The 210,617-nt window shown below is 58.2% G+C and overlaps 12 protein-coding genes, 1 long non-coding RNA gene and 1 pseudogene across 54 annotated transcripts; 5 read left to right on the plus strand and 9 right to left on the minus strand.

Moving 5' to 3' along the window:
* Positions 1-4,851: 4,851 nt before the first annotated feature.
* Positions 4,852-52,031, plus strand: SBNO2 (strawberry notch homolog 2). Of its 4 annotated transcripts, XM_033134146.1 has the most exons (32): positions 4,852-4,961; positions 18,000-18,190; positions 22,987-23,060; positions 23,704-23,812; positions 37,185-37,346; positions 39,096-39,179; positions 39,486-39,582; positions 39,936-40,090; positions 40,197-40,330; positions 40,413-40,503; positions 40,586-40,729; positions 42,272-42,389; positions 42,795-42,900; positions 43,307-43,460; positions 44,355-44,531; positions 45,070-45,167; positions 45,871-45,953; positions 46,343-46,534; positions 46,715-46,962; positions 47,461-47,592; positions 48,041-48,176; positions 48,297-48,409; positions 48,536-48,607; positions 48,688-48,796; positions 48,981-49,055; positions 49,140-49,283; positions 49,761-49,855; positions 49,936-50,028; positions 50,227-50,358; positions 50,629-50,705; positions 51,056-51,246; positions 51,346-52,031. In XM_033134146.1, the coding sequence occupies exons 2-32, from the start codon at positions 18,071-18,073 to the stop codon at positions 51,834-51,836; spliced, it is 4,206 nt and encodes a 1,401-aa protein (XP_032990037.1). In that variant the 5' UTR covers positions 4,852-4,961; positions 18,000-18,070; the 3' UTR covers positions 51,837-52,031. The 4 variants fall into 4 exon arrangements, with proteins under 4 accessions (XP_032990037.1, XP_032990036.1, XP_032990038.1 ...); XM_033134145.1 differs by lacking the exon at positions 4,852-4,961 and having other exon boundaries at positions 46,793-46,962; XM_033134147.1 differs by lacking the exons at positions 4,852-4,961; positions 18,000-18,190; positions 22,987-23,060; positions 23,704-23,812 and adding an exon at positions 33,290-33,479.
* On the minus strand, positions 38,028-38,126 carry LOC117038603 (uncharacterized; annotated as a pseudogene).
* Positions 52,032-53,755: 1,724 nt separating the features above from the next.
* Positions 53,756-56,226, minus strand: GPX4 (glutathione peroxidase 4). 4 transcript variants are annotated; one of them, XM_033134150.1, is made up of 7 exons: positions 56,072-56,226; positions 54,934-55,028; positions 54,707-54,851; positions 54,424-54,575; positions 54,316-54,340; positions 54,084-54,143; positions 53,756-54,007 (listed from the first exon to the last, which is right to left on the minus strand). In XM_033134150.1, the coding sequence occupies exons 1-7, from the start codon at positions 56,153-56,155 to the stop codon at positions 53,975-53,977; spliced, it is 594 nt and encodes a 197-aa protein (XP_032990041.1). In that variant the 5' UTR covers positions 56,156-56,226; the 3' UTR covers positions 53,756-53,974. The 4 variants fall into 4 exon arrangements, with proteins under 4 accessions (XP_032990041.1, XP_032990040.1, XP_032990043.1 ...); XM_033134149.1 differs by having other exon boundaries at positions 54,934-55,091; positions 56,072-56,199; XM_033134152.1 differs by lacking the exon at positions 56,072-56,226 and adding an exon at positions 55,347-55,630.
* A 9,343-nt stretch (positions 56,227-65,569) lies between these two features.
* POLR2E (RNA polymerase II, I and III subunit E) lies at positions 65,570-75,188 on the plus strand. Of its 6 annotated transcripts, XR_004425583.1 has the most exons (9): positions 65,570-65,778; positions 67,493-67,667; positions 69,306-69,421; positions 69,949-70,029; positions 70,156-70,214; positions 70,318-70,396; positions 70,599-70,675; positions 72,186-72,315; positions 74,944-75,188. XR_004425583.1 is itself a non-coding variant. In XM_033134155.1 (8 exons), exons 1-7 carry the CDS (start codon positions 65,722-65,724, stop codon positions 70,662-70,664), a joined length of 633 nt encoding a protein of 210 aa, XP_032990046.1. In that variant the 5' UTR covers positions 65,570-65,721; the 3' UTR covers positions 70,665-70,675; positions 72,186-72,756. The 6 variants fall into 6 exon arrangements, 5 of the variants coding, with proteins under 5 accessions (XP_032990046.1, XP_032990047.1, XP_032990044.1 ...); XM_033134155.1 differs by lacking the exon at positions 74,944-75,188 and having other exon boundaries at positions 72,186-72,756; XM_033134156.1 differs by lacking the exons at positions 72,186-72,315; positions 74,944-75,188 and adding an exon at positions 71,994-72,141.
* A 2,740-nt stretch (positions 75,189-77,928) lies between these two features.
* On the minus strand, positions 77,929-90,225 carry ARHGAP45 (Rho GTPase activating protein 45). 7 transcript variants are annotated; one of them, XM_033134656.1, is made up of 23 exons: positions 89,985-90,220; positions 88,793-89,123; positions 85,691-85,834; positions 85,411-85,495; positions 85,258-85,330; positions 85,088-85,154; positions 84,830-84,967; positions 84,639-84,703; positions 84,382-84,492; positions 84,229-84,309; positions 82,468-82,656; positions 82,150-82,287; positions 81,868-82,058; positions 81,644-81,768; positions 81,469-81,552; positions 81,211-81,315; positions 80,929-81,101; positions 80,532-80,720; positions 80,308-80,445; positions 79,803-80,029; positions 79,501-79,723; positions 78,867-78,975; positions 77,929-78,571 (listed from the first exon to the last, which is right to left on the minus strand). In XM_033134656.1, exons 1-23 carry the CDS (start codon positions 90,072-90,074, stop codon positions 78,276-78,278), a joined length of 3,372 nt encoding a protein of 1,123 aa, XP_032990547.1. In that variant the 5' UTR covers positions 90,075-90,220; the 3' UTR covers positions 77,929-78,275. The 7 variants fall into 7 exon arrangements, 6 of the variants coding, with proteins under 6 accessions (XP_032990547.1, XP_032990548.1, XP_032990546.1 ...); XM_033134657.1 differs by having other exon boundaries at positions 79,513-79,723; positions 89,985-90,219; XM_033134655.1 differs by having other exon boundaries at positions 81,683-81,768; positions 84,229-84,492; positions 89,985-90,221.
* Positions 90,226-92,722: 2,497 nt separating this feature from the next.
* ABCA7 (ATP binding cassette subfamily A member 7) lies at positions 92,723-111,003 on the minus strand. 15 transcript variants are annotated; one of them, XM_033134058.1, is made up of 47 exons: positions 110,271-111,003; positions 108,910-109,105; positions 108,730-108,823; positions 108,391-108,532; positions 108,187-108,299; positions 107,970-108,046; positions 107,551-107,619; positions 107,112-107,316; positions 106,889-107,028; positions 106,623-106,739; positions 106,243-106,410; positions 105,840-106,057; positions 105,353-105,529; positions 104,775-104,997; positions 104,415-104,636; positions 104,136-104,337; positions 103,748-103,858; positions 103,361-103,532; positions 102,922-103,053; positions 102,697-102,836; positions 102,335-102,472; positions 101,926-102,110; positions 101,763-101,835; positions 101,229-101,431; positions 100,950-101,010; positions 100,651-100,755; positions 100,398-100,561; positions 100,052-100,176; positions 99,872-99,970; positions 99,372-99,659; positions 99,129-99,161; positions 98,832-99,009; positions 98,578-98,747; positions 97,946-98,219; positions 97,698-97,813; positions 97,275-97,419; positions 97,064-97,187; positions 96,584-96,713; positions 96,391-96,511; positions 96,254-96,316; positions 95,505-95,611; positions 95,183-95,324; positions 94,427-94,561; positions 94,254-94,357; positions 93,894-93,986; positions 93,357-93,597; positions 92,723-93,245 (listed from the first exon to the last, which is right to left on the minus strand). In XM_033134058.1, the coding sequence occupies exons 1-47, from the start codon at positions 110,498-110,500 to the stop codon at positions 93,090-93,092; spliced, it is 6,921 nt and encodes a 2,306-aa protein (XP_032989949.1). In that variant the 5' UTR covers positions 110,501-111,003; the 3' UTR covers positions 92,723-93,089. The 15 variants fall into 15 exon arrangements, 11 of the variants coding, with proteins under 11 accessions (XP_032989949.1, XP_032989945.1, XP_032989946.1 ...); XM_033134062.1 differs by having other exon boundaries at positions 93,090-93,245; positions 98,042-98,219; XM_033134054.1 differs by having other exon boundaries at positions 96,391-96,713; positions 106,623-106,730.
* A 150-nt stretch (positions 111,004-111,153) lies between these two features.
* Positions 111,154-118,830, minus strand: CNN2 (calponin 2). 2 transcript variants are annotated; one of them, XM_033134065.1, is made up of 7 exons: positions 118,673-118,829; positions 114,986-115,107; positions 114,347-114,413; positions 114,104-114,241; positions 113,024-113,140; positions 112,750-112,896; positions 111,154-112,165 (listed from the first exon to the last, which is right to left on the minus strand). In XM_033134065.1, the coding sequence occupies exons 1-7, from the start codon at positions 118,733-118,735 to the stop codon at positions 111,890-111,892; spliced, it is 930 nt and encodes a 309-aa protein (XP_032989956.1). In that variant the 5' UTR covers positions 118,736-118,829; the 3' UTR covers positions 111,154-111,889. The 2 variants fall into 2 exon arrangements, with proteins under 2 accessions (XP_032989956.1, XP_032989957.1); XM_033134066.1 differs by lacking the exon at positions 114,104-114,241 and having other exon boundaries at positions 118,673-118,830.
* Positions 118,812-120,940, plus strand: LOC117037715 (uncharacterized). Its single transcript, XR_004425579.1, has 3 exons — positions 118,812-118,925; positions 119,566-119,745; positions 120,154-120,940. It is a non-coding gene; the product is annotated as an uncharacterized LOC117037715 (long non-coding RNA).
* Positions 120,941-125,188: 4,248 nt separating this feature from the next.
* TMEM259 (transmembrane protein 259) lies at positions 125,189-132,414 on the plus strand. 3 transcript variants are annotated; one of them, XM_033133689.1, is made up of 11 exons: positions 125,189-125,632; positions 128,504-128,782; positions 129,364-129,463; positions 129,735-129,845; positions 130,045-130,167; positions 130,238-130,338; positions 130,445-130,502; positions 130,593-130,676; positions 130,764-130,896; positions 131,032-131,068; positions 131,153-132,414. In XM_033133689.1, exons 1-11 carry the CDS (start codon positions 125,402-125,404, stop codon positions 131,705-131,707), a joined length of 1,812 nt encoding a protein of 603 aa, XP_032989580.1. In that variant the 5' UTR covers positions 125,189-125,401; the 3' UTR covers positions 131,708-132,414. The 3 variants fall into 3 exon arrangements, with proteins under 3 accessions (XP_032989580.1, XP_032989579.1, XP_032989578.1); XM_033133688.1 differs by having other exon boundaries at positions 125,191-125,632; positions 130,596-130,676; positions 130,969-131,068; XM_033133687.1 differs by having other exon boundaries at positions 125,278-125,632; positions 130,969-131,068.
* Positions 132,346-139,760, minus strand: GRIN3B (glutamate ionotropic receptor NMDA type subunit 3B). Its single transcript, XM_033133686.1, has 9 exons — positions 139,335-139,760; positions 137,033-137,625; positions 135,711-136,743; positions 134,229-134,374; positions 134,032-134,147; positions 133,758-133,909; positions 133,280-133,444; positions 133,148-133,197; positions 132,346-132,931 (listed from the first exon to the last, which is right to left on the minus strand). Exons 1-9 carry the CDS (start codon positions 139,758-139,760, stop codon positions 132,538-132,540), a joined length of 3,075 nt encoding a protein of 1,024 aa, XP_032989577.1. The 3' UTR covers positions 132,346-132,537.
* A 364-nt stretch (positions 139,761-140,124) lies between these two features.
* WDR18 (WD repeat domain 18) lies at positions 140,125-149,834 on the minus strand. Of its 3 annotated transcripts, none has more exons than XM_033133690.1 (11): positions 149,597-149,834; positions 148,435-148,545; positions 146,864-146,997; positions 146,601-146,742; positions 145,922-146,065; positions 145,640-145,704; positions 145,417-145,541; positions 145,049-145,215; positions 144,123-144,191; positions 143,786-143,913; positions 140,125-142,213 (listed from the first exon to the last, which is right to left on the minus strand). In XM_033133690.1, the coding sequence occupies exons 1-11, from the start codon at positions 149,804-149,806 to the stop codon at positions 142,132-142,134; spliced, it is 1,377 nt and encodes a 458-aa protein (XP_032989581.1). In that variant the 5' UTR covers positions 149,807-149,834; the 3' UTR covers positions 140,125-142,131. The 3 variants fall into 3 exon arrangements, with proteins under 3 accessions (XP_032989581.1, XP_032989582.1, XP_032989583.1); XM_033133691.1 differs by lacking the exon at positions 140,125-142,213 and adding an exon at positions 143,526-143,707; XM_033133692.1 differs by lacking the exon at positions 140,125-142,213 and having other exon boundaries at positions 143,526-143,913; positions 149,597-149,810.
* A 3,579-nt stretch (positions 149,835-153,413) lies between these two features.
* On the minus strand, positions 153,414-189,651 carry ARID3A (AT-rich interaction domain 3A). Of its 5 annotated transcripts, none has more exons than XM_033134777.1 (9): positions 189,511-189,651; positions 185,448-186,084; positions 184,161-184,488; positions 165,451-165,523; positions 161,840-162,023; positions 161,237-161,484; positions 158,890-159,186; positions 157,660-157,758; positions 153,414-156,882 (listed from the first exon to the last, which is right to left on the minus strand). In XM_033134777.1, exons 2-9 carry the CDS (start codon positions 185,825-185,827, stop codon positions 156,707-156,709), a joined length of 1,785 nt encoding a protein of 594 aa, XP_032990668.1. In that variant the 5' UTR covers positions 185,828-186,084; positions 189,511-189,651; the 3' UTR covers positions 153,414-156,706. The 5 variants fall into 5 exon arrangements, with proteins under 5 accessions (XP_032990668.1, XP_032990670.1, XP_032990669.1 ...); XM_033134779.1 differs by lacking the exon at positions 189,511-189,651 and adding an exon at positions 189,461-189,481; XM_033134778.1 differs by lacking the exon at positions 189,511-189,651 and adding an exon at positions 189,352-189,458.
* A 5,879-nt stretch (positions 189,652-195,530) lies between these two features.
* On the minus strand, positions 195,531-201,090 carry KISS1R (KISS1 receptor). 2 transcript variants are annotated; one of them, XM_033133541.1, is made up of 9 exons: positions 200,976-201,090; positions 200,754-200,823; positions 200,028-200,151; positions 199,200-199,274; positions 198,495-198,913; positions 197,682-197,806; positions 197,075-197,210; positions 196,610-196,842; positions 195,531-196,431 (listed from the first exon to the last, which is right to left on the minus strand). In XM_033133541.1, exons 3-9 carry the CDS (start codon positions 200,120-200,122, stop codon positions 195,985-195,987), a joined length of 1,530 nt encoding a protein of 509 aa, XP_032989432.1. In that variant the 5' UTR covers positions 200,123-200,151; positions 200,754-200,823; positions 200,976-201,090; the 3' UTR covers positions 195,531-195,984. The 2 variants fall into 2 exon arrangements, with proteins under 2 accessions (XP_032989432.1, XP_032989433.1); XM_033133542.1 differs by lacking the exon at positions 200,976-201,090 and having other exon boundaries at positions 198,495-200,151; positions 200,754-200,954.
* A 38-nt stretch (positions 201,091-201,128) lies between these two features.
* Positions 201,129-209,505, plus strand: R3HDM4 (R3H domain containing 4). The gene is made up of 8 exons (XM_033135217.1): positions 201,129-201,261; positions 205,181-205,335; positions 205,720-205,844; positions 206,252-206,375; positions 206,527-206,612; positions 207,059-207,144; positions 207,226-207,281; positions 208,372-209,505. Exons 1-8 carry the CDS (start codon positions 201,191-201,193, stop codon positions 208,473-208,475), a joined length of 807 nt encoding a protein of 268 aa, XP_032991108.1. The 5' UTR covers positions 201,129-201,190; the 3' UTR covers positions 208,476-209,505.
* Positions 209,506-210,617: the final 1,112 nt, after the last annotated feature.

The raw sequence follows: 210,617 nt of genomic DNA on the forward strand, positions 1-210,617 counted from the left end.
AATGCAGGAGGAAGAACACCCCAGACCAGTTCCAGTACCCACCCCCAATTCCTCACCTGTTGGAACCCAAATCCCCACCCTTGCTCCGCAGATTGTGCTGGAAATGCCCCACCTGGGTTTGGGGAGTCTGGCTTCTTCCACAGCCACTGGGACCTGGACATGAGCCAGCCCAGCCAGGCCACCCTGGAATTTCCCCGGGGGGCTGGGCAGATCCAAGGTGAAGGTTCAGGAAGTCCCAGCACAGGTGACATCAGCACTGGGGCAGACAGCCCCAGAGAGGGGAGGGGCTCCATCCACCTCCTTGGACCCTCACCTGGCACTCACATTGCAGGGACCGGATGGATGTGTGGCCTCCCCCACCCCCACCTTGCAGCCGATATCTTCTCCCTTCTGCATTCACCTGCACTACCCCCCCACACCCACCCTAACAGCATCTCTCCTGATGCACTAAACCCCTCATAGATCCTCACTGACCCGGAGACAAAGCCAATGGAGTCCCCCTCATCCGGTGTGGGGCTGGGGGTGAAGGGGCATCCTAAACATCCTCACCCCTCCCCCACCCCAACTCTCCAGCTCTAGCCTGTTTCTTGACAGAAATTCAAAGTTTGGCTCCTACTCTTGGTTTTCCGGCAGCAGCTCAGCCTCCATAGCTTTGTCTTGCCACCAAATCAGTTTCAGCAGTGCAGCCCCTGGGCCTCACGCCATCCAGCCCACGTAGGCAGAGCCAGTGACCTCCAGCCCTAACCCGACTCCACTACTCCATTGCTCCATACCCTTCCCTGGCTTCCATGCCCCGGGGATAAAGGCTTCCCCCTAGCTCTCTGAGGGCCCCATGATCCCAGGCACCCTGCCCAGCCTAACTGCCCTGATGCATGTGTCTGAGTCCTTCCCCTCTGGGCTTGACTGGTGGACAGCTGATCTTCCTTCACGTTCCCACAGGGCACCCCAATCTCAGGGCCCAGCCCTGACTCAGCCTGGGGGTGCTCGGTCAGGTGTCACATTTATCCCTGGCAGCCAGTGCCCCAGCCTCAGCACAGAGGCAGGAAGGCTGGTGTGGGGCGGATCTCAGACCCGTCCAACGGGTTCTCTGTTCCCTGAAGCTGTCCTTGCTCAGAGGAAGTCTTGGCCTTGGTAGGGCCTGGAGGGTCCTGCTCTGGGCTAAGGCCAGGCCAGGACGGTGCCAAGGGAGCTGCAACCCGCCAGCCAGGGCTGCCCAAGGACACCTCCCGGCAAGTGGCAGGTAGGCCGGCGTACAAGGAGGGCGTGGCGGCTGGACCAGGAGGAGGTGGCTTGGCCAGGGGAGGGGGAGGGCGCTGGATAGAGACGGAAATAGAGATTTGGACAGACTGACCGATGGAGAAAGGGAGAGAGAGAGACAGAAATAGGAGGGGGGGGCAAAGGGAGAAGGGAAGGGACCCGCAGAGAGAAGCCAGGGAGCACAGACAAGGCTTGTGCGACCTGGGCAGGCCCCGCCTCTCCTGCCTCAGTTTCCTCTTCTGCACCATGGGAAGGGCTTGACTGGGGCTAGAGGAGAGAAAAGAGGGGCACGTGAGAGGGGACGGGAAAGAGGGGAGGAGCCGCTGGAAGGGGGCGGGAACTGAGCCGCCGGCCAGGGTTGGGGGGCGGCGAGGGGAAGTGGGTGCGGAAAGGAGAAGTGGTGAAGGACCCAGGCCCGGGAGCGCCCGGGTGGGAGGAGGTGTTCCCGCTCCTGGGAACGCCGGGGCTTTCCAGTATGTGGAGAAACAGGAAGTGGCTGCGTCCCCGCCCCCGCTCGGGCGGGGCCCACCTGCCCCGCCTCACCTGCCCAGGTCTGAGAGTCCCCTCCTTCCTGGGCGCGCCCTCCACCGACCTCGGTCTCCAGGACTGCAAGATGGGCGTAGCCGCGGATTCCTTCCCAGCAGGGAAACTGAGGCTGGTGATCTAATCAATGGCATCCCCCAAATGGTAGCCCAAGAATCTTCTCGTGTGCTCACAGGGAAGCCCCCAGGGGAGCCGACCTTGGAGTCTGTGAAGTTTTCTGCTGTTTGAAGTAATGAAAACAGCTGACCTGCACTCGAGGAGCTCACTGCAGATCCTCTCCTGTCTGTGTGTTGGGTCCTCTTACCACGTCCCTTTAGCAGGTGGGGCACTGAGGCTCAGCGAGAGGCAGCGGTTTCCCAGGCCTCCACTGGCCAGGCTCTGGGACCCCATTTCTTCCTGCAGTCTCCCCATGTAGGGCTGCCCAATTTCACCAAAAATACAGGACTCTTGGGTAGATGTGAATTTCAGATATGGGAGGCTACTTCTTTAGTGTAAACACATCCCAAATATTGCTTGGGAAGTACTTACACTAAAAAAATTACCCTTCGTGTATCTGTAATTAAAATGTAACTGGGTAGCTGGGTTTTATCTGGTGACCCTAATTCTACGAGTCTGGTCACAGACCCTGGGGGGACATTTAAGGGCTCCCTGCATGGAACAGGGGCAGTGGGAGGGTTGGGGGACGAGGGTCTTTGACTTCAAACAGCCTCACCAAACAGACCTCTGGCCTCTCATGAGCGCTGTCCCCACCGCAGAGGGGCTTTGGGCACATGTGACCATTGAATGTTCACTTAGGTGACCCTGAGGTTCAGAATCGTTACCTACAGACATGGTAATGGCTAAATACGAGGCACTGCTCACTTAACTTTCTGAACATCCTAGGAGGCAGCTACTATTATCACCACCATCCCCATTTTACAGGTGGGGAAACAGAGGCACAGAGAAGTTAAGTAACTTTCCGGGGTCACACAGCACACAAGCACAGCTGCACCAGGGCCGGGCCTGGAGTTCCAGAACCGTGTCCCTCCTGCTCTCCCAGGCTGCCTCTTGCGATTCCCTGGAAATCCCCGAATCTGACTAATTCCCTAGACATCCCCAGACTTGGCAGATTCCTCCATGCTGAGATGGCTGGACCCACCCCAGCATGGGCAAACTGCCCCTACTTCAGGCGAAATTACCAGTAAAGACCTCGTGGTTTCCTGGGGTGGATGTGGCAGAGGTCGAGTCCACACCTCCCAGGCTGCTTGCAGTGATCTCAGGCCAGCTACTGACCAGTTCTGCACCTCCGTTTCCCCACTGGCGAAATGCAGGTAACACCAACCCCTGCCTCCTCCAAGTGCCATGGTGGGAGCAGGGCCGGCCGCTCAGGGGTGTGACTCAGACTTTGTCCAGGCCCCGCACTCAGGGCTCAGGGGACCCCTGCTCGGTTTAACTTCTGCTGTCACTGTCTTGAAATTCTGAACCCATTCTGAACAAGGGGCCCTGCGTTGTCATTTTTCATTGGTCCCTTTGTGGCTGGTAGTGTGTGGGAGGAACTCGGAAAATGCAACCAGATGCCCTCCATCCCTCAAATCGGCTTGTTCGCCCTTTTGAATCTTCAGTGTCTGTTGCTCAGTTTGATTTCTTTTCATAAGCTCTGAGAAGTAGTTTCAAAATCACGGTTATAACCCAAATTGCCAAAAACTATGCATACCAAAGTGAAGCTTACTCTGGATAAATCACATCTCCTCTCTGGGTCTCAGTTTCCTCATCTTCTCCCTTGTGCTTGTGTATTTGGGTACAGGAGGTCCTTGGCCTAAATTTTGTAGGGGAAACAGGTTTTAAACACACTCTTCTCCCTTACCAGACCAGGCCTTTGAACAGCTTTTACACTTTGCCTGGACTGCCTTTCCTACTCTTGTCTGTTTGGTGAACTCCTACTTGAACTTCAAAGCCCCAGTGTCAACATCTCCTCCTCCTCGCAACCCTCCATGCTGCCCTAGGAGGAGACTTCACCCTTCCCTCATCCCCATGCCTGATCTTGCAGATGGGAGTGTTTGGGCCTGGTTCTGTCTCCCCTAGAATGGGGTTTTCCTGAGGATAGGGGAGAGAACTCAGTCTTCTCTGGGGCCCTGCCTTTGCTTAGCTCAAGGCCAGGCACAGAGCAATATCCACAAGAGCACATGGAGAGGTGACCTCTAACTTCAGGGGGTTGGAATGGGTGTAGGAGGCCTCTGGCTGGTGGTGAGGTGGGTCCAGGGAGAGGGTAGCAGCCTTCAATGCTGCTAACCCTGCTGGGGATGGGGTGGTGCCTCCTGCACTGGATCTGCTTGGACTGGCCCCCCCCCCCAATGGTGGGTCCAGTGGGCTCCAGTCACAGGAAGACTGCTGTCTGTGCCAGGGCCCATCCCACCCTCTTCCTGGTAGTGCAGTAAATCCTGGCATCATCTGCATCAGGCCCTTGGAAGCCCTAGTGGGGACAGAGCCAGCAGGGAGACACCCAGGTCCCCATGGCCCTGCCCAAGAGGATCCTGTGCTTTCTCGTGGTGGCCCCTGGGATCTATCAGACCCTCTGATGTGCCAGGCTCTGTGTGGGGAGCTCCAGGGTCCAAGAACTCCCGTTTGGGTGAGGAGACAGATTAAAGAGCCGAATACTATTGGTGCGGAGGCAATAAAGGGAGGGAGGATGACTAGAGGGCCAGGGGCAATTTCAGATAATTGGGAGGAAGTCTCTGAGAAAGAGGCTTTAGAGGCAAGATCTGGTTTATACAAGAACCCCAATGGTTTAAAGGTCAGGGGTGAGAGTGTACCAGGGGAGGGCACAGCCAGTGCAAAGTCCTGGAGGTTGGACTGGTTGGTTCTATACTCATGCTGCATAGGAGAAAACTGAGGCTCGCAAGGGTAAACCACGATCTAGGATATGAACGTCAGTTGGTGGGGTTGGGATTCGAACCTACGGCCTTTGAGTCCCAGACCCCTCAAGGGGCTCAGGGGCCAAGGTCCGCCTGGGATGGTCCAGCCCCGGACCACGCCCCGCCCCAGGGGCCCCGCCCCGCGGCATGACCGGAAGTGCGCGGGCTCCCCCAAGATGGCGCCCGAAACCCGGAAGTGAGCGAGGCCGTGGGGAAGCTCGGTGAGACGGAGGCGCCGCGGGCTCCGAGCCGGCCGGACCCGGGTCCGAGGTGAGGCGCGTCCGGCCTGACCCCAACCTAACTCCGCCGTCCCCGCCCAGCCCGAGCCGGGTTCCCCGGTCCGCGCGGGCGCGGGCACCCCGCGGCCGCCCGCGCCCGGGGCCGAGGGTTCCGGGGTTCCGGGGCTGCGGGCGGGGGGAGCGCGGCGGCGTGTCCCCGCCCTCCTCGGAGAACCCCCTACACCGCTCTCCGCCGTGAACCCTGACCCCTCCCTCTGCCGCGACCCTTTTACCTAGTTCTCCGCCGTTAATCCTCCCTCGACCCCTCCCTCCTCGGTGACCCCCGACCCCGCCGCCTGCCGCGACCCCCGCCTCTGCGCTGCTGTATGAACCCTGTTCGACGCGTGTCCGCGGTGACTCCCCAGCCTTTCCTTTCCTCTTTCCTTGGTGACCCCCCCAACCCCGCTCATCGGTGATGCCCTGACCACTTCTTGGTGACCCCCAAACTTTACTTTGGTGACTCTTGACCCCGCACTTTTCAGCGACACTCCAGCAGTTTGTGACCCCCACCTCCTAACCTTTCCTTTGCGATTCCCTGACCCCTTCCTTCTTGTGACCCCAGCTTCCCCCTTTCTGGGGGTCCCCTGATCTCTCCCATCTTGGTGGCCCCTGACCCCAGGCTCCTTGGTGATCCTGCCCCTTTCTCCTCAGTGTTCCTCCTCCCAGGACCCTTTCTTTCCTGGCTTTGGTTCCCCTACTCCAGGAGGGGCAGACTCTCTGGGCTTTGGACTGGGGGCCTTGGTGGTGTCAGCTGACCTGGCTGAGCATGTTGGAGTGGGAGTGTCACCCGGATCTGGCATAGGAACCGGCTGCCAAGGATGGGCGGGAGTGGGTGGGATGAGGGTGTGCAGAGATGGCCCCCACCCCAGAGGTGGGTGGACAGGGAAGGCAAAGCTGCCAGTCGGGTCCTGCCCACCAGTTCTGCTTCCCAGCACCCCAGAGCAGGAGTCTGGTGAGGCCCGGAGGGACTGGGCGTGGACTGCCAGGCGGGAGCCCAGGGAGGCAATGGGGTGTCTCCTGGCATGACATTATTAAGGTCCTAGAGAAGGAAGAAGACTGAGTCTGTAAAATGTGTGTCTGGGACAACCCTGGCTTCTGCTTCTGGAATGCGCCCTGGACCCGCCTGCCCCAGTGTCCTTCCTCTGCGCCCACTGCCCCGCCATGCCGGGTTTGGCCATCTGTTTGCACCTAGTAGAGGAGGGTACCCAGTCAGAAGCCAGTCTGTGTTGAAGCTTGCTGGCAATTTGGGGGGTGGTGAGTGTTTCACAGTGCTGCCGAGGGGTTTGGTGTTGGACTGAATCTAGCTGGGAGCCTGCCTGCCTACTGCTAAGGGTCTGTCCCTGTGGTGCTTCAGAAAGCTTCAAGGAAAATGGGGCTAGGGCTCGGGGACCACAGACCCCAGAGGGAAGAAAGGCTGCCTGTCACAGGCACTGAAACCCCAGAGGTGGTCGGAGGCCAGCCGGTCTTTACATGTGAGGCCTGGCCCTTCCTCCAGGCCAGGCATCCTAGGGCTGGACCTGGTCCTGTGGTGGCTTTTCCCTGCCTCTGGCCTTGCGTGCCTGGCTGTGGGGGGCACTGTGCTGCTGAGGACCCTGTGAGTGGAGGAGGGATCCATTGCCCCTGTCTTTGAGGCTGAGCCCTGGGGTCCCATTGGCCAGTGCATCCTTTCTTCCAGGCACCCTGGAATTTCCCAGAGGAGGCCCTGGAGGTTTGTAATGGCTGCTCTGGGCTCTGCTTGGAACCACTGTCCCCACAGCACAGTCCTTGAGTCCTTGTGAGAACACTGAATGTGAAATCTGGGTGGGCGGGCCGGGGAGGGCAGGCCAGGCAGGGGGACCCCAGGGGCCCCCCATGGTGGGGGAGGTGTAGGCAGGCACCTGTCAGACCCCATGGGAGCCTGGTGAGCGCTAGCCATTGTCCCCTAGCCATTGTTCCTGGGGACAAGCGAGTGCTGGGATGAAGTGGTGGGGGTGGGGAAGGTGCGCTAGGATTTTGGAAGTCGTGAGGGCGCTTTTGTTTAACTCTTGAGTGTCTGAGCAGATGTCTGCTCACACCTGCTTGGAGCCAGGATGGCTTGGAGTGTGTGTTGGAGTGTGTGTTGCGGGGAGACGTTTGTGCCGTGGCAGAGGGGTGGGGAAAGCCCCGGGGCCCAGACTAGGGGCAGGGTTTCCAGAGGAGGCAGTTGGCTTTGAAGTTGGGATGGGCAGGGCGGGCTGCAGGTGGCAGGTGGGCAGCCCAGAGCTAGTGCTCTTCAGCTGTGTGACCTTGGGCCAGTCACCACTGCCACCTGGAGGGAACTGAGGCTGGACGCCCACAGCCCACAGCCCTGTCCCCACCAGGGCGTGACCAACTTGGTCACAATTGGTTCAGCTTGGATCTAGCAAGTCTCAAACGCCCCTCCAGCAGGGGCCGGGCCGGAAATGCTGACCCGGCGCAGGGCTCTGGCCGCAAGCTCTGGCCGCGTGAGCAGGCTTGGTGGGTGAATAAAGAGGCAACTGTGTCCAGTCCCCTGAGGCCACCTCCCCCTAGGATGGCCTCCCCCTGATGAAGCCTTTACGGCCCTGGGCAGGGGTAATGTGATCTCAAAGTGTAAACACAGTGCCAGGCTGACACAGCAGGGTGGGGTGGCAGTCCCCCGTGGCACTACAGCCCCAGGTATGTGTGTGTGTGCGTGTAGATGTTTGTGGCATGTGCACACGCATGGGTGTGAGAACATATGTGCATGTCATCTGAGAGCATTGTGTGTTTTGTGCTCATGAGTGCACACGTTTGTGTCCATGTTTGTGTGTGTACATGTGAGTGTGCTCTTACATGTGTGGGCATGCATGTGAACACGCGTGTGTCATGTGTGAGTATGCACGTGCCATTGTCGTGGGCAGGCTCGGCACATCTCCAGCTACTGTCCCCCGCCAGGGGCAGTGTGGTCAGACTGTAGGCAGGCTGGGCACGTCCGACCGCGATGTGGCTGGAGAGCGGTCACCACACTCGATCCAGGCCCAGCTTCCTGGTCTGCCCAGGCCCGTGCTCGTCTTGGAGTCTTGGTGTCCACGGGGCACCTGGCACACATGGGTCCCCTCTCCCCTGAGTGGAACCCCCAGTTCCTGTTCTTTGGAAGTGCCCTCCCCCTCTCTTGCCGCTGGCAGGTCTGTCCCACATGACAAGCCATGGCTGCGGCAGAAAGCAGACTTCCTTCAGCATCCTTCCGATGGTGACAGCCACCCCTTGGTCGCCAGCTTCCATCACTGGGAAGTCTGGCCACACTGCTGGCAGGCGCGTGACTCAGGTGAGGGCCCAGACTGTGGTTTCTGTTGCTGGGGCTCCGTCACCTGCTGCCCTGGTCTCGCCAGGCCCCCTGGGGAGGCAAAGACAAGACCTACCATTGGTTTGTGTTCTATAATGTGGGTGGGCCCCAAAAGTGATGCCCAGTGAGAGACGCCGGGCACAGAGGCCACAGTGTGGGATTCCGTGTCTGGGAAACGTCCAGAATGGGCACCTCCACAGGCAGGCCGTGCGTTAGTGATTGTCGGGGGGTAGAAGTGACTGCTGATGGGGACAGAGCTTCTTTTGGGGGGATGGAACGCTCTGGAACTAAATAGAGGTGCTGGTTGTACGACTCTGAATGTACTAACGCCACTGAGCTGTGTGTGCACTGAATGGGTAAGTGTGTGTAAGAGGAAGCCTTGTCTCCACTGGGGAAGCAAAGTGTTACAAAAGGCAGAGAAAGGAGAGCCTGTGCTGGCCCCGCCAGTGCCCATGTGTTGTGGCCTGAGCATGGCTCCCCCTGGCAGCTCACATGCAGGCACTTCTCACGGCCCCGTGGGGAGGGCAGAGACGGTGCCATTTCCCATTTTTCGGGGGAGAATGAGGCTCCCTGTGTGCTCCTCACCAAGCCCCCGGTTTGCCCCAAACCGCTGCTGGGGCAGACGAGGCGTGCGTCGTGCAGGAGGTGGCCCAGGTCCAGGGGCACTGTGGGTAGGATGTGGGCGGCTGGGGGCGGGCCCAGGAGGCAGCTCCTCCCTGATGTCAGGCCCAGTAGGAGGTGATGGGCTAGGGGCTGGCACTGCCCTGGGTGTCCCATAGGTACCCCTTATGATACCAGGTGACAGAGGGACGGGAGTGACCCCAGGAAGTTGATGCTGAGTACCTCCTGGGTCAGCTGTGGGGGTTGCTGTTCCTCTGTGCTACCCAAGGGGCAGAAAGAGTGTCCTTAGTGTGGCCGCTAAGGACATGGCCCAGGGAGGCCAAGTCCCCTAGGGGGAGGCAGCCCCTGAGGGAAGGTGTGTGTATTTGGCCCTTCGCTGTGTGCTGGGTGGTCTGCCCAGTGCCTCTTAGGGCCCAGGGTCTCTGATGTTTGTCAGGTGTCCCCTGCGAGCCCGGAACCCAGCTGCTCTCCATATATAGGGTTCCCGTGCCTCCCAGAACATGCTTGCCACTAACCTGCAGCCATGCTGCACCCTTCCCTGTGGCTGGGTGGGCATGTAGAGTCAGCCCCCAGTTTCCCATCTGATTGGCTTCTGTCCCCATAGGAGCAAATCCCAAGTGAAACCAAAACAGGCCTCACTCCCCTTGTTCCAAGGTCTGGGGAGTGATGCCTCCATGCTGGAAGGAGGTCACCACACATCTGGGTGTCCTCTCCCAGGTCAGAGGTTATTTGTTGACACAGGAAGCTGGGATGGCCGGGAGGAGCTGGGGTCAGCTCTGGTCCCAGCGGGCAGTACACTTATGGCCCTGAGTCGTCAGTCGCTGCGGCAGAGGTGGCCCAGAGGCACTGTGTCCCTCCTGGCTGAGTCTGGCCAGAGCAGCAGGTGTCTTCTTCTTCTGCATAAGAGGTTAACTGCCAGGGAAGGCTGGTCCCTGGGGGCTGGGACAGCGCAGATGTCAGGTGGGGAAGTCAGGATCTGCTCAGCAGGCCTGCTCCAGTGTCAGGGTGTCCTCCTTGGCGGTTTGGGGGTGCACCTCTGCTCTGGAAGCTATGGAGTTGGGGATGCAGGACCCCTTCCTGCCCCCGCCTGGCTTGTGGTGGGTCTGAGTTTGGTCCTGGCCGCACGGAGCCTCTCCTGGTGTCACCAATGAGTATGTGAGTTGGCCTGTCAAGCAGCATTTTTTGGAGTTTCCATCAGATTCTGGCCCACCAGGACCTCGGCCCACTGTTTTGGGGAGGCTCAGAGTGAGTGAGCCCCCAGGTGGAATCAGGGACAGCCTTGGGGGTTCCTGGGTGATAACAGGAGGGCTGGGTTGCTCTGTGGGAACCTGGAGGAAGGCGCCCCAGAGGGCGGGCTGGGTGTGAGGCCTGGACTGCCAGCTTTGAGAAATCAGGGGCTGCCACCCCCAAATCCAGACCTGCCACTTCTCTTGAAAAACCAGCCTGTCTGGAAGCCTGGGCCGCATTCCTGCACCAGCCCGGCCCCCCCATGGCCTGGCCCCTCTGCTGGCTCTGGGGAGGCTCCCAGGAGAGGGGCCACCTGGGCTCCACTGCTCCAGGCACCTGCAAGGGGCAGAGCCCGCGTCTCCAGAGCCTGGTCCTGTGCAGGGCCTTGCTGCCCACCGGTCCACTCACTAGCGAGCTGTGTGCTTTTTCAGTAACAGCCTCAGAGCCCTTGCTGTCCCAATCCTGGGACCTGTGGACATGTCACCTCACGGGAGGGGTGATGATGGATTCCCAGGGAGACCAGGGTCCTCATAAGCAGAAAACTTTCTGCCCTGGAGGCTGGAGGGGAGCGGGAGACTTGAGGCTTGAGGAGGCTGCTGCTGGCCGGCTGTGAAGATGGGGTCGGTCAGCATGTTGACTGGGATATGAGCAGGTGGCCTCCAGAAGCTGAGACCCAGCCCCTGCCAAGCACTGTGTGCTGACTGTCCCCGGCCCTGTGGCAACTGCCTGTACTGGATTCTTCCTAGAGGGCGCAGCACAGATCCCAGCGTGGGAGCCCGAAGCCGAGGCCGCGGGCTGGCCTGGATTTCCCGCCACAGGCTGAGTGACGGAGGACCCACGTGTGCCGTTTTAAGCTGCCAAGTTGTGGTCACTCATCACAACAGAAGGAGAAACAGGACCAGTCTCCGTTGGCAGCTCCTGGGGTTCCTGCTACTGCAATTTAGGGGCCTCTGCCTTCTTTCCAGAGAGGGGCACAGGGTTTAGCCCAGCGCAGGTGTCTCTTGAGCAAGGTCAGCGTCCCGGAGCCCAGCCTGAAGCCAGGAGGGGCCTGCTTCTCCTTTGGGACACCAGCGCCCTTCAGGCTGGGGCAAAGGTCCATTGTAATGATCTTGGCACCACGCTGGATCGAAGGAGGCCAAGGGGGGTGCTGACTGATCAGGCCACTCATCTGGGATTCTTGTGACCTGGCTGTGGGCAGCACCAGCTGCTGTCCCCCTCAGGGCACTCCGAAGGGCTGGGGGAAGAGACCTGGCATGCCGGATGGCTTGAGGCACACCTGACATCAGAGGGATGGCAGCAAGTGCCCGGAGGGACAGTCTATCCTCTGCATGGAGCCTGACACTGTGCACATCAGTGTCAAAGGACCAGGAAGCTGGGGCCCGTGGGCTTTGGCTTAACATGTGCGCCGGGAAAGACGATCTGGGGCTTAGAGGGGGCCACAAGCTTGGTGTGCCTAGACCTGTTTAAAGACCACAAGGAAGCCCAGGACCTGAGCAGACACTTCCTGGGAGAGGAAGCCTCACGGAAGACGCCTTCTGCTGGAGGCTGCAGGACGGCCGTGTCCTTGGGAACTCAGATCCTGACCCTGCTGCCTGAGCTGCTGTGTGGGCACCCGCCTCGCCAGTGGCTGTCGGAGCATCGCCATTCAGCCTCGCCCTGCGTGGGGCTGTCACGAGGGCCACTGCCTGGCCAGCTGATCTGTTCTGGATAGGTAGACGGGTCTGTGAACCTGTGGTCAACAGATGCAGTGGTCAGAGACAGCCAGCCACAGGCGACTCAGAAACGGTGCCCCTGGAGCCCAGCCTGAGGCCTCCTTTTCTCCATAAGTGTTTGTTTCGCCGAATATCACTCCTTAAATATGGGCTCAGTTCTGCTTTCCCAGGTGCAGTTTCTCCTGCTGGCTGGCTGGCTGTTGGGGTGTATGTGTGGCTGGGAGTGGGGGCACAGCACCAACATCGCTGCATGCTTTGTCTGCTGGGTCTGTCCTCAGGCACGTGCTTATCCCCGAGCTGGGTGCCCAGGCCAACAGCAATGTTCCAGGGTGGCATAAGGGGTCACTGTCACTGTGCGTGTGCCATGTGCCGGCCCCCACATGGTCAAGCTCTGCTGTTTTTGCTCTTGGGGGTCAGCCTGGGGTGCCAGGCTGTGCAGCCACCCCTGCCAGGGCCTTCTCCGTTCACTGTCTGCTTACTGGTCCTCCATTCAGCCAGGTGTTAATGGTGCCAGGGTGTCAGCTGAGCCCCCCCTCCCCCCGCTCGGCTCTTCGGAGAAGCTGTGGGATTCCCCGCCATCTTGCTGGGTAGGGCGGCCACCTGGTGCCTCGGCCTGGCGCGTGGGGGCTCCATATCCAGCAGTACAGGCTGTGTCAGTTCAGACACCCCCTTTGTGTGAAGCGCCTGAGCTCGGCCCGGTGGGGAACCTGTGGGTGCCATGGGATCCTGCAGGCCACTTTTCACCACCTTGAGAGCACAGCTGGAGGTTCGACCCTGGCCTGCACTCTCGGGGGGGGGGGGGGGGCTTTCGAGCCGCTCACCTTGTGCTCCTTGTCCCAGATGGATAGGCTCACCCCCATCCCACCCTGACCGCGTGTGCATGGGGCCAGGCTCCTGCTGTCTTTGGCATGCCAGAGCTGCCGCAGTCCAGACGTCTCCTGGGGACTCTGTAGAAATCTGATGTTACATGCTTGATGCCATTCTGGCCCCGTCAACCTTGCTCCCAGCCCCCAGGCATCACTGGGATTCGGGCCGAGGGTCAGATTGGCTCCCGCTGGGTTTTGCAGCTGCCTCCTGTCCTAGTGTCCTGGGGCGGCCATACAACTGACCACAGGCAGCTTAAACCATAGAGATTTGTGCTCTCCAGAGGCCACACGTCCGAGATGAAGGTGTCACAGGGCTGTGCTCATTCTGAAGGCCCCAGGGAGCGTCCTTCCTGCCTCTTCCAACTTCTGGGAACTCCTGTGTCCCTGGGCTTGTGGCCGCAGCACCCCATCTCTGTCTCTGTCTTCATGTGGCTTCTCTCTCACCATGTGACTGTGTCCTTCTCCCCTTGTTACAAAGACACCAGGCTGTGCATTAGGCCCACTGTGTTCCAGCATGACCCCATCTTAACCAATTTCATCTGCAAAGACCCTATTCCTAATGAGGACCTGCCCACCGGCTCCCGGTAGATATGAGTATGGAGCCCGGTTGCCCCATTACACCTCATCTATCTCACTGCTTCCCCCCTGCACCGTGGGGCTTTCTACAAATCTGCAACCCTGCCATCATTCACCAGCTGTCATCCAGTCCCCTGCTGGCTCTTGGGCGCTGGGGTCTCACCCTGGCCGCATGTTCCCCTTTTCCTGCCTTCTTCCTGTGTGTCCTACCCCAGTATATCCTGGCCTCAGTGCAGCATTCAGTAGGTGGGGAATGGGCGCCTGAGACTTTGGGGAGGAAAGAGCCACCACGTCCCGCAGACCCCCCCCCCCACTTCCCTTTGTTCTTGGGGTAGCCCACTCACGGAGGTGGCTTTCCAGGGGCACATGCATCCTTGGGGGCGCCTGGGAGAGCTGAGCTGTGCTGTGCGAGCTGTGCCCAGGAGCCCAGGCAGAACTTCATTGTGGGGCTGGTGCCCTCAGGACCAGGCAAGGGTCTCACCTCACGCTGAGTGCTGCTGGCTGGGCCCCTCTGCCCATGCCTGCCCGTGTCTGTCCCCAACTTCATGTCCAGTTGCAGCTGGGCAGCTCCATCTAGGAGCAGAGCAGCCTGTCCCTTGTTGGGTCCCTCACTGGGGATTGATCCCAGGTTGCCCCTGACCCATGAGGCGAGGAGGAAGCTGCCCACCCACAGCTCTGCGGACTCCATGATGTCCCTCCTCCCAGACAGTCCCAGGACCACGGCAGGCCCGGGCAGGCCTCTGGAACCACCAGGGCGTCTGCCCTAATAGCTGAGCCCTGGGGAGCCTCGCCCATCCCTGCTCCGCCCCCGTCTGGATCCCAGGGTCTTCACTCAGAGCCTGAGGGAAGGGTGGCTGGAGGGGCTGCCATCCTGCATCCGGTGGGAGGTCAGCAGGTCCCTGCTGCCGGAGTGGTGGTTCTGTGGGGACAGCCTCGTCCTGGCTTAGCAGGACACCGATAAGGTGACAGGTGGCCAGCGGGGTCCAGGCACCACCAGGTGGAGGGTCCGGGCAGCCATCTCACAGTGTTTGAGGGCTGATCTGGTAGCTCAGTGTGTGGTGAGCCCCTCGGCCTGTCCTGGGGGCACAAGCCCCGTGGCGAGGTCCAGTCGGGGTAACAGGGCCATGCGGGCTCAGCATGGAGGCCAGGGCGTGCCCTGGGGGGTCAGACTTTCCTAGATTTCGGCCTCTCCCCACCTTCCACCCGCAATGGTCCTGTCTGGGCCACTGCTTTTTGATCTTTGTCTTCTACGATGATTCATTTGAAAACCTGATCTCAGAAGGAAATCCTGGGAGCATAAACTACGGTAGTGACTGCAGGCCCCTCCCTGCGGGGAGCACCCACACTTCACCTGTCATGAGCCGCCGCCCGGTCTATAAATACCAGGCCCACTGCTTGGCGCTCTGATCTTTGGCCCCAAGAACCTGCCGGGTGCCTTCTGGGGTCATCCTGGGGCAGCTGGGAGTTCCCAGGGATGAGGCACATTCACGCTTTGGAGCTTGGGGATGGGGGCAGGGTCCAGAGCTTAGGGCTGCGGGGTGTGTCAGCAGACACCAGAAAGTAAGGGGATGGGACAGGCTGTGTTTGTGGGGCGTGGGGGAGCAGGAAGCCTGCGGAGTAGAGTTTCCAGGGCAGCGACAGTTGATACTTGACCTGGTTATCAGAGGAAGGGGACACTGTAGGGGTGGCCTCTGGGGTGAGGATGGTGGTGGGTACCGTGTCCACCCCTCCCTTGCAGCCCCCTACCCAGCCCTTAACCCACGTCCTGTCTGTGGATGCGCCTGTTCTGGACATTTCCCGTAAGTGGAATCCCACACTGTGTGGCCTTGTGTGTCCGGCTTCTCTCATGAGCCCCGTGTGTTCAAGGTCCATCCACGTTGTGGCGAGTATCAGCGCCTCCTTTTCATGACTGAAAGACACTCTTGTGTGTGGACGGGCCACACTGTGTTCATCCGTTCGTGTAGGTATGGCCACTTGGTTGTTTCCACCTTTTGGCTGTTGTGAATCGTGCTGCTGTGGCCTTCTGGGTACAGGTTTTGTGTGGACACAAGTCTTCATTTCTCCTAGGTGGACACCTAGGAGCAGAATTGCTGGCTCTGTGTTTAGTCCCTTGAGGAACTTCTGCCTTCCAAGCACCCACCCCACTTTACACTCCCACCCACTACGTGTTTCGTCTGCCCTAAGCCCGGTGGCGGCCTTGTCACATGGCCACATCGCTCCCCTCCCCGTACTCCCAGGTCGAGGTCTGAATGCTCTGTTTGGTCAGAGAAGCCTGGCGTCTCCAAGGCACAGTCCCCCTCCTGCCCCTCGTGTCTTGACCCCCCAGGTCTTAGCCCCCAGCCAGGTTTGGAGCTCTCCCCACAAGTGACAAACCTCTTTCTCTGAAGGAAAGTGATGGCTGGACAAAAGGTGAGGATAAAATATATGGTGATAGAAGGAGAACTGACTCTGGGTGGTGAACACACAATGGGATTTATAGATGATGTAATACAGAATTGTACACCTGAAATCTATGTAATTTTACTAACAATTGTTACCCCAATAAATTAAAAAAAAAAAAAAAGGTGAGGACACAGTGCCCAAGCCTCGTGGGGCTGCCACTCAGAACGCGTTCCATGGGGTGTTTGTGGACACAGCTGACCCTGGGTCCTGGGATGGGCCTCCGGGCTCTGGAGAGGGTGGGGCAGCCATGCAGGGCAGAGGGATGCACGAGGGGCAAGCGCAGGGCCGGGCCCGCTGCTGGTGGTGTCTCTCGGGCACAGCACACCCTGAGGACGGTCCAGGGGGCCCTGGGAGCCACTTGGTGCCCCTCATGGTCATCAGGCCGTGGGCTCTGGATGGTGCTTTCCAACAGAGCAGCTAGGCTCCACGGTCACAGCCGAGAAGTACCCGGTGTGAGACGGGGTTGTCCAAAGAGGGGAGCCGTGGCAGGGAGGGGTGCAGATGGGGTTTATGGGGTGGAAGGGTCTCAGGCAGGGACATGTCCCAAGCACTCACTGTAGAGAAGGGATGAGAGCGAGCCAGCCAGCACCCCTGCTCAGCTCCAGGAGCTTTCTGTGTTGTGTAGAGGTGGTTCCTGCCTGCCTCCTGTCCCAGGTATTGGGGGCAGAACTCCCTCGAGGGGTGTTCCCGAATCAAGGTGCTTCCTGGGGCCTTGAGGAAGGCAGCTCTTAGTTAAGTGACCACTGAGTTGCAGAGGCCCCAGGCTCTGTGGAGGGCCCGACCAACCCATTCTCCAGATGAGCAAGTGGAGGCCCGAGGAGCTACAGTGCCCTGAGCTGCCCAGTTACCCAGCCATTAGAATCTCTGACCCTGTCTGCCTGACCCCAGAATCTTTATAAGGACTGGCCAAGACCCCAATCACAAAATAGTCATGCTCTCCTCACAGGTGACCCCAGGGCCTCCCACTTTCATCCTCTAAGCCTGTCTCCCTGGTCCTGGCCTTTGGGAGCCTGGAGGGCACAGGCAGGAGGAGGTGGCTGGCACTTCCGACGGTCCAGGCCTCTGGGGGCTGTGGGAAGTGGCGTCCCGCCAGCAGGCACCAGCCCAAAAGCTGCAGCAGACTGGCAGGCGGAGGCTGCAGTGGAGTAGGGCTGAGGGACGAGGGGTGAAGGCGCTCCCCCCACCTCTCGGGATTGCACAAGCTGCCCCATGCAACTGTGATTACTGGAAGTCCGGAGGATTTCTTCATTCAGGGCTTGGCTGGGAGTGGCGGCCGCCTCCCCTTCCTGCCTCCCTGGGTGATTAATGTCCCTGGACGAACATGCTGGCCAGCCAGCTGTCCCTACTCACAGTCGTGAGAGATGGGGTCTAGGGTAGGGCGGCTTGATCAGAGACCACAGGGCAGATGGAAGTCGTGGGGGGTTGGAGTCGGCGGGCCCTGTGACTACAGGCACTTTTCCGAGCGGGGTCTGCGCTGTGTGTTCTTTCCCTGAACCAGGTCAGGGGGCTCTTCCTAGCTTAGTTTGGGCTTGACCCCTTCAGAGCGACTCTGGCAAGCCTCTCCTGGCCGCACAGGGGCAGGACTGGCCCATGACCCCAATGGGCGCCCCCAGCTTGGAGGTGCTGGCCAGTTGGACTCTGTCTCCCAACCAGATGCGCTGGTCACAAAGCCAGGTGTCCTCACCCCTGCTACTCACACCAGGGGTTCCAGAGCTCATTGCTCTCTTTGTGTCAGGAGCAGGGGGGGGGCCCCCGGGGGGGCACGTTATTCTTTATTTTGTGGGCGAGGCCGCCTGAGATACTGCTGTAAGCAGCAGGAGGGAAATGAGGCGGGGGTGGCTGACCACACTGAGGGGCTGCCCTCATCTCACAGGTCCAGGCCCAGTGTCCGCTGGGAGGTATGGCTCAGCACTGAGGGGGCTCATACGGGCTTGGACCGTGGAGGCAGGGTGAGGGTGCTGGCCTGGAGGCCGAGGGCTCCCCCTTCCTCAGCACAGCCCTGGGAAGATGCTAGGAAATGAGAGGTCCCTAGACAGCACTGTGGTGTGGGGGGGGCCTCAGCTCACGCCCCCCCATTGAAGTGGGGCATTCAGGGTTGGAGTGGGTGTGAGGTGTGGCCCCTGGGGTCCTCCCAGCTGAGACAGAGCCTGGGGGGAGTGCCCTGACTTCACTCCCTCTGTGCAAGCCCTGCCGCTGCCCTTCGCTCACTGTCTCTTGTCCCCAAGGAGGGGTTCTTCGCTCGTTGGGGTCAGTGTGACTTCAGGACCTTCCGTGTCTCTCCTCAGGTCATGATGCCCCCACCTCGGAGCAAGAAGCCCAGATAGACGCCCCCACGGCCCGGCTCAGGGAGCCCCCAATGCTGGCAGTGGGGCCTGCCATGGACGGGGAGTTCCCACCGCACGAGGCCCCGCCGGCCGGCAGTGTCCTGTACAGCCCGCCGCCCCTGCAGAGCCCGCTGTGTGGGTCCAGCGTCCAGGTGAGTCCAGTCCACAGCCTTGGCCTTGGGGTGGGACGCTGCCCGCAGTGTGCCTGCGCCACCGAATTCCTCAAATGGGAGCCATAGGTTTCTTTTACAAAGGCCACGACTGGCCCTCGGAGAGCTGCCTTGGCCTGGCTGCCACCTTCACCTGTGGGACTTTGAGGGCTGGGACCCCTGTGACGGGTCATGGTCATTTATTTTCCTTCAATGCTTTTTTCTTTGTAATTTAATAGATTTTATTTCTTAAGTAGTTTTGGATTTGTAGGAAAAGGACATAGCGAGTTCTCATATGCCCCTACCCCCACTTTCCCGTTACCAACATCTTGTGTTACTGAGTGAGCGACATTGTTACAGTAGATGGACCAACGTGGATATGTTGTTATTGGCTAAAGTCCACAGTGGACAGCAGGCCTCTGTCTTGGGGTTGGATGGTCTGTGGGTTTGGACAAAGGTACAGTGACACAGATCCACCATCACAGTCATCAGAGTAGTGTCACTGCCCCAAAACCCTCTGTGCTCCCCACTACTCCTCCCCCAGCCCCGGCACCCACGGCTCCTTTTCTTATGTCCGCAGTTTTGCCTTTTCCAGAATGTCCTGTGGTTGGAACCATACAGTGAGTAGCCTTTCAGACTGGCTCCCTTCACAGTAATAAGCACTTACGGCTCTGCCATGTCTTCTTGTGGCTCGATCGCCCGTTCCCTTTAGTGCTGAGTAACCTTCCATCGTCCAATGGACCACAGTGTGTTTGTGCACCACCCTGGAGGGCATCTCGGTGGCGCCCAGGTTTTGACAATTGTAATAAGTCACATGTAACAAAACCACCACAAGTGCCAGCTGGCCCCTCATGTCACAGGCAAAAGAGGCCCTACGAAGAGAACGGTCCAGATGCTCCAGTGACTCAGGCCTGGTGCCTCCTTTCCTGGACAAAAGTGAGCTCTTCTACTGTAGAAAGAAAAACTGTGTTTCTTGGTGGGGAGACCGGAACTGCAGGGGTAGGGGGGACAGGGGAGAACAGGTGGGGTACTGGGCGCCAGGGAGCAGCCTGGGAGCGTCAGGGACGGGGGGGAAGGCGGGCTGGGCTGAGGGAACAAGCATCAAGCTCAGGGTGCTGAGGAGCCAGGAAATGCGCCACCGGGTCAGGGTCGAGCGCCCGGAACCACTGGGAGCCCCCGGCCCATGAGCAGCAGTCAGAGCGGGCTGGGAGGGCACGGACCCTGAGTCCCTCCATGCCTACTGTGATGGCATGGAATCCCAGCTTCCTGGGTCAGCCTCAAACACGGGGGGTGGGGGGGGACCACAGAGAATCAGGACTGCGATAACACCTGTGACTCAAGGCTGGCTGACGTCCAGCGCCTCCAGCCAGGGTCCAGGCACTGCCGCGAGCCAGTCCAGCCTCCTTTCCCCTTCCTGGTGAAGCTGTGTCCACATGTCTCCTGCCTCTTTCTAAGCCTCTGCTTACGGCTGCCACCCTCCCGTCCCCTTGTGGTCCCCACTGCCATCCCTGCATGGCAGTGTGTTTTTTTTCTGGGGTCCCATTACAACTGTTTCACAGGCTCAAAGCGCGCTTGCTGTTCTGTAATGAACAGGATTCCTCCTCAGCAACCCATAATGTGCCTAATTATTTCCCTAGTGTTGGGCTCTTGGGGCGGCTCCAGTGTTCCGCTGCTATAAATAGCACGCTGTTCTTTCCTCACTGGGCTTTCCTCCCTCTCATGGACTCGTCATCCCTGGGCTGTTTCTGGAATATAATTCCTGGGTCAGAACCCACCGGCGGGTGGCAGAGGATGGAGCCGTTCCGCAGGAAATGTGCTCCTGCCACGTTCCCTTTATGGTGACCTAGGAAGCCGGCCAAGGGCCAGGATGTGAGCTCTGCCTGGATAGCCCGTGGGGACCCCAGGGGCTCAGAAACTGGAATCACAGAGGGATATTGGGCCATAATAGGGACCCTGGTGCAAGGGAGCTGCCGGTCAAGCCCTGGCTTTGGCTCTGGGCAGTCGGAGCCTGGCAGAGCGGGCTCCATGGTGCTGACTGAGGCTGGGCTGCCCCTCCCCAAGCCATGTACCCAGCTTGTTCCTCTTGAGCGACCAGTTGTGAAGGTTGCCCCTCCGGCCACACCAGGTCTGGCCCAGGAGCAACCGGCAGACTCTGTAGCCCTTTCAGGCTGTGGGTACGTGTGGGCTGGTGTGGATGGCACACTCTTTACCTCTCCTGTGTCCTGGCGGGTGGAACTGAGCTCAGGAGGAGGCGCCAGGGAGCGGGCAGGAGTGCAGCTGGCCTCAGGACTTTTGGTGTCACTAAAGTAGCCAGATTTAGCAAATAAAAACACAGCCGTCCAGTGAAATTTAAGTTTCACATATACACAAATAATTTTGTAGTATGTGTATCTTCTGCAATACTTACAGTGAAAATTATTTGTTGTTTATCAGAAATTCCAATTTCACTAGATGCCTTGTATTTTATTTGCTGCCCTAGCAGGAGTGTCATCTTCCTACATCAGCTTACAGGTAGCCTTGGCAGCTACCGGCTAATGAGCCAGGGCCTGCCCCTCTCCAGGAGAGGGCCAGCCTTTCTCTAGGTGGAGAATCCCCAGGCAGGCTCTGATTGGCTGGCCAGTCATGTGTCCATCTCTGGGGCCAGTCACATCCCAGGGGCCTGCCCTCTGAAGGCAGAGCCACACCCTCTGGCTTCAAGTAGAAAACCTCCAGGAAGCCTCTGATTGATGGTGTGGTGCTGCAGTACCTCTGTGGGTGGGACTGGGGTGTCCTTGACTGGCCACCTCCCAGTCCTTGATTAGAGCCACGTGCTGGGGGAGGATGTTGGAGTGCTGGCTCGACAAAGCCACAAGTGACCCCCACCATCCTGCCTCTCCAACTGAGTCCTTGAGGACCTGGGGATCCCCTGGCCTGGGAGCTCCATGAAGGCTCCCCCAGGCCTGATCTAGGTACAGGTGGAGAATGTCAGGTGACTGAAGGACCTCCTCACCCCAGAGCCCCCTCTTGTGGGCCCACAGTGCAAGTACTCACCCTCTGGATCCCCCTGGCCCGAGGTGCTATCACATGCCCCCAAGACCATTTATGCTAATTCACCCAACTGAAGCCGAGCACAGTTTGGAGTCAGAATGTTCTGGAAGTGCCCGTGGCCTTGGGAAGTTCACATCCTTCTCTGGAGCTGGATTTCTCTTCTGAAATGGGGCTGGAGCATAGAAGTAATCCTGGACCAGGGCCCTGTGGAGACCCCATCCTTCTCCCCAGGCCACAGGGGCACAGCTTCCTTCCAGAGGCTTCCACAGCAGATTCCTTGTAAAAGTATTCATGCTGCTGCTTTTATGCTGGGGAGAGGCCCTGTGCTTGTTTTTCCCTCCAACTATTTTGGTTTTTTATATTTTGCAGCCTGTGCAAAAACTGACGACAGGCATGGCCCCCCAGGGTCTCCACCAGTCGATAACATCTGGACATGTTTCTCTCTCCCCTTCTTGTGCACTGGTTCTCTGGAGCTGGATATCTGGAGGCTGGCAGGCCCTGTGAGGGGCAGGGGTGGGGCGCAGTGATGGGCAGTCGCTGCTGGCTCCTCCCCTCGGCACAGAGGGGTCGCAGGAGCATGACCAGTGAGGCTCCAGCTGGTGTAGGCTGGAGCATGTGTAGGCTGGTTCCTGGCCAGCTTTGGGTTAGGGTCTCAGAGAGGGAGGATGCAGCAGCCTGGGGAGTCACACCCAGTGGCCTGACTGAGGGCAGGATCTGCATGGGCTGGGTGGTGCGGGGTCGGGGGGTGTGCTGCCAGCCTCTGAGCTCCATTCCCAGACTCGCCGTCCAGCTGGGACAAGTGAGGACAGCGATTGTAGCCAGTAGGCCTCTCCCCAGGGATAGCTGGAGACCTCCCTGATGGGGTCCTGCTGGTGGGGCTGTGGCCTGTTTTAGGGGTGGGGACCCCTGCTGAGTGGGCCTGGTGTCAGGGTGGGGCATGCCACCCCCATTCTACAGAGGGGCTTGAGTGTCCACATTCTCACACCCCCAAGTTGGTGCTGTCAAATCCCAGTGCAGGCCCCTCGTGCCCCCACTGACTTCAGGCTCACCCTTTCAGCTAACCACTGGCATTCCCCAAAGTAGGTTCCCTGGAACCGTTGCCCGTGCTGTCACTCAGGCCAGACAAGGTTGGCTGATGCCAGGAGGCCCCTTGGCCCATGGGAGCTGGAGGAAGTATGGCCTCCAGACCTGCCTGGGAGGGGTTGGGCCGTGAGCGACTGGCTAATGCAGGGACCAAGCCATGGAGCCCCTGGCCTTGGCCTTCACCTCTGAGAAATCCCCTTTCCCCGGGCAGGGTGCACGTGTCCCTACAGGGACTCACACTTTCTTGATTTGCATTTGGTCCCATCCTCCACTTTGTAGAATGGGGGGTGGGAGGCCTCCAAGTAGGGTCCTGGGTCACCAGCACCTGGGTCCTTGAGAAATGCAGGTTCCTGGGCCCCAGGCCCGGGTGTTAGAACCTCTGGTGGCTGGCAGTCTGGGCTCCCCAGGCCGCTGGAATCACACCCACCTGTCCTTCCCCATCCCGTCCCATACCTTCATCTTCACTGCAAGCCCCTCGGTGGGTTCTCCCATATATGCGGGGAAACTGAGGCACAGAGCCGTTGAGTAACTCCCAGGTGACCCAGCTGCGAGCCAGAGGTGGGGCTCACACCTGGACAGTGGAGCCCCTGGCTCTGGACTGCTGGAACCCTCCCCTCCCCCCTCCCCTCTCCCCCTCCTCTCCCTGCCCACCCATCCCCTCCCCCCTCTGACTGCTTGCTCCATTGCAGAGCGCCGTGCTGCACTACCCGTGGTGGAATACCTTCCCGCCCACGCCCTATCCAGCCTTCTCCAGTGAAAGCCAGTAAGTGCCTCAGCCTGGGCTCCGAGCCAACCCCACCTCGTCCTGTGGCCACATCACCCTTGGGGACTTCACTTCACTTCCGGTTCTGCAGTCATGGGCTCAACAAAACTAGAGCTTGCAGCTGGGGGGGCTTTAGCATCCTGCTGAGGGGGCTATGGGCTCAGCCCTAGCCGCTCAGAGGCAGCTGAGATTGACCAGCTGTGATCTGTCTTAGTGAGAAGCTAGCAGGGTAAAGGACGGGTAGTGAGGACAGGGGCCAAGGAGGGCTCTCTTGCAGGGCTGACACTGGGTGAGGGGGCCCAGAAACTCTGGGGGTGGGGGCGGGGAGGCGAAAGGAGCCAGGAAGGTACCTTCCTACAGAGGGCAACAGGGAGCTGGATTTTGTAGGGTATATGGGAGTTTGTGGGGAGCAGGCTTGGAACCAGGCAAAGGAATGGCCTATGCACGGGGCCTGGAGACACGTGTAGCTGCAACCTCTTTTGTCCGCGGCACCATGTCCTGAGATCCGGGCCTGTGGTCCCCTCCTCCAAGCTGAGTTTCTGAGAGGTCAGAGTTCCTCGTGTGGGTGGTGACCTACATGTGGGTAGGAGAGCAGTGCCCCTGCCACACCCGACAGCTCGCCTTCTTCCCCATGTCCCTCCAGCCAGTTTATGAACTCCACCTCCTTCCTCCTGGACCAGCCCTGTGCGGACACCAGCTATGGCCACGCGGCTGCCACCCCCAGCTTCCTGCCAAAGAGCGACTTTCCTCAGGTAGGAGACTCCAGCCCCCAGGGCCCAGCGCCTGCCCGCACGCAGGACCCCGCTGTGTCCCAGGGTGGCACTGAGGACGTCGGCTGGCCCACAGATCGTGTGGAGACATGGCTTGTTCTGGGGAACTGTGGTTCCCCTCAGCCCGCCGGTCTGAATCTTGGCCCTGCCCATCCAATTTGTGGGAGGCCACTTCACTGCAGTGGAGAGTTGGGTTGGAGGTCATGTAAGGAAGGATGGGGGCCGTCCCCATGTCCGCATCTTTCCGCCTCACACCGGGGTGTGGTTGGTGGCGTTGCTTCTCGGAGCACCTGTTTCACTTTCCTCGCTCTCAGCAGCTCCTTCCTGGCACAGGCCCAAGCTTGCTCGGTCCAGAATCTTAGTGTCCCTGGGAGTGTCCCTAGTGTCCATGCCCTCGTGCCAGAGCGATGCCCATCAGTGAGGGTCTGTGTCCCCAAACCCAGGGGTCATTTGAAAACGTGACCCACACCAGTTGAAGGAAGAGAGAACGTGTGATCCGCTCTCGGGAGCCGTGGAGCGGCTCAGCCCACTGGGGTCAGGCGGGGCCCACCCCGTGGCCTCGCCCTCGGGGTTCCGGCGTTGTGCCCAGGTTTCCTCCTGGCATTCCTTGAAAACTGAATGCTGGCGCCTTCACTTTAATGCAGTTGCCAGGGGCCCCGGAGCCTCAGTGCTATGTTTGTTTCCCTCGGAAATTCCAAATACTCGGGCCAAGTGGGTTCCCTGCGGCGGGGTGCCTCAGTGCACAGTATGGGAACTATCCAGGTGGGACAGCTCCAAGCCCCATCAGGGGGTGAGGGGGTAGCAGGCTCTCAGCTCCCCTGCTGTGCTGTTCCCCTATGAAGTGGGGGCAGTGGGGTCCAGCAGGTAAAGGGCTGTGGAAGGACGTGGCCCAGAGCAGCCAGTTTAAACCCACTGAGCTGGCTTGGACCCAGAAAGGCCGTTCAGCCGGCTCACACCTGCTGGAGCCCAGCCATCCTCCGTGCCGGGGGCCACAGCGGGACCGGCAAAGTGCTAGACCAAGGGCTGTGTTCTGGGGTCACCAGTGTCCCCCCAAGTCCACACCCACCTGGATCCTCAGAATGGGGCCTCTTTGGAACTAGGCTCTTTGCCAGAGAGGCTAAACATGGAGGTGAGAGGGCCCCGGTTATCCCAACCAGCCCTAAATTCAGCGAGTCCCTAGAGAGACAGAAGAGGAGACACAGACATAGGACAAGGCATGTCACCACAGCGGCAGAGACTGGGCCTGTTGCCACAGCCAAGGACACCGAGAACTGGGAGAGGCGGGAAGGACCCTCCCCGGTAGCCTTGGGGAGTGAGGGGGTAACACTGTGTCCGGGGGCGTCTGCCTTCCAAAGCTGTGGGAGCACAGGTGTCTGCTGTTGAAGCCACCCCTCAGTGACCCTTTGTGGCCACCCAGGAAACAGTGGGGCTGGGTGTCGCAGAGATGGGAGTGCCGGGCTCGCCTGCCTCTTGGGAGCCCCACAGCTGCTGTCTGGGCCCCGAGTTTACCAGGGTGAGGGTGGCAGTGTGACAGAAATAAGAGGCCCCCGTGGATGTGGCCCGCCAGCCTTTCCAGACACATTTGCAGTTGCTTCCTCCAGCTTACAAGGACACCCTGGGACTCTGGTTTGGCAGCTGTCATCACCCAGCCCAGGGAGGCGCAGGTGTCCAGAGAAGAAGGCCCCGTGGTAGTCAGCCTCCCAGAGCACCCGGGCCGTGGACCCGAGACCCTCCCCTGTTTGCGTCATCTCTGCGTGTTGGTTCATCACGCAGGGCTAGTGGCCCCATGCCTGGCTCAGCTCCTTAGAGCTCTGATTAAGTTCCTTCTATGTGTCCCAGACACAACTCTACATCCAGACTTGTTATCTCATGACACTGTTTCCCCAACTGGGGCATCATGCACTGTCTGGATGGGGAAACTGAGGCACGGGGCCTGCAGAGTCCAGGGCCCACAGAAGCCTCCGGACCTCTGCAGCTACCCTCCAGGGGTCACTCTGTCTCTCTCACTGATGCGTATGGCTCCCACCACCTCCCCAGTTCTGCTAAGCATCACGTGGTTTCTCAGCCAAGAGCCCCTTGGGTACCTCTTGCAGCACCCGGAGTCCACGTATCCACCCACAGTTGTTTGAGTGCCTGCTGAACGCACAGTGGCCCACCCCCACCCTCCGGCCCCTTGCTGTGGCACCTTCGACCCAGATTTCCCCTTTAAAGTAGTAGAACCTTCCATTGAAATCTTACCCTGGTGCTGAGTGTGGGATTCGACATACGTGAGATGAGTTCACTCCAGGGTGGGTGTCCTGAGGCCCTGTCAGTCAGGCTCCAGTACTGCCCCTGGGACTCCTGGGCCTGCGGGCTGAGCCAGGAAGGAGTCCAAACAAAGTCTGGCACCCAAGGCCCTTCAAATCCCAGCCCCAGCCCACCGAGCCGACCACAGGCACCCTCGGCTCCCACCATGGTGTCCTTCTCAGGGGCAGCCCCAAAGATGTCCCCATGCTGGTCCCAGGACCTGCAGACATGTCTCCTCACATGGCAGAGGGCCTTTGCAGATGGGATTAAATCAAGGCCCTATGACGGGGATGACACTGGATTCCCTGGGGGCCCAGGAGCATCCCCTCTGAGGCACCCTTTCCTCTGTCATGGCCCCTGGAGGAGGCATAGGGCTGAGGGCTTCTCTGTGTCAGCTCCTGGTTGGGCCAAGTGCTCCCCAGACCCTTCTGTCACTTGGCTCATAAAACCCAGTTCATATAGTTTGTTTCAGGGCCCTGGACGTGGGATCTGGAAAAGCTCCACAGAAAGGATGTTCACGTTTCACTGAGTGGATGGGTCAGAGCACAGCCCCAAAGATGTCCCCATCCCAGTTCCGGGATCTACGGACATGTCACGTCTCGTGGCAGAGGGACTTTGCAGGTAGATTAAGTCAAGGTCCCTGAGAGGGGGATGACCCTGGATTACAGGGGGCACAGTAATCCAGGGTCATCACCGGGTCCTCATAAGAGGGAGGCAGGAGGCTCGGAGTCCGAGACATGGAAGAGGCTGCACTGCTGGCTGTGGCGATGGAGGAGGGGCCACGAGCCAGGGACGCGGTGCCTCTAGAAGCTGGAAACGGCCGGAAACGGTTCTCCCGGGGCCTCCGGAAGGACTGGCCCTGCCCGCACCTGGGTTTAGCCCTGAGAGGCCCGTATGGGACTCCTGACCTCCAGAATCATAAGGTAATAATTGTGTGTTATTTTAATCCAGGAAGTTCACAGTAATTTATTGCAGCAGTGAGAGGAACACTCTAGAAGTGTCCCCTACTATTGTATGAATTAGGAGGAATTGTAGTGGAGAATGCAGAGCTGGCCTGGGGACAAGGAGTGAATATAAATCCGTAGGTCTCAACATAACCTTCTTGTAACTGAACTTGAGCCCCGAGTTTCCTGGCAGCCAAAGCAAAAAGAGAAAGGAGATGAGCTGTGTGACTCCTGTTACCTGCAAGGAGGAAGCGTCTCCTGATTTCCCTTTGGGACACAGAGCAGTTCCTGGGGTCAGCATCCTGCCTCCACTTCCCAGGCACTGTGTGGGGACCTGTGGTTCTCCGGCCTCTGATTGTTGGTCTTGGCCCCGGCTTTGCTGTCTGAGATCTTTGCTCCTTCTCTTGCTTCTTGGGCTGAACCCTGGAACTCCAGGGGTACTGGGTCCCTCCTCCCTTGAGTCTGCACATGAGCTATCCCAGGCCCAAGACCATTGGAGACATTGGCCACGCCTGTGTGTGGGGCTCCCAGTTCATAGATCCTGGGGTGTCTCTAGCCGGCGCAGACTCTGCTCTGCAGAGGCAGCTGTGCTGGGTGTGGCCCCCATCACCCTGCCCGGCCCTGAGCCTGGGACCTGGGTTCCAATGGGGAGGGGGGCACGTGTACCCAGGGTTATCTGAAAATTCAAACTCCGACATGCATTTCTGTATGTTTGAAGATTTTCACGACGAAATGAATTTTAAAATGTTGTAGATTGACAGAAAAGTTGCAAAAATAGTACCAAGAATTCCCAGCCACCCTCACTCATTTGCCCGGCTTCCCACATGTCATTGTCCTGCGTGACCTCGACCCATGTGTCACAGGGCAGAAATGAGCCTTGTGTAACGCTGGTGACAGACCAAGTGCCAGGTGGGCACGGACACCTCTGAAGGACACCAGTCACCTGTGGAAGGGCCCTCAGTGCCAATTTGCTGGGGCCTCACACTGAGGCGGGGCTGTGCACTCGGAACAGGGAGTCCCACACACAGGACACCTGTCCTCCTGTCCATGCGTCTCATTGCCGATGATGTTGGTCTTGACCCTTGGTTGGGGTGGCGTCCGCCAGGTCCCTCCACTGCCCATCCCATTGTCAAGCTGCCACTTGTCCCTCTACTCCTGGGAGAGACAAGGCCATGTAGAAAGGCCGTGTCCTGGCCCCTCAAGGTGGGGGCGGGGATGGACATTTCATCCGCTGGTGGGTGTCGGCTGCCACGATGGTGACTGTGGCGTCTGGCAGAGATTATTGTCCTCACTGGTCTACTGATCAGCTGGTGTTCTACAGGGAGAGCTGTCCCTACCCCTGACCTATCCGGTCATTTTCTGTATCAGCTCCTGGGCTATAAGCAGGTGCTGTGGTGTTGGCCACCGGGAGTGTCTGCTCGGGATTTCCTGTGTCTCTCTGTCACCATTTGGACCACTTCCTCCCTTGCAACCACTTGAGCTGGCCCAGGCTCACTCCCTGTCTTCCTTACCGTGGCCCTTGGGTCACCCGGCCCTGATGGTCAGCCTCTTTGTCCTTCAGACTCCGCTTGGCACTGGTTCGTTCAGGCTCCATGTCCTAGGTGGGCGACCTGAACAGCTCAAGGAGCCTCATGGAGGGTCTCCCACACGCGGTGTGCCAAACATTGGGGGTGTATGGACATGCGGCTTTTCTTCTGTCCTTTATTTTTAAATTGAGATAGGATTTGCATATCGTATGATTCAGTGGTGTTTTTTTTTTAAGTTATGTAGCAATGGCATTTTGTCATTTTTTTTTATGTGTAATTTTAAAAAAAATTTTATTGGGGAATATTGGGGAACAGTGTGTTTCTCCAGGGCCCGTCAACTCCAAGTTGTTGTCCTTCAGTCTAGTTGTGGAGGGTGCAGCTCAGCTCCAAGTCCAGTCACCGTTTTCAATCTTTAGTTGCAGGGGGCGCAGCCCACCATCCCATGCGGGAATTGAACCGCAGCCTTGTTGTTTGAGAGACCGCGCTCTAACCAACTGAGCCATCCGGCCCCCCCACAATTCAGTGGCTTTTAGTAAATTCAAAGTTGTGTCATCATCATCTCTATCTTCTATCAGAATGTTCACCACCCCAAAAGAAGCCCCGTCCCCGTCAACAGTCACCCCCACTCCCCTCCCCAGCCCCTGACAACCCCTGACTCACGTCCTGTCTGTGGACGCGCCTGTTCTGGACGTTTCACATAAATGGAATCTCACTGTGTGTCCGGCTTCTCTCATGAGCACCGTGTGTTCAAGGTCCATCCACGTTGTGGCGAGTGTCAGCGCCTCCCTCCTTTTCATGGCCGAGTGACTTCATTGTGTGGACAGGACACATTGTTTGTCTGTTTATCTGTGGGTGGTTGTGTCCACCTGCTGGCCATTGTGAATTGTGCTGTGGACATTGTGTGTAGTCCTTTGTGTGGACGTATGCTCCAAACATGGGTGAATCTGATTTGAGGGGGATATTTGGGGACATGCAGGGTCAGGGTGGGGATGAGGGACTCAGCATTCTAGACCCCCTGACGCCTCCTCCCAAGGCCACCTGGACCCCTAAAATCTTGGCCAGGCTCCAGGGAGGGCTCTTTCCCACGTGCTGACCCGCCCACACAGTCAGCGTGGCAGCATCCACCCTGAGGGTCCCTCCAAGCATCTCAGGTGGGTCCCACATCCAGCCAGTGAGGATGCTCTGTCTGCCAGCCCAGGGCTTCTGGGAAGCGAGGATGAGGTCGTGGCTCAGAAAAGTGCTTTGCAAACTCTTGGCAGCTCCCTGCTCACGAGGGGCAGGCAGCATCGACCGCACGTGCGGCAAATGGATTTCACTGGGTCAGAGGGCTGAGCCTGCCTGCCAGCGGGTTCCCAGCAGTTACCGGCATCGGCCAGAAGGAAACAGGAGCGCGGGGTGTCTTCTCACAGGAGTCCGTTGGTACACACTGTGCCAGGGCCAGGAACCCCTTTCTATGGTCTGCGCCGAGGGCCGTGGCCCTGTTCCCAGGGGGTCACCTTGTGGAAATTGAGGGGCTGGGCCCCAGCGGACAAGGAATGCCCCACAAACAGATTCTTAGGGGGACCCTGCAGAAGCCCCGGGTCCGACTGGCCTCTGCTGACTGCAGTGCTCGAAAGCAGTCGCGGCGGTGTGCTGCTGATGCAGCCAGCCCCCAACTACGGCCTGACGGGGCAAAGCTTTCGGGGGAGCTGTCTGAGCGTCCTGGGACCACCCCACCAAAGCACCACAAACCAGGTGCTTTAAAACCAGAAATGTACACTCTCATGGTTCTGGGGCCAAAAGTCCAAGATTAAGGTATCGGAATCCTGCTCCCGCCCAAGGCCCCAGGAGAGGGTCCTTCCTGCCTCTTCCAGCCTCGGGGGGCTGCCGTGTCCATGAACTTGGGGCCATAGTACCCCAGTCTCTGCCTCCATGGTTACTTAGCCTCTCCCTGTGCGTCTGCGTCCAAATATCCCTCTTATAAGGACACCAGTCATTGTATTAGGACCACCCCACTCCAGTGTGACCCCTTCGTAGCTAATTTCATCTGCAAAGACCCTATTTCCAAATAAGGCCCCGTTCACAGGTTAGGATTCGAACCTGTCATTTTGGGGGATGCAATTCAGCCCTCAACAGGAATGTTTTAGCAGCGAGGTGTGCCTGAGGGGGGACCTGCAGTACCCTCCCCACCCATCTGCCCAGTGAGCTCTGCCCACCCCCACCCTCAGTTTCCTTGGCTGTAACTAGGGACGGACAGGCCACCTGTGGCACAGGCCAGTGACACCTGAGACCTCAAGTGTATATGGAGAAACTGGCGGGGAAGGTAGGGAGGGCTAAGGGGTAATACCCCAAGAACTTAATGGGGGGAGGGGTTCTTGGGAAACCTGAGGCACCTGGGCCACACCTGCCTCTCTGCCTGGCCACATAAGAAAGGGTCAGCCTGAAGGCCAGAGAGGGTCCCACCAGCTGGGTAGCACAGCCAGACAGGGACCAATTGTGCTTGTGGGGCAAGATCCACTATCACCCCTGTCCTCGGGTGTGGCCCTGCCCACTTTCACACCCCAGTCACCCGTTTCACTCCACCGGGGCCTCTGCCCGGACCCTGACTCAGGCCCTCCATCCCCCATCCAGTCCAGTCGCAGACACACAGCCTGTGGCCACCAGGGTGGCAGGGCCATTGGCAGGACAGGCTGGAGTGGCCAAGGTGCCTAGTGGGTGACAACCTCTCCAGGCAGGGACCCCTCCTTGTCCTCGGACCCCCAGCTGTACCTGGTCTTCCCCATATCCTCAGGGTCACTTCTGCCCATTAACCAACCATCTGGTGACAAGATACTGGGGACAGAGTCAGAGTTTAGAAACTATGCTGGCAACTTAACAAATTTCATGTTGGTTAAACCTAGTAATAGTAAGTGTGTGTTTGTACTTGGGATGTTTTCTTTACACTTCAGTTTTCTATATATTTTAAGACCGAATTTACAAACTTTAAATTCACCTTTTAAAAATACATTCACAGGGTTTTGCACCCATCACCTCTATTTAATAACAACATTCCATCACCCCAAAAAGAAACCCTGTCCCCATCAGCAGTCACCCCCCACCCCCTCCCCCAGCCCCCAACAACCACGAACTCACGTCCCGTCTGTGGACGCGCCTGTTCTGGACGTTTCCCCGTAAGTGGAATCCCACACTGTGTGGCCTTGTGTGTCCGGCTTCTCTCATGAGCCCCGTGTGTTCAGGTCCATCCACGTTGTGGCGAGTGTCAGCGCCTCCCTCCTTTTCACGGCCGAGTGACACCCCATGTGTGTGGACAGGCCACGCTCGTCCATGGGTGGACACACAGGTTGTGTCCACCTTGTGGCCATTGTGAAGCGAGCTGCAGTGGATGTGCGTGTGCAGGTGTGTGTGTGGACGTGTTTTCATTTCTCTCGGTGGACACCTAGCAGGGGCGCTGCAGGGTCGTGTGGGGAGGGTGACCTCGGGGGAGGAACTGCTCAGTTAGGCAGAGGCGCCTGCTGCGTGTTCCCGTGTGTGCTGGAGGTTCCGATTTCTCTGCATTCTCGCCAGCACTGGTCACTTGTCGTCTGAGTGTAGCCGTCCCGTGGGTGTGCAAGTGTGTGTCACTGGTTGTGACCTGCAGTTCCCTGTTGCCTGGTGGTGTCAAGCGTCATTTCATGGGCTTCTTGCCATATATGTACACTTCCCTTCCTGCTCACAGTGGCTATGGCCTGGTGGCGTGTCCCACAGAGCTCACTCCATTGTTGGGGTTCTGTTGCCCCTTGGCTGTGGGGGAAAGACAGGGCAGGAGCTGTGAAGGTAGGCTTATGACTGCTCACCCTCCTCGAGCCAGTGGGTGGCCCGGGCCCTCCTTGGCCAGCTCCCTCCTCTGGGCCTATTTGGGGGATTTTAAAACACAGTGGTTCCCCACTGATCCTGCCAGCTCTGTGAGCCCCTGCCCACCAGCCCTGCCTGGTGCCTCCTCCATGCTATGTTGAGGGGGGCAGGGGCAGGTGGGAGGCAGGAAAGGGGCTTTGAGGCAGGCAGACCCCTTGGCAAGGCTGGAGGAGGAGGAGGAGCAGGGTGGGCCCCTGTGGCCAGGAGGTGCTCCGGGGGACCCAGCCCCAGGGCCTTTGCCTGTGCTAGGGCCCACCTGCAGTGCCCGGGAAGTGTTGAAGACGGCTCCAGCACAGCTGGTGAAGGCCCGTGGACCTGTGTGCAGGCTGAGGAGCTGGGGGCTGGGGATTGGGCCTGTGAGTGCGTGGGGAGGGTTGTGCAGAGACGTGGGATGGGCCTCAGTTTCCTTCCTGTGTCGTGGGGGCCTGTGCCCCTTAGAATACTACTGTGGGCACCTCAGGTGCAGCAGTGGGTCCCTACTAGGCCTACCAGTGAGGTGGGGGGCAGGTAGAACAGAACCCAGTGCACCAGTGGTCTGGGGAGACCGAGGCCAGGGCTGGGAGGGGCTATCTGGGTGTCTCAGCCTATGCCCCACCCACCCACCCCCCGCCGCGACCCCCCCATCCTATCTGAACCCTGAGCGCCCACAGAGGGGCCGGGCCATGGCTGATGGGTTCCTGGGGATAGGGTGCTCAGGGAAGGGGCGCCAGGAGCCCGCAGGGCAGGCGCGTTGTTGACAGCCGTCTGTGGCTGGATTCCGCCCCGTACAGTAATTGTCCGCGCTGCCAGGAATCGCCCTGACTTACCAGGCAGACATCATTTCCTGAAAGTCAGCGGCCTTAGGGGAAGTGGGCGCCGGTGGTGACTAAACCAACATGCAAATGCAGCTGGGCTGGGAGAAGGCCCGTCCGCGCCCAGCACCCGTGGTCATGAGGGAGCGCTCCCGCGCCTTCCAGGGGACCTGCCTGTGGCCACACCATGTCCCAGCTGCGGTTCTGGCTGCAGTTTGCAGCGCTCAACAAGGTAACTTGCTTGGCCCTGGGTGGGGGTGGGCCCGGCCCCCTCCCACCTTGCCGGCAGGTCGGGCCACCTGCGAACTGGGAGGGACATGAGGACCCCCGACCCTCTCCCCTCCTCCTCCCAGCCTCCCGGCAGCTTTGTTGGCAGCGGCAGCGACTCCCTGCAGGAGTTGCCTGAGCGAAAGTGGTGGGGACAGGGAACGCGGGGCTCAAGGGACAGTCAGGGAGGCGCCTCAAAATGAAAGTACTTGTGGGAGGTGGGAGGGGCTGTCTGCTCGCCTCCAGTCCCTGGCCGCACTGGGACGGCAGCCGTCAGTCATCAGGTTCCGCTGGCTGTTTGGGCTGGGCTGTGATTGGACAGGTAGGAGTGGGTCCAGTCCCTCCTCGGACCCCTGTGGACCCACGCGGCTGTCCCGCCCCAGTCCCATCTGAAGGGCATTTCTGGGGTTGGCTTCAGCCGGGAGGGGGTGCTGAGCCCCCCCAGGTCCCCAGGGGAGGCCCAGAACCAGGTCTGGGTGGGGTCCATCCAGTCCTATCCCACTGGGCTTGGGGGTGGTATGCTGTGCGGGCAGCTCTACCAGGTCCTGCCAGGTCCTCACCTGGTCCAGGGATCCCTGAAATGCTGCCGATACGGTGACCATGCACGCTCCTGGTCCCCCAGAACTGTTGGGGTGACCAGCCGGCTCCCTCCCCACTTGGGGGCTGCAATGGAAGGAGCAGTGTTGGGGTCTGGGGTCCTGGGAGCAGATGCTCCTGGTGGGGGCCCAGGAGGGCAGCTCTGGGTTCGGATGATCTTGGATGTCTGCTGGTGGTTGCCGGGAGTCAGCTCTCCACAGAGGCGGGCAGGTGGGTAGTCCACCAGGGAGGGGTCCTGTCTCACCCTCATCCAGCTGGCCACTCTGCACAGGGGATGGAGCTTGGGGGACTGCTGGGGGCCCCAATCCCCTGACCCCTGGTGACACACATGAGGCCCCTCCTCCCTTTGCCTGAGAATTGAGGGACCCCACTGGAGGCAGCTTCAATGGAGCTCCCACTTTTTAAATAAACTTTATTTTAGGACAGTTTTAGATGCACAGAATTACTGCGATGGTGCAGATCCCGTGTCCCCCGCCCCATCTCCCTGTTCATACTTTCGGCAGTGCGGTACCTTTGTCACAACTGACGAGCCAGGACTGAGACACCATTAATAACCAAAGTTCATATTTACTCGGATTTCCTCAGTTTCCCCTGATGGCTTCTCTCTGTCCCAGGTCCCCATCAGAATCCCACGTGGCACTCAGGCGTCACGTCCCCTTTGGCCCCTCCTATTGAGACGGGATCCGTTCCTCTCCTGCGTGGACGCTCTGAGCCGTCGTGTCCTGCAGGACGTCCCCACTCGGGGGTTTTAGGTGTTTTCCCCATGATTGCACTGAGGAACGTGCCCTGCTCGTCCGTGACGTCAGGGTCCCTGCTGTCCCATGGGTCCTCACGGCTGACGTTGCCCCCCGTCTCCTGGCCGGGGTGCTGGCCAGGCGTCCCCACTGGGAGTCCCTTCATCATCCACACTGCCCTCTCGGGAAGTGCTGTGGTGTGCAGCCCACAGGCATGGGGTGCCCCCTGCGCACCCGATTTTTACCAGGGCTGTTCCTCCTCCTCTGCCCCTACATCCTGCCCACTACTCGGGGACTGGATGGCCTTCAGGAAGCAAGGCCACCTGTCAGGGCCCCAGCAGCTGGTATCACTCTGACCAGGCTCGGGCAGGGCCCACCAGGAAGAGGATCCTCAGATGTGGCCTCAGAGGAGCTTCAGCAGAGACACGTGGCCACCTCTGTCTGCATCCAGACCCCATCCTGGCCAGCCTACCACGGTCTCTGCCCCTGTCACAGGGACCGGGGGCCCAGCTTTTGCAGCCTGTCATCTGCCAGGCTCGTGCTGGACCACCTCTGACCCCAGCTGCCAGGGGATGGCAGGGCCCAGTGGAGGTCCCAGTGGGCAAAGGGCAGGTCTCAGGTCTGCTGGGCCAGACCTGCCCACGGCCACCTCAGTTTTCCCCAAGGCAGCTGCTCTGGCCTATTGAGTTGCCAGGGTCTTGCACGAGGGGTCTGAATGCCCCACGAGCGTCAAGGTGTGCCCCCTCTCACTCCTGTTTCTGTCCTGGGGCTCCAGGCCTTTATACACTTATCCAGGTGGCCTGAGCTGGTCCCACCTCCTCCCCTGGACCTGCCCAGGCCGCAGGGTCCTAGGCTAGAGGTGGTGGGGGAGGCTGGGTCTGCCCGCCGAGGGTCCAGGCTGCTCTTAGCTAGGGGGCAAGGGTAAGAGCAGGCCTGGTGGTCTGAGCTCCCTCCTTGCTCACCTTGGGAACAAGCGACCACCTCCTGTGGCTCCCTGTGTACACCCATGGCCAGGGCTCCCCCGGGCAGGGGAGAGGCCCAACAAGGCCCCGGCCTCATATCAGCCGACTTGGCCGAGGGTTGTGTTTCTTGCATGTTCCCTGACCCCCGCTGGCGCCTGGACCACTCGTGTCCAGCCGATGGGCAGACTGAGGCTCCTGCGACCAGCTGTCCCCAGGGAGGCTGCTGGGTAGACTCCAGCACTATCTCTGCCCCACCCCTTTCCTTGGGGCCCTGCTATCCTTTTGGTGCAGTGGCGGAGCCTGTCTGGTCCTGGCCGCCCCGGAATAGGGATCTGATTCCAGCACCGATCACTGGGGCATGCGGCCGGCCTGGGCCTGTTCCCAGCTGTGGCCTCATGGGCACAACAGGTGGACTCCAGGCACAGGTGTCCCCTTCCTCCCTGGAGTCCGCTGACTGAGCCCCCCGGACCCAAGACCCCCCACTGGTCAGCCCATCTTCCTAATCTTCCCCACTGATTGGCAGGTCCCAGCTTGCCTGGCCTTGGCCCTCCAGTGCCCCTGACTGGCGGGGACTGTGTAAGTGGTGCACTGGGTCTGGGGCTCCAGGGGGGCAGCTCCCCTGGCCCCTCGGTGCGGCCTTGGTTGAACCCACTGGGCCTGCCTGCTCTGGGGAAAAAGCTCCCTGACTCGACTCTCCAAAAGGCTGAGGGCCAGACATCAGAATGACTGGGGCCCCTCCCAGTGGAGGCAGCCGAGGGGTGCTCCCTCGCCCCTGATCTGGTTCTGCACTCCCCCCAGCTCCCAGGTCCCTCTCTGTAAAATGGGCACTGACTGCCCTCTCCAGGTGGCAGGCACAGCAGGGGGGTGTGGTAAGGGGCTCGTTCCCACTGACTTAGGAGCTGGAGGGGCTGGTCCCCATGTATCTCCGTGTCCAGCTCAGGCCGGACACACGCAGGCACGTGGTACCTCTGACTAGCGGGGGAGGAGGGCCGCACAGACACCTCCGGTACTGTGCCTGAGTTTCTTTAAATTCAGTTTTATAAACTGTGTGTAACTTTTGTGCAGCAGGCTTCCCCCGAAGATGTGGGGTCTCTCAAGTCCTGACAACCCTGCACTGGCGTCACCTCCTCCACAGTGACGGGCCAGGGAGGGCACAGGGCTGCTATCACCCTCCCCCAGTGTCATGTCAGTGGGGTCCAGTGCACAGCCGCGGGGCCTGGCTTCTGTCTCGAGCGTTGTGTTTGCAGGGTTTGGCCACATTGTAGTGAGTGTCCGAGCCTCCTCCCTCCCATGGGGGAGCAGCGTCCACTGCGTGGCTGGCTCTTGCGCACCTGCTGTGTGGCTGCCCTGCTGCGCCCTCACCCACCTGTCTTCTAGGACTCCTCGTACCTTGACGACCTCTCCAACGCCTCCATCTTCTCCTCGTCCGTGGACTCCCTCTCGGACATTGCCGACACACCCGACTTCCTGCCAGCCGACAGCCTCAGCCAGGTGCCTACCATCTGGGATGTGAGCACTGGCCCCTCTGCCCACGACAAGGTCAGTGGCCCATTCACGGGCTGATCAGACACTGATGAGGCTTTTGGTCTAGGGCCTTCATGTTTCCTACATGGCTCAGAAAATGCAGGGTTTGCAGGGGAAGCTCCTACACTGGCCTCCTTGCCCCCTCTCAGCGTAAGTCCTGTCATGGCCGGGTACCCCCGTACACCCGCCTCCAATGGCTCGGTCTCCATGCCCTGCTCTGTGCTGGGCCTGCTAGACATGGATGGCACATGCCCACCTGGCCACCTTGAAGGTCCTCAGTGCCCACAGGCCCATAGGAAGGGTCTGTGACTGGACAGCAGACCAGACGGATGTGCAGGGCCCAGCTTGGGGCCCAGAGGTAGACAGGAAGTGTCCAGGCAGCTTGGTGAGGTTCCCTGCCCTTGGCAGACTTGGTGGATGGCCTAGGCCTGTCCCTATGTCTGGTGCAGAGGCCCAGTGGGACACTGGCATTGCCACGCCTCCCTGGGCCTTCTGCCTCTGCGGCTCCTAGCTCCTGGGAGGAGGGCGTGAGGGCAGCTGAAACCTGACGCCCGCTGGGAACCCTGACTCAGCCTTCCAGGAACCTGGCTGAGGCTGTTTGTTTTTGTTAATTCAAAAAATAAGGAGATGGACTTGAGTATGGGATTCTGACTTCCTTGTACTTCGCTTCCATTTTATTTTTTAAAAAACTTTTTTTTTTAAATTAAACACTTCACGAGTTTGTGGGTCATCCTTGCTCAGTGGCCGTGCTAATATTCTCTGTATCATTCCAATGTTAATGCAGCCGAAGGGAGCACTGGCCGTGTTCTGAACCTTTGGAAACAGCAGGAGTCATGAAAAGCAACTCGGTTATCACGTGACTGAATCCCCTGGTGACCCTTGTCCCCCTGAGACCGTAAATGACACTGTGCTCTGGGGCACCCAGCACTCAGGGCCATCAGTCTCATGATGGTGGGGGTCCATATGGAGCCAAAGAGGTGGAGGATGGCTACACGTTACTTTCAGGGTTTAAGAGCGAGCATGTTTTGGAATCGCCTAGAAGTGGGTTTGGACGCTGCCGTGCCCTCACTCACACAGCCACCCCTCCCAGCCTCAGTGTGGCCACCTGGACAATGTGTGTCCCCACTCCCTGGGGGTGGGGAGGTTGAAAGCCAGGGTGTGACTCGGCCCTAATGGGTTTGGATCTCCGGTGCCAGCCCATCCGTCTGCCCAGTCCTTAGGCTGGCCCGGGATGAGACTGGGGCCATCAGTCTCCCCAGGGTGGGACTGTGGTCTGGGACATCCACATGAGGGCGTTCCAGCCAGTTCACCCTGCAGAGGCCCCACCCCCACGGGCCACCTGTACACCAAGTGCTGGGAGCCAGCTAGGGAGAGATGAGGCGTGGCCACCACCATGCCAGGGTCACAGGGGTGAGTGGCCCAGTCCACAGGGCCCCAGGCCCCTCTGCTCGACCCCTAGGATGGTCCTGCTGGCTCTTGTCCCATCGCCATATATCCTACCACATTCCCTGAGTGCTCGTGCCTGACATACAGTAGGTCTCGGCCACCAGACCCCAGGAAGGCCTGTCTTCAGCCTGACCTCAAGGGGAGGGCTCTGTCCTTCACCAGAACCAGCTGGCAAGCAGCAGGAAGGAGGCAGGCAGCTGGGCGGAAGGAGGGGCACGAGGATGGCGTGGAGAGCCCCCGGTGGCCAAGCCGGTGGGCCCATTGAGGTGCTTCCTGTACCCAGCTGGCCTGCAGGCTCATGTCCACTCTCCCCTCCAGTTGTTCCTGCCCAGCGGGCCGTTTACAGGCCTTGAGGAGCCCGTTTCCTCCCTCCCCAGCACCCCACTTCTTGTCAGCTACCAGGTGAGCTGGGTCTCTTCCCCAGCCCTGCCCGCTGCCCTTCCTAGGATTGAGGAGGGCCATTCACACTCACACACCTGCTGTGTGTCAGACCCTGGGCTGGCTTAGAAGCTGGGTCTGCCCATTTTACAGATGGGGAAACTGAAGTCCCAGGAGGCACCATGTTGTAGGGATGGGGAGGAAAGGCAGGCCCTCTACCCTCTGCCCCCATCATTGGCTTGGCTGGTGGACCAGGTCCCTGCTCCTTGGGGGGAGGCTGGCTATGCTAGGTGGATGGACAGTCCCCACCCTGAGGACACCGGCCTTTAGTCTCAGACTCAGCCAGAGGAGGAGGACGAGGCGGAGGAGGATGAGGCTGAGGACCTGGGCCACACAGAGATCTACGCTGACTACGTGCCATCCAAGTGTGAGTGCATGGCCGCCCCTCCCCCTCGCATGCCCAGGACACCCCCAGCAGACCTCGGGGCTCCTGCTCCGTGGTCCCTGAAGCAGTGAAGGCCGCCCGGTAGGGGTGAAGGGGAGGGGCAGTCGTATCCAAACCTGGCACAAAACCACATAGCACAGAGGGTTCAGTGGAAAATAAGCCCACTTCCTACTGGCCCAGCGAGCGTTCCATGGGTCTGCCCCCCTATCCTACCTGCAAAGCAGTGATGGGTGCCCTCTCTCCATCCTGCGCTGCCCCTCACCCTTCTGGGAGCATCCCCACCCCCATGCTGGTCCCTAGCTGCTGACCCTGACACCCTGACCACGCCCCTCCAGCCAAGATTGGGATGCAGCACCCAGACCGTGTGGTGGAGACCAGCACATTGTCCAGCGTCCCGCCCCCGGACATCACCTACACCCTCGCCCTGCCTGCGTCTGACAGCGGGGTCCTGTCCGCCCTGCAGCTGGAGGCTATCACCTACGCCTGCCAGGTGACCCCAGGGTCTCCCAACTGACCCCCTCCCGCATGGGGGGTCTGAGTGCCCACCTGATCCCGTCCCAAGTGGGGGATCCTGACTGCTTCCTCCACACGCACAGCAACACGAGGTCCTGCTCCCCAGCGGGCAGCGCGCGGGCTTCCTCATCGGCGATGGTGCCGGCGTAGGCAAGGGGCGCACGGTGGCCGGCATAATCCTGGAGAACTACTTGCGGGGCCGCAAGAAGTCCCTGTGGTGAGCGTCCTTTTGCGCGCAGGGCGGGGGGTGGGGGTGGGGGGAGCGGGGCCTTGACCCCCGCCGGCCTTCACCGCCCCAGGTTCAGCGTCTCCAATGATCTCAAGTACGATGCGGAGCGCGACCTGCGGGACATCGACGCCCCCTGCATCGCAGTGCACGCGTTGAACAAGGTGGGTGCATCTCCCTGCCCATCGCCCAGTTTGGGGGTTCCCCTATGCCCCGGCACTCACACAGGCCTGCGCCTCTCCCCAGATCAAGTACGGCGACAACACTACCTCAGAGGGCGTCCTGTTCGCCACTTACTCCGCCCTGATCGGGGAAAGCCAGGCCGGTGGGCAGCACCGCACACGCATCCGGCAGATCCTCGAGTGGTGCGGGGCGGCCTTCGATGGCGTGGTATCCTGGCAGGACGAGGAGCGGGGCCGAAAGGGGCGGGGCCGAGGGGAGGGAGGTGGGGCTAGAAGAGAGGGGGCCAAGAGGAGGGACTGATCAGCCTTGAGTTGGGGGCCGAGCGGGCGCTGGAGGGATGCTGGAGGGATGCGGGGAGCCGGGGCTGCCTGGGATGGCACCAGTGCAGGAAGAGTTCCGGTCAGAGGACTGCTCCCGAGGCTCTCCCCCAGTGACCGCTGCCATCACCCCTCGCGGTGTGGCTCCACCTCCTGGCTCCATCCTACTGGACTATGATGGGACCGGCATCGCAGACTCCGAGAGCGGTGTTTGGTGGCAGGAAGGTGCCACCCAGGGGGAGGTGTGGGGCGCATAACGCCTCCTCCTGCCCACCCTGCAGGATTGGGGGGTTTCTCTCTCCCTCCTCTCTCAAAACTTGGACAACTTTTCTGCTCTGCAGCGGCGGCCCTGGGCTGGCCTGGTGCACGGATGGCCTTGGGGGAATCCTGCGGGTTGCCCGCCCTCCTGTGCGCTGTCTCCCCAGGTTGTCCCCCGTGTGCCATCTCACATCACTGTTCTCCCCGCTGGCCACTGTGCTTCATGTGGCTCTGTCCTGTCCTTATTTGACCATTCCCCCTCACGGGGACTTTCTGGGTGTTTCCAAGCCTCTGCATTAGCACAGCCTGGTGTGCCTCCTGTCACCCTTTCTCATTGTGTCCTCGGGGCCGTCCCCAGCAGTGGAGTAACTGACGCTCCTGGTCCCAGTCACAGAAAAGAAGGGAGACGTGGGCCCTGTGTGGACTTTCTAGTCACATGGAAAAGTGTACGGATTTACTGGTTAGACACCTGCTTTAGCGCAGAACACCTCCCGTGTGCAGAAAGAAGAAACGAGGTGACTGGTGCATCCTGGGCACCTGTGTGACACCTTGCACAGCCTGGGGGAAACGATAGTGCAAAAAAAAAAAACCAATTACTAACATTCGTCCCCAGGGCCTGCTTAATCAGCACCAGATGCCCATTTTCTCTGGGATTTCGTAAATCTTCTGTCAGTCCTTTGATACATATCACGTGTACACATGTATAGACACCCACTTTGTTTTTAAAATAGGCTCATTATAGGTATACTTGCCTATAATTTTTTTCTCTTAAAATGTTAAGAACTTTGTACATCTTCCAATTTGTTTCTTCAGGGTCACTTTTTTAACGGATCAGTGTAGATTTGTGCAGAATCATACAGAGAGACCCCAGCTCCCCATGGAATCAGTCATGGCCCACCCCTTCAGGGGCCTTCTTTTTTTCATGCTCATTTGTACCCATCTGTGTCAGTGCTGTCTGTAAGGTCTTTTTGAGACCATCACACGCCACATTTCCTTCAGTCACCTGGGGTCCTAGAGGCTATTTCCCACTCACCCTGGTGGCCTCACACACCCCAAGGCTCTCACCTGTAGTCATAAACTGCCCCCCAGGCTCCTTGCTGAGCTCCCCCAGCTAGGAAGTGGCAGGCTGGGGCAGCCACATCCCAGAACAGTCCTTAACCCATGCCTGCCCCAGATCGTGTTTGACGAGTGCCACAAAGCCAAGAATGCCAGCTCCACCAAGATGGGCAAGGCCGTGCTGGACCTACAGAACAAGCTGCCCCTGGCCAGGGTGGTCTACGCCAGTGCCACAGGTGAGGGGCAGTTGCCAGGGGCAGGGAGGGAGCCTGATCGCACGTGCTGTCGTCGATTAGCAATGTCTGTCCTGGTGCAGCCATGGAGGGCGTCCCATGTGCCATCTGTTGGCCTTGCCGGCCTGCACCTCTGGCCCTAAGAGGCACCCTGCAACCTGGCCCAAAGGCGGAGCTCTTCCCTCCAGGCCAGTGGTACCTTCCACAGCTTCTCAGGTGTCAACCACTGTCAGAGCCTCCCGTCTGCCAACTTTCCAGCACCCTAGCACCCCTGGCTGTAGGTGCTTTCCTGGGACCCTCAGGTCCCCGTACCTTGTCCTTGGGTCATTTCTGGGGCCATGTATATGGCCCCCCCAACCTTGCTGGGCCAGAGGAGCTGAGAGTGACTCCCACCCCCACCATCCCCAGGTGCCTCTGAGCCCCGAAACATGATCTACATGAGCCGCCTGGGCATCTGGGGTGAGGGCACACCCTTCCGAACCTTCGAGGAGTTTTTGCATGCCATTGAGAAGCGGTGAGTGCCACTCTGCCCATGACGGATGCAGTAGGGGTGTCCACTGAGGGCCCTGGTTATGACACACCGAGGCCTGGTGTCCGTGTGCCTGTGCTGCGTCCTGGCCCATACTCCTACAGTAACAAGAGGGATCTTAAAATGCAAACCCCACCCTTTCTTTTCCCAGCGCTTCCCAGCACTCCAGAGGAAAGAGCCCCTTCGTGCTTTTCCCTCATCCCCCCTCCTCAGTCCAGGAAGATCAGGCTGATGGAAGCACAGCGCCTTTGCATGTGCTCTCTGCACTCCTGTGCACCTGGCCCTTCCTCACCCTTCAGGGCTCAGCTCCCGGTGTCAGCCCCTGCCTGGAGGTGGCTCATTAATCGGTGAGACTCAGCATGTCCTCAGGCAGCCCTGTCCCCTCCCGCAGAGGTGTGGGTGCCATGGAGATCGTGGCCATGGACATGAAGGTCAGTGGCATGTACATCGCACGCCAGCTCAGCTTCAATGGCGTCACCTTCCGCATTGAGGAGATCCCACTGGACCCGGCTTTTGAGTGTGTCTACAACCGTGCAGCGCTGCTGGTGAGCCCAGCGTATGGGGTCTCTGACTTCGTGGACACACTGCATTTCCCCTAGAATTACAGCCCTGTCACCTTTAGCATCTGTCCTTAAAGATGCCACAGGGGTTCATCAGGTCACAGAAAGGAGGAATCAGCCCGCCCGCCTGCTGTGGTCTTTGGCTGGAGTCCAGCGACTCTGTTCTTTTCAAGGCAGAGATTCTTAAGTGACTAGTGATGTGGGCACACAGCCGGGCCCCGCCACCGCACGATGTCACGAGCACTTGCCCCCAGGCTATTTGCAGTGTTCACGTCTCTGTGCGCTGTAGCTTGGACCTCATCCTCACCGTCCCCTCCATGTGCAGACCGGTTCCTGTGTCCTCACTGTCACACCCACATGGGACAAGCTTTGAGCATTGGCCCTTCCTGTGCTGTATATTTAGCTCAAACCAAGACGGGGTGTGCCCCTCGGTACCGCGCACACTGGGGCTGGGTCATCTCTTGGGGGGGGCATCCTGGGCACTGTGGGTGCTGAGCAGCATCCCTGGCCCCCACCCACTCGATGCCAGGGGCACCCCCAGTCGCGACCACCACAGATGTCCCCAGACATCGTGCCCAGTGTGCCCTGGGAGCAGAATCGACCCCCTGGTCTAAAATGTCAGGAGTGGAGTGACTGCTGGCAGGAGTCACAGCAGATGTCCCCACGGAAATTTTAGCCCACCCTTCCTGAAATTTTAGCCCACCCACCCTGTCCCAATCTCACTGTGGCCTTACAGGCACCACAGGTCTTAGTTTTTTTAATGTTTCTGATTGCTCAGGCATCTATAGAGCCCCTACTCCAGCCCCCCATTCTAGTAGGGTGGGAGCTGGGGGCAGCAGAGCAGTGGCGAGCTCAGTCAGCATGTGGCTGTCATTGCAGTGGGCCGAGGCCTTGGGCGTGTTCCAGCAGGCAGCCGACTGGATCGGCCTGGAGTCCCGCAAGTCGCTGTGGGGTCAGTTCTGGTCGGCTCACCAGCGCTTCTTTAAGTACCTGTGTGTGGCCGCCAAGGTGCGCCGGCTGGTGGAGCTGGCACGGCAGGAGCTGGCCCGGGACAAGGTGAGCAGGTGGCAATGATGGCTGGGCCCTCAGGGCCGGGCAGGGACTGAGGCCACATAGCTGTACCCGGGACCCTGCCTCCATGCCTGACGGCCGAGCAGACAGAACTGGCACATGTCTGTCTCACGGTCACAAGCCCCAGAGAGCATGGCTGGGCCGAGCCCAGGACGGGTGGGAATGGGGAGCTGACGTCCAAAGGATCCCGGTCCCGTCCAACTTGAGCCCCTGCAGCAGATGCATGTGTGGCCTTGCCCCTGGCTCTTGTCCAAGCTGGGCTGGCATGGCCCCAGAAAGAACGGGCTGGGGAGTCGTGAGGGGACCTCGGAGGGCTGAGGCTGGCCGTACGTGGGGTTCCCAGGTAGGACTGGGCCTGTCGAGGGCCTGGCGGCCAGTGGGACACAAGGGGTGGAAGGAGGGAGAAACTCAGGCAGACTGGGTTTCTGGCTGTGGGGGCTTCCCTGTGGGCTCCTCTGGGGCCATGCTCCAGGGCTGGGATGGGGGTCCCAGCACCTGCTCACCCCTAGCCCGTCCCCCTCAGTGCGTGGTCATCGGGCTGCAGTCCACTGGCGAAGCACGGACTCGGGAGGTACTGGACGAGAAGGACGGGCAGCTCGACTGCTTTATCTCAGCTGCGGAGTGAGTCACGCCTGTGGAGGGAGGGGTTGCCACCCCTAGGACCCGTCACCTGTGGCTCACTGGGTCTCCCTGGTGGTGACCTGGTCCTGCCCTGTGACCCCACATGTGGGAGACTGGGAGCCCTGTCCTTGGAGACCTCAGGCCCAACTCAGTTGTAAAGCCACAAGGATTAATCATGGCCACTCACGGAGCAAGGGTGTGAGGGTGTTGGAGGTGGTCCCAAGATTTCAGACTAAGGCTTCCGGGAGCCCATCCCCCAATTTGGGGATGGTACTGTTTTAAGGAGGACTCCTCGGAATTTAGGGGCTGGGCTTCAGAGTCCCTAAAACCCCCAGCCTCTCTTCCCAGCCCATAGTGAGCAAAAGTCCCAGCATGAGGCCACTCTCATCCCAGCTCCTCTTCCATGCCCAGCGTTGCCTCCCTTCTCCAGGAAGCCCCCTGCCCCTCACACCTACCCCACCTGCCCCAATCCTAGGAGCCACTGCATGTGGCCACCTCCTTGCCCCTTGGAAGTGGTCAGCCCCCCAACCCCACACAGTCCATCGCAGCAAAACTGCTCACTGTAGCCATGGGTTCACTGAATGTGGGTTGAGTGAGACCTTGCGCCAAGGTCCTCGGAACATGCACGGGTGGAGGCCCTTCCAGTCTCCTGGCAGACAGCACACCATCCTCATAGTGAGAATAAACTGCTTCTCACTCTCAGGGGCGTCTTTCTGTCACTAATTCAGAAGCATTTTCCTTCAACCAAAAGAAAGCGCGACAGAGGAGTGGGCAGTAAAAGAAAACGTAAGTGCCCCACCTCACCCGCCTGCTTCAGCTTGTGCTGCTCCTGGGCCTCCCGCCCAACCTTCTTCCCGCTGACTCCCTGTAGCCCCTCCTTCCTGAGCATGTCTCAAGCCAGCCAGCCACTCCCACTGGTCCCTCTACTGCAGGCCACCACCCCACCTCATCCCTCCAGGCAGCCCTAGGGTGGGGGCTCCCCTTTCCCGGCATCCACCTGCAAAGGAAGGCTAGGGAAGGGGGAAAGCACAGGCCTCTTGTAGGATGGCACCGGGGGGCTGTCCATAGGTTCCCAAGAAGAACCCGTGAGGGCAGCCCCTAGCTGCACTGCCCGTGTGCATTGCCATGAGCTGGACCCCAGGCCTTGCCCAGGTGACCCTGGCTTGTCTCCGCAGGGCGGCCACGGGGCCGAGGGGCCAAGGCATCCAGGCAGGTGTCCGAGGCGGTGGGTGTGATCCGCATCAGCGATGACAGCAGCACGGAGTCAGATGCTGGCCTGGACAGCGACTTCCACTCCTCCCCCGAGTCCCTGGCAGATGACGACGTGGTCATCGTGGACACCGTGGGGCTCCCAGCTGACGACCGGGGTGAGGCCCATGGCCCAGTGCTTCCCCACTTTGCAGATGGGGGACATGGGTTCAGCTGAGAGGGTCAGTCAGTGGCAGTGCTGGGCTCACAGGGATAGTCTGGGATGAGGCTGAATGTCTGCACCTCTGCACCTCTCTGCACCTGTATCCGGAACTGGCAGGGCCCTCCTCATCCTGCAGGGCCCCGGGCTGCGTTCCACTGGGAGTGGGGCTATGGGCGGCCCAAATGGCCGGTAGCCCTTGACCCTCTGCCCCCAGGGCCCCTGTGCCCCCCACAGCGAGACCCGCATGGCCCCGGCATCCTGGAGCGGGTGGAGCGGCTGAAACAGGACCTGCTGGCCAAGGTTCGGGCACTGGGACGGGAGCTGCCCGTCAACACCCTGGATGAGCTCATCGACCAGCTTGGAGGTCCTGAGCATGTGGCAGAGGTGAACTCGGGAGCTACCCCCACCTGTCTCAGGCTCTGGTGCCCCCTGGTGGCCATGCCAAGTCCCTGCCAGCTCCGGAGGTCAGGGGGCAACTGCAGGGTCCAGTGGTCCAGTGTCCAGTGGGGGAGCATGCCCACCTCACCTGACGCCCCCATGTGCCCCTGGACATGGGTGTGGTCTCAGGCCCCAGGCTGGAACCCCCACCAGTCTTCCCTTTTCACCTGCACTATACTCTTTTCTGGGATGTCCCTGTGGTACCACCTCAAATCCATTGTGGCTCCAGACTTTTGGTTTACTATAAAAGACTGAGGTAGTGACAGTCCCTGTCATGCGCCCCATGAGCAGCCTGAACCCCGAGTCCATAGCCCCCCACACACATACACACCCAGTGGTGGGGGCAGGGCACAGGAGGGAGACAGGAAAACAGGCATGCGGGAACCAACTCCTGGGCGGCCACAGAAGCTGACAACCTGTCCCTTGCCCTTGGCCCTGCCACAGATGACCGGCAGGAAGGGCCGTGTGGTGTCCAGGCCCGACGGGACGGTGGCCTTCGAGTCACGGGGGGAGCAGGGCCTCTCCATCGAGCACGTGAACCTCAGGGAGAAGGAACGCTTCATGAGCGGGGAGAAGGTGCGGGCCGACAGGCAAGGACAGGCCATGGGGGCGGAGCCTGTGTGGCCCCGCTGCTGGGGGAAGCACAGGGGTCCTGAGTCCTGAGGGGCTGACTAGGGGACCAGCCACCATCCCAGTCTGTGTGTGTGTGTGCTTGTGCGTGTGTGCACGCGTGCACATCTGCATTCCATGTGTGGGCACCCACAGGCCTCCCTGGCTACCCCACCTTCAGTCCCCGTGGAAGCCGCCTGTGGAAACTCAGTCGGATGTCCACTCCCTCCATGAGCAACGTGGGGATGGTCTACACTCCATTCTAAGACCACATGCCCCTCCCCCACGGACACTTGCCTCAACTTGCTGTGTGGGTCACCCACACACATCAGGGTGACCCAGGGTGTGTGAGGTGCTCTGGTGAGGAGCAGGTGGCTGTCCACCCTACCGACGCATCCCATCCTCATCCTCCCAGCTCGTGGCCATCATCTCAGAGGCCTCCAGCTCTGGTGTTTCCCTCCAAGCTGACCGCCGCGTCCAGAACCAGCGGCGCCGGGTCCACATGACACTTGAGCTGCCCTGGAGTGCTGACCGCGCTATCCAGCAGTTTGGTGAGCCGCAGCCCCGCCCCAGGCCAACCCTGCCCAGCGCCCCCTCCCCACTTGCCTTCGTCCCACCCTGCTCTGCCCTGCTGGGCCAGCTGGTCCCTGAGAAGCCCCTCTTGTCTCCAGGCCGGACCCACCGGTCCAACCAGGTCTCAGCGCCGGAATACATCTTCCTCATATCCGAGCTGGCTGGGGAGCGCAGGTTTGCCTCCATCGTCGCCAAGCGGCTGGAGAGCCTGGTGAGTGGGGGTGGGGAGTGCTGGTCAGGGCAGAGGCTAGTGGGGGGGATTTCCCAAGGAGGGGAGCAGGGAGGAGCAGGGAGGGGCAAGGAGGGGCAGTGTGTGACAGCACTTCATCCCGGTCAGGGGGCTCTGACTCATGGGGACCGCCGTGCCACCGAGTCCCGCGATCTGAGCAAGTACAACTTTGAGAACAAGGTACACTGGGAGAGAAGGGGCCGGGAGAAGAGGGGTCCACGGTGCCCGAGTCCACCCTCTGACCTAGTCCCTCCACTCAGTATGGCGCCCGGGCCCTCAGCTGCGTTCTCACCACCATCCTGAGCCAGACGGAGAGCAAGGTGCCCCTGCCCCAGGGCTACCCTGGAGGGGACACCGCCTTCTTCCGGGGTGAGCTGCGTGCATGGCCCTTGGGAGTCTCCCTGGGGGAGCAGTTTGGGACACCGGATTGGTAGAGTGGATTTGTGTCCAAAGATATCTCCAACACACACTCACCAAGGGGACACTGGTGGCAAGGGAACCCCCCAGGCAGGCTGGGGCGAGGGGCACATGTGAAAGCCCTCCCTTCCTGCAGACATGAAGCAAGGTCTGCTGTCAGTCGGCATCGGCGGGCGGGAGTCCAGGTCTGGCTGCCTGGATGTGGAGAAAGGTGAGTTCCCCCACACCCTCCCAGGTGGGCTGGGTGGAGATGTGCTGGACGTGAGGAAGCCTGAGGCCCCTCCTGCCTCCACAGACTGCTCCATCACCAAGTTCCTCAACCGAATCCTGGGGCTGGAGGTGCACAAGCAAAACGCGCTCTTCCAGTACTTCTCTGACACATTCGACCACCTCATTGAGATGGATAAGAAGGAGGGCAAATACGACATGGGCATCCTGGGTGAGTGCCACCAAGGGAGGGGGTGGGGCCTAATGGAACTGACAGCTGGCACCCCACAGTCCAGGCCCTCACCAAGAACACCAAGGGACAGGGGCCTCCTGCCAGTAAAACTTTATTCATAAAATCAGGAGAGGTCAGTCTGCTGACCCCTACTTAATTGTCCCCAGGACTGCTGTGCAGAGAGGGGCACCGAGGGGCACGTTGTATGTGGTCACACCTGGCATAAGTGGCCAGCAGGGAGCTGTTGGCATCCTAGGCCGTCACACTGCAGGGGCCACTCGCCATCCAGGGTGCTGTACAAGGCTGGGGACGGGCTGGCTCTGCTGGAGGAACCCCCTCCTCTTGGCACTTCCAAGATCCTGTGATTGATGCCCCCAAAGCCCAGAACCTGGAGCCCAGGGCATGCTGAGACCCACGGAGCAAGGAACTGCACAGCCCCCAAATGGGACCCCACTCACCCCCGTGTCCTCTCCCCAGACCTCGCTCCAGGCATCGACGAGATCTACGAGGAGAGCCAGCAGGTATTCCTGGCCCCTGGACACCCGCAGGATGGGCAGGTGGTTTTCTACAAGGTTAGTGGACACTGGCCCTCCCCTGCCCTCCCGCCCCTGCCCCAGCTGCTTCCCTGCCTAATGCCTGTGTGCGGCGGCAGATCAGCGTGGACCGCGGCCTGAAGTGGGAGGAAGCATACGCCAGGTCACTGGAGCTGACAGGTCCCCATGACGGCTTCTACCTCTCCTATAAGGTGGGCACCCTGCCTCCAACGTGTCCCTGGGGGTAGGATCCCAGGTATGGGAATGCGGAGGGCGCTGGGAGGCGGGGACAGCACAGAGGGCTGTGGTCTGGTGTCCAGTCCCCCCCCCCTCCTGGCATGGACGCTGTGGGGACCCCCCACTGGGGAAGTACAGCGGCCTACACAGGCCTCACGCACCCTCCTGCCCAGGTTCGAGGCAACAAGCCAAGCTGCCTCCTGGCAGAGCAGAACCACAGCAAGCTCTTCACCCTGTACAAGCCCAACATCGGCCGGCAGAGCCAGCTGGAGACCTTCGACAGCCTGTGTCGGAAGTTCCACCGGGTAGGGGCAGGAGCAGGGGCAGGGCAGGAGGCAGGCGGGAGGCCCCAGTATGTGCACGTCACTGGGCATATGTACCCCTATTACTTTAGCTGCCCCTGCTGCAGTCTCCAAGCCGGCTCTCCATGCGCAGCCCAGCTGGCCGCCAGGTGGTAGCTGCCAGGTGCAGGATGAGCCAGCCTGAAGCACTGCAGGCCGCAGTTTTCCCGCTGGAAGCACTGGAAGCATGGATAGGCTACTCATCTAGGCTCTCACTTGGCTGTGTGTCCCTAGGTGACGGCAGAGGAGGCCAGGGAGCCCTGGGAGAACAGCTACACCTTGTCGCTGAGGCACTGCAGCCACACCACTTGGTGAGGGCCGGTGGTGGAGGGAGGAGAGGCGCATTGGACATCCCTACCCCATCGTCTCTGGGCAGCTTTACGAGGAATGGTCCCTACACACCACATAGGCAAGGGGGCCCATTGGGCATCTGGGACCTCCCAGGACCCCTGAGGAGGTGGCACCGCAGCTCAGATTTAAGATAGGAGCCAAACTAGGAGGGGGGAGGAGCCCGCAGGCGTCCTGCAGAACCTGGGAGGGTGGTGGAGGGAAGGATTGGGGCAGGACCTCCAGGAGGGGTCTGTGCATGGAGCCTGTGGGGTGCGTGGGGTGGACGCTTGGGCTCAGCGCGTCTGAGCCGCCCTTCCTGCCCCGTGCGCAGGAACCGGCACTGCCGGCTGGTGCAGGAGGGCAAGGACTGCGTGCAGGGCCTCCGCCTGCGGCACCATTACATGCTGTGCGGGGCGCTGCTGCGCGTGTGGGGCCGCATCGCCGCTGTCATCGCCGACGTCACTAGCAGCAGCTACCTGCAGATTGTGCGCCTCAAGACCAAGGACAAGAAGAAGCAAGTTGGTGAGCAGGCGGGAGGGCCCGCTGGCAGGGGTTGGGGTGCCTGTGCGGAGGTGGGGCTGCACCCGAGCTCCTGACCTGCAATCCCCGCACGCTCCGCAGGCATCAAGATCCCCGAGGCCTGTGTGCACCGTGTGCTGCAGGAGCTGCAGCTCATGGACGCGGACGTGAAGCGCAAGAACACCCAGGGCCAGGCCTTCCCGGTGCCGCCGCCGCCCCTGCGGCCGCTCGCGCTGCCCTGCGGCCCTGGCGAGGTCCTGGACCTCACGTACAGCCCGCCGGCCCAGGCCTTCCCAGCGCCCTCGCCCTTCTCCTTTCCGCTGCCGGCAGAGCCCGCCCCCGGCCCTGCAGCCAGCCTGCTGCTGGGCGCCCCCGCGGCGCCCGACCCCGCAGCCCTCGTGCACCGCCAGGGCTGTGACATCAACTTCAAGGAGGTGCTGGAGGACATGCTGCGCTCCCTCAACGCCGTGCCGCCCCCGGAGCCGCTGGGGCCACTGGGAGGCGGTGCAGGGCCCGCGGGCGCTCCGGGAGCCGGCGGGGGCCCCGAGCGACAGAGCGTCATCCAGTTCAGCCCCCCCTTCCCCAACTCCTAGGCCTGGGCTGCGGACGTGCTTCCTGGACGCAATTTATTTATCTGTAGTAAGCCACTTTTACATGGACACAGGCAAGGTCTTATACCCAAGCGGGTGGTGAGCAGGGCTCAGGTCCCTCTGCCGACTACTGAGAGGAAGGGGGGCGGGGCGCCCCTCGTCCAGCCCATCGAGGCCTCCACTGCAGTGCCTTTCCCCCCCGCCAGTGCCTGGGCAGATCCTTCAAGACGCTGCCATCCTGTGGGGCCTTCTGAGGCCCTGCCTGGTGGGGCCGCGGATCTGCACGTCCCACTCAGGACCACTCCGGGCCAGGGGCTCTGGCAGAGCCTGAGGGTGGGGCCCAGGGGCCACCCTCTGTGCCTCTCTCCTCTCCTGCCCTCCAGGCCTGGGCCGGACTCCCCTCCCCACCGCACCCCTCCAGGCCTGGAAAGGCAGGAACCCCTGAAATACACAAAACTGGGTGGCCCCAAGAGCTGGAAACTCAGGAAACCCCCGGTGCTCAGGGCCCCACCTTCTCTGGGGGGCTGTGTGGGGCAGACCCTCATTAATATATGCAATCCCCCTTCCCTGCTATCTGCTCCCTAAATTATTGCCCAGCTGCCTCTCCCAGGGCTCAGAATCTGCCTGTGGAGCTGGTGGGGTGGGTGACCCCTGGTTTCTATGTGTATTTATAATTCAAGTGTATATATGTAAAGAGATCTTTTTTAAATATATGTGCCTTTTCACTACTTCCCAGGCTGTCTGCTCCTCGGGCCCACAGGGACAGTGAGGAGGGAAGGTAGGGGAGCCCTGCATGTCTCCTCCAAGGAGGGGCATTTAGGAGGAAGAAGTGCCTGGCCCCCCTCTTGGGGAATGAGGTCATGGGGTGGCTGCTGCCTGCGGAGGGTGGGAGTCTGGTGTGTGTGTGTGTGAAACAAGCCCACACCCCATGAGGCCATTGCTTTCAGTCACAAGGGCTCCTCCCACTCAGTGGCAGTGTGGATGATGGGCCAGGTGGGGGAGATATCCCTACCCGGCAGGGCCATAGCCCACCACGTGGTCCTGTACCAGCTGAGCCAGGCTTATGGTGTCTTGAACCATACTGTCTGCCTCCTGCCCACTAGACATGAAACCCACCTGGGACCCTCACAGTGGTGCCAAGAGCAGTTCCTCAGATCCCCTGCTGTGTTCCTCCCAGAGATTCTGCAGAGGGTGTTGGTTCCCACAGGGATGGCGGAGGAGGGCCCAAGGATGGGTCCGGTTGGGAGGGCAGGAGTAGAGGCCAGGCCTCTCCTGGGAGCCATGGGGAACACACCAGGCCTCTGGCCAGAGAGGGCTGCCTCTAGCCAAGGGACAGACAAGGGGGTGGGAGCTACTTCCCTCTGCAGGTCCCCATCTCTTGCTGCTGTCCTTCCCTGGGAATACTGGCAGTGGGGTGGCTTAGCCACGCCACCCCAACCGCCCCCACACACATGCAGCATCGCGCCCCAAGCTACAGGCCAGCCATGCCCACAGCCTCCCAGACCCTCCAGAACATCAACTGGTACCCCACCCTCCTAGGGGCCGTGGACGACAGCCCTGCTCCCACCAAAGGAGGCCCATGAGCAGGCTTGGCTGCCCTGGCTCCGAGTCTCCGCCACAAAGTCAGCCCTGCCTGGCGAGGCTATGCCCAGAGCAGCTTGGCTGACCAGCTGGGCCCCAGGGGCTCACTGGGTTAAGACCAAGGCCCTGTGCAGGTCCTGAACAGCTGTCCCGTCAGGTTAAGGCTCTGGGCTGGGAACAGTGCCAGATACGAGGAATTAGCACCTTCAGGATCAGCATACCTCCAGGATTAATCAGCCTGTGCCCCAAGGGCCAGAGCTACCTAGATTAGGGGCAGGGCTACAGGGCGGTGCTGCCCTCTGAACCCCAGGACTTCCCAGGGAGGCAGGAGCACCCAGAGGCCAATTTCTATGTTTTATTCCCACAAGGCAGCCAGGGGTGGGGGTACTGAGCCGCAAGCCAGGCCGGGCCAAGGGGCCTTCCTCCGGCAGGAGTGCACGCCAGGTTCTCGGGTCTGCCCCGCCAGCGGGCTGGTTTCCAGGCAGGCCGTCATGGGTGCCGGGTGGAAGGCTCCGAGGGGCACGGGTGGTGGGCTCAGGTAGGGGGGCACACTTGTGGGGTTACAGGTAGCAGGGCAGGTCCTTCTCGATAACCTGTGGGGAAGGAGTGGGTCAGGGACGCCTCTTTCCATGGCCCTACTCAGAGCGGGCTTTCTGCCGAGTCACCTACCAGGGGCTCTTCCATGGGACCGTACCGCTTCACCACGCAGCCATTCTTGTCGATGAGGAACTGCCAAAACACATGGGGTCAGGCAGCACAGGCCACCGTGGGGGGGTGCCCAGCAGGGGGGCTGGGGACAAGCAAGCAGCCCCCACCTGCTGCCCCATTTGGGCCAGGCCTGGGGCTTTAGGGCGGGGCACTGAGAAGTCCTGGCCTGCCACCCCGCAAAGCTCCCCCTTACCTTGGTGAAGTTCCATTTGATGGCACTACAAAACAAGGTAAGTCATGAGTAACCCCACAGCAACTGTGCACCCTGGGGAGCCATCCTGCCCTCCCCTCTCCCACTCACTTTCCCAGGGTGCCCCTCCCCTTGGGCTGGACTTTCATCCACTTCCACAGCGGGTGGGCGTCATCCCCGTTCACACAGATCTTGCTGTACATATCGAATTTGACGTTATAGCCTGCGGCGAACTCTTTGATCTCGGCATTAGTCCCTGGCTCCTGTGATAAGCGGGGTGCTGGGGTGAGTAGGGAGGGGCCTGTACCCCCTTTTGGTCCAAACTTCCACAGATCTAGGCCCTCGCCCCATGCCCGAATACAGGGACACCAAGGGACACAGGATGGTCACACACCTGCCTCCCGAACTGGTTGCAAGGGAAGGCCAGGATCCGTAAACCGCACTCAGCATATCGGGCGTGCAGGTCGACGAGCTGAGTGTAGTTTACGTCTGTTTTGCCTCATTGGGAGGCCACGTTGGTGACGATGCACACGAAACCCCTGGAGGTGGGATGGGGCAGTAAGGCTAGGTCAGGGCAACTGATCTTCCCCCGTCTACCCCACCAGGCAGGCAGGTACCCACCGGTACTTGTCCAGGTTAACCATGTGCTCGTCGATGTCCTTGGCTGAGAATTCGTGCATGGACTGAGCACAGCGCCAGTCGTCTCGGGACGCACACTGCAAGGCCAAGGTGCGCTGAGTGGCTGGCGGGGCGCGGAACCCCCGGACCACTCGTCCAGCCTGTGGTCCCCAGGAAGGAGGGGATCCCAGGCAGATCCCTGCCGAGAATGACAGGGACCTGGGGCAAGGAAAAAGTCAGGGCTCCTCCTCCTCTGAGGTGCACGCACCCTGTGCAGCGGGGAACATTTAACTCGAGACACCGAGGCCCGGGGAGGGTTGGGGACCCCGCTAGGTGCCCCAGCAAGTGGGGTTGCCGCCGCCAGGTGCCCAGTGGGCCGGGGACGCCGCCGGTGGGTGTAGGGGCCCCGCGCGCACCGGTTCCTGGTACACAACACAGCAGCCACTGTCCGAGGCCCCGCGCTGTACCTGCCCCAGGCTCTTGGGACAGGGCTCCTTCCGCCGGCGGCGCGCCCTCCTGCGCCTGTACGCTGAAGCCTTCCGCCTCCCCGGAGCTGGGCGACGCTGCCGCCGCCTGCTCGGCAACCCGCATCGCTGCCTGCAGCGACCCGAGGAGCCGGCGGCTGCGCGGCCCATGTCCACCCTTCTCCGGACGCGCCTGTGCCCACCGAGCGCCTCTACCCGGGGACGAAAGGCCGGTAGCCAGGGCTGCCGGTCGCCCATCTGTGACGCCACCGCACAAGGGCCCCAGGGCGCACAGGGCGGGGGAGAGGTGGTGACGCCCCGCGGCGCGTGACCCCGGATTTCCAGCCCAAGGGGCCCCTCCGCTCTCCAGGGTCCCAGCCACTGCGCCAGTGGCCGAGGGCACCCCCAGCTGCCGGTACGCAGCAGCCTCTGCACAGCCAGGGGATGGCCCCGAACATCCCGACCGCCCAGTCCTGTCCCCGGACCTACGCACCCCTGGACCCCTCTCCCCGCCCCCGGCCATGACCGGCCGCCCGCTAGACACGGCTCCGACAGCCGCCCAGCCTGTGCCCCAGGCGGCGCCCCCTGCCCAAGGTCAACGCAGCCCCGCGTGCCGCGAGGAAGGCCGCGCGCCCGCCCCAACGGCCCACCAGTCGGACCGCCGGCGCAACGCTCACCATGGTGCTAGCCAGGCCGGGCGCGGCCAGAGCACCGCACAGCAGCGCTGGCTTGAGCAAGCGGCACAGGCGGCTGAGACTCATCGCGGCGGCGGGGATTACAGGGAAGCAGCGGCTCCTCCCCTCACCGAGCGGACCAATGGACGCGCGCCCGCGCTCCTCTCCTCTCCTCTCCTCTCCTCCCTCGGCCACGCCCACCAGCACCCTCATTGGTCGGCCGCTCGGGTCCTGTGACGCATGGTCACGCCAGCCAATGGGAGGCCGGGGTGAGGGGCGGGCGGGGTCGGGAGGGCTGCAGCTTTGTTGTTGTCTGTGACTGCGCATGTCTGTGACCGCGGGCGAGTGGCTAAGTTAGCGGGGCGGCGTGTTTGGTGGCTCCGAGATCGTTGTGCGGGTGGTAGACCTTGACGCCGCAGGATGCACGACAGTTTGAGAAACTACTGGAAATTCGTGGGGACGAGGGTCGAACTCGCAGAGAAATCGAGCCAACTCTGAAAACTGGGGGGTTTTGATGTAAATAAAACCAAACAGGAGGCCAGACTCCCGCCCACTCGAGGCTGCGGTGTCGTTGGGGGTCGCCTAAGCCCGATCTGCGGCACCGAGCGAGGGCCTGGGGGTCACCCAGTGGCGGGTGCCCGGGCAGTGTCCGCCGTAGCGTGCCGTGGCCGGGGCATCGCCGTCCTTGGGAACCGTCGCTTTAGCCCCTTGTATAATATGTGAGCCCAGGTGTGTGTGTTGGGGGCGGTCATTAAAAGTTCTCCCTGGGATTCCGCCCCTCGGAAGAACACGTGGGGACACCCAGGTGTGTACTTACATGGAAAAACAAGCCCAGAGTGATGTCTCCACTTCTAACATTACAGGAGGTACGCACACGGCACAGGAGGGACCCCAAGTCTGAGCTCATGACCCCTGAATGTCAGTCAGGCAAGGCTCAGGCACTTGGCTACTGGGGGCAGAAAAATGACCTGAACTGAGTTGGAATTCCACAGCAAGCCTGGCTGCTCCGCGCCGCCACCCCCTACCCCAGCCATGACAGGACGTTGACCTTTGGACAGGGGGGTGGTTTCAGCTTTTTGTGCCCCATCTGCATCTTATCTCTTTCTCGGACCCTTCCATGAATATCAATGCAGAGGTCAGAAGGCAGGACTCGGGGGGCTGCGGTCATTTGGGGGAGCTGTTGAACCCTCCCTGCCTTAACCCCTGATCCAGGCCTGCCCGAGGAGAAGGGGCTTAGATGGCTAGGTTGGGTGGTAAAGGCAATGGAGGGAGAATCCCTGGGGCGGGTTGCTGCAATGCCCTTCTTGCACAACCATCTTCATGCGGCTTCTTCATTCCAGCCTGGTCACCAAAGGCCAGAGATCAAGTTCTGTGTCACCACTTGGCAGGGAGCCCCTATTGTTTCAGCTGGGCCTCTTCACTTCTCAGGAAACCACCCCCGCACGTCCAACCCCTAGCAACACTGGGTGTCCTGCCACTGGCCAGTCTGTCTAGCCCTTGGGAAGACTCCAGTTTTGTTTCAGTTGTGATCTGTTATTTGCTCTTACTCATTTCAGTATTGCCAGAAAAACAGCACAGGGCAATGGCACCAAGGGCGAGAGACTCAGCAACCGGCTCCACCCCATTCCTGATTTGTGCCAGTACCGCAGGAGGTAAGAGCAGAGGTCGGGAGACGGAGCCTGGAGGAGGGGCAGCTGCCCTTCGGGGCAAGTGGCCCCAGGCTCTGGGAGGGGTTTGCCTTTGGAGTTTCACAGCTATTGCCAGAGGGACCCCATTTTACAGAGGGGGTAGTGGAGTTTTGGGGAGGTCTCAAGGCTCCATGGAGCCCCCCCACCATGGCTGAAGTAGCAGTGTTCCCCCCAATAAGGTGACTTGCCCACTGGCCAGAGACATTTCCAGAGTGGCCACCAGCTCCAGGAAGGACTGGATAGGGCCTGTCTGTGGCCTGATTTCTTCTTTTTAAAAAATGGAGATAAAAATCACATAACATAAAATTCACCATTTTAATCACTTTGCACTGTACAATTAAAGTGGTTTTTAGTATATTTACAATGTTGTCTGACCTTCACTATAGCTAACTCCTTGTGATTATAATGCCCCTAGTATTTTGGGCAGCTAGAATTAAATAATTTCATTCTTAATTAAGATACAATTATAGGATTAACTAAATGTTTCAATTGCTTTGATTGTCACGTAGCTTATGGTCAAAGAAAAGCAAATCCCAGGAAAACTGTTTGAAAGTACACTTTGTTTGAGATAATAGAAAAATGTAGCTATTAAGCACAAAATGACTCTAACTTAAACAATGGCAATCATCACAGATGTCTAGTTTCTGCATTTTGTCTTAAAGATATACTGGTATTTGCAGATTCTTGCTTCTTCAACCCAGCTCCCCTTGTTCTCACAGTATAATTCTGGGTTGCTGATGTGCTGTCTCTTTGTCAAGCAGGATGAGATAACTCCAGGGCCATGAGGAGAATTTCTGAGATTGTTTTCCAGGAGGACGGAATGTCTTCAAGTTAGCTGCTACCAGCTGCTGGCGCCCAGTAGTCTGATGCCTTTCTCCCATCAAAACCCACCCAACCTTCTCCCTCTCCAGCTTTGTCCCCTGTACTCCCCTTTGCAACTAGTCTACATCTCCAATTCCTTTCCTCCTGCAAACCCACCCCGGCCCTTCCTTGGATCTGCCCTCCTCATGGTCATGAACAAGGTCTGCTTGGCTAAACCCCTGCCCAATCCTCAGGCCTGCTCAGACTCACTGCTTGGTGGCTTTGACAGTTACTCCCTCCTCCTCCTCCTCCAGACACCTTCTTCACCTGGTTCCAGGACACCTGGCACCCTCCTACTGCCCTTTATTTTATGTAAGAGCACTTACGTAACACCAGTGTCAGGCGCTGCAGTCATTAGCCAAGTCACCTAGGAAGTGGGTGCTGTTCTTGGCAAGAGGAGGGAGGCACAGAGGCGCAGAGAGGTTAAGTAAAGTACCTCAGATCACACAACCAAGACTGGAGCCCGGGCTGGTTGTCCAGTGCCTGTGCACACCTCTGCACCTCCTGCTGCTCCCTGCCCTCCTCCTGGCCTCTGGTCTGGATCTGCTCAGTGACCTCATCCAGGCTCCCAGCTCCAATGTCTACCATGTGCTCAAGGCGCCCACTCGTCTGTCTTCACTTGAAATTCACCCTGAATTCCAGACTCCTATCCTCCCAGCTCAGCAATGTCTCCCCTTGGGGTTCCATCAGAGCCCCCCAAGCTCACCACATCCAAGACCACCTCCCCAGCTGCCCTCTCGGTCTTCCCACCCCTGTCAGGCCAACTCCGTTCCCCCGTCCTCTCGTCTCCACATCCCACCACCCCACCTTCAGAACACCCAGACCAGCCCACTGCCATTCTCCACATCTCCAGGTAGGATGTCTTCCCCAGCCCCTTCCCTGGTCACCCTGAAAATGCAAACTTTGCAACCCCACTGACAAGGCCTCCCACATCTGCCCCACCTCACCCTCTGACCTTCCCTCCTGCCCTTCGCCACACAGGCCTCATGCTGCAAACACCAGGGACTTTGCACAGGCTGTACCTTCTGCCTGATACACCTTCCCACACGTAGACCCACGCCTCCCTCCCTCTCCTCTCCCACTTTGGGCCTTTGCTGGAACAACTCCCCACCTTTCCTGACCTCCCAGTCGACACCGCAAATATCCCATTAGCCGGCCCTAGCTCTCCTTCCACATCCCATTAGCCGGCCCTAGCTCTCCTTCCACAGCGTTGTCCTCTTCTCACATCATTGTCTTGTTGACAAAAACATCCAGCCCCAGAGGAGGAAGCCTAACAAGAGGAAAGCTTATAAGGAGCTTATAAGGAGGAAAGCAAATAAGAGTTTATTTGAACCAAACTGACAATTGCTGGGAAGTAAAATCTCAACGGATTGAGAAAATTCTCTGAGAAATGGTTTGCAGCTTATTTTATACAGAGAATCAAAGGAGGAGGGTTACATGAAAGCCACTGGTGGTAGATTAAGGGGGTGGGAGAAAGCAAAGCAGGGAAATCTCTGGGAGTGGATAAAAGTAAATTGGACGGACAGGTACTTCTTTCGCATAGATGGGTACAGGACAGTTAATAGTTCTCATAGAGATGTTAACCAAGGGACAAGAATCATAATGAGGGATTCTGTACTTTCCTGCTCTGGTCCGGAAAAAGCGATTACTGACATTTCAAGGATGTCATCTTAGGTGCAAAAAGACAATAGACAGGTCCTCTTAAAGGCACAGATGAACTTTATGAAGGAAGCTTTTGGCTAAAGGTAATGACTTCCTGCCATGGCCCACTTAGTTATGAAATTTTTTTTATGCTCACGCCATCTTATGTGGTTATTTTCAGTCTCCTGAGCTTGTCAGGTTTAATATATGGTCCATTTTTCGTCCGCTGTTTCCTATTTTGGTCATAAATCAATCCGAAGGATGCACTGATGACCAACCTTTTGGTTGGATAGTGTGGTCCCACGGTGCTAGAAAGGCTCATTCTTAGGAAGTCTTAGTGTCAGCATTTGTCTTGCTGAATGTTGGACCGTTGGGGGTGGGGCAAGACCATCTAAGGTTATGGGCTAAGGTTACGGCAGTCAAAGCCGAACTATTTATTTTATTGGAGAATATTGGGGGACAGTGTGTTTCTCCAGGGCCCATCAGCTCCAAGTCGTTGTCCTTCAGTCTAGTTGTGGAAGGCGCAGCTCAGCTCCAAGTCCAGTCGCCGGTTTCAACCTTTAGTTGCAGGGGGTGCAGCCCACCATCCCATGTGGGAATTGAGCTGGCAACCTTGTTGTTGAGAGCTCGCGCTCTAACCAACTGAGCCATCCGGCCACCCCTTATTATTTTAAATAACTTCCTACCATTAAGGCTGTTGCTCTCCTGCAACGGAATGTCTCAACCCAGTGAGGCAACATACAAATCATGACTGATACATATTTGTGTCCTTGAGATGGTGGCCCTTGGATAAAATCCAATTACCATACCTCAAATGGACCTAAAGGAAATGGGAAATGTCCATGGGACCCATGGAGTGATTTTCCAGGGTTATATTTTGGACAGATAGGACATCTGCTATACACTTTATGAGCTACAGTAGGAGGTTTCTAATATTCTTTTCTCCATGAAACTATCTTTCCAAGACCCCAATGCATTAGCTCATGTACATGCTAAGCTATATCTGTTTGGGTCCAAGTTCCCACTTTTGTTGCCATATTTTCTTTTCTTCTGCAGCTGCCCCTTTGAACTGTAAAAGTCTTTTATTGATTTAATAGGGAGAAGAAACATTCTCAAATCTGGATAATTTGGCTGTTTATTGCTGCCGGTCTAGCTGCGGTTATCAGCTAAATTATTTTCTTTTCCTTCTATGATGGCAGCCTTAGAATGTCCTGGAATTTTGATAATTGCCAATTGTTTTGGTTGCTGTATGACATCTAAATTGAATTCTGCCGCCTGTTTTTCCCCCGCCCCCTTCTTCCGCCTCCCCCTGCAGCCTGTTTTCCGTCCTTATGGGCTGTCCTGAGGAAGTTAAGAAGCCTCACTGCTTCCATAACAAGTTGTGAGCTACATCAAACGTATAGAAACTATTAGAGTAAATATTGGCTATTTGATCTTCGGCTCATTTACAAGCTCCTGTTAGATCAATTAATTCAGTTTGGTGGGCTGATCTTATTCAAGTAAATAAGAAACTCAAATCTAGGTTTACCATGGAAGCTATTGCATATAGCATAAGAATAAATCATCCATATATTATTGGATTAGAGTAGAATTTCTGGGAAATTCAACATTATTCAAATCAGCTTTTAGTATCTGAGAGAAATAGGTGTACACCCCTGGGATATTACTGTCCAAGTAAACTCTGATCTTCCCAGGTGGAAAAGCAGAGATAGTTCCTGTCTTTTTCTTTTTCTTTTTTTTTTTTACATGAATACTGAAAAGGGTACTACATAAATCTATCACTGAAAATATTGGCAGTACACACAGGAATAGCTGATAATAGGGTATGTGGATTTGGAACCATAGGATATCTATTTAAAGCTCTGAGATCCTGTGCAAATCTCCATCCTTTCCCATTGGGTTTCTCTACTGGAAGGATAGGAGAATTACAGGTGCTCACACCTGGAATGATAAGCCCCCCGTTAAAGGTAATCTTGTATAATGAGCTAATTCCAGCTGGTGTATCAGGCTTCAAAGGATATTGGCAAATAATTAGGTAGAGGCAAAGAACTGTCAATAGTTACTTTAATGGGAGTGGCTAACTTAATATTGCCAATCAATATCTGTACTGGAGAAAGCCTAAAATTGTATTGGAACATCCTGTAACAAACACTCCGTCAGTATCAAGACTAGTTTCCTCTCATATTGTTTCTTTTAAAATCATTATTTTCCCATTCCCAATCTGATTCATTTAGTCCTAAATACATTTCATCCTTCTGGGAGGATATGTGAGTATCATTGGTGACAAAGTCTCACACTATCAGGTGAATTGGGGCAGATTTGAGTAGTAAAAATAGATGTTGCCACTTAACATTTCCTAGCTAGAGAGGAATGGGTTCTGATTTAAACAGACATTGGTTGATTAGATGTCCCTACCATTTGTACAGAAGCTTTACTCCAAGGGAGAGGGCAACTTAGCCTGGTGGTGTTAACAGAGAAAGTAGCCCCAGTGTTAGTAAGAAGGGGAAAAGCCCTCATAGTCCTTGGAGCAGCCCTATGCTCGCTTCTATTTCTTTTATTTTTCTTAAACCTATTTTAGTTTCCTACAATCCTTAAGGTAACTTGTCTTTTTACAATAAAAGCAGATTCCTCTACAGTAGTTTCCCTAGCAAAATTTTAACCGCGGATTCCCTTCCCCTCCGCCCAAGACCAGCTCCTCTCCAAAGGGAGCTGGAACAGAGTGGCAGAAGACAGATGGAGGAAAAGGCGAGCAGGTGCAGACAGGTAAAGCACACAGTGGGACAGTCGGAGGAGAGGGCAAAGTGCGGTGCTGGCACTGAGCAGCTGCAGGAACCTTCTTCAGTTTTGAGACGGTATCTAAAATTTCCTTACTAACTTCCTGGAGAGAAGACTGTCTCTCTATTCCATTTCAGAGGCTTCTTTCTATTTGCCAATTGAGGTAAGCATCCCATTCCATTTAGTTTGGTTTTTAAGCCGGCTTTTTCTAATTGTGCACAAAAAATATTAATTTAGATGTCGAAAGAGCTCCATTTTGGCCATCTGAAGTTGATATCACTTCTAGTTAAACCTTTCCATGTCTGTAAGTACTTGCAAGTAGACTCCCTAGAAACTGTACATCTGCAGGGGAATTAATGGAGGTGGGGTCTGGGAGCTTGTCAGCCTTAGAGGCACTACTTCCCACGTTAATTTTTAGTTTTCTTTTGAGATCTGCAGAGTCTGCACAAATTTCTAGTGATATTGTGTAGTGAGTTCAAGTGTGCTGCTTATGGGTGGAGCTCCAAGGGGCTGTTACCTCCCGAGTCGCTCCAACCCTCTTATGTGCCTCAGTTTCTCTCCCCAGCTGTCTAGTACAACCATGAGGACTCGGAGCGCTAGGTAACCAGTCTTTATGTGCGCGTCCCCGGACGAGTCAAATATTTAATTGCAGTTGTGTATTTAATTGTGCATTTAGTTGTGTATATAAATGTGCAAATATTTAATTGCAGTGGCCTCTGAGGCCACTGCATGTTTTGAGGAGTACCCCCAAACACCTCCACAAAGATTCTTAGTCACCTAAGAATACCCGAAATTCGAGCTGGAGGGAGTAAATGCCCCTTATCTTCGGAGTTCAACAAGTTCAGACTCTCATTTATCCAGCAAAAAGTTTTGTTCAGACTCGCAGTAAACAATTCCAATTGAAAAGCCAAAATTAAAACCAGCCACCCATTTTTCCCTCCTGTCCCCAAGTTATCTTAACTCTTTATCCTTAACCTGGGTTATCTCAACCCTTAACCTTTAACGCCAACTCGAGGTTTAAAATACAAGCAAACAAACAGCTCAAATAAAGTCAGGACCTCCTACCTTAAAACAGGAAGGTCCAAAATTCCAAGAAAAACTCACTCAAGTTCACCCGATGAGAGGCAGGGAGCCGGTGGGGCACAATGGGCTCTGCTGGTACCGAGCACCGAATCCTGGTCCGCAGGGTGGTCCTGGGTGGGTTTCTTTGGAATCCTGCTGACTATGCAAAGAAATGTCAACGAAAAACATCCAGAAAGAAAAAGCCTAAGAAAAAGCTTATAAGAGTGTACTTGAGTCAAAGTGACGACAACTGCTGGGAAGTAAAATCTCAACGGACTAAGAAAATGCTCCGCGAAATGGCGGATTGCAGCTTGTTTTATACAGAGAATCAAAGGAGGAGGGTTACATGAAATCCACTGGTGGTAGATTAAGGAGGTGGGAGAAAGCAAAGCGGGGAAATCTCTGGGATTGGATAAAAGTAAATTCGAGAGACAGGTACTTCTTTCACATAGGTGGGTACAGGACAGTTAATAGTTCTCATAGAGATGTTAACCAAGGGACAAGAATAATAATGAGAGATCGTGTACTTTCCTGCTCTGGTCCGGAAATAGCAATTACTGACATTCCAAGGATGTCATCTTAGGTGCAAAAAGACAATAGACAGGTCCTCTTAAAGGCACAGATGAACTTTATGAAGGAAGCTTTTGGCTAAAGATACGACTTCCTGCCATGGCCCACTTAGTTACGAAATTATTTTTATGCTCACGCCATCTTATGTGGTTATTTTCAGTCTCCTGAACGTGTCAGGTTTAATGTGTGGCCCCTTTTCCGTCCACAGTCTATTATGTTCACTGTCTATACTCTCCCTGGAATGTAAGGGGGTGCTTGGCTTCTTCCCTGCCCTGTGGTTGGCGGTATCTGATTGAATGAATGTATCAATGAATGAGAAGTTACTCATGGCCTCCTAAGTGTCAGGGGCTGGGCTGCTGGCTGAGCTTCCTGTATGAACTGGGTGGTGGGGTATCCAGGCAGAGGCGGGCTGGGGTTCAGGGGACGAAGTGGGGAGGACAGAGGTGGGAGCCCAACATAAGCACCAGGAGCTATACCAACCTCCCAAGCACGGGAGCCCCTTTAGATCCTCAGCTAATCCTCTAAAATGGAGACATTTTATAAATTCCAATGTACAGACAGGGAAAAATGAAGCTGGGGCCATTAGGTTGGATGTGATCAAGAGGCAACTAAGAGGACCCCCTACAGTTGGATGCATAAATATTTATGTAGCGTCTCCTAGGCCACCCATCCGTTCCTGGGAGGAGAGCAGACCCCCGATCCCATCCGGGCCGCAGTTTCCCCGCCCTCCGTTTTTTCGCTTCTGCCTGTAGGGATTCTAAACGGCCGGGACGTCCCGAGGCGGGCGTTGAGCGGAAACTACAACTTGCGCCCAAAACCACGCGAGACCTTCCGAGGCGAAGGTGGGCGACGCCATTCGCACGTCTCTCGCGCAGCCAACCATCTCTCTCGAAAGGTTCGGGTTGCCCTTGGCGCTGCTGCTCCCGGAGGTCGCTGCGTTCAGGCGTTCGCTGGCGACAGCCCTGAGCTGAGTGGGGCCTGACCGGGGCTGGGCGCAGGCTCAGTAGGCGCGGGTCCCGCCGGGCGCAGACGCAGTGAGTGTGAGTGGCGGCAGGCATGGACGACGAAGAGGAGACCTACCGGCTTTGGAAGATCCGCAAAACCATCATGCAGGTGAGCGCGGAGAGGGCCGGCCTCGCTGCGCCAGGCGAGCCGGACACGCAGCGGTCCGGGGGGCGGACGATGAGTGCAAAGGCTGCAAACGGGAACCAGCCTCCACGACCCCCGCCCGAGCGGGTGGAGTGGAGGAGTTGGACCAAGGCGGCTCCCGGGGCTGCATCGAGGGTCTCTGCAGGCCTAAGGGACCCCACAGACCCGCGCGCGGCCCAGTCGTGAGTCCGAGGTGCTGGAGTCGGGTCTGTCTGCCTAGGATGTTCGCCCTCTCCGTGTCAGGGTCTTGCGGACGTAAGAAAGGTCCGAACGACTCTGTAGAGAATATTTGGAAGAGTTTATTTGACGACATGCCAAGAAGCAAATCCTTCGATCCCAAATGCTTCGAGTTCTGCAGTTTCTTTTGTGCATTTGGAATTAAGGAGGGAAGGTGAGGAAGATGACAGGGAGGTGGGAGAAAGCCAGGTGGAACTGGATTAGGGAATAGTTAACGAGATTAACTCTTTGTGAGGGTGGTAACGCTGATTTCAAAGGTGTGTGAACCTAGATGCACATGAACAATGGACAGGCCAAGACAAGCCTTTTACTAAGAAAGTTATACACCTGGGTGTGACCACCCCCCGTGACCTTCCCAGTTAGGGGTTTAGGATCAGATCACCCTGTGAGGTTAACTTCCCATGGAAGCCAGTTTTCACCCACTGCCTTACTTGAGCTGGAGAGAGAGAGAGACAGTACACGAAAGACCACCTGGTCTTCCACTTGTTTACTTCCTGGAATCCTCCAGCATTACCCCACGTACGTGACACAGAATCCCAGTCTTGTGGGGTTGGAAGAAACCCGGGTCAGCTGATCTGACCTGCCATCCAGTGCAGGCATATCTCTCAGACCTGTGTCCGGTGGCTACTTCAACGCCTCAGCCAGCAACTTGGAGTTACTCTAGATACTAGAGTGACAGCAGCCAGCTGGCTAAGCAGTCACTATATGCCACATACTTTAACCCACCCCACGGAAGAGGCCAGGGTGATCCTCGGAGGCCCACGGAGGTGTGGGGTCTTGACCAAGATCACCCAGCGGCGCAGGAATCCTGCCGGGACTAAACCTGCGCAGCCGCACCCCGCCTCTCCACCGCTTTGTGAAGCTACGACAGACAGGGACCAAAACACATGTGCTTCAGGCTGACGGTGGGTGTTGGGGATCCTGAGAGGGAATCAGGCTGTGGGGACTTCACAGAGGAAAGGGGATGGGTGTAGGGCTGCTCTCTGACCTCCCCTTTCTTCAATGGGTCTTCTAGTCAGCCCATTCAAAGAGCCCCGATTTCTGAGGTGAGACCCAGAAGTGCCACCCTCAGAGCCCCTAGAGTCTACCCTTCCCACCTGGCTGTCTCCCTCTGCCCCAGACCCCAGGGCTGGCTCTGGCCTCAAAGAGCCCCACCTTAAGTCCCAGCCCTACTGCTATTTGCTCCCCAATTACGGCTGCCCCGAGGTTCAGCATAAAATGACACTATGGACGGCAGCTTGTAACCGGAGCAGTGCAGGGGCAGCCTCAGAGGCACCCGGTCTTTGTCCCCACCTGCCCTGTCCCTCTTCTCTGGCCTCTGCACACACCTGCCACACGGTCCCAAACTCCCTGCGTCATCCTCACGGTGGCCTCATCACGCCCAGGCTCTTGCTGCACTTCCCCCTCTGCCCTGGGGTCACCTGGCTCTTTCTGTCCACAGCTGTGCCATGACCGTGGCTACCTGGTGACGCAGGATGAGTTGGACCAGACGCTGGAGGAGTTCAAAGCCCAGTTCGGGGACAAGCCAAGTGAAGGGCGGCCGCGGCGCACGGACCTCACAGTGCTGGTGGCCCACAATGATGACCCCACTGACCAGATGTTTGTCTTCTTCCCAGGTGAGGGCCTTGCCAGTGCCTGAGGTGTCATGGTTCTAGTCGGGCCAGCCGAGCGGCAGCGCAGGGTCCAGCTCATCGCAGCCCCCTGCTGTGTGACTCAGAGTCAACGGTGGCCCTTTTCCTTCTGCCTACCCTGAGGAGAGAGCTCCTTCATGCTGTGGGTGATACCACTGACCTCTGACCCCTCCAAGAGCCTTTTCCAGTTTCCTCCTCAATCCACTTCCCCATTCTCTCTTCCTCAGCCATTTTCTCCGACCAGGATTACCATAGACCTTCCCGCCAGGGCCCCAACCACTCCTGACCTCAGACCCACTCTGTCCTCTCTGCCCCACCTCTCACCTGTGAGTGCAGCTTCCACTCCCACCAGCTCCTTCCTGCACTGCTGCTCACGGCCCCCCGCTGAGCCCCAGATTGAGTGACGAGCCCACTTAGGGGTGTGTTGGGGACCCCTTGTTCCTCTGTCTTAGTGTCTAACCCGCTGGTGTCGACTGGCTCTAAGGCCTGCAGAAGTTAGGGGCCAGCAGTGTCCAGCATCTTGGGGCACCCTGCACTGAGAATCAAGGGGCTGGGCAGACAGTGTTTGCAGAGCGGAACCTTGTCGCACTTTTTCAGAAAAGTGTCCTGTGTATGAGATGTGGTTATTGAAGCCCTTGGTGCCTACTCATTGGCGTCCCATGGAGCCATCTGCAGACCTTCAGGGCCAGGACTAGGAGGTTTGACGGCTCTTGTGGGTCTTTGGTGATGCTGGGGCCACTGGCCCTGGGACGTGCTGCAGAACAGGCTGATGCTCCTGCCTGTGTTGGTCTGCTTCAGCTGCCATAACACCAGCACAGAACAACAGCCATTGCTTGTCCCTGTCACTAGAGGCTGGAAGGCCAAGATCAAGGTGTCCGTTGGGTTGCTTCTGTCTCAGGCCTCTGGCCTTGGCATGTAGATGGCATGTCTTCCCTGTGTCACCACAGGGTCATCCCTCTGTGTGTGTCTGTGTCCTAATCTCAGATGGACACCATTCAGATGGGATCAGGGCCCACATGTGACCTCATGTTACCTTAAGCACCTCTTTGAAGGCCTTGTCCCCAAACACAGTCACATTCTGAGATCCTGGGGATTAGGACTCCAACATGAGGGTTTTGGGGGGAAACAGCTGGGTCTGAGACACTGCCCATCCATGGAGTGAGGCGCACTTCAGGGAGTCCTGCCCAAATCCTGGTGGCCAGAGCCCAGTCACTCACCTGCTAGGCTCATAGGGTCCAGTGGTTCTCAAGTGACAAAGCCCTGGGCCCATGGTACTACTGAGAGCATGAGGACCCCCACCCCTGGGGGGATGGGCAGTCTGTCTCTGTGGCAGGTCAGCTGACCTCTTCTCACCTCTGAACACCCAGCCACCATCTTGTGGCAGACTAAACAAACTGCTTAACCTGGGGGTTCCCACACCTCCCAACCCCTGAGGCACCTGACCAAACCCAGACTCCCAGACCCCACATCTAGACAGGAATTCCTGAGGGTCCTTTCAGCTGCCAGGTGACCTGGAGGCAATCTGTTTTGCACACCGGGAACCTGAGGCCCCAGAGGGGTGTGGCGGGGGCATGGTGGGGGCGGAGGAGGGGCCTGCAGTGGACCAGAGCGCTGTGTTGGCAGAGGAGCCCAAAGTGGGGATCAAGACCATCAAGGTGTACTGCCAGCGCATGCAGGAGGAGAACATCACCCGCGCCCTCATCGTGGTCCAGCAGGGCATGACACCTTCCGCCAAGCAGGTGCGCCCAGTGTGAGCCCGCCCCGCCCTGCAGGAGGTAGCCGGTCACGGTTCCCTTTGCGGTGTGGCGCTGTGGGTTTTCACCTGGGGGGTCTGGGCCCCTCGTCCTGAGGCAGGAGCTGGGGTTCTGAGCAGGCCCAGTGTCCCTGTCTGGTTGGACAGGCCTGAGGGAGGCTGGTGATTGGGATGGAGGAGCGACAAGCCCTTGGCCTCTGCCTTTGGGGGATGCAGAGCCCTGTCAGGGGACTCTGCTGGGGAGGGGCCGCCACACCAGTTTGGGGACAACCCTTGGGTACATTTCACTGATGGAAACTGTCACTTCCTGACACGGGCTAAAGCCTAGAGATGTGTGGAGGGTGGGTCTGCGGGCTCCTCCAGGGGAAAAACCCCACACCAGGTGGGTGTTCCCGCTTCTGATGCCTGGTGGCAGCTTGCTAAAAGTACTAGAGGGAAGCGTTTCAGCAGCAACACCCGGCTGCAGTTGCTGGGCTGAGGATGTGGCTGAGCCTGCGCGGTGGTCTCTTCCAGTCTCTGGTCGACATGGCCCCCAAGTATATTCTGGAGCAGTTTCTGCAGCAGGAGCTGCTCATCAACATCACGGAGCATGAGGTGGGGCCCTGGGGGAGGTGGGGAAGGGGACAGCTGGAGAGGCACCCCGAAGGCCCGTCCCACGCGTGGGGGGCACAGTGGGAGGCCGTTGCGGCCCCCTGGAGACCTGAGTTCTCCTCTTGGCAGCTGGTCCCAGAGCACGTTGTCATGACCAAAGAGGAGGTGACAGAGCTGCTGGCCCGGTAGTATCTTTTCTGGTCTCCCTCATCCCGTCCCCTCCCTGCTACTCCATCCCAGCCCCCCCTCCAGTCAGCCCAGCGTGCCTTTTTCCCTGACTGAGCTTCCCAGTAAACTCCGAGAGAACCAGCTGCCCAGGATCCAGGCTGGAGACCCGGTGGCGCGCTACTTTGGGATAAAGCGGGGACAGGTGAGAGGCCCCTCTGGGCTCTTTTCCGCTGGGGTAAGGGCCCTTGGGACGCCCTCTCCAGCCGGCTTTGGAGCCAGGGCTGCCGGGCAGGGCGCAGTTAACCGCCAGGTCTCCGGGAGCTGGCCGCCTGCCCTGCCACCCCCCCCACCCCTGTGACCTGAGTCCCTGGCCCCCACCCAGCCCTACTCGCTCACTTACACAGGTGGTGAAGATCATCCGGCCCAGTGAGACTGCAGGCAGGTACATCACCTACCGGCTGGTGCAGTAGCTGCCCCACAGGTGAGATGACTGCCAGACGGTGGGGGGTGGGGGAGGGCATGGGTGGGGATGCAGGAAGGGCCTGACCCTGTCCCGGAGCAAGCTCCGCTGGTTACACACCCCTCCTTCCTGGACTGCCTTCCTCTGCGCCCCAACCCTCGCCTTCCTGGTACCCCTACAGCCCTCAGGCCACTGCTGTTCACTGCTCACCTTTGGGTCCTGGAGGCATGTCCAGCCTGTGTGTGCCCAGCCCAAGTGACATCCGTACCACCCAATGACCCTCTCCACTCTTGCCCAGCCCTGGGACATGGACAGATGGACTGTGACCACCCTACCCTGGCAGTGGGTGTGCTGGCGGCCTGCCTGGAGAGAATCTGCTCCACCCGATCCCAAGGCAGGCTACCAGCCACTTGCCGTTCCTGGGCTGAGGGCCCTCGTGGCCTCACCTGGACATGGAGCCCGCCTGGGGTCCTTACTGACTCGGGAGGGGATAGGACACCGAGAGGAGGCTGCTGAGGCAGCTAGTGACCAAGGCAGTCCTGGGTCCTTCCCGCGCTCCTCCCCCCAGTTGGGGCCTGGGTCCAAGTCTCCGGTCAGCTCCCTCTTCCTGTCAGCTTCCCATTGCCGTGCCCTCCTCATGGTGGCTGTATCCCCAACCGTCTGTGAGCACTCAGGGCACCTAACAGCAAGATTAAAACATGTCTGGATTTTCAGTTGCTGTTGAATGCTGAGTGTTTTTAAATTAAAGATAGTTTGAGTAAACAAGTTTGCTTGTATGAAAAACTAAAATGGGAGAACAGTTTTGCGGTGGGTGCCATGCTTGGGCTGAGGCAGGGTCTCCATGTCCCCTCATGGTCCCAGCCCCACTCCCACTGGGGGCAGCCACAGCCACGCCTGCCTGGCTGTCCAGTATCCACAGTGCAAATGTGTGTGTGTCCCCTCCGTCGCCCCGCACAAAGAGCAGGAGTAAAATGGCCGGCACTGGCTTCCGGCTGTGCTCCGCAGTACTTTTCTTACATAGAAGTTTGGGGTCTAATGAGCCCCTGACCCCTGTTAGTGTCTGTCCCCGAGGGCCTTCCTTCCCCAGGTTAAAAGCAGTCGTGTGTATTTTTTAAATAGCTTCGTTGAGATAATTCACCCATTTACAGTGCACGACTTGGTGGTTTTTAGTACATTCCCAGCTGTGCACCCATCACCACCATCAGTTCTGGAACATTCCAACATCCCAAAAGGCAACCCGTCCCCTGTTGGGAAGCATGCCCTCTTCTCCCTCCACCTTGTCACCACTTAGGCACTGCGCAGGCTGCATTGCATTGTGAATCCGTCTGTGTTTTCCTAGTGGGTGGATGTGTCCACGCCTCCTCCTCTTTGGTGAGGCCAGACTTCACCCTCACCCCGTGTTCTTTACAAACGTTGGTCTTGAAGGTGAAGATTGCCAGCTGCACAGAATTGCAACCATTTGTGCTGCATTTGTTTTTGGAAACTCCAACCTTTAATGATCATGCTGTTGGTGGTGCTTGGGGTTCCTCAGTGCCGGTCGGGCTGGAGGACACACATGATGACGGATCTCTGACTGTAACACGGAAAGAATTGCTCAGCCCATGGTCCTGTTACATTTCTTGTGGAAATGAAAAGGGCTGGTCTTCAGATGAAACGCAAAGGTGAGCGGATTTTACTCAGATGGGGTGCATGAAAGCCATGCAGTGGACAGGGGAGCTGCTGGCATCCAGCAGGCAGGACCTGTGCCCTCTGCCAGGCTCCTTCCCTGGTGTCCACAGGGCCGGCTCCCTGACCATCAGGACTTTGCTCAAATGTCACCTGGGGCTTCCGTGGCCACTCTAAACTGCAAGTTCCCCATCCCTATTTCCCACTTTACCCTCCGGCAGCCTATGTATAGTACACATTTATTTTATTCTGTTTTGCCCAGGAAGGCACGAGTTTGGCTTCTCTTCACTGGCATTTTGTGGATAAATCATGCCCCAAATAATGCCTGACATGTAGTCGATACTTAGTATTTACTTAATGAATGACGACCATGAGGGCCATGATTCCCACACAGCAATTTCTGAACTCTGTCTCTTCCTACCGTGTTTCCCCGAAAATAAGACCGAGCTGGACAGTCAGCTGTAACGCATTTTTTGGAGCAAAAATTAATATAAGACTCGGTTTTATTTTACTATAACATAAGACCAGGTTTTATATTAATTTTGCTCCAAAAGACGCATTAGAGCTGATGGTCCGGCTCGGTCTTCTTTTCGGGGAAACACGGTACTTTAATGCGCCTTCTCCTTAGCTGTTCACTTACACTTGGTGGCACTAGGTACACCAAGCAATTAATTGATGACAATTTTTGAAAACTATGAGACAAACAAAATTTTTATTTCCTAGTGGCTAGAAAACTAGGCCTTTTGGATGAAAATAAATATGCCAGTAAACTAGAGAAAGTAGTAAGGCTTACGCGCGGTAAGCCTTGGGCTAGGATGTTATAAGTCATCATGGAATTTTTGGACAAAAAACAGTCTTGATGGTGATTTTGTAACCATTAACACAATTAATTAGACGTTGTTTAGTAAATCCAACAGTCTGTTGATTATAAGTTTACCCATCAATCTTAAGAACAGCTTTAGAATTAAATGGCTCCAAAGCATATCACAGTTGAGATCGTGCCTAGACTCTATTAACCTAATCTTAGTGTTTTCTTTATTTCATTGTCTGTATTCTTCGTGTTTGTTTCTTGGGGGTTTTTTTGCTTAATAATTATTTTCCTCAACACCATCCATTTATTTTGCTCTTATGTTTTTAAATCTTTATGTCTAAAATCAGTTGATTTGTGGTGGCTTCCTATTTCATGGTTATCTCCTGGATTTGTCAATTCTTACATTGTAGGGTAGCCAAATAAACCTTTAATATGACCTGATAATGCCCCCTCGCTGTAAGGACTGAGTTTACTAGTCATTTTATTTGTCAAGAATATTCGCATATGTGTTCTTGACCATTAAATTGCAGGAGATGTTTTTTCTTTTTTTCCCCTTCTTCCGCCTCCCCCCCACACAGACACTCTGGTTCAAGCCGTTGTTTCTCAGTCTAGTTGTGTAGGACACAGCTCCCTGGTCCACGCTGGTGTTATGAGCCTTGCGCCGCCCCTGCACCCCACCCCACTAAGGTCGTCGGTTGCCAGCCGTCGGTGGGCCGCTCACAGCAGCCCATGGCAGCTCACGGCCACTCACGCTGGCCGCCGGCCACTCATGGTGGTACACAGTAGCCCACGGCAGCACACAGCAGCCCATGGCAGCACACAGCAGCTCATAGCCACCTCCGGCTGCTCACGGCAGCCCAGCTTCAGGGAGAGCTATTATTCACAGTCGTAGCTGTAGAGGATGCAGCTCACTGGCCTGTGTGGGAATCAAACTGGCAACCTGGGCATTAGGAGCATGGCGCTCCAACCACCTGAGCCACTGGGCCGGCCCTTAATATTTTAAAATGGAAAAAAAGAATTATTGTCCCCATTAGCAGTCACCCCCCCCATCCCCCTCCCCAGCCCCTGACAACCGCTAACCCACTTCCCGTCTGTGGACGCGCCTGTTCTGGACGTTTCCCGTAAGTGGAATCCCACACTGTGTGGCCTTGTGTGTCCGGCTTCTCTCATGAGCCCCGTGTGTTCAAGGTCCATCCACGTTGTGGCGAGTGTCAGCGCCTCCCTCCTTTTCATGGCCGAGTACACTCCAGTGTGTGGACGGGCCACGCTGTGTGTGTGCGTCATCAGCTGAGGGACCTTTGGGCTTGTCCCGTTTTTGGCTACTGTGAATGTCCTGCTGTGAGCAGTCAATGCCCAGGTTTTGTGCAGACCTGTGCTCAGTACTCTGAGTGTGCACCTAGGAAGGGAATTGCTGGGTCCTGTGGAAACTGCCAGATGGTTTTCCAAAGCGGCGGCCCTGTTTTGCATCCCCACGAGCCCCGTACAAAGGTTCCAGTTTCTCCATATCTGTGGGACCCTTGTTATTGCCCACCCTGGAGTGGGAGTGAGGGGGAGTCTCCTGTGGTTACAGTGATTTTCCCGGATGACTGATGTCAGCGTCTTTCACGTGCTTATGGCCATTTGCATGTTATCTTCGGCGAAATGTGTACGCATGTCTTTTGCCCATAGGGTTTTGTCTTTTTATTATTGAGTTGTAAGAGTTCTTTATGTGTTCTGGGTACAAGTCCCTTGTCAGATACACAATTTGCAAAAATTATCCCTGTTTTTCTGTATTTCTTAAATACCTATTCCTAGGTGTGGTTTTTCCACACAGGTCTTGAACCCTGGGATTTGCTTCTGGGCACCATGTCACCCAGGGATGTCACCTTCCCCCCAGTTGGTGTTCCTGACACTATAATATCTGGCAGGTCCTTTGGTAGCCGCCTTGGATGGCTGCTGTCCCATGTAGTTTCACAGATGGTGTTTCAAGATTCTCTCTTCTTGGGGCCGGCCCGGTGGCTCAGGCAGTTGGAGCTCCTTGCTTCTAACACCGAAGGCTGCCGGTTCGATTCCCACATGGGCCAGTGGGCTCTCAACCACAAGATTGCTGGTTCAACTCCTCAACTCCCACAAGGGATGGTGGGCAGTGCCCCCTGCAACTAACAACAGCAACTGGACCTGGAGCTGATCTGCACCATGCCCTCCACAACTAAGACTGAAAGGACATCTTGACTTGGGGAAAAAAAAGCCTGGAAGTACACACTGTTCCCCAATAAAGTCCTGTTCCCCTTCCCCAATAAAAATCTTTTAAAAAAAAGGATTCTCTCTTCTTTTCCATTGGTCAATTTAGGTTTTAAAAAGTAGTGTTTTACAGTATGTCTAATGGTAGAATAAGTCTCCCTTTTCCCCCTAAATATGCATACATCTTGGCCAAAATAAGCCAGACACAAAAGGACAAATACGGTGTAATCGCACTCATAGGCGGTCCCCAGAGGAGTCAGATTCATAGAGACAGAGAGTAGATGGTGGGGCCAGGGGCTGGGGGAGGGGCGGGGAGTGAGTGTTTAATGGGGACAGAGTGTCAGTTTGGGAAGATGAGAAAGTTCTTTCTGGAGATGATGGTGGTGATGGCTGCACAACTACTGGACTTAACGCCACTGAGCTGTACACTTAAAAATGGCAAATCTTATGTGTATTTTGCCACAATAAAAAGTAAGCGCTTAGAGCACTAAGAAAATCACTCAAAAAATATAAGGTGAAAAAATTATTAAAGGGACTAAAATGCTACTCTAGAAAATACTCATTTAATGCAAAAGAAAAGATTAACGGGCATAAAGAACAAAAAGACACATGACTAGGGAAATGGCAGAGGACAACCCAAGCATACCAGTAACAATGTGAATAGATTGAGGAGGCAACCAGCCCTGCTGGGAGGGCGCCCTCCTGGAAGGGGGAGCAGGTGTGCAAAGGTCCTGGGGTAGAATGAGCTGGGTGCTGCTGAAAGAAAAAGCCAGTGCTCCCCCCATCCCCATTGAGCCTCCTGTCCTCTCCTTGGAAAGATGAGACAGTTCTGGAGATGGATGTTGTGGACAGCTGAGCAATGTGAATGTGCTTAATGCCATTGAGCTGTGCACTTAAAATGGTTAAGATGGTCAAGTTTATGTATACTTTACCATACACGAAGTGTCCTGGCTATTCCTGGCTCTCTGAATACAGAGACTTGGCTGACAAGTGTCCGTGCAAAGTCCCGTGCTGTGATTGGCTTTGCCATATCTCTTAAACCGGTACCTGCTGTGTTCCTGTGTGAAGGGTCCAGCTGCCCTCAGTTAGGTTTCCAGCCAGACAGCATGGACATGGCTGTCAGCTGTCGGAGAGTTGGCTGACAGTGCCCTCACCCCAGCAGCACCTGGCTCCCTGTTGTTTCTTGGGGACCAGATCCTGCCTGTGCCAAGCACGGCCTGTTCTAAGCTCCTCTGAGGTTGGCTCAGGGTGGGCCATTGCTCTGACACCCACCTCTGGGCCGGAGGAGGCACCCCCTCCTGGGGGGTGGGTGAGGTGGAGAGGGGGTCTGGCACTGTCGCCGCCTGCTGCCCCACCAGCCATGCTGTGAGCCCGAAGCTGGACGGGCCCACTGTGGAGTTGCCTGTAACAGGTTGAGGCTGGTGTTTGCAGGGCTGCCGGGCTCCTGAGATGCTTCCACACCTGAGAATGGGGTGCTTTTCATGACAAGTCAGTGGAAAGCTGCCGTCCAGCTGAACTCTGGACTATCAGGTAGTTTTTTTCTGTTAACTCTTCTGACCTTTCAAACGCATAGATTGGGGACAACCGGTTAGCTCAATTGGTTAGAGCGCTGTGCTCTTAACAACAAGGTTGTTGGTTCGATCCCCACATGGGCCACTGTGAGATGCTCCCTCCACAACTACATTGAAATAACTGCTTGACTTGGAGCAGATGGGTCCTGGAAAAACACAAATAAATAAATAAATAATAAATTAAAAAACAACAACACATAGATTAGGATACAAGTTTTTTGTGCAAAGGGCCAAACAGTAAATGTTTTCAGCATTGCAGTGACCAAGCTCTGCAGGGCACAAGTGGCATGGCCAGCGTGTCAACGAGAGCATGTGGCTGGCATCGGGCTGCAGTTGGCTGGCAGATGGTCTCCTTTTCTAGTTCTTTCTTAGAAAACTTCTGCAGGGGAAGGCCAGCTGTGGCAAAGCAGGCTCTTATCTGAGGCTGGGACATGCTATGGCTTTGAGGGGCTGTTCTGAAGAGGGAGAGGAGGCCCCTGTCCTCCTGGCTGCTTTGTCACGACTGGGTGTGGCTTCTGCCTAATTCTTCTCACCGAGAAATTGGGGCTCCTCTCTGCTGGGCCACCCTCCAAGATAAACTTGCTGTGGGGTCTCTGAGCTGATGGTGAGTAACAGTCACTGGGGCGAGTCCTCGCCTGTCCCTGACAGTGGCCCCTGACCTCCCAAGGCTCTTCATTCTAAGCAAACGAAATGACATGTGAACTTGGTCCTCAGGCATGCTAGGCCTCTTCCAGTGCTCAGCAGCCACGTGGGCTTAAAGAATTAACAGATGGATCATGTTTGTGTCCTCTGGAAGTTTCCACAGGGCAGCACTGAGTGGACGCTTCCGTGAAGTGGTCACCTGACACCTGCGTGTCCGCATGGCCGCCTCAAGGGCCCTGGGCTCATGCACCCTGCTGCATGAGGGTGACCTTTTGGGGTCATTTCCTCCCTCACACCCTCCCCAGGGAGGAAGTGAAGGGCTCCGTGTCTCCACTCCCGGGCTGTCACTGCTAGAGAAGACAGGCTCAAATTGACAGCTTTATTTTAAGCAAAATACAGGCACGTATCAAGGGGAGACCCCACTATGTATCCAAGCACCAGGTAGCCAAGCCCAATGCCCCCACCCAGCCCCTGCCGGCCACCCAGCTGTCAGTGTGGCCTCCCACGGCCGAGTGATGGAAGGTCACAGGTGGGGGGTCCTGCAGGGGGTTCCTCTGTCCATACAGCCCCAGAGTGACTCTCAAGAGCAGAGTCCCCAGCTCAGCCGGGCAAGTTGTACGTGGGGGCAGACCCAGCCTCGCCCCCCACTCCTGGGAGGGGCCCAGGGACAGCCCCTGGGATGGGTCAACAATGGGGTGGTACTCAGCCCCAGCTAGACAAACTCCGGCCCCCTGTCCCGGCTGCTGCCCGGCCCATGGAGCTTCACACTGGTGCACTGGCCGCTGCGGCACTGGGACAGCCCCTCCCAGTTGCCATCCTCCCCGGTGGAGGCCCCCAGTGGCTCCTCACTGCTGCTGTCCCGGGCCTCTTCCACGCTGGCTGCGCTGCCCTGCATCTCCAGAAAGCTGAGGCCATGCAGGCCACCCCCAGACACCGGGGACAATACATCTGGGGCCTCCTCCAGCTCTGAGTCAGAGTCGTTGGAGGCAATGTGAGACTCTGGTGGGTCTGTGAGGGAGACATGAGGAGAGATGGTGAGAAAGAAGGGGGCAACAGAGATGGAGGGAGACGGGGAGAGAGATGGAGAAAGAGAGACAGGGAGAGTTGGAGAGACCGAGGGAGACATGGGGAGTGAGGGAGAGAGGGAGAGATGGAGAGAGAAGGAAAGACAGAGGAAGAGATAGGGAGAGATGGAGAGAGGGAGATGGAAAGAGAGGGAGAGGGAGGGAGAGATGGAGAGAGGGAGGGAGAGGGAGAGGCAGAGACAGGAACCCCACTGGGCACCCAAGTCAGCACCACTCACCTAGGCCCCCATCCCCAGCCTCCTCTTGCAGGGGGAAGGCAGCGCCCTCACTGGTCACCGAGTAGGGCACCTGAAGCAGCACCTCGGCTCGCTGGGTGGCCGTCTGGTCCTACAGGGGTGGCAGGGAGTTCAGGGAGGAACCTGGCATCCAGCCCATCCAAGCTGTGTTTTTTGTCTCGTGAATTAGCCACATTACAAAAGACACTAACAGTTGTCACCACCCACTGCAGCTGAGGACCTGAGGACCCGCGTCACGAAGGGCCCCGGGCACCGGGGGAAGGAACCTAAACCCAGAGCAGCTGCTCAGACAAGAAACAGACAGTACCTGCAGATACCGAAACACTGGGCTTGAAATTAAAACCCAGCAGCAGGGTCAAGTGGCAGGTTGGACCCAGCCAAGGGACAGGAGCCAGTGCTGGGTGAGCTGTTGGGGCCTCGAGGCGTCTGTCCCAGATCTGAGCCCACACTTCATCAGTTCTTTGCTTAAAGGACTGCTCAGAGGCCGCCTCTGACAATGGGGGGAAGCCAGACACCTCCCAGCCCTTCCTCTGTAACCCACAGCAGGCAAACTCCAGCCTCAATAAGGTAACCATGGCCCTTTGCCCTCCCCCAAGGGGACAGCCCTAGGGTCCACATGCAGCCTCACCAGGCCCCCCGCCACTTCCTCGGGCTCCTCCTCAAAGACCAGGCTGTACTGGGTGATAAGGGTCTCCACGATGCGGGCCTGGTGGGGGTAGTCAACGAGGGACGAGAGGGACACGGTGGCCTCGGTAGGCCGAGGCCGCAGCAGCGTGGGCCCGAATACGATCCCCAGGTTCCCGGGTGTCATCTTATTGTCCTGCTCCACTTCTACGATCCTAAGGGGCAGGGGGCAGGAGCGGGTGAGAACGGCTCCCTGGACCCCGACCCCCGGTCCCCTGCCCGGCCCGCCCTCACCTGCGCAGGTGCCGCAGCAGGTACTGCAGTGAGGCCCGGTTCTCGGGCGGCAGGTCACGCATGAGTTCCCGCAGCCGGCCCACCGTAGCCAGGGCGGCAGCCTCGCTCTCGGCCACGTCTGGACGGCCCCGGGCCGCCGCCTTGGCCTCGGCCTCGGCCTTCAGACTGTCCTTGGCCAGCCCCACGAGCTCGTGGTAGAGACGGAAGGAGATGAGCGGCTCGGGAAGCTACGAGGCGACAGGTCGGGGGTCAGCGGCCCTGCCCCAGCCCAGTTCGGTCCTGCCTTGGCCCTGCCCCCGGCCTAGCAGCCCCGCCTCTGCCGGGCACTTGTCCCGCCCCCAGCCCCCAATCAAACCAGCCGCTGCCCTGGCCACGCCCCTAGCATCAGCCCCGCCTCTGCACTGGTCCCGCACTGGTCCCGCCCAACCCGCACTGGCCACACCTCTGCCAAGCACAGGACTGGTCTGACCCAGCATCTGCTCTGCTCCAGCCCCATCGGGCTCACCTGACGCAGGTAGAGTTTGAGGACATTGCTGATGTCGTGAGGTGACGCCTGCGATAGCTCCACCAGCTCCTTGCCGTTCTCGAAGGCCTGGCACAGCTTCTCCACACGCGTCTTCACCCCATTTACGCGGTAGATGCCCTGTGGGTGCTCGCGGTCAGCCTCCTTCCATGCTTACCTCCCTGTGTCCCCAGGACAGACCCCCGCCGCCACCTGGCAGTGATCACCTTGGTGCGCAGCGCCCGCCGCTCTATTTCGCTGACGCATTTCTTGATGATGAAGGGCACTCCGTCATGCGTGCTGCGGGCCGCCTGGCCAAAGTCCTGGCCAAAGAGCTGCAAGCGTCCCTGAAGCTTCTTGTGGCCGCACTGAATGGCCAGGGTCTCCAGACACTTCTTGTGGCAGGCCAGGCAGCACTGGGGGCCGTGCAAAGTGAGAGGACAGCTCTGGGGACCCCTCCCCCCTCTCTGAAGCCCTCAGGAACCCCCCTACACGGCAGCTTCTGAAAGCACAATCCCGATTGTCCCTCTCAGAGTCCCCCGTGTCTGCATGGGACCTTCCTGAGCACATATTCAGGTGCCTGGGCTCCCGTGGTGCCCAGCTGTCCCTGGGGCCCCCACTCACCTCCTCACACTCGGCGCCCTGGAAGTATACATAGCTGTTGCACTCCCGGCACTTGGCTGGCGAGCGCAGCTTCCGGAGCCGGTGCGTACGGGCTGCCTTGGACAACCCCATGTGGCGGAAGGGCCCACTGGGCACAGCCACTGGGAGCTCAGGGGCCATGCCATTGAGATCAGCTAGGGGACAGGACAGATGGTCAGTGTCACCGAGGCAGGTCAGGACCAGGCCCACAGGCCGAGTCCAAACCCCTTTTCGCCCCACTGCAGGGATCAGGGGCCCCCTCACCCTGCTCAAAGGCTGAAGGCCCTGCACTGCCCTCCTGGTCCACCAGCTCCTCACTAGATGACATGGTGCCACTGGACGACATCCGTTCCAACTTCTTAAAGTCCCCTGAGCAGGAAATAGGGGTATCAGACACCCTGAGCCAGAAGGGAGCAGGCCTCCGATCGGCCAGATGCTCCACGGGCCCCGGGCTGGCACATACTCTCCATCACCTGGCCGCATGGCAAGCTCTGCCCCCAGTCAACTGTGTGGGCCCTTCACCTGAGCCAGGGCTGGGGTCCAGGCTGCCCTCAGAGTCTGACATGGAGATGGGCCATGACTTGTGCACCTGGTGTCCGCGCCCACCTGCAGAAGGGGGCGTCTCCAGTGAAGGGCAGAGAATTGCTGCCCGGAGGCCTCGTCCACCCCTCTGCCCCCACCCCTGCCAGGCACTCACCCCTGCGCTCCTTGGCAAGTGCCCCATCGCTGGGCCCACCTTCCTCCGGGGGACTGCCGGTGGCCTCTGCTCCCACAGCATCACCAACGTTGAAGCTGCCCTTCCTGGCTCGCACGACCAGGGACCTGGTGGGACCAACAGCCAGGAGGGGCTGTGAAGGGGGTCACGCTCGTGCCCATATTAGACGGGAAGCCAGCTCCCCAGGTACACGCCCATGGCTGTACCAGGTGTTGGTGGAGACATGGGGCTCAAAGTCGTAGTCCACGTCAGGCTCCTCGTCGCGCTGCAGCTGGCGCACGTGGGAGGCATACTGCTGGCCCGGGTCGTACAGCTTGCTGCTCTCACACAGCATCTGGAAATGCACGGGCAGCGGGGCCGTCTGCATGTGCATCATCTGGTAGTAGGAGATGGTGGCCTGCGGGGCGCGCATGTGGCGGCGTCAGGAGGCTGCGCGGGCAGCAGCCCCACCTTCCCACGGCCGGAGCATGGCGGCACCTGGCACCCACCGACTTGATGGTCTGGTCACTCTGCCGGATGACCTCCTGGATCTGCCGGAGCACCGTCACTTTGGTGTCTTCCAGCTCCTGCTTCTGTGTCTTGGCGTCTGCCACACATGTGCGGTACGTGGCCATGGCTTCCTCTGCCTGGGACAGGGCCGAGGGGTGCACAGTGAGGCCTCAGCCCGGGGTGTAAGCCCCACGCAGAAACCCCGTCAGTAGAAGGAGGGGGCTTTCCTGGCAGGACACACAGCCCGGGCAAAGGCCCAGAGGTGACTGCCACCATGGGGCTTCATCCTCCGCTGTCCCCTCCCCACGTGCCCTCACCTTGTTCTTGGCTTCTTCCTCTAGGCGCCGCCGCTTGTCCAGGGCCTTCGAGGCTGTGCCGCCCGCCCCAGGCCCAGTGCCCGCCTGCTCCTCCTCCGCCTTGGCCACCAGGAGACGGGCCTTGTCGTGATCCTCACAGCGCTGCCCGTAGCCCTGCTTGGCCTTGCGAAGGTTGGACTCTGCCTCTTGCTGCGGGCGTGGGAGTGGGGAGACCGGTTCCAAGCTGTCCTCTAACTGGACTCAGTGTCTCCGCTTTCCCCTTCCTTCCCACCGCGACAGCCAGACACCAAGGCAGGGACCTCCCACCGACATGTCGTGCTGAAATCTCATGGCCCAGTCAGGCAAACCGGCCCCTGCCTAAGCATTAACAGTGGAAGAATAGGGAGTGACACCTACAGCGGGACCCCAGGAGGAACCAGCATCTGCTGTGCCCATTTGACAAGCCAGAAGCTGAGACCCAGCTAAGATCTGAACAAGGCACAGACCATATCACCCTGACACCAATGCCTACCCCCGCCAGAGTGGTGGGTGATGGGCAACGTGTGCTCTCTTTCACTTCCCCTCTTGCAAGAACAGTGTGGCCGCCTAGGCAGGAAGCCAAGAACTCTCTGGATTGGCAAGTGGAGCACTTAGTCAAAACCCATGTGCCTTCCGGGGCCACACCTCACAACCCACACTATCAGAGGCTTAAACATAAAGAAAAGAACTCATACAGGTACTAGGAGAAACCAGGGAGGGGGTACTTCTTTTAAATAACTGCAGTGTGGAGAAGGACTTTCTATGCGAGACACAAAGCCCAGAAAGTATAAAAGACCTGCTGACAATCATGGGTTGCTACCTGGCAAAATAGGCCACAGGTAAATTCAAAAGGCCAAACAATAAACTGGGGTGGGGGGTTCTGTAAGACACATCATCAGGGGCTGAGTTCTCTACTATGTAAGAAGCAGGCCACAGTCCCGTCCAAAGGGAGCAAAGGGTATGGGCAAGAGTTCACAGACGGTGAAAACGTGGCTCTGGCTCAGGCAGATGGTTCGTACACTCACACCCCACCCCGGCTCTCCCCTGTTGGGCACAGATCTGGAATAAATGTTTGGTCACACAGCCGAGAGACGGGCACAAGCTTGTCATAGCAGTGGAGTTTGAAACAGCAGCAGCTCGGCAACAACTAAAATATCCATCAGCCAGGGTTTAGTGAAATAAGCCACATGGCCTCCAGCTGGGCACTGTAAAGGGCTGAGAAAAGGGAGAGGGTGCTTCACGTGGACTGGGATGGATCAAACCTCTGTGGGGTGAGCGCACAAAGAGCAGCACAGGGTGCTCGGCAAGCTGTCATCGAGTGTACAAGAGGTGGGGAGACATGGATTTAATGGTACATGTCAGAGCTGGGCGGGGGTGGGGAGGTGGGAGGATAGCGGAATGGCCCAGAAGGAAAACAAGAGAATAACTTGGAGGGACCTGGCGCATCCACCAGACCTGAGCTTCAGTCTCCCTCCAACCCAGATTTGCTCCTCCCAACTACAGTGGCACCCTTTCTCCCTAGGTCTGAGCCCACAACAGTGGGTGCTGGGGGCCTGGGGACTCCCGTGAGCACTAGGGCTCATGGGGCTGGAGCATCGTTAAGGCAGGACCCACTCCAACCTGTGCTGGCATGGCCAGCCCTACAAAGGCACAGGCCACAGGAAACCACCGCACAGTCTGCGCCTGGGACTGCCATTGCTCAGAGGCCAGCCTGCCCGCCCCCCTGCCTGTCCCCACAGGTACCAGCTTCCTCTGAGCGCGGTGCCACAACTCCTTGATCTCCTTCCTACGCTTCTCGTGCTCAAGCCGCCTCAGGTTCAGGGGCTGGAACAAGACAGGCCGTGAGTGGGGGACCCCAGCACCACCCAACAGCCTGGCTTCCCTGGCACAGCCCACCTGCATGAAGGTCTGGGTCTGCAGTGTGCCCACCGCCTGCACCATGCCGTAGCCAAACTCCAAGTCCTGCTCCAGGGCCAGCGAGTAGATGGACAGGAGGGGCATGTGGGGCTGTGGGGGAGGGGCTTGTGGTCAGGGGACAGCACCTGGCCTCCTGGAAGCCCTCCCTGGTTCCCTTAGCCGCATAGCAGAGACTGGGAGCCCCTTCCCTTCATTCCTCCTTGGAGAGGCCCCTGCCATGTGTCCCGTGACCCCACCTCCTGCATGACGCTTTGTCTGCAGTTGTGGACAATCTTCTGCAGGCCTTTGGCGAAGTCCATTTCTGCTGGGCGGGAAGGGGAGGGGAGTGAGGGCATGGGCGGGGCAGGAGCAGGGGTGAGGAGAGAAGGCAGGGGACGAGGGCCGGGGCATGGGTGTCTGGCCTGAGCACACCCTGGGCCGTTCTCACCTAGCGCCGTGCGTTTCTCCAGGTAGCCTATGAGGTCCTTCATGTACTTGGCCATGTTCTTGGCGTAGTTCAGGGCTGTGTCCACCCCGCCCTCACAGCGCTGCAGCAGCTTGTCCACATCCTCGGGCAGCAGGCAGCCTGCGGGGTGGCCACTCAGCCAGGGCTCCAGCCCCAATCCACCCTCAGCCCCAGTCCTCTGCCCCTCAGTCCACCGGTCAAGCAAGTGCTGGCCTGCCTGTGTGCAGCTCAGGGACTCACCTGCATCACAGTCCTCATTGCTGGGAGGGGTGCCCTCCGTGCCCTGTCCGTACAGGTTCTCCATGGACTGTGCAAGGGGAGACCCCGGTGAGTCCAGCCCCGTGCTGGTCACTGTCTGTTGCCCACCCTGCAGGAGACTGCCACCGCCCTAAGAGGCCACCTCTGCTCACCTGGCTCGGGTCCCCGGGAGGCACCGACAGGAGGGTGCTGCTGTCCACTTCGCCCATAAGGAACTCAGACACACTGCGGGGTGGCGGGGGTCAGGCCCAGAGGCACACGGGCCCACACCCCCGAGCCCCTGCCCCAAAGACCCCCACGCTCACGTGCTACTGAAGGAGACAGCGATGGTCTCCAAGGCCTTCTCAAACTCCCGCTTGTCGGCCTCATTGTTGCATTCATAATGGAAGGCTGGGGGCCAGAGACAAGGAGAAAGGGGCTTAGCCCACTCTGGGAGGTGCCCACCCTGCAACCAACCGAAGGGGGCCCTTAGCCCAGGGGGAACACTGGAGCAAGAGTGCCTTTCAAAACCCATTTCAAACATCCCCTCCTCCAGGAAGCCCTCCTGGGCAGAAAGACCTTACTGCCCTGTCCTGGCCGGCTGACCTTTGACCTTGGCAATGAGGGTGCCTGCAGCGGTGAGCGTCTCCACAGTGTTCAGCAGTGGGTACTTGCAGATGACCTGGCGCATCACTCGTAGGGCCTCGCCCAGGCACTCATGGGCCAGGGGCCGGCGGGCCTCGAGGAGTTCTGCTGGGCAGAGTGGGCATGAGCAGGGAGGGAGGAGCCCGGCCCCAGGGAAAGCCTACCTACTAGTTCCTCAAAGATCTTGTCCCCAGGTGGGGAAACTGAGGCACAGGCGGAAGAGGACAGCTGCCTGAGGCTCACTGTGGGACCTCAGGTGGGGCACTGTCCCTCTCTGGGCTGATGACCAGGGCAACAAAAGTCAGACCTTGGTCTAGGCGGTTCCTTTTGCTCAGAACACTTTCCTTGTACCTTCAGAAAGGAAACTTGCTAGTCCTTCAAGTTCCGTTCTGGTGCCTCCTCCTCCATGCCTCCCACCTGGCCCCTTTCCTTCCCCAACCCCTCAGGGCTGCTCAAGGCTCCGTCCAGCAATCCCTGCCTACCTGGGCACCTGGAGGCAGGCGCCCTATTATTTCACTCTCTACCAAAAGCCACCCCATGAGGCAGGCACTAATGGGGAAGCTGAGGCAAAGAGAGGGGAAGTCATTTCTCAAGGATCATGAAGCTTTTCCATCTACACTATGAAAACGTGAGACCGCCAGGTAGAAAGACCCTGTCTGGCTTTATCTTGAGGTCAATGGGGAACCACAGAAGATGGTAGAGCAAAGGAGGTTTGAGGTCAACTCTGCATCTTAGAACTGTGGCTTCAATATGCCCTCCTCAAATGTTCTTAAAAGCAATGTGAGCCGGCAGATCAGCAGGGGCAAAACACACACCATCGAGTGGGAACAAAACTGTGCAGTGCAGGGAAGGGGTGGGTGGCCCTGGGACCCAGGAGGGCCCGGCGGCCAGCTGGAAGACAGCTTTGACACCTGTGGGCCCTCTGACTCTGTGCCTGGTAAGTGCTGCTCAAAAACATAAGTGGAACCTGAAAATAGGTGCCCTGTCTCTTTTCAATGCTAAGGACCCCCTTTGGATGGCCCGAGATTCCCCCTGGGCCGCCCCAGCCTTGGAACCTGAATCTGTGGCCAACTCAAAAAAATGGAAGGGGCTGCAGGAATCCAGGGAAGCCAGCTCGGAAAAGCCAGGTTATGCACCTTCCCAGGGCGTTCTCTTTCACGGACCCCGCCACTCACATTGGCTGGCCTCAGCCACCTGGGTCCCTGCAGCACCACCCAGGAAGCGGACAGCTAGCTAGTAGGACTCTGGCAAAGCCCAGACATGCCAGCTCAGCACAGCCAAGCCAACCCAAGCGTGTAGCTGCTACTGCGTCCTGAGTGGCCGCCACAAATGCCCCAAGGACCAGGTTCTCCTGGCCAGGCTGGGGAACCCCCGCACCCAGCCCTGTCCCCTCACGTCGGGGCCCAGAGCAACAGTACACTAGGCCCTGGTTCAGCGCTTGGTGCACAGTGCACATGGCTCTGCTGTTGGGGTGCAGGGACTATGAGGGGCAGTCAGGGGTCTTGGGGCCAAACCAGCTCTGGCTGGTCCAGAGGCCCGGCCCCCAACAAGAGAAGCCCTGCTCCAGAAGCCCCAGAATCCAGCTTGCCTAAGCCAGGGTCCTTTGCTCCGCCTGACTCAGGCAGGGTGCAGGAGTCTGGAACCCCAGGCGGCGGGATTCAGGGTGGGGCGTGCCGAGGGCAGGCTGGGAAACTGAGGCCCAGCGCCAAAGCACAGCATGCAAGAAGGCATCGGGAGACCCTGCCTTACCCACGTGCTCCCATCCCCTCTTGGACTGACAGCAAGAGGGTCTTCAAGGCGTGGTGCGCATCACACTGTCCCCACTACAGTCACAATATTTGGAAAACACCTGGCTCCAGTCATTAACCTGGGGAGGATCGTTGCCCGTTTCACAGATAAGGCACCTGAAGCTTGGAGAGGGCGGCAGCTGGCCCAGGGTCTCACAGCTGGGTAAACAGGGGCAGCACCAGGCCTGGAACGAACATCCTCTCTGCTCAGGCCCTTCCCCCAGCTTAGGATGCCCCAGGTGCAGAGAAGGGCATCCCCACCCCATCCAGACACCCTCCCCAGACACCCCTTAGGACTCAGCCCCACCCAGGCCTGGCCTCCAAGGAAGTGCCAGGAAAGGAACCGAGATTAGAGTTTCCCCAGGAAACAGCTCTGGCCTCGGCTCTGGGACCAGATAACCCTGGAGGCTCCCACCCCCACCCAGCAGGGCTGGTCTCTGCACAGAGCCCCTAGTTAGTGCCCTGAAGGTGCAGAGGCTGCAGACTGAGGTTGGATCTGGCTCTGGCCCCTCCCTAGCTGGTCAGGGCCCCACTGCAGGCCTCAGTTTCCCTGTCTGTAAAACCGGCACCTGGGAGGAGTGGGTTAGAGTATTTGGCAGAGCCCTGGTACTGCGATTTCTAGGAGAGTGGGCAGTGCACGAGATGCTGTGCCTGCCCACCAGGGCTGCCAGGGACAAACAGGAAACAGATGAAAATAACTCAGCAGGAAGCCAGGCTGTCAGTCGAGTGGAGGAGAAAACGGAACTGCCATCCCACAGGCTGCTCACGCCTGTAGCTCACAAGCCGTCCTATCCCTTGTCCCTTCTGACTCTCCCCATCCAGACCTCAGCTTGCCTCCGGTCCACCTCGGCCCAACACACAGATCTGACTTTGCCCTACTTCTGCTCTAACATCTCCTGTGACTCCCCACTTCCCTCAGGATAACGTTACCCAGGGTCCTTCTGCCTGACGTCCTCCATGCCGTCAGCCTCAGACAGCTCATGCACCACTGACACCAAATCTTGTTCCCCCCAATGCAACTTCACCTCATGTATCTGAGCCTGTGTACATGACATTTCCTCTGCCTCAATGCCTTTCCCTCCTAGTTGCCACCGCACTGCCATACACCCCTCAGAGCCTGAGCAACCGTGGCTTCTTCCATGAAGCCCTCCCTGCAACCCCCTTCTGAGCCTCCCCAAGTCCGTCCCTCTGCCCTGCCTTGACCCCCCCAGGGTTTGGGACATGTGCATTTGGCTCTGCCTTCCACCCAGGCCTCCGTGTCCCTGCCGGCTCTCACCATCATGCAAAACACATTCCTTCAGCTTCTCCAGGCCCTCAGCAAAGCGGGCCACATCCGCCAGAAGGTGAGAGATGTCCTCCACAGCGTCTGCGCAGGGCCCCTCGATGGGAGGCTCAGCAGGGCTGGCTGCTGTCAGTGGGCTGCGGTGGCCCCGGCCTAGTGTCCAGGAACTGGCGCCTGACAGCGGGAAGCCAGCAGCGCTGGCATGGCGGCTTAGGCTGGTGGGCCTCTTGAGTGTGCCTGTGGCCTTGGCATTGCAGGCCACGCTCAGTGGCTCCAGGCTGGGTCCCAGGTACACAGTATCGGACCCATCTTTCCTGGGCAGCTCCTGGTGATGGGGGGGGGGTGGTATAGCAGGTGCTCTGGCCCAGACACTACCTCAGTTTCCCCAGAAGTGAAGTGAAGCTCTGGAGGGTCTTCAGCCTCACCCCACAGGGGTCAAAAGCCAGAGGTCAGAGGGCTGAGATTTGGGGCCGTGCCCCCCCCACACCTGTTACCCAACATCCTCTTCCCCAGAGCTTTCACAAACAACGGTCTCTGCCCAAACCACAGCCAGGGGCGGGGCCTGCGGGGGCGCGGGCACCCCACTTCCTGGCGGGGGGAGGGAGGGCCAGAGGAGGGTCTCAGCTCTGTAGCCCCCCTCAGGCTGCTGCAGACACACCTACTCCCTGGTAAAGATACCTCTGTTGATTCCTATACCCTAAGAGTCCCGGAGACTCCTGAGTCCCATGGATACCCCCAAACTGTGCAGACCCCCTGGGCCCTGGAGGCCCTACACCCAGGGATCCTGTTAGAGGTTCTGCTGCACTCTAAACCGTCCGCCCCAATGGCTGGGCCATATCTCTCACGTCTAATGGCGCTGGAGCCCTCAAACTGCCTGAGACCCCATTCTACAGAGCCCCGGACTCAATAACCCGCCACCCTGGCACTCTACACCCAGTTCCTGGGCCTTCAGTGGGCCCTGGACAGGACAGGGGTGGCACTGGCCATCCCAAAGGGCTCCTACCATGAGCTGAACGTCAGTGTCCCCACCGGTCCTGCCTGGCCCTTGCAGTCCCGCCTGGTGGGGACTGTAGCTGGCTTGAGCCCCCCGCCACCGGACCAGCATGTTGCTGCCAGGCCTCTGCCCTGCTGCCCAAGCAGAGGGTGCGTCCCCGCCCGCTCCACCTCCCCAAAGAGGCTCACTCACCCCAGAGGGCTGCGGGCTGGGGCTTCCCGCCCGGTTCTTTTTCGAGATGGAAGGGGTTTTCATGAGTTCGCGCTTCTTCCTGGAGAACATGGTGGGGCCGGCCCAGAAGCCCAGGCGGGTGGGCTGGGGGTGGGCAGGCCAATGGGTCTCAGCGCAGTAGCTCCTGGAGCTGACCACCTTAGGACCACATTGTCACCAGCCACCCCTTCCCCAGCTGTCAGGCCCACGTGACGAGCCCAGCCCTCATTGGCGGGCCCTCCCCCCACAGGAAAAGGCCTCCGGAGGTGGTGACGCAGACCCACCCCCCATCCATCCCCGCCTCAGCCTGCCCCTCCGCAGAGTGGGCTTGAAGGTGGGGTCCCAGGCACCGCCCCCAGCCCAGGCCCCACCTCCAGCTTCCACTTTCCCAAGCTCTGCACGCATTGGACTGGGCACTGGCACTTGGCACTGGTGCCCCTGCAAGCACAGGGGAAGCACGCTGTGGCTGACTGCACAGGTTTTGACCCTCACTTAGACACACAGATGCAACCAGGAGTACAGACAGGGGCACAATGACATGCGAGCATGATTACACTCAGGAGCAGAGACACTGACACACACACACACAGACACTGACACACAGGGACACTGACACACACACAGGGACACTGACACACACACAGACACAGGGACACTGACACACACACTGACACACACACAGACACAGACACACTGACACACACACAGGGACACTGACACACACAAACACAGGGACACTGACACACACAGGGACACTGACACACACACAGACACAGGGACACTGACACACACAAACACAGGGACACTGACACACACACAGACACACACACACACACACACAGGGACACTGACCCTTGAGGATACAGACACACAGTGTCGCAGGGACACAGTGACACTCGCAGGGACACCGACACACAGGGATGCACAGACACTGACTTTCAAGGACGCTGACACAGAGGGATGAGGGACACAGAGATACTGACACACAGGAACACGGAGACATTGACACACAGGGACACGGGGACATTGACACACAGGGACACTGACACACAGGGATATGGGGACATTGACACAGGGACACGGGGGCACTGACACACAGAGACACAGGGGCACTGACTCATAGGGACACTGACTTGCAAGGACACTGACACACAGGGACACGAAGATGCAATGACACTCACAGGGACACTGATACACGGACACAGAGACACTCGCAGGGACACTGACAGACAGGTATGCGAGGACACAGGGACACTGACACAGAGGGGCGCAAGGACCAAGGGACAATGATGCACAAGCACAGTGACTCACGGGGACACTGATACACAGTGATGCAAGTCACTCGGATGTAGGGACACAGGGACCATGGGATGCACAGACGGAGAGACACTGAAATATAGGTACGCAGAGATGCAGAGGTACAGTAACTCTCAGGTACACTGGGACACAGGGACACAGGACACTGGGATGCAGAGACACTGACATGCAGGGACACAAGGACAAGACTCACACATATGCTCAGACTCCAGGAAGCTCCACGGATTAAATGGGTGACCCGGAACTTTGCACTCAAACCCGGGACACAGACACCCTTCCTCTAGACCCCTTTTCTCACTGGTGTGGTTGCCCCAAAGTGCCCTGGCAATGGCCCCCTGCAGGGCTTGGGCCATGCAGGGCATAGTGGGTCACCCCCTTAGCCTAGTGCCTGCATTGGCCTCAGTTCAGCTCCCCACCCACACCATACAATCCAGGGACACACAGGCCAACCACCGACACGCTGACAGCAGGGCTGACAACGCCTAAGGCTGCCACCCACCCACCGGCTAACCGCCCTGTTCCCAGCTTCAGCCAATAGGTGGGGCTTCAGCCATGATCCCCACCTCCCTCTGCGCTCCGTGGACTCCCATCTCCTCCCTTCATGACTACCGATTCTTGGGGCCCCCCACCCAGTCTGAGCCTTCTCTGCCCCCCTTGTGGAGTCCCACCCCCAATCCCCAACCCTTTTACCCAACACGGGAACTCGGGAGCTTACTGAGCTCAGGTGAGAGCAGTGGATCTCCAGGGCACACGGGCCACAGCCCCTCATGCCAAAACCAGCTCTACAGGCCTGGGTCCATGCACAAACCCAGCCTAGAAGTCGCCTGAGGGTCTTCTGCCCACCACTCATTGCTCTGGGGCCGGGATCAGGAGGTGAGGGCTGGCTGGCAGGCTTCTGGCCTGGTGGGAAGGCCAGAGGTCCGGGCCACCGGCACTGGGCTCCTCTAAGCTATCCCAGACATTCCTGAGCCCTCACCTCAGGCCCACTTCATGGCCAGGCACTCAGGTACCACCCTCAGGCACCAGACCCATGTGGCACTCGGGGACCCTAGAGACCAGTGTCTGGGCTCTTATCTCCCCGGGCCCACCAGAGGTTTTTGCAGCTGGGGGTCCAGTCAGCTGGTTCTCACCTGTACTGTGAGTTGTCTGTGTCTGCAAGCCCACACGTGCTCATACTCAAGCTGGATCCAGCTGTGTGCACAGAGCTATCTGTGAGCTATCTGTGTACATGCATGTCACCTAGCACAGGCACAGGCACAGTTTCACACAACGGTTTTAATTTTATTTATTATTATTTTTTAAATATTTTATTGGGGAAGGGGAACAGGACTTTATTGGGGAACAGTGTGTTTCTTCAGGGCACATCAGCTCCAAGTCACTGTTTTCAATCTAATTGTGGAGGGCGCAGCTGAGCTCCAAATTCAGTCACCGTTGTCAATCTTAGTTGCAAGGGCGCAGCCCACCATCCCATTCCCCATGCGGGAACTGAACCGGCAACCTTGTTGTTGAGAACTCATGCTCTCCCCAGCTGAGCCACCGTGTTGTCTTCAATCTAGTTGTGGAGGATGCAGCTCACTGGCTCATGAGGGAATCGGCAACCCTGTTGTTAAGAGCTCGCACTCTAATCAACTGAGCCATCCGGCTGCCCCCACAACGGCTTTATTTCCTCCAGGGCAGTGGGCCCTCTGGGAGACTGGGAGCTAACTCTGGGCCATCTGTCCTGCCTTTGTCAAACCCAGGGCCTCCCACCAGCCCCACAGAGGAGCGGGCTCACAGCACTGTCTCTGCCATGCTGGGGTTGGCCAGGAACCTGGTGATGAGTTTGGGACCCTGCAGGCCTGGCCTGGGGTCCACCCCCACTCCTGCCTCCTGCTGGTCTTCGTCCTCCTCCTCCTTCCCCTGGTCCTCAGAGAAGTACAGGAATACCTAGCAGGCGGGCAGTCCAGCGGCCCGAGGGGACAGGAGTGAAGGGTCAGCCTGAAGGGCTGGGCTACAGCCCCACCCTTGCTCCCAGACCCTCCCTGATGCTGTGGGCACCTCCTCCAGTGTGGTCTGGCTCACTGAGAAGTCCTCCATGCCGTGTTCTGCCCCTTGTGTGGCCAGTTCCCCAAAGACATGTGCCAGGGTGCAGCGCCCTCCCGTGGGCAGCTGGAAGCGTAGGCGGCCGCCATGCGCTTCTCGTAGCTGGGCCCCTGGGAACACTGCTGCCACAAAGGCTGCTGCAGGCTGAGAGTTCGTTGCGGGCACCCGCACGGTCAGCATGTGGCCAGCACCAAATCTGGGGTGGGCAGGCCAGGGCTACTAGACAAGCCACAGCCCAACCTACCCACACCACCCTTTGGCTCTCTTCTGGCTCCACCCTCAATACCTGGCCCCTCTTGACCCCCCCATCCCCAATCCTTGCTCCATAAAGCACTCATCCCTTCTCGAACACAGCCTCTCCCAAGACCAGCCACTCCTTCCCGTTAGAGCCATGCTGGCCTCTCCTCTGGCCCCACCTGCACCCTCACCCTCACCCAGCCTACTTCTGCCCTCAATCACACAGGCTACGCCCTTGAGACCTTGCCCTCTCACCTGCCCTTGAGGTGCTGGGGGCTCCCCAGGCAGCGGAACCGCCCGTTCACCATGATGGCCAAGCGCGTGCAGAGCGCCTCACACTCCTCCATGCTGTTGGGGGCCGAGTGCCATGAACTCCAGCCTGGACCACACTTCTACTCTGAATACTTCCCACCCATTTCCAGATGGCTTGGTCCTGGGGGTCAGGGTCTACTGCCCCATGTCTTTACACTTGGGCTTGGCATCCACCCCCAGGATCAGGACCGCCCCATCCCGTGTGTCCGTGTGCTGTCTGACATCCTCTCACTGGTTCTACCTCTCTCCCCGGAGCATGGACCACCTGGACCCACAGCCCCAGGATCCAGGCAGGGGCCCCACCTATGCGATGTGAGCACCACAGAGCGGCCCTCCTGCACCATGGCCTGCAAGCTGTTCCAGAGGAAGCGCCGTGAACCAGGGTCCATGCCGGTGGTCGGCTCATCCTGAGAGGAGGCGAAGGTAAGATGCGGTAAGATTGGCCCCACCCCCACCCAAGACCCAAACCCACATACCAGAAAGACCACTGGCGGGTCCCCCACCAGAGCCACAGCTGTTGCCAGCTTCCGCTTGTTGCCGACGCTGTAGGTGCCCGCAGGCCAGTCAGCGTACTGCCGGAGCCCTAGGTGTGCCAGGCCCAGGCTCGCTGTCTGTGGCCGAACCAGAGTGGCAGGGGACCAGAATAAAAGTGGGGGGACCAAATGAGAGTTAGAAGGACCAGAGTGAGCAGGGAGGCCAGAGTGAGCGGGGGTTGGGGGCAGAGTGAGCAGGGGGGACCAAAATGTACTTGGGACCAGCGGGAGTGGAGGGCCCAGAGCAGGGGGGCACCAGAGTGAGCGGGGTCACCAGAGTGACCTTTGGGAGATCAGAGTGAAACTGGGGCCAGGTAGAGGGGGCATAGTGAGCGTGTGGAACCTGAGCCGAGCGCAGGACCAGAGAGGATGGGAGTGGTAGGGCTGGGGCTAGGATGGGGAGAAGATAAATAAAGGGGTTGGGGCCAGAGCAAGCTAGGGTGGGACTGACACCTGGAGGGTGGGACCTAGGGGAATGGGGGGAGGGAGGGCTCTAAGTCCTCAGCCAGAGGTGGAGTCATGGAGAGCGGGCAGGTCCCTGAGTAGGGAGGCAGCAGTGGACCCACATGAATGTAGGAGCTGGGGGAGGACAGGGGCAGTGTCCAGAGGATAGAGGGCAGGTAGACCTCGGCTCAGGGCATGGCCAAGGAGAGCCAGTGAGGGCTGGGATCCAGAGGCCCTGGCAGGGTAGTGGGTCACCTGGGCAACCTCGGCCTCCCGGACACCACGCAGGCGTGCAAACAGCTCCAGGTGCTCGCGGCCAGTCAGCAGCTCGAAAATGGCATCCGACTGAGGGCAGTAACCCATGTGGCAGTGTGCAGCGACTGGTTCCTGGGTCATGCTGAGGATGGTGGACAGGGGGTTCAGGGAACTGGCTAGGCCTCAGGCATGCTAGGACAAACACAGGGACCCACCTACCTCGGACCACTCTGGTAAGGGATGGGGTATCTCAGGGCCCACCCTGTCCCTGTGTGGGAATGTTGCGGTCTCAGGGCCCCGCCCCCATCCAGAGTCCCCTCACCTGTGGCCTGCCAGTATGGTCTCACCCCCACTAGGCAGTGAGTCCCCAGTCACCATGCGAAATGTGGATGTCTTCCCTGCTCCATTCACGCCCAGCAGCCCGAAACACTGTGATGATATCCACAGAGGGCATTTGACAAGGCCTCAGATCCTGTGCCTCTGATTCTGGGTGGGTTTCTAAGTTTCTGCATGGAGGGCTCTGGGCAAGAGGGATCTCTGGGGCAAATACTGGGGTGTGGAGGAAGGCGGAAGGCTGTCACTTAGCAAGGAGTGATTATTGGCACATGGGATCCTGGCACACAGTAGGTATCCTATAAAGGTCATAAACAGCAAGTGTGCCATCCATATCGGAACTCGAGATTTCTGAATGTTTTCTGTCACATGGCGGGGTGGGGCGGTACTCAGGCTGAGTGCAGTCAGCCTGAGGTGGAGATGTTGGCTAGCACACAGTAGGTGCTTGATAAAGGTTACTGGCATGTGTGGTGGCACCCAATAGGTCCTCAATAATGAATATGCTTGTCCTCAGTATGGTCTTACTAATACCTTATTGCACACAGTAGGACTCTAGATGCAAGCATGCAGTTGGTGCTTAATGAGAGTTTTTGGGCTTAAAACAGGAGCTCAAATGTCAGCAGCCAGTAGGTTGTAAATAGAGGGCAAAAGGCACACAGGAGTTCAATATAGGGCAGTGGGCATGCAGTAGGGCAGCCTCTCACTGCCCCTGCACCAGGACCTCCACCCTGGACTCACCTCACCAGGGGGGATCCCCAGACACAGGCGGTTGACAGCTGGTGTCTTCTGCCCAGGGTACACCTAGAAGGAGTGCAGGACCCTGAGAATGGTGGGTGGGCCAGTGGAAGCCCCCTCACCCAGCGCTCTGCACCAACCTTGGTCAGGTCCCGCAGTACCAACACGTCTCCCTGGGTGGCCCCTCGGACCACACGTTCCCGCTCACGGGCCACATCCTCATCCTCCTCCCCCAGGGAGGGCAGCAGCTTCAGCTTGGGTCTAAGGACAGATACAACAGTGGGCCCAAAGCCAGACCCCGGCCTCTGCCACACTGCCCTGGTCCCCACTGACTGTGGCAGGAGGTGTGTGCGGTGTTGCAGCAGGAGTGTGAAGAGGAGGAAGAGGGGCCCCTGTACCACCATGGCCAAGAGGTTCTTGCCGACCACCTCCCAGCGCAGGGGTGACTGGAATTGCCTGTCTCCTGTGGGAACAGGAAAGAGACTGTGTCCTTAAAGGGGCTTGGTTTCTGAACCCCTCCCCATCTAGGTCAGCTTGAGTTCATAAGGGAACAAGAACTGGATAGGCCACTCAACTGGAGTCTAATTGATGTAGAACAGTGGTATCACAACCTCCCTTATTTAGGGCCTTAGACCTCTTGTGATATAACTCAAGCTAGAATTAGCTTCTATGGCTGCTTTTATGTACCTCTAATTTGACCCAAACTTGAGGCCACCTAAGACCTCCAGTTCTCTTCCTGGGGGCTGCTGTTTGTCCCTACCCTGTATAACTGATTCTTGGCTGGCACTTCCCCACCGTGAGGGAAGTTCTCACCGAAGCGCTCAAAGGCATCAGCCATGGCCTGGTTCCGCACCATGTCGATGAGCCCCCGACCCAGGCAGAAGTGGGGGAAGATAAGGAAGACCTGTTTTAGGATCCAGCTCACCTTCTGCAGCTTCTGTTCAGGGGAAGAAAGAGGGAGGGGGGTCAAGAGCTAAAGCCCCAGCTCAGCCTCAGCCTGAGGCTCAGCCTTACAGGGTGCTACCTGATCAGAGAAGAGCTCAAGCACAAAGGTGGCCATGCTGCCATTAATGCCAATAAAGAGGTTGATGCAGGTGAGCACCACGTAGGCTGTGCTGGGCACGGAGAAGAAGAAGGAGGCTGGGTACATGAGCGGCGTGATTGACCAGCTGAAGGGTAAAAGAAGTTGTCAGGTAACCACTCAAGAGGGCTGAGCAGCCATGAGAGGAATGCATCTTCTGCACTGCAGACCCCTATTAATGTGAATTAAGATGAGCTTTTAAGGCCACCTTGGCACACTATTGAATTAGATCTCACTTGGGGTCACCTCAGACCTCCATATCCTCTTCCTCTCCTTGGGCGCTGCCACTGAGTCTCATCTCACTCAACAGTGTTGGTAGGGAGGGGAGGTCAGTAAGAATAGGCCCTGAGGGTCTGGAGGTCTCACCCATACAGTAGCAGCAACAGTAGAAGGGTGGGCAGGTTGGCAGGGGCCACGTACGCCCTCTGCTGGAACACCAGAAAGATGAGCACCACAATGCATGCTGGCACCAAGTAGTTACACTGCATAAGAGATGGCAGTTACCCTCAACTGTGCAGGGATGGGCACTGACACCCTCAGTCCCATAACCCACTCTGCCCACCCTGTGTTTGGGGTAGCAGGACATGAGGTCTCCCACAGTCCCAAAACTTCACCCTGGCCATCCTGGACAAGTCCCTGCCCAGAAAGGGGCCAGAAGGGGCAGTGGCAAGTGGTGACTGGGCCCCCACCCCTCTGGGCAGTCCCTGCACCATGTCCCAGAGAAAGTTGCCAAGCCAGTAGAGTGTGGGGGACAGGCCGCCCATGAACTGCAGGTGTTTGGCTCGGGTGACGCGCTCCTCGGTGAGGACAAGGGTGAAGCTGGCCGGAACGAAGGACATGGCAAACACCACGCAGATGGAGACAAGCACGTCCACAGAGGAGGCCATCCTGGGGGCAGGGGTGCATGAGCTACTCAGGGCAGAACTGTGCCTGCCACAGGGCTGGTCACTGGTGTGGGACATGGCCCACGCCATTGTGGGATGAGGGTGGGTGGGTCACTTGGCAGGGAGAGGTTGGACAGGTCTCCAGGAGGATAAAGGTTGATGTGACAAGGATGTGCGGGCCGTCGGGGGAGACGAGTACACTGAGCCTGACGATGTCCCATCACCCTGGCCTAGGGAGTGGACAGGGGCATTTCCTGCTCCCCATTTATAAAGCAAGAGCACGCAGAATGCAAATCCAGCTCCACCATCCAAAAACAATCGGGAAACAGGTGGGGGAGGACACACAGGGCAGAGGGACTCACAGCATGGTCTCAGACAGCTGCTCCTTGGTGAGGTTCAGAGGGTGGTTGAGTGTGGTGATGCTGTAGGCACCGCTGGCAGGGCCTGGGGGCAGGCGGGCGTGTAGGAGGGCATTGTTGGCTCGGTTGACAAAGGCAACCATGGCGTGCCAGCCCTTGTTGTTGAACCAGATCTAGGGTGGGGTCAGGGCCGAGGGGTCAAGACGATGGGGTCAGCCCTACCCCTGCCAGCCACCTGCCCACTACCCCGTTTCCACCTTGAGGCTGTCCTGCGCGTCCAGACCATGAGCCCACTTTGTGAGGTTGTTCAAGACACGGTCAAACGCCCCACCAGACTGGGGGCTCAGCAGCACACGCAGCTCCTCCAGTGAGCGGCCCACCTCATGCCCTGAGGGCAGGCCTGTGTCTCGGCCCCCCAGGGAGAAGCCCCCATACCTGTGGGGAGTGGGAGCAGGTAGTGGGAGCTGTTGGCCAGGGCGGATGAGATGGGAGAGCCCCCTAGTGGGCAGGCAGAGGGCGCAGGAAGGGAACCCAGGGCAGGGGCCCTGCCTCACCTAACCTCATTCACCCATTTCTTAGTCTTCAGGCTGAGAGAGAGAGAGAGAGAAAGAGAGATGTGAGGGAGAGACATTGCCGGGTGCTGGGGGGTCGGGTGAGACAAACAGAAAGGGGTGAGGCGTGGCACTCAGGAGGCCCTCAGCCCTGACATCCACCCTGACCTCCCTGGATACCAGACCATCTCCTGGACCTGAGGACCCATGTGACAGCCAGGCACACCGAGTCCAGCTGTGGCTCACCCCTGGTGCACCAGGCGTGGGTAGGTCTTGACCAGGAAGTCGGATAGGTTCCGGCCTGTCAGATTCTGCACAACTTCGCCTGAGCTGGTCAGCGCCTGGGGTGGTGGGGGGCCACCAGCTGCAGCAGGGCAGTCGGGCAGCAGGAGGCGGGCACCAGGCCGGCTGCACTGGCAGGCAGGGGATGGAGACTCCAGGGTCCAGTTGCCACTGGCCAAGATCTTGGCCACGTCGGCGGGAAGCTCAGGAACCGAGAACCAGCAGACAGTGGGCTGTGTGCACTCAGGTGCCCTGGGGGGTGGGGCAGGGCTGTGGGCCCAGACTTACGGGGGCAGGGCGGGACAGGGCTGTGGGCACCCTGCTTCCAGGGATGCTGAAATGTGGAGACTCCCAGGTCCCAAGCAGGGATGGGGGATGCTGCAGGCACCCTTGAGGACCACTGGCCAGAGCCCAGACAGGGAAACTGAAGCCAGAGAGAGGCAAGGTCCATTCCGGGGAATCACCTCTGGGAACTATTCTGCAGGTAGGGGTCCTTCAATCCTGCCTCTTCCAGCAGCGCCTCCAGCAGGCGGGCATGCTCGGGGTCCCCTGGGGCATCCTCACTGTGGGAGGTGCAAGGTCAGGGCTATGCCCATGGGTTCCTGGCCCTCTCGCCACCAGGCCCCTCTCCTTTTCCCGCTCACCTGAAGAAAGACATCTGGGCACCGTACATGCTGGGACTAAGCCGCAGAGCCGGGTAGTACCCAAAAGGAGGCACGATGAGGCTGAACACCAGCGCCAGGCCCACAAACAGTGCAGGCAGCACAATCTGAAGGACCAGCCGTCAGCTACCTTCCCCACCCACCCTCCAGGTCTGCCGTACCCTTTCCTGCTACCGCTCTACAACCATCCATGGTTCCTCAGTGTTCTCAATAAAGGTGTGCAGGGTAGGGGATACACCTGGGGTTAGGCAGTTGAATGAGGTCACAGAGTGGAGACCAGGCATCCAGGGTCTCCCATGCACCCTCCCTGGGGCTTAGCACCCCTCACCTGTGCAAACAGGCCACGGCGGCTGCGGCGGGCGAGCAGAAAGCGCTTCAGTAGCAGGGCCCGGAGCTGTTGGCAGGTCAGCGCCCAGCCCACTACCCGGCCCGTGGCATTGGGCCCTGAGCCCTGCCTGTGTCTCTGGGCCTGTGTCTCTGGGGCAGACCCGACTGTGGAACATGGAAGGGTCACTGCTCATGCCGAGGGGACCAGGAGGGGCCACAGGATAGGTCCACAAAGTCAGGGTAGGACAACTCACCCGGCTCTCCATTCTCCAGGGCTGACTCCTTGGGCAGAATTTTGAGCCGTGTAGTCACATCTGGGTGAGTAATGCCCGTGCACGGGTGCTGCCTGCGGCTGCCAGCTGTGGAGCCACCAGGGTCAGGGGTTAATGCTCAGCCTGGGGTCGGCGTCAAGGTCAAGGGACACAGATGAAGGGGATTAGGAATCAGGGATGGAGGTCAGGGCTATGCCTTGGGGCAGACTCAGCCAGGAATCGGGACTTGGTATAAAGTCAGGTCCAACTCTGGACTGCAGTTAGGGATCAAGGACAGGGACCTGCGGCTGCACACTCTGGGTCTGTGTCCACAGCACGGTCTTCTACCACCTTCAGGAAGATCTAGGGAAAACAAAGCATGGGGATCAGAGCCTGGGAAACCACAGGAGGGAGCTGGGCACTCAAGTGCCACTCAACTCCTATCCTCCTCAAGGGACTCTGAGCCTCCAGGCCTCCACACGTGCCCAGCCTCCTCCCTGGGGTGCCCTGCGGTCAATAAGCAGACTCCTCCCCCTTCTAAACACCACCTCCTCCAGGCAGCCCTCCCCCAGCCGCCATACCTCCTCGAGGCTGGTGTCGGAGATCCCGTAGCTGGCTAGCCCCAGCTCCCCCAGATGCTGGTCCAGCTCATGGAAGAGCTGGGTGAAGCTGCCATCTAGGGCGCCCCCATAGGGCAACACCAGCACCAGCTCGTGGGGCAGATCCTTGACCAGCCGTGCCCCAGGAACCTGATGCTGCACCATGGCCAGCAGCTGGGGTACACCTGGGTGGACGGGGGGTACATCAGGAACCCTGGCAGGGTGGGAAGCCCTAGCTGCTGCCTCACCCCTCCCACCCCAGCCTCCCTGGGGAAAGGGGCTAGGGTGACCCACAAGGGGCCTGTGCCTGCAGGCAGAGGAGGTCAGGGCTAAGCACCTGAGGGCAGTACCTGATCTGGGGTGAGAGCTGGAGTCATTCAGGCTCAGATGTAGATTTCTGTCTGGGCCCATCTCAGGGTCAGGGGTCCAGTGTGGGATCATAAAGCCCTGTTGCCCCGAACCAAGCCACTGCCACCCATCAGACCCTCGCTCTGGCTCTGCCACACCAGCCCTCACCGGCCCATGTACCCTGGCTGCCTGGCTCCCTCTCCTGCCCGGCATCCACGCTGTCCTCCAAGTCAGTGTCACCCTGTGGGTAGAGGGGCACCAACTGTCATGGCCATCAGGGCTGGACAGGGCCATCAGGGGTCAAGGGTCAGAGGTCAGCTCTAGCCCTCACCTTTGTGCTGGCAGCCAGGGGCTTGGCACCCTTTACCAATGTCAGGTAGTAGCCGGATCCCAAGTGACGACGCAGGAAGAGTGGGGAGCCACAGCAACATAAGCGGCCACCTGCCACCACTGCCACACGGTCTCCTAAGAGCTCCGCCTCATCCAGGTGGTGGGTGGAAAGAATCACTGTGCAACCTGGGCAAAGGGACCCAACCCACATGTACCATCGAGCCCTCAGGTCTTTGGCTAAGCTATATCCTCTGCCAGGAATTGCCTGCCCCATGTGGCAAACTCATACTCATCCCTCAAAACCCCATCCCCAGCATCTCCTCATTAGAAACCTTTTCTTCTCATCAGAAACCTTTTTCTGGCTCCTCAAGCAGAATCCAGGGGAACCTTAGGCCACCTCCAACACTTACCTTTCCGGTATTTGAGCAGCAGTTCCCAAATTTTGCGACGGGAAGCAGGGTCCACTCCAGCTGTAGGCTCATCCAGGATAACGACCTGGGAGCCACCCACAAAGGCAATGGCCACTGAAAGCTTCCGCTGCATCCCACCTGGGCAGGGACAGCGACTGGGATCTCAGCATGACCCCCCAGTCTTGGGCAGGGCTGTTTCCCCTCTCCACCGTCCTTTCCCCACCCACCTGGACCTCAAAGCCTGGCTCTTCTGGGTCCCCTAGCTCTCCTCTGGCTTCCCATTAACCTTGGGATAAAACCCCAGCTCCCTCCCCAGCCTCTTCTCCTATGGACCTGGAGACTCCTCCCCAGGCGGGGCTCACCAGAGAGGTGGCGTGTCTGTGCATGCCGCTTAGGGACAAGCCCCACGTCCTGCAACAGCCGGTCCTGCTCTGGGCCAATGGCAGCTGCACTCAGGCCCTTCAACCGGCCATAGAACCAGAGGTGCTCATCCACGGTCAGCCTGCAGCCATAGATGAAAGCAATGACAACCATGGCAGGCAGGCTAACGGAGAACCCCAGTCCCTGCCAGGCCCGTGGGGACTCACATGTCAAACAGCATGTTGTACTGGGGACAGATGCCCAGGTGGGGCCGGATGGACGCCATGCTGGACCGGATGTCATGGCCCAGGACACAGGCAGATCCACCAGTGGGTGGATAAAGGCCACTCAGGATGGACCTAGGGGTGTAAGGGTCACAGAGCAGCTATTCCTTCAAAAGTGGAAATTGAAGCCCCCAAAGAAGGGGCAATAGCATTCATAGAGCACCTATTATTGTATGCCCAGACCAAAGGCACGTCATGTCCCTGTTCTACAGAAGAGTGAGAAGCTCAGAGAAAACAGTCACCTCCTGCCTATTGTATATAAAGTGAACTGCGGTCCCATCCCCCCCTGCAGACACAAGAACCTTCCAGCCCCAGATGCCTTTCCATTGAACAGATGTGCAAACCGAGGCCCAGGGGAAGGAAGGGGGTGGCAGCCACTCACAGTGTGGTTGTCTTGCCAGCACCGTTATGGCCCAGGAAGGCAGTGATGTGGCTCTGGTAGAAATCCAGGCTGAGCCCACGCAGGGCAGGTGTCGGGTTGCCAGGAAAGTGCTTTTCCAGGCCCCGTATGGAGACCCCTGGAATCAGGCCAGGTGGAGCCTCTTCCACCAGCTCTGTGGAAGAAAGGTAATCGCTGCAGGAGCCCTTGGGAGGCCCTTAGAACTAGTCTTTGGAGTCAGAGACCTTCTGGGTTGCAATCTATAGGAGTTAAGGAAACCCACACGGGCCTGGGGAGCTGGGAGTGTCCAGAGGTAGATCTGTGGGAACTTGGGTTTTTGGGGGACCTGGGGGTCCAGACAGGAAGTGGGTATTAAGGCTATCTCCTCACCCTTTGGGTCCTTTCGGTCTGGAGGCAGGGTGGTTCCCTTAGGGGGTCTAGGCCCAAACCAGTAGCTCCTCCGGAACGGAAAGTCCCATGGTTCCGGGATCCCATACTGGCCTGGGGGAGCAGTTCTCAGTTACCCTCTGAGCCCATTCCCCCGGAGCACACCAGCTTCTGGCCACACACTTGGGATCATGGCATCCAAGTAGGAGGCAACTAGGAAACCCCATCCACTTGCGCCTGGCCATCCCTCAAACGCAGCCACATGTTTGCATGTACCAGGAATCCCCACCCTCTCGCCCAGGGTCCACCCCATCCTGGGTGGGCCCCACCCCTCAGCCCAGCCTCCTTGGTGCAGGTGCACACAGTGGGAGTCCCTACTCATAGGGCTCACCTGGGCACACGGCCTCCAGATACCAAGTGGAGAGGCCATAGAGCATGGCGTCCAGCAGTAGAAGGCCCGAGACCTGGGCCAGGCTGAAGACATCAACCGCAGGCCTGGTGCCCATGTTGTGCCACTGCACGCCCTCGCCTTGCTCCTCTAGCAGCGCCAGGCTCTCACAGCCGAAGCCAAAGGCCACCGGTGACAGAAGACTCTGTGGGTGGGGGCGGGTAGGTCAGCGATCAAGCACAGCTGAAAGAATCGCTCACCCCACCCTGGTCCAGCTCTCACCGCGGCCACGCGGACGCCTGCAGGTAGCTGGTCTCTCCAGGCCACGCACAGCACATAGGGCAGATACAGCACGAAGTAGATGAGGCCTCCACAAGCGGCCGACAGATTGGCATGGGAGAAGAAGGTGCTCAGCAAGAAGCTTTGGACCACTGTGGCCACAGCGAAGGAAGCCAAGAACAGGAAGAGCACAACTGGATGGCTGTAGGGGAGAATGTCCCCGAGCTGCAGGAGGCAAAGGGAGGTCAGGGTCAGGTGCACGGATTTGCCCAGCGGTGCTCACCTACGCAAGGCACCTCCTGCCTTTTACCCTCCCCTGTGCGCAAGTCCATTCTGCAGCCAGGAAGACTGAGGCACGCCCACCTTGAGTACCAGCACGAGCAGCACAGTGCTGAGAAGGAAGGGCCCAAGGCAGCTGAGGAACCAGCCCAGCCATAGCACAGCACCACTGAGCCCCATAGTACGCATCATGTAGCGCAGCTGTGTCTCCTTCTCGCGAACCACAGCCTTCACCGTCAGCGCCACAGAGTAGATCCAGGCCAGCGTCAGGAAGAGTGGCAGGGACCGGCTCAGCACTCGCAGGAACCTGGGGCAGCACGGGTGGAGGCTAGAGACCCTGTGTAGCCCCCATCTGGCATGATGGTTCACAACCTGGGATCCCAAGGCACAGCCAGCCACACACGTTCGTCCTCCCTTATCCTCAGGCCCCCTCATTCAATCTTAGGATCCCAGCTGTCAGCACAGGCCATATTATCCCTACAACCAGAGACCCCAGACTCTCGTGGATTCCTGCTCCTCCTGCCACAAGGGTCACAGGGGTATGGTCCGCCTAAATCAGCAGTCCGCAGCCTTAACTGCACAAATTTTCCAAAAGCTGCCTGGGTCCCACCAGACACTCAGGAATCTGGCGGCTGGGAGAGTCAGTGGGGAGGGACACTCACGCATCGTCCACGTAGCACGGGTAGGGTATCTGCTGTAGGTAGAGGCCGGCGCGGGGAGCACTGCCGCTCAGCATTCGCACGGCTGCATGCTCCAGCATGTCCTGCAGGTACACAAAGCCTCCCCACACATAGTGCATGTCTGTCAGGGGGTCAGCGGCAGGGCCGGGGTCCCAGAACCTGCAAAGAGAACGGTTGGAAACGCTCAGGACTCTTCCTTCGAAATCTTAGCTCCATACCCACCAGTTCAACTGAGTGCCAGCCAAGCATAAGTCCACACCCACTTCCATGTTTCCCCGGAAGCCAAGGTGTTGACCCCGCCCACCAAGGCCTTGGGCATGTCCCTTATGCAAGCTTAGTCCCTCCCACCACGGAGCCCAATTGATCCAAGGAATTCTGGGCTCTGCCTGCCATTGGTCTCCGAGAGCCCGGATGCCCCGGTCCCGCCCATTACGCTCTCCACAGCTCCCACAGATGGCCGCATCCCCACCTGTCCCGGATCTTGTTGGTTCTGATGACGTTGTCTATGTCCATGCGTATCTTGATGCGCACGTGACCGGGGCCTGGGGGATGTTCTGGCTCCGGAGGGTCCTCGGAGCCCAAGAAGACGACACCGGCCCAGAAGCGGTGCTCAGCAAGCAGCTCCAGAGCCCGCTCCACCAGAGCTGCCTCTGAAGGCACTGCCTCCAGCTTGTCCAGGGTCACACACTGGGAGAGGGATGACGGGGGTGTTGCCTAGGCGTGGGTCCGAGGCACCTGGGATGCTGCCCCCCCACCTCTGGGCTGAGCTGAGCTTCCTCCTCGGAGCCCCAGTGCAAGGCACGCTCCTCCATCAGAACCCCCACAGGGCAGGCTGGTTCCCCAAAGGGTTCCCCAAGTGGACGGTCTCTCACCTCCATTGCACGGCCAAGCATGCCCACCAGGTGCCCCACATCAGCATACACCTCCTGCCAGCTGTGGCCACCCTTGTGGGGATCCAGAAAGGCTCGAAGGACCTTCACCTGGTTCTGGCCTCCCGGTCCTGGTTGCCTCTTTCCTTTATCCTGAATTTGCAGGAGCCTCTGGAGGGTGGTGGGGGAAGGTGGGGGTCTGCATGGGGCATTCAATGCCTCATCACCCCTCTTCCCATCCCTGGGGCCTGTCCTCATGATAAAGGCCACATTTCACTTCCACACTGTTGTCCGGTGCCCTGCCCCGCACCCTAACCCTCAGCAGGGGGTGATATGGCTGGGGAGGCTGTAGACGCATCTGCCGCCCTCCATCCTGGCCCCACCTGCAATATGGCTACATTTGCACTGTCATTCATGAAGTTGAAGAACTGGGGTCCCAGCACCTCCCACACTTCCTGGACATCTTTCAACAAAGCCAGCTCTTGGAAGGTCTGGTTCACCTGCAGGTGGCAGGCGTCAAGATCAATGCCAGGCTCACCAGTTCACAATCCCTCCTCTGGGTGCTGGCACCTGCCTCCCGGGGCCATCCCCAGCCTGGCCCCTCATCCACCTGGGCTGAGGGAGGACCCAGGACCCCTCCTGCCCTCACCTGGGCCATGAGCTGCCGGGTGAAGGGCGTGTCAGGTGCAAACAGCAGTTTCCCCAGGACTAGCGGCTTCAGGCGCCTCCAGAGCAGGTGGGACAGTGGGTGCATGTCCAGGGCCCCCATGAACTCAGTGCAGGCAGGGCCTGGGATGGGGGGTGCCATGAGGCCCTTCCCCCACACCCACCACCCCATTTCCCAGACTGGGAAATCCAGGTCAGTTACTCACTCAGGCCATTGTCGGGTAGGACAGGCTCCTGCCCCACCAACTCCTTTAGGTCGCTAGCCTCATACCAGTTGAGAGAGGGCCCCCCAGGGACACTAGGCCCCCTGGCACTGCAGAGGGCTTCTGACACTGCCTCCAGGGGACCACCTGTCTCTCGGAGTCTCCGTAACAGTGCACGCAGCTCTGCCATGCTGGGCAGCCCCTGGAGCTGGAGAGAGGTCACCAAGGGGCACCATCGGTCCTCCCTCCTGCATGGTTCCACCACCAAACCTTAACCAGAGCAGGCACCCTGCCAGGAATGTCTTTTCTGGCTCTTTCTGCTCAAGTCCCCTGAAAAAAAACCTACCCAAGGGAAGTGCCCAGGGCTGTCCTGTCACCTCCCTCTCAGGCAGCTCATCCTTATAGTTTCCTGCCTGGGGTGGAGGACGAGGGGATCTCTTACCTCCTGGGCCAGGTCCTCTGCTGCCTCCACTGACTCCTGGACTTGGCCCAGCACTGACCTCAGGGACTCCTGGAAAGAAAGATGACAAAGGTGACTATGACCTTGACTGAGGTCTCACTAGGGGTCAAGTACTTTGCCAGGCTCCCAGGCAGTCCATACTATCACAGATTCCATTTTATAAATAGGGAAACTGAGGCTCTGAGAGGCATGTGGATTCATTCAAGGTGTCAAAGGTTAGATCCACCACCATCCCCAACACAGCCTGTCTGGGCACCAACAGGCCAAAGAACATCACTCCTGGTGCCAGAAACAGTCCAAAGGCCTGGAGGCTGGAATCAGCAGCCCTGGGAGGGAAGCAATGTGCTGGAGCTGGATGGGGTGGTGCCAGGACTCCCAGAGTCAACCCTGCTCCACCTCACCCCTCGCAAGACTGTCCCCAGTAGCTCAGTGGTCAGGGATGGTCCCTCCTGTGGCCGGTCACTCGACTGAGGCCAGTCTGGAGGAGGAATACATGGAAGCAGAGGATTAGGCTAAGCTTGACCTAAAACCCCACCCCAACCCCATGCCCATTTCACAGCTGGGCAAGTGGAGGCTCAGAGTTCAGCCCCACTTGCCAGAGGACCCCAGCCCTCTCACCTGCTCTGCCTGCAGCCCTTAGTGTAGGCATCAACTTCCCCAGGCTGGCCAGCATCCTGTGGGCACTGGGGCCCCCCAGGACAATGCGGGCATCAGCCAGGAGCCGGGAGACCCTGCAGACAGACAGAGAGAGGGTGGGAGGCAGGGGCTGGGGAGATATCCCCACACCCTCCCATGGCCACCGCACCCACAACGCTTGCTCACAGGGTGTTGTTAAAGTTGCTGAGGACACCAGGCTCCTCGCCGGGCGTGCGCTGCGGGAAGCAGGTGTTGTTCACATTACAGAGGAGACCCTGGAGCCAGGGTAGGGTGCCTGCTGAGGGCAGCGGCTTATTGGGGAAGTGGCCTGTGGGGACACCAGGCGTTGAAGGCCTTGCAGGAGTCCTCACCATGATCCCACCCTCTGGCCAGAGCGCTCACTCTCAGCTGTTTATTGGTTACTGGGTCTGTGATCCCTGGCACTCGCTCACTGGAGCCCTTGTGGATAGGGTGACCCCTTGCTTCCCCCCCTTACACAAAGTACCTGGACCCTGGGGGGCTTACATTCATGCTGCTCCAGTGGGGGGTGGGAATGGCGGACAGCCACCAGGATGAAGAACAGAAAGAGAGGCCAAAACAATTCCACCAGGAACTGGATCTGGGGGAGACGCAACAAGAGGGGTCGTGGGGAACAGTGTGAGGCGCCTGGGCCTCTCCACCCTGGCCCAAATGCCCGGGAGTTACCGGCTGTCTCCTACGATACAGAAAATTCTTCCAAAGCAGCACCATCAACTGCGTCCAGAAGGCCATGGTAGGAATGGATAGGAGATAGGATGGAGGGGTCAAGCTGAGGACATGCTGTGTGGCTGCGGGCAACTCTCTGACCCTCTCTGAACCTCGTTCCTCTAGCCCGTCGAGCAGGATTCCTGGACGCACGGCCCTGAGTCAGGCAAACAGTAAGTGCCTACTCCACTTAAGGGGTGGAGTGAGCAAATGGGAGCCCTGCCCGAATACATCTTGCATCTTATTGGCTATCAGGGCTGTCGCTCTCTGCAGGGCTACCGCTGTGGTAGGAACGCCGATCCTCTAATCCTTCAGGGGGCGGGGCGTCGGATTAACTCTTTCATCACCAGGCTCTACCCTAAGCCCACTTGGGGGCCTCCATATCCTGGCCCCTAGCCTTAGCCCCAACCTGGGAAAGAATCCCCATTCCCCTTGTTCTTCCCCAATGATAATAGCATTGGGTGCTGGCTGGATACGCCTGGCTGGAACACAGGCCAACCCAGGAGCGCAAAGAGATGAGCAGAGTCACCCAGCTGGAGGCAGGGCCCCAGTTCTGCCCACCCCTCTTGTATTATTTATCACTCAGAAGAACCCCAAAATCCAGAAAATGGGTTAGGAGAAGAGGCAGCGATGGAAGCTGCTGGAACCAGCAATTCCTGACCCGTCCCTTGCTTGGAACTGTCCAGCTCTGGCCTACTTCATGATTGCACAGATAGGGAAACTGAAGCCGCCAGAGGGGCAGGGAGTTGCCACAGCTCACATACGAAGAGGGAACTAGAACCCAAGACCCCGGACCCCTACTCTATAACTCTTCTTTACATCGCGTGGAACCTGGGGGACCAGCCTGTTTCTCCATTTGTAAAACCGGGGCAGAAAGCTTGGAGTTCTAACGGGGAAAGGGGGCTACAGGTGTACGATGGCAAAGCCCCTCTTAGTTGACTTTAATACCCAATCTCCCCCTTGAGAATGAGTGGTCAATTCTGCTATCCCCCAACACTTAACTGGCAAGGAGCCAAGATGAGCCAGTCTGGACTCCGCCCATACCCCCTAATTCCCAGGGATCCTGCTTCCTTCCCACTCATCTCCACCTCCACAACCTCTCAAGGCCTTCCTTTCTCTCTGGGACCCTCTCACCGTTCCAGCCCCCAGTGCTAGCCGCTTTCCCTCCGCCCGACAGCCGCCTGGAAATGCGGCCCCTTTAAGAGAAGCCCCCCAAGCGGGAGAGGCGCCGCTGCAGCCGACTGCAAGTTGCATCCCGCGTTCGCGGCAGCGTCAGGCTCCGCCTCTGCGCACTACTATTGGTAGTTATACCCGCCACTCACAAACCGGGCCAGCCGGAGCTCCGCACGCCGAGTGACAGGGTGGGGTCACAGCGGGGCTGCACCGAGCCGGTTTTCTTAAAGGGGCCGCTCCACTCGCCTCTTGCTGCATCACCATGAGGTGGCGGGGCGCCAGGATCCCTAGACGCCTTCAATGCAGTTCCGGTAGTAGGAAGTCCCTTTCTCTCCACTCTCCCGAGGGACCTAGCCAGACTCGCCCTATCACCTTTCATTTGTCCGTCAGGAAAACGGGGCTTCAACTATTCTTCAGCGCCCAGTGATACAGGTGATGGCAGAAGGGGCACAGGGGCCCAACAGTCTAAGATCATAGTCCTGGGTCTTAATGGTCGCCACGATTTTCAGGAAAATATCAGGATTGGTTGCCTGTTCCGCAAAATTGGGTATGTTTCACAAGATCATGTTGAAGATGAAACAATGGTGTGGATCCACAGCTCTGAAGGCACTGGGAAGGGTGAGTGGTGTGGGAGGGCTCCTTGGAGGAAGGAGGGGTTTTTGCTGTTGGGGCTTTTCAGATGAATAGGAGTTTGTCAGGGAGGGAACTCCCAGCTGAGTGAAGGCACAAGCAAACGCCTGAGGCTCAATGACAGAGTGCTGGGTGGAGCCCCAGCTGTCAGTGTGGGGGTGGCAGTGGTGTTGAGGCCCCAACCTTTCTAACCAGCCAGGAGCCCCAGCCTCTTTCCCTATCCCTTGTCCAGGCCCTCAAATCATTAGTTTGACCCAGACTCTCCTGTACCCTGGGCCTCAGCTTCTCATTCTCCTAAGGCAGCTGTGAGGACCAGATGTTTGTGTCCGCCCCTGGGACCCCAGAAAGGATCCAAGCAATCACCTCCCCCAGGCTGCCTCTGATACCAACTCTCCCAGCATATTTTCCTAAAAAGATGTTTTATTGCCTTTGGTCCAGTCGGTATTTCACATTATCTCTTGGTCCCAGCGCTCCTGGGTAGGGCTGGTCCCCTGGAGGGCCTGGGGGAAGGGAGGCGGAGGGGGGAATCCCTGTGCAGTACTTGGCAGGGGAAAGGGGACAGTATGGCGGAGGGTGTCCGACTTTGACTCAACCACTCAGAACTCTGTTGTCCTGTCTAGGCCTCAGTTTCCCCACTGGGCCCCTGGGAGGGTCCTGGGGAAATCCAGTCCCTCACGATGCCTAAAATGTCTCAGGACTGTAGCCTGGCTATCTCCTAGGGGACCTACTTCCTCCCCAGCACCACCCCCTACACAATCCCCACCCCATCCCCCTGAAAAAAAAAATTGTTTCATTAAAACTACCTGAAACTTGTGGGTACAGAAACCACAAACTGATCTGATCGGCAGAGAAAAGGGAAGAGGGGCAGAGGCAACCGGAAGCCATTTGGGGCCAGTTCCCCTCCCTGCCCAGGTTTCTTCCCCACACACAGCTCAGCCGAAAGCCTGATGGGAAATTTGCTGCCTGGATGTGCCCTGGCAGGGACCCCCACCTTACACACATCTGGATCTGGCCTTCACCCCTTCCCCACAGACCCTCAGCTGGAAGCACTTGGACATGTAGAAAAACAAGATGAAAACACAGAAAAACCCAAAAACCAGATGGGGCAATGATGTGGGGAGACACCTGCACAGGCGCCTCAGTAGCCAGCCTCCTCCTGGTAGTAGGGGGGATATTCTGGGGCTGCCCCTGTGCTTGGGCAGTCACCAGCAGCCCCTGGAGCCCCATCAGCCACTGGGCCTTGTGGGCAGTACTTGGGGTCGTATATCTGCCGGCCCAGGCCAAAGACTTGGCCACTCTGGTTGGCGCCCTGCGTGTAGCCCATCTGCAGTGACATAGAGGAGTTGTCACACTTGTCGGTTCCCAGCTTGGTGTCATAGATGTGCCGCCGGGTCCCAGGAGCTGTCATGCCCACCTGCAGAGGGAGGAGAAAGCCTCAGGGTGAGAGGGAAGAAGTGAAAACAGAGGCCCTGAAAGGAGAACTTCCCCCAAATTCCCACACCATCACCCACTATCTTTACACGCACAAAACAAACTCCTACGCATGCTTCCAAGCCCTACTCAGACACCCTCTTTTCTGGCTCTATGCTGAGTTGATTTCATTACCAGGTGACCCTCTCCCTTGGAGCCAGGGGTGTTTGGGTCCAGCTCTCCCTGCCAGCCAGGAAGCACCCTGGCTGGAGCTGAGGCCTCAGGAGAACCTGTATACTCTGAAACCACCATCACACCCAGCAGGAAAAGTGAGAATTGCAGGATCTAAAAATTTCAGTGTTGGGTGGGCCTCAAGGTAATTCCTGGAGGGAAACTGAGGCACAGAGCTGGGTAGTAACTTCCCTGGGGACACAGCAAGCTGACACACAGAGACAGAGAAGGCACTAATACGGACGCAAGAGGGAAGCCCAGAGCAGGATTGTCAGGGGAGATCGTGAGTTTTCTGGAGGCCCTAGAAACCTCTAGAGGAGACAGGGTATGGGTCTGGGGGAACTGGGTGAGGCCCACCTGGCTGGCACACTTGTTGGTGCCCATTTGCAGGCTGATGGTCGAGTGGTCCATGGGTGGCAGGATATGGTTCTTGGGGTCGTACAGATGCCTTCTTGTGCCATACGCAGTCATGCCTGACTGGCTGGCACACTTGTTGGTGCCCATCTGCAGGGAGGCGGACAGGAGAGTTCAGGCTACCCGGAAGTCGGGAAGCCAGTGGGTGGACAGGGCCTGGGTCATAGCAGAAGCCCACCAGCAGTGGGCCCCAGGGCTGGAGGGGCCTGGCACCCACCTGGAGTCCAATGACACACTGTCCCGCCTTCATGGTGGCATCATCGAAGTTCCGCTCTTGCTTCTCTGAGTATTTGACACCGATGTCCACACCACTGTACAGCCCCTTTGTCTTGGCCTGGAGTGGGGGGATGGTCGGGACCCTTGAGCCAGGCCCAGTGTGAGACCCAGAGCAGGACTGGAAATGGGCTGCAAACTGCCCCCCCCACCCCACTTACTACCCAATGCCTCAAGTGTCTCGGACTCAGAGGTCCTGATGGCCCCGGCCTTCCTGTTGCTCAGGTCAAGAATTTCGGGGGCATCCTTGCGGACCCCCTTTCTCATTTTCCATCACTTTCTACCCAAACTCCCAGCTCCCCCATCCAGGTCACGGTCACCATCTCTCGCCTGGATCCCTGCCCCACCTCCTCCCTACTCTCCTAGTCCCCACTCCCCACATGGCAGCCATGGATGCTCCTGAAAATATCATTCAGGACACCATGCCTGATGTGAGAATTTCCTTCCCATTCCACATCAGGGCCATGCTGTTCCCACCTCCTGAAACACTGTTCCAGCCCACCCGGTCTTAGTTTAAGGACCCCATGCGTTGGTCTAATTCGTTCTCTTTCCTCCAGATATGTCTCACAATCTACAACTTATTTATAACTTATAAAAAAATGAAGAGGGGACCCTCACGTAAACTAGGTGACAGTGAGGTGTGGATGGAGGTTTGGCAGCTGTAAACATTTCCCATGCCGGTGGGGATGTGGGTAGTGGGGGAGGCGATGCACAAGCGGGGCTGGGGGGCTGGGGGCATATGGGAAATCTCTGCACCGCCCTCTCAATTTTGTTGTGACCCTAAAAGTGCTCTAAAATATACATTTTTTTAATTAAAAAAAAAGACTCGTTTATTGTCTACTTCCTCCATCAGACCGTGAGCCCATAAAAGGGTGACTGTCCTGTTCACCATTGAATTCAAGGTAGCCTGGTGTCTCATGGGTGCTCAGAAATATTTGCAAAGGAAGGAATGAGAGCACCTATAAATCTGCGTCAACCTCGCTGTGGGACTTTGGGCAGGTCACTGCCCCTTTATGGGCCTCACCTTCCCTGCCAGGGCGAGGAGAGACACCTGCACCTGTGTCATGTTCCCACTCTCAAACAGGTCGTTGGCCTCGAACAGGTCCACGGGGTTCATGCCGTAGCTGACCATGGCCTTGATGAAGTTGGAGAGGTTTTCTAGCTGGGAGGAGGCAGGAGAGGGGCTGTGAGGGGACCTCAGGCTACCCACTGGTCAGATGGGGGGGGTCACCCCACCCCATCCTTGTTCCACCCGCCAGTTCCTCACCTGATGCCAGTTCTGCATGGAGCGGTTGACCTTGGCGACCGAGCCCGGCTGCAGCTTATTCATAAGCCTGGGGGATGGGGATAAACAGGGTAGGGGGAAACCAGGAAACTCCATTAACATAGGGGAACCTCACTGCCTCTCGCTGGACCTGTTTCCTCTCTTACAATGTCATATTTACCCACAAAGCAAAGATGTCAAAGAGTGATGATAGGTGTTGCAAGTGCGCATTCACATTTTTTTTTTTTAATTTTTAATTTATTGGGGTGACAATTGTTAGTAAAGTTACATAGATTTCAAGTGTACAATTCTGTATTACATCATCTATAAATCCCATTGTGTGTTCACCACCCGGAGTCAGTTCTCCTTCCATCACTTCATTCACATTTTTAATGTGCAAACCACGGAATGTTTGAACAGGATGAAGTAAAGAAAGGCTTCCAGAAACTCTAGGCTCCCTCATAAAAGGAAGGGCATAAGACAAGGATGCTCCCCATTAAAGGTCCTTGACAAAGCAATAACACAAGAAAAAGAGCCTGAGACTCATTTGGGGAAAAGCAAGCAAGCTTCAAACAGCACATGGAATGTGATCACAGCACATAGGACAATCGGGGTGACCAGCACATGCCGACACACACTCACGTGCACAGGATAATTCCATCCTTCAGACCCTTCTGGAAGTCGGGGCCGATAGACATGCCCGTGAGTCCCTCGATCCAGCTGCGGAGTTCCACCTCCTTCTGAGGGTCATATTTGGACAGGAGCTGGTGGAGCAGAGGGTTGGGGTGAGAACACCCAGCGGATGTTCCCTAAGGCTCTTGATGGGGTGGGGCCAGTGGCTCCAAGGGAAGAAGAATCAGAGGGGCCTAGAGGACCCCACACCACAGAGCCGACCCTCCCTTTCCCATCAGCTAGGACACGCACGGCACAGATAAACCATATGACACACAGACACACTCATATCTCTCGCTGACAAACACTGGCTCTAATCCACTTCCAATGGTGCCAAACCACACACAGCAGCCAGCAGGGCTCTGGCAGGACCTGCCCCACCCCTGCCCCACCCCCTCTCGTCTTGCTCTCCCTGCATCAGGGACAGACCCTTCTGTTTCTACTTCCAGTCTGTGGATATGCCTCTTCTGGACATTACATGTAAATGGAATCACACACTGTGCATCCATTTACCCATATGATGGACACTGGGGATGTTTCCACCTCTTGGCCATTGTAAATCGTGCTGCTGTGGATGTTCACGTAAAAGTTTTGTTAGAACACCTATTTCAATTCTTTTGGGTACATACCTAAGAGTGGAATTGCTGGATTGTGTGGTAATTCTGCTTAACTTACTGAGGAACCACCGAATCTTTCTGTGCCTTGAACTGGCCACACCAGTTACTGGCTCAGGGCCTTTGCACGTGCTGTCACTTTTGACTCAGACTCTTACACAGCTGGGTCCCTGCCTTCCATTCAGTCACAGCTTGGAGGTCACCTCCTTGGAGAGGATCCCTGACCACCCTGGCTATGAGAGCCCTCGTCGTGTCCCTCTTTCCCTGACCCTGCCTTACTTTCCTTCTAGATTTTATCTCTACCTCCGGTCATATGACACAGCTCCTCACTTATGGTCCAACTCTCCTCAAGCTTTGCCATCCAGCCCAATGCTGTTTCTGGATAAAAGTGCTCACGGTCCCCCATAAGCACATACCCATTGCCCACACCCCATTCCCCGTGACATCTCAGAGCACCAAAGGCCAGGAAACTTAGACTGGCTAGAGCCCAGGGAAGCCTCCCCAAATCAAGGAGACCCAGGATAGTGTGGGCAGACTCAGTTAGCCCCAGAGCAGCTCCTTGGAGGGATGGTAAGAAGCTGAGTCTGGGCCCCTTGGACCAGACTGGCCAGCTCGGTGAGTTTTCTGCTCCTGAGCCTTTGCTCACAGACCTCCACCTGGGAGGGCCTTCTCTTCCTCCCCTCTCACCACCCCAGGGTACCCAGACCCCAGAGCTGCCCTTTGCAGATCCAATTCCTACTCTCAGATCTGCCCCCAAACCCTCATGACCGTGGACAGTTCTCTCCTCATGCCTCAGTTTCCCCATCTATGTTTGGAACTATTAACATAAGAGTCTCCTGAACCCGGCCCCTGTCTCCTGGTGGCTGCATATAAAGCCCTGTGACATGGAGTCAGGGCTTAGCTGCCTGGAGTGCAGGGGAGACAAAGGCAGGAGGCTAGCCCGCTAACCTGATCTGCTGGGCTCAGCCCCTAGGGCCAGTCTGCTGGTTCCCACGGCCCAGGGAGCAGCCCTGCCCATACAAAGCTTTGTCCAGCCTGAGAAATGGAGGCGAGGGCGGGGGGGGGGGGGGGGGGGGGGGGGGCGGCGCGTCATGTCCCAATGACTGAGTTTGAGAGACGCGGGCTGTTCTGGACGCCTGGAATGCCTGCCCAGCCGGGCCCTGTCCTTGACAGCTTGCGGGGGCTGGAGGAGCCATCGTCCTGGCAGAGGTGCCTGCGGCGCCTGGCCATCCCTGCCAACGCAGCCCCTTCCTCCCCCGCTGCGCAGCAGCCTGCAGTACATTCCTCCTCACCACAAACTGCCAGGAATGTAGCCGCTGCCTCCCTCAAAATCCGCTAAATCGGGACCAGCTGTTCCCAGTGGTCTAAACCCCCAGCCTGGCTGGGAATCGAGTGGTGATGGCTGCTCAGAGAGATACACTGGACCATCAGCCTGCCTCATGCCATCCTGGGTAAACTGAGGCACGGTAGAGGTCTCCCCCATCTTAAGCTGGTAAAGGGGACAGGGCTGGGCTCAAAGCCACAAGAAGCTGGTTTCCAACCCGGGTGTGGCCCCTGAGTGACCCTGTCAAGCTGGTGGGTGCCCCACCCACTCTCCAGAACTGGAAACTGAGGCCTGGTTCCCAGGAGCCTTCGACCTCACTCCACCCAGCACAGGTATTAACCTGTCCCCATCACACTACATCCCCAGAAGCTACCCCGCCCTCATCCACTTCCTGCTGCCCTGGGGGAAGACATGGGGTCCAGGAGGACCAGTGGCCATCAGGCAATGGATGCAGCAAGTCTGGGTTCCTGTCCTGATTCTGCCCCTCACAAGCTGTGTGGTCCTGGGCAGCTCAAGAGATGTCTCTGAGCGCAGTGCGCAAACCGTGGCCCCTCAACTGCCTTAGTGCTGGATGGGGCAGCATGCCATGGGCCAGCACAGGCAGCCCGGCAATGTTCACCCATGGGTTTATTGCTGGAGGGGGGCAATCGTGTATTTAAGGGGGGGTCTGGAGCCTGCGGAGTGGCCGTGCTCGGTTCCTTGGCTTCCAAAGGGATAGGGTGGAGTTGTTGCAGAATTCTCCCTCCTGTCCTTGCGCCCTAGGATACTGACCGCAGGTGCCTGTTGGGGGTCGGAAGGGTTGTGCCCTTGGTGTGCCCAGGCCGGCTTCCTTCCAGGGGTCACATTCCCAGACACCTGGTGGGATGACGTGGGGGGTGCACAGGGATGGCAAATACCCCTCCAGCTGGAAGGGCTCTTGCTTGTTAGGCCTGGGACCTCCCCCTGGGTCTGGGAGCACCCCTTGCTCCCTCTTCCCTAGATGGGCCCTACTGTGTGACCCTCCAAAAGTGTCTGCCCCTCTCTGAGCAAGAACCACAAACGCTTTCTTATCTACTGCTGGCCCCCTCCCATGTTTCCAGGTCACAAAACCTACACATTTTACGGTCACATTCAGGGGACCCCATGTGTCCTGTGGACCCCTTTGCTGTGCCTTTAACTTTGTCAGATGGAGACAAAGAGAATGTACAAGGGAACAGCCCAGCAGGCCCTCTCGCTCCAACTTCCCCTTGGTGCCACCCCTCCCAGGTGTAAGAGGTTATTAAATTCCTGTGGGGGAGGCCTACACCCTTCTGAAAAAAACACACGGCCCTGAGCCTTTCCCCACCAGCAGCTTAAGTGGCCCCAAAAGCAGAAGTGTGGCCAGGAGATAAAGACGGGACTGCTGGGCTCCCCTCTCAGACCCTAAGGTTATTCTCAGGCCTTGAAGCGCTGGAGGAACCCGGGGCTGCGGGGTTTAGGTGGGGGAGGGCTGGGAAAGGGGTCAGAGCCAACCACTCCTAGATTCTGGGGGCAGTGCCAGATCGCGGACCTCACTGCTCCCTAGAGTTGAGGGAGCCTCGGGAGACGCCCCCAGAACCCCAGATGTTGGGGAGGAGGAGGGCCACTATCGTCTCAGGTCTCAGCGCCCCAGATGTCCGGGAGCCTGGCGGGGCGCCCACCCCTACAGAAGTCCGAGGGTGCGAGGCCTCCGCAGGCGGGGTCGGAGTGCCCCTCACTCACCCGGTTCTTAACCTCGGCCGAAAGCCCGTACGAGGGCCCCTTGTTGAACTGCGTGGTGCTCATGCCAGCGGCGGCGGGGAGACGCGACGGACCGACGGCACCAGGGGTGCGCCGACGGGGGTGGCGCGGGCTCGGGGCCCGCCCCCGCCGCTGATTGGCCCCTGGTGCACATGTCCTTATAAGGCCAGGACGCGCTGGATTCCTGCGGCCGCGGACTTCCTGAGCCCCCTCAGCTGCCCAGACCCCCGCCCGGGTGAGGCACTCCATCCTCTGGGGCCCGGAGGGAAACTGACGAAGAGAGGGGCGGGGGGATTTGGACTGACAAGGCATGGCACAGCTCCCCTCGCCAGTAGGCGGCTGTCTCACCCTTTCTGGGTCTCAGTTTACCCTTCTGCCGTATGATGGAAGAGGGGGAATTGTTCAGTGGGACCCCAATTCCTTTGAGGCACAAATGAGGACCCCTCTCTGCCACTTAGAAGTGCCTCCCACTCTAGCCCCCCATCCTGGGAACTTCCATAGCTGGTTGGTGGACAAGGGAACTAGGGGGCCCCTCTGAAGAGGGGGTCATTGGAGCTGGGGGCTTTCATGGATGAGTAGAATTGTATCAGTCCAAAGGGGATTAGTAATAGTATTCTTGCCAGAACAAAAGGTGCAAAGACCTAGAGGGACTGACAGTGGTTGAAAGCATGTGGAGATCAATCAGACAGATTGGGGAAGGGGGGCTGAAAAGAGGCCTCAAAGTCTGATGGCGGGGGTGGGGGGTGGGGTGGGGGGGTGGGGGTGGGGGTGGAACAGCAGAGAGTTGAGGTCAGGAGATGGGAGGGGGGAGGGCTGAGGTGGTATCTCCTGACCTCAACTCTCTGCTGTTCCACCTCCCCATCACCATTTCACAGGTGAAGAAACTGAGACCCAGAAGGGAAGAAACTTGCCCAACACCATCCAGCTAGGACTTGAACCCTGAAGAAAGGAACCATCAGATAGATGGAATGGGACTATGACAGACAGAAAAAGAGTAAACAGATATCCAAGGAGTAGAGTGCCAGAGGCAAGTGCTCTCCAGGGAAGGGGCAGGGGTGAGTCCTCACAGAGCCCATTTTGTCAAATGTGTCAAACTCCTACTCATGCTTCAAAACCCCATCTCCCATGTCCCCCCTTATATGCAGCTTTCCTTGACGCCTCTAGTGGAGCCCCCACTCCCCTTCCAGGTTCCTATACCTTAGGCCCCTCTTTCTGTCCTGTACCTGCTCCCATGAGGCAGGGGACTCTGTGCATGGCTCTGTCTTCCCATGGATGGGCAGGACCAGAGCTAAGATCTCCTGAGAGCCAGCATCACCTGATGAAGGACTGGCTCCGAGGTCCTGTCACAGAGCTTTTGATGAATGAATAGGTGTGTGAATGAATAAATGAATGAATGAGTTACTGCACAAGTGAATTCATTTATCCTGTTATTTATTAATTGGTTGATTTATCTGTACAAGCAGACATCACCTATTGAACACCAACTGTGTGCCTGGCCTGGTACCACCCACCCACTGGCAACCCGGGCAAGCCCCTCAACGCCACCCCCAGCCTGTCTCCCACCTGTGAAATGGGCCTGCCTCCCAGTCACTGATATTCACTGAGTGCCCACAAAGATGCCTGGGACATTGTAAGCATCACATATGTGCTGGGCAACTTGAATCCTGGCACTTAGACCAGTGCTGATCAATGGGACAGATGGCACAAGTGCCCTACTCAACATTGACTGCCTCTGTGGCCTCTGGCTACACGACTACTGAGCACTTCAAGTGTGGTTGATTTTAATTAATCCTGACTTAAAATGAAAAACCAACACTGGGTCCAGTTTTTGGAATATGTCAAAGTATATTTCAAACAACTCGGGAAGGGACATATGCTTTTTCCTTTTCGGTGTTTACAAAATCTAGATACAGGTGAGTGTTTCAAGGACACGTGAGAGTCTGCATTGAGATGGGCTGTGAGTGGGAAATAGGCCTGCTTTCAAAGACGTCGTACAGAAAAAGATGTCAAATACCTCGTTCATCATTTTTCATGTCAGTTACATGTTGAAATGATCATATTTTTGAGATATCAAGGTATGTGAAATCTATTACCAAAACTGTTCTCTTTTAGTTCTTATAATGTGGCTACTAGAAAGTTGAAAACTATGTGTGTGATTTGTCTTATATTTCTACCAGCAAGGGTTGTTCTAGATCTGTGGGCCAAATCCAGATGCTGCTTTTTTCTTTTTTGTTTTTTGGTGTGGCCCATGAGCTAAAAATGATTTTTACATTCTGAAGTGGTTGAAAAGAATAAAAAGAATACAATTCCACAAAGCGTGAAAATCATAAAGTATTCAAATTTCAGTGTTCAAAGTTTTTTGGCGTGTAGCTCATTGGCTTACTGACTGTTAACATGGTGGCGTTAACCATTATGTGGGGCTCTCGGGCTTTTTACAGTAAACCGTTTGCCGGCCCCTGGTGTAGGCTCTCAGCCTCCCAGAACTCCAGAAACCCAGACTTGGACGTCCCAGAATGGAAATCCCGGAGTTCTGGAAGCTACACTATTATCCAGGCTGACCTCAGAGGCACTGCAGAGTCGCGTCCAGACCACTGTGATAATAAATCTAGATAAGACGCGTTATAACCTTTTTGCTGGTGGAGGGTCTTGACTTCCATTTGTAAAAAACACAACACCTATGAAGCACAAGAAAGCAAATGCAATAAAATGAGGTGTGCCTGTTATTCGAGAACATGGGCCTGAGGACCTCAGAATGATAGAATTTATGGTTCTATGTAATTCTCCAACCTCAGCGCCCCCACCTTGGAGTCTGGGTTCAAATCCCAACCCCTCACCTGGCTGTGTGATCTCGTGAAATTACATCGACTTCTCTGTGCCTCATCACCAAAGCTCCTCCTGCCTGAGAAATGGATTTATGAGGTCTGACAATTAAGTTCGCGAACTTGTTGCAATGATGTTGCTAACCTTTTTTTGGTATTCATTATGAATTTGTACCAACTGGACAAACAGTTAACCAAGTTTACTATTTGGAAGTGCTGAAAAGGCTGTGTGAAAAAGTTAGATGACCTGAATTTTTTGTCAACAATTCATGGCCCTTGCATCATGACAATGTACCAGCACACATGGCACTGTCTATGAGGGAGTTTTTAGCCTGCAAACAAATAACTGTATTGGAAAACCCTCCCTACTCACCTGATCTGGCCCCCAATGACTTCTTCTTTACCCGAAGATAAAGGAAATATTGAGAGGACATTTTGATGACACTCAGGACATCAAGGGTAATCCGACAACAGCTCTGATGGCCATTCCAGAAAGAAGAGTTCCCAAATTTCTTTGAAGGGTGGACTAGGCACTGGCATCGGTGCATAGCTTCCCAAAGGGAGTCCTTCGAAGGTGACCGTAGTGATATTCAGCAGGGAGGTATGTAGCACTTTTTCTAGGATGAGTTTACAAACTTAATTGTCTGACCTTGTATGTGTGAAACCTGAGATAAAGGTTATTCAGGCAACACATGTCAAAAATCTTAGGAATTTTGGCCTCAGCTAGGGGAATCTGGCAGGGATTCTGGAGCCTCTATAGCAGCTTGTGCCCTTGACCCTATGGCACGCACAGGTCTGTCCACGACCCGTGGAGAGACTGCAGGGCTGGAGGACCTGGGGCTGCAGAGGTCTTGGGTGCTGCGCTGGGTGGTTAGGCCCGGGGTGTTGGTGGCTGGGCACAGGGGCTGCAAGTGTGATCAGGGCCCTGGGGCCCCTGCCCAGTAGCCACCTCGGTGGCGGGGAACCAGTCCCTGCAGTGTCAGGGCTGAAAGGCTGGGCCCTTCAGCAGGGACTTTGAGCCGTAGCTTCAGCCACTCTCCTTGCTCTCTGCAAACAGCCAATGTTTGCTCCTGGACACCTGAGGGTGGAACAAGCATGCCGAGCGGACAAAAACAGCAGTGGTAACAATGGTCTCAACCCAGGAGCCTGTTAACTGGCATCAGGAACCTCCCTTGCTCACAATCTGCCATGGCTCCCCATTGCCCCTCAACAAAAGTGTGCTCCAGCCCTCACCCACTCCCCTCTGAGCTCATCTCCCCCATACGCTGCTCCAGGTGTGGCCTTCTCCTCACTCTGCCCTCTGTCTGATGCTCTCTCTACCTGGTTCCTTCACTGTACTCCTTCCAGCCCCTGCTGGAGGCTTGCCCACTCAATGAGCCCCCTCCCAAACCCCATGTTACTCTCAACCTGCCCCAGCCTGGCTCCTGCCCCACCACCGCCCCCTCGGCACCCCGCCTCCCATACACCCCCCACATCCTGCGAAATCCAGCCCAGCTTCTTACTTCCCCATTGTCCCCAGAAGGGCTGTGTGGCATTCGGTCCCCCTGTCTCTCGTGGTTTAGATTTAGAACTGCCTCCCACCATTTGCCCTTCTCCAGAGGAGGCCAGGCAGTGGTCCCACCGCTGGCGTCGCAGTTTGGCAAAGTGACACTTGGGCCCCGTGTTCCTGCAATGCGGGAGTGAGCACTACATGTGCTGCCGGATACAGCAGCCATTGCCCACGTGGGCTATGTCAGCGCACGTTACCTTAATAAAATAAATTGTTTAAAATCCTGCTCCTTGGCCAAACTGGCCACATGTCCTTGCTGGGGAGCCTGGTTGAGTGATGCGTTAATCGCTGGACATATCAGAGACCCAGGCGCCCCCCCCACAGTGGGGCTGGGTGTGCTCCTCAGGTCAAGGAGACGACCTCCGCCTTGCCTTTACATTTTGAAAGCCAATTTTTTAGTTCTTTTGCAACTAACAAGTAATCTGGGGATGATCTATAATAATTTTAAGAGCATACATTTATTGAGCGCCTACTATATGTCAGGCCTGAGCACGGGCTCTCTATGAAACATGAAGAGAATAACTTTGGCCTTCGTGGTAGCAGGAACCGGTCTATCCACTCCCGGTGTTGGGCTCTCAGGATTATGAAACCCGCTAGGTAGGTCAGGTAGGTTCTCTCAGCCCCCATGTCAGAGCTGAAGTCACCTCCCTCCCTAACCACCGGATCCAATTCAGAACAGTCCCCTCCCCCACCGGTCTTTCTCAGAGGTGCAGTCTGTGCCCCTCAAGGTGCGACGCTCACCGTCAGGAACTAGACCCGACACCCCCTTGTCTGTTTGCCTGTTTCCATACTGGTCCCCAAGTTCTGTGAGGGCAGAGACCCAGCCTGTGTGGCCACCACTGTGTCCCTAACACCCGCCGCATGGGCCCTGGGCGCTGTAAGCTTGTTTCCCTGAACCCATTTGCAGCAGGCCTGGGTGTCCATTGTCCTTCCCCAGCGTTTCCGCTCAGGCTCCTCGCCCCATGCCTCCTGTCTCCTCCTCCTCCTGCCCTTCCATGCTTCCACGTGGCCAACCCCAGCCTTGATTTGAAGAGTGTAGTGGAAGCACCTGGCATGTAGTAGGTGCGGCAGGCACACGTCCCAGCCTGGGGCAGCCAAGAGGAGGGCATGACTCTGGATCTGAGAACTACCTCAGGTCCCGAGCACTTTTCAGGGCCACTTGGTTGCTTCGCAAAGTCCTGTCCACTGTCGCCCTCCATGGGCCAAGATCTGGTGGGTGGCATGTGGCAGATGCGTCCTATGCGGCAGGGACAGGAGTCTGGGAGCAGGAGACAAGAAGTGATCCGTCTGATCAACCTGGCTCACAGAAGGAAAAAGCCATGTCAAACCTTAGAAATGAAATCGTTATTTTACCAGCAAAACTGGGTTTACTTGGGGATGGCACTCAAGTTACAATTCGAGAGAAGCCGGGAGAATAAACGGGAAGAGTGTTAATTGAACAGAGGAAAAGTAGGAAAAGTAGGAATGGTGGTTAGGAACAAAGATTTCATTGGAAGAAATCAGCGTTGTGGTGGTTTCCTGTGGCTCGGTGAGGAGAGACTGAGAATGAGGCGAAACGCGGCTCGGCAAACCACACTCCCCTCTCACGCAAGCGCATGCTCTACTAACTACCGGTCAACAGCCGGCGCTGCTGCTGGCTCGGGGACTGGCACCTCGCTAGAGGTCTGCCCAAGCGCCCGGCTCCGCAATGAGGGAAGAGGCGAGGCACGTCGACGCCCTATTGGGTCTAAGGGGTCCCTCCGATTTGGGCAATGGATCCTATGGGGCACCAAGGGTCTCCTGGCATCACAGGGTACTGCGTGGGGGCCCGCAGTGGCTTACAAAAGGGATACGTCTGCCGGAAGTCTTTCACGAGATATTTAAAGGCCATAAATAATATTATTTCATAGTTAGAGCGACTTTTCCATTCGGTGTGGCTTTCTAGAGTACCACGACAAGAACCATCTCCTACCGTCGCGCTTACTTAAGTGTCTTTGATCACGTAAAACGCTCAGATGTTGACTAACTTAACTGCCCGAAGCGCGCCCTCGCAGCCGCGGAGGATTGTGGGGGGCAATATGCAAAAGAGCTGGACCACCACACACGGTCCCGCCCCCAGGCGCGGCCAGGCTAGGGGGCGGGAGCCGCCTCCCTCCGGCCGCCGGCATCCCAGCGTTCCCCACCGGCGCAGGGGGACCGCTCTTGCCGGCGCAGCGACTCGCTGGCGTCAGCAGGCTGCGGAGGCGGAAGATGGCGGCGGCGGCCTGGCGGCCGTGAGTATCGCGGCGGCGGCGAGGGCGGCTGATGGCGGCCGGGAGGCGCCCTTGGGGACCCGCGGGCCATTAGAGCGCGACGCTGGGCGGCATGTCGGAGCACGCAGCGCCCGGGGCCCCGGGGCCTGGGCCCAACGGTGGTGGCGGTGGCGGCGGCCCGGCCCCCGCACGCGGGCCCCGCACCCCCAACCTCAACCCCAACCCACTCATCAACGTGCGCGACCGGCTCTTCCACGCTCTCTTCTTCAAGATGGCTGTGACCTACTCGCGGCTCTTCCCGCCCGCTTTCCGCCGTCTCTTCGAGTTCTTCGTGTTGCTCAAGGTGACCGCGGCTCCGACCCCTGACCCTTGACCCCAGCGGCCGGACCCTCTTCCTAGGCCTGCGACCTCTGACCCCGATACTGTCCAGGACAGCGAAACCCTCCCACCCAGAGGTCTAGATCCCGCCCCTTCCCTTGGGGATCCTCACCTTAAGCGTGCCACCCCAGCCCCTGATCCCCTATTTGAGACTTCACCCTGGGAAGGCCCAGTCTCACTGCTTGGGTGGCCCCTTAGCCTGACTCCAGGAACTCACTCCCAACTCCCCAGGTTGCACGCTACCTCTGGTGACCCACGTCGGTGAGGCCTGGAGCCTGGCTCTGACTTGTCCGGGACCTCCTCCTGTCCTGTGTCCCCTGACCATGCTCCCTGGGATCCTCACCCGGGGAGAACCCCCGCACTTCCCGGGCCTGTCCTGCCCCAGATTGCCAATCCTGGGCTTCCCCATTCCAGAGTCACTTTGACCCCCTCAGAACACACCCTGGGGCCACCCACCGGCACAGGAAGTACCACCTCCTTTCCCAAGTCTTTCTTCTGCTCCCCCTGTCTTCAATACTCACTTACTCCCCCACCAGTACCCCACTGCACCTTTACTTTCTCGGAACTTCATGGGGATATGTGACCTAGCTAAGGTCAACTTGCCAGGGTTAGTGGCAAAGTCACAGCAAGTGCTGCTACTCAGGAACCTCCTTCCCACCCTCCCTTGGGTGGCACAGAGGTTTCAGCCATGAGTGTGGCTTAGGAAGGACCTGCGTTGGCCTGGGTCCTTCCAAGAAGGGGCGTCACTCAGGTGTGGGTCCAGACAAGGAGCTGGCCAGACGAGTGCCAGGGTTCTGGGTTCCTGAGCAGAAGGGGCGCCCCAGTTTCTGACTGAAACTTCTGAGGAAAGGGAGAAGCAGCCGTTTAGTTTCCCGTCAGAGTGCTGCTGGGGAGGGACTGGGGTGTGGATACTGCCAGGCGAACTTCAGGTCTGTCTGCAGAAAGGGGGCTGATGCTGGCAGTAGAGGCGCTTGGGTTGGCAACCAGCCCCAGGGCCTAGAGAGCTGGGCAGAGAGGGCTGAGGAGAGCGGCTGCGGGGTCAGCCGTCTCGCTGCTTCCTGTCACCTCTGTGGGTCTCTGGTCCCCCTGGACTTCACAACTCTCACCACCAGCTTGGTGGTCCACAGACACCATGTTGGGGAGAAGGGCTGGGGTGCAGACTGGCCTGTGGGAGGCTCGTCTGGCCACACTGCTTCGCCCGGTAGCCTCCTCCCCTGGCAGAGGCCCCAGCTGTATTCTTGTTTCTGCATCTGTCTGCTGAGACCTGAATGCCTGGGGGCGACAATGTCTGTCTGCTGAGATCTCAGTGATACTGTAATTTCTGTCTTCCTGAGGCACTGGCTGCAAGTGAAGGAAACAGTTCACATTTGCCCAAAAGGGATCTTGGAGCTCATGAAATTGGGGAGCCTGTAGTGGGCTCCTACAGCTTCAGGCATGGCTGGATCCAGGCATGCAACAGTGCTCTCTGAGGCGGGGCTTCTCCCCATCTCTCTCAGGTCACAGCCACTGTGGTTGGGCCAACTTTGAGTGGGTGACTTTGCCCAGGCCACAGAACATACTCCAAAGGGGGACCAGGTGGTCCACCGCTGGTGTTGGTACCACCCTTCAGGGCTCATGGCAGGGCATGGAATGGTGGGCGGTCTGGTGGCCCCGCTAGTGGCTGTATGGCCATGCTCACCACCCCCCTGAGCACCAGTGTCCCCATCATAGGGCAGGGAGGAGCTTTGTGCTCTGGTCTGTGATCCAGGCTTTTCCAAGCTGTAGTTCTGGACCACACATTCAGCTAGTCCTGGAGAGTGGGAATTTGGTGTGGGAGCGTGTGGGCGTAGTCGGAGGCTGTGCTGGCCCAGCTGAGGGCTCACCCCAGTCTGGCTGAGCAGCCACTGGGGATGCTGGCTCCCTTACACCCATCTTTCCTGGGGAGGCAGGTGCCACATTGGGCCAGCTGGGCCCTTTCCCCAAGGGTGGGGCAGTGGATGGGATACACAGATGTGATGCCCTGGACTTGGCCTATTGTCTGGGAGGGTGACACTCAGCCATATGGGGCCCTATGAGAAATAAGACCATCAGATAGTGAGGTGGGCTCTTGAGGAGGAGGGTGTCCCTAAGTAGACCCACGTGGAGGGCCCTTTAGACATTCGTCTAGCCAGGTAGAAGGAGCTGTTGGTGACATAGGGCAGAGTCCTTGCTTGGCAGTTCTAACATCAGGATGCTGGTTCTCTGTGGGGGGCCATCCTGCACACTGTGGGGTGCTGAGCAGCATCCCTGGCCCCACCCCCTGGATGCCAGGAGCACCCCCAGTGTGACAACCACAGATATCCCCAGTCCAGGGACAGAACCACCTGGGTGAGACCCCTGCTATTCCGAATTTACCAATGAGGAGACCAGGTGGAGTGAGCTGGCCCAGCCCACTAGGGTTGGCTGTGTCCCTGTAGTTCCAGCTGGCCCTGCCAAGGGGAGGGGTTCAGGGGGCACCTGGCGGGCAAGGGCAGCTGTTCTTAGCTGGTGAGGTCAGGGGCACTCAGGCCAAGGCAGAGCGTAAGGTAGCTGGGCAGCACCAGGCTGGGCCTCCCAGGGCGGGAGCAGTTGGCTGATGGGCTGATGGTGCCATGTTCTCTGCCTGGTTCCGTCAGGTAGCCTCTCCTAGTGGGGGGTGGGGGCGGTCTCATCCTGGCTCACGCAGGGCAGGGCAGTCAGGGCCTTAGACCAGTGATACCCTCAGGTCCCAGGTTGCTGGGAGGGGCCAGTGTGGGCTCAGGGCTTAGGGACATCAGCGCCCTGGGGTCCTCTTTTTTCCCCCTGAAGCTCAGGCCTTGCTGACCGCCCTCATCCCCAGGCCCTGTTCGTGCTCTTCGTGCTGGCCTATATCCACATTGTCTTCTCCCGCTCGCCCATCAACTGCCTGGAGCACGTGCGTGACCAGTGGCCGCGTGAGGGCGTCCTGCGCGTGGAGGTGCAGCCGAACTCCAGCCGCGCACCCGTCTTCCTGCAGTTCTGTGCCGGTGGCCGCAGCAGCTTCCCCAGCCTGGCCGCAGCGCCCGGCCTGGAGCTGGAAGAGGAGGACGAGGAGGAGGAGGAGCTGACCATGGAGATGTTTGGCAACCGCTCCATCCAGGTGAGCTGGCCATGAGCAGGAGCATGTTACTCCTGGGGAAGTTAGGGACCTCAGCCAACCCTGCGGCTCCTGTTGGGGTGGGACAGGGTGCTGTGCTAGGCAGACTGTCACCTGAAAGTGAGTGGCCTCGTTTTGGAGGTGCCAGATGGTCCCGGGAGGCTTTGGGCTGAGAGCTCTGGCGGTCCTAGGTGGGGCGGGTGTGTGGGGCCCCACAGCCTGTTGGGAGGGACATGCTCGTACAGTCAGAGGCAGGGGTCCCGTGGGTGAGGGGCCAATGTAGGCGGGCTGCAGGCAGCTCAGTTCCATTGATCCTTTTGTTCCTGGACCCAAGGCCCCGCCCCCAGCTTCCGGGTATAGACCCTCACCTGGAGACCACCAGGAGCTTGGTGTTGGGTGGGGGTTTTTGGCGGGATGCGGGTAAGAGGTCCTCCAGCCCTAGATGGGGAAGATGTTCGGCATAGGCTGGGAGGTTACAGTGGCTGGGGACAGAGTGCATCTCCTAGGCAGCAGGAGAGGGGCCTCCATGCCAGGTCCCCTGGTACTGTGGACGCACAGGTGCCTTGCTTCCTACTGCCCTACAGTTTGAGCTGGACATCGAGCCCAAGGTGTTCAAGCCACCTGATGCCCCCGAGGCCCTGAATGACAGCCAGGAGTTCCCCTTCCCTGAGACACCCTCTAAAGGTACGTGCTGCTGAGGTGTCAGATGAAGTCACCTGGGGAGTCATGCCACTGGCCAGAGGGGCCGAGTAGCGCTGGCCAGGGAGAATGACCACTCCAAGCTTCTATTTCCCCATCTGTCAGCAGCATGTGAGGCTGAGGGAGAGCTCCCAGGTCATGGTCCCCTCCCTCCCCCCCTCCCTTACCCCCCGCCCCCGCCAGGACCCTCCTCTGTGAATGTGGTAGGAGGGTTTGGCCAGGGCTCCGCTGGCTGACCGGTGGTGCCCACCCACAGCGTGGCCGCAGGACGAATACATCGTGGAGTACTCGCTGGAGTACGGCTTCCTGCGCCTGTCCCAGGCCACACGGCAGCGACTCAGCATCCCGGTCATGGTGGTCACCCTGGGTGAGTCCCCCGAGAGAGGCCTGGGCAGGGGTAACCCAGAAGCACATGAGAGCAGGTCTGGGGGCCATCGCTCCATCAGCAGGACGCTGTCTCCAGGCCCTGTCTCTCGGGGCCTTACGGTCACAGCACTGCTCGGGGGGGAGTGGCAGGCTGCTGGGGGCCTTGCAGGCTCACCCCATCACATGCGTTCTGCTTGCAGACCCCACACGGGACCAGTGCTTCGGAGACCGCTTCAGTCGCCTGTTGCTGGCTGAGTTCCTGGGCTATGATGACATCCTCATGTCCAGTGTGAAGGGCCTGGCTGAAAATGAGGAGAACAAGGGTGTGGCTGGGACCAGGATGGGTGGGGGGTCCAGTGGGCGGACAGCTGTGCTCACGGCCCCCCTGCACAGGCTTCCTGCGGAATGTGGTGTCCGGTGAGCACTACCGCTTCGTGAGCATGTGGATGGCCCGCACATCCTACCTGGCTGCCTTTGTCATCATGGTCATTTTTGTGAGTGCCACGAGGTTGGGCTGGGCCGGGCTGGGCTGGGCAGAGGGCATGGGGCATCAGGTGGGCAGGCCTCCCGCCCCCGGGCCTCATGCTGCCTCGCTTGCAGACCCTGAGTGTGTCCATGCTGCTCCGCTACTCCCACCACCAGATCTTTGTCTTCATTGGTGAGTCTCCCCAGCAGCCTGCGGGTGGGGCCGGCCCTGCCCCCAGGGGCGCCTCACGCGGTCTGCCCGCCCGCCGTCCTCTGCCCGCAGTGGACCTGCTGCAGATGCTGGAGATGAACATGGCCATCGCCTTCCCCGCGGCACCCCTGCTGACCGTCATCCTGGCCCTCGTGGGTGAGGACCCCTGCCTGCCCTCCTGCCTCCCCGCCCCGCCCCCACTCCCACTGTCCTGCCAGGGCCCCAACTGCCAGCCTCCCACAGGGATGGAGGCCATCATGTCAGAGTTCTTCAATGACACCACCACCGCCTTCTACATCATCCTCATCGTGTGGCTGGCTGACCAGTATGATGCTATTTGCTGCCACACCAACACCAGCAAGAGACACTGGCTGCGGTGAGTGCCACAGGGGTCCAGGCGGGGCAGGGTGGGGTGTGGGCGGGCAGTGCCTCACTGTGTCCCTCACAGGTTCTTCTACCTGTACCACTTCGCCTTCTATGCCTACCACTACCGCTTCAATGGTCAGTACAGCAGCCTGGCCCTGGTCACCTCCTGGCTCTTCATCCAGGTGAGGGGCCCCGCCTGCCCCGCGGTGTGGCCTGGTGGGGCCTGGCACTGGGCAGGGCCTGACCTGTGCCTGTCTCGCCCCCAGCATTCCATGATCTACTTCTTCCACCACTACGAGCTGCCGGCCATCCTGCAGCAGATCCGAATCCAGGAGATGCTGCTGCAAACACCACCGCTGGGCCCAGGCACCCCCACGGCGCTGCCTGACGACCTCAACAACAACGGGGGCACCCTGGCTACTGCCCCTGACCCTGCTGGCCAGCCCCCTGCCCTGGGCCCTGGCTCGGCAGGTGTTGGTGGGGTCCCTGCGCCCGTGGCCGAGGCACCCAGCTCTCTCGTGGCTGCAGCAGCCTCTGTGGCTGCAGCAGCCAGTGGGGACCTGGGTTGGATGGCGGAGACAGCCGCCATCATCACAGACGCCTCCTTCTTGTCCGGCCTGAGCGCCTCCCTCCTGGAGCGGCGGGCAGCTGGCCCCCTGAGTCCAGGTGGGGGGCTCCCTCGGGATCCCCAGGCCCCCCTGGACAGTGCCCTCCCAAACGATTCCTCAGCACCTGACACAGCCCCTCTGGCTGCCGGGGTGAGTGGGCCCAGCCCTGAGTCCATGACCCCAGCAGATTCGCCCTCGGAGGCCGGCTCCTGAGTCCTTGGCAGCTGAGCACCTCAGTCCCTGGCTCTCCAGGCTGGCTGGGCGTGACCTGGCTGGGGACCTTGGAGGATCAGGGAGGCAGTCACCGGTGTCTCTGGGACTGCCCAGCTTGCGTTGTGGTGTTGGGGTCCATCTGGTTTGCTCAGGGGTGGGCTCCTCTTCCCTGGGCTTGTGCCTGCCTGTAGCCTATCCCTGCCACGTTTATAGTGGGCCCCCTCAGCCTGCACATTGAGGCAGGCCGTTGAATCGGGGCAGGAGGTGGGGGCGGGGACTCCATGGAAGGTTCTGGAAGGGGCTGGTGAAAGGTCTGGAACGAGGTGTACTTAGGGGCAGAGCCTGGCAGGTCTCTGAGCCAGGTGAACACGGGTGGGGGTTGGCTGCTCGGCTGGTGCTCGTCGTGCACAGTGCCTTTTCCACGGCCCGTGCCCCCCCCCCCCGTGTGTGTGTGTGTGTGTGTGTGTGTGTGTGTGTGTGTGCGCGCGCGCGCCAGGGCTGGGGTCCAGGGAGGGCAGGGCTGGTGCCTCTGGCAGAGGGATGCCAACGGTGAAGGCAGTAGCGGGGTAGCGCTAGGGGCCAGCCGTGCTGGGGCGGGAGAGCGGCCAAACCAAGTGACTCCGTGAGGACTGCGGAGCGCTCATTCCGTTCTGTTTAATTGCAGTGTACGAAATTGTGTTTGTATATAGAATAAACTTGACAGCGCCCGGCCAGCGTTTGCGCGTGCGCCGAAGACTGGGACTCTGCGCAGGCTCCGGGTGCGGGGGTCAGTCCGTGGGCGGGGCGGGTTGGGGCGTCACCACCTCCCACCCGCTCTGCAGGTGGAGGCGTCACGGGGCGGTCCCAGGCGCTTCCGCGTAGGCCTGGAGCAGGCGAAGCGGTCGGTCGCGGGCGCCGCCCCGGAGTTGGGTCAGGAGCTTCTCGCGTCGCAGCAGCGCCTGGCGCAGCCGCTTCCGTGCGCCTGCGATGTGCTCTTCCAGCTCCTTCAGCTCGCCGGGGCGAGGGGCGCCCGTGGGCAGCGCGGCGGGGGGCCAGCCATCAGAGCAGAGCCAAACGGGGCCTTCGGCCGGCCCGGCCCCCTCCGCATCCTTGCCCGCAGCGGCCAGGGCTGGCTCCAGCAGGAAGCGCACGCGACGCTGCTTCACTACGGCCCGGCGTACCCGTGTCCATTCCCCCGTGCCCTCGGGGGTGACTGGCATGTCCTGCTGCTGCTCCTCCGGACCCCTGGGGACGGAGGATGGATAAGGCTGGACCAGTGTTCCCCGAGGAACGGGCAGCCGCGCCCTACCCACGGCCCCGCCCTGCCCCTTGAGATGAAGGTTCCTGAGGAGGTCCCAGGCGGTGGGAGGCCTTGACAGAGCAGTCCGGCCCTGGGGGAGGTAGGGACTGAGGAGTAAAGTGGCCGGCCTGGGCGGTGGAAGCGACTCCGTGGTCTTTTACCTCCGTTCCGGCCCGTCCGGTGGCTCCGAGTTGAGGGCGCGGTGTATTCTCTGCGAGCCAGACAGAGGGTGGGTCGGGTCGGTTCGTGTCGGGAGGCTGCCCGTGCCTACCCATCCTGTGCCGGCCCCTCACCTGGCTGGTGTGCAGCCAATACTGCAGTCTGTTGCCCCTTCGGATGCGTGGCAGCGCCAGGCGGTAGAAGACATGCTCGCCCAGCAAGCTGAGCAGTGCGCTGCCTAGGCCCAGGCAGAGCAGCACAAAGAGACCCGAGAAATGGTAGATGCCCATCTGGAGGGTCTGGGGTGGGCAGAACACAGGCACAAGCCCTTCATGATCATGACAGACCCTCGGGGAGCCCTGGCCTGGGGAGGAAAGGGTGGGCCAGAGACGGGGACCTGGGGCTGTGCAGCTGGATTGGAAAGTTAGGGCTTCGTGTTATGGAGCAAGGTCTCATGGAGGAGAGGGCACTGGAGCAGGAGGATGAATAGGAGTGCACAAAAGCAAATACTACATGTCTTGGTAATTAGGGGTTTGGCCACCTCAGTGGAGGCCCAAGCAGGCTGAGAGCCCCCACACCTACTCCCACCCTGTGTTCCGGGCCCTGCCCCACCTCTGTGACGGCGAACACCCGCTTCCCACAAGGCACCATCTTGTACCACTTGTCATGCAGCACGTCGATGAAACCGGACGACTTGTAGCGGCTGATGAACTCGGACAGGTTGGATGTGAGTGGTGAGTTCTGCGGGAGTCCAATGCCGTAGCCTGAAGGAGGACGGGAGTCTGGTTGGGACCAGCCAGATACAGTCCTGGGGGAACTGTACCCACCTTGTGCCATTAGTGGCTCTCCGCTGCCCCAGGATCACTGGGTCCAGGCGGCCCCTCACCTTCGATGGCGAAGGGTTTGCCCACCGTCAGCAATTTGCAGTCGGCGTCAATGGAGACCTCGTAGTCCAGGAGCGACTTGTCCATGATGAAGGCGTTGAGTTTGGGAGGGTCGCTCCTGCAGGGTTAGGGGAGGGGGTAAGCATCCGGCTAGGGTTGGGGGTTCGCCCCGGCGCCCCGCCCCCCGCCCCGGCCTCACGTGAGCATGGCGACGCCGTGGGGCGTGGTGGGCGCACTGTGGCGCCGCATGTGCGCGTGCATCTCTGGGAAGCTCTTTTTGATGTAGGCCTCCGCACTGCTCTCCCACACGGTGCCGAAGCGGAAGCCTTGGGACGGGTGGTGCAGCTGCGGGCCAGCGACTGGTCAGCCCTAGGCCGCCCCTGTGCCCCCACCCAACTCTGCTCTGGCCCCCCCGCCCCTGTGCCCCCACCCAACTCTGCTCTGGCCCCCCCAACCCGGGCCCAGGACGCTTAACCAGCGTCGCCACTCCACGAGGCTGACGTGGGGCCGGGTCATTCTCTGTGGGGGGCCGTCCTGCGCACTTCTGGGCCCCCCACCCTTGCAATGTCAGGAGCACCCCCAGTGTGACAACCACAAATGTCACCAGACATGGCCCATGTCCCCTGGGGACACACTTGTTCTAAGAACCCAAACGTCCATCTCCACTCACTCCTGGCCTTGAAGTGCAGACCTCTGCCTCCCACCACCTCCACAGCTCCCCTTGCGGTCACACAGGAGCCCCAAGCTCGCCACATCCAAAACCCCCTCCCCATCTGCCTCCTAGGTCTTCCCACCCCAGTCAGGACAAATCGTTCTTCCTCCTCTCTCCCTCATCACCAGATCTCGCCCTGCAAATCCTGTAGGCTCCGCTCACCTTCAGAACACCCAGAACCAGGCACCGCCAATCCCTCACAGCCCCAAGGTCCCATCACACATTCCACTAGCCTTCCTGGCCCAGCGAGTTCCCTCCCCCTGGTCTCCAAGCGGCTGAGGATCTGTGCAAACTCCTACTCAATGAATGCGTGACTGCTCCCACGGGGCTATCGCACCACCAAAAGCCACAGGAGCTGGATTGAGCCTCTAGAGCAGTGGCATTTAGAACTTGCCGATGATAAAAACACTCTACCTGTGCTGTTCTCTGTGGCTGTTGAGCACTTGCATTTAACTAACTTGATTTTAAAATTAGCCACACCTGGTGAGTGGCTAGCACATCCCACAGCAGCGTCTAGGTTTTATTATGGGTTTATAGAGGGCATGTGGTGGGACAGGCAAGGTCCTGCCCTAGGACCTTTCTTTAGATGGACTGTGCCCTTGCCTCTCTGATGTGTACATAAAAGTCCCTCAAATGTCACCCCCTCCTAGAGGAATTCCTGAGCCCTATTTCAGGAAATGTCCCTCCCAGCACTCTTGTGTTCCCATTGTGCCTTATTTTTGTCCCTGTGTGTTATCACTGTCTCACATACCAACTGTTTTGCTTATCTATCTTGAGTCTTGCCACAGCCAATTCCCCCCAGGGATGGGGATCTTCACGTTTTGTCCCAACTAGGTCCCCAGTGCCTGGCACACCCTAGGTGCTCAATAAATGTTTGAGGGAGTGGATGGCCGCATGCGGCTGGATGTTGGACCCAACAGTGGGTGTGAGCGACCTCCCAGCTCTGGCCCCGCCCCTGCGGCTGCCCACCTTGGGATCGTGGATCCCCGACAGCTCCTCGAAAGTCTTGTCCCCCACCATGACGGCGGCCAAGTTGGCTGTGTAGCTGGACAGCACGAGCAGGCAGAAGATGGCCCACAGGTTCATGAGCAGACGCCCCGTGGGGCACTTGGGTGTCTTGCTGGACACGGTGCGTCCAAACAGGATGGCGTAGCAGAGGTTGAGGGCTGAGGAGTAAGAGAAGACAGTGCCGCGGTTCCGGCCGCGGGGAGTGAGGCCGTAGGGGCTGCGCCACTCGTAGAGCGTGAGGAAGAGCGCGGTGAGGTGCAGGGCTGCGAAGACACCCAGCCACATGGACCAGTGCAGCGGCCACATAAAGGCGCCAATAGGTGACGCTGTGTCACGTGCGCGCACCATGATACCCAGGCTGGTGGAGAAGAAGGGGCTGCTGAAGTCCACTACCTGCGAGCGCGCCGAATTGATGCTGAAGCTGGTGACCGCCATGTGTGCCCTGCCAGCCAGCAGGTCGCCCACCAGCCCGGTCCAGCGGCCGTCCCGCAGGGCGCCGTACTTGCCATCGCCCACGATGTACAGCTCGAAGTCAAAGGGCGTGTCCTCCGCCAGGCGCTCCAGGAGGTCTATGCAGTAGCCATAGCAACACTTGCGCAGGTCGCGGGGCACCGAGCCATTGGCCAGCGCAGCGAAAAGGGCGTCCAGGGTGGCCGAGTCGTTGGTGCCAGGGGCCAGGCACAGCTGCCCCGCCGGGCACTGCCCGTCCTCATCTGGCTCTCGGGCAAACACGAATGGGTGCTCCACCAGCGTCACTACGCGCAGCTTGGGCCGGGCCTGGACGCCCAGTGGGGGCGGAGGCCGCGCAGCTGCGCCCCTGGGCTCCAGCTCCAGCCTCCCGTCCCGCCAGCTGCCCAGCGTGGCCCAGGCCGGGGTGCCCAGCGGATCCTGAAGCAGACTCCACACCCGGAAGTGCCGGGACATGTGCACCTGGGAGGAGCTGGTCACCCACACTGGCCCCGTGCGGCCCTGGAAGGATGTGTTGCCCAGGAACCTGGCAGGAGATGGCGGGCAGGCAGGTGTCAGGCAGCGGGAGCCCGCCCAGCAAAGCTCAGACCCCGCTACTCCATACTCTCAGCACACATCCCGACCACAGTGGACGCTGTTGCGTCCTTCCCACACTAGATCCCCTTCCCAGGCTCTGCTCCCACCAAGACAGGAACAAAGCTGCCATTTTGTGAGGGCCACAATGCCTGGAACACAAGTGCCCAATAATGTTGCCCGGGGCAGAGGCGGCTCCATGTGGGGGCTGCACACCCTTCCCAAGCAGGGTCCTCTCTCACCGTGCCAAGAAGCGGCGGGAGGACTTGGGCCCAGCTGGCTGCAGGTCGTTGCAGTTGACTGTGGTGGGAAGGAGGGTGCGCTCCGGCTGTACACGGGCTGCACTGCCCAGCGCCTGTGTCACCAGCTCTACCGCATCGTGGATGGCAGCCTCCAGTGGGGGTCGAGCCACCTCGCCCAGTGCCAGCAGCCCAGGTGGCAGGCCCTCGGTGGGCAGTGCCTCAGCAGGCAGTGGTGTGCCCAGCAGCCAACGGGGCCCAGGGGGCACGGCCTTCAGCACCTGCTGGGCTGGGGCCACATGACAGCCAAGGAGCACAGCTGCTGGTACCGGGCCTGAGCCCCCCACTGGCGCCCCAAGCGGGGCCAGACGGGCCTGCAACCCTATATTGCGCATGTCCGGCCTGCTCAGGTCCAGCACGAGCTTTGGGGCCCGGCCAGCCCGGCTTGTCCAGAGGGCCACCAGGCCATCAGGGTCCCGCACACGGCAGAGGGCCAGGCCAATGTCCTCCCAGGCATGTGCCCGCAGCACAGACACCAGCACGTCAAGCAGCATCTCTAGGGGGCTGGCCCAGTCCAGTTGTAGGTGGAACGGGTTCTGGGAAGGGGGTGGTCACAGTCAGGGCTGGCAACCTCCATGTCCCACCACCCCTTTCCCACCCACATTGGTAGTTGTTCAATAAACAGATGTTACCTTGATAACTGGATCTTGTGCCTGCCTCCTTCCAGCCCACTCCTGCTCTAAGCCCTTTTGTGACTCTCCACAGCCACAAGCACAAATCCCAGCCTCCCTGGCCTAACATTCAGGGCCTTCTCTTGTTTCTCTGGCCACCCTGGTAGCACTTTGAGGCTTTAGGCACGTGCCATTCCCCATCTGGAATACCTTCTTCCTTCTATGCCAGCCAACTCCTACACATTCTTCAAAACCCAGCCCCATTGCCCCCGCTCTGTTTAGACAACCCCATCCCCCACGCAGAACCCTGGCTCCCACTTTGGACTCCCCAGCCTTGAGTCCCTCACTCACCGCAGTCCTGAACCCACCCAGCCCTCCCACCTAGGGAGCCCCTGGAGGGCCCAGGACTGGGGCTCCCTGTCTACAAACTGACTGATGCCCTCATGCTCAGAACTAAGCCAGAGTGCTTCCTCTTAGAATCCTTCCCCTCCTACATATCACTCCAGGCAAGCCAAGGGCTGAGGTGCCCAGTAGCCCCCAGAAAGTTTTCCTGGATTTGCTCGGCCTGTGAAGGACGAGAGAGCTTTGCCTGACATCGGAGGTGGTGGGGTGTTGCCGGCATAGGGACAGGACGCCCAGTGCTGGGGGACAGTTCCTGGGCGGTCAAGCGAGTCCCCACAAAAGCCCCAGTTCCAACTGCAGGGACCCAGTTCTTGGAGGCGAAAAGCAGAGGGTACCACAAGCCTGGATTTGGGTCTTGCATATCTCCCACCTTGAGGAAGCAGGGGGTCCCCAGCGGGTCTCAGCACAGGGACTGCAGGGTCAATGGGACCCTGGCCTCCTCCAGGGTCAGGGACTCCCCTCCCTGAAGAGAAGGGAGGCCTGAAGGGGGTGGGTTTGGAGGGAGGGAGTCTGCTACCAGCCCCCATGTCCCCGTGTTGGGCCCCTCCCTGCTGGCCCTGGGAGGAGGGGTGTCTTTCCTTGGGTCACAACAGGGTCTCCAGGGCCCTGCCAATCATCCTTCTCTCCTTTTCCCATTTTATATTTTCGTCCCAAATCCGGGTCTAAGGTGGGGGTGGAATCTAGAAGAGAAAATCAACTCCAAGGAGTTGTAGAGGATGGAGAAGGCTGGAGGGCTTTGGAATGACTAAGTGACTGGTGACTCAAGAAGGGCAACCCCGGGAGCGCGAACAAGGAACCCCGCTTCCTCTTCGTAGCCCCGCGGTCCTGCCTGGTGGGAACCAGGAGGCTCCCTCAGATCTGGAAGGGCCGCGCACAACGAGGGGGATGGGTCCTGGGGGCAAAGGTGACAGGGACATCAGTGGCGAGACTCCACCACCAAGGCCCAGGGAAGGGGTATGCACGGGAGTTCCATGCCCCAAGGGGGCATCCTGTGTGTTCGGCCATCGGGCGTTCCAGAACCGCGTGGGTCCAGGGCTTCAGGTCCCCGCGCTCCTGGGCCTCCGTCATCCAGACTCCCGGGCATCCCCGGGACTCCTGCATCCGCCGTCCAGAAGTTCGGGTCCCGAGCTCCCCAGGGATTCTGGTCAGGGACCCCCACTGCCCGCGTCTCAGGACCTCCCTCATCCGCACCCCGGGTTCCCATGCGTCCTGACGCCCAGCGTCGCGCCTACCGGGGTGCCAAGCGGCGCGCGCGCCTCCCGCCGGAGCACGCTGAGCACGGGGGTCTCAGTGACGGCTGCCAGGAAGTGCAGCTGCAGCAGCTCGGGCCGCGCCTCGGGGAAGGCGAGCACCGCCACCACGCCCGGCTCCGCCAGCGTCTGGCACAGGCCGCGGGCCAGCGAGGCGGGATCGCGAGCCGGGGGTGCGGCGGCCACCAGCTCCAGACTCAGGTTGTACGGCATCCGCGGCGCCAGGGCAGCCCGGGCCAGGGCGGCGCGGGCGCGGGCGCGGGCGGTGGTCGTGCGGGGCAGAAGGACGCCCAGGCGCACGGAGCCCCCCAAGCGCGCAAGGACGCCGCACGGCTGCGGGTGGCCCCCGGCGGGCCCGGGACCCAGCGTCAGCGCCAGGGCGAACCACAGCGTTCGCACAAACTCCATCCCAAAGTTGCCGGCAGGAGCTGCGGGACGGAACTGCTGGTACCACGCTCTGGGGGCGGGATCCCCGCCGACCCAGGCCACTCCCTTCCCCGCCCCCGCGGGCTGGAGCACCCCTCCATGCCCAGTTCCGCCGACCTGCTCCCGCCCTCACTCCCTCCCAACCCCCCAATCACAGGGACCCACTAGGGAGGAGTGGGACCCACTACCCAGGGCCGGGAAACGGAGGCTCAGACGGCCAGGAAGCGCGGGGGCGGGACATAACCATTGCTCTTCCCCACTGTGCCAGCGAAATTATCTCCACATTCTACAAATGAAGAAGCCGAGGCTCGACACCAAGGAGACAATTTGGTCAAAAATTGTCCCTACACAGCCATTTTACTCCAGGACACCCCCTCCTGCCTGGGAATGTGGCCCATTGTTCAGTCAGAAACACTGCAACCCAAGAGCGTTCAGGACTTGTCTCCATGGTCACACAGCAGCCCCTCACCTTCAGTTAGAAATGTCTACCCATACCAACCCATCTGTGTGTGCTCCAACATCGTGTGCACTCTGGGGAAACCGAGGCAAGTGTATCTGATGGGAACCTAAAGGATAGATCTCCTGCCTTCTAGCTGTTGGCAGGGAACTTGGACTAGAGAACTCCTCTTCAGCCTTCAAGACCCAGTGCCAAGTGCCCTTGCTCTGATAAACATTCCTTGCTTGCCGCCCTAAAAGATGTAGAGCGTCCCCCCCCCACACACACACATCTAAGCTTCCCCTGCCTATGGTAACGTCATCTTTTTGCTTTCTTACTTACTGGACATCACTCCCACTCAACTCTGGGAGGGCAAGGGTGGATCCAGCTTGTTAACTCCTCTGCAGGGCTTGCATAGGAGGAACTCTGCAATTGATTGTTGCTTGAGTAACTGTTCAGACGAAGACACTTGATTACATCATCCTCCACTGCTCAAGAACCTTCCATAGTTCCCTGCTGTCTGCTAATCCCCAAGCCTTCCGGTGTTCTCTGGGACTCCCATCAAACGACCTGGGGTCCCTGTGGCCCTGGCATACAGCAGGTGCTCAATAAACATGGGCAGAATCAGGGCCAGCAGCACCCTGCATGGAATTCTCACCACGTCCTCCCTGGGGTGGGTGTGGGGCTAAGACAGAAAACACATCTTCCAGACACCTTTAGGGTGCAGAGCAGCTGCCCAGGCACAGAACGTTCCAGCTCTAACGAATAATCTATACTTGTTTTTTTTTTCCACACAAACACATTCCCTTTTGGAGCCAGTGTTAGGGGGCAGGGAAAACACTCCATTAAATGAATAAAAATGCCAAGTGCCAGCCAGCATTAGGGACAGAAGTTTGTGAGCACTGCAATGAGGACTGGGTGGCTGGGTTCCAGGTGACAGGGAACGCCTCAGCCAGTCATCCCAGCATAGGGAAAGTCCCCAAGGATCCCAGGTTTTGGGACCCTCCCTGCCTGAGGCCACCATCATGCCAGGGGGTACCACTAGTGCTGGGTGAGGTACGGGTTCTAATGTCCTCAGGGACCACGTTGGCCTCATCCCACCCTGGGGTACATGACATGAGCCCTCAGAAAAAGGGACCCGTCCTGGGTAGGGTCCTCACCCTCATCCCACCCCCAGCAGAGACTCAGATGGTCAATCGACAAACAATGGCCTTCTGTGTCTGGCTTCTCACTGAGCATGCCCTCAAGGTCCATCCACGGTACAGCAGGTGTCAGAACGTCCTTCCTTTTCAAGACGGTCTGGATGAACCAAGTTTATCCGTCCACCCATGGGTGGACAATTGGCTTGCTCCCACATTTTGGCTGTTGTGCATACACTGCTGTGAACACAGGTGTGTAATCTTTAAGTCCCTGCTTTGTCCTTTTGGGTGTCCACCCACCCAGAAGTGAGACTGCTGGGTCACATGGCGATTGTTTCATTTTTTGAAGAACTGCCAGACTATGTCACAGTGGCTGCCAACCAGCTGTGTGTGAGGGTCCACTTTCTTCACCTCCTCTGACACTTGTTTTCTTTGCAGGTGTGAGGTGCCATCTCATTGTGGTTTACACAGAAATTGCCAGCACACAGTAGTCCCGTGAGGATCAGGGACTGTCAGCATCTCCCCTCTGGCAGTGACGCCCAGTATTTGGGGCTAAATTGTACAAAGCAGCACATACAACTCTTCTAGACCAGAGTGCTAAGAGCACCACTTCCTGTGCGCTGCTTGTGTCGCACGTCAGCTAGGCACAAGCTCCCCAAAGCTCCTTGCAGGCCCAGGACGGGGGACACCCCCTTTTAGAGATAAAGAAACTGAGTCTCAGAGCCAAACACGGCTCATCTGAGGCCACATGGTGATTTCAGGCAGGACAGGGATGAAGTCAGCGGGCTGCGCCCTCACGGCCACGTGTTGTCTGCAAGGAGCGTGGTGGGCTGGCTGACCTCCGAGCCCTCCGTCGTGGCCTGCAGAGGGAGGAAGGGTGACCTTCCAGGCCCGCACTGGACAAGCAGTGGGGACAGTGTGGACGTGGAAGCCATGTGCATGTTGATGCTTCCCCCACACCCCAAAGCTGTGGGGCAGCACCCCATCTCCCTTGCCCAGAGCACCCCAGCAGCTGAGGGTCCAGCATGCTGTTCGGGGGCGGGGGGGGGAAGGCTCTGTTCCTGGGAACCTGTTGGGAAACAGCCACCCCCAGGGAAAGATCCAGACCCAGGGGAGGCCGCGGGACGGAGCTCAGGATCATGGCGACCTGCAAACTTGGGCTGGGACTGACGAGACACTCAGGCAGCAGCCCCCGTCCAGAACTAGCCCCACATCTGCTTCCCCAGCAGAGGGGGAGGGGCACATGTGGATGGGCAGGGGTGCCCTCACCACGGACAGGGCCCAGGTGTCAGGCCCTGGCAGGTAAGGTGCCCCTTGGGGAGCACGACCCCATCCAGAAGCTCCCCCATGTCCTGGACTCTGTAAATCGACCTCCAAGCACCCAGTTTTGTTGATTGTTGGCCACAGACCCCGCTGCATGTGAGAGAGACGTGGCCCCCATCAACCAGCAGGCCCCTTCACTTGGCATGGACAGCACAGCCCCAGGTACCATCGTGTCTGAGCCCCCTGGAGACAGGTACAGAGGATAGAGCCCCGGGAAGGATGATACATATTAGCCTAAAAGCATGAACTCGGCGCTAGCTGCTGGCTCGAGGCTGCAGTTATTACAGCGCCCACTAAATCACACAGGTTTTCTGGATCATTAAGTAGGGCTGTCAGTGGGGGAGTAGCTTTCTGGAAGATTCTGAGGGCAGCCTTAGGGCTGATGCGTCTGGGCTGGGCTCCAGGTGCTGACTGGCAGCTGGCAGTGTCTCCAGGGTAGGGGAGGCGTCTAGCCGCCTTCAGGCCCTTGCCACTGAGGAGAACATTGTGGTCAAGTGGACCAGGTGTGTGTCCCTCCAGGGGACTTCGGCCCAGAAATGGCCGTCAGCCCAGAGCCCCTGACTTGATCCAAGTGGAGGGGACCCTTGGTGGCCATCAGGACAGGGCCACCCCTGGCTACCTCAGCCTGCCGATGAGGCCCCCCCTCCAGGCCCCTCCCATGGAGGGCAGCCCGGCCTGTGCTGTGGTGCAAAGGTGCTGTGTGACAGGCGAGTGTGTGGAAAGTCTACGTACCCCAGCTTCCACACACTGGACGTTTAACAGTCGGGCTCTGACAGCCCCTGCCTCAAGGGTCCTGGAGCCCAGTCTGGGACCTGGGACAGCCCTCGGCACACATGGAGGCCCAAGGAGGACAAGCTTTTAGGTCTTTTGTTAAAAACAGAGCACCAATATGACACAACAGACACCAGTGGTCAACACTCAGACAGAAGGATCCCTCACAAGGGTAACAATCCAAACGTGAGTGGGCGGACGACGGGCTCGGGTGGGCGGCTGGTCCCGGGGAGGATCCACTGGGTCAGCTGACCAGACAGCTGGAGTGGGACAGGCGGGATCGCGGCTTGGCCCAGAGGCCCCAGGCAACGGGTGGGGGTCCCGGTACCCGCACTCACTTGGCTGGCCGGGTGATGATGCGGGTGGAGAAATCGAAGAGATCTCGGTTGATCTTGCGCAAATTCCGCACCTCATCCTCCAGCTCTGTCACACGAATCCGCAGCTGGTCCTGGCCACCCAGCACGCTCTGGGGAGGGGCAGGGGCTCAGAGGGGAAGGGACTTGGACACGCGCACAAAGGAGGGGGTTCTCCTCCCCAATAAACAGCCCCTCCCCACCTCCCTCCGGATGCTGCCCTAGCGGCCTGGGCCCTGCCCCCTGCCCCCCTCTATGGCCCCATCTATCAACCCCGCCCACCACTCCCCCAAACCCACCCCTCACTGCCGGCCCCGCCCACCTTTTCCATCGTGCTGCACATCACCGCATGCAGTTGGTCCAACCGCTCCAAGTAGCTGGGCTCTGAGCCCTGCAACGAAGGGACTGCGTCAGTGACCTGGGGGCTCACCCACGCCACTCACATCACCCCAATGGTGAGGAAGGTGTCACGCTGACGCCTGCTCACAGGCGGGAAGACTAAGGCTCTGAGAAAGGGTCACCAGGTGCCTGGCTGGGGGTGACTTCTCTGTGGAGCCCACAGCTTCAACCCCACATCCAGCAGGAAGCAACGTGCAGCCTCCTCAGATCTGCTTCCTGCTGCAGAACCTGTACCCCACAAGGCTCAGGGGACAGCGATACTCAAGTACTCAAGGCCACACCACAGGCATGGGACTGGGGTCAGGCCTTGGGGGACGTGCAGAAAGCAGGATCCAGAAGGCTCCAGAGGATGACCAGATGGTACGTGGGCAGAGCCCAGTGAGATGGACAGATGCTGCTGCAGCAGGGGGGGCTGCCCGAGGGGCCTGGGCACCCCTGTGGGGCATGTGTGATTCCAGGGCATGGAAACAGGGCAGGAACACAGACCGGCCTAGCCCCGGCTGAAGACAGGCAGGCGGGCCACCCCTGGAGGGGAACAAGGTGGGTCCCAGGGGCGTGAGCGCCATCTACTGCCCTGCTGGAGAAGGCACTGGACACACACTGCCTCTGGGCATGCTTGCTGGGGAGTGCTGTGAGCCGCTTCCACTCTGGAAGGTTCTGGTGCTTTCTGAGGTCAGGGGGGGGGCCACTAGGCTGGGCTCAGCCACATGGTCAGAGGGACCTTCTCACTGAGGGCGTTATGTGGAGGGCCTTCGTGGGTGTCTGAACAAAAACTCTGGCCAGGAAGCAGACTCAGAGGGAATGCACACTGCAGAGGCCCAAGGCAGGGACACCTGCTGTGGGACCTACCTGCTGGTGGAGGCCCAGGCGCAGGGCGAGGGCCCCACGGTGCTGCTCGTCCCCATGCTCGGCACCCAGCAGGTGCTTGTTGAAGTGCGGCAGGGGCAGGCTGGGCCTGAAGTCGGAGCTTAGCATGCTGAGCGGGGCCAGCATGATGGAGGCGTTGGTTACCGGGCCTGCAGTGGGGTGGACGGCTGCTCAGGAGGCCACAGCTCCCGCCACTCCTCACACCTACCCCCTGTCCAGGAGTGGCCCAACCCCTTTCCTCTGCCTGGTGCCGCCTCCCAGCACCTGGCCCGCTGGCTGTGGACACGTAGCTTCACGACCTCTCGCTCTCCTGTCCTCATTCCTGAGCCCCCGGTCTTCCCCAGCCCCACCTTTGAAGGTCATCGTCCTGATGCACTGCTTGCTCTGGACGTCCCAGAGGCGCACAGTCTCATCATGTGAGCCAGAGAGCAGCACACTGCCGTCAGTGGACACAGACAGGCAGGTCACCTGGTTCCTGAGGATACAGGCCCGAGAAATGGTGTTGCAAATGACACCTCACACCAGGAGAAAGAGAACAGGGCCCCTTTCCTGCTCCCCATCCAGTCCCCGCACCTGTGGCCTTTGAAGACCTTCCCGCTGTCCTGTTCCGGCTGGAAGCTTTTCTCTCTCTGCCCAGGCTGCAGAGGCCAAGGAGCCAGTGACCAGAGGGACACTGTGGCACCTCAGCCCCAGGGGAGCCAGGGTACTGAGGGTGATAGGCCAGGGCGGAGCCCGCTGGGCACAAGGACCCGGACACAGGCAGGATGGACGGTCCCAGAGCCTTTGGAGGATGGACCCTGGGTATCCCGCCACCCCCTAAGCCTCCAACCATGAACCCAAGCACCTGTCACTCACCCAGGTGCAGAGGTCAACCTGGAAGATGGAGCCATCGCTGCCCCCACAGAACATGTGATGCTCAGCCAGGTCCATGGTTACAGCCATGACGCTCACGTCAAAAAGCACTGAGAGCAGCAACTCGCCAGAGGAGATCTCCCACAGCTGGAGGCGGGCGGGGTGTGGGATGGGCACTCCATGATACCAGGGTCCCAGTGGGGCGGGGGTGCTGGTCTGAGAGCTGGACAGCCCTGAGTGAGAGACCCTGGATCCCATGGGACCTCGGACGGGAGCTGTCACCCCGCGGCTTCTTGGGGTTGGGAGACTTAGCTTCCCTGAGACACAGATCGGTTCTTGTGCCCAGGACCCCTTGCCACTACCTGCTTTAGCTGCTGACAGCTGTGTGTTCTGCCCTCCACCTCCCAACAGACAAAGACCCAAGGGCTGCGTGCCCTCAAATCCCTGAGGTTTAGCCAGGGAGCTGCTGGGCGCAGGCTGCCAAGTGGGAATTTCCGAGCCAACACGGGCCTGGACTGTCCACCCTCTGGATGTCCTTGAGGCTGGAAGCATCAAGGGATTAAGAGCTGCCTGGAGCCACCAGCCTGGGGGGAGCAGGTGATTCACCACCTCACGTCAGCCAAGAACCCGCCAGCCACCTGGCCTCAGCTACAGATCCACTGGGGGGGAGGGTGGTTCCTACCTTCACTGTCTGGTCCAGTGAGGCAGTGGCGACCCGGGCCAGGGGCCCCCCAAAGCCGCAGTGCAAGTCTGTGATGGGGAGGGTATGGCGGGACCAGATGTGCCGGGGGACCGGGGTCCTGGAGGGGTCCACCTGCAGCACACTGCGGGAGGAGTAGACTCAGGGGAGAGGCTCCCTGCCCTCTCTGCTGAGGCCTCACTGGCCAGAGGCTGCAGACCAGGTGCTCCACAGCCGGGCGTGGGCCGTGAGGGTTGGGATGCTACCTGCACAGGCTCCACACCAGCACCAGGCAGTCCTTGCCCCCCGAGAGGAAGTAGCTGCTGTCTCCTGTGAACCGCAGGCAGGAGACATCCTGATAGTGACGGCTCAGGATGACAAGGAGGTTCCCCGTGGAGACCTGGGGAAGGGGGCACATCGGATCAGGGCAGGAAATGGGCCACAGCACCTGGCCCCTCAGCTGCCAGGTCACCGGGGAGCATGAGTCTGCCCTGTTCACTGCACCAGGGTTTGGATCACCCAAGGAACCCCACCCAGCACAGGGTGAGAGATTGTGTGACTGCTGTCCCCAGGTAAGGCAGGGGCAAGTAATAAGGCTATGAGGGAACAGGTCCCTAGGAGCAGCTGCACCCAGGACAAGCAAGAGGGCGGCTCCCAATGGTGATTCTGTCACAGCAGGAAGTCACAGTCTTCTGGGCTGGCTGTGAGGGGCTTCAAAGGCAGGTCTGGCAGGAGGGACTAGGGGTGGGGACGTCTCTTGCTGTGAAACCTAGGAGAGGGGCGTCCCAAGACCAGCAGGAAACGAAGAAGTTCGATCTATGGAAGGCGGAGGAGCCCAGTGGCAGTGAGGTGAGCCTATCACACGACACATGGCAAGGGCCACGGCATGAGGGTAGGATAGCACAGATGCTGTTGTGAATGGAAGTGTGTTCCCCAAATAACTACGTTCACGTCCTAACTCCTGGATCTTGAGACCTTAATTGAATACAGAGGCTTTGCAGGTATAATCAGTTCAAGTGAGGTCACACAAAAGCAGGGTGGCCCTAACTCCAACAACCAGTATCCTCAGAAGAGGGGAACTTGGATACAGATGCACAACTGCTTACCCCACAGCCCCCACCCTAAGGATTTCCAGCCTCCCCCACCTACTCAGCTGGGGGACAGGCCAACAGTGGCAGCTTATGGGAGCCAGGGCGGCTGGCTGAAAGCCCTGGGCCTGGGCTCCTGCTTCTGGTTGGCCGTGTTGGATACCCCCTCGGGGCACAGCTCATACTGGTCAGAAATTCTCCAAGGATAGGTGAGCCAGGGCCACACAGCAACCCCCACCCGCCAAGACATGCCCTAAGTGTCCCTCATCATGGAGGGGCAACCCCCTAAAATGTCCCCCATCAGGCCATGGGGCACTGCTTTCTACCATGTCCCCTGCTCCAAGCTGGCAGAGACCGGAACAAGACTTTCTCCCATGATGGGCAAACTGTGAGGGGCAACTATGGCCCGAGCAACTGCTTCCTAGTTTCAGAATCAGGACGAAGGTCTGAAGGCCCCAGGGCGAAATGAGGAAGCCCTTCCCATCTCTGTGGTCCTTCGATTGTTCACAGAGAACTCAATTCTCTCAGTATAACTCTGGGAGAGGTGCCCAAGCTGTTTTGCAGGTGCAGACAAGGTCAGGCAGGGAACACAACATGGTGACACCCACCTTCTGGCCACAGATCCTGACTGACTGCACAGGAGGCTCCCCTCAAACATACCTGACTATTGGTAACAACACCATCGGTGGTCTAATAACCCAGTGGCCCAGAGGTCAAACCCCACAACCTCGGCTCTGTGCTCTGCTTACCTCCCACAGGTATGTGCTTTCTGCAATGCCCGCCAGCACATAGAGGCCGTTGGGCGACGTGGTTAGACAGGTGACAGGCCCGGGGCACATGATCTTCTGCTGGAGCTGGTCCTACAGGGACATAAGAAGCCTCTGAGCTTCATGCAGAACTCAGGAGCAGGGGGCAGTGAGGAGAGTGGGAGGGGGAGCCCAGGCAGCTGGTAAGTCCAAGAACGCCAGAAAGAGGAGCGGAAACAGGGATGGTTTGAGCAAATCCACAGTTCAGCAAAGAAGCACTACGTTCCAGCCGAGGCTTTGCAGGCTGGAGGTGGGAGGTTTGAGGATCCTCGAATAAAACCAGGACGGTACTCCATCTGGGTGGGGGGGGCCAGAGGGTCCCTCTGGGCATGGGGATGGGCAAGGCCCAGAGGGTCCAGGAGGGGCATCGGGGCTGGAGAGCACAAAGACCAATCGGCTGGTTCCCCAATGCTGCCTTCCTAAGGTCCCACCTACGACCACGACCTTAAGCCTTAGTTTCCAAAACTCTAAAATGGGAAAACTTTACGAATGGTCTGTGGACCGCACCAGACAAAGCCAGGGACCAGTTTACCCCAAGGAATGTCAGCTAGTACAAAAGGGGAAGCGAGCAGCTGCAAGGGTTGCATTTTGTGGTTGCTTTAACAGGAAACACCGTGGACCCTGATGAGGAAGGGTAGTATCTTCTGGGGGAGCATAAATGCAAGAGGTTCCCGGGCTACCCTTTCAAGGGGGTTCCCCAGGCCTCATACCCTCTCTCTCCAAGTTGACGAGAACCACGGAACCTCAACTGCAAACTCTTCTTTTAAATTTCCGCCCATTCGTGCACAGATCCCCTAAAGGTCTCCTCACCTCCCCAACCCTTCATGTACTCCAGCACCGCTGCCTCAGAGACCCGCCCCTCAGCCCCTCCAAGCCGCAGTCCTCAACTCTGCGCGTGCTTCTCAACGGATCCCACCCGCCCCGGGGCGCGCGCCTCCCTCCACTGAAAAGACCCCAGACCCGTGCATGCGCAGAGCACCCTAAATGAGCCGCATCCCCGACACACACACACATCCAGTTCAGTGCAGCCCCCACCAACAGCAGTCTAGGGAGCCCCGCGCCACCCCCCGCCCCGCCAACGGAACCCGGGCCCGCGCCGCCGCACCTTCCGCTGCAGCTCCCAGGCGCTGATGTAGTTCTTGCCCAGCTGCGCCGCCAGCAGGTACTCGCCATTGAGCAGCGCCAGGCCGCGGGGCCCAGCCTGGCCGCCGCGGTACGTGAGCAGGTTGGCGCCCGAGTGCAGCTCCCACACAACGCAGCTCCACAGCTGGGCGGACGAGTCTGTACACACGGCCACCTCCATGGGCGCCGCCATCTTCCTCCCCCACCGCCCCGGACGTGCGTCATCACCAGCGAGACGCAAGCGACGGCACCGCGCAGGCTAGAGCGGCACCCACGTTGCCCCGCCCCCGGCGGCTGGCCAGCCAGTGCGTGCTTACGTGCGTCGGGGGGCGGGCTTCCCTGTGAATTGGCATTTCTATCTCCGCTCGGCTGAGAATCAAGGCGCGGTGGCACCGCCTGGTTAGAGATCGTGGAAGGAACCCTCTTTCAAAACTAGATGGAGAAATCTAGGCCCAGGGTCTCCTGCGAGCAGTTAGTAGCTTTAGAGCCTGGAAATCTGGCTTGACCATTTCCGCTGGGAGCTTTGGGCCAAGTGACTCAACCTCTCGGATTTTCTTTTTTATAATGAGCAAATGATAAAGTACCGATCTCACAGGCCCAAATGGGACAGTGTACGTAAAGCACAGACTACATATCTGACATAACATACCTAGCTGGCACTCAACACATGTAATTAAATTGGTTTTCACGGATCCACCGTCTGCCTCCCCCTGGACCTCTTTTCTTTGGGGGCCACAAAAATCTACGTTTTTATTTCAGGAATTTGGTGCAGCCCAAGCAAGTAGGGAGCACCTAACCTCAGGTTAACAGCTGCCACATCTTAAAACAGCGTATTTTAAAATACGGAATTAGTTGACAATCTTTGAAAAGGGACAAATCACTTAAAAGTCGAGACCTCCAGCTCGGGAGATTTGGCTGTCCGAGGCGGTGTATCCACAAGCAACACTGGGGGTGCTGGACCCAGGGTGCTTGCAACAGGGCCCAGAACCTGGTGCCCAAGCCGCTGGAACGGGCGCCCAGAGCGTGGGGAACCACAGCCCCACCCCGGCCACCAGGTGGCAGGCTTGAACCACCGACCGGATGGTCGAGGTTGGGCCGCGCCCAAGCTCCCGCCCACCGCGCCGCAGTTCAACAGTTATAGGGAGGGAGGAGCGTCGCGGGGGACCGCCGTGGTTTGGGGGTCTGGAGGAAGGGCTTCGCACAGGAGGTGTCGCTTGAGCGAGGAGCAAGCAATTTGAAAAGAAAGATGGGCAGAGGTAGTGCCAAGGCCCTGAGGCCCCCTGGATGGGGGGCTGGGCCATGCAAGGCCTTGTGTGCAGTGGGGAGCCTGGATTGAATTTTATCCTGTGGTGGGGGGCACATAGGAAACTGAAAGACTTTTGTAAATTGAGAAGAGCTGGGTGTTGCAACCCCCCTGCTAAATGGGGAAACTGAGGCAGGGACCACCTAGTCCAAAGACAAGTTGGAACTAGAATCAGCTGCTCCTGATTTCGATCTTCAGGACCAGCTGATGCCCCCAGGTTCCTTAAATATTGTTATTAAAGTGCAAAGAAGAGAAATAAGACACCTTGAATGCTAATTTACACTTTTCAACCACCAAAACCAAAAATCTTTTTGGTTTTTCCAAAACGAAAGTTTTCTTTGAATCCTGAAATCCGGCACTTCTGAGCCGTGGGGCAGGTCACTGCCCAGGTTTGGGCCTCAGTTTCCCCACGTGCAAAGTGGGGGTTGCCCACAGCAATGGGATTTGGGCCCTGGGTCTGTGTCCTTGTCCCGGGAAGTCTGGCCTGGAAGTTTCTGAATTCCTGGGTTTCCAGGACAGAGGCGGGCCCAGCAGATGTGGATTGTAGGAGCACCCATTGTGCCAACGGGGACAGGGGCTCTGATGGTGGAGGTTCAAGCAGGGGCAGGCCCAGGCAGTGCCCCAGGGCAGGGCAGCTGGATTGCAGTCAGGCCCCCTTGCAGGCCTCTCCCTCTCCTCCATCCCCTGGGGACCCAGCTCGGCCAGGCTGCTGTGTCAGGTCACAGGTCACCCCACCCCCAGCCCTTCCCGGAATGAGGACAGACCAGTTGTGTCAGAAGAACAGGACAAAAGCCACACTCTGGGGGCCTCCAGACCACCCAGTCACCAGACCTCCTTGGTGCCAGCCCGGTGCCTCCTCCCAAATCCGAGGCTGGGAGGCTGTGATGGTGGCAGCAGCAGCAGTCTGGGAAAACTGAGGCACTAGGGCCCACACACCCACTCTGATCTAAGCCCCTGTTCTCTGTTTCCTACACATTTATTCAACACCTCCTGTTTGCAGGCACTGAGGAACCAAACCAGATTGGAAAGGCAGCCCAGGCCCAGCCCTATTTTGTGCCCTGCCCACCAGAGGACGAGGGGAACATTTGAACAAACCCACAGTCCCCATGGTGTGCACTAATGGTGGAAGAACAGCAGATGACTGCAGTGAAGACTGTCTTCTTTTTCAGGCGTTCTTTCAGCCACCATCCCCCCCACCTTAGCTCTGCTAATAAGGCCTGGTTTTGAGTTTCACCTCCTGGGAGCCTCCCCCACCCCACTCCTAACAAGCAGAGCAGGAGGCCCAGGAGGCTGGGCTGGGGAAGTGGGGAGGAGGTGGTGGGGCCTGACCCCTCCCTGCATCCCCCCCAGGGGCTGTGTGACCTCAGGGCCTTCTGCCCCTCTCTGGGCCTCTTCAGCAGAGGAATGAAGATGCTAGACTGGTCCATCCAGTTTGCTGGAAAAGGGCCTTTAAAAAAACTTTTCTTTTATCTCCCTGGGGGACAGGGGACTCAGAGAAGCAGGTGGGTTGACCTCTGTCTTCTGACCTCTTCAGGTCCCCAAGGTTCATGGAGGTGGGACCAAGACTTAGCAACCCATTCCTGGCATGGATGGAAAATGCCCCATGAAATGGGCCAGAAAAGGTGCATGGGAATTGACCAGCTGCCACAGGAGGGGGTTGTTTTTCCGACTCCTAACCAGCCCTGAGGGCTGAGCAGGAGGCAGGCATCAGCCCAGGCCAACCAGATCACCCCTTCGTCTGGTTTCTTTGGGGCCGCACTGGACTGAAAGGCAAAATGTGAACCAAACCACAGTGGGAAGGCTCTGGGGGACAGGGTGGGCTCCGAGGCCCTGGAGGCAGGACAAATAGGAGTGGGGTCTGATAATGGGCCCCAAGGTGGGTGTGACCCCCGTGTCAGAGCAGGGAAGCAGAGGAGCAAAGGAGCAAACCAGGCAAAGGAGGGAGGAGAGGGGCAGAGGAGAGGGGCATTCCAGGCAGCAGGAAGGGTATGTGCTAAGGCCCAGAGGCAGAGGCAGGCCCAGGCTGGTCTCCTTCGAGAACCAAAATGAAGTCAGCAAGGAGCGGGCAGGGGCCAGGCCACATTCCCTGGGGACTTGAGTCAGACAACCCAGAGTGACCAGGGCATCAGAACCCAGGATTATAGGAGGCTTAGGCTAGGGTACTGGGGCACCAGGAGAGTGACATTGAGGGGGAGGGGGCTGCCTCTCAGATATGGTTTCGCCAGGGTCCCCCCATGGGCACTGCTGACACCAGTCATTCTCTGTGGGGGGCCGTCCTGGACACTGGGGTATTAAGCAGCACCCCGGGCCCCATGCCCTCAATTCCACGAGCACCCGCCATGTGACAACCACAGATGTCCCCAAACATCGCCCAGTGTCTTCTGGGGGCACAGTCCCCACTGGAGGACCCCTGTGCCTTCTGCCACCTGGACCCCAGGAGGGTGGGACGACGCCCAAGAAACTACCACCAGAGACGTTTTCTGTTAAAAGTCAGAAGTGTTTTTTGTCTTGTTTTAATATCTCATCAGCTTTACAGGGTTACAATTGTCTTAAATATTTCTGAAGTTTAAATACAATCTGAATAATAATGTTATAAAATGTAAACTTTCAGTGTTCTTTTAAATTTCAAAATCACACCCCTTTGTTTTTTTTGTGGGTTTTTTTTTCTGTTTTTTTTTTTGTTGTTGTTGTTTTTTTGTCTTTTTTAAAATTTTTCCCCTTTTAATACCTGAATGTTCTGCAAAATTTAAATCCTTACAGGCCGCCCTGCCAGCCAGGGTGATAGGTGAGGCCCAGCCAGAGGTAGAGTAGTTTGTTTATACCTTTTTTTTTTTTTTTTTTAAGTTTTCCCCCCCTTTAACCTGAGTTCAGGCGCAGTCTGCACGCCGTCGGACAAACCCCAGAGAAACTGAAATTTCACATGTCAGGAATGAAAGGCTGAATTTGTGTTTGCCAAGAAAAAAATGCAAAAGCAAAATTAAGGGGAAAAAAGGGTAGAAGTGAGCAAAAATGATGCAAGTGAGAAAAGTGGCCAGACAATCACAAGTACTAAAAACTAACCCAGCCACCCCAACGCCCCACCCAACCCGCCCGACTGGATAGCTGGACAGCCTCGCAGCCAGTTTAAGGGACACAAGGAAGGCTCCAGAAGCAGCCCATCCACAAACATCTCCAGACCAGGGGAACCTGTGAGCCCCTCTCCACCCTGAGTTTGGGGGTCCCTGCCCTTGCCCTGCGGCTAAGCCCCTCATTCCAGAATGAACAGTGCACAAGCCCCTGACTGAGGGCTGCCCTGTCCCCCAGGACCGCCACTGACAGGCCGTGGCCCTGAGCTGGGAGAAGCAGGGGGTGAATGGGGCCCGGAGGCAGAGGCCACAGCTCCCCCCAGCACAGAGGACCTCCTTGTTTCCACCCCCAAGGGCTCCCCCTGTGTCCTCAGCCCCACCTGCCCCCTACAATCATCACCTTCAACAGCAGGCATGCCCTGAGTTACATCTGGGGACCGCGTCGCCCACACGACACGACATCCGGGTCCCCGACACACACAGACACGCAACACACACACAGGACCGGAGAGAGCACCCAGGCAAGGTCTCCGATGAAGCGCACGCCACGAGTGGGAGGGGACAGGTCCCAGAAACTGCTGAGCCCTGAGCCAGCTAGAAGGGCAGGATGGGCAGAGTTTTGGCATCAAGAGTCAGACCTGAGGTAGAAATGGGCAACAGACACCCTGCTCTCCATGAGTGCAGGGCTCCAGGGGGTCAGGTCGGGGAGAAGGGAGAAGTGGGCTTAGATTCTCCATGGGGACAGATTGTGTCTGGGGACAAAAAGATCCCCCTCCCACAGTGATTGTACTGCTGCAGCGAGAACTGGGGAGAGAGCCTTCCAGAAGGTAAAACAGAGAGGAAACCCCAGATGCCCCCAGCCACTCCTTCCTGGAAGTGGGGAGTGTTCATGACCCTGAGATATACCAAAGAAAGGGCTCTGCCCAAAGACACACCACAGCCCCACACCCAAGAAAAACCAGACTGGGGGGCTCAGGATGCTCCCCCCAAGGTGTCCAAGGCAACAAGATGACTTAGGGCGGGGAGGCTGCCCCTTTTGGCCTTGTTAGGCCAGGCTCCGTGGGCCCAATTAGAGGTTTCAGGCTAGCCCTGGGGACAGTGAGCTAATGGCCCCTCACCCCAGAGAAATGAAAACTCAGTGCATGAAAAGAAAAGACCGCTAAGGTGTATTGTAGGAGGCACAGTCCCAACTCTACCTCTTCCTGCGAGGGCTGGGCGGACAAGTCCCCAAACCCCACCGAGGCCTTAAAACAGACAGTGGTACTGCCTCGTGGTGAAGACTGTCACCAGCCCTTGAAATAAATTTCCCCACCCAGCTGACCCACTGACGCCCACCTTTTAATCCGGAGGAGGTGTCATGGAGAAAGTAGTATAGCCTCCTTCTGGGCCTCTAGTTCCTTTAGGAGGAGCTGTGGCCCCGTGTGAAGGAGACAAAAAGGGGTGGGTCGTTCAGAATGCCGTGGCCCCAAAAACCTCACCCTGAGCTAAGCCCGGCTCACCCCTAGTCCCCAATTTTGATAAGTCTTCAAAAGCAGCCCTTTCAGGCACGAGGGAGTCCCCAAGCCATATTCATCCCTGAGACAGGAGCCTGGGGACTGTGACAGGTGAGTCCCCTCCCATGTCCAGGCCCTTTTTCCAGCATTTTCTCCTTTCTAGTTAAGACTTCCAGGTCCCTGACAGGGAGCACAGCACAGCAAGAAAAAGCATCGTTTGTCAGGGTCTGCCATTCAGCATTCATGCCCCCCTGATGGCCCTCCAGCATGCACTGCCTCCACACCCCAGCCCGGCCCACAGCACCTGAGTTCATCGCCTTTTCTGGCTCTAGCCAGGGATCCAGTGTCCTGCGCTGGCCAGCTGCCCACTGCACCACAGGAAATGCACACAAGAACCCAAATCAGTCATGGGAAAAAATTAAAAGGGTATTACTTTCTTTTTTTTTTTTTTTGCTTTTTCAAGTCGTTTCCCTGAATGAACACAAATATAGATATATATAGATATATATAGATATATATATCCTTTTTCTAAGGTTTGATTCCTCCCCAAGAATAAAATAGCATATTTACAAAACAAAACCCCCCAAATCTCTTAAAAACCCTATAGAGCTTGAATATCGCTATTTCTTAAAAAAAAAAAAAAAGAGAGAGAGAGAGAGAAAGAAAAAGAAAAAGAAAGTTCCCAAAAGCAACAAGAAAAAAATTCAACTGATTTTGGCTCAGGGGTTTCATTCAACACAAGGAGCTGGGTGTGGTGAGTATGTGATGTATAGGGAAAAAAAAAAAAAGACAAAAATGAAAACACACAGTGCAGGGATGTATGAGGTAAACAGGATCTGGCCTTACATTGCAACTGGTCCAAACCAGACACCAGGCACACCAGTCCAAGTCAGCCCACCTGGGCTGCAGGAAAGCCCTGGGAAGTATTTGCTGCTTTCTCTTTCCAGATTTCCTTTGCTATTCTCACAATTCATCTCTCTGAATGTCTGAAACCTGAGTAATTCAAGTGTTCCTTGGTTTTCCCCTGTTTTATTAAATTTTCTTTATATATATATATATATGTATATATATTTTTTCTTTTCTTTTTGGCGTTAGCTGTGGCTCCTTTGTGGATATCTCCCCTCCCCACCCGTATCTTCCACCACCCTGGCCCCTGCTTGGCCCACCTCTCGACCCCCTGCCCAATCTGACGGGCTCCTGGGGTTGGGGATGGTGGGTGAGGAGTGGTGCAGTTAAGGCAATGAATTATTTGAGGTAGAAGACGTCGGGGGTGCGGACAACCCCGCCGGCCCCGCCTGGCTGCCTGTGCTGCTGCTGGTCCCACTGTTTCCTCCCCGGCTGCTGCCACCACCGCCTTTGCTGGGAGCCGAGGGTGGCGTGGGGGCCGGTGGCTGAGCAAACAGCACTCCTAATGCAAAGACAGGAGGAGAGACATGACATGGAAAGTTGTAAAAGATTATGTGGCAGGTACAAGGGCTGCAAAGTCCACCCAGGGACCCGCTAGGACACCCACCACCTCATCTCAGCCTCTGCTTCCCATGGGGTCTTCGCGGAGCAACAGGAGCTGTTCTGTGCCCCCAGCGCCACCTGGGGGCCCAAACGGGTAAGTGGCCTGACTACATTTTTAAAAAGTTTGTACAGCTGACCCTTGAACAAAGACACCCCCCACCCCGCACAATTGAAAAATCAAATACAACTTTTGACTCCTGAAAAATATAACTACTAATAACCTACTTTTGGCCAGAAGTCTTACCAATAATGTAAACAGTTGAATAACACATATTTTGTATGCTATATGTATTATACACTGTATTTTTCCAAGTAAGCTAGAGAAAAGTAAGTATTAAGAAAAATTGTAAGAAAAAAATACATTTACAGTATTTATTGAAAAAATGCATATCTTAAGTGGGCCCGTGCAGTTCAAACCCGTGTTGTTCAAGGGTCAACTGTATTTTTGAGCACTTACTATGTGCTGAGCCCGCGTTAAGTTCTTTCTATGTACTGAGCGCATGCTAAGTCCCTGCTACGTGCTGAGCTCTGTGCTAAGTACACTACATAGATTATCTACTCAAGTCTCCAAAGGGAAGAGCTTTGCTTGTCCTCATGGCAGGGCTCCTGTGGCTGGCCCTGGGGGTAACCTGCGACTCTTGAGGTAACCTGGGGAGAGCAGGGGGCAAGGTGCTACCTGTGTACATGATCCCATTAATCTCCACAGACATGCTAATACTGTTGCTGCCATTGGTGCTGGTCAAGCTTGCAGCTGAGTCCTGGCGGCTCTCGGTGGCTGTGGAAGAAGAAAAGCCACAAACTCATCTGTACAACGATTTGTTTCACATTTGTCATCCCCTAGACTTTCACAAAGCTGTGGACTGTATCTGCCACACCGGCTATACTCAATAAATATTCATCAAATAAGAATGTATTTGTCTAAAATGTGCTTTTTTGTGATTGTAAGTCCTAAGCAATGCTGCACACGCAAATCAACTCATTCTTTGGAATAGCCACAAAGTCTCTCAGACATGACTCATTCACTCCCCACTGATGGATACACACTTCATTTCAAGGCTTCACTCTTAGGACATCACACAAATGACTGCAATGGACAATCTTGTCTATACAGGTAGACAAGTTCGCATTACGCCACTTCGTTTTTACGAACGACCTACATTTGTATCTGTTTTCACTAACCAAAAGAACGCCAAAGAGGATTTCTTTTCTTTACAAAAAAAGGTGAAAAGTGAAAATAGGGTTCGGCATTTGTTTTGTATGAGCCATTACAGAGGTAGCAGCACCCCAAAAGTGGCCCAATGAGCTAACCTCCCCGGAACTGCACTCACACCTCAGCATGAAGCAGCCATCGCCCTGAAGTGTGTCTGGGGGTATCTGGCTTTGTCTCCATTTGTTCTATGCATCTGTTAGCAAGTTGTCCGAAGGGAACTGCTTCTTCGCTCTATGCTATTCCAGCTTATGAAAGGTTTCACAGAAACACCCTACTTTTGGACAGTGGGAGACCCCTGTATGGGTCTCCTCGAGCATTTGCATTAGTCTGCTGCAGGTACCAAGTAGGTCACTGAGTCACATTCTCTATCTCTAAAAAGAGACTGCTAAGTTGTCACCTATTTACACTCCCACCTGTAGGACTGGGGGGGCCCATTTCCCCACATCCTGACCAACACTTGATATTATCAAACTCTAATGGGTGAGAAATGGCATTTCCTCGTTAACATGCAGATCCCCAACCAGAGGGGGCTGAACAGCTTTTCCCAGGAATTTACTCGTCACCACCGCCCATTTCCTCTATCGGTGTGCTTGCTCCTGTTCCCTGTTGATTTGTAGGCACCCTGTACACAGGGTAGCTCCAAGAGCCTTGTTTAGTCACGCGCACAGAGGCGCTGGGGCCGGCGCCGGGCGGTACCTCGGCTGTTAATGCGGACGCTCATGGGCAGCTGGGCCGTCATGGCCAGGAGGTTCTGCTGCAGCGCTCGCTGCATCAGCCGCTGCTGCTCATCTGCCACCAGCGCCATCTTCTTCTCCGGAGGCTCCCCACACTCCAGCTTCTCCCGAAGCTGCTCCAGGGCCGCTGCCTGTGCCGCCACGGCTGCCTGGGCTGCTGCCGCTTGCACTGCTACAGCCTGGGCTGCCACCACAGGGTGGCCCGCCAGGGACACTGGCAGGCGGCCGGGGACTGTGATGGGGATGGCTGAGTCCTCCTCTAGACAGGAGAGAAGAGGAGTTGGTGACCAAAAGGAAACTGACATGGCCAGGCCTAGCCTTCCACCCGTGCGGGAATGTGCACCCTCTTGAATGCCTCCACTGATGGGGTGGACAGGATTGTGTGTGTGTGTGTGTGTGTATAGGTTTTTGAACAAACACAGGGCTTTTTATGAAACCCCTTCCAAAGCAGGCTGACAGCAGATACATCAGGGCGGTCACACTGCTGATTACAATATTAGTTACAATGTTGTCATAGCAGTATTTAGCATGAGTATTACATAGACACTGTAATAGCACGTAATACATTACATAGGCGTCTTAACACAAGGGCTTGCCACAGGTTTTATCTAAAGCACTTAACATGAATTGTCTCAAAGGGTCATTTCAACAACCCCAAGCCTTCTCTTATCCCCATTTTCCAGATGAGGAAACTGAGGCTCAGAGAGGATGGATAACTTTCCCAAGGCCACAAAGCTGGAGAGAGGCTGAGCAGGGATTCAAACTCACGCACCACAACTCCAGAACCAGCTCCTAACCATTCCCCTCTTTTGTGGTTAAAACGAATGTCCCTATTGTTCCTATCCACTGGTCCCACTGGGATCCACTGTCTCTTCTTCTCCCAACTCTATCTCCTGTGTCTATCCCTGGTCACCAGGTGCTGCCCCTATGTGCTGGGTCCCCACTCCAACCTTTGCTGGGCCCTCTGCCCCGGAGTTTTAGCAGCATTCTCTCCTTTGTCTCCCTCTTCTGGTCTCACTGAAATGTCACCTCCTCTGGAGACCCCTCGGACCTGCCATCCCTTAACTAGTTTTCCTGTCACTGTGGACTGCTGCTCGTTTCCTGGCTCTCTCGTGATTCCCCCGGGGTCAGAACCCCTTTATCTTATCTGCCACCACATTCTGCAGCTCCAGCGTGGGGCCTGGCCCATGGTGGATGCTTAAGAACCATTAACGGGTATTACTGGAACTCCTCAAATCCAGGAGGGTAAACTGAGGCCCACAGAGTACTGAATGCGCTGACATTAGCAAGGCCCCATTTGCCTTAGATCTGATCAGTCTTAACTCTTCAGGGCCCTGTAGCTATCAGCCCGGGTCCTGGGGCCAGCCCCAGGAAGCATGGAGTCACAGTACATGCGGCAGAGGAGACACGAGAACTCAGAACTTAGATAGGTGAACTGGCCTGCTAATGGCCATGCTGCCACAGGTGCTGCTGGTGCTCTGTTAGGAAGGATTCAGAGGCTCAGTGGAGAAGATGGGGATGTCGGCCATGCGTGGAAACTAGGAATCGGGGGCTGTACGTCGGGCATCTGCAAACCTATGCCTGTGGCATGCTGGGCATTTTACACACTGAAGATTCCCCAACAACTCTACAAACAAGGAGGAATTTTCTCCACTGTGCCACCCAGGGACACCTAGCAATAGATTCAGGGATGGTTAAAGGGTCAATTTGATAGACCCACTCTACACTCTCAATGGTGTCTGCTGGGACAGTGCATTGAGAAGAATTCTAAAGCTCAAAGGGAAAAGAAAACAGTGACCAACTAGCAATGTCTGTCATGGGCAAGGGACTGGGAAAAGCTATTGTGATGAATAGTACCAGCCACAGGCAGAAGACTGGGCCAATGCTGCAATAAATGATTAGCAATGCCTGCTACAGGATTAGTACAGTGCTCAGGTAATAATACGTGCCTCGGCGTGGACCGGGAAAACAGTGATTAATTAGTAATGTCTGCTGTGGGCACAGGATGGGAACATTGTGCTTGATCTATAATGTCTGCCTTAGCATAGAACTGGAGAAAAAAACTATTGATTGGTGATGTCCGCCCTGGGCACAGGATTACAAAATGGATTGAGTGGTATTGTCTCCCTGCCATGGGCTTGGGGTGGGAAAAATGGTGGTTGATTAGTCATGTCTGCCATGGACACACAACTGAAATATTCTACACACTTTTCCATGACAACGTTAGGGATTATCATCCTGGTTACCCAGAGGGAAAAAGGTATCCGCCGCCAAGGCCATACAGCCTGAGTCGAGACCAAGTCCCTCACCTTTCTTGATTTTGGGGGCTGGGGTGATGGAGCTGCCGTTGGTGCTGGCAGCCAGGCCCAGGGAGGACACGGGCAGCTTGGGTGAGGAGAGCATGCTGTGGGCCCCGCCTGGTGAGTAGGCAAAGAGGGAGCCCCCGAAGCTCTGGCGTCGGCCTTCCCGCCGATTGCTGTCGATGGCTGCCTGGAGCTCGTTGGGGTTGCTGAGGCCGCGCTTCTCACACTCGTAGGGGTACAGGTACTTCATATACCTGCAGGCAGGGGCGAGGGGACAAGATGGCACCTGGGATGCCTCCCGTGGTTCCTCACTGCACTCACATAAAGCGAACCCTGCTGCAGCACCACTTCCCCAACCCCATCACATATCGCTACCTGAGAATCACTCAGTAGTCCCCAGAACCAATGTCTCTGCTTGTGAGGTTCCCTCTGTCTCAGTGCCTGTGCCCATGACTACCTCCCACTAATCCTGCAATACACAATAGCATCACCTCAGAGCTGGAACCTTCCTTAAAGCCCCACCCTGAGATTCTCAGGGTCTACTCGTCACGTGGCCCAGTGCCTCTGTGGTCCCTCGTGCCCCAGGCCCTCTGTACTTGTGGTACTCACTGGGTCCGCAGGGTGAAGGCGGCACTGGTGATAGATGTGGGCAGGTTGAGGCCCTTGGTGATCTCACGCCACAGCTTCTTGTTGATAACCTCCACCAGGCCGCCCTTCTCCGTCACCAGCACGTACAACATGAATAGGTCAAGCACCTGCTTGGCCATGATGGGGATCCGGTTCACAGGTGTGCCTGCGGGGGAACGGTGAGTGCAGGTGAGGGGGGTGCTGTCGCTGGGGCCGGAGCCCCACACACAGCAGATGCCACTCTGGTTAATGCACCAGTCCAGAGCAGGGTCCTCCCCGGCTGTGTGTCCATCAGAGAGGGCTACTCTCTGTGGGGGGGCCCAAGCAGCATCCCTGGTCCCACCCACTTAATGCCAGGAGTGACCACAGTCCTGACAACCACATATCTCAGACATCACCCAGCGTCCCCTGGGAGCAGGATCACCCCTGATGAGACCCCCTGCTGCAGACAGTACTGAGGAGACAGCTCTGCCTCAGTTTCTGCATCAATGATCTGGCTCATTGCTGATCAGCTACAGGCAGAAGACTGGGCCAATGCTGCAGTAAATGATTAGCGATGCCTGCTACAGGATTAGTACAGTGCTCAGGTAGTAATACGTGCCTGGGCGTGGACCGGGGAACAGTGATTCATTAGTAATGCTCACCTGGGGGAAGGTGGGAGGTACAGAGAGGGAGATGCTGGGGCCAACCCAGGGGACGGGCCTGAGACACGCAGCCTTTGTCATTCCTACCTCCATCAACAGCTGCCAAAACATCGACTCCTGAGTTCCCAGAGGCCTGTGCCCAGGTCCCAGGGGCTTTGCAGTAGGGAAGGGAGGGCATGGCTAATCCACTTTGCAGCTTAGAGAGTGAGGCGGTGGGCTAGCCCAGGAGACAGTGTGGGGAGCTAGCATAGGGCCATGGGCTAGCCCAAGGATAGCAGGGCTGCTCCCCTCTTCCAGGCCAGCTCTCCTCTTCTGTCCACCTGACCCTCTCAGCCTCTGCAGTTGAGTCCCTCTCTCACCCAGAAGCCCCCAGATCTCAGCTCAGCCTATGCTGGCACCTTCCTGCTAAGGGCAGAGAAAGCTCCATTCAGACCTCTCTCCCTGGCAGTGGAATCCTAAGTTTACTGTCTGTGCCACTGCCCGCCTGTCCTGCTCACATGGCATGCCCAGCCTGGCATTCAGCAAGCACTCAGTTAACAACTGCGAGGGCCGATGGGCCATATCTCAGTCCAAGGGGTACTCTTATCCCCCTTTAGAGGTGGGCAAATGGAGGCTGCAAGATGTGACCTGACAGAGAAAGGTTCTGCTTCCAGTAACAGGTCAGCTTGCCTGCTCCTGGGCCTGGATGATACCTTGCACCTCTGGACATTCCAGAATCACTTCTGGCCACACTTGGCCGCTCCCCAGTCCTTCCGAGGCTGCAAAATCCCCAACAAATTGAGGATGAGGCCCTCAGACTCTCTACCCACCCAATTCCATTTTCAGCCCAAGAGTGAGAGAGAAAAAAACACCACCAGTGTGAGCACACCAGCTTGGTGAGGTGGCCACAGTGCCCTGCTCCACAGTACAGATTTAGGCTCTGCCTGAGGGGAAGGGGAGAACTAAGGAATCCTGGCTCTGAGGCAAGCAGGCAGGGCCTGAACGGATGTTTATAGAAGGAGGGGGCTGGGAGAGCACAGAGAGGTACTGACAGAGATGGAGGCGCAGGGGCCCTGGGGATAATAAGGAAGCGGGGGGGGGGGGGGGGGGGGGGCTGGGGGGGGGGGAGGCTGTCAGAGAAAGAGCAGGACCTGCCCCTGCACTCTCAGCACCTGAGAACTGGAGAATTTGGGTGGAGGCTTTTACTTTGTGACCATCTGTCTGGAGTAAAGTGGGGGAGGTCTGACAGATTCTCAGTCCCAAAGGACCCCCCCACCCATTACAGAGGGGAGGGTCCAAGAAGATGGCAGGGAAGAGAGCCTTGGAGCTGGGTTTTGAGGGATGCATAGGAGTTTGTTGCCTCCTGCCCTCCAAGAGCACTTGGCTTGGTGAAAGAGGCAGGGCTGGACACAGACCCTCACAGCCCTATGTGGCTAGGGGCTAGTCTGGGGCTCCCAACCTCACCCATATGCAGGGGCAGCTCACAATACTTCCTAAGTACTTCCAGGATACCAAGTGCCTGGTCTTGGCCAAACGGGTGGACTCCTGGCCTGGAAGCTCTGGGCCTCACATCAGGGGGCTGGAGGAGTGGGGTCAGGCAGGTGCGGACAGGCCGATAAAGAAAGGGGAGGGGATCTCTCTGACCACATAGCTGGCCTGCAGAGGGCAGCAGGCCTGGCTGGGCTGGACGATAACACGAAGGCCCCTACCCCAGGAATGGCTCTGGATTCCTCCATCTTGGCACAAAAGGGGTTAACTAAAAGAGGCCTCCGCCCCCTACCCTTTCATCTCCTTCCCTTCCAGGCCCTGTGTTTACAGAAGCTGCTGGTGAGGGAGGGGCAGGGGCCCTGGACAAAGCAACAGCGGTCTGGCCCCTGCAATGGCCCCTGAGCGGATCCTGCAGCCCCTGCTGACTCCACCCCTTTCTGCCTCTGAGCTCAGGCCACATGCCTGCTCCAGGCCTCAGTTTCCTTCTCTGAACAGCAGGATTATTATAATCCCTCCACACCCAGGGAGCTGTCCAGGGATCACAGGAATGAGCCCCACCCTGCAGAGGGCATTTCTAGGACAGACCCCATGTCTACACCCTGCGGCAGCTCCAAGCCGAGGGTGAGGCCTGTGAACAGGGACCCTCTGGGGACCCTCTGGCTGCCCCTCAACCTCTCTGAGCCTGGCTCACCCTGAACTTCCTGAAACCCTCCAGTGTCTGGGCCTCAGTTTCCCCACCAGATACTCACCTAGACCAGTCCCTGTTCCTCCTTATATCACTGTTCTCAAGACCCAGACATTTCTCAGTGGGGACATAGTTGGCATCTGTCACACTCCAGACCAGGGGGAAATGAGGGGAAAGGCTGTAGAGGTGTCCCAGCCTGGTATACTGTTGGCGCTCAGTAATTGTGGCCCAGCATGCAGTGTGTTTGGGGCACTGCCAATGGTGGGGACTGTTTGTGACCTATCTTACAGATGGGGTGACTGAGACCCCCGTGGGAGCAGGAGAGGGGCAGGGGCCTGAACCTCACACCAACAGGCACAGGACACCAGACCCTAGGCCACAAGAGCTGAAATCCTGTGGGGGAGCTTCCATCCTGTCACCCCAGTGCCCACATGCCCACCTGGGTATCCAGCCCCACTCCCTAAACAGAGGCCAGCTCCACCCTGTTGCCGGGGAGCCTGGGAGCCAGGACCCCATGGTACCCTGGGTCTCAGCAGCAAGGGACAGAGCTTAGACTGTCCGTTCTGAGTGGGACCCCCCACAAGGACTCACAGCTCTGCTCCCGACCCTCAGACATACAGCGCTGGGCTGTGGATCGTCCCCTCAGACCCTACATGGCAAGGCCACATCTCCCCCTCAGACACCTCTCCAGCCATGGGGAACTCACTGCCACTCTGACATACCTGCCCCCAGCTGTATCCAGCAGGGGCCCCACCCATGTGCCCATTTCCCGCGACTTCTGGGCAGGCAGGCCTCACCTCGCTTCTGCATGAAGCTGAACAAGTCATCCAGGAACTCCTTCCTCTTGGGGTCTCCATCCAGTTCGTAGAGCTGTGAGGACAGGGAGGGGACCCATTAGTTAATGCCAGAGTGTGGGTGCAGGTGCCGCATCACCATCACACGGAGGGCCAACCAAAGAGGCTGCTGGCAGGGACAGGCACCAGGGGTCCCAACCCCAGCCCCACCCCAGAGTCCAAGCATCTCCCGAGGTCCTACCGAGCAGACAATGAGCCTGCCCTCACTTTCAGATGAGGACAGACACACCTGGATGAGTCTCGGGGGTGACGGGGGGCGGGGAGGGGAGAGCTTAAAGCAACAGAAGTTTATCCTCCCACAGCTGTGGGACTTGAAATCCAAGATCAAGGTGTCCCAGAGCCATGTTCCTTCCAAAGGCTCCAGGGGAGGGTCTTTCCTGCCTCTCCCAGCTCCTGGGGATTCCGGTGTCCCTTGGCTTGTGGCTGCCTCACCCTAGTGTCTGCCTCTGTTGTCACGTGGCTTCTCCGCTGTGTCTGTGTCCAAATTCCCCTCGTGGCTTCCCTGTGTTGGTGTCCAAATTCCCCTCAGGATTTAGGGCGACCTCATCTCCTCTCAATCTGTAACTAGTGACCTCTGCAAAGATCCTATTTCCAAATAAGGTCCCATTCGCAGGGACCTGAAGTTGGGTCTTGAACGTATCACTTCGGGGAACACAATTCACCCCAGACAGACAGTGCCTGCCCAGGTCATCACCATCATGACAACAGCGGACACGTCCTAGCCCCATCCAGCATGTTTGTTCCTGAGACATGGCCCCATTTTGCAGATGAGGAAACCAAGGCACCGAGGTAAGCAGGCAGGCGACCAGAGCCCTGAACGGTTGCAGACTCTCAATCCAGACTCCGTTCTCGGCACTGGCTGCCTGGGTTCACCAGTCATCATAGGAGGGGCAAGGGCCTCCATCTGTGGTATGGGGGGCAGGGAGTGTCCCAACCCATTGACCATAAGCTCCCAGGTGCTGGCGGGTAGGGAAGTGGGCAGATAGAGAGCGAGGCTGGTGTGGCAGCAATTTGTCAAGGAGGGGCAACGCAGATAGCAGGCTTCAAATTAAGCTCCAGGGAATGCAGCCCCCCCAGCTGCCTGCACATAGAGGGAATCAGGACTGTGGGAGGCCTTGAAACCACCAATTAACCCCAGCTGGGCTGAAGTAATCCATCATTTGGGTCCAAGAACTCACCAACACCCAGAGGAGGCCATGTCACGGGGGGCAACTACCCCTCAGCCATCTTGCCCCTCTCCGGGCCTCAGTTTCCCCATCTGTGCAATGGAGACAAAGTGGGGCCTCTAGGGCCAGGGCTAGGGGAGCCAGGAGTCCAGACCGGGGGGGTCGAGGTCTTTGTCTCCTCTATCCTGCCTGGCCAGGCTAGCCGGCTGCATTCCTGCTCTGATTTATGGCATCCAGGGAGGCCTGTATGTCCCCCTGCCTGAGGCATGTGGGGCCTGCAGGTGGACCTTCCCGTGGGCCCATGCCAGGCCTCCCTGCCCAGCCTGCTCTCCCTGCCCACATGACACCCCCATGTGTCCCCTCCCCACTCTCCTCCTCCTTGGTCCTCCCATCAGCAGGGATGTGTGGATTCACACATGTCTGGGCTCCTGTCCATCTGCCGCGTATGACGTCAGGGATTTTGTCTGCTTTGTTGCCCATGTCTAGAAGGTAGCTGAGCGCACAGCAGTTGTGTGATAAATGCTCCTGAAGTGAACCCTAATTTTCTCAGCTGCAATGTGGGCTGGGCTGGGCAGAGAGTGAGGTCACACAGACTGGGGGAATTGGCAGGTGCCTCAAAGTCTGCCCACTGGAGCCTCAGAATCGGACCTAATGTTAAAAAGGGTCTTTGCAAATGTCACTAGCCAAGATGAGGTCACACTGGAATAGGTGGGCCCTCATCCAATGATCGTCCTTATAAGAGGAGGAACGGCAGACACAGAAGAGAAGCCAGGTAAAGAGATTGGGGTAATGCAGCCATCAGCCCAGGGACACAGGAGCTGGAAGAGGCAGGGAAGGACCCTGCCCTGCAGCGTTAGGAGGGAATGCAGCCCTGCAACACCTGGATCTGGGACTCCTGGCACCAGAAGGTCAGAGGATGAATTCTGTTGTTTTAAGCTGCCCACTGTGTCGTCACTTGTCACAGCTCCCCCAGGAGACTCATTCAGGTGCCTGTGAAGCTCAGGCCCTCCCTAATGAGGGGGCAACATCTTCTTTGAGATCTTGACCCAGGTGGAGGGGGGTCCACCCAGCCCCACGAGACCTCAGTGCGCTTCCTGTGTTAGTTTTCCCATCTTTCAAGGACAGTACAACAAACACAACAGCTTCACCTTTGGCACCTGGAACCAAAATGACCCCTATATTCCAGGTGGGGAAACTGAGGCTCAGGGTGGAGACCAGCTGCCTGGTGACCTCTCAGCAGAGGTGGCTGACTCAGCAGGGAGGTGTTAACTCCCAGGCCAAATGGTGGGCAGACCCCCGTGGGGCTGGGGCATTGAAAGAGACCATAAAGGGGATGTACGGTGGAAGAGGCCGCTTTAATGGCCGTTGCCGTGGGCAGCCGACAACAAAGCCAGGCAGTAAAGGCTGCCCCCAGCTTTATGGGGCTCTGGCCCCAAGTTCCGCATCCCTGTGGTGTGTCCGGCCCTGGCTGGGGCTGCCTGCCAGGCTCCAGGGATGGGGAAGCGTGGGACGGTGTCAACACTCCCCATGGTGGTGTCCAGGCCCCCCTTGTGGGCCAGTGAGCCCAGCCGCCTCTCTTCAAAAGGCTCTTGAGTCACACAGCTGGGCCACGACACATCCCACGCCACGCCCCAGCCTCGGTCCCTCCTGGGTCCTCTAGCTGGGACCCTGCCTCTCTCAATGTGGACCAGGAGGTACTGAAATCAGCCACCTGCCATACCCAAGGCCACAAACCCGGGCTGAAGACAGGGCCAGCCCTCCGGAAACCCTCCCTGGGGCTGAGGGCTGAGATAAGGGCCCTAGTCTCCTACCCACACCTGATTTCCCTGGGGCCAGGCACAGGGAGCTCTGAGGACAGTCTCATTCTGGCACCTGCAGCTCCCAAGAGCATACAGACCCTGCCAACCCCTCTCCATCTCACCTCTCACTTGCCTGATGACCTGCAGCTTCTCAAACGTGCCAGGTGGCCCCCCTCCTGCCTATCCCAGCTGGCTTCCACCTCCACCCAGACGGCCATGCAGCAAGCCCCCCCCACCCCCCCAGTATCACAACCCTGACCCACGGGCAGCACTCTCTGCCATCACTCGGAACATGATTACTGGTAAGGGCTGTTTCCTTGTTCATCCCCCTACTCCCCCACCCTGGCCCTAGCATCACTCAAGCCACATGGAGTCACAGCCTGGTCTGGTCCCCTGTCCGTCTGCCCCAGCAAATTCTGTTTTGTCCACCGTGTCTAGAATCTGGCACCCAGCAGACCTCATTAAATTGACCTGGGTTCCTCAGTGCCGCGTGGGGACAGTTCATTTATCCTTCCCCAAGTCGTGAGCCCGGGTTATGCTGGGCAAGCTGTGTCCAGCTGTGTGGCCCTGCTGGGTTTACTTCTTGCCCTGTGACCCTGTGCCCATCCTGCCCTCCCCAAGTCTCAGTTTGTTCAGCTGTGAAATGGGAACAAAACCACGAGGACATAGACATTACAGCCTTGGTTGGAGGCACCCACGGGGTGCTCCCTAAGTGCACTGCGGGGTCACCAGGACACGCTCACCCGTTCCGCCTCTGCCGGCCATGGCTGCGGTGGGGCTCCTACCCGGTGATGGTGTTCAGCCACGAATTACCAAGGCTGGGCGGACCATGTGTCCATCTCCCCCTCCCTAGCACCACTTCACAGAAGGGGAAATTGAGGCTCAGAGCGGTTGGGGCCAAGTCCCCCACCAGCAGCCAGAGGGGCTTTTCATGGCAGTCTGAGAACGACCGTGCCTGCCCTGCAGTCTCCCATGGCTTCCAGGACCCCCACCACTCCCTGCCCTTACCTCCTTCTGCTGCAGCCCCTTGGGCATGGCTGAGAAAAACAAGCACCCTCTCTCTTGCCTCAGCTACTTTGCAGTGGCTGTTCCCTCTCCTGGAATGCAGTTCCCTAGATGTCTGCACAGTCCCTCCTTCCCACCCAAATGTCACTTTCCCAGGGACACCCCCCTCAGCCCCTTGTCAACCTATGACCTCTTTATCTGCTGTTTCTTTCTGAGCGCTTTGCACAAAGGGCTCATGCCACACGTGGATTTTTCAGCAGACATTCAATTACATTCGGCAGATGAATGAACCAAATGCCCCTCACTCCGGACACAGCCTGCAGATGTGCAGGGAGGGGGTGAAGGTGCTGGAAACCCGCTGAGGGAATGTCCCCCCCGGGATGGGCCACTGTCAGCAACTAAGGAGAAAGCTGATAAAGCCTGGAAGGTTCAGGGCTCAGGTAGGGGCAGAGGAGGGGCGGGAGAAAAAGTGGGATAACCACCCCGACCCCAAAGGCATGGTGGGCAAACAGGAAATTCTTGTTTGTCGCCAAACAGTGCCTGATGCTGGTTACACTGTTGACCAGGCCCAGATGACCCCTGAAGTTGAGGGGCTCCTTTGGAGCTAGGGAGCTCCTCCCTGGTGTGGGACCCCTCCCTAGCCCGCCAGCCTGGAAGATGGGAGGAAAGGCCACTAGCAAATCCACAAACTGACATGTTGGGGGGCACTGCCAGGGCCCAGCTCACAGGAGGCTGCATCCCCAGGCACCAGTGGGCACGGTGAAGAGCACATTGCCAGGAACCCTTGCCTGGGCAACGGAGCACCAGTTTCCAGCCGCCAAGGGGCAGGGGGTGGTGTCAGGCCTTGAGGGGCCCAGGCTGTAAAGAAACCGCCCACAGGCCCCCAGAGAACCTTTGCCCCCTTAATGGTGTCTGCTCAGGCCCCCTCCCGCCACCCAGGTGGCTCCAAAGTCCACGGGGCCCCACCTCTGGACGAGGCCACTGGGCCAGCAGGGAAACCCCGGAAGTGAGGCCGCTGTCCTCAGAAGGCAGAGAGGGTCCAAAACAGGAAAAACAGAAACTGCCTAGTACCCAGAGTTTGGGGACTGGCGAGCCCTGAGCTACTGAGAAGGCAAACATGGATATGGCATAGAGATGCTGAGGATAGGAAAAGCTTATTAAATAGGCATATTTTTGTACTGTCCAATACAGCTTATAGGAAACCAAAGAAGTGGGTCTTTTTTCCCCCGCCAAAAACAGGCTTAGGAATGCTCAGCTCGAGCAGGGACAGGCCTGACGGCAGGAGCCATGTGCCCAGTGGGACCTTCTCAGGGATTCCTGGGCCGCTGAGGGTCAGAGGGGAAGGACAGATACCACTGCAGGGCGGGAACCAGGGGACCTGCTGGAACCCTGGTCAGCTCAGAGGCGTCTGTGAGGGAGGAGGTCTTGTCAGTGAATGAGTGATGGAGCCTGCAAGCCTGTGTGGGTGCGGCCCAAGGGCTTCGGTCCTTAATCTCACCTACTTTCCCCGAATCTCTGAACAAAATATTTACGGAGATGAAATTCACATGACATAGAATTCACCATTCTAAAGTAAACAATTCAGTGCCATTTAGTACATTCACTATGTTGTGCAACCACCACCTCTATCTAATTCCAGAACATTCCATCACCCCCTCCCCTCCCCAGCCCCTGGCAACCACTGACCCACGTCCTGTCTGTGGACATGCCTGTTCTGGACGTTTCACATAAATGGAATCCCACACTGTGTGGCCTTGTGTGTCCGGCTTCTCTCATGAGCCCCTTGTGTTCAAGGTCCATCCACGTTGTGGCGAGTGTCAGCGCCTCCCTCCTGTTCACGGCTGAGTGACATTCCCATGTGTGGACGGACCACACTGTGTGTGTCCTTCACCTTTGATGGGCACTAAGGTTGTTTCTACCATTTGGCCGCTGCTACTCTTGTGCGTATATCACCTATTCTAGCAACTTTTGGGTTGGGGACAATAATTGAATCATTGTACCTCCTATAAGCAAAGTGAAACTAGTCTGAAACGAAGCAGAGAAGGCAGCTATCCCCCAGTTCCCATGAAACACCCAAGAGCAACCAGAAGAGTAGATGACACTTCCTCCTTGCAGCCTCCCAGGGACGGGTCTGAGGGGCTTTACATCAAAATGAGGCAGTGTCTCCCCTGCTCAAAAGCTGACTTTGGCTCCCTATTGCTCTCAGAAGAAAGCTCAAACTTCCAGCCTGCCAGGCCCCAGCCGGCCAGCCCTTGTCCGTTCCCATCGCTCACTCTGCTCTAGCCACAACAGCCTCCTCACTGCTCCACATACCCAGTCCTGCCCCAGGGCCTTTCCACTTGCTGGTCTTTCTACCCAGAGTCCCTGTCATCCAAAGTTAGCCTGTAGCTCTGACCCCCAAACTGGGGCAGTGCCTCCAGGAACATACTAGCATCTGTCAGGATCAAATGACTGTGATTATTTGGAGATGGTTTCTTCCCTACCTAGATGAGAGCCCCTCGAGGGCAGAATTGGGTTCTGTGGATGCCAGGCACAGACCCTGGTATACAGCAGGCACCCACTAATGAAGGAAGGGGTAGTGAGAGCACACTTGAGCTCTCGCACCCTCGGCCTTGCCTTCTGATATCCCCCTCCTGACAGCTCCCCGCCTGCCCACTGATAAAAGCCCTCCTCACACTATCGGGCACTGGTGAGGCCCCTTGCCGCCTGCCTGAGATGACTCAGCACTCACAGCCGTTGCTGGGGCCCCAGGTGGGCCAGGAGCAGCGTCCCTGGGGGCCTCCCAGACTCCTCCATTCACAGAAATGCTCTCAGTTGCTGGAGGGAGGAGGTGGGTGGGGAGGCACCCCAGTCTCCCCTCAGTCCTCCCAGCCCACTCTGGGCTTGGGGAAACTGAGCCAGGCAGAGGGCTCCCTGCTTGCCTGGTGACCAGGTCTCATGCCAACCACCTGCTAAGCGCTTGATCAGTCCTTTTCCACATGCACAGGGTGGAGGACACCTCCCAGAGATGGCAAAGCGGAGCCTTGAGGCCAGGTCTCGGCCCTTCCCCACATAGATCCTAGATCAGGGACAAAGAGACTGACAAACGGATGAATGAATGAAGTCAGAATGGGGCTCTGTGGGGTTGTGGGAGGAGGTCAGCGGGGGCAGAAGGACCCAGAACCTGGAACCCTCCCTGTCCACGCCTGAGGCCTCAGTTTACTCCTGATGAGAGTGTGGGGACAACGCCACACGGAAGCTGTTGCCGCAGCCCCCCTCCCAGCTCCGAAGGCAGCAAGACCCCGACCCTCAGAAGGCTGACCCCGGCAGGCATCCGGAGGTTTTGATTTGAAAGGTTTTTTATTTTTTCCTGTCCCGGAAACTCCCAGGACACACAGCACAGAGGTGGTGCAGACCGAGTGAGAGCTGCCAACCCACAGGGTTTTGACCAGGAAGTCCATTCTGCAGCCATTATTAAGCACCCTCTGTATGTCAGGTCTGTGCTGGATGCTGGGGACACAGTTCGCCCAAGAGAGACGCAGACGCCCCTCGGAGCCCAGGCCAGCGAGGTAGATGGGGAGGGAGTGGGAGGCCCACTGAAGCCAGGCGTCACCCCTGAAGGATGGGGAAGGGCAGGGTCACTCGCTGCCAGCACACAATAGGGGCTTAATCAACGTCTGTGCAACCTTAGGCCCTTCCTAGGAGTCACCCTCCTGTGCACCTGACTCTGGGGGCATCCCCACCAGCAGCCAGGCGGCCCTTTCGTTTCCCGTCAGTGCTCCAGGCGAGGCCTCCTCCACGCAGATGTGGCAGGGGCCCCGCCAGGCGCGCAGGAAATTGGGGAAGTGATTCTGGGCAGGGCAGAAACATCTGTCCGCTCGGACACCCCCATGCACCCCCCGATCGGCCATGTGTCCCCTCTCTGAAAAGACAGCACCCCCACCTGTGACACAGATATTAATAAAAAGCTACAGAAACGACTCAGAGAACTGTGTCTTTCTGGACTTCCAGATCACGATGTTTGGAGGCCTCTCATGTGACCAGGGCCATCTGTAAAGTGAGCAGGGGTATGTACCTGGCCATTCAGGTGGGGACAAGGAACTCATGGGAAAGGGGGTGTGGAGGGAGATCAGTCTGGCACCAGGAGGAGCCACCTTGGTTGCAGGTCAAGGCTGGTTGCCCACTAGCCCCATGTCACAGTGGGGAAACCGAGGCCCACAGGGGACACGAGCAGGCCCGGCATTGAGGACGCACTCAGGATAGGGCTCAGCAGAGATACTTCTAGGAAGTGATGCAGAGGAGGGAGGTGGTTGTCCCATGACATCATGCAAATGACATGCAAATCCAGGTGGCCTCACGTCCACCTGGGAGTCCCCACCCGCCCCCCACAGGCCTGGCTCTGAGCTGACCACTACCATGTTTCCCTGAAAATAAGACCGGGTCTTATATTAACTTTTGCTCCAAAAGATGCATTAGGGCTTATATTCAGGGGATGTCATCCTGAAAAATCATGCTAGGGCTTATTTTCTGGTTAGGTCTTATTTTCGGGGAAACACGGTGTCCACATGGGACCCTGTTTCACAGACAGGGAAGCAGAGGCTACGAGGAAAGCACAGAGCTCAGCTGAAAGCCAGACTGAGCGAGCCCCTTAGTGCTTCTGGAACGACTGCAGGTGCACCAGCCTCATCAGCCCCACCAGGCACTCGGGGGCATCAGGAAAATGCTTCAGAGTAAGAAAGCCCCACACTCAGCATCTCCTTCTTCTCCCCAGTGATTACTAACCATTCACGCTGCCCTGGGGGCGCTTCCCGCGGGGGTCCCAGGCCCCACAAGCGCAGCACGCTAGTCTCCTCATCCTGTCTGGCCACTGGCTCATGGTTGCCTCACGTCCAAGACCTGCACCCAGGGCCTGGCACCCAGGAATTGAAAACCCTGTCCCGAGTTTCCCTGCAGATGAGCCTGGAATGTGCTGGCAGGGACTTTCCCAGTGTTTGGAGCTTTTGGAAAGCTCTACCTGGCCAGGGAGTGAGGTCCCCATCACTCCCAGCCCAGGTTCTCTGAACGGAAACATGGCCAGTGCCAGCAGCCTCACGGAGCAGGATGCCAGAGGACAGATGACCACCCCTGCCCTGCCTGAGCTGAGCAGGTCCCCCCATCACTGGGGAGTGACAGATGGAGCAGAAAGGAAGGGGGATGCTTCCTACCTTCCACCCGGTCCGATCTCAAGAGGAAGGGGTCCCAGTGGGCTTGGCCCAGAGGCCCACCAGAGCCTCTGCCAGACCCCAGGCCGAAGGCAGAACAATAGGAACCAACCCTTGGCGGCAGCCAGCAGCCTCAGGGTGCTACCCAATCCCATCTCCTGACTGCAGGGTGGAGGAGTGGGGGGGGCAGAGCGGCCTCAGGAATTCTTGCAGGGAACACGGAGGGGAGACAAGACATCAACTGGGAAGCCCCGGCAGGCACACAGCTGGTGCCCATCAAGCCCTGCCCCTCCGCCAGGACACCTGGTAAATGGTAATGAACATTGATAACGAATTGCCAAGAGCCAGCGATCTGCACCCCAGCTTGGCCAGGCTCTACCCTGCATGGTGATGGCAAAGAAATGAATAACCCAGACGTAACTTCAGGCCCCACTTCCCTTCCAAGAATCGGGCACCCATCAGTGAGCACATGTACTGGCTACAGGGGACAGGGAGGGGGGCAGGCAGGCCCAAGGCAGGGCAGGGAGCCATCGGGGACAGGGCCGCCGCTAGAGTGGGCAGAGGGTGGCACTATGCCCATGCGTGCCCATCCACGGGGCACTCACCACCCGTCATCCCTGGAGAAGTGGCAGCTGAGGAGGAATGATAAGGTGTGCAGGTGGGGACGGGGCAGGGGAATGGGGAAGGTAGAGATTCAGAGACGGAAAGTGACAGAGATGGGAGAGAGAGTAAAACCAGGAGGTTCCAGGAACACACAGATGCACCCAGGTTCTAGTCCCCTGCCTGTCCCCTGGCCTTCCAGCTGCCATCAGAAGACCCTGCCCAGCCTGCGTCCCAGGGAAGAATTCATGGAGCTGGTCACAGAAGGGGGTTAAATGAAGAACAGAAGGAAGGGGTGGCTGGCCCCTGCCTGGTCAGAAGCGGGGAGGCCCCTCAGTGTTGGGGGTCAGGGGCCTGGCAGGGTGCCCCTCCTGGGTGGGAGACCTCACAAGCTCAGAAGATCCACGTCACAGTAATGGGCTCAGGCCCCTACGTGAGGTGGGGGTTTGGGGGCACAGCCTAACAGGGCAGAGGCTGGGGTGGCCATGGGGACCCTCAGAGATCCCTCATGGGGCAGAAAGAGAATGTGAGTGCACCGGGACCCACAGCCACTCCCGGTCACTGCAGCCTGGACAGAGATGCCAGACAACCTCCCATGACACTAACAAGTCTCACACACCCTCAGACAATCCCGCCTGGACAGAAACCTCCAGACCCTCAGCCCCACCCAGACACAGCCACACGGCCCCCCACCCAAACCTCCACGTGGCCAGGGACACATGTTGGCCGGTACACAGACCCTCCCACCCAACTGGATGACACCTCCCCACAGACCCACCTGATGTGCCCACCCTAATGTGGTCTCCCAGTGCACACATGGACACGCCCATCCACCCAGACACAGACAAACACAAACACACCCTTGCTCACTGGCTTGCAGATAATGGCCCCAGACAGCCCGCCCTTGGCCTCTGCACCCGCCCAGCCCACTGGGCCCCACACCCCCACCACCACACTGTCAAAAGGACAGCAGCGACTTCCATCTGCTTTCTCCCCAGATGCATCCCTGATGCCTAGAATGGGGGCTGGTACACAGCAGGCGCTCCGTACATGCTTGTGGAAGGACCCGGCTCAGACACATGTGCACACGGGTACACAGCCTGGCCTTCTGCCTGAACTTGGTCCCACAAACTCATGGGCAGGACAGTCAGGGTCCCCTTGCCCCAAACCAATCCCCAAAGCAGAGTCGGTGACCAGCGGGGATCAGGGTTACCTACGTTGTGTGCCTGGTGGGCCCTGGGCTCCCTGAAAGTGCCCAGCATGGCCAAGCCCCAAGTCAGGTACCCTAACCCTCTTCAGATTTTGAACTATTTCCTGGGGCGGCCGAAACAAAGCACCAAACACAGATTCATTCTCATGGTTCGGTTCTGGAGCCAGAAGTCCGAGATCATGGTGTTACAGGGCCTCCCTCCCTCGCGAGGCCCCAGGGGAGGGTCCTTCCTGCGTCTCCCAGCTTCTGGGGGCTCCTGTGTCCCTGGGCTTGTGGCCGCATCACCCTGACCTCTGCCTTAGTCTTCACATGGCCATCCCCCTGCGTGTCTTTGTGTGTGTCTCCTCTTCTTATAAGGACACCTGTCATTGGATTTGGGGCCCACTCTACTCCAGTGTGACCTCATCTTAACTAATGACATCTGCAAAGACCTTATTTCAACATAAGGTCCCCTTCTGAGGTTCCAGGTGGGCATGACTTTTGGAAAGCCATCGTTTACCCTCCTGACAGGTTTCTTCCTGGAATGTGGGTTTCCATCTATCGCTTTTCCATCGTCTGGGAGGACAGGAGTATGTCCCCGAGGCCACGGGGCCTCCAGGGGTGGTGGGCAGTGCTGACTCTGAGCCCTGCCTACTGCCCAGCCCTTGGCCCCATGAGACCCCCAGCAGCCCTGACTGCAGGGCAAGGCCTCGTCCAGAGCTGAAGCCGTCAATAGGCAGATTGGTTACCGTTTAACCCCATGACCTCCAATTGTCCTCTGGCCGCATGCAGCCAGGCGGGCAGAGAAGGGGCGGTCCACGCCCCGCCCCTGCGCGTGCTCGCCCACCAGCCGGCACCCCCAGCTGCTCCCCTGACCAGGCTTGGAATGCAAGCTGGCATGGCGATGGCGTCCATGATGGGGGTGCTGGGCAATCCCAAGGGGCCAGGCAGACGCCCCTTCATGTCACTGCAGGTGGTGCTGGCTCTGGGGACCAGACAATGTACGGGGCTGAAGGGTGTTTGTGTCAGGCAGGAAGACTGAGACACAGTGTGGACCCAGCCCTGCCTGGCAGCCCCTCTGGATCAGAAAGGTCGCAACCCTGCCCAACACCACATGGCACGTGAGGCATAAAAGGAATCGAGCGGTACAGTGGGAGCCCCCCGGGCCTCCGGAACACTGGCCACACCTCAGAGCTCCCTGGCTATGTCAGCACAGGCCATGGCAGCTGGCCTGCCCGGGGGGCCAATGCCAACCAGTAACCAGGGGATGTGACATTCTGGCTAATGGTTAATGGACCCCACTGTGACCTCACGCTTCATGGGGCATGGGATGCCCAGCGGGGCAGGCAGGTGGTGTGCACACAAGGCTCACACAGGAGCTGGCTGTGCGTCCGTGCTCACACACACGGCCACGTGCAAACAGAACAGCCACAGGAGACTGTCACCCCAACACACTACACATGGAGTACATAAGGTGCCAGGTCGGCACGCTCTGGGACAGACAGGACAGCCACCCCAGGACACACTCAGCAACACATCCACGCAAGTTAGGGACAGATCCCATGCTGTGCGCATGCAGACACACACACGCCAGACACGGAGATGTGAGCAGGTGCCAGAGATAACAGATACACATAAAACATACCGCAGATGGGGCCCCAGAATGTACACACACACACACACACACACACACACACACACACATGCAACAGCCATGTACCAGCACACACATGGGTTATACACACACAATCTCAAATGCTTCCCAGGGCCCCAGCTCTGGCAAACGCAGATTCCAACACTTGCAGCTGCCCCCAGCCCACGGGGACCATGCATCCACCACCACATCCCACACCCCTGTGCACACTCACACACACCCACACTAGTGGGCCTCCACGTGGCTCACCCACACCCATCCCCCTACCAGGCACCCAGCAAGGACACACTCTGCCCGTCGGGCACCGCTCCCTGCAGCGGCCGCGTATGTTATTAGAAAGCGTGGGGCGTGGCTGGGCGCTTGGCAGCGGCCACCAGGATGAGGAGCTGGCGGTGGGCATCGGGCCAGGCCACGGCGGCGGTGACCCCACAGCCGTGACCCAGTGGCCGGGTGACGGCGCAGGAGCCAGATAAGGTTCTTCCGGCTGAGTCAGTGTGGTTCCCAGGGCTGGCACGGGCAGAGGCATGGTGCCAGGGGCTGGCGGGCAAACACCCTCCCCACACCCGCCATGGCTCAGCTGGCTCCGTGCCAGCAGCCACAGCAGCTTTGATGAGGCAGGCGTTGCCCCAGGCAGGGCGGGCTGGGCTCCCCAGGGGCTTCCCAACACCCCTCCCCGCCCCCTTGCACATGGCCCAGGGATCCCGGTGCCTCAGGAAGATGCCTGGTGCCAGAGCTGGCCCCCAGGACCCGTGGGGCCTGGCCCCTGGCCCACTCTGTCTCAAGCATACCAGATGAACACAGTTGGGCTCAGAACCCAGTGTCTGACCTGGCCTTTGCCCAGGCTGTGCCTTCTGCCTGGAATACCCTCCTCCACTGGGAAAATTCTAACTCATCTTCCTCCCCTGGCCCACTGGCTGGACCAGGGGGACCTAGTGCTGGATTCCTCCCTCCTGCCTGGACCACAGACCCCAGAGGGGTCTTCCCAGCATTGATCTCCCTCCCCAGGTCCAAACCCTGCTAAGACCCCCCTTTGAGTCTACCTTTGGTTTGCTTTAATGTTCTGCCCACCCCTTCGCTTCCCATTTTATGCTCCAGCCACACTATTCTAAGAAGCAGATCCTACCCTTCTCTGTCCATCTGGCAAACTCTTACATATCTTGCAAAGCCCCAACTCCAATGCCCCTTCCTTTGGGCAGCCCTCCCCTCAATTCTCTTCCTCTAGCCCAGCCCTGAACCCCTCAGAGCTGGGAATGCCTGTGTCCTACTCTGACATTGCCCAGCCTGGGAAGCTCCCAGGCAGGATCAAGAAAACGTCTGCCATCTGCTACCTGAGTCCCGGCAATTCCAGCTCCCACCCCACAATGCACCAACAACTCTCATGAGCCCGGAGATGTTCACTGCAGTACTGTTTACAAGAGGGTAACAGAAGCAGACCAACACGTTGGTGTCAGCCCCACAGGGGCACTCTGCAGGGAACTGAAATGAAGAGGGTGACTCGGGACATTTGGATATGACAAGACAGTTGCTGAGCGACAAGGATGTGAAAAAACACACACACAAAAAGCAGCGTCCAGTTCAGCAATGGGTGGAACCGTCCAGACCCCTGAAAAGTCACATTTCTGGGCATAAGTAGGTAGAGACAGGTTTGGAAAAGCTGTGGTTGATGCCGGCCAGGTAGGGGCAGGAGATGGCAGCCTCGAGCCTCATGGAACCGTCCCATGTTCTTTCCACACGACAATATTGTCTAGTGTTACTTCTGGAACCAAAAATGGACTTTAAAACGTATATAAGTGTATTTTTCTCAACTGAAAAAGTCTAAATGAGCTAAAAGGACCAAAAAAAAAAACCAAATGTGATCCCAGCCCCTTGCTGATGACACCACCAAGGCCCTCGGCTTCACCTCCCAGTTCCTGAACCTGTGGAGCAGGACTCCCCCCAGAATAAAGTGGGCCCCAGGAGGCCCACAGAGGGGATGGGGGGCCAGGCAGGGTCCACGGTGAGGGCACAGTGGCACTCTGGGGCTACTGGTGGCTGTTTCTGCCCGGGTGCCCACTATGTCCAGGCACTGGGTCCTGACGCCTCCATTTCAAATGAAGAAAACAGTCTCAATGAGGCCACCAGTCTACCCCAAAACCCTGCAGCCAGCGGCTCCCTGCACCTCACCCATCTGTCTGTCCACCCACTCTCCCAGGACTGGGGTTGTGGCCAGTGCACCCTGAGGTCCAGTCCCAGCTCTGATACCTCCCCCGTGACAAATGTCTTGACAGCTCCATGCCTCAGTTTCCCCATCTGCACAATGGGGCAATGGCAGTTCCTCCCCCATGGGATCAAGAGGGTACGCAAGACACGTGTGAGACACTCGATCTGCTGTCTGTGTGTAGCTAAGAGACAAATGTACGAGCAGTGTTACCTCCATATCTCTGATCTCTCTTCACGGTATATAGTGAGCAGATGCTACCTTGGAAAACGGAAAAATATCCCAATATTTAATGCGAATCGAAACCACAGTGAGATGCTAAGGATACAGCTGGAACCAGAGTCATCGTCACCAGTATCGGTGAAGACAGAGAAACAAGCCTCATGCATGGCGGGTGGGACACAAAATAGAGCATTCTGCAGCTCCTCCAATGTCAGAGTAACCATCGGACCCAGCAACTCCACTCCAAGGTGCACAGCCGAGAACACTGAACATACACATACACAAAAAAAACCTGTACACTAATGTCCACAGGAGGACGATTCACAACAGCCAAAGGTGGGACCAGCCCAAGTGCCCATCTGCAGTGACAGACATAAACAATGTGGCCCATCCACAAGTGACGGAAAAACACAATGTGTTCTGTCCACATACTGGAATGTCACCCGGCCGTGAAAGAGAGGGAGGCGCTGACACTCGCCACAACGTGGATGGCCCCTGAACACACAGTGCTCATGAGAGAAGCCGGACACACAAGGCCACACAGTGTGTGATTCCACTTATGGGAAACGTCCAGAACAGGCGCGTCCACAGACAGGACGTGGGTTAGTGATGGTCAGGAGCTGGGGAGGGGGGTGGGGATGACTGCTCATGGGGACAGGGCTTCTTTTTGGGATGACGGAAGGTTCTGAAACTAAATAGAGATGCTGGTTACAAAACACTGTAAATGTGCTAGAAACCAGTGAGTTATATGCTTTAAATGGATGAATTATGTGCTATGTCAATTTTATATCAATAAAGCTGTTAAAAAATCCCACCATTTATTTGAGTTGTTGAGACTAAGGATTCGAATCCTTAAGTGGCTGAAGACCTGTGCTTAAGAGTAAACTGGCTTACAATCCCACAGTGGCACCTTCTATAGCCCAGGCATGGCCATGTTGGTGACAGGAAGCCACCAGGATGTCACCAGGATGCCACATCCGATGCCAGGATACTGAGATCCTAATTGCTGCCCGTAACACACCCCAATCCCCACCTACGGCTCCATCAGGGAGTGCTGGCCTCCATCAGCGCATGTCAGGGGTCCCCCAGTGCGAGGTTCCAGGTTTTCCAGGAAAGATTCCGTGGCCACGAGCCCACTGCTCCCAGGCCCTCCCCAGCCTGGCTGCCCCCCAGACCTGCAGCCGACAGCAGAATTTCACGGCTGTCGAGGCTTTCTGGGCGGAAGTCAGCCCCAGGCCCTGCCAAGACTGGGAGGAAAAGGCACAGATGATGCCAAGTGGGCGGCTGGCCGGCTGGCCTGCCACGTGCCAGGAAGGGGGTGGGGCTGCACCAGAAGTCAACACGGCCCCTGACACCTGCCCTGCTGGCTGAGACCAGGCCACTGTTGACACTGGCTGCACAGGTGCCTGACCAGCTGGACCCGCCACAAACAGGCAGGATAAGCACCTGGCACCTCACAGCAGGCACCCCCGCCATCCCACGACTGTCCTCAGCCCCTCACCTTTAATCCATCCCAGTGGTGACTGGCCCCATGTATAAGCCAAGCTGGGTCCCGCCTCAGGACCTTTGCATGGGCTGTTTCCTCCCTGTGTGTGCCCGGCTCCTTCTCCTACAAGGCTCGACCCAAACGTCACATCCCGAGAGGCTTCCCCGCTTCCCCAGTAAAGACGCTGATCACATCCCCCCAACCGCCTTGTGTTATTAACCATCTACTTGTTTACTGAGCTTCACCCACCACAGGGATAAACCATGAACGTGTATGACACTGGGGTTCCCTCACTCTCTGGCCTCAATTTACCCCCGTGACCCGACCCTGGGTGTCCCGAGACTTCACCATCTTGTCCTGGAGAAGTGGCACAATGCCTCCCGAGGCACTTTGTTCCTGACACGCTGAGGGGGCTTTGGGGTCAGGACTTGTGACCCCTTGTCCCTGCCCAGCCTGGCCACCAACTACCCCACACTTCTGTTAGTGTTGGGGCGGGGGTGGAGCACGGGTCCTGTAGTCCTCTGACACCAGAAGAACTGCACATCCTCGTCTCTCCCTTCCTCTGAGCCCGGCCATGCCCCTGTGAGATAGGGGTGTCTGTCTGCCTCTGGCTCCCAGCCTGGGGCTCCCCGTGGGCTGGGTTCAGGGAAGATGGCAAATACCCAGTAAATAAATGAACATGACTTGCCCACAAGGTGCCTATCTGTGTTACATTGAGCCCAGAGGACGCTGGGCTCAGTGCCTACAAGCCCTGCCCCCAACACTGTGCCTCAGTTTCCTACCTGCAAAATGGGGTGGACGGCCGCCCAGCAAGTATTTCCTTCCAAGAGGGAGAGAAACTGAGGCAGCGAGCAGGATGGGACCATCAATCCCGTCCACAGGCTCAGGCTGGCGTCCACATATAAGGGGCAGCCTGGGCCACATGTGGGTTGGGGCTGGCCTCACCCTCAGGAGGTGACGTATGCCGGCTGTCATTCTACCAGAAGGAACCACCATCCACGTGCCATGACTGGGCAGGAGGTGTGGCCGCACCCAGCCCCAGATGCCTGGGCAGCTCCTGGAAGGGCAGGTGGGTGAGCGGGGGAGAGGGGAGATTAGCTCTCCCTCCCATCCTTGAAGGTAGCTGTGCCTGATAACCTGGGGCACTGTCCCTCCTGCCTTCACACCTCTTCCCTGTCATTCCCACCACAGCCCTTGGCTTGTCCCCATGTGTCCAATTCCCAGTTCTTTACTTCATCTGCGAGTTTTCTGATGGCCTGAGCTCAAGTCCCAGCACCCAGTCCCAAGTGAGGCTGAGAGGGGAGCCCCTTGCACTGGGTCCCCAGAGATCAGCACCTGGCCAGTACATTACTTAGGAGGCCTCACAGTCCATTCTGGAGCCAGCATCTGCAAATGCACTGCCCCGAGACCGCTCCTGTGCGCTAGTGTGTCCACAGTCCCCTGAAACCCGGCAAGGACAGACACTGGGCTGGGGAGGCCAGGTCCCCTCCAGCCACTCCTGGAGGTCGGGGCAGGGCCCAGCTGGCCGTGGGTGGAATGTGAGCCCCACTGGCCACCCTGCCGCCATCTGGTTTCCATCTGCCCAGCCCAGCTCAGCCCAACTTCAAAGGATGCCCTGCCTGGCCACTTCCTCTGCTCTGACCGCCTGCCCTGCGGGAAGGCACCAGGACGGTCTGCTTCCTCCCCGCCCCTCCGAGCCCCAGGGAGCTGCTGGCCAGCACACCAACTCAGCCATCTCCTGCTCAGCCAGCTGCCTGGGCCTGAGGAGAATGGACTCAGCGCCAACGTCACGGACGACAAGGTCTCCAAGCCCACGTCTCCAGGCTGCACCCACAACCACCATGCTGAGCCAGTCCAGCCATACGGGCTTTGCCTGGGCCATCCCCTCCACTTGGAACCCCTCTCTTCGCTCTGTTCCTCTGCTAGTCCTAGTGCAGACACCAGGAGCCCCCGGACTTTTCCCTCCAGGGTCACGTCCCCCACATCTGTGTATTTAACGGCCAGCCCATCCCATCTCACCCACAGGACCCCAGTGCCCAGCTCGCATTTGTGCACACGGGAGGCAAACACCAGCCACTGGGGTTGGCTGGAAGGACTCCAGTAGGAACTGGGTGCGCCTCTGCCTCCACGGACCCCGTTACCACGCACAACCCACCTGCTTGAACTGCTCCTCGTATGTCCAATCCCCATGGTCAGGAGGCTGCAGCTGGGGTGCCACGTGGGCGGCCCCCCCGGGGTGGGCCGGGCCAGCCCCTGATCGCTCCTGGCCGCCCAGTACCCGGGGTCCGCCATCACTGCCACGGAAGGCCTGGGGTGGCTGGGCCTTGCGGGGAAACAGGGCTGTAGCGCCCAGGCCAGCAGAGCCCGGCGGCCCAAGCCCCTCCTCGTCCTCGTAGTCCTCTTCCTCATCCTCCTCGTCCTCCTCCTCGTCCCCCAGATCTTCCTCCAGCTCCTCCTCCTCCTCCTCTTCCCATTTTGGCTTCCTGGGGCGGGCAGAGGGCAGAGGTCAGAGGAGAAGCCGCCAGCTCACCCCCACCCTGGGGCAAGGCCAGCTCCTCGGCCCAGCCCGGGTCTCCCTCTCTCAGCAGGTTGCTAAGGGGCCTGCAAGAAGGACCTGCTTAGGGTGTGGGCCATACAGCTGGTTCTCAGGGAGCCCAAAGCAACTGGCGCTGCCCCTTCAGCATAGCCCCAGCCACCCTCCACCTTGCCCCATGCTAACGGCTCTCCACTCCCCCCCCCGGGTCTTCCCCTCCGTGCTCTGCTGTACAGGCTGCCTTGCTGGGCCTTGAAAGTACCAAGCTAGTTTCTGCCTCAGGGCCCGTACTCGGGCTGTTCCCTTCATCAGGAATGCTGTTCCACGCTCCCTCTGGCCTGTCCTAGGGACGGTCACCTCTGCAGGGAGATCTGCGCCCACCATTCTAGAAAGCTGACCTCCAGCCACAGCCCTGGCATCCCTGCTTCATTTTCTTAGCAGCCCGGATCACAACCTACAATCACCCCACTTCTTTTCTTGTTAAACATCTTCCCAGGACCCCACTGGGGTCTTGCCAGCACCCAGATTGGGGCCCACATCGGACCTCCACAGGATGAAGACCCTGGTGAGCCAACCAATGTCAACTCTGCGCAGGTCCACCCAAGCCACCAACTTTATCTGCCCAACTCTGCATCGGCTGTAGATTCACTGGATAATGGGGCCACTGGCCACACGTGGCTAGTTCCGCTCAAGTTAAGATGAAACAAAACTACAGACACGGGCCTCAGACACAATGGGCACATTTCACGTGCTCCACAACTACGTATGAGACTGGTGGCACCCACATTGGACAGTGCTGATGGAGAACACATCCACTGACATCCAGAAAATTCTACAGTCCCTGGAGAGTTTTGTGTCTCCAGGGCCTAGATGCCTGCTCAGTGCACGGAGCACGCAGACCTCACTCACAGGTCATCATCAGAGGCCATGTCCTCGAAGTGCCTGTCACCTTCCACATGTCCTGGCACCTCCCTGCCTCGGCCCGGTGAGCCCGGTGCCCCATCCTGGGTTGTGTCCTCGTCCTCTGAGCCGCGGGGCCCATTCTCGGAGCCACTGGGACTGGGTGCAGGTCCAAGGCCGGCGGCAGCAGCCCGCATGGCGGCCAGTGCAGCCATCTGTGCCCTCTGCATTCGGGCGTTCTCAGGGTCTCTGTCCTCGTCTGGGGCAGCCCTGGTGCGGGCTGGGGGACCAGCAGGGGGCTCAGCAGGCAGCGGCTGCCGGGCCTCCAGCTCCTGGCGTGCCCGCTGCTGCCGTTGCAGGAGCGTTTCCATCACTGCCTGCAGCTTCATGGCCCTGCGGGCCGGGCCGCCCCGGGCACCAGGGGTGGGTGGCGGGGGCGGCCCCTTCGGGGAGGGGGCCCGGCCGCACTGCAGTGTGGGGGCCGCGGGGGAGCCGGGGCAGTGCAGGGTGGCAGGGGGCGGGGGCCGCTGGGCTCAGGCTGAGGGCTGGCGGGGCATGCCAACGGAGGGTAGGCGGTGCCTCCTTCTCACGCTGGGCACCAGGGGACAGCGGCTGGCGTCCAGCTCATTCACGTGTTTGCAGAAACCTGGGGGCCGCAAGAGAGACAGTCAGACCACACTGGGTTCCTTGGCCCCATTTTCCCCACTGAGGTTGGACCACAAAGGCCTCTGGGAAAATCCCTCCCACTCACATCAGGGTGCAGACCTGGAGGCCTCCCTGGAGGCAGAGGACCACGCACTCCCCATCTACCCCCAGTCTGTCCGCTCTCCAGTGGGCTGGGAAGTGGGGTCACCCTGCACTGAATTCCCACAGGAACTCTAAGCGGCCCCTAACCGTCTGGACCACACAGAAACACCCAGTCGTCGACCACACCTTCCAGGGAACAGCATGAATTATTGCTTCATAAACACAGCAGGGAAACAGGACATTCCTGGCCTCTGACTGGCTACAGCTGGCTGCCAGGCACCGGAGTCCAGGTAGGTTCTAAATTCTGGTTCTAGCTTCTAAGTGCTGGTGCCGTTTGGCCCAGAGAGCTCCAGGCACCCTCCTGTCACTCAGGTTAGCAGAGACAATGACTGGCCCAGACTGAGCGCTTGCTGTATGTGGACGTTGAGTTAATCCTTCCCCACTCACACTGTCAGCCCTAAGCCCCCACCTCTCAGCCTCAGTTTCCTTCTCTGCAAAACAGTGCCCTAACTGTGCCCACCTCACTGTGCTCAGGCAGACATGAAGTGAGTTTACGATGGTGAAGACTGGCACAAAGCTGGCACCACATCCCACCCACGTCAGGGGCGGAAGCACCCATTTTATGGATGAGAGAAACTGAGGCTCGGAGATGTCTTGCTAACTTGGGTCTAGGTGAGATCAGAGCCTCCCACACTGCCCCCATGTGCTCTCGGTGGGGGAATTCCCCTGCTGTTTGGGACCCCAAGAGGGGCCAACATGCTCTGCCCTCAGCCTGGGGTCCCTTCCAACCACCACCAACCCTAATTGCCAGGGCCTCCGGTGGGCCATGGGCAGGGATGTCCAGGAACCTGGCACAGCCAGGCTTCACCAGGACAGGAGGACGTGGGTCCCACCCCAGCCCCCAGCCCCAGCCCACACCACACCCCCACCCGCCCAGGCTGCCAATAAAACAGATGGGCAGAATCCAACAGGCCCAGTGGTGACATCCCAGATGGTACATCATGGGGACAGTGTGGGTGGCGAGTGTCCAGGAGGCTGCCCCTAACCCAGCAAATGAACCCCCAAAGGCTCTTACGCCACTCCTGGAGCAAACCAGCCACACCCAGGAGGGGCCAATGGGCAGAGGCTCCTGGTAGCTAGCTGATACTAGGTCTCCACGCTGGCCACCCTCCTTAACCCCTCCGGTGACCTGCTAAGGAGGAGCCTGAACCCACCCAAGAGGAGCTGTGTAGCGTAAATCACGGTAATCTCCCTAGTCTTGGGAGGGGCCCTAGGGAGCCACAGTGAGCCCAGTGGCCTTCACCTTCTCCCCACCAAACCAGATGCCCTTTACCCGGACCCCCTGGGACTTCCAGAAGCATGGGTAAAAGGGCAATGGGGAGGCAACGAGTAGCCCCTGTAAAAAGTGGGAAGAGGTACACCCCCAAAGGACCTGGGTTTCCAGCAAGGGCAGGGGTCCCTGAGCACAAAGACCCTCTCAGAGGCCACAGTGCTGGCCAATGACCTGCACAGCAAAGCAACACCAAGCCCTCCTTCTGCCCCCACACTGGCGGTCACCCCCACCAGTCCCAAGAAGTGCTGAGGGGACATTTCTCACCCAGTGTATCATCTGGTCCACTACCCCTCCCCCATCTTTGACAACTTCAAGACAAGCCCCCCCCACACGGAAACGCTCCAGGCAACCCCCGCCTCTTTGGGGGGCAGAAGGAAGAGGCCAGAGGAAGCCACTCCCCCCACACACTGCCCCCCCCCTGCTGGGTTTAATGACCCTTCCGGGTTGCCCTGTGGGGGAGGGGAGCAGGGCAGGCCTCCACGCTGGGGCTGGGGGCGGGGGCAGGTGGGAACCCCCAGGGCCCCCCTGGGCCGGGGCTGGGCTCCCCCCACAGCAGCCATTAACCCTAAGCTGGCGACGCCCACCCCCTCTAGACCCCTCCCCCCAAGAGCCCTTTGTCCTCAGCCCCTACCCCTACTTTATGACAGCCCCGGGGGAGAAGTATTCCCAGGCAGGGTCCTGGCGGGGATGGGGGGTGCTGGGTGGTCGTTAGGACCTAGCTGGGGGGAGCGAAGAGGGAACGGGCTACGCCCTCCCCCCCCTGCAAGCCTCGAGGAGAGAGAGGTCACCCGCTCTGGCCCGGGCCTTGCAAAACACGGTTATTTAAAGAGTTGTGCAAGGCTGGGGCCCGCGGGTGGCGAAAGGGGCCCCTCACTCCACGGAGGGGAGAGGAGGGGGAGGATGGGGCAGCAGGCTGGGGAGGGGGCTAGGGGAGTCGGGAGGGGGCGGCCGGGAGGAAGTGAGAAAAGAAAAACTGAAAAAGAAGATATAAAACGAAGAAACCCCAGTCCGGGCTTCAAAGGCTTCTTGGAAAGCGGCCGATTTGCATGGGTTGGGGGGGCAACCCCTCGGCCCGGGAGACTAAAAACGGAAGATTATTGACAAACGCTTCGCCCGGGGTCGAACACCGAACGTTGAAATTGACAAACGCGAGTTCCCCGCGCTTACAGCGCCCGCTTTGTGTCTGGGGGGCACTGAACCGGGAGAGGGGGCATTTCCCGGGAGTCCCCGCCAGAGAGTTGGGGGCCCGGGCCAAACCCACTCCCGGGCGCGGTGACCGCGGTGTCCCCTCAGGGGCCCCTTTCTGTCCAGGACCCGACACTTTATAAATAAACCGTCCAGGCAGGGAAGGCTCATCAGGGAACTGCCCTTCCCCACCCGGCGCTCCCACTCTCCTCGCGGTTACCGAATAAAACACCCGACCCGATTCCGGGGAGAAAAAAATGAACTAAGAGCCAAGAGCGACCCCCGACCGTCCCGCGCGACCCTATGTAATATGGAAGGTGAGGTCTTCGAGGGGGCGCAGAGAAAACCATCCCAACTCCGACCCACCAGAGTCGTCTTCCCAGCGCTGGACCCCCACCTACGTCCCTGCCCAACTTTGGGGACCCCCTCACCCCGGACCGGAACCAGCGATTTAAAAGGCCAGCCGCCCTCCTCCCCGAGCCTCACCGCGCGGGGCCCGCTCGGGGGGCGCAAGGCCCGCTCCAGGGGAGCATGCCCCGCGCCTGGCGTCCGGCCCTGGCCTGGCAGCGCCTGGCCTCCGGCCCCCGCCGCGAGCTGCGCACTGCTGGCTCCCGGCCGCCGCCGGGTTTGTGCCGCGCGCCGACTCACCCAGCCGCCGGCCCAATCCGCGTCTACACCCCCACCCAACCGGATTGGTAAAAGTCTCCCCGCGCGCGGCCTCCACCGCCCCTCCCCTCCCCCCCACCGGCGCGCTCACCGCCCCGCAGACAAATCACCGGGTGACAAATCGCTCTCAGATGCAAATACCTCGCCGGTGATTCAGCACCGCGGCCCGGGACGCGGGGAGGGGTCTCGCGAGGCCCCCTCCCCCTTCCCGGACTCCCCTTGTCCCCCAGCCCTCGGTCCCACAAAGGACAACCTGCCCAGGGTGTTGAGGGGGGAGATTGAACGGAAATTTTCAGGTCGCGGCCCCTTTAAATGATAATAAATAATAAAAGGGAAGGGGGAACAGTGACGCGAGAGGCCCCGCCCCTGCCTAGGGATGGTGGGCAAAGTGCGTGCCGCGGCCCCGAGCGCACAGCGCGGGGAGGACGCGGGCGGGGCTGGGAGTGCCGGATGGGGAGGGGAGGAGGTTGGGCCTCCTCCCAGGTTGCTGGGAAGACCCGAGCCGAGTCGAGGACCCCCTCCCCACTTTACTGGGCACGTAGCATGAATCTCCAAAGCTCAGAGTTTCACTCCTATCCCTTAGACTCAGCGTCCCGGCGCCAGTTACTGGGCCCCCGCGGAGCCCAGCCCTGGTTTTCACATCTGTAAAATGGGGATTACAGACTGGGGAAGAAATGAGCTATTGTGATGAGAACCGGGAGTGGGCCAGGGCCTGAGGGAGGAGCCAAGGCCTGGCGAGGGGGCCCCGCACAGTGGGGAGGGGTCTCGGAGAGGGAACGGCTACCTGGCGCCGGGCACCGCTAGGGCAAAGGCGTGCTGGGTCTCCGGGGGAGTTCGTCGCGGAATCGAGACTACCCCTATCTCCGACTGTCACCACTTCTTGGGAACCTGACAATCCACCGATTAGAGGGGGACACGAGTCTCTCTTCTTAGTAATAATTTCATAATTTACATATTCTGAGCGCTCGGGTGCCCAGCCACGTGCCTGCCGCAAGGTTCAACCCTACTATTTCTACGGAGTGGAGACTCTAAATGTCCCCATTTGGAAAAGCCAGAAACTGAGGCTCAGAGTAGAGTCGGGGGAGGGGAGTATGTGGGGAGGGGTGGGCTTAGCTCGGAGGTCTGAGCCCCTGAGGCAACCCCTGTGGGCTAATCGCAGGGGCACAGGCTCCAGCCCAGATGAAAGCCAACTGGGAGTCTGGGGTGGGGGCAGGGGCCACCCAGAGGCCCCACTACTCTAGGTTCCCACCGGGTAGGACTGGGGTCCCCGATCTTGAGTGTTGGGGGAGTTCGTGTGCAGCCCTTCCTCCTCCCCAAAAGCACACAGCATGGCCATCTTCTCCGGGTCCTCCCCTCAAATTGCAGGACCGCTGCCCCCACCCCACGGCTGGAGTCCTACCCTACCCTTACAGGAACCCAGCCTCTAGCCCCAGGGCCACCTGTAGCCTAACAGCAGCAGGTGGTGGGAGACCTCCACCTTTAGGCTATTAAACACCCAGCCCCAGCTGCTGCCCCACCCCACCCCGGAGGGAGGCGTCCAGACTTCTGCCCAGGGAGGGGAGGGTTTAGAGACCCAGGAGAGCTGGGGTGAGAGAAGCCTCCCATAAAGGGCCAGGCCCCAGCTGCAGTCTCCAATAGGCAGGGAAGCCCCCTCCCCACCAAAGGGCCAAACAGATCAGAATGTACCCCTTGCCCCACCCCAGGCAGGTGCGTGGGCCTCCCTGTGCCTCAGATTCCCCTCTCTGTAGAATGGGTCAATATTAATGCATTCCTTACAGCAGCTTCTAGCACTACATTTATTTCCCTGTTGTAAGAGAAGGGGAAAGGGTGGGGGAACTCAACCTGCTCTCCATTCAGGGAGGGCGGCATCCTCTTAAAACTTCACCCAGACCCCAAACTTCCCACCTTCCCACGTTATTCCTGCTCAAATATATTCCCACTTCCGGGCCTTTGCACTGGCCATTCCCCCTGCGTGGAGAGCCCTTTCCCCGTGGCCCAGTGACCAGTGCCTTCTCCTGATTCAACTGGAACCTCAGGTCCTTGGAGGGTCCTTCCCTGACCCCCCCAGTGTCAGGTGTGGCCTGTCACATCACACTTTTATCTTCATCCAGGTGCTTCTATTTCAAAACAACTGTATTTATTGAACCTACTTAGCCCTGAGGCTACCGCTGGTAGGTAGCAGGTGCTCAACAAACATTGGTTGAATTAATGAATTCATGTGTTCCTGCCCTTCCTCCCTCAAGTCCACAGGATTTTTGGTGCCTGTCTACACAGAGGTGAAGGGAACACTGAACTATTCACCATCTCCATCTCAGGGAGGTGAGCGGCCAGCAGGAAACCCCTACCCCTGACCTATTGTCAATCACACCTTGCCTTGTCTTGGTGTGAGTCAGGGCCCACGAACATGTAATTTTTATTTTAAAATAACAAGAAAAAACGATTATGGTAATCATGAATATATAATAATAAATCCCGTCTAAATTATATCAGTCTTTATACCAACATAGCTGTAAAATATAATTTTAAATATTTTTTTCATAGAAGGGGCCCATGAGACAAAAGTGCCTAAGAGCCTGGAATAGAATAGTGCGGCTCTGCTTGACCCATTTTGCAGAGAGCAAACTTTCAGTGAGGGGCCCAGGTTGGGGTACACATGAGCGATCCCCCCCAGGCACTGGAGACTGCTTGATAGGATCGATCCAAGGAGGCAAGAAATTTCCGCAAGGTGCGCGCGCCACCTTCCGGGAATCTGTGGGGATGCAGCCTGGAGGAGGGACCAGCGCCGTCGCGCCGTGCCTCCCGCCAGAGGCCGCTAAGTGGCGCCGTCTCACCTGAAAACGAGTTTCCCCTGTCAGACAGGGAAACTGAGGCCCGTGGCGTGTTTCCTCCTCTGTAGCGCTTTCTGAATGCTCCACGGTGGAGTTGCTAGATAAATACAAGTCTCGCAATTAAACTTGAATAATTCAGATGAAAAAATGAATAATGTTATGTATATCCCAAATGTTGCATGGAATATACTTGTACTAAAAAATCTGTCATTTTTATCTGAAATGAAACTAGCCCCTCTCCCTACGCACCCAAACCCCCGGGCCTTAACCCCATAACGTGCCCCTGGGGCCCATCTCCATTCCCTTCCAGATGGGCTGTATTTGCATATGCCTGGTCTTGGCAGCCCAAAAGATTAGAATACTCACAGTAATAATAAATTAAAAAGAATCTCCACATACCTTGGAGCATGTCCGTCCCTGCTCAGAAGTCTCCCGTGGCTCCCCTCACCCTCGGAATGACCCAACTCTCTCTACTGTCCCCTCACCTCTCTGTTCTCACCTTCTCATTCTCCCTTCCTCAAGGATGGGGATTCCCGGTCTTGAGTGTTGGTGGGGTCGTGTGCAGCCCCTTCCCTTTCCTTAAAGCACACAGCATTGCCATTTTCTAGGAGTTCTTCCCCTACATTGCCCCCCCCCCCCGCAAATCCCAGGGGACTGGTGGGGAGAGCTGTCCCCACCCCAGGGGTGGAGTCCTGCCCTATCCTTGCGGGAACCCAGCTTCTAGCCCCAGGGCCACCTATAGCCTAACGGCAGCAGGTGGTGGGAGACCTCCACCTTTAGGCTATTAAACACCCAACCCCAGCTGCTGTCCCTCCAACCCCAGAGGGAGGCGTCCAGACAGACCGGACCCGGAGGGTTTAGAGACCCAGGAGAGCTGGGCTGAGAAGCCTCCCATAAAGGGCCAGGCCCCAGCGCAGTCTCCAATGTGCAGAGAAGCTCCCTCCCAACCAAAGGGCCAAACAGGTCAGAATGCACCCCCTGCCCCACCCCAGGCAGGTGCATGGGCCTCCCTGTGCCTCAGTTTCCCTCTCTATGGAACGAGTACATATTAATTCATTCCTTGCACAGTAATTTTGAGAACTGTATCTCCCTTTGTTATAATGGTAAGGGGCAGAGTAGGGGGGTCCCTCTTCATCCCTCTCTAGCCACACCTGCCTCCTAGTGATTTCTCGAATCTACCAGACATATCCTGCCTCAGGGCCTTTGCGCTGGCTGTAACCTCCATCTGGTGTGCTCAGTTTACAATTCCTGGACTCACCTCCTCCAGGAAACCTTTCTGGACTCGCCCCCACCAAGGTCAAGTTTCCAGTTACTCACAATGGGCACACATTTTTCCTTTTCACGTCTGTCACATTTCATCTCTCTAGGTGTTTGCGACTTACTGGCCCCATACGGGTGGGAGTAGGGGATGCCAGATCACTGCTATGGCCCCAGCCCCCAGCACAGAATCTGGCATATAAAAGGGGCTCTGAAAACAGTGTCCAGCTGAATGAATGTGAAGATAAATGAAGGGCACACCCTGCGTCTGCAGTTTTGAAATGATTTCCCTTCCTGAATGTCCTTTTCAACCCTTCATCTTTTTTTTCTCTTTTTGTTTCCAGATGATTGTAGATTCTAATACAGAGAGAGAGAGAACTCCCTCACCAGGCTTCCCCCCATAAGTAACAGTTTGCAACACTGTAGTACAATATCGCAATCAGGATATGGACATTGATGCAAGCCACCGAAGTCACTTTCCCCATTTTACTTGTACGTGTGTGTGTTTTGTTCTCTACAGTTTTATCACTTGTGTAGGTTCGTGTATTCGCCACCATGGTCCAGGGACAGACTGCTTCCATCACAAGGGTCCCTCATGTCGCCCACCCACCTTTCCCCCCTCGCCATCATCTGTCACACCAGCAACCACTAATCTGTTCTCCACGTCATAATTTTGTCATCTCGAGGATGTTCATAGACCAACTCCCACACCACGAACCTATGGGGATGCCCCTTGCTGCTCAGCATCATTCCCGAGGTCCAGCCAAGGTGTTGCCAGTATCCATAGTGTATCCACAACTTTTTCTTGCTGAGTCACAGTCTGTGATGTGGCTGGATCATGGTCTGTCTAACCATTCGCCTGTTAAAGGACAGCTGGTTGGTTCCAGTTTGGGGCTGTTGCAAATACAACTGCTATGAACATATGTATGCACATTTTGCATGAACAGGAGTTTTTGTTTCTCTGAGAGAGATGCTGGAGTCCAGCCCTCTTTAACTATTTTTTAATTCCTTTTTCACAGGGAAATCCTGCCACTTGCTCTGCACACACCCCCTCTTTTAATCCTCTCAGCACACCTGGCTCGTTATTCATCCCACAAATATTTGTTCAGCCCTACTGTGCACTGGGCCCTGGGGACACATGGAGGACCAAGTCAGACATGCACCCAACAGGTACAACACAAAGATGTCAGAGCTGTGATGGGGGCAGCAATGGGCCTCGGTGGGGTACCTGACCCAGTCTGGAGGGATCCAGGAAGACTTCCCAGAGGAGGAGGCAACTGACCTGAGACTTGATAGATGAGTGAGGGTGCACCCGGCACAACAGAGGGAACTGCATGTGCAAAGGCCCAGAGGCAAGGATGGCAATTCAGGAAGCCACAGGGGGAGGGTGAGTTTGGGACAGTGGGGGCAGGAGAGGAGGTAGGCAGGGCCTGTGAGCAAAAGGGAGACTTTCATCTTCATGTCCAGCCCAGTCTGGAGGCTGGGTCTTCAAAACCAGAACAAACAAGCTTCGGGCCAATGTCAAAATGGCGCGGTGTCTCTGCCTCTCAGTCTCACATTAACATCTCTGAAAATCTGGATTGCTTGGAGACCCATGTCCTCAAATGATTTGGGAGGACTGGGACCCTCCAAGATACGGACGGTTGTCCTTCAGGGTCACAAAGCCTGCCAACTGTAGGACTTTGGGGGAGGCTGCTCTATGCCTCCCACCTCCAGCAGGCACATGCAGCCCCACCCACCAGGAGGTAGGGTCTCTTCCCCTCTGGTGGAATCTGGGTGGGACTCTGACAGCTCAATGTGGAACTGTGACATTTTGGGACTTCTGAGCACAGGTCTCAGGAGGCGAGCAGTTTCCGCCTAATCTCAGAAGATTCTGGCCAGGAATGTCTGACTTTCCAGAACCACCATACAGGGAAGAAGCCCAACAGCTACACAAGCAAAGCCTTTTGGGCCTTCCTGGTCCAGCCAACCCTACATGGTCACTGGGCCAGCTGAACCCCATGACCCCACAGAATCGTGAGAGATAACAAATGGACACTTTGTTTAAGGCAGTTTGTTACATGGAAATCAGTCCTGCTTCTCAAATGGGCAGCTTTGCATACTGTGCCCCAGGAAGGTTTTATTTACTCAATGATACCAGTTTTCCAGCCAGGACGCTGGACACTCACCAAATAGCAGCAATAACACCTTGTTTCGTCAATTTTTAAGATGCACAGTGTGTTCACATTTTGATATCGCTGACAATGGGATGAATTTAACAATCGTACAGGCAATCTGGAGGCAGTGTGTGAAAACGTCTACTGATGATTCCTGAAAAGTTCCAGAACGTGCCAGCATCAAAGCATCTTCAGTTTCAGGAAATGCAGAAATAATCATCACAATAGGAAGAGCAGCAAACATCACAGCCAATTTGTACCAAACATTACAAGAGGACAAGATATGTTCACTAGGATTATCTTGGACAAAAATTAAGATATTAATAACAGAATAAGAGCAGGGCTTGTTTCCGAGGGGCCCATCTCCATCCCGCTCAAAGAGGGGCAGCATGTTCCCTCAGGACGCATAGCCTGCACCGTCCCAGCCCACTGCTCCCCTGCTTCCGCATCCTGGGGGCCGGGTGGGCGGTCAGGCAGTGCAGCTCGGCGTGGGGGGCGGCGGGGCACCAGGGCCCAGGCCGCCGGGGTCGCCGGGGAGCGCAGGGGCAGACGCGGCGGAAGGCCTGACGGAAGTGCGAGCCCAGGAACGCGTAGAGCAGCGGGTTGAGCGCCGAGTTGCTGTAGGACGTGCAGTGCGCCGAGATCTTAAGCACGTAAGCGGCGTAGCTGCGCGGGTGCCAGGAGCCCGCTGGGCCCAGCGCCTGCAGCACCAGGAACAGCTGGATGGGTCCCCAGCAGGCCGCGAAAAGCAGGACTACCGCCGCCACCAGCCGTGACACCTTGGTGCGCACAGCGCCTGCTCGCTCCACCAGCAGCTGCCCCTGGGGGTGGGGAGAGGTGGGAGGAGGACAGTCTATAGGCCACCCCCTCAGATCTTTCCTCCTTGGCCGTCTCAGATTCCCCCACTGCCCCTTTCAGACCCCTGCAGATGCTCTCTCCCCCAACTGTGCCAACCCCCACTCCAGCCTGGCGGCGCCCCCCTCCCACCCAGCGGCGCACCTGCAGGGCGCTGTCCGCGGGCGCGGGGCGCACTGCGGGCCGGGCCAGGTGGCGCAGCATGGCCCCGTAGCAGGCACAGGTGGCGACCAGCGGCAACAGGTAGAGCGCCAGCAGGTTGTAGAGCACGAAGGCGCGCTCGAGGGCGCGGCTGGGGAAGGCCTCGCTGCAGTAAATGCGCGGCCCAGGAGAGAGGCGGTGCAGGGCGAGCACCGGAGCAGACACGGCCGCCGAGCCTGCACCACAGGCGCGGCTGAAGACCTTGCCGGGCACGAGGGTTGCCAGAGGTCCAGGGCCCTGGTCCCCCAGGTGCCTCTCCAGTCCGCACCCTCGTGGTTCTTCGCAGGGAGCGTTATTGCGCCTATTTCCCAAATGCACGACCGAACCCCAGAGAGGGGCAATGAGTGGGAGGGCGCACAGGGCAAGAGGACTTGTCCCCCCACTCCTGTGACCCCGCGCTTCACTCACCCACCCAGATGCCCAGGCTGACGGCCAACGCCAGGCGGGGCGTCCGGCGGTGCAGGGCGCGCAGCGGAAATACGGTCACATACCAGCGGTCCACGCTCATGGCGGTCAGGGTGGCGCAGGTGGCCTGCACGGAGACCTGGGAGGGCCGGGAGCTGGGCGTGTGCCCCACACCCCGCCCGGTCTGGGGCCTGATCTGTCCGCACCCACCCTACTGGTCCCTCCACATGTCCAACCACTCAGGCACACACTGGACTTGTCCTGGGAGAGTCTCCAGGGGCCACAATTGAAAGGGCAGAATAAAACCCATACTAGAGAGGATCCCAGGATGGTGGGGGTTAGAGGGGACCCTGAGACTCACAGGGAGAGGCAGGACTACCCTAGGAACTCAGGACAGGTGGGGCAAGGGCCATCTCTGTGCCCATCCCTCACACCGGCCCCTATCTGTGTCCCTCCCCATTGCCTGGGTCCTCTTCCCCACCACCACCAGGTCCAGGCTCCACCTCCTCCCAGCTGCATCCTCCAGACTCTGCCTACACGCCCCTCCCAACCGGTTTTCCAGGCCACCCACACCCAGACTCAGCCCCTGGCTCCCCAGCCCATGGCCCACCTGCTGAATGTAGTTAACGAACTTGCACATGAAGTCGCCCAGCACCCAGGCAGGCAGCAGGTAGAGCAGGGCGGTGAAGGGCACGCAGCACAGCAGGAAAGTCACGTCCGTGGCTGCCAGGTTAGCTGCAGGCGGGATGAGAGGACGCTGGACATGGGGCACACAGACCTCAGCCACCCAGCGCTCCTGGCCCAGGTCCCTAGCTCTTGCTTTTGTGGGAGTGACCAGCCGGACAGCTCTAGAAGTTCCCCTATTCCTTCATTCTCCCCTTTTACATTTCAAACGTCCCCCACACACTCCGGCACAGGCTTCACAGCCATTGGAGCAGCTTCAGTGGGCCCCGCTACCGCCTGACTGGGCTGGGAGCGCCTGAGCAGGTCCCTGTCTCTCTGAGCCTCAGTTTACTCGTCTGCAAGTGAGCGATTGTGGTGGAGAGTACTGAGCACTCACACAAACGTGCAAACTGAGCCACTGAGACAGAGGTTGCTAACTGGGGGCTCGGGGGCCAAGCAGTTCCTCCCCACACTTCTTTTATTCATCACTGCGTCATAAGAACCACATTTCAATGGGACATCTTCCTCGAGTGGCAGGGGCGAGCTCTCTGTGTACCACACCCTCCAGGCTCCCTTTTGACTACAACGGCCCGCATGAAACCCTCCAAGGCAAAGTTTGCAACCTGTAGCGTATGGTACAGGGACAGTAGGGAAAGGACGGGAGAACTGCAGGGGCCTAGAGGCACTGTGAGGGGGCACCCCCGGGCCACTCCGTCCTCTTGGCGACCTCCGGAATGGCGCGCTGCGCCTGGGTGCTCACCAATGTAGAAGTTGGTCACCGTGTGCATCTGCTTGTGGCGGCAGATGACGAAGATGACAAGCAAGTTTCCTGTCAAGCCAAGCAGCATCAGTGCGGCGAAGAAGAGTGGCATGAGCCAGGCGTCCACCGGCCACAGATCAGGGTCCGGGCCATCGGTGGCGTTGGCGCCAAAGCCTGGGCAGCCGGATACGTTGGCCAGCGCCCACCAGGATGCATTGGTTCCTGACATGGCCAGGGCGTGCGAGGCTTCGCCGCCCTCTTCCTCCCGGCCTCCTTCTGGGATTTCGTCCCAGGATCGCCGCGGAGATGCTCCTCCTGGCCTCGTCCTGGGGATGCCCGCTCCAAGCCCGAGAAGGTTTTCGGTTGGAGGACACCGGATCTGGAGGGCGGCTCCGCTGGGCTCAGCTGCGCCTTTGCTCCTGCCGTAGCCTCCGCATGTTTATACCCCAATCCCCCACCATTGTCCCTGCCTTCTGGCCTCTCCTGCAGCTGTTCGCCACTCCCTCCACTGCCTGTGCACCCTCCATCCACCCGTACAGCAACCTTCTCCCCATTCCCTCCACCCCTTGAACAGTCAGGGTGAGAGCGCTAGAGGGTACCGGCTGGAGGAGGGGATTGGGGTGGAGCCAGGGATGGATAGGCTGCATGGAGGCTGCTGTGGAACCTGGAAGGACGGACCCTGGGGGGGGCGGTGCAGAGACTCACCGTGGGGGGCGGGTGCTCTGGCGGTTAGATAGATGTCTGTTCTTTAAGGAACTCAACCTCCCTTGACTCCGGTTGCTGCAAATCAGACCCCTAGGATGTGACCACCTCCCAGCTCATGTGCAGCGGTTGGCAGACATCTGCACTGGGCACATGGACACCTGTGCTGTTGGTGGAAGGTACCAGGTGGAGGGCAATTTACAAAGGACACTGTTGATCCCGAATACCCACGCTCAGAAATGTACCTGAGACTAGCCCACAAAACAGTGTACCAGGATGTCCAGGCCATCGTGGAGTACTATGCAGCAGAGAAAAAGATGCTACCCTTTGTACAGACTAAAATGGGAGCAGAGATGAGTAAGTATGCACAGGTATTAAAGCACATCAGTGTCTCCAGGGGGAAGTACAAAGAGCTGGTGGGGGGGGGACACATTTCCCTGTTCACTCTTTTTATACCTTCAAAGTTAATCTTGATAATGGGGACCCAGTTGCCTCAGTCCTCCTCCCCACCACCACCCTGTCCAGGTTCCACCTCAGAAAAATCCCTTTGGGGTGGTAATGAAAGACAGATTAGGGTGAGGGGACTCATGATTATCAGGTAGGAATGGAGGAACTGTTTTGGGGGAATTGGTGGCAGAGCACTCAGCAGGTGCTTAGACCTTCACGGTGGGGATCTGGGGAGTAGCAGAAGCTCACGGACAGGATGAGGGTCTGTGCATCCAGAAGGGTGTGAAGAAGGTGCAATACAGGTTCCTGGGAGTGAGGCCCCCGTCACGGCAAGGCCTGGGCTGCATCCTCTAGAATTGGCATATTAATTGAGCAGCTACTCACCATGGGCCAGAGCAGGAGATCAAACATCCGTGGCCCCCTGAGCCCCCTCCTCGCCTCCTCCTGGAGGACTGTTCTCTCTCGACATGCATCACCATTGATTTCTTTTGCCTCTTTTCACACTTATCTACATGAAACCACACAGTGTGAGCTCTTTTGGGTCTTTTAGCCCTTCCACCTCCTTTCTTTTTCTTGTCCCCCCCTTGCTCTTTATTTGTTAAGGCAACCGGGTTATTTGTCCTGTATAATTTGCACCAGGCAGGATCTGGTGGGTTTCCCACTTTGCTTGTAGACTGAAGAGCAGATTCTAGATTCTACGGTAGCTTTAACTCTTTGCTCCAAGCCCTCTCGTGGCTCCCCATTGCCCTCAGGACACAAACCAGATCTGTCATCACAGGACCACCAGGCTCACAAATCTACCCCTCCCTTCCACTACTATTCTCCTTGCCCCTCCATCACTGGCTTTGGATGCCCCAGGACCTTTGCACTGGCTGTTCCCTCTGCATGGCACCCCCTTCCCACTTTTGTAGTTTGCCAGTCTCCGTGTGAGAGGCCTCCTCTTCCCCCGACTCAGTGAGGGAGGGGTCTGTCTTGGTCACTGCTGGGTCCACAGAGCCCAGCACTGGCCTCAGCCCACAGTGGACATCTGTTAAATGAATAAACCCAAAAAAGCAAAAGGGGTGGGGGCTGACATCTCATTTTCAGAGATGAGTAAACTGAGGCACCCACCTGGTGCTCCAGGGGCTACACTTTACTGGCGACTGGGAGGGGGCTAGTAGAAGGGACGTTCCAGTCGGTGCTGGAGAGGGGGAGTATGGGTCATTTAGACTCTCCCCAGTCTCTGAAAAGGGCGCCCCCCAACTACCCAGGCCTCAGTGTCAAGTATCCTGTTGATCCCGGCTGGGTGCCCGGCCCTGCCCACAGCCTGATTTTGTGGCTGCTGTCCCCCACCTCCGCTTCAGTTTCTTAGTTTCCCCGTCTGTCCCTCAGGGGCTGGGTACCCCTCCACCCGCAGCCTGGGGCCTAGCCGGCCTCGTGGCGGCGGTCCCCTCCCCACGCGTCCAGGCTCCAGGATCCGCCTCGGCCCGCCTCCGGGAGCCCGTCACTTCCTGCCCGGCCCCAAGTAAGCCCTGCCGGGTGGCGGCGCCGACGGCGACATCTGAGCCATGGTCGCGCTGGAGAACCCCGAGGGCGGCTCGGAGGCGGCGGGGGACGCCCCGGGCGGGCGACGGACGCTGTGAGCGCGGTGGGGCGGGCGGGGCGCGCCCTCCAGGGCTCCAGTTACCCCACACCCCTCCCCACCTCGGCCGCAGCCCCAGGCCCGTCCCGCCCCTTTCCTTCGGTGACACCTCCTATATGCGGGTGGGGGTGGGGTTTTATTGTTACCCAGTGTTTACCCCGGGAAATCCCATCTCCGACCGGGGGCGAAGGGGCATACCGGGTTTATGGTTTTACAGACCCCTGGAACCTGGAGTCCGGGCCGGTACGGACCTGCCTCGGGGTTCTGTGCGCCTGTCACTGCTCGCGTGAGGCTGGCGCTGCGCGGTGTCCCTTGACTTTCACCCACACGCGGTGTTACTGTCCCCTGGCTGGGTACTCACCCCACAGACAGGGCTGGTTCCCCGCTTGGGTTATCAACCCCTCCTCTGGGGGGAGATGACTGTTGGTTTATGTCGGGCTGCTTTCCCAGATTAAATGCGGCGGGAGTGGGGGCTTAAAAACCAGGTAGTCGAGCCTGTGTGTCCCGAGAGGAAGACTGGAAGCAGGTGGAGCGGCCCCATCTGGGTGTGGAGACTGTTGGTCGCAGATTTGCTTTGAACCCCGGCCTTTAGGCAGAAACCTGTGTGGTCCGCCCTTCGGTGCCTCAGTTTCCCCACCTGTAAAATGAGATAATAACAATGGCTTCTTCTCAGAGTGGTGGGGGTCAATGAACCCGCAGCCCAAGATGCCCAGCAAGTGGGATCATCCACTCTTCAATTATCCTAAACATCTTATTATTGTAGTTGCTTTATTATTTTAAAAGGATCTTATTTCATTATTTTTATTGTTGTTATTTTATTATGATATTTATTATTACTCTATTGTTATTATATTTATTACCTTTTATTATTATCTCCTCTGGGTGCTTAGCAGAGGCCATACAGGTCTCTATGGAACCCACAATGAGCCACTCCCAGTGCCCCCATCTCCGTGTGCTGAGGGGTGTGGCCACTGTTGTGGGGGCCCCACTGGGCCCCACCCAGCCTGAGTCACCTCAGCCCTGAGCCCTCTTGATTTCCTGCTGGGGAACTAGGTTCCTCTCTTGCCTGTTCCTGGGGGAGGGTACCAGTCAGAGAGGGTGGTTTTGGTCCAAGGTGGCAGGTGTCAAAATTCCCCATTTCAGGGAGCAGAACTGGGAGCTACAAAGTCTGTTTCCCCCAAACACAATTTTGATTTAACAGCTGTTCGCTATTGGACCTGTCCACTGTGCAGACATTTCCCAAGGACTATGGGTCCAGGAAGTCCCAGGGGCTCTGTCTGGGTCCTCAGTGTCCCTATCTATGAAGAGGTCTCTGGAAGGCACGGGAGGCAGATGAACTGGCCCTTAGGTGAATGTGTAAACAGAAGGTCAGGTATTCACTCAACAAATAGCTATTGAGCACCTGCTGTGAGCCAGGTGCTGGGGACACAGCAGGGACCAAGACCCATCCAGGGACCCATCCTGTGTCCTGTTCCCATAGGTCTAGCAAGGGAGGTGAGGATTAAGGAGTAAACACATACACGGACCAGCTGGTTTCAGATGCCAACTGGTGAAACAGGCAAACGGCTGATTGGGCTAGTGGGGCAGGGACTATTTCTGGGGAGGTGACATTTGGGCAGAGGCCAGAATGAGCTGAGAAACGGTGCTTCAGGCAGAGGGCTCAGCGCGTGCAAAGGCCCTGAGGTGGACTGTTTTTGGCAAGTTTGAGGCACATGAAGGGGCTCCTGTGGCCAGAGTAGAGGAAGCCATGGAGGAGATATGGGGTTGGGCATCAATGTTTTGATGTATAGATATATTTTATATGAAATTTATACCAATGTCCAACCACCCCCAGCCTTCATTACAAATCTGACATACCGTGCTGCTTCTGCCCTGCCCCCTTCCACCCTGTCCTTTCTGTGTCTTGAGTGGGGGGATCTGGACCCCCTGAGGCCACATGTTTCTTATCTCCTGCTGGAATCTGGTTGAAGTCAGCAAGTTTGAATTGGTAGACTCATTTTCCAGTGCTCAACTCAGAGTTTCAGGCCTGTGAGAGGGTGGTAAGCCCCCTGTGAGACCATGCATAGACTGTATGGTCCAGGTACAGGACAGGCAAGGAGGAGCCAGGCCAAGGAGGAGCTGAGCCTTGCTCTGAGGTGCTGAGGAGCTATGGGAGGTCATGGAGCAGGGGAGATACCAGCTGGGTCTTAGCTTTGGTCTGAGGAGCTCACCAGAGACCTCTGTGGATCCAGGAGAAAAGCAGGAGGCTGAGTAGTTGGGGTGGGGTTGGGGTTTCCTGTCAAGACTCAGGTTCAAATCTTAGCTCTGCTCCTACTCTCAAGGTGCCGGGGAGCCCCATCTCTCAGAGCCCCACGCCCTGAGGGCTGGAACTCTCTCACTGAGTCCTGCCCTCTTCTGACATCCCCCGACAGCTCCCCCCGGATGTGGCTTCTGTTATCGGCCCCACCAGACCACCATGCTGGACTCTGTCCAGCTCCCAGAGTGGAGACACAGGCTCTGGAGTTCCAGGGAGACCATAGGTGTCTGAGGCTTGGAGTGGGGGTGCTTGGGCCTCTGGGAGGCAACCCTCAGGTCAGGTCCTGTGCTTACTTGATATGTGAATGCTAATCCAGGGATGTTGCTATGATCAATGGTGTTGCTGAGGAGGTGAGCTCCCCATCACAGGAGGAAACCAAGCAGGTGGCAGCTGGGTCGCAGGGAGAAAATACCTGTCCCAGCTCTTCTTGTCTCTAAGTGCCCCCTCCCAGACTCACAGGCACCCACAGGGATTTTTCGGGAGAACTGATCAAGCAGTTAATTTTTTGAGTACCTACTGCATGCCAGGCATACGTGTAAGTGCACACATGGAGGTTACAGTCTAGTGGGAGAGGTGGTCAGTCGTCAGCAGAGTAGCATGTACAGTGATCAGAAAACCAAAGCAGTAAGGTATTAAATAGTGGAGGTCAGAATCTCACTGTTGAGGTTTCCACAAAAGCCAAAAGACAGTGAGTGGTGAGCCATTTAGAGTCTAGGGCAGCGTGCATCAGGCAGGGGCACAGCCAATGCAAAGGCCCAGAGGTGGGACAATGCCTTACTACTGGAGAAGCAGCAAGGACCTGGCTGGAGCAGGAGTGAGAGGGAGGGAGTTAGGGTATGGGGACGGGGGAGCCTGGGACCCCGACCCTCTAGGGGCCAGAATCCACCATCACCCACAGGATGAGGGTTTCTGAGCCCAGCGGGGACCATCCTGTGGTTTGGGGTTGTCAGCAGCTCCCCAGGAAGGCCTAGCAGCTTCTTGCCAGGAAGATTCCATCCAAGAGCCCCCTGCCCCCCACCCCCTGCACCTGACCTGCAGGTCCCCTGCGGGTCCCCAGCGGGAGGCCTGGCTTTGGTGCTGCTAATCCATCTCCACAGTTAATGCCATCTGCTCAGAGGAAAGCAGATTAGTGGGGGGGGGCACTCCAGCCCCCTCCCTGATCCTGGCCCCTTTGGCACATGAAGTGGGACTAAGGGGGGCACGAGGTGGGTGGGCTCAGGTGAACCAAGTCTCTTGAGAAACTCTCAGAGTCTGGTAGTTTTCAAATCCGAGCCTCACCAGCTTGCAGCTAAAATCTGGAAGGCTGAGGAAGGGGGGGGGTTACAGCTTTTCTCAGCCACCCACCTGATGTGTGAATTTAGGCAAGTGTCTTCTCTTCTCTGAGCCTGGGTTTACTAATCTGTCATCACAATTGTGCCTACCTTCCGGATGATGTAACCATGAAACAAAATGAAAGTTTAAGGGTCCATGGCTACACATGTCAGGAGATGAGCTCCCCGTTGTTGGAGGAAACCAAGCCGGTGGTGGCTATGATGGAGAGCAGTGGTAGGGCTCTTCCTGGGGGTCCTGGCCTGTCCTGGCTCTGAGGACTGTCCCCCCACCCCCCGTCCCGGCCCACAGGCACCTTCCAGGATGCCTGCCCACTCTAGCCAGCTCCCAAGTGAAGAGGTTCTCAGCCTCCAAACGGAAGCAGCACTTCATCAACCAGGCTGTGCGGAACTCAGACCTTGTGCCCAAGGCCAAGGGGCGGAAGAGCCTCCAGCGCCTAGAAAACAGTAAGGAGGGGTCAGGGGGCACCTCCTGCTGACCCCTAGGCCTCAGATGAGAATGGTGTGCGTGTTAGCACTAACCATTGCCCCTACCATGAGCCTGGCCCTGAGCTGGGGATGGGCCAGAGGGAGCTCTGGGCATTGGAGTTCGGACTTTAAAGGGTGTGTAGGAGTTAAAGGGTATATAGTTCAATGAGGCAGGGGAAGGTAGAAGGAGTTCTGGTTTCTGTGCTTTCTGGGAAAGACAGTTGGAGCATGGAGGTGGGGAGTCAGAAACTAAAGGCTGTAAATGAAGAGGCCAGGAAAAGAAAGACGACCGGGGTATCTCCATGGAGCCTGGGAGGCCCCAAGTGCCACACCCCTGCCCAAACACCATCTGTTTCCATCTAGCCCAATACCTCCTGACCCTGCTGGAGACAGATGGGAGCACATCTGGTCTGGAAGATGGGGACCTGGCACCCCCTGCAGCACCTGGCGTCTTCGCAGAGGCCTGCAACAACGAGACCTATGTGGAGGTGGGTCCCAGTACCGGGTCTCGCACCCTCTGCTCCAGCCGCTTTTTCTGTTCCAGCCCCACCACCAGGCATTGCCTGTGCGGGTGCCCCTGCCAGGAGCACCCACCCCTCTCTAGCCCCTTGATGAATGCCCCCTCAGTCTCCCTCAGGTCCCCAGAACAGGCCAGAACCCCCACCCGACCCCAGAACCTTCCAGCACTCGTGACTCATCTGCTCATCTATATCGATACCGCTCCGCAGACAGGCAGGTCCGCAGGTGCCCCATGAACTCTTGGCAGGTCCAGCGGGCAAAGGTGTCCTCAAGTATTTCCATGCCGTTTGTGGCTCTCAGTGTGCATTGGCCAGATGGGGAAACTGAGGCCTAGAGACATCTTGTCACTAGCCCAGGGCCTGCCTGCCTGTTCCAGGTCTGGAATGACTTCATGAACCGCTCCGGGGAGGAGCAGGAGCGGGTCCTCCGCTACCTGGAGGATGAGGGCAGGAGCAAGGCACGGAGGAAGGGGCCTAACCGGGGGGAGGATAGGCGGAAAGGTGAGGCCCGCACGGGGGAAGAGAGGGCACACGGATTGGGGCCTGGACGAGCATGTGGGGCGGAGCTGGGGACAGGTGGGGAGGAGCCTAGTGTGGGGGCGGGGCCGGCGGTTTCCTCCCGGGGCTGACCCCACGCCTTGGACTCTTGAAGAGTACCCGGCCTACACTCCCGGAGAGTGCTTCCAGCGCATCAGCCGGCGTCTTCGAGCGGTCCTCAAGCGGAGCCGCATCCCCATGGTGAATACGAGACGAGGCTGGGCCTGTCTCCACCTGCCTGTCTTGGCTTCTCAGTTGGGGGCGGGGTGAGGGGAGGCCTGTTACTCAGCGCTTGTGCGGTGGTGAAGACAAGACAGGATACGCACCAGTGTGATCAGACTGCAGGACCTAGGGCTGGGCAGGGGCTCTCTTTGAGGGTGGGAGGGCCAGGGGCAATGAAAGTGGACAGGCACTGCAGGATGTGTAGGAGTTCACCAGGCAGAAGGTGCCGGCATTCAAAGGTACGGAGATATGTATCTAAGTGCCTGGTATTCTTGGAACCACTTAAGTAGCTTCATGTAGCTGGTCAGAGGCCACATTTGAACCTAGGGCTTTAGGCTCTGGAGGCTGTCCCTGGCATGGGTGTCCTGGACAGCCTGTCCAAGATTCCAAAGTTGGCCTGATCCCTGGGCTTGTCTGTCCTGCAGGGAACGCTGGAGACCTGGGAGGAGAGGCTGCTGAGGTTCTTCTCTGTGTCCCCCCAGGCCGTGTACACAGCCATGCTGGACAACAGGTGACGGGTGGGGGCGGGCACTGTGAGCTCCCTGGGTGGCCAGTTTCAGCTCATGGCCACTCACCTCCTGTTCCTCCTCAGCTTCGAAAGACTCCTGCTCCACGCCATCTGCCAGTATATGGACCTCATCTCAGCCAGTAAGTGCCTGGGGCCTGGGACCCCCAAATGAGCCAATTTGGCCACAGCAAACTGAGGCCAAATGGGGTCTGCTCACTCAGCCAGAGGCTTCTGGGGGCTGCGGAACAGCCTGAGCAAAGCGGTGGCAGTGGGACACTGTGAGGCTCCTGTGGCCCTGGCGCTACTCTGAGTGACACAGTGTAACAGACACCCCTTCATCCACATCTTCAGGTCCATGGGGAGAGAAGGACCTGTGTGGGGATGATGAAGCTGGGCCTCAAGGGGCCCTGAGATTACATGAGGGTACCCCAGTGTCTGCACGTTCCTCATTTAGCTATAGCCCCCTTCCCCTGTGCCATACATGTGACTTCTGGCAAGTAACCCCTCCTGGGACCTGTGTCCCCACTTTACAGGAGGGGGTGGTCTCGGGACACAGCCCCCCCAGGAAGGGTGCTCACACGCCCTAGCTGGCCCTGAGCGCCCCCAATAGGAACTCCCCGTGCCTCTCTCTCTCTGCCTCCTGCCCAGAGTTGCTGAGACAATTTCCATGGCAACCCCAGGATGGTTCATCCTGAGATTCCTGAAGCTCTCCCTCACAGGAAAGCAGCCCCCATGCTTCCCTTTGTTCCCATAGACTCAGGATGTTTGCTTTTGTTCCCATAGGCTTAGGATGGAGGGACTGGGCTGGGGGTGCAAGATGGGGAGCAGGGGAGAGGGAAAAGCCGGGCCTGCACGGAGGAGGTGCCAGGGGAGGACTGAGCTTCAGAGATCCTGAGGGCAGGTATGGACGCAGGGGACCAGGAAAGAGGTGCGACACTTGTTCAGGGCCCGTGTCCCCTTGGCCTCCAGCCTCTGTGTCAGTGTGCCCATCTAAACACGGGATGAAGGACACAAAGGATGAAACAGGGTGCAGAGGGAGGCCCTAACGTAGCAACTGCTCTTTGCGGGAGTCTGGCCCTGGGACCTGGGGCGGGGGAGGGGGTCACATCAGACAGACCCTAAGTGCCAGCTTGCAGTGACTTCTGGCAGGGAAGAGCCAGAACTCGGTGCCTCTGTGTGCCATGACTCTCACGTTCCTTTCATTCTTGCCCCACTTGTCCCCTCTTGCAGGTGCTGACCTGGAGGGCAAGAGGCAGATGAAAGTCAGCAATCGTCACCTGGACTTCCTGCCACCTGGGCTGCTACTGTCTGCTTACCTGGAGCAGCGCAGCTGATGGCGGCCCTGCCTGCCGGCTCCTCTCCCCCACCAAGACTTCCCATACCATCTGCTAAAATATGTTTGTTATTTTTAGAGTTTGTCCTTGAAGATGTGCTCACCCCCTTGGGGAAGCGGTCTCCTCACCCTGGCCCCAGCCCGGCTCAGCTCTCCCAGGTGAACAGCTGGCAGCTGGGGCTGCCCCAAACTATCCCAGGGCCCCGTAGCTCCCCACTCTGGGACTTGTATTTGGGTGGGGAGACCGGTCTGTTCACTTTGATGTTCCTTCTTGATTCAGTTTTTTGTGCCCAGTCTGAAGCTTAAGTGAGAAGTAGCTGGGTTTTTATCACTTAATTCGGTGTGATTTGTTGTAGATTTTTAAATTTCCCATTTGGGAAGAAAAACCAAATACTTGCCCCAACTGATACATTGGGGGGCTTTCTTCTAGTCCCTGCTTTACCCCCTCCCAGTTTTAGGCTAGGATGGGGAGGTCTCTGGGGTGCTGCCCAGAAGCAGTCCATCTTCTCTGTGTGTGTGTGTGTGTGTGTGTGTGTGTGTGTGTGTGAGAGAGAGAGAGAGAGAGAGAGAGAGAGAGAGAGAGAGAGAGAGAGAGAGTGTGTGTGTGTCTGGGTACGCGTGGGCATACCAGTGCTCGTGACCCTAGACAAGCTGTGGCTTAAAGGCTGGTTTTAACCCTCTTTGGAATGTGTGTCAACGGGTGCCTTTTTGTGGCTTTTGGGGCCCTGCCTGCTCTACCACTCCCCCCACCTCCAACGTTTCTCCCCTCCTTTCATACTGGAGGTCTGGGACTTCCAGCCAGAAGCTCCCTCCCTCGGACTGCCACTTTCCCCACTCCATGTCCCCATGTCCCCTCACCTTTCCCCTCCTTCAGCCTGGCTCTAGCCTATTGGTTTGGGGTTTTCTCTTGCTGGTCACCCTGTCCTGGTCCAGAGAAGCAGGGCTGGGGGACACCCCACTCCCGTGTATGTGGTTAGTTGCTCATTGAGGAAAGTGGAGAGTTCAATAAATTTCTGGTGCTCTGGTCTCCAGCTGTGGGGTTTTCTTTTGGGGCAGGGCTGGGGCCCAACAGGCCCTCATGATGCTCTTGCGCCCTGGTCGCTGAGGGCTGTGGGCCTGGGGGGAGTAGCTTCACGCTGAGTTGCAGCCAGAGTGTGAGGCAGGTGGCAGAGAGACTTCTGGGAGCATCTGGCCATTGGCTCTGCCGCCCTGGCCCCTCACTGGTGCTTAGGTTCAAACCCCAGGTCTGCCACTTCCCAGCTGTATGATCCCCGCCCCCCAGCTGCATGAACTCGTGGAAGGTTTCTGAAGCAGCAGGAAGAAATATCCCACACTGTGCTGAAAACCACAGGGATTTCTCGTCTCCCAGGTCTGGAAGCCAGAAGTCCAAACTCAAGGTGTGGCAGGGCTGCGCTCCCTCCGGAGGCTCAAGGGGAGGGTCCTTCCTGCTTCTCTCAGCTCCTCGGGACTCCAGTGTCGCTTGGTTTGTGGCTACATCCCTGTGGCCTGTGCCTCCGTGGTCGTCACGTGGCTTTCTCCCTGCGTCTCTTCACGTTGTCTTCCCTCTATGTATGTCTGAGACTGGCCGGGGGTCCTGCAGGACCTCCCCATCCGGGTTTTCTGCTGTTTCCCCCATGATTGCACTGAGGGAAGCGCCCTGCTCATCTGATCACATCAGGGTCCCTGCTGTCCCAATTGCTCCTCACGGCTGACTTTGACGCTGATCTCCTGGCCGGGGTGCTTTTCAGGCTTCTGCACTGGGAAGTTAAACCACGCCCCACCCAGCCCCACCTGCCCTCTCGGAATGAGTCGCCTTGAGCAGCCAACGCGGAGGGATGGGAGTTTCCTAGAGGGCGGAGAATCTACGTTAATTCGATAGAAATTTTGCAAGGTAGGGCTGTGGATCTGGAGGAAGAGTTTCTATGGCTGTGGATATGGGGGAGGAGCTTCGCGTTGAGTGACAGCCGGAGAGTGAGGCAGGTGGAGAGACTGGAAGTGTCTGGCGGTTGGCTCGGCCGCCCTGGCCCCTCCCTGGTTCCTCGTTCAAACCTCAGCTCCGCCACGTCTCCCCGGCGCGGTGCCTGTATTTATTCAATCATTTATGTCTTTGTGGAGGGGTGGGTATTTACTTCCTACTACTTTG

The sequence above is a fragment of the Rhinolophus ferrumequinum genome, chromosome 18, assembly GCF_004115265.2.
Source record: "Rhinolophus ferrumequinum isolate MPI-CBG mRhiFer1 chromosome 18, mRhiFer1_v1.p, whole genome shotgun sequence".
NCBI lineage: Eukaryota > Metazoa > Chordata > Mammalia > Chiroptera > Rhinolophidae > Rhinolophus > Rhinolophus ferrumequinum.

Bases quoted from the DNA above. Each gene is read 5' to 3' on its own strand.
- SBNO2 (XM_033134146.1), top strand. From the start codon at position 18,071: ATGCTGGCAGTGGGGCCTGCCATGGACGGGGAGTTCCCACCGCACGAG. The intron at 43,461-44,354 runs GTGAGCCCAGCG...CTGTCATTGCAG, and splicing joins ACAACCGTGCAGCGCTGCTG to TGGGCCGAGGCCTTGGGCGT. The intron at 48,797-48,980 runs GTGAGCTGCGTG...CCCTTCCTGCAG, and splicing joins GGACACCGCCTTCTTCCGGG to ACATGAAGCAAGGTCTGCTG.
- POLR2E (XM_033134155.1), top strand. From the start codon at position 65,722: ATGGACGACGAAGAGGAGACCTACCGGCTTTGGAAGATCCGCAAAACC. The intron at 65,779-67,492 runs GTGAGCGCGGAG...TTCTGTCCACAG, and splicing joins TCCGCAAAACCATCATGCAG to CTGTGCCATGACCGTGGCTA. The intron at 70,215-70,317 runs GTATCTTTTCTG...TGAGCTTCCCAG, and splicing joins ACAGAGCTGCTGGCCCGGTA to TAAACTCCGAGAGAACCAGC.
- ARHGAP45 (XM_033134653.1), bottom strand. From the start codon at position 90,074: ATGTTCTCCAGGAAGAAGCGCGAACTCATGAAAACCCCTTCCATCTCG. The intron at 84,704-84,829 runs GTGAGAACGGCC...CCCGCCCAGCAG, and splicing joins GGAGAAACGCACGGCGCTAG to AAATGGACTTCGCCAAAGGC. The intron at 81,102-81,210 runs GTGAGGGGGCCC...CCTGTCCCCTAG, and splicing joins GCCTTCAGCCTTTGAGCAGG to CTGATCTCAATGGCATGGCC.
- ABCA7 (XM_033134053.1), bottom strand. From the start codon at position 110,500: ATGAAAGGTGATAGGGCGAGTCTGGCTAGGTCCCTCGGGAGAGTGGAG. The intron at 108,047-108,186 runs GTGAGAGGGCTG...TTCCTCCTCCAG, and splicing joins AAGGGCTGCAGGCAGAGCAG to ACTGGCCTCAGTCGAGTGAC. The intron at 103,054-103,360 runs GTGAGTGGCTGC...TTACACCCCTAG, and splicing joins GCTGGCAAGACAACCACACT to GTCCATCCTGAGTGGCCTTT.
- CNN2 (XM_033134065.1), bottom strand. From the start codon at position 118,735: ATGAGCACCACGCAGTTCAACAAGGGGCCCTCGTACGGGCTTTCGGCC. The intron at 113,141-114,103 runs GTGAGGCCCATA...CCCCCACTCCAG, and splicing joins TCCTCGCCCTGGCAGGGAAG to GCCAAGACAAAGGGGCTGTA. The intron at 112,166-112,749 runs GTGGGCCTCACC...CTCCCTCTGCAG, and splicing joins CCAACAAGTGTGCCAGCCAG to GTGGGCATGACAGCTCCTGG.
- TMEM259 (XM_033133687.1), top strand. From the start codon at position 125,402: ATGTCGGAGCACGCAGCGCCCGGGGCCCCGGGGCCTGGGCCCAACGGT. The intron at 130,339-130,444 runs GTGAGTGCCACG...CCTCGCTTGCAG, and splicing joins TTGTCATCATGGTCATTTTT to ACCCTGAGTGTGTCCATGCT. The intron at 130,677-130,763 runs GTGAGGACCCCT...AGCCTCCCACAG, and splicing joins CGTCATCCTGGCCCTCGTGG to GGATGGAGGCCATCATGTCA.
- GRIN3B (XM_033133686.1), bottom strand. From the start codon at position 139,760: ATGGAGTTTGTGCGAACGCTGTGGTTCGCCCTGGCGCTGACGCTGGGT. The intron at 137,626-139,334 runs GTAGGCGCGACG...CCCCCTTCCCAG, and splicing joins GCGCGCCGCTTGGCACCCCG to AACCCGTTCCACCTACAACT. The intron at 133,198-133,279 runs GTGAGGGGCCGG...TCTGGCTCGCAG, and splicing joins ATTGGCTGCACACCAGCCAG to AGAATACACCGCGCCCTCAA.
- WDR18 (XM_033133690.1), bottom strand. From the start codon at position 149,806: ATGGCGGCGCCCATGGAGGTGGCCGTGTGTACAGACTCGTCCGCCCAG. The intron at 146,066-146,600 runs GTAGGAACCACC...GCCCGCCTCCAG, and splicing joins CACTGGACCAGACAGTGAAG to CTGTGGGAGATCTCCTCTGG. The intron at 145,705-145,921 runs GTGAGTGACAGG...TGGCCTCTGCAG, and splicing joins AGGTTGACCTCTGCACCTGG to CCTGGGCAGAGAGAGAAAAG.
- ARID3A (XM_033134777.1), bottom strand. From the start codon at position 185,827: ATGAAGCTGCAGGCAGTGATGGAAACGCTCCTGCAACGGCAGCAGCGG. The intron at 159,187-161,236 runs GTGAGGGACTTG...TCTCCTGTCTAG, and splicing joins AGCCCCCAAAATCAAGAAAG to AGGAGGACTCAGCCATCCCC. The intron at 157,759-158,889 runs GTACCGCCCGGC...CTTCTTCCACAG, and splicing joins CGTCCGCATTAACAGCCGAG to CCACCGAGAGCCGCCAGGAC.
- KISS1R (XM_033133541.1), bottom strand. From the start codon at position 200,122: ATGGTGATGCATGTCGAGAGAGAACAGTCCTCCAGGAGGAGGCGAGGA. The intron at 198,914-199,199 runs GTGAGTCTCTGC...AGGCTACGGCAG, and splicing joins CAGAGCACCCGCCCCCCACG to GAGCAAAGGCGCAGCTGAGC. The intron at 196,432-196,609 runs GTGCGCCGCTGG...CCCCACCCCCAG, and splicing joins CCGCGGACAGCGCCCTGCAG to GGGCAGCTGCTGGTGGAGCG.
- R3HDM4 (XM_033135217.1), top strand. From the start codon at position 201,191: ATGGTCGCGCTGGAGAACCCCGAGGGCGGCTCGGAGGCGGCGGGGGAC. The intron at 205,845-206,251 runs GTGGGTCCCAGT...TGCCTGTTCCAG, and splicing joins ACAACGAGACCTATGTGGAG to GTCTGGAATGACTTCATGAA. The intron at 206,613-207,058 runs GTGAATACGAGA...TCTGTCCTGCAG, and splicing joins AGCGGAGCCGCATCCCCATG to GGAACGCTGGAGACCTGGGA.